At 44.3% G+C, this 288,358-nt stretch overlaps 2 protein-coding genes across 10 annotated transcripts; one reads left to right on the top strand and one right to left on the bottom strand.

Moving 5' to 3' along the window:
* The first annotated feature begins 84,321 nt into the window (after window positions 1-84,321).
* On the top strand, window positions 84,322-180,530 carry LRIG1 (leucine rich repeats and immunoglobulin like domains 1). The gene is given in 24 exon segments (XM_074835945.1): window positions 84,322-84,453; window positions 84,456-84,494; window positions 84,497-84,592; window positions 84,595-84,638; window positions 84,640-84,688; window positions 84,690-84,961; window positions 122,879-122,950; window positions 127,892-127,966; window positions 146,769-146,906; window positions 147,924-148,067; window positions 150,343-150,486; window positions 151,343-151,486; window positions 156,283-156,426; window positions 160,219-160,299; window positions 165,898-165,969; window positions 167,272-167,343; window positions 169,578-169,741; window positions 171,541-171,861; window positions 172,514-172,795; window positions 173,451-173,870; window positions 175,182-175,304; window positions 175,912-176,058; window positions 177,169-177,477; window positions 177,675-180,530. Coding segments are annotated over 24 exon segments (3,708 nt in total). The 3' UTR covers window positions 177,899-180,530.
* Window positions 180,531-183,036: 2,506 nt separating this feature from the next.
* SLC25A26 (solute carrier family 25 member 26) lies at window positions 183,037-272,486 on the bottom strand. 9 transcript variants are annotated; one of them, XR_012624683.1, is made up of 13 exons: window positions 272,303-272,486; window positions 270,217-270,373; window positions 268,489-268,598; window positions 252,197-252,301; window positions 250,714-250,761; window positions 210,570-210,614; window positions 199,090-199,159; window positions 194,732-194,915; window positions 194,537-194,654; window positions 194,269-194,381; window positions 194,039-194,185; window positions 190,943-191,007; window positions 188,783-188,802 (listed from the first exon to the last, which is right to left on the bottom strand). XR_012624683.1 is itself a non-coding variant. In XM_074835947.1 (10 exons), the coding sequence occupies exons 1-10, from the start codon at window positions 272,333-272,335 to the stop codon at window positions 183,403-183,405; spliced, it is 804 nt and encodes a 267-aa protein (XP_074692048.1). In that variant the 5' UTR covers window positions 272,336-272,486; the 3' UTR covers window positions 183,037-183,402. The 9 variants fall into 9 exon arrangements, 3 of the variants coding, with proteins under 3 accessions (XP_074692048.1, XP_074692049.1, XP_074692050.1); XR_012624682.1 differs by having other exon boundaries at window positions 194,295-194,381; XR_012624681.1 differs by having other exon boundaries at window positions 194,039-194,381.
* Between the last annotated feature and the right edge of the window lie 15,872 nt (window positions 272,487-288,358).

The raw sequence follows: 288,358 nt of genomic DNA, 5'->3' as shown, positions 1-288,358 counted from the left end.
GGAGAAGACCAACCATGGCCACCCCATGCCCAAGGTGCTGGCACAGCAGCTCAGGGGTTTATGTCCATCTCTCTGTGCCACCAAGCCAGCTCGGACTGGGGCTTTGCTCTCACAGATTTTCTTTAATATTTCAAACGATGTCCAAAGGCAGCAGCACTAGAGGGCACTGCCTGCACACCATGAGAAAAGGGGGACGCATCTCCAGAGGGTCTGCAGGGACACCCAATTTTGCCTGTTCGCTGGCACCTTCCCTTCTCACCTGTGCCCTTTATGTAGGAAAAGAAATGGAGCCAGCCGTGGCCATTAATTTTGTTGGCTGCAAATGAGGTTGGTAAGTACAAGATGATATACAAGATCACTCCCAACTAACGGTTTTGGTAAATCCAAAGTGAGCGTTATCAGGCGTGTGTGTTACAGGCACAAAGCAAGCAGTGAAACAACTGCATGCATTTTTAGGCCAACAGATGAAATCATACTGGGGGGTGTCCAGAAGCGCAGGGGAGGCAGAGCCCTGCCAGAGGCCTCCACTGGGGTGCCTGCAGGAGCTGTGCCCAGCCACGCTGGGGGGACCTCACTGCTACGTCTCTGCTCCAAACCCCTCCTGTGGACAGAAATCCCTTCTGGATCCAGCCATGCCAGTGAAAACGGCCCCTCCACCCTCGCTTGTCCTCCTGCTGCAGCAGAAAAGCCTACGGACTCGTGTCTAGAGAAAGCAGCTGAATTAATTCAGATTAACACAAACTGCATGAGCTGAAGTCTTCAGGTAGAGTAGACCTCCGTGGGGCTGGCCCGGTTACAGGGGGATCATATCAGCCCAGGCTACAGGTGACAGGGGAACTGATCCCCTTCCTTTGCCAAAAGCATCTCACGCAGCCCAGGAGGAGCCAGGGTCCCGCTGCCTGGCTTGGCCAGCACGTGTCACGAGTTAAAAGTCCTCAGCGGCATGGCTGGCACTTTCTCCATGCCAAGCCCAGTTGAACCACCCTTGCCTTGCAGTGGGTAGCACAGATCCTCACAGGCTCCCTGCACATCACCCTCCGCACCAAAAAGCCATCAGGCCTGAGCGGTTTGCCATGTTAGATAAAGTCCAGACAGAGCCAAACTCCTCCGAGCTTTCCTCTGGGGCCCTGTGCAGCTGAATTGACACTCCCGTGACTGATTTCTTCCAGCCTGAAGTATTTCCCTTGATGATCTGCCCTAATGGAAAAACAGCTTTTCCACCTTTCAAATGCAAGCAAGATAAAAAATGCCTTCCTGGTTCGAAAAACATGTGCAACCACTGCCAAAGAATATGCATGTTAATAACATATCCTTTGTATGGGAAGATGGCGCTGAAATTTCAAGTAATCTACCCAGAATGCAAACAATACCCAGAGTATGGCAAGGAGATTAAAATAATCCTTGGGACGCCTTTCAATTTTCATGCCTTTTGTAAAATAAATAAATAAGTACAAATTAGCAGTGTATTACAATCTTCCGAAAGCTCGTGTTTTCTCCTCTTAGGATTCCTGCTCCGCAGTTAATAAAAACCAGTTGCATAGATAACAGGTCCCCGAGGCTGAGGTGTTATTTCTAAAATAAATTGCTTATTTGAAAAAATTGCAGGGAAATCATTGCTTTTGGGAAGTTTGAAGCCTTTTTTAATTAATCTGGGAGTGTGAGGGAAGGGCACAGATCCCCCTTTGCAACTGGGTTTCTCGAAGAGCTCACACACCGCGGGGGCTGCTGCCAGGGCATGAAACTGAGCCTGCAGTCCGGAGGCTGACTTGTTTCAGAGAAGAAGGACTTGGGGATGGTGTTACATTACTTTTTTCACCAACCAGCTAATCGATCTGCTAGTCGCTTTGCTGGAATCAGGATCAGGGATGCAGCACAGCAGCCACCTCCAAAAAAGAGATACTTCTGTACAGTGACGGCCAAATCTGCTTTTTCTGGGGAACTACAAGGACTCTGCTGCAGCGAGGTGTGTTTCCTTTTCCCTGGTGGGGAAACAATGCTGCCTTGACACCCCTTCAGCATTTCCACAGGTGGGAACTGCAGGGCGAAAGCAGCTTCAGAAATTTGCACATGCTTCAAGCTGACCTTTTCTTTCTTTTGGGCAAAAATAAGAAATCCGGGCATTCCCGAGACGGGGAGGTGGTGTCCTTGCTCAGCAAAGTCACCTGCTGTGCTTTGTGAGTCCCTTTGACATCCCAGCGCTCCCCTATAAAGCTCCCCTGTGGGGTTTGCTGCTCTGTGCCCAGCTCAGCCCCTATATAAGGTCCCCAGGCCTATGGCACTTCTATAGGGCACCACACCACACAGTCAGATGAAAACTGGGCCCCTGACCTATAAGGAAGGGAGTCCTGCAGCCCCTCGGAGACAGGGCTGTTCCTTAAGGCACTGAGCCACAATGCAAAGGCCCAGGACGTTCTTTTGGCCTCCATTTGTTAAAAAGAGAACATTCTGAGTTAATTAAAAAGAAAAGCAATAATCTGTGGTGGAACTGCCAAGAGATATTCCCAGTGATACTCTTGGTGCAGGAGGAAGCAATGGACAGATTTTAGGATCAGAAAAATTCACACAGGAAGATATCACCTTCCTTTGGCCTGGAAATGGTCAGATTCCCATTAGTGACCAAACATCCAGCCCCTTGTCTGCTGGGCTGAGGCTGCCACAGGGATCTTGGCCTCAGGAGATGACCTCACTGGGCCACATGGCTATTAAGGAGCAAACACAACCATGAAGCGCAAGATACGTAGGCTGCACTTGGAGACCATGTATCTTCCCACACAGGTTCCATAGGTACAGGTCCTCCTTGGCAGGACCCACCTCTCCAGTGGGTCCACCACCTCCTGCTACCTGTGAACTCAGCCCTCTGGAAAATAAGATAAAAGTGAAGTTGGAACACTTGAAAATGTCTATAAAATGGAACTGAGATGTGGAAATGACTGTGAACTCTACTGCATTTATTTTTCAAAAAATAAAATGAGGTTTCCCATTTTTAAACTGATCTAATGAAAAAAGAAATAAATATGGGGCCTTGCTTTGCAAATGTATATTTATAGAGACCACCCTCTCACCCTTCATCTTTGCCAGACTAAACAAGTTGGTTTAGCTTCTTCTCTGACAGACTCCCCATTGCCTTGCTGTCATGCAGTCTTCCTGTGCATCCCTTTCAGCTACAAGTCTTTGAACATGGGTGACCAAAATCATACTCACTGCTCTAGATGTTGCCTCACCCACAGCTTCTACAAGCTCCATACATACATCCCTGCTCCTCCTGGAAACACTTGACCTGTATCATTCTGAGAGCATATTTTGTGCATCACAGACTCTCTGCTAGAATGTTTTCTCTAACACCCTCCCAACACATTTGCAACTGAAAAGGACATTAAGGGCTTTCGTTTCCATCTTTCCCATCCACTTGGCATCCTTCTGGTGCCCAGTCTCCTTTCATACTAGTGACAGCTACGGAGCACAGCTCATCCCAGGCATGGGTGCAACAGTATGGTACACTTGGGTGTGTTCATCTCCTAGCTCCTGAAATTTCTACCTAGCTCATGGAGACAGGCAGAGAGAGCCCATGTTAGTCTGCCGTGGATATATATCACAGGAGAGGTGCAGATGGATAGACAATGTCCTCAAACTTGTCTTTATTAGATGGAAATCACACTGGTTTGCCAATTCATGTCCTATTCCAGACTCTAGGTCTTGTCATCCCTTTCCTGACTGGCTGGACCCAGCCATGGACAGAATCAAGTACTTACACCACCAACCTTTACCCATCCTGATTACACTGGCTGTACTGGGATTTCTCAAAATGTTTTAAAATAAGTATACATGAGACACAGAGAGAGAAGACGATGTATATGCAGCAGTAAGAAAACCCATGGCCTTCTTTGTTTAATGGCCCTTGCAGTGGGCAGCACAGTGTATTTTTACTCATTAAATCAAAGTGGCTGCTCCTTGCCCTTCAAGTCCCCGGAGAGCAACTATTCTTGATAACAGCCAGTCCCCACAGACTCATTAAGCTTTCTTGAAGCTGTTTGCAGAGGCAGGGTGCTAATCTATGAAGATAAGAAGTCAAACCTTTCACTACGAGGACATTTTTTACTACTTGCCTCGTGCTCTCCCTTGTAATTTCATCAAAGGCCAAAACTAAAAACCTATCTAATCTGTCAGAAGGGCCAATCTAATCTATCATTATTAAACACTTTTATGGAGAAAAATGGATTGCAACATTAGGGAGTTTGTGATTTAGCACATGAAAGAGATGGAAAAAATGTCTCTGAAATGACAAACAATACAAAATCTGCTTTCCCAACAGAACAGATTAGCTGGTGGCACAAATAAATAAGTAAATACAGCTAAAACTGCTTAGATTTATAGCAAGAGGTGTAGAAAATGCCTGGGATTTGCCAGTGATAGCCTTTTATGGCAATAGTAGATTTTAGTGGACATATATTGAAATGAACCTTCACCTACTCTGCACACTTCCAGAGCCAAGTGCCATGAGAGTAAACCTTGCAAGGTCTGTCACGGGACCTTGAAAAGATATTGCAAGGTGGTGGGTGCAGAGGGGGTTTTTATTTAATGTAGGAGGCATGATGGTGAGAAGATTAGTACTTATATATTCGGTGGAGAAAAGCAGGCTTTTCCAGAAGATAACCAAAGACAGGGACAAAATCTAGCTCAAATGTCCTTGTGGAGCAACTCAACCCTTCTTTCTCCAGGCAAAGACCTGGAAGAGGTGGGTCTTGTCACTGGAGATACAGGAGAAGAAGAAGAATTTTTGCTCCATCATTTCCACCTGAACAGGGAAAGCAATGGCCTGGCTGCAGGAGTTTCAGATGCTCTGTGGGTGGGGATTTCAAAGCCTGAGCACTCCTTGCAGACATGATTGAGATGCTCAGGGAGGTGCAGAGCTGCGCACAGGCAGGGGAAGGTCTCTGGGACTCCAGGTGCCATGCTAAGTCCAGGGCTTTCTACTAAAAAAAGGAGTCTGATTTCAACATGAGGAAACTTGCCATCAGCCCAGGCAGATTAATTAGGCTTGGCAGATTTCTCAGTAATTGGAAATAAGATCAGTTGCCATGAAAACGTGGGGAATAAAAAGAGGTACTGGATAATTTGTATAGGGGATATAGTTGTATTGCATGCCTCACAGCCTGGGCACAGGTTGGGAGCACTCTATGAAAGTCAGAGTCCAAAGCTCAGTCTTTGTGTGATCAAGACTGAAGACAGCACTACAGCACTAGGATGTAGCAGTGGACCCAGCTCCTTCTTCCCTTGGCTCCAGCAGGGTGCCAGGGGCAGGACGGGGGCTGGCAGCACTGCTCCACCGTGTGCTCATCGGGAGATTAACTCAAGCTCTACTGCATGTTGGCTATCAGGCCACCAAACTGCAGCAAGAGTCATGGCATCGTCTCTCTGCAGAGCAAATGCCCTCACAACAGGGAAGGGATGCAGAGCCTGGCTGTGCCTGGGAAGGACCGAGAACACGGACATCCCACCTGCAAAGCAGGATACGTGCCCCGACACCTCCACTGACATTTAGGCTGGAAAGCTGCACTTTAGCTGTGCTGAACACTTCCAGATTTCCAGCATTTCAAGGGAGATTTGGCAGGGCTTGCTTGTGCTTGATTTTATTTCAGATGCCATAACATTTGGGCCTTTTTATGCAGCTTTTGGCTGGTGTTGAAGCAATTTCTGTCTGTTTCTTCTTTCTCTTCCCCCTCCCCTTTGCCATCCATGGTGGGAGGCTGACAAAAGTCAGTGACTCAGCCCTAGAAGAGAATGGAAAACTCCAACAGGGCTTTGAATTGAAATGCAGGCAAGGAAGGAGAGACCTAAGGGGAGGCTGGAGAAAGGGAAGGAAAGGGACTGTGATGAGAAGAAAAGCAAAGGGAGCAAATAAGCACTCTACATTGAATAAGCAAGCAAGAATAAGTTCTTACAGGAAAGTCACTTATACCTCACAGACTGGGCAAAGGTAGATTTACATACAAGCAAATCCCAAACTATTTGAACAAACAAGGAATTTCAGGAGCTGCAGAACTATAGCCTGAGTAAGCACAAATTTGTGTCCCCTGTCCCCTATACCCTCACCAGTCTCAGCACCTCCTTTCGCTGTGGCTCTTACTGAGTGAGAAAGATACTGTCTTAGGGATAAAAAAGTGAGCAGAGGGACCAGCTGGCAAGAAAAGGTGTGCCACAAAACTTCATGGTGTGCAGGAGACATCATATTAAAGTCCAGCAGTGGGCTTTTAATAATGCCAGCCCAAGCTGGAAGCATGGTTCTCCCGCAAAACTGTGCACCCCAGTGCACCCCAGCCTTTCCCCAGTCTGCCTATGCTCTTCAGCAGCAGCAGAGGAAAAGACCACCCCCTTGACTAATGAGCTGGGAAGGTGTCTTCCAGCACCCACAGATGCAGGTTTGTCCTCAGGGCAACAAAGAACCTCTATCCCCATGCACAGGGTAGTGCATCTGGTCTCCCTGCAGCCACATGGATATACAGCCTCCTTCCAAAGCTGGATCCGGCCCTATAGCAGTGACAGGGAACTGCTCCAAAGCCAAAGATTCTCCTTCTATCAGCTCTGTGTGTATCACACGGGGACTCCCCAGGTTTTTCAGTCTCTCTGAACAGCCAGCATGCTACCCCAAGGACTTGTAAGCACACAGTGTGATGGATGTGAAGCTACCCATGTTCTCCCAGCGTATCCAAGCACATTACTCAGCCGTTTGCTGTTCTGGGTCCTTGACATGTCTGTGCAACACACCGTGGAAGCATTTCAAAGGAAAAATCTGCCATTTTGGGCTTGCAGTTCTCCCTCAATGCCTCATTGTGCCGAGGAAGGGTGACAACCGACGCATTGTACTGGCAAGCATTTCTCATCGCACTGGGTCCCTGGGTAAGCTGGGTCCACTCTAAAGAGCTGTTGTCTTTTGCCTGCCACCACACCAGCGTAACATATCTCACACATCCATGGCAGCCTACTCGCTTCCCATTCACAAATTCCTCCGCTGAATAACACCAAAGAGTTAAGGCTCTGTCAAAAGGTTTCGTTATGGGAAGGGAAACTGGAGAAAAAATGGCTTTCAATGCAATGCGAGCATAGACAATACTGTTTTGTAACTGCGCCGTTTGATGTGCAATGACAGGAATTAATCATTTTACTTAACAGAATTACTCTTTGTTATGTAAACTTTGTAAAGTCAGTCTCATGTGACCTCTTTCAATTAGGAACAAATTGTTTAAAACTGTCCTCTTTCTGAAGGCGCACTATTCCTAAGAGCAACCTCGGGATGGGTTGTCATTTCACCCTGGAGTACTCACAGCTGTGCAGTTTGACACCAAATGGAGGCCAAAATATGCAGAATTACTCTTTTTTTTTTTTTTTTTTCCAACAGAGCAAGCGATCCCTCTGTGCTTATTCTAATCTGGGGCGAACATTTGTTTCCTATTTCATTTTCTTCAGTTCTGAGAGCTTGATTTGCTTTTACAGGTTTCTCGTCACCTCAGTCTGTGAGCACCTCAGTGGTGAGAACAGACACGCATCCTGGGAGCCCCTTAGAGAAGAGAAAGCATTTTTCATCTACCAAGAGAGAACCCAGACCAGAAAAGATGAAGGCCCCATCTTCAGCGAATGAAAATCATTGCTTCATTCAAAAAAAAAAAAAAAAAAAAAGTAGAGCTAAGGTCACACAAGAAGTCTGTAGCAGGCCAAGGAGAGCCTCCAGAGGTCCACAATTTCACCCCAACTTCTCAGCCTTCTCTCTTGGTTCCTGTAACCCTCAAAACTCCCTTCGCTGCCAACGTGTTTCACACAAACTATTTGACCTGCAAAGGGCTGGAAACATCCTCTATTATGTACGGAGGTGCTCAGAGTTTGCCATGTTGGCCGTATTAAGGAACAGGATGAGACTTTTGCCTGGCTGGTGTGAGCACCACGTATTTGCTTTTGAATCTGCTTTGCAGAAACAAGGCAGCAGCAGCCTTAGGGTGTACATGCCCTGATGGTGCTGGGGATAACTGAGCTGCACCAACCGGACTGTGCGTCCCAGTCCTCTTTGGAGATCCCATTTCACCTCTGCTGCCCATGAGGAGGCTGCCCTTATTCCTGCTCCAGTCAGGCCCCTCCAAGAGGAAAAACTCATTACACCTCATAACCTCTCTCAACCACATCAGCGGGTGCAATTTTTGTCCTCTTAGTGCTGCGTTAAGCTAATAGCCAGCCCTGATCGCTCACGCTGATAAAAGCATTTGCTCTGGTGTTTTCCATGCATAATGCAACGTTTACACTCAGGTCCGTGCACTTTCAAAGGGTGGCTGTGTGGCTTTTATTTAAGAGCCCAATCAGAAGATAGGCCGTTTCGCTTTGAAAGGCATCGGGCAAACTTTGATCTCATTTCCCTGGCTGCCCTGCCCAGCAACTTTGGCCACATTAAGGAAAACGAACCTACCTTGTCCAAATGAGAAGGCTAATGATCTCGCATCCAGAGGCTTTCAAGTCGAGCTGAGCCATTATGTACATCACCCCCTGAAATCAAACGTGGTCAAAGATTGCAGCAGGACCGTCGCCCAGCGGCGCCTGCCAGATGAGCTTGTCCCTTGTACGGCGCTGCTTGCCCATACAGACTTCCCCAATCTGCAAGTCACTGATGACTCCATTATGGCCATAGGACTCACTTACCACTCACCACAATATAAAGTGAGGAAGCTGTGGAGTCTGCAAGGGCTGGATTAACAGCTGGGGCCACAGCCCTGTTAAACAGCAGCCCAGGGTTGCCTGGGAAATTAAACCACTGCGGTAAGTTTTTCTCAACATCTTCCCATGGGGGTAGCTGAATATAACCCCCAGTCCCTACAGTGCCAGGTGAAAGATGCAGAAAGATGAAGCCCAAGGAGATTAAATAGGTGCATGAAGGTGTCCGGAGAGATGCAGCATGGCCCACGTCACAGCTGTCATCCCTCAGGAAGCCAGCCTGCGCTTTGCAGGATGGCGTCATGGGATGGAAACCATGTGGGTGCCGTGCTCTGCAATAAACCACACTGGAAACCAAGCCCCATGAGCAGTTTATTGAACAAGGCAAGCTACAAGTATCTGCAGGAGCTAATAATAGTGCCTTCCTCTAACAAGCTCATTAGCTTCTGGAGCAGTGAAATCATCTCTGGCATATTCCTCTTGATTGCTGTGGCTGTATCTAGTATTTCTATCAAGGCACTTCTAATAGCTAATATTCATTGTGGTATTTCAATATGGGATTTACTCCCACTCACTGCAAAATAGCCCTGGTTCAGCCCCAGGAAATAGAAACAATGGTGGCTATCGGCACTATTAAGTAGCTGAGAATTTTTCTCCTCTGGTTGAGCCAGCCTTTTACATCATTTCATCAGCTCTTTGCAAAAAGAAGCCCTTCCTCATTCGCTATGACAGAAGAGGCTGCGTGTACTGGGGCAGCCTCTCCATCCCAGGATAGCAGCCGTTTACCCTGGGCTCAGTGCAGTGCCCCAGCGTCATGTGGTGGCAAACCACAATGACTGCACTGCTGGTGGAAATAGGCTTTTAGCTTGACACTACCATGAATATATCCCTGCAAGCAACAGCCAGTGCTTTTGACTCCCTTGAGCCAAGGAAATCAGCCTCATGGTGGGGAACTGAACAGTGATCTCATAAAAGAATAAGGCTTCAACCCATGAGACCAAACTACTTCACAATTGAAACATCAAGAGAAGAAGATGCCAACTCCACAAAACCACTCCTCAGCCTTTAGTATCTTTTCTCTGTTCCTCTTCTGGTCTCTTTATCTGATATTGTATTTACACAAACAACTACAGTCGTCATGTCAAACAGCAGCAAGACCTGACATTTTCTTGGGAAGTGAAGATGTCGAAGGCGATTCAGCCAACACCTCAGTGCCTCTTCTGAAGTTTCTGCGTTGTATCCCTTGAAAATCACTCTAGTGACAGTTTCCATAAACACATAAAATCCAATAAAAGTATTTTTAACAGTAACTTCTGCTTAGCACCAACGTCCTACTACCATCAACAGGTGACAACAGCAGCTATCCGATACAGTCTTCGTTACAAGTAGATAAAGGCAATGGTGCACGCACACACACATACAAAAGCTTGTATGTTTAAAAGAAGGGTAATTTCTGCAAACTATTTTTTTTCTTGAAATTCCACCTGACTCTGTTACATCCTCACTCAACAGCAATAAAGTTTAAAGAAGGGACATCAGTCCCTGCTCGTAGTGTTTGCAGTCACTAAAATCTAGAGGACAGAGCAAGCCAGGAAAGATACTAAAGAAATGCACTCCTTGGGTAGAGTACATTTTCTCCACACTGCTTTCTCCCTTGAAGTCCAGGAATTTCGACACCTGAAGGCAATGCCTCAAGGCTGGTTCTGGGAAAAGCAACAACGCATGCGTGTTTAACAGCATCAGTGCTTCTAAGGGCTGGGCCAGGCTTTAGGAGCAACCTGACCAAAAAGTGCCCCTGAGGATGACCTGGGAAGATGTGCCCCAGAGCTTGTCTTGGCTCTGAAAGAAACTTGAGCTCCATCTGCAGCCAAAAACGCTTGACTGGGAAGGAATGGAATGCAAAACTCCAGTTCACCCCGTTCAGGATACTGCTGCAGACCGCAGGCCATGCACACTGCTCAGTGGAAGCCACCCGCGTTACTCAAGTTACGCCAAGATCAGGTACCTTGCAACATATGACAGTACTGTAATTTCCTTCACCTGCAGCATGTTTCAGTGACATTAACAGAAACTGTGGATGCTCCCCAACCCCAAAATGGACCCTGTGGATGGAACCAACAGTTATCAGTGGAGCCTGCCATTGTCCCAGCCTCCCGCCCTGTTTTCAGTAACGAGCTCCATTCCTCCAGGGTTTTATTTTCACTAAGAATTCTTCATAACTTGTATTTATTTTCTCAGTGTCAGTTAGATGTCTGCCTTTCCGCCTGAACTATCTTTAGCTTCCAAAATATTTTGCATTTCAGGGAAGTATTTGAGCAACTTTTCTGAGAAGAAATAACGCAGAGCGTCAGAGCGCAGACGCCGCCATCTCGCACGGAGGCACCCTTGGTGGCTTGGAGATCGTGCCTTCACCTTGGAAACTATCCTGTTTGCTTTTTTTCTCACCTACGTTGTAGAAATCCATCACCTGTCCTGAAATGGCTGCATGAGGCTGGTACCTGAGGCAAGATTAGTGGGACTCATGGAAATAGGAGGAATGGCAGCGCGGTGCAGAGCGGGATGCTCAGCCCAGCACATGGCACAAGCATGCAGCCCAGCACAGCCCAGCATGGCCCAGCTCAGCACCTGCTGCACTGGGGGACTGGGAGCAGTTTTTAATTAAAGAAGGATTTCCATCTAATGCCAAGGGAAGGAGTGTGAATAAAATTGAACTATCAGAAAACCTGCAGGATTAGTTTTCTCTTTTTGTTGTCACTGAGAGTTCGTTGCCTGTAATACCTGCCACGTGGTTTGGGTCCTGGCTTTCCTTCCCAAGCATTCCTATAAGAATCAGTGCCTGCACCATTAGCATGTAACCATTAGCATGTTAATCTTCCTTTTGCATATGTAAATCAGAGCTATTTCCCTTCTAGATTTTAATTTTATCACATAACAATAAAGGAAAGGAAAATAATAGGAAAACACTGTGGGATATTTTGAAAAGTGTTCTGCACACAGAGACACAGACATGCCAGCTAGCATTAATGGTAGAAAGTCCCCTTTGAGGTAAGTGAGCTAGAGAGGTTTGGCAGTATCGATCTAGGATTGGGATGGTCCCCAGTCACTCTTCTATCCCATGCAGTCTGTCACATTACAAAGCAGCTTTGGTGATTGCAAACTAGCATGAATTAGGAGGAAAGCTGCCCATAAGCATCCCCCAGGATGGGGCTTAACCAGTGACCAGTCCTTCAGAGACCTCTACCACATTTGGGGACATCAGGTCTCAAGGACTGGACCAAATCTAGCCTTAAATCAACCATCACACCACACACAGGTAGACCTGGCTCCCCCTGGGATCGCACTGGTGCCCAGCTCTGAAGGCTCCATCCAAGGCGCATCTCCCTGCAGCACCAGCACAGCTAGCAGGATCGTTATTTTTGCATCAAGCTGTTAATCAAAGCTCCCGCTTGCTGTGCGAGGATATGTAGTGGGCGGCAGAGCGGGCCAGTGGAGCTTGTCATTGTTAATGAGATTATGCTCCCCTAATCTCACAGCAAATCGGATTTTCATGCTGTACGCATTTATTGCAGGCTGAGGGCGAGAAGGGAGGTGAGAGGTAGCCCAGACCCAGCCTCTCCAGTTCAGTTCAATGAGCAGAGGCTCTGCAGCAGAGAGGATCCATTTCATGTCTTTTAGCATTTATTTGTAGATGACTTCTGAAACTAGAGAGGAGGGGGCTAGCAGATTTGCCCGGGACCCCCAGGACAGGGAGTGAGTGTCACTGTGAGGGACTATAAAAGGAAACCTAACTGCAGGCGTGTACCTCTGGCAGGGCAGGACGCGGCTCTTGGCATGCCTGTCCGGCGTGAACAGCTGTGCTCTTTTCCACAGGGTTATGCAACTGTTTTGTTCCCAAATAATATAACCAGTGTTATGTTTAAATTCATACCAAATCTTGTTTATCTTGCTTCAGTTTCACAGAAAAATCGTGTGTGAAATTTCACTGGGGTCTGATGGTCACTGGCCACAGCTGTGGTGCTCTCTGCCTCCCGCGCGTCCTTCGAGGCGGGTCGGGGGCTCTCCCAGTCCTCCAGCCCCACGTTGGGAAGCAGGTTTGCTCCTGTTTGGGGACACGGCCTCTCAGGTGATCACAGCTTGTACCGTCTGAATAAAGGCTGCAATCCCACAGCAGCTCCCCCATGACAAAACCCTGTCTCCTGAGCTATGTCGACACAGAGTAAGGAGATAAGACATGGTGTGGTGGGGAGGACCTCTCCAACAAGTCCTGGCAAGAAGACCCACTGCCCAAGCTTCAGAGCATCACTCAACCTAGAGGAGACCTGTAGTCTGCTGGTGAGCCCCAAAGTAACAAATACGTCTACCACTGGCTGATCTGACAAAGCAGCTACCTTTCTTTTGATACACTCATCATAAATACGGTAAAATGCCAAGGTCCAGCTTTGGGTGAAGAAAAGAGGGTTCATGTAACCTCTCCGTTCTCGTGCTGCAGCCAAAACCATGGTGCTGTTAAATGCAAGTACAAAGCCAGTATCTGCGGCATCGCTGGAGGGTGCGAGCAGCATCCCTGCATGCGCTGGGCGGTAACTGCACGGGCAAGTCACATGTTTTTGCAACTGCGTTTTAAGAGTCTGAGCCCAACTGTTCAGCTACATATTTAGGACAAAGTTGCAATAACCAGAGAGGCTTTTGAACTTGGGAACAATAGGAGCTATTTTCAATGGGTGAATAATGTTGAAAATCTGTCCCTTAACGTCAGCTCGCAGAATCATCATTTTTCCCAGTAAATAATATAAAAGTTTAATTTTTTCTCAATGGATTTCAATGCAACATTTACTTTGAGACCGTTTATTCCTCGTCCAAGAATAGCAGGGAAACAAGCTGAAAAAGAACAAGATGATCTTTATCATTTCAAATAGCGCGATTCCAATATTTCTTAACCATCTTGCCGTACTTCTGAGTGTTTATATATATCCCATAAAAACAATTTTAGGAAATCACTTATTTTCATGTTTCACATCACATTCCTTTGACGAGGAGAAATAAAACTGAAACATATAGATATTGCTACTGTTGGTGTGAAAAAAGAAAAAAGAAAGTTTTCTGTACAAAAATGAAGCATGTTCAAAATACTGCACTTCAGGATTGTATATTGATGTTTAAAAGAAAAGAAAGATTATTCACTTGGATTCTTTTTCATAGTAATAGTTTCTAAATGTTCATCAATGGCTTAAATTCTGAATTGCATAATGTTTTGATACTACTAAAAAAACTTTCTAAATAGGCATATTTTAGAAATGCAACTTGGAATGAAAACTAATTTTGAAATACTGGCATCTCTCCGATTTCAAAGTAGGTCTCTTCATTACTCGGTACAAGTATCTCTTCTTAATTAAAAGAATACATAGAAGCATTTTTCATAGCCTGGCAGCAGTCTACTGGGCAAGTAATTAATCTTGTATTTTCTTTTTGGCAGCATAGCACTTTCCTGCAACACTACTGGTGCAGTAGTTTATCCCTGTATGAACTAGGAGCAGGCTAAGCTAAAATAAGTTTCTGATTCAGATATATTACACAGACTGAGATTTTATAGCCATGAAAGCAGATGTGCACAACAATTAAAAAATAGCAGTTTATCTAATCCTGTGTTTCATGAACATGGGTCTGTTATTATTACAATTCAGAGCTTCTCTCCTTTTCATGTCAGACTTTGTGCTTGCAGTATTTGGTTTTTCGCTTCTCATACACATTTAAACATCTGTTTTCCATTACTGACCCCCTGAAACATGACTTGCCACTGTAGCGCAGGCAAAAGCATTGAGGATGGCCATGAAAACCCTGCTTTTGTTTAGAGCAGATTTGCCAGATAAGATTATTTAAGCTGATATAAACCAAAACAATCTCGGGGTCACTGATGTTGGCGTTCTGGCCCACTTCTCTTTATTAGATAGTTTTGGCCAAGGGGCTTTGACTGATCTTGTTGCTGTTGCTTGTAACCTCCTGCCCAGTGATGATTTCATCTTCCTCTCGACACCATTCTTCTGTGATTAGAAATGATCCTCTGAAAACATGTCTGTCTGAAACAAAGAGGTGGACAGGGTTTACAGATACGATTAAATGAGTGGTCAGCGCACAACGTGCTGTGACATCTATTTCTATGCCGTCATCCTCTGACACCAACTTGGTAGGTACAACAGAAGGGTCTTCAGGCCACGGCATGACACTGTGCATCACCTTCACCTTACTGGTGAAAAGAGGTTATTGCCAATATAAGAGCTAGGAGGAGGAGGTGGCAGCAAGGAAACCAGCAATGTCCTTTGGTGATCACTGCACGCTGAAGAGCTTGGAAATGTCAAGTTAAAGCAAAAGGTGAGGATGGTGATGTCAGCTCCGCTGCAGTGTTCATCCTGTTAGGTGATAAGCAAAGTGGAGCTGGAGCAAACTGCATTTTCCCCACTGTGACGATAGCAGCTGCTTCCCCAAGCTCAGCTCCTGGATGACTGCTGTCCTTGAAAACCACCTGCTCTCCTGGACCAGGGGTCACAGCACGTCTGACTTATCCACGGACTAAGCAATTTCCTGCCAGATTTCCACTGCCATAAGAGAAGGTTATAAATGATACCGAAATAGTTGCTCCTCTCCACTAATTAACACTGTAGCTCTACACAGTCCTATTTTGGGCCAGTGGTTTCCCATGCTTTGTAGTCCAAACGCTCCCCCTGCCTATTCTAGCACTTGCTTCCTCTCTGACAGGATAGGGGCAGAGTCCAGCGAGCAGTTTCCACCTCCCCTCTCAAGGCACTGACACACTGGCAAGCAGAGATAAGGTCCCTTGAGTTTAAGCTTGAACAGAGCTGAGTGAATGTGGCTGACTCTTACCATGAGTTCAAGAACATGGAAATTTTTAATACATGTTTTGATATGTCCTGGGGTAATCTATGTCCTTTTGAGTCCTTTTTTATCCAAAGCAAGCTTCAGAACATAATCCTGGAAGATTTTTTGGAATCATGACACTCAATGATTCTACAGATATCCCAAGTGATGCTCTGAGAGGAGTGAAAATATCTTCAGATTACCTCCCATTTACCAAGGGATGAAAGTGAACAATAAATGCGGAGTGCTTATTGCATGGGAAGCTATCAGAGCAATCAGTTTGTGTGTCTATATTGTGTGTCCAAGTCCCAAATTCCTTACATATTTCTATAACACTTAAATAATGCCTGACCCTTGGAAAACAAAATGTTTCACAGTCTTTCATAGGCTTTTCACAGCATTTGAGGGGTAAGAAGTTCAGCTTTTTCTCAGAGTTGCACAGTTTATCTGAATTTGCCCATTTTACCACATTTACCCAGGGCATCCCAAGGCACAGCTGACTGGGCACATCACAGCCAGCTATCTCTGCATAACTCTGTTCCCATGGCCAAAGCCACGGCGGCAAGCACCATCTGTATTGTGCCCTTCACCCAGAGCAAAGCAAGCTGCCTCACAGAGAGGTGGGACTTGTGTTGGAGACAGCCACACCTGGGGAGATTTTACTCAGGGACACCAGGGCAACAAATCATACTTTAAAAGTTGAGTTGCTGACTGTGCGTGCAGAGCACGATGAACTTCTCATTACTGTCTCATTGTAAAAGTCAAGAATTATTTTCCCTCCCAAACTATGACCTGTCTAAACTTCCTGCGGAATTCCTCCTGCAATGTTTGCCGTGGAGCAGAGAGAGAGCCTCCAAATAAGACATTTTTAACATGGGCCATCCTCCTTAGTTTCTTTCACTCCTAAATGGGTAAGCACTATGTTGTGACTGCGTCTAACCCTACCGACAGCCAAGAGAAGAATATTCAGGCTTCCTCTAATGTCAAGTACCCATATAACATGCACCATTTTAAATATATGCTCTTCAAAAGCTCTGCAAACACCAGCCAAGCAGAACATAGCTGAAAACTCCCTGTCTCACAGAGATCAGACAGAAATGCAGATCTATGTGTAGACATAGCTCAGCACCCTTCTCATTGATCATGGTTTCTGGAGTGTTTAAAGGATTAAGATGAACTTATCCTAGGTACCTGCTAGCTAATAGTGTGGGTTAGATGAAACTTTGTTTAGCTGCTCCCTTCATCATTACTAAGGAAAGTTCATAGATATTTTGGTACAAAGAAGAGCAGGAGAGGGCAACAATTTAAAAAAAATACATAATTAAGACATATAAATGTAGTAACATCTATCAGAAGATATTGTCTTAGGAAAAGGCAATGTTTGTGTGTTTGTTTGCTTCAAAATCACTTTATTTAGCTGCCAAGAGGCCATTGTTTGAGGAACTTCCTTTCCAAGCATCGTGTATATGCTATCAGCCATCAGTCTTTCCTACTCCAGGTGAGCTTTTTGCATGTGATTTCCAAACAGAACGACTGGTTGGACACCTCTGTCCAACTCATTCTCTTTCCTGTAATAAAAAACACATGGTCTTGATTCGGGAGAAGACAGCAGCATGTGTGAAAGCCCATCCTTGTTCATCAAAGCACTTAAGCTTATGCTTAAAGCTAAGAAAATACTTAAGTGCTTTCATAAAAAGGGAAGATCCGCTGAATTGGGACCAAAGAGATGCTACAGTTAATTGATTTCCTTTGAGAACAGCCTGTATTTTCCCCAAAGGGCTAATACTTTAGTTATTCTGTTCAGCTCAAAAGCTGTTCCAAAGCTGCAGCAAGTTTGATAGGGTTGGCATTTCTTAGAAGCTATTTATTCACCCATGACCAAAGTATTAAGACTCGCTCTCTGCAGTAAATATGCACAAGTGGACACACACTGGGAAATTCTTTGTCTTGTCTCCTGTTCTGCTGCTGAAGGAAGACACATGGTTTCAATGATGTCTTTGTTATCTGATCAAGTATCCAGTCCAATTTGCAATTTTAATGAAAATCAGACACCTGCACTGCAACTGATCTCCACTCCCAGGATTAACAACAAGGAAGAGAAGCATTCCCCCTTATCGGAAGAACTGAAGCCACCAGTATCCTGTTACCAAAGCCCAGGCTGTGATTTCAGATGTTACCCAGAAGAAAGGAACCCTTTATCCCTCTTTGGACAGTGATCTCCTCAGATGGAGAACCAAACCGAAATGACTAGCTAGTGGTAACGTTAGCTTGAATGCAGAAGCACAAGCTGGGGAGCTCTGGCTGCACATCTCTGCAAGCTTCAGAGACAGGCTGTGCTGTCTGACTCCGAGGCAGCACAAGTATTGCATTGACCGCACAGCCAGCTCTCTTACACACATCATTTATCAAGAATACGACCAGGACATGCACTTTTTGGTGTTGATTCAAGTTTTTTCCACTTTTTAAAGCTGTTCAGGGTCATTTTTAATCTGGTCTGTCTTGGACACAGCCTGAAGATGTCACACCCTATAGCACTGAGCAAAACCCCAAAAAGAAATCAGGAGTGGATGTGGAAATGGGACAAGTACCCTTGTTGTAATGCCACCCAGGAGAGGTCCCCCAGCACATCCCTGTGCCACAACTGAGGCTGTGTGATGCCTGGGAGGGAACATGGCCAGGCGCCACACATGAGGCATTCAAACATCAGGGGCAAAAGACCAGCTCAACACATGCCTGGCACCTGTTTGCAAAGCCACAGCTCCAATTAAAATGGGAGAAAGATATGCCATGTGCAAAAAATGGGAAATCATTTAATAGACTGTATCAGAGAGTTTCTCCACTCCAAGATGCACAGAAACCCACTTCCTCAGTGTTTTAGCCAATGTTTACTGAAGTACTTTCCAAAATGTTTCCTGATTTCTTCTGTTGCCTGAAGACCATTTCTTTCCATCAGCCAGGTTGGTGTTTGTTGGTGTTTTTCATGTAGGAGGAGAAGGATAAGAGAAGGAAAGGAGGAAACAAAAATACTAGTGAGCATCTCCAATGAGTGGATAAACTTCAAAGACTACACCAAATCAAGAACTAATAAAATTGGCAATTTTTCACACAGCCTCTGGTTGTTGAAAGAACTTTGTTTGAATGGAAACCCCCCTCAGCTGTGGAGATGCTTGGGTGACTCTGACCAGACCAGGGAAGTTTCAGGTACCAGAGCTCTTGGGATCTTCCTTGTCCTGAGAAGAAAGTCTTACCTATTACATAGTTTGTCTTCTTGTAGCATGAGCTCCCTCTTTTGCCCTTTGGAAGGTAAATCAGGCAGCTCCAAAGAAAGGGCTTGTCAAATAGTTTCAAGCCGTGCCTCTTTTCCTGTCCTACAGCAAGGCAAACAATTTGGAGACCCCAGGTCAGCGAAGCATCACATGTATTGCTGAATTGAGCTCTTTATGTGCATGGGCTTATATTCCAGAGAGAGGCAATGATGCTTTTTATAGCAAGACTATTTTCTATTCAACTCTGACTCGGGCTCTGCTTTCCTAATAAGGATTTTTCACCCCATTTTGCAAAGGAAATTGTATTATTTTGAAACTACTTTTAGCCACCCCAGCCTCACAAAATGTTCTTGAAAACACTGTGCACTTGAACCTACCACTCATGAAATAACAGAGGGAGCTTTCTGACCCAGCTGTTTCTCTTTCTGTGGGGTTTAGGGACAGCCTCTTCACTATATGGCCAGTGGATCATGTCCTGTTGTGACACCCCAAAGCCTGGTGTGCTGGTGCTGCTGCTGAGGACATGCACACTCGTTTCTAATGTGATTCCGGGCTCATGTAAGTTGATGGAAAAAGCTCCTGTTGATTCCAGGAGAGCTGGACACTCTCATAACATCCCTGCATGGCATTTGGACATATCCTTGCAAGTGCTGCAGCAGTTGTAACGTGAAGCAATTCCTTAAGGGCATGTGTGATATGTCCACCCATTCATCCAAACTACATCCCCAGCGCTTATCTCTCCCATCATTAATCTTCCAGCCTCCTATAAAGACCAAGTCTGAAACAGTGGTAAAACAACCACAACAATTGCTTAAAAGCCACATTCACATTCATGTTAAGTGTCAGATCTCTTCTCCAGGTCCCACTGTTCCTGTGCATTTTCGTCAAGGAGCATTTGGAGAAGGATAGTCACAAATGTGAGACATTACCAGGCAACCAAGAGACGATGTTTGCAAAAGCACCTGCAGGTGGGGTTACATGACTCAATGCTGAAAACTGGATATTTGAGTTGTGTGCTAAATCTCAGTGCTGTGGTTACCCCAGTGGGCATGTCTAAACTGCACAACAGTCCTACGAGGGGTCCTGAAAGCAGTGCAGCTGCGTTAGCTATTTATCCAGTGAGGAGCCATTCTGGTGCAGTTACACTCCCTAATCCTGAGGCTTGATTTTTGAGAGCTTCCAGGAGGATTTGTGCCCATGATGTGGTGCAGAGGTACCTACTTCAGTCACCTGTGCCTAAGTGATTCCAATGTTCGAAGTTCATACAGTAATAAAGGAGTTTTAGAAAAGTTGTATGCAGAAACATTTATCAGCTAGCATGGAGAGGATGTCTCAGGGCTGAAGACAGCTCCTGTGAATGTCCCTCTCCTTCTGGGAAGGGCCAAAGCAGCAGCGAGCCCATCCAAGCGCTGTGCATATATACTGTGCATATATGCTGGACATCACCCCTGCCCCCTGCTCACTTGTGACTTGATGTGCTCAGTATGTCCCTGCAGGCATGGCAGGGCCATCTGGCATCTTCTATCAGAGCCTCTAGGGACCATCATGGTCCAAAACCCAATCAGCAACAACAGCTCTGCCTTCATCCAAGGTTTTTAGTAGTTCTGGTAGAACAGTCAGGGCAGGGGGTGGAATTTAAAGCTCTGTTTTTATCTTCCTTTCTCTTTGCTTCTTCTTTCTTTTCTTTTGTTTTTTGAGGAGGCAAACATCTGCAGAGCCCTTTAAGATAACCATAGCAATGACATGAGGACAGTTGGCAGGCACGCTCTGTGCTCCTCAGCTGCGCGCCGTGATTCACTGGTCCAGCGCTTAGGGCTGCGGCCAAGCGGCCCAACAAGGAGGGATCTCTTCACATCAAGACCTTGCCCTGGGGTCAGAGATAGAGCACACAAGAACTTTTATTGGAGCAGAATGGGGGGAATGTAGATATCAGGGGATTTTCAATGGAAATCACAGGTGTTTCTTCCCTGCCTCCTCCCTGTGAGAGGCCCCTCTATGTTCTGTTACGATTTGTTTTTCTGGCAACCAGTGTGCTCTATTTTTCTTGCCTGTGTTTTTATGAGTTATGTTTGGTTTCTGCTAAAACAACAGAAAACAGCACAGGGCTGGGTTTTTTTGAGTGGGTTGTTGGTTTTTTTCTTTTCCTTTTAGGAACTATGCAAAGGGTCATTTGGAAGCCCTGATTCCAGTAAAACTTTTCAGAAGGATTGATGGAAGTTTCAGATCAGCTGAAGGTCACAGGTCAAATGGTTTAGCCCCCCGGGCGGGTGAGAAGATGAGATTAGCAGCCACAGTTAAACCGTGAAAGAGGACGCAGGGCTCCACAGGACACGCATGGCAGTGGGTGGAAGATGAACTTTTAGCAGTGGACTTGCAAACCACTGTTTAAAAACATCTCACTGAAAAGCCACTCTTGCACCCCATTTCAGCAGAGAAAGTGAACTGCAGCTGGCCAGAAGTGAGGACATGGAAAGAAGCAGACACGTGTTCGCACAAGAGCAGGAGAATAAATATCTCATTTTCTAAGAGGAAGAGATTTTTTCATTTTGTGGAGGACTAAGTTTTTTAAAAATATCTGATATTGTGTTTAAAAGCAGAATCAATTGCTATTCAGTGCAGACCTGAGCCAAAGACCAAGCAGGGAGTAAGAGCAGGTGTTTAATAAATCTTTAGAGGCATTCCTTTAAAAGGTATCTATGTTTGCTGTAGACATGAAGTATTGGTATTGGTAAAATGCATTATCCACACACTTCCATCTAACCAGTGAAAGATTTTAGCTGTGTTTCAGAGAAAAAAATTAGTGGCATATGGTCTGCATAAAGTGTAAGCATGACTTGTTCTTTCAGCTGGTCTTGGCAAAGGGAGGTCATGAAATCATCTTTCAGAAACCCCAGCCGGACCAAGGCAGAGCCTCCTCTTGTCTTCATAGTTCTCCCTACCAAGAACTTTATTGATAACCACTACTGACATCATCATGCCGTGCATCTTCCCGGGAACAAAAATTTGCTGTTATGACTACAGAAGCATCTTGCTTTTCCCCCCAGAATACAGGGATGGAGATTAGAAAAATGCAACAGGTATTATTCCCTGAGAAATGCATGTAAGACCTCTGCATCTTCTCACATTTCAGATTGTTCCCCCATCCATCGCATTCAGGAGGAGAGGACTCCAGGCTCTCCCAGCAGGGCTCAGAACCTGGCTCGTGTTGCAGGTGTTCAATATTCACAGGAGCAATTGCTACCAACTGTGCGTCACCAGCCTGTGAGCCCTGCAAAGACAGGAGGTAATGAGCACCCCTAATTTTCATGAGTAACCTTACCTGTGAGACAGCTTTCAGGGGGAGGAGGACAGTGGAAAATCTGGAAACAGAATATGGAAAGGAAAAATTCAAGGCCTCCATGTTATATGAGATCATTAAGGTGAACTGCATACCTCTGTAAGCAAAACCAACAGCGCATATTTGCATGAACAAGCATCCTTTCTCTGCCTTTACAAAGAGTTTGCAAAGGATTAATAGACTGGCTACTTCAAATCATGCAGAACGGACAAGCCCTATTCCTGTGGTCCCCGAGATGGAAGAAAATATGTTAGACACCTGCCCAACTGAGAAATGTGTTTACATGATGACCACAGCATTTACATAGCTGGGAGGTATGGCATAGAATTGGTTCCTCAAAGGAAGAAAAAGAGTCTAGGCTGCTTTTTTTCTCTACACAAAAAGTGATTTATTTAAAGCCAAAGGGTGTGAAGGATTATCTTTTGAACCTGCCAAACTGGCTGCAGTCATCCTGAAGAGCAGATTTTATTATTATTATTTTGCATTATATTATTTTTAAAAGAATGAAAGAATCTTTGGAAGCAGAAAGATGAAAACTGGCTTTCCCTTGACATATTTATTCCTCAGATTAAGTGTGTGTAATTGTATGCTCTATACACACCACTGTAGATAACAAAGGTGTTAGCTGTAGGACATTGCAACATCCGGATGTAATTTATATCTCTCCCCACGTCTTCACTCTCAGACATATGTGGTTCCTCATATTCTTTGCCATTGCTGGACTTTGGCAGGCCTCCAGCATTTCAGAGGTCACTGGGTTCTTGCGTGGCTGATTTGTCAATAGCTGCTTTTGCCATGTTTACCCAGGTATTATTCAGCTTTGTACCACGAAGACAAGCTGGTACATGCTGGTTCTGTTCCATGTATTGTTTATTTTCTGGTGTTTTGACCTTAAAGTTCATCTATGAAACACGTCCAACCAACACTTCTAGAAGCTGCTGTGAGGCTGTAGAGATGAGGACAGGGACAGGGCAGGATAGGATAGGATAGGATAGGATAGGATAGGATAGGATAGGATAGGATAGGATAGGATAGGATAGGATAGGATAGGATAGGATAGGATAGGATAGGATAGGATAGGAGCTCGTGTTAGGGAATGCCAGTTAGAGCAAGATGAATTTAACATTTCTATTAAGCTTGATGTTTTCAAATGTAATACACAGCAGAGACATCACTCCTCTGTCTCTAAAATGTATAGCATGAAAGTCCATCACAGCTTTGGCATACCTGTTTTGAATCCTACTGAACATAATATTGGGATAACTCAGGAAGGTACTTATTTTTCCCTTGTTTTACATTTAAAGATTACAAATTTTATGCCAAGGGAAAAATCTGCCCTTTTCTTGTACCAGATAAGTCTGAGGAAAACTAAAGCAGCACAACACAGCAGGTAACAGTTGAAGCCCAACCCTGCTGCCTACATGGCAGCATGACTCTGAGAGACCATCTTAGGATGCCAGTGATGCTCCACCAAGCCCAACCTGCAACCGTGAAAATGTCTACTCCACGAAGGCCTCCAAGGACTGAGTCCAGTCCCTTGCCGACAGACATTTTACAGGCCCAGTTTTCAGAGGATGGCTATTCAAAGCTTCCTGAAAACCAAGACCTTTAGAAGTTTCTTTAGCCAGACACCCAATAGCTAAGGCATCCGAAATCCCTAGCTATTTCTGAACATCTTGGCACACAGTGCTGAGCATAGGAAATGGGTGAGATTAACGACTTCAGCTCACACATCGAGCAGGATATGAAGGGCTACATGTGCTATGTGCATAATATGTCCCTTTTGCTAGTGTCAATCAAATTTTAAAGCACAAAAAAGACATTGTACCCACTTGGAGAGCAAATATTTCACTTCTCCAGATCAAAATGTAAGGGAAATTTCCTCTTTCTTCCTGTCCTCCTGTCATCATATGAGCTGGAGAATACAATTATCTAATATAAAAAATAAAATTAAATAAACCAGAAAGTTTGCAAGCTAAAAATTCAGAGGGAACTGCTTCCTCTCAATGAACTTCTTATGTTTTTGTTGCCTGAGAGAAGATTGAGGTTTTCCAAAGGTGTATTCAAGGATCTCGCACAAACATGCTCTGCCGCACTAGACATTTCTTATCAGCCTCGGACTGCGAAAGCTGTGATAGGAAATGTGCCATTCATTCACAGGGCTGCTGGTGGGGATCTGAGGCATATCTTGAGCATGTTATCACATGCTTTGTATTGTCTACTCCATCCTGAGAAAGAAACACTCTAATCAGGCCGACATTTTCTCCTTCTGGAAATCACCAGCTCATTTCTCTGCCTTTTGCCTTGAGTCGATTAAACACCTTCCTGTTGAAACAGTAACTAGACAACCACAATAGCAGCAAAAAAGACTTTGAAACTCGGTATCAGCTTCCCAGATTCCTGTTCTCTTTCATGTGAGAACAGAGTTATTTTGGATGTATGGGCAAGGAATAGGTGGGGAAGGATTGGAAGAAGAGATTTGCTGCTCGATTTAAAAACTGTACTGTACCTATGTACAATTGGCTTAGATTTGACTTGATTCCTTCGGGTTTGCACAGTGATCCCATACATGACCACCAGGAAAGGATCCCCTCTGCAGATCTGCTGCTGCTGAACTCAGGGAGGCTTCTGTGAGCAAAGTCATACATACTTGAAATATCGAGGGAAAAAAATTGAAATCTGATACCACCCAAAAATTCTAGGAAGTTTACAGTTCAGTAATTGAAAACAAGATATGTTTTCTGAATTTTTTTCCAGCAGAACCTTCTTCCATTTTTCTATGGGAAAGGATTTTCCTTCGCACCAGCCACACTATCCATTTAGATCTGGTCATTCTGATAAATTCCAACTTTCCAAATACTTTAAACTGTATTTCCTGAGCATAGGATACTTTTTCTGTGTCCTTTTACATTAGCTAAAGTGTAAAAGGATATTTTCTAATAAGACGGAGGACTCAATCATTAAAAATGTACACACACAAGCCACTAAGGCGGTATACATGTAAGAGTAACTTTTATCTAATCATACTGATATCAGCTTAGTGTGACATTGCCTCCCAGAAAGGGAAAAAAATTACACTAATGTTAACATTGCAATAAGATAAAGGGGTTTTTAAAATGTAATTGTATCCATTCAATTAGCTTCTAGCACTTATGCTTCTAGAGTGGCCTCTTCTATAATTGTCCTTTCCTTAAAGGCAGTTTTTAACTTTTCACCTCACTAAAATCTAGTGGAGGAAAACCAAAACTACTCGTCTTTTTATCTAAACTGGTAAGCATCTAGATCTCAGGCTGCTTCTGTGAATATCCAAGAAGAAAGAATGCTGTTCTTAACATCCTCTCTATATGGGAAATTAAATGTTCTGTGGATAAATATTGCCTGTATTACAATGCTTATCAGCAGAAATAAAAGAAATAATACAGTGCAGAAGTTATTTTAATTTCATAAAACCCATAGAGAAATTCTAACTACACAAGGAGCATCCTTAAACTTCTCTTGCTTTCATCTATATTAATAAGCAAGTTGAGCACTTTCTCTCCTTCCTGGGCACATACTGCATTAAGCTTAAGGATGCTGCATTAGCCTTCTCTCAGCTGCAACTCCCTGACAAAGGGCCCTTAGTATAGTGGGTTGCATGGACCTTAAGAGCTTGCAAGGCAGTAATATGCAGAAAAAAGGCTGGCTGACAGAAAACCTCCAATGAAAATGAAAAGACAAGACAGTCCCAGCAGTCTTCCCCAGACATCATTAAGCATAATGAGGACATTCAAGTGGCCTGGTAAGGAGCAATCCCAAACCCAGACTCCCAGATCCTTCCAGACTTCATCTCAGCTGCGGTTTGGATCTCTTCTTCGTTCAGTGCTCATGTTTCTTAAACCCCTATTCTTGCCAGTTTAAAGTTTTCACCATGGCTTAAATAATACTCACTCTCATATTCTTTAAATGACAATTTGGGATGAGCATATTTAGCTTGGACATCATCATATATGAAATATATTAAAATGAACAGTCAAAATGGCTCATTACTCCACTGGACTTCACACACTGTTGAAAAATAGCAAATAACATAGTGAAATTTTTTGGTTAAAAACTTATTAGCAGGCACTTTAAATCCTTACAAAATCCACCTTTTATACTACCTCGGCTGAAACTACCCAAGAAATTCCACTCAGATTTGGTGAAAATAGTTCACTAAGCTTTGCCTAGAAGGACGCTTAGCTGGATGCTGAGCAGGAAGACAGAGCTGATTGATACACACATACGTACACATAGACATCCAGAGAAGATTTAAGACCCATCTTCTGCTGCAGCTGTTTTCATAATTTAGACCCAATGTTCTCACTCACTGCACGTAGTTGTATCAGATTTAAAGGCATGAGGAGGACCTAAAGAATGGTTCAAACCTAAGCCCTCCTCATCCATCTTAGTCATTTTACAGGCTTATAGCAGAAGTTTATCCTTAGAAGCGTACATACAAGCCTTTCCTCGGTCAAACCAGAGCTTTAATTTATTGCAATTCAGCCACTTTGGCCAAGATGACAATGTGATGACAGCAAACCTGTAGCATCAGTCTTTTTGAAAGCACCATGAAGATAACTTCTTTCATGTTTCATGAAATTCAAAGCTTCCAAAGAGCACAGTGGAGTAGCATTAAAAAAGAGGATGAAAGTTTAGTCCAGTAAGAATGACACAACCCCCTGAACTCATGGGACCTTGTTATCTGCATAGTTCCTACCATAATCTGCTTGTCTTCAGGCCTCCAATAGTAACACGTTGCATAGCGTGTTTTGCCTATAGTGTCAGCAAACCTGCTCTTGAAAAGCAAACATGTAATGGCACACTCTTATCTTTACCATTACTAACAGTTTTTCTAAAATTCCCATCAAAGCCTGTGGGATATTCATGACAGTTCTATTCTTAGAAAAAATAAAGGGTAAAAATTTAGCATGTCCTGTGACCATTCCTAAGCAGATTTTGCATTAGTTCTCACATTCTTAAGCAAAATAGACACCTAATTTATAGTGAACCACTTACCAAATTATCTAGTGTTTCTGAAGTTTTTACCCTGCACGGGCGATGAATTCCCTCTCAGAGCAGAGGCTGTAGGTGGGGATGTAACTGCTATGCAGAAGTCTAAGCTCGCTAGCAAGAAATCTCACAGTAAAATGATCCCTTTGATCCAATGTTCAAGATCAATCCCTAATATTACTGGTAAGCTTAGATACAGTTTGAGAGGGACAAAACAAACAATACCACAACAAGGGGTGGAGAACCACATAGAAGAAGAGAGCCTTAGGGATAAGAGTGCAACTATCTTTGGTCTGATCCATTTCCATTTAAAATTGCTGGGTTTTTCTGGGAAATCCTGACCCTTCAGACATCAATATAAAAGTGAATTACTTCTTTCATTTTTATACACAGCTCTCTCCTCTTGATCCTTTTTCATAAACCATGACATCTTCTCCTTTTACAGTAGCATACAAGTGTAATCTTTAGTGGGTTTTTTATTGTGGGTTTTTTTTTTTTTTTTCTATTTGTCCACATTAGAAACAGTTTTAATATGTCCACAGACCTTTGCAAATATATTGAGTATAATTCAGGTTTCATCGCCGGTGATTAGGGATGAGTCATTGCTAGAGAGTTTGCTCTGGTGTAGCCACCCAGTTTTCTCTGTCAAAGACTTATACGATGTGGCTGTAGCTGAGTACATACATTGGAAATCGAGCCCTGACTCAGACAGGAGAAACCAGTGTAAGAGGCTGGGTCCCATTTATTTTTGGGTTCACATATAACAAAAGGTTGCATTATTGCTGCATATCCCAATTACTTCTGCAGTTGTTCTAGGTACTATTGGCCCCTAAGTCAATACATCCAAGACACGCACAGGATATATCGATTCACTGCAGCATCTCCTCTTCCTTCTGTAAAAGGAGGTTTTGTTCAAATGCCAAAGTTACGTGGCTGGATTTCCAAAAGCACTTACTATTTCAATAACTTCGTTCCTACTGATACCCCAATGAACTGTTGAAACACCAACCTGCAGGTCTAGCAAACTGAACAGGAGGTGATTTCTCAGGAAAGATCTTGCTTTTAATGTAGAAAAATTCACAGATTCTGTGAAATGCACGAGAGGTTGCATGCTTGGACTCTGAAGGCAGTTTCTCCATCCCCATCCCCATCCCAGATCCAGCTCTCCTCCGTTTTTCATTGACTGCAGAGGGAGTGGAGGGGACTGAATCCCTAATTTAACATACTAGCATTAGCTGACCATGTCTTCGGAGGGAATGGTCTTGCAAGACATGTATACCATGCTGCCAAGAAAAATCCTCATCAAGGACAGTATCACATCCTGCTGTTTTTACAGCTGTTTATTTTTTTCTTCCTAAAATGGAAGCAAACCTTTTCAGACAAACTTATCCCTGGTGTAAGTACACTGAAGCCAAGTTCAGTATCAATAAATCAGTGCCTTCATCAGGAAAGCAATTGCATGGTTGTTTTTATCTACTATTATCTGTAAGTTTAATTGGAGTACAAAAAGTAAGTAAATTTTTAATGACAGCTGCATTCCCCATCCCAGCCTGTTGTATGACCTTCAGATATTGAAAACAAATGAATAATTGAAAACAAAGCTTCGATCACACAACTTTTAGGTGTTTTTGAAGCTCGCCTAAGAGACCTCAAAAGACTCCTTGCTTCTACCAGAAAGCAAGTACTTCAATCGGTCCAGATTTTAACCATTTCTCCTTTAAAAGTAATTAAAATCTATTTCTGTACTTCTCTAATATGGAAAAAAAATCTGTATAGAAACTAAATTCTGCTGGTTTTCATGTGGCTTAAGTCAAATAAATTACTGCGGATTTACACTGTGCTAAGAATCCACTATCTTTATGTTGGGAGACTTCAGCTTTGATTCTCATAAAATCAGTCCAAATTTCATATAGAAACTCTGGATCTTCTTGCAGAAAGAGGAGAAATTTATTTTTCCATAAATAAATTAAACAGACAGGGTCAGAGGTTCAGAACCAGCCCCTGGACCATTTCAGTTGATACTCTCTGTGTTTCTTCCCGGGCAGCTCAGGCTGCCCCAGGAACAAAGCTGCAGCAGGAGCTGTGGGGCCACCCAGGGAGAAACCCGCAGATGTGGTGACAGTGAGGAGACACCACACCCATTCCTGATCACTGCACGTGAAAACCAGACTAACACTCAACTCAGAGCAATGCATCAGTAAAAAGGGCTTGCGGTTTTGGGGTAAAATCCAGCAGAAAATGTCCAGTGACCACTTCAAGTGACAAGGGGACAGGGCAGAGCATCAGCCCAGCAGCCCAGTGCCAAGACCTGTCCTCCATCACATGTCAAGCCATCGCCCCTGGCAAAGTGATGCCTTCCCTCATTGCAACACTGACTGTGTGGCCATGTATCTGCCCAAACCCTTTTTGTGCAGGGATACAGGGTGGAGGAGCAACACCCATGAGCATCCTTGCAGGAAAAGAGACACCTATATAAAAACCTTCCTTTGCTTTTCGCTTTGGCTCTGCATCTCACCCCAGCACAGAGGGTGGCCGGTGCTGACCCAGCCCAGCACCCGGCTGCTCCCCAGCTGCTGCCCGAGAGGTTGTGGCACATTTTCCAGTGACAGGGCTGAGCCAGTGCGAAATGCTGCACATTGCAGCCAGGTCCGGGGCACTCACCAGTGTTTTAGAAGAAGCCCCTGAGATTTCCTTAGCTGGAAGAAAAAACATTCTCTGAATTCCCTGCTTGGGCTTTTGCTTTGTCTTAAAGGAGGGGGCTGGGAGGGAGGGGTTGCCTGTCCATGCTGCAGTGCTGGAGAAGAGTCACTCCTGGCACTGCGAATAATTACCTGTGCATGAAGCAAAGAGTTACAGGGAAACACTACCTTCAGCAAAACCTGGACCTGCACGTGGTGACAGACCACCAAGCGGGAGAACAGGCCGTTGACAGCAGCACGTACATGTGCTTTATTACAAGTGCAGTTGCTTGTTGCAGATAAACCCTCATTGTCAGTTGACATCTGTATGCTCGACTCGGTGCTTGCAGGTCTCCCTGCAGCATTGCCCCGTCTGGGTTCATGGTCATTCAGCTCAGAAAGCCTTACTATTTCGGGAGCTTTCTTGGTTTTAAAAGCCTCCTAGAAAGACTATAACACATCCTGCAGATCAAATCCTTCCCACTGCTGCACAACTGAAAGTTGCCCTGGGTAAAGTCCAACTGCAAAGGCACTTCTGGAAAAGCCAACATTTTGGTTTTGTTTTCTGTCTTTTAACTGCAAGGCTTTAGAGGGAAACAGTGCACACAGTAATGTGAAATGTTTAATTTACATATATTCCATTTTACATTTGCTATCACGTAAAAATTCAGTGTCAGGGAGGAAATCATTCTTCAGGGCAAAGCAATTGGTAACTATTCATTTCCCAGTGTGGCAGAAGACACTGCTAATCCATTATTTGTAGCAGATTGGTGCACTTTTAGTAAAAGCGATAGTCTCATATAATTGTTTGTTCCCACTTTAAGCTAGCAAATACAAATTCACAATTGAATTAATCATTGTCCTTGGCAAAGCAGTATGGGTTTTTGCTGGGACGAGTATGAAACAGATAGGGGTTTTTTTCTTTAAAATTTAGTAGATTTTAAACTGAATACTAAGTGAAGTAAACAACTGGTATTCCAGTTATTAGAATGCAATATATTTTCTTTTTTACTTACCTGGAGCTCTTTATGAAAGAAAATGATCTTTGTACAATTAGCTAACTCAAACAGCATTTATCCAAAAAAGAAAATGCCACATGTGGGATGTGAGTGATCAACAGCTTTTGAAATGAATAGGAGATGAGCATTATATCCCTAAAACATTTTTGAAAACCTCAGACTGAAACAATATTCATATCCCTTGACCCCAGTGTGAGTGAGGCGTCCAGCCCAGATTTCTCCCCTTGACCCGTTTTTCATTTTGAATGTGCAGTTTACCTTTAAGAAATTAATCTTTTAAATATGAATTGGTTTTCTCAGATGCCTGGCTATCATAAAAGGCTCCAGACACTGCCAGGAATGAGATTACAATGAATATTGGTATTTGTCATGATTTGTCTGCCTCTTTGCCAGTTTATTCAATGTTTCAACCTTGAATAATCTAGGCCATGCATATTAAGCACCTGTGGCTCGTACATTCACAGGCACACTGGGAAGAAAAAGGACAAGCTTTATTTTAGAAGTGCCCAGTTACACACCCAGCCTGTATCTATGGGAGTAGTTGTTTCCATCTGTTCAGTGGGAAATGACTCTCTCCTTTGTCAGATTTTGAGGAAACTTGAAATTCCTGATTTTGAGCACAGTTGGCCAAAACGCATCCTCCCAGTTTTGAGATTACAGCCCGGTTTGGATAAAGGGTTGCAAAACCACGCGTTGCAATTAAAGGTCTGGTGATGGGCAGCTGGCAGCACTGCTCTGTGCCCAGCAGGAATTGCAGCCTGATCCACACAGCAGCTCCCAGAGTAACCCTGCTGAGCATCCCTGCACTTGGGGGATGCTACACATGTCCCCACTCACAGCCGGAGCCCAAGTGGCACCCAGCACCTTGGTCTGACACAATGCCACAGCTTCTGGGTCAGGAAGGCTCTGAGCTACAGCTGGCTGAAGGCTGGTGAGACAGAAATCAGGGACTCCTCCATGCTCACCCCATCCCCATGCTCTTCCTGCATCCCAGAGGTGGACCCCAGCCCACCGGGGCACCAACCGGCACAACTCATCGCTGCCCCAGCTGCACCCGCTACGTTCAGAAAAAAACAGAGAAGGGCAAGTCAAAGCAAACTCAGTCTTTTGCCTTCAGTAAGAATTTCTCAGGCCTTGTTGACAAAGATAACATTTGGTTTTTTGGAAAGCAGATGTGTAAACCCTACCAAACACTCCTCCTCCTGGCCCGCCTGCTGGCCCTCATGTGAGTTTGGGCGGTCTTGTTTGTACACATTTGGTCTGCTACGCATTCACTGTGATTTCTCTTGATTGAATAAAGCATTAATAAGATAATCAAAACAAATACCACTCTTTGGCTGTCCCTTAAGCATGTCTGGAGCTATGCAAATCGTTCGATATGACTGCTGGAAAATGGGAATAGTGTAAAACTGTAAACATAGCGCCATATGGCTTACACGCAGTTTCACGATCAATCAGCATCAAATTAAAAGCAGGAATTATTATTGAAGTTGAAATGAAGTACAGATAGCAAATGTGAGTACTTACAACTTCTGGGTCACGCTTGAGCAAGGAAATGGTGCTAAGAGCTGTAGTTGGTTCTCTTTCAAAGGAGCCTTTAAGATCAAAATATTTTTGGAAGAAAAGAGTCCTATAGCTCACCCCCAAAAACCAGCAGAAGGCAGTGAGCTGAGGGAGTGCACATCGGGGACTGGCTTTCCCCACCTGAGTCATTTTTCTGGTGCTGCCTTAGTTTCTTAAATCTATGTAATGGGCTAACACTCCCAGCAGCTTTGAGGCTGGATCAAAGCAAGACACTGGAAGGCACTGGCAGACCCTGCACATCGCTGCAGAAAGTAAAGCATGATCCACACTTGCGGATTTAGAGAAGCCTGTAGCATGTTGAATCTAACCCTGGCCATATACCTTCTTCTCACCAGATGCTCGGTGCCTGAGTGAGGCCGAAGGGGGATGCCGCAGCAGCCATTGTATTGCATTTCTCTCCCTGACAATTTCAGTGCAGAGCATTGTTCCCATCATGATCCCTGCCTTGCATTGTATTGGCACGCTGATTGCATTAGAGATTTTCCAGTCAATCTCTTTTTCCAGCAGATCAGTAGGTCACTCTCCACCCTCCCACCCCACCCCATTGTGCCAGGCAGCGAGACCCTCTGTAGCCCACAAATCCTGGAGCAGTGAGGAGGAGTTTTGGGGTGGAAGGGCTGCAGAGCAAAGGCTGGTACTGTTGCTAATTTAATCTTCTTTTCTCCTTGCACCGTAGCCTGCGATACACTGAGGGTTACAGCATCCCCAGATGCCCACTTTCACTTACTTTATTAAAATTTTTCTTGTTAGATCAAAATATCTACTGGTGTCTTCGGGCAGCACCTTAGAAAACCAGATTTCCTTTGAAAAGCAAGCAAAGCAGGCAAAGCCAATAGCTAGAGATATGGGGCTCAGTGGACACGGGGATGTTTTGCAAGCTTTGAGGGTTTGGGGGTTTTTTCCAGTATTTCAGATTGGACTAAATCAATCGGGACAAAATGAGGATCAAAATTCTGCCAAGAAAATGACCTTTTTGACACAACTCTTTTCAAAGGACAGTTCTGTCCACAGGAGCAGAACCAGGCTCTTGTCTTAGACCTCATCAGTGCAAAGATAGGGAGAAATACATATTGTCATTTTGAGTTAAAACGGAGCTTTTGGATTTTATCCTCACATTTAAAAATGGTAGCTTTGAGGTGGCTTGATTGGCTTTGTTGGTTTGCTTTAACCTCATTAATTTCTGTGGCAAAAATTACAACCTCATGTAACCAAGCCCCTTATCAGGAGAGCGCTCAGACCTAATGCCAGCCTTAAGGTGGGAAAACGCTCCCACTGAACCAGCAAAAACTTCCTCCAGGCAGCAAAGCTGCTCACAAGACCAAGCACTCGGCTGAAACAGTGTCTGAATAACTGGAGTTGTAGGGCAAAGCAAGCTGCCAACCTCCTTGGGCCCCGGCATTTGCTTGGGTGCTTCTACCACTGTGAACCGAGGGAGCAGCAAAGCAAACGAGATTGCAATACTAATTATGGTTGAGAAAAACCTGGGACTCACTGCTGCTCTCACCAGACTATTTGTTTAATTATGAAAATATTCTCATTAATAAATAAGATACAAGACACAAGAACTGTTGCCCCCCTGACCACCTTATATGTCCTTACACCGGACTGTATACCACACAGGCGCTTCTCAACAGCATCACAAGCTCTTATGAAACCATCCCACCCTCTTCGGTCTCCTCTCCTGCATCTCCCAGCAGACTTGATCCTTTAAGGATTACAAACCTTCTCATTTTCTGCTTGTTTATGTCCATTTGCTCTGCTGCCAAAACTCATATTAGGGGTTTTTTTTACGCTATTATTTTCTAAAGAAACATGAAGTTAACTCTGAGTGCCACGTCCCTTCAGTTAAGCCATGTTTTGACAGGAACGCCACAGACCCCTTGCATGTCAAGAAAATGCTTGTCTGACTTATAAAGTCCTATTTCAACAAGCCATTCCATTGTTCCATCAAACTGGGGGGAGGAAAAAAAAGGTAAAGCAAACAAGGTACACTTTTGCCCCATCTTTAAAAGAGAAATCCACCCCACGCACCCAGCGCTGATTCAGGCAAAACACCAGCTTGGGAGTTCAGTGAATTATCACCTTTTTAGCAGAGCTGAAAAAAATCCTTTCCCTCTTGTATGAGTTGCCCTAGTCCTGCAAGGGCTGGACCTGGCCAAAGAGCTCCGGGGCAAGAGAATCCCTGGGGAGGGAGCCCCCATGCAGGGACAAAGCCACCAAGGGACCACAGCTTCTCCTAGCTCCCCATCTGCATCCAAATGTGGCTTGGGAGTGGGAGGGAAAGAGGGAGGGAAGGGAGGGTGTTTTTTAAGTAATAAATGAATAAATAAGGAATAAAACAAACTTTGCCAAGGGCCACAAGTCAAAAAAACCCAAAGCAAGCTGGAGCGTTATGAAATCCAGGCAGAATATGGGAGCGCTTCCTCCACTGTTTGCATTACAAGCAGCACCCAAAAAAGTTCACACCTGTGCTGGGAACCTTGCCTAAAAAAAGCCCAGCCAAGTATTTGAAACAAACATATTTTCAGACTTTTCTAACCCCAAGGCATTTTCACAGGGATTGCCAAGACTCCGAGTCAAAGCATGGAGAGGAGAACAAACAAAACAACCCTCAGCCAAGCCCGGCTCGTCTGCCTCGTGCAAAGCCACCCCAGTGGGATGACCGCATCTCGGGATGGGAGCCGGGTCATGCTGGGGACGGGTTTCCTAAAGAAAAGGCTCCTCCAGCGTCCCAGTCCCACCTCCTGCTGTGGGCGTTGTAGGGAGGACTGTTATCAGTTCAGGATCTCCAGGAGGAAGGGAAGAGCACCCTGATTTCAACTGTCTCTGAAGCTGAGTAGGACTAGATAACAACATTGCACAACGTTACCATAAAATGTAAAACCAGGCTTGAAATGATGAGCTGCGAGTTAAGCGAGCGTGCTGCGTTCAGGGAGGTAATCTGCTCACTTTTCAGTGAGGTTTGACAGTAGCTTAGTAACTGCATGTCACCAAAATATTGATAGGGTTTCCAATCTGGCAGAGCCCGCGTACTGCATGGAGACCAACTGTATCAACAAACAAAGCAACCCCTCCGTGCTGCTCTCTGTTTAGTTAAGCGCATCTTCCTAAAAGAAATAGAAAGGTAATTCCTTGGCTATTTATAGACCAATTTACAGCACGAGTCACCGCAAACAGCCCACTTGCTCTTGTCGCATCCTGCAGATGCCTGGGCTGTGTTTTTGCAGTCCACCTTGCTCAGCGTGTATGGGTGGCTCCTGCCAAGCGGTAGCCAGACACCCGAGCAGACACAGACAATTAGCAGCATCCCTAGTCGGACAGCTGGACTTTCTGTGTGGTCCTGCTCTTCAAAGCATGGAGACTCAAGCCCAGACCCATGTGGCGTGTAGGAAACGCTCGTAGGTGGTTTGTTGAGAAGACAAACCTCCCCGCCGGCCATCCTGCAAGGAGCTGGACCACGCTGAAAGCTGCTCTGTGCATTTTCTGCCTCAGTCAGGGAAGGCACAAGGAAGGGGAGCTGGCCCTCCCTGCCATCACTCATTCTGCCAGATGTGGGGTCAGACATCCAAGTTGACTTGGCCCCATAACAAATGCTGCCTGTGGAGGACCACAGAGGTTCCTGTGCCAGGCAAACCAACAGCTCTGGCAGATAAAACCTCAGTTCAAAGCGATCCCTGTGATGTGTCGATGGATGGCAGAGCTGTCAGGGCTGGATGTGGGCTCCCATATGCCTGTCGGGGAGGCTTTAGGTTCAGATCTGTCCTCCTGGGGTGTCACCAAGAGCCTCATGGTCCTTTGCAGAGGCTGCTGGCCTCATCACATCAGCACTGCCCACAGGCGCTCTTGGTGGGGATAAATCAGTCACGTTGGCCCCATTCCCCCCAACGGGCAATGCTAAGGTGAGAAAAGACTACTGTCATTACTGATTTGGGGCTTCTTTTTAACACAGGACACCAGGCTCCCTGGGTAAAATCAATGCTTAAGTTACAACCTTAGGATTTAAGGTCAGAGAACTGGAAAAGACCTCTGAATCCAGTTTCCTGACATCACAAAGGAGCTCATAAAATCTCTTTCAAAAGCCAGAAAAGCTCCTTTTAGAATACCAGAGGGTTTTAGCTGTCATTATTCATACCAGGCTTGTAGGAGAAGAAGGTTTCTGAGGCAGAGCTCAGGCCACCAGCATTCCCCTTTGCTTACAGGGCCTGGATGCCACTGCTGAGGTCCAGGAAAGACGAATGCAGTCAGGGTCATAGCGATCCCTGTTGCTGGGAAAACTCTTTCAGGAAATTTGGAGTTTCACTGCAATGTTTTAGGGGTATTCATGTTAAGGAGAAAAGTAAATATTTCAAAACCTCCAAAAGAAAGTGAGACAGGCAGATTCTGGGCTTGGTAAGCCAACAAACAGCTCTTGCTCCTGGGGATGGCTTGTGTCAGCCAAAGAGCTGTCTCAAGATCTGAGGGTGAATAGCAGAGAAGTAAACATCCTCATCTCCGGCTATGTCAGGGAAGAGACAGTAATATACCACTACACCTCCAGTTTCTAGTTATTCAGGGTAAGGGTTCAAAGACCTTGCTTGAATTAACCAAATCTGTTAGCATCCAGACCTCATCTTCTCCTTTGGGCATGCAAAACCTGAACTCCTAAAAGGGAAGGCACTTAGAGACAACATGGGGATTAAAGGCACGTTACAGATGCTCCCTTGCAGGGCAGACCTGCTCCCACACTAGCCCTGCAGTTTTCAAGGGAGAAGATGACTGCAGTCTGTTGCTGAGCTTCATCCCACCAGCCTGGCCTGTCCTGGCCTGTCAGCTGTGTGAGTGGTCGACACAGTGCTCTCCACTGCTGGTGGCATCTAAAGCAACACGAGTTGTGGGCCAAATGATGCCAACATAGGTCTGACTCCACATCTGTACCAACGATACCATCCCGGGGCAGCTCCCTGCACCCAGTGTCTGCTCTTTTTCTCTCTCTGCAAAGTGAAATGTGATTGCATGTTTGTGACTGCTGCACCCTCGCCGGAGTCTCAACAGCTCTGCTAGTGTCTGGGCTCCTGAGGGAATAAACAGAGCGGGGAGAAAGAGCCAAAACACCAGGGGAAACAAGAGAGGAGACCGGGAGCTGCCAAAAAAGACTCCCTCCTGCTTGTTCAGACAAAGCTTGTCTCGCAGCCAAAAGTGGCAGAAAAATGCTGCCCTATAAAAGCAGGCAGGGAGCAAGTAAAGCAGGAGATGCCCCTCACTGCCGGCTAGACACTGGGGTTTGCATGCCAGGGCAGCAGGGCTGGCTCTGGTAAACCAGGCTCCTGGGGAATGGGTGCAGTAGGCACCAGGTCCTTCTGTGGGTGCGTAGCTGGGAGGGTGAGTTGCACCCTGTTGTGAATAATGGAAAGGAGGAGCAGTGAGAGATACCCAACCATCTGTCTTCTTAAAATGCCCCTCCTGACATTAAAGCAGAGAGGGAGCTTTAATAAACAGTCCTTTTTTAAAAGCTTCTGTCTCCATCTTTTCTGGATTAAACTGTGCCGTCTGTCTCCAATCTAAATGTTAAATCGAATCGGCTACAACGTGTCTGCAGAAGCCCCAAGTGGAGCCTGGGATACTGTCTGGGTTTGAAAATACTCCGTTTGAAAATCCCACAAGGTTCGAAGCTCTTAAAGCAGAGCCCACCAGAGTTGCTGATAGACGTCCCTCTCCTTCCTGCGGGCTTTTGGCTTGCTGCTGAGCTGGGACGCAGCAGAGGATTTGACGATAGTCCAGTATTTTGGAGAAGACAGGGTGGCCGAGCAGAGGAGGCGCGCAGCTGCAAGTCAGGAGACCCAGACTGAGCTACCAGCTCCATGACTCTGGACGTGTTGTGTCCTTTCTCCATTTATTGATGACAGCATGATAAAGCCTTTTGCAAAATCAATCATCTTAAAACAATAAAACCCATAAAACAGACCAAACATCTTGCTTCCAAACACATCAGCATTAGTGACTTCAGATCTGTATCAGCTGTAAGTGCGACTTTATTATGATAAAGTAGGCTCTATCAGTCCAATACTCTTAGCAAAGGCTACTTTAATGGGCTGGAGTTTATTTTCCTGGACTACCACACACAGTCTCCACTGAAGAAAACAGAGAGGACTTGATGGGACTCAAGAGTACACATATAATTCTTTGCAACTTTAAAACTGATTTAATGTTTGCACATATGTAACGCTCCTGGATGTTTTTAATTCTGAGAAGTTGCTCAGAGGATTGTGCTTAGAACGTCCAGAGGAAAGTTTTATGTGGGTAATTAAAACACAGAGCCAACCCACCCTAAGCAGCACAGTGACACTGCTTTGCAAAGACTGAACTAAGTATTATTTGGTCTTGGTGGCTATTGCCTTTTCTGTGTTTGGCACCCCAGCATCCAAGCCCATAACAAAGTCAACTTCAACTCCAAGAGTCCAATTTTCCTGCCAGCTGTTATTAAACAATGACCTGATTATTTCCCACTGCATCTTTTTTTCTTTTTCTTCTGCCTTTTTTATTTTCCCTGCATGGGAATGTAAAGCTCAGTTTCTACAAATACTCATGCCAATGACATCCTGGCTTCAATGCTTGCATGCTGCATGCTGCTGCCAGTAAAACCTGATGGACTGAGTATCAGTGAAAAGTGGATACAAAGGATCCCAACTCAGGCAAATTCATGGTAAAATATCAATGAATATTCATGACATTTTTGTGGCATTCAGCCATCATCAGCATTTTGGAATTCTTTCATCAGTATTGCAGCCAGTTGTGGGGAAGGCGAAAAGTTTTGCTCTTCACACAGGAGTTATCAACCCTTCACTGCTAAATTAGGACCAACACAAATTTACTCCAAATGCTTTGCAACACTTAGCACAGCCTGTAAACATCCTAAACACAACCCTCAATCCCAGACGTGCCCTCCAGTCATCCCTGATCTGCTTTATCCCTGCAGTCTCAAAACACAGGGCAAACACCAACCTCTTCAAATAATTTCAGATCCACGGACTCCTCTGCTGAAGACCAAATGGCAAGTGGGGCACTGCCTTTCTCACAGAGGTTTTACCTCTGCACAACCACCTCGGGTTTGGAGAGCACCTGGCACAGGGCAGAGAGCCTGAGCTCAGCCAGGTCCTCTGGGTGCTGCTAGAAGGCATGCCACTAACAATATTTTCTCTCATCAGCAAAAGTTTTAACAAAATCTGTGGATATTTCTACTTTATTCATGGGAGCCTTGCTGACTCTGAAAGAGAAAGTCTGCTGTGGGTGAAGAGCAAACACATTTCCCTCTGTCAGCTTCAGTCACCTGAAATACCATCTCCAAAGAAACATCTTCATCAAGACAGATAGTATTTACTTTCTGAAGTGAACATGACAATAAAATACATCTAAGCACACTGTAAAAATGAAATAGTACGTCTGTTGCATCACGGCTACCACACTGCCAGGGTTTGTTGGATCCACAAAGCTTTAGCAGGAAAGGCTCTTAAAATTCAGTCAGCTTGTGATTCTGCAAGACGCTGGGTCTTGTCCCTAAAATGCGTCATTTCCGTGTGAAAATTTGGCTTACAGGAGGTTAATAGACCAGCCACTGCTGCAAGCAAGTGATGGTGTCTCTGCACACCACCACCTCAGTGTTCTCCTACATGGATGTGAGGACACTCTTTGAGGTTGGTCCCAAAGACGGTGCTCAGTTATAATTATCACAGCTCTGGCTTGGAGCTTGCTGGGGCTCACACAGACCCACAAAAAGGCTGGCAACAACCCACCAGGCAGACTCCTCTTTGCTGGAGGATGAAGGAAAGACTGGAGAGTCTCGAACAGCTTCTGAAACTTCACCAGTCAATTGAAACTTCACCAGTCAATGGCCGGGCACACTGAAGGACTCAGTGACCCTTCCCAGGTACAAGGTGTTGGCAATGCTTGTCTGCACCAGATATTTACATAGTCCCAAACCAGCAGGAGGGCAGTGGTGCCCAGTGAAGGATGTCAGCAGGAGCAAGGGCCTCAGCACCAAACACCTGAACACAGCTGGGAAGCACCAACTCTTTTTGGGGTCATAATTTGAGTTTTATTTCCGGTTGCTGACTTCACTGAGTGCTCTAGCTGACCTTAAATTCAGTCCAAAACCCACTGAAGCCTTTTTCCAGTCTCCTTTGTGGGACGTGATATACTTGTGCTAGTAAAACTGAACGCAAATGGCTTCGGTCTGACCTGATATAGCTCTTCTGGGACCAGTCTGTCTTGGCCAAAGAAAAGACAAATATTCACTCTGCTCACAAAACAAGACAAAGCTGCAAAAAGTTGTTCGACAGCTTTTTGTCATACAGAGGCACTTTCAGAGTTGTCAGGACATGAAAGAAAGCACTATTAAATAATATTTGACTTGAGTATTATGTCACATGAAGTAAACATCATCTGTTGCCCTGATGGCTTGCTTCGGGTTGGAAAACAACCACTGCTGCCAAGGCACCCAGGCAACTTTCTAAAACAGGCTCTTGCCCAAGCGCTCGGAGCAAAGTTTTTCCGGCTCCATGCCGCAGCCGAGCCCTGGCAGAGCCAACCTCCTGGCTGTGGACGGATGGACGGATGCAAAGGACGCCTGAGCAGCCTCAAATCCCATTGGACTCAGCGGGATGAGCAGAGCTGCATCCCACTTGCACCTCAATTCCCAGCCCTGGGAAGAGACGCAGACCTCCATGGGCAGCCTTTGAGGCGGGGGCCTGGTTTCCAGCTATGGGACAAGCCCAACCTGTCGCTCAGATGGAGACCACAGACCTGTAGCCATGGGAAATATGGTGCCCAGTATGCAAAGCCACAGGGAAAGGTAGAGGACGTGTGCAGAGACTTTGGCTGCAGCAAGGGTCAAGTTTATTCAATGTTATTAGTAGAGAAATGAAATCAGCAGAGGAGCCACTCCAAAAATTTACCCTGGAAACAAAATTGCTTTAAGGGAGGAAAAGGATGAAGGGGGAAGAGTCAAAACTAGAAAGTGACATTTTTCTTGGGAGAGAAATACAACCTGATGCATCAAGGAGAAATTAATTACAGCCCAGGAAAAGAATCCTTAGGAGGAAGAGCTGCTGTAAAGAGCAGTCTGGGGTGTGCAGAAAAGTTTTTTGTCTCCCTCTAAGAACATTCCCATCCAGGAGATACCAAGAGGTGCAGAAGGGCAGACACCATCCCCCTCGTGTCAGCTCTTTCCTCTCTACAGCACAAAGAGAAAATGTGAGCATGGTCTGCATGGTTACATGGACAAGCCCTTGAGCAAATCAGTCCCTAGACAGTGCGATGAGCAGCATGGTCACCCAAGAAACACCCAAAACATTACAAATTATTATGGCACCTTCGATTCAGGACATAAGAGCACCTGGAAAAAACAGTTTTCTTGGAAAAATTCCAGCAAAGTGCTGTTGAAGTGACTCCACTCTGGGGAGGTCTTGCACATGTAGACTTACTCCTGCATGAAGAATTCACAGTCTTGGAACATGCACAGTTCCCCCAGAGATCCCTGCACCCCAGGATTGCTCAGGGAAGCTGTTAAAATTCTGAGCCGAGACCAAGACAATGGGGTTGGCTCGGGAATTGCTATGATTTTTACAGAGTGAAATTTGATAGATTACCAAGATTTATTCTGTTTATTTTTTAAGGAAAATGTTTTATGAAACCCAAAATTATTTTGCTAATGAAAATAAAAAAGCCACTTACAGAAGGCTTTGTGAGCCACCAGATAGACAAATGTTACTAAGCACAGTGTTTAAACTGGGATTAGACACAAACATTAAATAGCAAGAGGCAACACAACCTCTAACATGGGAAGTCCCCAAGCCATCAATTGCCATGAATCAAAATGATGCCAAGGCTGGTTTCAGGGCACTCTTGCCTTGTCCTGAGACTGTTTCTCTCAGCATCTGCTCCATGGTCCCAAAAACAAGGCAGGGCTACCTTTTGGTCTGACCCAGAGGAATGGTCCTAACCTACACGCAAACATCCGCCACATACAGGACTCCATTTTGCAGTTGGATTCCAAACATCTCCTGGAGGTACTGGGGCTCTTGCCTTTGGATTAAGTACAAAGGCCTGGTGGAGATTTACAAATAAATGTCTTAAAGATAAACGCATGGAGTTTTTGTAGGAAAAGATGTTCTTGCAGGAAGTGAAGAAAAAGCAAATGTGAGCTAATCAGGGCAAAGACAGAACAAATGAGTTCATGGCCAAAAACCCCCTAAATTCATTGCCATAAAAGATAAAAATTGAATGAGTAATGAGAGCACAGCTCTGTCACAGCAGGAGGAAAACTGGATAAAAATGCAGAGGTCTTTTCACCAAGCAAATATCTTGTACAGGAGTAAAAAGGGAAAAATATAGGAAATACAATTATCCATCAAGTGCTTAGCCGATATTCTCTTGGTGTCCTGTATATAAATACAATTTAACACTTTGGGAATACAAAGGGAGGATTGTGCATGTGACCTGATGAACACGTGACGGACATTAGTAATGGAAATTGAAGTCTTCCCAGCCAGGCAGACATGCCCCAGGAAGGGGCCATGCTGTTACTAATGAGGAAAGGGGAGAGCAGGAAAACAGAAAGACGAGCAAAGGAAGTCATCAGTGAAGTTGGGCAAACTACAAAAAAAAAAAAAAAAATCTCTTAAATTATGTCTGCCACTCTCCTTGGTGCCTTTGGGCTGGTCCAGAGAGGCCTGGGAAGTCTGAGCATCTCTCCTAGATGTGCTTAAATAGGGCAGGTTGATACCAAACCACACTCCAGAGGGGCTGTCCCAGCTGGGGTCAGCCTCTGCTGGGGCGCAGCCTGCCCTTGCAGCAGACCCCGCACACAGGTGACTTCACATCTGCACTCTTAGATGGTTTTACGGGAAATGACATTTTTAAGGAAGGTAAGGAGAAGCGAGCAGCTGCTAACCACAGCAGAGATGAAGCAAATGGGATGTCGGCCAAGCCAAGGCCAGAGCTGTGTGTCACTAATGTCTGCTAACGCTTCCCCAGATAACAAAAGTGTAGCTTGGTTGCTGCTGGGCTGCCCCGGTGGCCCCCAGCCCCATCTGCCAGTGGGAGACTGTATACAGTCCAAAAGCAAGGAGAAAACCACACGCCTGAAGATATTCTTCTCCATTCATTCATTTGTACAGCCTCCCCAGCACAGTAAATGACTTCCCCAGGTGTATTTTATGTAGCACTTTTCAGTGGTTACAGTTGTCAGATGCTTTCCATGACAAGACACTGGTTTTTCAATTGCAGTTGCCAAAGTCCAACTATTTGGGCTTAAATTTTCCAAGGGAGCATCTGCTTCAGTCTAGATTTTGGGGGGAAAACATCACTTGAAATATGTCTCGTGTTTCATAGAATTAGCTCATGGAAAATAGGGTTGTTTTGTCTACGTTTAATGAAAAAAAAAAAAAAAAAAAGAAAAGAATCCTCTCTGTTTTGCAAAGCAACGTAACATTTCCATACAATAGAGTGAAATATTAAAGTTTGCCGGAGGAGAGAGGCGTTTGCAAGTTCAAAGCCATAAGGAAAGCATCGCTGCTGGGGAGGTTGAGTAGCTGCCAGGACATTTCCCCCACTGCTCCAAACAGAGATCTGCCATCAGACAGATCCACTCCCAGGACAAACCCATAACCCCACTGGGACCCAGGGCACATCCTCCTTGGAGCAGTCGCTAGATCCTTGCTGGATGGAGCAATTGCACATGTCTGCATGTGCATATGTGAGGCTCTCCTATTGATGCTTGGCCTGAGCACGGGCTTTTTTGCGGGGCAAATGCAACGTGGTCACGTCTGGAGAGCGCTGCGGAGGCATTTTCAGGCAGGCTAGTCCAAGATGCAGCTGTGATTACATCATTCCTTAATTTGTGGTAGAGACAAGTATCCCATAACTCAAGACCAAGAGAGATTTCTAGTGCTTTGACACTAGAGATTAAACAGAAATAAACACATGAGTATCAGTAAAAGTGACTGCAAAATACCAGAAAGGGTAAGTGGTTAAGAACAGATAAAAATCAGTTATGTTAGCCTATATCAAGGATTTAACTGGAGGGAGGAGAAGGGGATGTAGACACCATGACAAATTGACAAGTTCTTCACTGTTTATGAATAAAGGATGCATTTAAGAGAATGAAGAGCATTTTTAGAGAGGGAAGGTGTGGGCAGGAGTATAGTTGTGTATAGTTCATTAAGCTGAGCGTGCTACATTTTAGACTTGTCTATCTTGAAAAATGTCTCCAAGGTATCTTGGTAGCATGTGTTGTTAAACCTAACAGGTTAGTTAATACCTTATTGTCCAAAGCACTCTTGAAGAGACAATGGTGTTTGCACTAGACTCAGTAGCTGTCTCCGAGGCACACATGTATCACTAATGAAATCCTACTGCTTTCTAAATGTTTTGGAAAAAATATACAAAAAAAGGTCCATAAACAAGGACAGTAGCAGTAGATACATTCTTCTGAATCTTTATAGCCTGTTTGGGAACAGTTACATATGGGGTCTGTCATGCACTCCACAAGGGATCGAAGCCTACGTAAAGCAGCGCCAAAACCTTGCAGAACCCCAGCATTCAAGGGACGGAAAAACCTCCATCCCTTTAGCAGGATCCCTGGGACCATAACAGCACTGCCCTGGCAACTGTGCCCAGCAGGATCTGCTAACTCCAACCCCCCACCCTGCTCTGCCCTTCACCCACTTCTTTGGCTTTTTAAGAGCAGAATTTTCAGATGTACTTGGTAATGACCCAACTGTTGTCTGTTTGCATCAGCATTGGGGTGTACCATGCACTTGGAAATAACATCTCCGTAAGCTATGTATCAAACCGAGGATGCCACACCACTGTTTTAGTAACGGAGCCAAGAAAATCAAGAGTTTTTAAGTCAATGAGTAACTAAATAAAATAACTTAAAAATACCTATTAATCTTAAACCAAAAGGAATGTTTCAGGAAAACACTCACCTCTCCTCCCTACCCTTTGAAAAACTTCAAATAAAGTCTTCAACACATAACATCATTTTTCTTGATTCAAAAATAAAATAGTCTGCTTCACTTTTCAGTTACTCAGACTTCTTTTTAACAAACTTTTCTGGTTTTGAAATTTCCTTTTAAAGCTGGCCTAAAATACACTCAAATCTGAAGGATGACAAAACAAACCATGAGGATTTTTAAAAAGCAAAGATCCAACAAGTTCAGTCTCAGTTCACAAGACTTCCAGACCTTCCAAAACCTTCTTTTAAAAACAAATGTGTCCTTCCCTTCAATGATTCACCTGCCCCTTTGCAGCGTGTTATATGTAACATGACAATAACAAGGCTCAGAGAAGATGCTCAGGCACATCCATGTGGGCACTGTTCAGGTCTGTCTTGAGTCTACAGGACAACATCTTCTTGCTGAAGGACACTGGTGACACAGGAGCACCCACAGCAGTGCCATGAGTGACTGCCAGCCTTGACATCCTGCAACTTGCCTTAACCAAGACAGCAGTTACCTATAAGCAGAACCACATGCTTAAAAAACCCTCCAGCATTATGCAAAAAACATAAATGCACATAGGCCTGAGGAGTTTCACTGAACAAATTGGGCATATTTGCATGACTGAACTTCTGCAAATTTTTCTATGAGTGTCAAAGAAATGCCAAGAAGTATCTGTTTGATAGGAAAGAGCTCCTTTGCTTGCAGTACCATGGGCTCCACATCCTGAAGAGCTCAGAAAGGATCAGGCTGCAGGGAGGACAGGGACGATTCCCCGGGCTGTTTTTAAAGGGTATTTAAAAAATATGGCCAGCACGTGGAAAAAAATTGGGACCGGCTTTCATAAAAAAGGTTTTGTTCTATCTGTTCAAGTGAAGATATTTATGGTGTCTGCTGTGTCATTCCAGATTTGTCATGGGCCATTAAATATCCACCTGGATATTGCATCATTTAACTACTGGAATGCGTAAGCATTTCTGCTGCTCGTGAAAGAGCAACTATTAGCTGTGTAGAGCATAAGTGCTCTGCTATACTTCAACAAATAAATCAGAAAGTAGAGCAGATAATACAACTGTGTTCAGTTGTGGTAGACTGACAGTTATATGTATTTATTTTTTTAACTGATCATGACAAGAATGTGAGTAGGAGCTGTATATATTATTTCTGGCCTTCCCTTGAGTTTGTTAATCTTCTCCGGGTGTCAGCAACATTTTGGAGATCCATCTGAGGGGGTCCCTTCTCAAACCAGACCCTGCACAAACATGGTCAGAAGGCACCTCCTGCAGCTTCATGCACAGGCAGATGCCTGCTATGGACAGCAAAAAAGCCCATCTTGCTTCAAAAACATGTTTCAAGCTCTGTGCATCTGAAGGTGGAAAGCCATTGCTCAGTCAATTGGCTCTGACCTGTCAAGATCTGGAACAGGATTCTGAAACAGGGTCTCAAATTCTGCTTTTGTGCATGAAATGTCCACAGAAAACCCTAACCTTTTTTGACAACCACAATGCCTCAGAGATGTGTCCGGCCTTAGGCTCGCCCCTTGCTGATCCAGCTGCTTCACACTTGTGTTCAAGAACCGCCCACCTCTACTAAGTGTGACTGGTGATGCATGTTGTCCTCCAAGGGGGACTTTTGGGAGACATGCAATGTTACTATGAACACCAGAGCAGTATTTAAAGTGAGATAAGACTCATGGTTACACAAGGCATTGTAATGGATATTTCCTCAAGAGAAAGCATCTGGTGACTTCTCTCATGACTACAGCCTTCTTTGGTGGTCCTGGTTTATCCAAGATTGAAAAAAGGTTTTAATGTCTCATACTGAACTGATGGAAACAAGGTAGCTGTAGCTGTACTGCAGTTGGATGTTGGCACATGATGTACAAATCCAGCCCATGAGGACAGTGCTGGAAAGGGATGACCCTGCCAAATCTAGAGGGTTTAAAATATATATATATTTCTTTCCAGTCCTCAGTGGGGATGGTGGAAAGGAACCTAAGCCCTCTCCAAAATCAAAATGTAGATGTAAAGTGTTATTAGAAAAATAAAGTGCTTTCAGTGAGAGAGAATTAGCCAGGCTCAGGGGGAGCTGGAGTGCAGATTTTGGGGCTGACTCTCCCAGGGCAGCCTGTGAGCTGAGCACCCTGCTTGAGGGCCAGCAGCCCCATGGCCTTTAGCCACAGCACACATCATCTCACAGAGTCCCCGGGGGATGTAGATATTGGGAGCATGTCAAAAAGGTCAGAAAATCTGGCAGGTCTCTGCCCAGATGACATCAGTTTTGGAAGAGCTTTGTAGGAATCAAAATCCTGCTGGGGAGAAAGCAAATGTCTGCAAATCTGCAACTGCAGGGGAAGGAGAAACTCTTTCTGCAGCAGGGTTTATGGGTTGCTCTGCAAGCCACTCAGCATGACCAGGCTCCATCAGATACCCATTTAATGCCTCCTGGTTGTCACTGGAGCAGCAGCTGCAAAGGTGCAGGCTGGTCCCAAGTAAGATGTTCATAGAATCATAGAATGGTTTGGGTTGGAAGGGACCTTAAAGATCACCTAGTTCCAACCCCCCTGCCATGGGCAGGGACACCTTCCACTAGACCAGGTTGCTCAAAGCCCCGTCCAACCTGGCCTTGAACCCTTCCAGGGAGGGGGCAGCCACAGCTTCTCTGGGCAACCTGTGCCAGGGCCTCACCACCCTCACAGGGAAGAATTTCTTCCTAATATCTAATCCAAATCTACCCTCTCTCAGTTTAAACTCCTTACCCCTCATCCTATCCCTACACCCCTGATAAAGAGTCCCTCCCCCCTTTCCTGTAGCCCCTTTAAGTACTGGGAGGCTGCTCTAAGGTCTCCCTGGAGCCTTCTCTTCTCCAGGCTGAACACCCCCAACTCTCTCAGCCTGTCCTCACAGGGGAGGCGCTCCAGCCCCCTGATCATCTTCGTGGCCTCCTCTCAAAGCAGGTCCATGTCTTTCTTATGTTGGGAGCCCCAGAGCTGGATGCAGTACTCCAGGTGGGGTCTCACGAGAGCAAAGTAGAGGGGCAGAATCACGTCCCTTGACCTGCTGGCCACGGTTCCTCCCTCCCAGAGCCACAGGAGGTTTTCTTTTGTAACTCCAAGGGATTGGACCCTAACTCTGCCATGTTTTCTCTAATAAGATAATCGTGACAGAGGCCCCCACCCTCCTCCTCTGATACCAGCAGCATGGAGCAGTGAGCAGGCAGAGGAAGGAAACTGAGCCAAATCAAGCTCCCTTGCAAACAATTTTATCAGCAATTTCAAAGCCGCTCTACCCTTCCCACGTCCAGAAGAGGCAGGTGCTCACAGTTTACAGTAAACCACAAGAGAATTGTGCAACTCTTACTGTACTGGGCCATATGGATAGAAAATATCCCTCCAGGACAAACATATTTTAAACAAACTCATCCTCAAGACACACTCTAGGATTAGGAGAAAGCAGGTCCTATAAATTAAGCTCTGTGGCACTCGTTTTTGGAGGGGATGGGGAAATTGTTTTCCTTGGCATTTCCCATCCCTTTTTGCCTCAGCTGCAGACAGGAGGAAAGCAAAACACACGTGGTCCCCAGCACGGTGGTGGGGAGAGGAGAGGGAGAGTTTGCAGACTGGGGTTGTCCTTAGGATGCCATAGTGCTCTGGGGAGCCTCTCCAGTGTCACCCAGCACAAAACTAGCAGCTCACCGCAATCAGCCAGAGCAAGGAGCACCAAGGTCCACCTTTAAAAATAGATACTACAATGCACAGGAAAGGAAAGCCTTGGCAAAACATGTCAATGCAAGGCAAAGAACAGGCAAACAAATAATGACACCAAATAGAAAAATCCCATCGTAAAAAAACTATTGTCTCACTACTGCTTTGCCCACTTAGACTATTATCTGACTTTCTCCATCTGACTTTCTCCAACAACCACTAAAGCCCACAGGGTGCTTAAAAGTAGTTATTCCTTTAGTTTAAGTGTAGCAACACTCCACATGGCCAGTCATTACAGAGAAAGCAGGAACACTGACAGCAGGAACCATCATAGAGCAACCTGTCCTGATAGCTAAACATCAGCAGACAGCAACAGAAAAAAGTCAGGCTGATATTTGCTTTGCTTCTTTCCCAGATCAAGATCTGACTAGTAACAGCTGCCTACTTTATGGCTGTCTCTTTTTATTACTTTATTCCCCTCCATGCCCCCCAAAAAAAGGGGAAAAAAAAAAAAAGAATGGCTAAAATTTATGGCTAGAAGAAACCGATTACTGTTGGCAAGTGAAATGAAGGGATCAATTGTTCCATACGGCAAAAGCCAAAGAACTCAGGGCTCTATTCACAAGAAAAGACTGATGTGCTAAAGGGCATGGAAATGCCACTTTTATTGTGTGGTGGAGAATTTTCACATTTGAATCCAAATTCCATAGGAAAGCGTGGTATGCAAGAGACCCAGCTACAAGGGCTGGCCAGACGGCATGTGTGAGCAGAGAGCATGTGCGCGGGGAAAGCATAATACCCTGAGCACAAAGGTTCTGTGTTCATGTCCTCCCGGCACAATGTTGGGCTTTCACACAGGCAGGGAATTATGTGCAAAATGCCTGGAAGTCAGCACCAAATGTGCTCTGAAACAGGCAAAGCCAGAGCAATGTTCTCCCCTTTCCCAGCATGGACTGTTAGGTCCATTGCTGGTGGTGCAAGAAAACTTGGTCAAACTCATGAGAATCCCTGTTTTAAGGGTGGGAGAATAAAACCCTCATGTTTCTGTGCTGCAGGAGAAGGAGCGGCAATTCCCAAGCTGAGCAGGATGGGGCCACATGCCCATGGATGGAAGCGGGAATGTGGGGCAGGGTGAGCACAGGCATCAGTTACGGCATGTCAGGAGAAGTCACAGGAGGTAGGACACAAAGAAATATGAGACCCTTGGCTCAAGGACAGACGTGCAAAATGTTTATGTGTTTGTACAGTGGGGCATGTTGATAGAGCAGTTAAGCGTGATGGATCCGAAGAAGCCAAATCAAGCGGTTTTTTTGGACGTGCATCAAAGGCAGCTCCCGATGGGGAAGCGGAGGGTTCGAGGCACGGCGCTAACCCACCAGCATGCCTTGGCCACCTCAACTCTGCGTGTCACACTCACTGGGGTGCTGTCCCCAAAGGCTGTTGGTGCTGGGTGCCACACAGAAAGCAGGAACAGTTGACTTCTGCTCGACACAGGGGACAACTATTAATTACCAGATGATTTGATGCTTTCCTGTAGATGGCTGTACAACAGCAGAGTGCCAGATAGGAATTTTGCTTTGCAGTTTTCTCAAGCAGAAAATGGGAGTTGGACCCAAATTTAATAAAGCCTCCAGTGACAGCTAGGTACCTCACTCCCCAAAAGGCCTATGGAAATCACAACCCTTGTTCAATTAAGAGAAGAAAAAAAAAAACAAAACCACAACTTTTCAGAACAGCCAAGTATGAATTCTTCTAAAGCAAACGCCAGTGTCAAGATTTCTCAGGTTTTGTTTTGGGATGCTCTGTCCACGGGCATCTGAAACTCAGGGCACACAACTGTTTATGCATTTAGAAGGAGGCTCACGGCTAAATTTGGGCAAAGGTTTGTGAACTGGAGGAGGGAAAAAAGGCACTGGGAATGACTTCAGCCTGTGCTAGCGCAGACCCGAAGATCGGGTTAGCAGCACAACTCCCATCTGGGGCTGGCGCAGTGGGAGCGGGCGGTATCGATGGCTCTCTGGACGGCTGACAGCACAGATGTACTGCAGCTTAGCCTGTGACTAATTTTAACAAGCTGCTTGCACAGTTACAAAAGGCAGATCTGTTGGCATTTTTACTTTCAACCACCTGGTCTTGACAAACATTTTCTGCAAATAGCACATATGTCACGAGGCTGGACTTGGGAGACATGCAAGGCAGGGAGGAGTTTAAATCCCAAGGACGGAGGCAGGGGCTGGAATTGCTCATGGCCAGGATGTGCCACCAAACAGCACAGGTCAACGTAACCAGCAGCAGTCAACGGACTGAGAGAAGACAATGTTCATAGGAAAAGGTGAAACTTTTATAGGATAAACGATGCAGTTGGACAGGTCAATTGCTCATGATGGACACTGTGCCTTCTCCAGGCATGGGCTGAAGTGGGAAAACCCAGAGTGCACTGCTTTCTGTCCATCCCTATTAAATGCCAGAATGAAAGACACAGCTCGAGAGGGAAAAAGCCCAGAAGATGATGCAGGTTTGACCCTTTGAAAGAGAACATACTGAACAGTTTTCATAAAAGGTTTCTCTTTAAAATAGCTTCTTCTGTGCTTTAGCCAGCCAGGGAGGACACAGCTACAGAGAAATGGTGCTTTCAGGGGTAATCCTGGATCGGTTCAAACTTTCAAGCTGGATGCCACTGGGTACTGCTGCGCTCCCTTGGGCAAGGCTGCTCTTTTTCCATGAGATCCAGAGCACAGGCTGCTCTGAGGAACCTAAACATTCAGCAACGATGGCCACAATTGTCCTCTTCTCATCCCACAGTAACATCCACCACCAAAATTTAGAGAGGAAGGACTGGCATGAATTAGTGTTAGAAATTAATGTAGCCAAATTCAAGCATCATGACTAAGCACAAAGATAACAAAGGAGCTACTAACGCAGTCACCATCCCTTGACATCTTCACTGGCAGGCCATTATGGAATAAGAGTTATTGGGCTTATCGCCAGGGTGACTGGGTAAATCAAATGATTCATGAAATGTAAACTTCCAGTTGTTGATCTTGTGATACTCTGCCCTTAAAACCAATCCAGCTGTTCACAGAAGTTTCTTCTGATTTCCTGGAGCCTGGCATAATGAGGGAGATGAAGTGCAGGAGAATTCGAGAGGATAAGGTCAAACTGGTGAGGCCATGTCTTGACTCGACTAATTCATAGGTCTCTTTTTGCAGATGGGGGTGGTGAGGGATTGCTAAAAAGCTGGTCTTTCATCAGACGAGGGAAGGGAGGAGGACACCAAATGGTGCAGAAACTATCACAATGAAATCACATTTTCTGCCTTTTAGGAGGATGAAGCTGGTTCTTTCTCTCTGCATCTAGAATGGTCAGGCGACGAGGAGTGGAGAAGTGGGACAGCCCTGGAAAGCTGCAGACCCATTCTCCTGTTAAAACGTGTCCTGGCTCACAAAGCTGAACTGTTGTTCCAGCTTGGTTTTGGGCTACACTAGAGCCACTTGAAAACTTCAGAATAAACCAAAAAATAAAACAAACAAACAACAATCCAAGAGCTTATGTGTCCGATCAGTTGAAATGCTGGGTCTCTCCTCCCCAGAAAGTGTTTCATATTTTTACTGCAGTGTTACCAAGATGGGTCTCCACTGACCTATTATATAAAGCTTATAGTCAAAACCAGACCATTACAAACTTTCTGCACACAGCCTCACCCCCAAAAAGGGTCAATCAGGAGTTTCAGTCATTGGTAAAACACACACTTTCAATTGCCTACACGACACAGAAACTCTTCACTGCTTGCTTTAAATTAGTCGTGGGACAGCAGAGAGGTATGAGAAAGATTTGAAAAGATGGAGATTTAGTAAAAAGTAATAATTTATGTCTTCCAGAAAATGCAAGTCAAACCTTGCCTGTTCTGGCCCTTCAGCACTCCTGATGGGAACAGGATATGTGTTTAGCATATCTCCAAGGTATTCTCATATGAACATGACAACCGAGTGCCTACTGTGAGGACAGCTATAACAAATCACCCACATTCTTTTCAAGCCAACGCTGCAATTGTTCTTCTCGTCGGATCATCTGGCTTCAGTGTGGGCTCCCTTCAATTTCTAACACGGAAAGTATTTCCAATAGTTGACAGATGTCTTTCCTCGCTTTACACTCCTTTCTTACCCTCTTCAGTGTTAGCCTTACAGGAAATACCGAGTTAATTGGAAAGATTAGGGAAGGTCTCCTACAGCTATTGGAGGAGAAAGTGGGAGCAGACAGAATGCAGTAAAGGGAGAATAATTCCTTTAACATTCTATTTTAGTATTAAACTTTTAATATTAACAGCCAGAGGAAGGGAGGGCTCTAAAATTACGTTGGATGGTTGTTATCACTCAGCGCAAAGTAAAGTGATCTCTCTCATAATAATTTTAAACTAGTATTTTAATTCCTTGCCCACATATAGAAGACATTTTCCGAGAAGCAAGCATTTGTAAACAGTTACTAGAAATACTATTCGATCATGCTGTGCAATACTAGAGCGTATGGTCCAGCTCACTGGTTTATCCCACACACAGACCTCAGGTTTTTTGTTTATTAACTTCTCTCCTGTGGAAGATGCAATATTCATTCTCAGCAGCAAAAAAAAAAAAAAAAAAAACACAAAAAACACACAGAGGAATTTTTGGAGTGTGGAGATAATGAAAATTTCTATAGAGATTGTCCCTCATGAGTTTATTGGATTTGGAAGGAGGCAGAGTTTGATGCCAAGATTTCTAAAGTCCTCCCAAAGGATCCAGGAGTGGGATCCAGGTTTTCACTCCACCTCCTCTCCCCAGTTTCATAGACAAAATTATCCTTACACCGATACCAGTTTGATCTGCTCCGATCTACAGGCTGTATTCAAGTGTGAGTAGTTCTGAAGAATTTTCTTCCTGAAAGGAAACAAAAACCACCCTGTCCCAATTATTTTCCTAAGTGTACTGGAGCCATCCAAGCTGTTTGGACAGCAGGACCTACAGTCGTAACAGAGATATCTAAGCACCACTGAACTAAGTATATTACTCCTTTGGTAGTGCTGTTCTTGCAGTAAGACAAGCACTATCCTCCTCAAAAAGAGACTTGTAATCAGAGGGAGAGGGGGGGGAAATGGACACCTCCATCCTGCAGAGACCACCTGCAAAATCCCTGCATGAGGAAAGCGTACCAAAGGAAAAAGATCTGCATGAACAATGCTGAACATACAGCACTTAGCTCCTTAGGTCCAGTGCGAGAGGATGCAGAGATCGGACACAGCTGAAACATGGATGTATGAACAGATAATAAATTAAAAACAATAGTTTTGTGCTTAGACCTAGATGAGGAAGCATGGACAATTATCAAAGACATGGTAATTCAAGGTACAAGTCAGTGACAGTAACTGCAGGGCTCTACAGTATCCTGGCAGGAAATGGCTTCATTAAGGTGCAGGTCTCTGAGCTGTTACCACCATTACGACTGGTGGGGATAATTTGGGATAATTTTCAAGATCGGTATTATTTGTGTCATGCCAGTCAGCATTTATCCTGCAGGTCAAAACTCAGCACTCATTTAAAAGACATTTCAAAGCATTACCTGCCCTGGCATCTGGAAGTGCTTAGGCATGTGAACCTGTTTGCTATTTATGCTGTTTAACTGTTCCCATGTTAGAGTGTGATGGAAAGTTGGGCGCTAGCAAAGAAAACAGTGAAGTGCAAGACCCAGCGCCATTCCCAAGGCAACAGGATGTTAAAAAGTCCACTGGCAGCTTTGTTTGCTCTTTCGTTTCTCCTCAACCCGTGCCTCAAGAGTCCTGGGGAGCAAGTAACAGGGCAATGGCAGGAAAATGAAGAGTAGCCACGACTTCAGATGACAAGGTGCTCCAATGACATCAGGATGAAGACTGCCAAGATCTGATGGGGAACAGGAGCATCCAGAAGGAAATCTGCAAGGAAGAAGACCTTAATGAAGGATGCCTCAGCTGAGGACACTGAACAGATGGGGCTCAGAGAGGAAGATCTTCTGCCAGGAGCTATAAAGCCTGAAGAAAGCCTATGAGAATTGCAATGAAGGGCTGCAAGAATGCTTCAATAGCACTACTGCACTGCCAAAAAGAAGTCATACACCTGCAAGTCACAGCAAAACTACCCATGGCACATCCCAGGTAATTCTGACTTAAAGTTCAGTGCAGTTTTGTGTTACTAGATCATACCTCTACATGCCACGTGGTGGCTGGCAGAAGGAGAGAGATAAATTACAGCAGAAGGCAGGCCATGATATGTAAAAGCTCCCAAACAGCCGTGTTCCAGAGAGAACTATCACCTTATGTAAACAAAGCAATAGGAGCCAAAGTTCATTGCTGATAGAGGCAAAGCTGTACACGCCTGAAGGTGCTCACATCATTGCACAGGGCAGAAAGGGATCCATAGCATTAAAGCAGAAGGGACAGGGAAGACCTTAGCTGAACATATAGGCATGGTGAACAACATGCTTCAGTGAAAGTCCATCACGGAGAGCGATACGGAGATAAGCAGGGAAGTGCCACTCTGCTACAGGACACTCCATCCCTGGAGGATGCAGGGCAAGGAGGAGTTCAGAGAAGCTGAGCAAACACTGAGGCAAGAAAAGAGTTCTCCTCTGAAGAGCCAGTACAAGTTACCTTAAAAGGAAACAAAAAAGGAAGAGATAAAGGAATCCACTCTCTATTATTTGAAGAAAGCTGATGAGGAATTTCTCTTTTCCTTCTCCCATGACTCCAGAACTGCCAGAGCAAGATCAGTCCAGAGAGCAGCAAAATGCACAGTTTCATGCAACCTCATCACTGGGACGTGGAGGCCACTACCGTAAGAGGTCACTGAAACTGAAGCCCCCACTAACTTCAGGAGACAACTGCAAATGAGATGTGGATGAATATCCTGAATTATCACTCAGACCCCGGGCTGGACACACATGCTACATCCTGGAATTATTATATAGAGCAGTTTCAGAGATGCTATGCACATCTCCAAGCTGCAAAATTTTAGTGCCTTCCCCTACAGTGGCTCCCCTTTAGGGAAAGGGTAATGTGCTAGAGAAAAAGTGGCAACTTTTCTTCCTGTTCCACAATTACCCCAGCAGCAGGATCAGGCCCCCATCGCAAAGGCAAGGACAGGCAGCAGATGAGGCAGCACTCACCACTACAGTTTAATGCTGCCTCAGTGACACACGTGCGGCCATGCGGCAACGTGAGGACAGACACCTGCCAGCTCCCAAAGCCAACAAATTCCTGAGCCAGCGGCAGGAAAACAAACAAATACAACAATGACTTGCCCCAACAGCAACTTGTGGAAGGAGTCCCAGCTTGTCTGAAGTATCAATAAATTGTTCTTCGGAAGAGGTTTATCTGCTCTGAGAACACCCACGCAAATATTCGGGGGCACGTATTTCTCCTTGGCTTTGCAGATATATTAAGACTTTGCCTTGTCACTGTCCCTAGGCACGCAGCCCACGGCAGTGCTCCCCTGCCAGTCTGCACCACTCTGCATGCCACAGTGTCCCCATGGGACCTTCCAGCCAAGGTGCCCATCATCCCACATCCAGATTATTTTCCAGCCTGTGAATGGATGTAAGGTGCAGCCACAGCCCAGAAAATCTTGCACTAGCCTGACCTTCACTCACATCATGACACCAGGCTAAAAAACTCTTCCATTTTCACCCTTTAATGCACATTAACATAATTCAAATTTCTAATGTGAAGCTCTCTGTTTTCTTGTTTCACTCCCGTCGAGCACTCCACAGGGCAGTTGGTCACCATTTTTATTCACCAGGTCAGTTCTTTTGCTCTTGCTCTGCCAAGGCTTATACCCAAATCTCGATTTTCCTTTGAATCCCATCTTGTAATTACCATTGTTATCTAATTCTTTTTCAAGAGAAAGGAATGCCCCTAGGTCTTTAAATCAGCTCAGATTCGTGACCTGACTTTAAATACATTCAGCTGAAAGCCATTAGCAATTATTCAATTGCCTTTGCTGTAAAATGGCTTAAATTACTCAACTTTAGTCCATTATTTGAAGAAAAAATATCAATTAAACCTTCAGGTTTGGAGAACTTTCATTTATATGTTAGAGGCATTTAACAGTATTTTGATTCTAAATTTTTTCCACCAGCTTCAAGCAGAGGCCTTATTCAGAGCACAACTTTCCCTCATGAGAGTCCTGTCCCCATCTGAGATGACACTGGGTCCAAGTGCATCACAGACCTGAGATGATGCTGGGTCCAACAGCACGCTGGGGACCATGGCTGAACTGCCAGCTGCAGAGCACATAACCCTAGGTCCATGCCACGTGCCCTACCCCAGATCTGCGTGCCCCCAACGTACAAAACTCCTTCAGCTCAGTCATGCAGTGAGAGCCTTATCTAACGCCACTAAACACTTTGCCCCAGTGCTGTTGGCAGCACAGTTTGATCCAATGAAAAGAGGGGGGGGGGGGGGGGGGGGGGGGAAGAAAAAAAAAAAAAGAAAGAAGGAGGAAAACAAAAAGAAGAAGGGGAAAAAAAGAAGGAAAGAGTGAAATGAATGGTTCGGTGGTGGTGCTGACAAGAGCACCATTTCTGCATACACCCATCCTCCCTGCTGCCTTTTGGCAGTGAACAGGGTTCAATTTTCTTCCCTTCTGCCCTGAATTTGACTCTTCTTCAGGGCCTGGCATGTCAGAATACTCAGGCCCCAGCCATTAAAATCATCAGTCTTATACAGCACACCCATCTGGCACCGATCGCAAGAAAGAGTGGCTGTAAACTTAATGCAATCAATTTGATTTCAGGAATTCAGTTTTTAGTATCTCTAAGAAACCCTGTGCTGTCTTTCTTCTCTATAATCCAGAGGAACAGATATCAAAATTTGCCAAAAGAGGGAGCATTCCCTAAACGCTTGGAGACAGACCATCCCTTCTGGTGGAGGGTGCTCCATTCCTGCCACCCCCATCCAGCCCAAAGCCTGTGAGGTTTTGCAACAGGGGGAGCTGACAAAAGCCAACAGACAGACACCATCGTGACTACATGTTCCAGCTTGTTAATATTGCAGGGCACCAGGTCATAGCCCCACTCACAAGCGAAAAAACGAAGCAGGGTCTGCCCTCTCTAGTCAGGTATGAGGGGGCACGGACTGAGCTGGGACCACAGCATGTGTCTGACACCCTGATGGAGACATCCAGGCACAGGTTCACCCTTCGGGGGCAGTTGGGGCTGGGTACAGCTGCTCGGGGCAGCCAGGAGGCAACACGGGGTGGATGCAGGGCAGGGGACCACTGTCTACATGGGGCCACAAGCACCTTCTTTCAAAGAGCTGCTCTGAAACCATGCTGTTTAGATAGTAACTTCCCCCTGGATCCGACTTCAGTGCAGTCTGAAGGCAGAAATAGCCAGTACTCTGAATCAAAGCTGGTGTTAAATCTCTTTTGAAATGGAAAAAGGAAAGATCAGGTATAATATCATTACTGATGCCATGAGTTATGTCCCTGGAGAGAAACTCTTGGCTTAAAAGTGTCTAATTCAAACACCAGGCCAAATTCAGATATAGCTTCTCAGTGGCACGGATCAAAGGACATTAAATGTTCAGAAATAAGGAGTGAAAGTTTGAAATGTGCAAAGCTCCCCCCACGCCATCCCGCTAACTCCATCTCAGATATTTTCTTAACAGCATTTTCTGGGGCTGACAGTCACTGCTGCAGAGGAGGCCAACATGAATCCCCGCACCGCAGTGGTGGTTTGGCAGCTTTATGATGTTTTACATCACTTTTGCAAAGAACACCATAGCTATAAAATTTGTAGTTTTCCTAAACCCCCAGAATCCATTTAATCAAAACAGTCCGGCGGCCGCACTAGGGCATTATGCAAGTGCATGGCTGCTTCTCCTTCGGCTGCCGGAGGAGGAATTTGCTGACAAGTCAAGATTAAACTTTCAGTTCCTTCTGCTCTCCCTAATCATTATGTGCTGTTAAGAAGAAACTTCAAGTTAATTAATTCAATCTCAGGAGAGGAAAATACATGTAGGATTTCTTTAACATGGTGCAGCTATGGAAGGGAAAGGCTGAGCCTGTTTACTACTCAGCAGAAAACAGTTCTTATTCTTTGCAACTCCCTTCTCATCTTCCACTGCACACAGTGTTGTCATGGGGTAGCCTTGTTGGAAATCATTTCACTTGAAATTAATTTTGTAGCCCCTAAATGGATTTGCACCACCAAACCCCTTGATTTCTGAGCCATTTTTTATCGTGCATTTTGTTTTCTTCCTGGGAACTGCTTGTATTCACAGCCCGTAACTTGGCACGAGCAACAGGAGCCGCACCTCGCCTCCTTCCAGGCCACAAACTGGTAGGCAGGCGATACAACCCTATAAAACACAATTAACCTTTTCATTAAACAACAGCTCCCCAAGTGAAAACCAGGCTGTATTGAAAGGAATGAGACTGCTTTATGTTAACAGCGTGTCTCAAACCTTAAAATAAAATATTTGTGCTTACATAAATAGTTGGAAAGGTAAAAGTGTCATAACACTGGGTGTTTGTTATTGGAGCCGGAGCTTGCCTCCTGCCTGCAACAAAATGTCATAACAAAGCCTGCGTTGGGCTTGCTGCGTTTACTCCTCACTGCAGTTGTTTAAAAGTCAAAGACAATCCTGAGCTATAAACAGATTGCGTGATAGCTCACGCAAAGGCTCCTGTCAAAGCGGGGCTTATTTTAGCATGCTGCTAAAATAGGCCCCCAGATAGTGGTCCAGGTCACAAAGTTGGGCCATGGTCTCAAGAGTGCCACAGACCCAGCACATGATCTCAGGTGGTGCAAAGCTTGCGGAGCTGCTGGGTCCACAGCATGGTTGGACCCAGCACCGTCTCAGATCCATAGCACGCTTGGACCCAGCAAAGCTTTACACCACCTGAGACAACGCTGGGTCCATGGCATGCTTGGGACCATGGCTAGTCTGTCAGCTGCAGAGCACCCTGCTGTTCCCCAAAGCCTGCCCCAAAACACCATCCTCAATAGAAAGTTGACTGCAGACCAGCATGCCCTAAAATCTGCTTTTTACAGAGAACGTTTTCAGCCCCAATGCAAGCTAAGCCGGGCTTTCCAGCCCACCCGAGCCCAGGGGAGGCTGGAGGGAGACTTTTATCACACTTGGCCAACAGCAGCAGCTTCCCAGCTGCTCGCAGCACCAGAGGAGCCAGGGCTGAGAGCCGGGAGCGCTCATTGCAGCTCCTCCCTGCCAGCAGGGCCCACCTGCTACAGCAGGATGGTTTGGCAGCATTTCAGCCCTGAAGTCTATTGATCCCACAGCTAGGAGAGGTTTCAGCCACAGAGGAACTAATATAACTCAGGCATGCTGCAGAGGAGATCTGCAGGGTCTTTGTGGATGGTCAGTGTGTCCCCACACCTCTAAGGAAGAGGAACTGGGCAGCGATGGAGCACAAGGTGGACTGCACAGGGCTCCTATGATCAGCTTTGAAGCAGCTCTGCCCCGATGGCTGCTCCAAGGCAAGGACCATCCCCAGCACTTCACTGCCACCCACCTGCCTCCACCGACAGCATGCAACCCCAGGCTCATAGATGCCTGTGCCATGTGCTTGGTGTCTGGCCCCTTGGTTTCTATGCTTTGACCCACCCTGGTCATTTAAAGCCTGGAAAAGAAGCAAGAAGAAATTTAGCACTATATAATCAAGCCAGGAAAACCCGGCGTGCCTTCTGACATGGTGTGACTGGGCAGAGGGCAGGTAAATTAAGATATCTATGACCAAGTGGACTGGCATCCTTTTTCTTTAAAAATGCCTTAGGTAACCTACAACTTATGACCTGCTTTGCTAGCACAGATAAGTACTGTTCTATATCTTGTGTAAGCTGCATGCAAGTGGACTTGGAGAGCAACTGGCATTTTCCATGAACCCCAAGACAAGGACAGCCCGCACGCCTGTGCCTTACCACACAGCAGAACCTGTCCCTAGGACTGTGCCTGACCAATACACTTCTGCAGCTGTGAACAGCCAAGAATTAACATTTAGCATAAAGCAGCATGATTCCCCTAGAACAGCTGTAGAAATACTTAGCCTAAATTAAATAAGCATTACCATAGCAGCTAGGTGCTTATTTACAAACGAAGAGCTGGAGGCTGCAGCCCGACCTGCTTGCCCCAGTCCCTACAGACCCCCAGAGCCAGGGCAGAAGGCTTGCAGGTTTTGTAAGGGGACTGGATGATGGATTGGAGGATCAGCGTTGTAGGCTGTACTGCCCTCTCTGTAGCTCTCCAGGGTCATTTAAAGGTGGGTGATGATTACCAGGTCCCCAAAGGTTAGGGGATCTTTCCCTTAAGGGCTGAGCCTGTGGCAGAAGCCACTCAGCTGCCCAGAGGCCAATGCTGTGAGTGGGGCTGATGTCTTCACACAAGCACCCCATGGAGAGGGAGGTTCTCCCTGAGCTGAGACATCTCTCTGTCACCCCCCAGAGACCCTCTCTCCTGGGCAAGGTGGCCACCCTTGTACCTGCACCCAGGACTGTCCCCTCTCCAGCTCCTTCTGACTTGGGGACCCCACTCTGCCCCAGCAGCTCCAGACCAACTCCGCCTCGCAGATACTTTCCCACGTCCTTTCCCCACTGGTGCCCTTGGCATATATTTTCAGAAGCAGGTGTCTATCCAGAGGCTCTTAAATCCACATAAAAGCCCCTTAAATCACCCAGTTTCCAGAACCCCTGCCCACTCAGCAATCTGCTCAAGTCCCCGGAGAGGCATCAATCCTGGGTAGCGAGGATCCACGGTGGAGTGAGACCCCGCGGCTGCAATTCCTCCCTTCAGAAAAGCCCCTGTTTGATTATATGCCCAGTGTGCTCTGCAGCTGCCCCACGTAGACATGTTTGCCAGCCCCCCCCCGCCTCATGTGGGGCCGGGGAACTGCTGCAGACTCATCTCTGGATGGGATGAAGGCAAGCAAGAGCAGACATACAGCAGCAAGCAGAACATGGTTACAAGACATCGGGGGAACAAGGTGAGGTTTCTGTTGCCCTCTCCCACCCCACAGGAATCCAGGATCACGCCGTTCTGACCAGGAGGGGACTCCACAGCTGTCCTCCCACAGGGCTTCCCTGGACCCAAAAACCTGCCTCGCTGCAGCAGCTCTTCAAAGGGCTTCACTCCTCACTGCCTGCCTGGTGAAGAGCAGAGGAGCTTGGAGCCGGCAATCCCAGGCTCCAGGTCTTTATTAAACGTCCCCGAGGGATGGAGGGAAACCTGGATGTGTGGGAACGCTGATGGGTGAAGGACTTTCCTCTTTACCAAGCTCAGCTCCCACCTCCCCATCTCATCACCTGGTGTCTTGAGATTTAGTCGGTGCGAGGCTTCTGGCACAGCATCCGGGGGGCTCGGGGGGGAGCCCCGGGGCAAATGCAGGTGCAGGTGGGCAACGCAGGTGGGGCCGGGGGGTGCCAGCAGCAGCCAGCCATCGCCAGTATCGTGCTGGAATCAAACCCTCTTCTGCGAAGCACCTCGGCTCCAACGAGCTGGCACTCTCCTATGGAAAAAGTGTGCTTGGAAGCTCTCCAGCCATCGCTGCTCCAGAGAGTAACTGATAACCCTGCTGCCAGCCAGATACCCCAGGATCGTCCCTCTTCCTCCCCACTGGGGAGAACGTTTCAGACCCTATCCCTTCCCAGTCCAGCTTTTCAGTGCCTTCCATTTCTCAAAAGAAATTCCTGCACAGCCAGAAGATTTTACCACTTTGTTCTCAGAATATCATAATATTTTCTTTTTTAATTAAATCACATTCCCCATCTGCCTTGCATACATGTTCTGGGTAGTCTACTTTTGCCAAACATAAGGTCAACATCCATGCTACTAACTTTCTATAAAAGCACACTAACGCTAGAACACTGTTTTATCTAAAACCGATGTTTGTTCACAATTTTGACCGCACCCAGAGTAGGGCTATGTGACTTCACTGCCCCAGATTCCCATCAAGTGCCTTTTAATATGAGTACGCTCATTTAGCAGCGTACATTGTCCTGCTTTCTTCATTAGCAAACTCAAACCTCACAAGAATTAGAATATTTCTGTAACTATGATGAACTTGTGGAAAGAGGTTGCTATGCTTGATTTGAGCTGCAAGGAAATGAGCAGAGATCTCCCAGACCTTAGTTTTAAAGTTCCAGAATTGACTGAAACCAAGAGAATTCAAAGGCAAAATGTTAAAGCAAGGGCATTAATAAGGGAAGCTGAAGAGGAGACAGCCAGGAAAAGCAAATCCCAACCTGCAGCATACAGACCGAAAAAAGAAAGTCTATAGAGTTGGCCTGAAAGACAAACCACCTAAATATAGATATAGCAGGGCTTCTGTGATAGATGCACTAAAAAAAAAAAAAAAAAAAAAAAAAAAAGCTTCTTGTCCAGAGTTTCCAACCTTTTCCAAGGAAGGTTGTAACCTCCAACTCTCTCATTTTACAGAACTGAAGCACAAAGATTAATAATTCATACCAGCTTCCATCTATATCCTGCAGTATGGAAAGGACAGAAACGAGCACGCACTGGCCAGTGCATTACACAGGTCCAGAAACTCTATTTAATTCACAGGGGAAGGATTTTGGACAAGAGCTCACCCATTCACATGCTGCTGGGAAGCAGAGTGCTTTCCCTCCCCATCCTGAAGCTGAAGAAAAGTCTGCACTCAGCTATAAATCTGGACTAAGATCTGCAAGGCGAAATCAAGATAAGCATAAAGCAGAATGCCTGCAAGTATAAACTCATCTTCTTCAAAGCATTTCAGGCCCCAGCTGCAAATTGGTTTATTCCGAGAACAAATTGTTGCTCAACTACTTGGAAGCAGTCTTCACAAAACTTCAGGCTAAGCATCTTTGATTGAAAAGAACATAATATCAGTGATAAATAATATCACATGAGAACACAGGAGGAGGCCTCAACCTCCCCCAAAAGTGAGATAATTAACTGCAAGACATGTTCTATCACTTGCTGCTCCATACCAGCCAATAAATTGCCCAAGAGTCTTCCCCCTGGTATCATACAGAGTGTCCTTCTTCCTCTGAGCAACTCATAACAACCTTCCTCCACCAAGATAAACTCACACTAAAGAAGGACAAATAATTCTCTCTGTTAACAGAGGGTTCCCTGGCCCAGGAATTTGAGGTGAGCTTCAAGGATGCTCAGAAAAAAAAAAAAAAAATCCTGTCAATATTAACTCTTTGCCAAGGAGAGCAGAGTCACATCTCAAGTACCTAGCTCCCTTTGGGAAAGGAGATGTTACACAAAGACAACTCGGGTCGTCTGCAAATTCATCTTCCTTGTGCAATTGGTGGCACTCTGGCTTCAGCGTCAGAAACATCAACAGCCTCCTGAGCACCTGCACAGGTTTGACTCCGCTTGGGCAAGAGGAGAGGTGTTTCTTCTCCTATGGTCCTGCTTGGTGTTCTCCACTGGCATCATTTGAACATGTGTGTTTGGAGAATCATGGGGCTGTGCAGTCAGATGGCATGATACTCTCACAGGTTACTGTCTTATTTTTCCTTTTATTTTTTCCTACAGCCTTAAAGAATTGCAAAAAGAATATTTTCCCTCCGATATTCTCAGGTTTTTAAGGTGAACAAACAAGTGTCAAACCTGTTCCTAAAAACCAGCCATCTCTTTCCTTCTCTTCCGTTCCACGTGGGGAAAGGTGCATGAGAAGGAGGGACAGACAGAATGAGGGAGGACCACAGGGGGTGAAGAAGGGTCAGCAGAAAGACGATGTGAGAAGGGAAGAAAATAAATAGAAACTCATGAGGTAAAACATCCCTCCCTTCATCACTAGACAGCTCAGCAGTGTCACAGATGACATGAGGAACAAGCCCAGCAGCCTCAACAAAATACCTTCCAGGTTGTGTTAAGACAAAAGACTTCCCCCGGAGCCCATCACACACTTGAGTTTACTGCCACGTTGGGTTGGTCAGAGGTGGTGGTCCTGCTTGAGGGGCTGCTCAGCCATACCCCTCCCCCTCAGAGCAGAGCATAGAGCAGACGCCTGTGCTAGCACAGAGCCAGTGAGGTCAGGTACCCCAGGCGCTCGCAGCAGGTCCATGCACCAGGGCTACCTGCACGCAGCTTGACATCCGAGTCAACACAGCTGGGCTTGGGCTGGTGACTCCTGGGCACCAGAGGACTGTGCTGCGGGGGCTCGTCTTTCAGCAGATGTGCAAGATAAGCGGTTTGCAGACAGGACAGCAGCTGAATGAGCAGCCCCAAAAGACAAGGCCTTTCTTTGCCTTTTGCTGCTTGAAGTTTTTTAATTGAAGAAAATGTACGTGAAGCCATCTTTTTAGGGATCAGGCTATGGGAGCTCTCTGGCACAGCAGACCATCATCTCCCTGTAAGTACTTTGTTGCTTATTAGGGAAATGAGAGACACAATGGGGCTGCGAGGTCCACAACCCCTCTCCCCTCAGTGTCTGCATGAGGCTGGGGGGGCCACATCTGAGGAAGAGCATGCACCTGCACTGGATTACTCTTTTGCATGTTGACCTCATTTTGGCTCTCCTGCTCAGCGTTTGAAGTTCCTCTGCAGAATCAAATTTTGCAAGGCCCGTACCTGGGCAGAAAAATATATGTCCCGGGGGCACTTCCTTGGCCGTCCTGGCTTTCATTAACCAAGCTTCTCCACTGTCCTTTTTTCACACCCATTAAACAGCACCAAAGGGAGCTGGCAATACATTTTCCTTTGCCCTTCTCTTTTGTGCTCCTCCTTGATGAATGGCTAAAGCAGATGCACAGTTGTCTTTGAAGGCTCTGGCGGATGAGCATGTTGAATCAATGATGGATTGGACCAAATGAATCACAGTGTGGGAGAAAGCGCAAGGCAATGATTTCTGAGTGGCCTTCACATCTTTACACTTCAGAACTTGCTTTAAAAGCCTGTTTTCTTCTTTTTATCTGGTTCCAGTTTCTGCAGTGCCTTTGCATATGTTGAGGGAGGTAGGGGGGAAGGAGGGGAACCTTTACATATAAACAGAAGATTCCACTTCTCCATCAGACAATAATGAAGCATTGTCATTTAGGGAGTTCAAATAGCTGGGAAACCACTTCAAGGCCATGCAAAACAACTGGGTAGCATCAGAAAGAACAGCAGTTGGCAAACTGAGCAGTGGAGTTTAAAACTCCAGTATAGCAAACTAGCAAAAGAAACCACAGCTGGTTCAGTGGCCTACCTCCCCTTGCTGGGACATAAGAGCTGCTTCAGAAAATAGCTTTAATGAAACAACATTTTTAGGATACGGTGAATTGCCAGAGATTACTGGATATATAACCACTGCTTCTCGCTCCCAACTGAAACCCTGCATGCTCAGCCAAGTCCCGTGTGTCCCTCTCCACAGCGAGCGGGAAGTCTCCAATACCCATTCAGAGCATCAGTCGTTTCTAGCTTGGCTGCTCTTGGGCCTTCCCTGTGACTAATGACACAACTGTGCTCATCAGATGGATGCTTTTTTCCCCACAGATACACCAGACTGATACAGGAAATCAAAGCCACTGATTTTGCAGTGCTGCTGGAAGAGCAGTGCCACCTTCCTGGGCACAGGAGAGAGGCAGAGTTTGTGGAAAAGGGAAGTCACCTTTTTGGGCTGACAGTGGACAAGAGGGAGAAAAACATGCACACACACACACACGCACACTTTCAGGCTCAGACATCTGACAAAAATCCCAGCAAAACCCATACGCCAGGCTGGGTATTGGGTTTTTATGGTTAAGCAACGTGCCACACATATTCACCTCCAGATCTCCACCACGCTATTCTGCAAAGGCTTTTTGTGACCAGATAACACTACCATGAGGAGGATGCTGGTGGCTGATCTCTGCCCGGGCAGAGGCCTTTCCACACACAAGCCTCTACGGGATCTGCTTTATGTTACAGCTCAGTACAATGCCGCATGTGGAAATACAAGTGGAATCTTGTTCAGAGCGCAGAATTTGCAAAGCCTGTTCGCTTAACCAGAGCTAAACACGAGCCAAGGACAGCTTGGTTTGACTTCCTTTATTCTGGATACCCCACGTGAAGTGCTGTGGCTCCCACAGTAGCTCAGAGAGGCTGCGGCAGTGGTGTTGGTGCTGGAATAAACCCATCAGGGAGAGGTGTAGTTGGCACAGATGGGAGAAGGACAAACTCTAAGCTGCTCCCAAGGCCCTTCTCGAAGATTCAGTCTCAGCAGAAAGCAGAGAAAAAGCTGCCCGAGGCATATGAAGGGCTTATTCCTCCAGCATCCTCTTCCCAGTTCAGCTGCTCCTCACTCAGTTGCATTTGCATAGGAGCTGCCCACCCACCTACAGCACCAGCATCACCTGCACCCTGCTGTCTGCCTCCTCGCTAGCGGCACCAGGGAGGGACAAATCCCTCTGCTCCAGAGATAATGGACTTGGATGCATAAACTCCTCTGGAAGTTGCAGGCTTGCCCTGAGCAAGTCACTGCCCTGACTCCTGCTCCCAGCAAACTGAAACTGCCGACACTGCAGGCAGGAACACATCCAGCTGCAGCTTCCCAATAAATATTCAAAATCTCTGTGGCCTGGCAAACAGGGCTCTGGAAAATGCCTACTGCTCTCTACACAGGCAGCGATATTTATGAAGTGCTATGAGGTTTGGAAGTATTATTTTATCCACTGACAATGGAAGTAGGGATGAGCTGAAACACTATTTGCTTGAGAATTTTCCAGCGTAACACCAAGTTTATAATTAAAACAGTGGAAAGGTTGTACGAGCCTGTCTGTGGCCAGAGGACGGTACTGCAGACACCACCACGAGCGGAAATGTGTGAAATAAAGGTGCTTAGGACAAAGGGAAGTCTGTTAAAGTAAGAAAAGCCTGAATAAACAGTTTTTTCCCCAATACCACTTTCAGCTTCATCCAGCCAGAGCTTAAAGATAAAAGAACAATGAGCTGCTGATTTGCCAGTGGTGGAAAGTCAGCCAATGGCTTCAGAAACACGTTTATTAAGCATTGCACTCGCACAACTAATCTAACAGGGACTCAGGCCCCATGAGGCCAACACAGTCAAGTGTTCACAGGAGTTAATTCTTCCTTGCTTTGAGAACCCCTTAAACATTTAAAGAGTAATTAAAGCCCTCCAGCTGGAAACCCCAGGAGCACCCTTCCCCTGGTAGCCCCGTAGACACAGAGACCGGTGTCAGGACGAGCCGAGGATGCTGCGAGCTGCGCGCTCCGGGTGAAGCCCTGTAAAACACAATATCCCCATCCCAAGGGAGCATTTACAGCCATCCCTGTCATGTTTGTCACCAGTTCTCGGCACTTTCAGACGCATATACTGTAACCCAGCGTGATGCAGCCTCTGCTCAGCAACGCCCCATGCATCTGCTGGGCTTCAGGGCAGCGGGTGCTTTGAAGTTTTGCTCCTCCAGCAAGAGCACCGGTTGGTATGAGAGCTCACATACTTATTAGGGGTGAAGATGATTAATTGCCTCTCCCCCCCTTCCCCTCTGAGGGGAGGCTCCTCAATGTTGTCTCACTGACAGTGATTTTTCAGGACCATATGGCACTTCCACATCCCATTAGTAACGCGCCTGCTGCACCCCGTCCGCTCCGCACCGAGTTTCATCTTTCACTGGGTTGGGGAACTTGAAATACCAAAGCTCTGGCTGAAAACTTCAAGGTCAGAAAGTTTAAGGGAAATATGTTTTGTGGAAAATTAAACTTCTTTTCTGCCGTCAATGGTGCTAGAGTCACATGGCACCAGCACTGCTGTGGAGGGCCACTGAATTCAGCCACCCAGAGAAGTGTCCAATATCCAAAAAGATCTTAAATGGGTGCGATGCTGAGATGCCTGAACAGAGACCCAGCTCTCCCTGGCCAAATGGGCTGGATTTTCTCTGTCTTTACAACGTATTTTCATACATGCAACTGAAAACCATCTTTTGGCTCTCCTCTCTGCCCCCATATTATGGGGCTTCCTCTGAGGCACATGGGGATATTTTTGCTCTTTCTGGGACTGGCAGAAATTGCAGGGAAGGTGCCCCCTGCTCCCTGGGGCTGTGAGCATTGGAACCTACAAACTTTCATGACCAGACATGGTATGGTGAGGCAGTGCCGAAGTGCACTATGCTGTGAATCTACAGCTGTATTAACAGGCAGATCTAGATTAAAATGGCATTAAGTTGTTCAGGTTGTTGCTTTTGGGTTGGTTGGTTTTTACTCTGTGCAGTTCATTGTTTCATGTCTCCAAGCCCCTCTAATGGTGCAGCACTGTGCTCACACCTGCTTGTAGCGGGTGCATTCATCTGACCACAGATATTATAGAGGGCACCTACGAGAGCCAATTCACAGCAAAAGCAATTCCCGTTCCCTGCTGCTCCTTGCCAGGGCCAGAGCACGCTTACAGGGACTTCTCCCAGCTCATTTGCAGCAGAGCAAAGCACCCTTTGCAGCCAGGCACCTGCAGAGCAATAACGTGGGTGCTCTGGTCCTGGCAGCTGGTGCATGACAAAAACCAAACCCCCCAGGAGAGCAGGTTGTGCTCCAGCGAGCGCTGCAGCCCAGTGCGAGAAAACACACACGCTCAATCGCTAATCCGCACTGCACGGCTCCCTTTGGCAGGCAGCGTGGAAAATGCCAGTGCTTGCAGATATGGTCTCTAAGGAGGACAGTTTCCATAACCTAAAGCAAAGCAGGAGGGGCTGCCCCAGAGCCCAGGGTGGCTGGGGGTCAGCACCCACCTCCCGATCAACCAGCAGCTCCCAGCAGCAGAGGACTATGACACCCAGGTTCAAACCTGGCAGACACTTGCCCTGCAAGTATCTTGCTTGCTTATCCCACCTCTGGTTACTGTTTTTACTGGAGAAAGAGTCCAGCCAACTAAAAAAATAAATAAGTAGAAAAGCCAAGCAGAGAGCAGCTTCCAAATGACATTATTTTACTTGGTCATTTGGTTCCCATCACAGAAGGTAGTTGTTTTTTTTCCAGGGAAGAAGTAGTTCTTCACCTTAGCCCCATCCTCAGTTGCCCCTGCCCAGGAACTGGGCATTGCCATGGCCAGGAAGAGCCACCCACAGTGGCTGCCACCAGCTCTGGGACCCAGAGCAGCTCAGAGCAATTCTGCTACCCCAGGAAGCCCTGCAAGGACTGGGGACTGCTGTGCCCACACTGCCCCAAGGACAGGAGCTGGTATCTGCACTGGGATTTCTGCCCTATGGGCACCGGGAGAGCCCATGGCTTCCTGCTCTGGTGGACAAGGACATGGGGTCCTTCTCCTGCCAGGCACCTGGCAATGGGCAGATGCCCCTCTGTCATGATGCTCCCGGTCCCTCCATGGGGGATGCTGGGAAAACCCTCCCCCAGAGACCTTCAGAGCCATGTAAGGGGAAAAGGAGAGAAAGAGGGTGAGGGGAAACCAGATCCCTGCTGAACTGCAGAAGATCCCCGCTGCCGAACCCCAGTGCCCACAGGACACATACCTTCCCCAGCCCCGCAAACATGCCAGCAGACCTTGCCGCTGTCTATCTAATGTATTCCATATGGAGCATGCACCTCCAAAACATTACTTAAAATGGAAATAAATCCTTCACAAGACCTCCGCATGACAGATACCACTTGATTGAATTGCCAAGCGAGGAACTTTTTATTTTAAGGAAAAATCTACAATTAACCTATTGTCACTCCACAGCAGGGGGAAGCAATAAACTGTGTATGTCTGCTTTCCAGCCAAGTCCGAAAGGTTTATCCACAAGCCCTTCTTAGCAAATCTCCTCTGCAAGTTCTTTTGATACCTTATGGATTTGTTAAACATTTCTAACATGAAAGCGAGCATATTATACACACTGCCCTGGCATAAATCACAGGTCTGATCCTCTGTATACACTGGCAATGGAAAGGGGACCTGAAAGGAGTAACAGGGTTCTAGGCTGCAAGGTGAATAATTGGAGAGGTTTCCCTCATCCCTCCATCCAGCACTAAATGCACACCGAGGTATTACGAGAAGCTGGTTCTCCCCCAGCCCCTCCAGTTTTATAAGTTTTACACCTGGGGAAAGAAGAATGAGCAATCACTGTTAGACATCAGCAAGGTGAGCATACAGGACATTTAAGAAGTGGAAAAACATCTGTTTAGTCCAGATAGAAACCAGATGGAGGGGAGGGGGGGGGGGTGAAGAATGAAGAAACAGTCAAGAGGAAAAACAGAAATGTGGTCAGGAAGAAGGCTGCAGGAGGAGAGAGGCTTCCAGGAGGCAAAAGTCTGAGACCTGCACGTTCCTTCTTAGGGTGGTGGGCAAACAGCAGGGCATGGCTCTTGCTCACAGGATCAGGGTCTGGTGGCCACTCAAAGCAGCTGATTTTGAAAACTCATATGCTGCCCGGCCACCCAGAACACCATGTGGCCACCAACACTAGGAATGTCTAAGCAAAAGTCTCGCTGGTGGGAAGCATGATGGATGTGGGCTCATTTCCAGCCATCAAAGAGCCACAGACCTCTGTGGGGGTCTCCAGATTCCCATCTCTGCCATCCAAAATGCCCCAGTGGTGACTGGACCAAAGGCACTTCCTACAGGGGACGCAGAACATACTTTCTACTGCAAGTGCAGGATTTTTAAAAAAGTCATTTGGCACTATTCCCCAATCCTCTTTATCCTCACATTCACAACAGCAATCAAGTGCTTTTCTTCTGCCATAGCACAGCTTATTCTAGGGCTTTCAGAGACACCAGTGTGGAGCTTTTATGGGTGTAGTAGGGGCAGTAAATGAAAGTGATGCCTGTCAGACAGGGTACAGCAAGCAAAATCTAAAAGGGTATGGCACAAGGCCATGGCAAGGGCATGCAGACATTTTGGGAGATGGTTGTAGTGCCTTCAGGCAGAGAACAGCAAGTAACTTCAGCAAGAGGGCTGGAAATCTCCCTGAGCTGAACCACCAGGAGGCTGGGGAGAAACATCATTGCAACACCAGGGACATGTTATCTGTGGATGCATTTGCAATGCAGATGGCCAGGTTGGAAAGATTACTGAAACAAGACAGTGAGATGCACTGGAAGTCACCCCCAATCTAATAAGCTCTGTTACCTTCTGGGTTTGTGTCTGACTTTGCTCTCAGATTCCACTTAGACTGGCAGAGTGGATGCAAAGTGAAGGTAATATTTGTTTTAAGATGGAAAAGACCTCTCCAATAGTATCAAATGCTAGAACTGATGAGTAGTTTCCTCACTATACCATATATTCCCACAGCAAAAAATTGTCAAAACAAACTTTTCTGCAGGAAATGTTTAGATTTGAGGCCATTTTGATCCATTATTTAAATCCAGTATCCCATTTCAGGCAAGTGCCAAAATTGAATGTCCTTTTTTATGTCACTGTTCAAAATGTATCCGTTCACAAAGTTGCAAGTAGAGAAAAGGATCAAAATAACCTTCCCCCTTACCCCCAAACAAAACCCAAGTGTTTGAACGTCATCACCACGCAATCTAAGAATTACATTGTTCAAAGGTCTCTAAAATATTCCCAGTTGGGAAAACCATTTCCCATTGCATTTTAAAAGAAATGCATTACAAATGGCCTCAAGCTACCTCTTAGCCTGATGAGATACTTTGCATGAAATGACACCTCAAATGTCCAGAAATCATTTGCAAAGAAGTGAGAGTAAATGAGCCCTGTTCTGACCAGGTCCTGCAAAGAATAAGATAGGAGCACAGGACTGGATGAGGTAGAAGAAAGGATTGGTGACTGAATCAGCCAAAAATAGAGAAGGAAGGGAGGAAGGGAGGAAGGGAGGAAGGGAGGAAGGGAGGAAGGGAGGAAGGGAGGAAGGGAGGAAGGGAGGAAGGGAGGAAGGGAGGAAGGGAGGAAGGGAGGAAGGGAGGAAGGGAGGAAGGGAGGAAGGGAGGAAGGGAGGAAGGGAGGAAGGGAGGAAGGGAGGAAGGGAGGAAGGGAGGAAGGGAGGAAGGGAGGAAGGGAGGAAGGGAGGAAGGGAGGAAGGGAGGAAGGGAGGAAGGGAGGAAGGGAGGAAGGGAGGAAGGATATAGAGGTACCCCAGAAGATAAGCAGACCATACCCATGCAAAACCTAATTCCAGATTGCTGCAGCTGACCGCTGGTGCCCCTGCAGGCAGGACACCCAGAGAGGTGGCATTTAGGCTGTACTTTTGGACCACAAGCTGGACAAATCTGAGTTCTCCAATTTTGCAGTATTGAACAGGAGCTCACCATACCCAACCAAAACATGTCCCTGCTCTTGTGCAGTCCTTCACTGCGGATGCAGTGCAGCTGTGCATCCATGCCTTCTTTATCAGAGGCAGAGCACTGACAATCTCTTCTCAGCCCTGCTGGCTATTTCCACAAAACCTATGGAAACCTAGTTGTCCTGGAGCCCGGCACACGTACAAAGCTGTTCTCCCGCCAGCTTCCTCTCCGGCCGGCTCCCAATTTGTCTGCAAACCACAAGTTTAATTGGAGTTGGCAAGTGTTTTGACTTCAAAAACGTCTGTAACACCTGGAAGACAACACTCAGGTTTAAGGGGGGAGGAAACGGGATGATATCCAAATGCTATTGTCACGCTCTCAGCTGCCTGCACTGAGCTGTCTGTGCAAGAAGGAATGAGTAGCTGCAGGGTCTGGTGCGTGCAGGCAATACGCAGGCACGCACACAGCTCTGCTTTCCTCCTGCTTCATAGTGAAGCAGGCTTTTGAGGTCACTTTAAAGCTAGTTAAAAACCCCTTTTGAAAAAGAAATAAATAGACACACCCTATAACGTTTGTGGAAAATTAATTCCAAAAACTAGGAAGAGATGGTGATGTGCCATTCCTAGCCAAAACCAGACCATGAAGCAGACAAATGATCTAACAGCTAAGGGCAGCGGATGGGAAAGACTTCTGCTGAAGGATGCTGGGGTGGGGGGGGCTCCCCCCACGGGCTCCTCCAACATCCTTGCAAGCTAGACAGTCAGTCTGGATCAAATCCACAATGGTGTAAATCTGCATGCTCCATTATCCCGCAGGACGCAAGTTCCAGCTGCCCAGACACCAGTTTTATGGTCCTTCCCGTTACGGTTTGCAATGCTTTAGGAGAAGAGGCATGCAGAAGAGCCCGTCAGCTGTCATGGCTGGAGCTGTGCCCTGGGAAGGTGTGCCGAGTTTTTCCTGTTTTTTGCAAACTTTCTCTGAAAGACCTCAGTGCCCACTGCTTGTTTGACATTTTGCAGGAAGAGAAGTTACGGAGCCAGCGCCCATCAGAGCTGCCCCAGGGTGCTGGTGTACCTGTGAGGGTAGAGTTGGACATCCAGTTTACTACCTTTTATGCAAGAAATGTTTATGGCCAAGTCTTGCTGAGTCTTTTAAAGACCAGCTTAGGAAGAAAAATTTATTGCCAGTGGCTTTTCCTTAGCAGAGGGTGGAGCAGATTTCTCCTCATTGTAGGTTCTTGCAATTCCAATCAGTGAAGCCCTGCTGGTTACTGTGGCCTTTCTCACCAGCAAGGTACAGCTGAAAACCCATTCCTCTCACACAGCTTTGGGGGTGACAAATATTAACCCTTAGAAGAGATCTAAAACAGGATGAAACTGCTATAATGCAGAAAAATTCTTCAGTGACACCATGTTTTATCACATTACGTAGACCTGAGAAGAACATAACCCCCATTTGTCAGCTTCCCCCACCAAGTTCCACCTTTTATTTTCAGATATTACATTGCTGAAAGCCCCACTCATTTTTTCAGAAGGTCAGTTTATCCTTATTTAATGGATATCTAGATAAAGAGCACACAAAGTTTCAAAGTCTGATACCAAAGAGGTGAATTGGCCATTTCTTTCATACAAACAATTTATCAAGCCTTTAATATCAGGCACTAACATATGAGAAATGTTAACAGAGAATGAATGTTTAAAAAAGTAAATGCTTTGCAAGGTGCTCCAACTACAGCCCCAGAGACCACTGTGATTCGTGTAACAGATTTCCTTCCCTTTCAGGGAACCAGTAACTTTTGCATCCTTGCTGCAAAAGGATACAGAGAGCTGCTGACATGTTCCTGGTACGAAAACAGCACAACTAGAAATCAAGTAATTGCTTTATTTTTACCCCATGCCTATACACATGGCATCCTGTTTGGTTTTTTTTTTTTTTCCTTCCTTTATACATATACCTTTTTAGTTGTTCAGTATTATATTGAGGGGCTTTCTTAAACCTGGGCAAATTCTTCCGAGCCAGATTTTGGAAAAAATCCCATCTGGAAAATTTGAGTGATAATTAAGATTGTGACACTGGCATGATTGCCACGTGAAGGGATAGACAGTTTTGTTCATTAAAAAAAAATATCTCAAGAACTTATGCAAGCAAGAGCAAGTATAACAAAAGCATGCACTGAGCTGTCTCCTATTAACAGCGCAGATCAAATGAGCCAGTGCAACTGCTTCTGCTTTGCCTAAATAAATGCCTGGATCAGTCATCAAAGTAGGATTGTTTTCCACAATACACTTCCTTGAGCAACCCAGATAGCCTTTGTTTTGGCCCCAGTAATGATGTAATGGGAAAAACTTACAGGCATTCTGTCAAAGCCATGTAGATTGCTCAAAATACTATTTCCCAAGGCTCCAGCTTCGCAGGTGCAGACTCAGCAGCCATCAAGACTTGCTATGATTAATGACTTTTTTCCAATGTGTTGCCTTACATTAATACAGCAAGCTAACTTTTATTAAATTATGGATGATCTATTAGAGGATTCTAATCACCTGCAGGCTGCCATATGTAAGGAAGCTGTTGAAACCTATGCAATCTGGGTATCTCAGAGACAGGCCAGTCTGAGCTTTGCACTAATATACACATTGTGGTACATACAGACCTCCTGTCTATATTGCATTCTGCCTGTTTGCCTTCTGCCCAGCTGCCAAAGGAAGACGTTTAGGAGAACTACTACTCCAGTCTCAAAGCCATCAGCCAGAGAGCCAAGAGAAACCATCAGTCCTTATGGAAAGCATCTGAAAATGCCCTCGGCATTGGAACCAGAAACCCTTCTGAGCACATCCAAGACTGGGCTCCGTGCAGAAGCAGAGAAGGTACGTGAAGTCCCGAGGAAACACCTTACACAGAGGCACCAGCTCAAACAATGCAGTAACTCAGATAGAGTCACCCAGCCGTTGCTAGTCACAGCTGGAGGTGAACAACACAAAACAAGGTAGCACTTCATAAAATACTATTTAACAAGAGAAGCAATTTTCATTCACTTACCCCTCACTTTGTAGCTTAGGACCACCACAGATGTTCCAAGTGTCACAAGGCTCTACCATGCACTCCAAAACATCCAGCACACCCCAGAGACACTCCCTTCTGCCTGAAACAAGGACAAGTTCTACAGTCAGGAACAAGGAGTCATCTGAAGCGCAGCTCTGGTATTTCTAGCAAAACAGCCAGCAAGGTCATCGTGTGAAAAAATAGTATCCGTTGCCTACCATTTCACCCTCAAGCGTCCCTTGAAAGATAAAAGCTTGAAGCAGTGCATGTGGTGCCTGGACATGAGATTGGCAGTGATAACTCACAGCTGATATTCTCCCCACAGGTGTAGTCCATCTGGAAAGGCCCAGCCAGGGAGCACCAGCTTACAGACACCCATACACCGCATAAATGCTGGGGACAGCAGACTTTACCTCTGCTGCAGACAGCCCTGGTTCAAAGGGAAGGGCTACACAGCCAAGGTCTTATGTATCATTAGATGGTGCTGATGGAGCAGAAGGGAAGGCGCTCAACTCCCCTTCCTCCTCTTAACAAGCCTGTGCTTGCCTATGGCAGGGAGCCTGTGTGCAGGGCATGTGGCTATTTACTGCATTGCTGCTAGCTGGATTCAGTGACTGCAAAAACCTCTTCAAGAGTGTGGGGTAAGCAGGAAGAAAGAGTGGCCTTTTTTTCCTTTCTCCTTCCACCTTCTTACTTGGGGTTTCTGTTGGACATTGCCTGTTCTCTAAGCTGTCCTCACTCACCCACTCTCAGTGCCCTGGGAGTAGATGATGTTGCCCTAACTAGGTGAGGAGGTAGACATGGCTGGTTGATACGGGCTTATCTTCAAGGTGTCTGGTTATGGATCCTCCAAAGCAGAATAGAAGATGCTATTGCCCAGGGTAACCAGAAAAAGAGGCTCTGGCCAAGTGAGATGGAAGGGGAGTAACGTAGCCCTCTTGGAGAAAAATATGGAAGCTAAAGAGGAAAAGAAAAAATCCTGGCTGAATTTATCTCCTCTCTAGAGCAACACAGTTGTGAGGCTAAAAGCTCTATGTAGTTTCTTCTAATCCAAGAGACAAATTACATCATATTGGGGTGTTTTTTTATTTTTAAAAGTTGGGTGGCAGGGGGCATGAGGCAACTTGTGCCTTTTCAAACAGTGCTGTCTCCAGATCACAAGTCAATGGATTCAGACTCATTACTTCTGCGTGAGCTCTTGCATTACAGTGTGAATTACTGCCAAGTTGACGGAAACCTCATCTCAAAGGAAAAAGGAATATAATCCTCCTGGGATATAACAGAAACAGTCATTATGCATCCCTGCAACTTCCTGTGGTCGCTCACATCTTGTGGGAGATGGAGAAGGCATATGAGGAATGGGTGTCAATGGAGACACACAGAGCTTATACAAATCCCAAATATCTACCACTGCATCTGTGGACAAAGTTGTCCAACTACTGCAATGCTGGTGTGATGATGCTAAAGACTCATTCATATGTCATGGCAAACTCTGAGAGAAGTTTGAGACAGTTCCCATCTACTTGTTTCCCCCCCTGTTTCTAATTAGTTATGGCATTGGCATAAAACAGGATCTGTGTCTATTAAGCCTTCATCTGCTCCTCCTTATTCCCACATGAAGCCATAATCCTTCATGTCATCCCAACTGTGCACTATGGAAGTGATTTAGGATGTTTCAAACCAGAGGATAATGACCTCAGGTATTAAATAGATAGAATAACTGTGGAGGAAACAACCCTTGTGTCACACATTGCTCGTAAGAAGCACATGCATTAGCAGAGGGAGACAGGGAGAGAAGCAGAGGAGAGGCTGATGTATCCACAGAAGAATTTGAAGAACAATCATGAGATTTTACACATGGCAGATGTCTAAGATATTTTGAGAGATTCTTCTCAGAGCCTCTAAGCCACAGCAGGGCCCTGCCACATATTTTGTTCTTCATATAATGATGTTGTGCCATTTGTATTGCACTATTGATGCACTCCTGGGTGGTACCAGCAGGACAAGAAGTGTGGTTAATAGTTGGCTTCAAGGGCCAAACAGAAATATCAGCCTGCAGTTCAGTCCCTAGCCAAGAACAAGGCACTCAAGAGCAAGGAAACAGACTTCTTTTCTAAACAAGGGATCAAAGTATGATGAAGCAGCGGACAATTCCTAATATCTTCCAGCCAGATGAAGCAACAAGAGGCAGTTTTGTAGTAACAGCCCATGGTAATCACACAGGCAGTAACTGAGTACCAATAAAAGTTGTCACAGGGTATCTTGCCCTATTTCCAGTGTGGATAAAGATCAAGTACAACAGTTGGAAAAAAACCTAGCTCTTACCTGCAAGGCAGTGCTTGCTTGCCAGATCCTTCCAAATTCTGGCTGCTGTGGTCATTCTGCAATCATCTTCCTTTCATTGTTACATGGGATCTGGACCTTTGAGAACAGCCATAACTTGTGCAACTTTCAGCTAAACTTGCCTTGAAAATATTTCCAGGCAGAGACCACCCTTGCTGATGGCGCCCTTCATCTGTAGTATGAAGTCTTGACAGTGAGCTATTAAATAAACACTCAGCTTAACTGCTTTTTGAGAGGGCACCCTCCTCTTACTCCATTTTGGCTTTTCCTTATCAACCTTCTGAGCCCACAGAGGTGTGGGTTGTTTTGGGAAGATGTGAGTTTCCTTCGTTTGCTGTGAAAGTCACTGGAAGTCAACAGCCATCAGCAAGAAAATACAAGCTTTATTCTGGAAACACTTTGGAGCCTGTCACTTTTATTAAGCGAGCTGGAGGCTCATTTTTCCACTTATATTGAGGCAAGAGTTTGCAGTAAAATAAAGCATTCACTGTTTTTCAGATGCACCTGAAGTCTCTTGCCCTTTTCAGAGGAGGCTTGTCCAGAATGAAGAAATAGGGATGTTTTAAATCAAGACTACCTGAAACAGAAGTGAAACTCCTACTTCTCTAATATTTCTAAATCTTTTTCTAATAGTCTCTGAGCAGGGGCAGGTGGCTCCTATTTTAGCTGTAGCTGGATTCCAGCTTCTTTGCTCCACTTGCATGATTTCATATAACACATTCCTCTGGGGCTGCAAGAACTTCACGCTTCCATCTCAGCCTAGAGGTGAAAGCAACAAAAAGAAGTTACACCATATAATTATAGTTATTATGCCAGTTAATAGAGCTCTTCATAGCATAAACACTATTAGCGCTAGTCACTGTCGGGAATAGCTGTGTCTCCAGCTCTGTTCTTGCTGTCGGAGGCTCGGCACAGATCTGAGTCCAAGCCCAGATCTGAAGAGCAAACCCTGATACCTGCCAGCTCACGCATGGGGCCAAATCTCTCCCTGGGCTTGGGGAAACTTCTGGATTTTGGATCTCGAGCATGATTAGGGGAGAGTAATGTCATGCTGAAATGTGTGATCCAAGCAGACAGACACTGTTCAAACTTCAGGTCTACCAGTTTTCTTCCTGCTCTTGGAGTTAGCCCATGGCTTTGTCTACAAAAACATGCTTTTAAGCAATTGAGTGTAAGCTCCGGGTTTGTGTACCACAGGTTTATGTTCAAACCCTCACTCTTATCACGCATTTTGCCTATCCAAATGGCAGGCAATCTTCTAGCACTAACAGTCCGTGTTCTCTCCCCCTTCTGTCTTGGCTTTAAGTTGTTGTCATGCTTTTCTGATAGTCTACTTTTAAAAGGATGAGATAAATACACAAACATTTATACAAAAGTTTTATAACAAGTCCTTTGGAAGGGGAAAAAAAGGATCAGAGGTGGCAATGTTGTGACAGAACATGGATTTAGTTAATTGGATCTACCTATTTGCACCATCTTTTGCTAACTGCCTGTGCCAGTCCCGGGCTGGGAAAGCAATTTAACTCATTGTCTGTGAAAAATGAAATGACAGCAGCTACTTGAGTGAACTTTCACATCAACGAAGCATGATCTTGATCAAAGACTTTATGTTCCTGGAGGACCAGAGTTCAAGCACCGGTCTCTAATTTTAACAGAAGAAAAGGCTTCTGTGTCATTGCAAGGCCAAATCTTCAGAGTTTGAACCCAAGCTACACTTTCATGTCAGCATTGTTAGTGACCCTATACTGAAGCTTGCCTTATCATCTCTTCCTTTAATTCTCACTGTCATATGCTGCGTCCTGCTAAGCTGAATCGGCTTCACCCATTATAGCAGTGAGAAGTGATGTTATCGTTATTCACTGCTGCTAGGCGCTTTTGGATCACGTCATACATCTTGCAGGTTGTTCCAACAAAACGAGCTCTGAGGAGCAGGGTTGGGATCCAAGAGAGACAGAGACCAGCTCTGGGTGGCAAGATGCCATAAAATTGCCCTTGCAGATCTGGTGTAACCAGATCAACTAATAAACCTCTGGAATGCTGATGCTTTAGTTGATCTGGTCATACCAGAGAAACCATCTCTTGCAACCCGGATGCTGGGAGCCAAACCATGCAGCTTGGCATGAGCAGCTAATACCAAAGACCACTGTTAACTAGTATAAATGTCACTGTTGCTGCACTGAGTAACTGCTGCGGTCTTGTACACTGTCCACCCAACACACCTCCTGTAACCGTTTTCAGTATTTGTCACCATAATAATATTGACTGACACGTCAGTGCACCAGGGTGACAATATAAGGGATTCTAGCCATAGGTATAGGACATTCTGCATACCTCAGCACCATCAGTGTTGGGTAGAAAGCCATCATGAGCATTATTAGAAGAAGAGAAACATTGTTATAGAGAGATTGGTAGCCCTGCAGATAGAAGCAGCAAGCTGGAGTGAAAGAAAATTGTCAAATGCAAGGATGGTCAACATGAGCTAAGGTCCACCCTTTTCTATTTCACTGCCTCTGACCTTCAGCCTGCCCCAGGAGAAGTCAAACACATCCCTCTCAAAGCCTGACAGCATTGCTACCGTCCTCCATCCAGCATGTCACATCTGCTGGGGTACTCTGCAGCCTCACCAGGGCTCCTGTCTCCTGGGTCTTGCTCTGAAAGCCGAGACAGTAATGAAAAGTGACTGTAGATCCTAGGTGGTTAGAAGTTATTTAGAAGGTCTCCTTGCAAATCAAATTACAGAGATATACTTCTGAAGGAACCAGGAGACAGAAAATAAGTTCATGTTGAAGACGAAGGGTGCCCTGCATTCAGGGCTCGTGTGAGTTCCTGGCTGCACCCCAGGTGCGCAGGGTCACCTAAGGTGAGTCATCTGGGGCTCCGGTTCCCCAGCTGTAAAATAGGGATAATACTTCTGTTCTCACCTCAGTTTGTCTTCTCTGTTTAGATTTCAAGCTCCTCAGGGCTGTGTCTTGCTACATGTATGTACAGTTCCTAGCTTAATAGAGTCATGATCCAAACTGAAGCCTCCAGGCACTCCTGTATATTATATCATTACTAATTTCACAAGAGGTTGCAATCAAATTCCTTTATTGGGTAAAAAAAAAAAAAAAATCCCAGAAAAGAATAAAGCAAGCTATTAAAAACAGAGGAACATTTTTGCTGAAGTGGAAATAATGCTACTTTGTCCCAAAATGTATAAAATATGTATTGCAATTAAATTCTCTATTGGCAAATTGCTCTACAATTAAAAAACACAGAAGCTTGAGTGAGGCAATTAGAATAATAGTAGAGTGTTAATTATAGCTTGATGGATTCTGCATGCTGTCAGCAATTACCTTCCAAGTGTGCACTTCTGAACCGACTCCAAATCCACAAAAAGACACCAGCAGAATTAGAAATATCTTCCTTGTTGGCATGCCTTGGCCATTTTAAAATTTGTTTTCATAAATACTTTTGTAAGCTATTTAATTAGATTTAATGAGGTTTGAGGAAGAAACATCCTCCATGCTGTACAGAGACTCCTCTCCAGCAAAGGCAAGGACTTGGGTAGGAGGGAGAGCACGACTGTGAGAACAGTCTCATTTCCTATCAACTGCCCTCGCTGAAATATTTTCAGTGTACAGGGACCTGTGCAAATGAGGCAATTTGTACCAATATCCAGGAGAGCTTCTTGTAGATATCTAAAAAAGGTTATCTAAGGCTTTCAGATCTCTCTCTCCATGGGAAACCCCATGGCCAGCCTCTTGTCAAGGGGCAGGGGAAGAGAGGAGGGGCTTTGGGGACGGGCACTGCGATGGCAGTTGCGTGGTGCTATGCAGGAGCCCTACACTGAATGTGTGAGATGAAATCAGCAGGGTTTGAGGTCAGAGGTTACAAGAAAAATTAAAAAATATTAAAATTAATTGTTAAAAGCAATTAAAAAGCTTCAGTGTCAAATTTGAAAACACTGTAAAAGAACCAAAATTTTTTATTTTCATTATGCCTTCCATAAAGGGCCAGAGAAATCTGCTCCATAAAAGTGCCTTAAACTTTGGATTTCCCATATTGAAGAACTAAAGACATATTATTAAATTGGCTATATATTTGTATAAAACTGCACTATTTTCTGTAATTCATCTACCCTTCCTACCCCAGGTTCCCTCCCCAGGGACAGGAGCTCTAGCTTTTAGTTTGCAAACAGCTTTCAAATAAATTAAGGGACTAAACATAAGGCATTCTCCTATTTTCTCTAGTTCTTGAACGCTGAAATAAGACCCGAAGCCACAATAATATGAACTTTTTAATTTTTTTTCCCCCCTTAGCATAACAAAAGCCTAAACCCCCAGTTTTGCCTAGTGAAAGCCCTGTCTATAAATAATGCTTATTGATTTTTCCCGGCAAGGTTTAGGGCTGGCCCACACCGCAGTATCTGCAGTGCGTGCACTGAAAGGTGTGCTTGTCAGCGGGGACCCAGCACAAGGCTGTGCATGGCTAGGGGGGAGCAGCGGTCCTGGCCACGCTGCCGAGGGTCCCAATGCTGATGAGCATCACCCGGGCTTGGCGTGCCAGGCGTTTGGTCCCCGGGAAGGTGTGACTCGGTGGGATGGGATGCCTGAAAGTCCTGGTCACCCCAGTGCTGAGTGGGGAGAAGCCTTTGCAGAGGCTGAGTTTTCCGGTTATCATTAATCTCTGCAACCCGATACATTCAAAGCTGTCCCAAAGGCCAAATAGTTGCTGCGCAGGTGGACTGTCAGGAGTAAACAGAGAAGAACACGGAAACGCTTCGCCAGTAATAGCTAATGCTGCATCTTGTGGTGTATGGTCAAGGATTCAGGTGGGGGTTCTGAAATCATACACTCTTCATCCTGGCGCAAGATCTTGCCCCATCAATAAACGCAATTGCTACATTTCATATCATGTCATCTTCCAAAGCTAAATCTTCCTCCCGCAGGATTTTCAGGCAGAGCTTCCTCCCCTGAGCGCTCTGCGGGCCACATCTAAACTTGACCGAAGCCAGCTGGATGCTCTCCACTAAGCTCAGAAGCAGCCTCTAAATTCAGTCTTTAGAGCGTATCGATGCTCTAAGGTTAATTTTGCCCGTAATGATCTCGCTGCAGCTACCTAATGAGTCATTCGACCTGTTTGGGACTGTGTGCTTCCTCACATCTGGTGTGTGAGGGGCTTTCAAAACCAGGGGTAAATCTGGGAAGTAGGACCTGCTGCTTAGGTTTGGTGGATAATTAATCCACTCCTGCGACTGGCTCGTGGCGGGACACGCGTGTCCCTCGGGAGTGGGGCCCTGCAGCTGCTTCGTGCCGGGAAGGGAAGGGCATGTAGGGTTATGGGGCAGCCCCCAGGCCCTGGTTTTGCAGCAGATTGTTCACATCTAGGGGAGGGAGGTTTTTAAACCACCTTCCCCGCGGAGGAGCGGGGAGGGAGGGCGGAGGGCGCGGCCCCTTTAAGACGGGTAGTGCGGGGGGGGGGGCGGTGGCCGCCCGCGTTCACACCTGGAGTGGGAAAGAGGGGCGGGCCCCGCGCCCCTGATTGACGGGCCGCCGGCATCAATAGGGCGCCGCGGCGCGGCGCCGGGGGCGGGGGGGAGCCCTCCCGGCCAATGGCGACGCGCGCGGGCCCGCCGGAGGCCGCCCGCCAGCCAATGGGCGGGCGCGCGGGGGGCGGCGCGGCTACATGTTGCGGTGTCGCCAACGTGGGTCCGCGGCGAGCGGCGCTCGGGCCGGGCGGGGAGCGGCGAGCGGCGGGGTCGGGCCGGCGGGAGCGGTGGCGGTCGTCAGCGGCTCTCAGCCCCGCGGGACCGCACCGAGGAGGGGGAGAGTTTCAGCGGCCGCCAGGCCGGAGCCGTGCGGCGTGAAGGAGGAGGCGCTTCCCGCGGCGGGGACGCGGACCCGACCCGCCCGGCGGTGCCCGCCCGCCCGCCCGGCGGCGGGTGGATGCCGGTGCCGTGACCGCCCCGCGCCGCCGGCGGCCGAGGCGATGCTGCGGGCGGCGGAGCGGCGCTGAGCGTTCGCCGGGGCCCCGCGGCGTTACCGCTGCGCTCCGCGCCGGGGCCGCTCCTGCCGCCTCCTCCCGCTTCGGACCTTCTCCGGTGCCGGATACAAAATGGCGGTGCCGTCACGGGCGGGCGGCGGGGCGGCGGCGGCGCTGCTGCTGCTGGGGCTGCTGGGCTCGGCCGCCGCCGACTGCCCCCCCGGCTGCGCCTGCGGCGGGGAGTCGCTGAGCTGCGGCGGGCTGGCGCTGCCCGCCGTGCCCCGGGACCTGCCCCGCTGGCCGCGGCACGTGTGAGTACCGGCGGGGGCTCCGCCGCGCTGGGGAGGGACCGGGGGGACGGGGCTGGGGGCGAAGCGGGGGTTTGGGCGGCCCCGCTCCGCCGGGGGTTGCGTGCCGGCGGCTGGGCGCGCCGGGGGAGCTTGTGAAACAACACCAAAAAAAGAAACCCTCTAAACAAAAAAACCCCACAAAAGTCAGATTTGTTGTTTTTAAAGCAAAGCGATCTGTACCGCTTTGTGGGCGCCGAGCTACGCGGTGTGAAACTTCTCTCCTGATCTGGTGTCTCTCCTCGGGGTCCCGCCCGAGGCGGGGATGGAGGCGGCGGGTGCGATGCTGGTCCCGAGTGAGAGGAGCCCGGGGCTCCCTGCCTGGCCGGCCCCTCGCTGGGCTGGCTCTGCCTCCCCTCCCTAGCGGTGTCCCGGAGGAAGAAGAGCCGGGAGCGGGTTTGGTCCCCAGCGCTGGGAGCTGCTGGAGATAACGGCCGGCCTGGGCTGCCGAAGCCTTATTAGGACATCCATCCCCCGCCGGCCTGGGGCGCCAAACCGGGGCGCGCCCCAGCCCCGCACCCCGGCACCTGAGCGGGGACCCCATCGACCTGTGGAGCTGCCAACCCTTAAGGTGTGGAACCCGGTGAGGCGGCGAGCGCGGGTCTAAACCGAGTCGTGGGGCTCTGTCGGTGCTCTTGCGGTGTTTCAAGAAAAACCAGGTGGTGTTTAGCAATAAAAGCTGCGTGCCTGGCTGCGATTCCCAGGGTACTTGTCTGTCTGTCAGAGTTACTAACCTGTATCACATGTCCTGGATGGCAGCTGAGCTTATAGCCCAGCACCTGGTGGTTAGTACAGCGCTGGGGCTTTTTTTTTCCCCTTAGGAGGTGTTTTTTTTAAAGTGTTCAGGTACATGCCCAAGTGCGGGATGGTGTGGTTGTGATTTCCCATAAAGTGCAGCAGGTCTGCGCCAGCTGTGTAAGTGCTGCTCTGACCCGGTAAGATCTGAAATAGAACATCAGACACATAAAGTGCAGGAGATTTGGAGGCAGAAGTGTGCTGGGCTTTGACAGCTCAATTCATTTGGCAGTGACAGTGCAGGAGGACTGAGAGTATGTGTGTGTGCTCATAAACTTGTAAAACTAAGTGTCCTCAACTATTAGCTAACCTTAGGGGAATAAGGATCCAGAAAGGGAAAGAGAAAAGTGTCTCAGTGCTTCTGTTGCTGGGCCTTTCTGCTGTTTGAACAGATTTATAGATTATTGAATCTATAAAACCCCTGGTTGTAATGGATACTCCTCGGCTTTGCCAGGAGAGAGAACGGTCACTGAAGTGTTGCTGGAGATCATCCAGCTCCTTAATAAGAAGAATTATTAGAGGTCTGTCAGGTTCTCCTGATATTATTCACTTTTGGCTGCAGAAGTGCCTTGTTTTACATGAAATTATCGGGTGTCATACAGAGAGGAGTGTGTGGCCTCTGCACTAAAACCCTGACTCATCCCGTTCACCTGTTGCTGTGTGTGCTGAAAGAGCCTTCCTTTGGCTTTGGGCACCTTTCAGAGCAAGTTTTAATTTTTCTCAGCACAATTTCAGCATCTCCATGTGCCTCTTTAAAATTTAACAACTTATCTTTGTCTGTGTGGAGAAATGCATTAATAGCCCAGTCTGAACAAATTTGTTGTTGTGTGTTTTTTTTCAAGAGTGCGAAATACGCAGGAGTGTCTCTCATATGGAACAGATTTTTTTTGAGTGTCTTGAGTTCAGTTTAAATTTTATTGGTGAAGTAATAGTATGTATAAATCTAATGCTACAGACCTGTGGGCTGTTGGTCTTTTAACCACTTAGAATATGGTTTGTAACTTTGTAAATTTTAAACTAACCCAAGAATTGGCTAAAGTGGAAATTTGTGATGGCTTTCAGTATCTGACAGTGCTAAATTAAGGGTGTTTTCCTTCTCCATAGCCACTATAAAAAGCAGACATTTAAGCTATTGAGAATAGTTCTGTTTTTAAAGTAATATTGTTTCTAATCACTAAAAATCACTTAAATTGCTTACTTCTGTTTAGATACACAAAGCCGAAGCATGTTTTTCATGCTTGGTAGGATTATAAATGGTCATTTCTGGTGCAGAGTGCTTCTAACCCGTTTTTTTAGTAGTTGTTTAATGTCTCTATAAAAGCACCATGTGCTGGAGAAAAGTTATCTCTACACAACTATCTCATTGCTTTTTGTTTTGTGTTGTGTTTTTTTTTAACATGCCCTTTTAAAGGAACAGAAGGCAAATGTGAAGGTTTGCAGTGGCCCTGGGCTGACATAGGGGCGAAGCCTGGGGGTGCGGGTCCCCCGGCTGTAAACCAGGGTGAGATGGGTGATGTCGGAACTGTGCATCCCTCATCTCCATCAGTTCTGGGCAGGCTGTGTCTCTTGCCGAAGGAGTCTGCTTCCCCGGGGTGATAAGCTTGGGCATGTTCGATTGATAATAGGAGATGAGATAAATCCTGTTTTCAGTGACTTGTGGTGGCTGGGCTTTAACTTCATTAAAGGGCTATTGAAAAATCCCTCCTTAGCAGTTTATCTTTATTTCTAATGAGTGCCACAATGCTGAAGCAGTGCCTGGAGTCAGTTTTCAGTCTGTTGAAGATACAGCTTTTGTTTGTAGGGTTGGAAATGTGGCTCGGCCACTGGGGAGGGTTCTGGAACAGACTTAATCGTGCTGCGTATTTTGTCAACAGGACTATCAGTACTGAGGAAAAGCTTTGGGATCTTTTGAAACTATTGTTATTTCTCTGGCACTAGAGCTTGGAGTTGTAATTTCTCTCCCTAGCTTTCAGAAGGCATAACTGATATGCAGAAGGGCTGGTACGCTGCAGTCGCTCACAGTTAATGCAGCGTGGCACAGATGTGGTGGGTTTTTTCTTAAAAGCAACAGGCAGCTCAATAGTGCATGCCAGTTGTGTAAGCGTGCAGGACTCTCTAGCTGAGCAGCCCTGCGTAGGGCACGTTGCAGCACTCTCTCATGACCTGTACCATCCTCACCAGAGCCACAGCACCCAGCCGCTGGGAGCTCTGCAGCTGTGAAAAGTCCCTGCTCCGTGGGGGATGCTGGAGAGTCAAACTCTGCTGGGCAGCTGCTGTGCAGGACTCCTTTGCAGTGCCTTGCTTTGAAACTGCTGGAGATGCTTCATGGCTTTGGTGTTGAAGTCTGAAGTTTGTTTTTACGTTAGAGTGTAATATGTGGCATAAACTTTAGGGCCAAGCTTAACTACAAAGTGCTTCTTGCCCAGAAAAGCCAGGTGCTGGGCTGCAGTAGTGTTGGTGACATGGCACATCCCCCCCATCCTCTGCTTCTGTCTCTCCGTGCATCCTCATTTTTGAGGAGTGGTAGAAGAGATTTTGCCTAGGCATCATGTGTGAGGGGCAGGGGTTGTGTGTGTGCTTTTTCCTTTCTAGTGATAGAGCAATAGTATTTTGGGTACAAATTGTAATGGTGAGAAGGCTTTGGGGCTGTGGAAGTGCAGTTGAATAGCTAATTCATTGCTGGTATGATCTGGAGGAATTAAAGGTTTTATTTTAAACAGATGTGTTGTGTGTGTTTGACCCAGATGGCTAGGAGAGGTTTTTTGGGTATTGGGGATCTGTGCACAGACCCTTCTGCCTCTGGGTCAGTGTGTGCCTGACACATCTGGGAACAAGGCAGAGTGTTCCAGTGCCCGGGAGAGCTGAACTAAGAGCTGCTCCCGGTTTCCCGGGGAGGCTCTGGGGTTTGGCTGTATGGATAAGCTGCCCTGAGGCATCAGCTGTGAGGATGTTGGCTGTCTGCACAGTGCTGCTGCTCTCGGGAGAGCTGGGGAAAGCGTCTGGATGCTTTTGAAAATCCTGTGGGTGCCTGTCAATGGTTTTAGGGCCTGGAAGTGCGTTTGAACTAGGAGTCAGGAGCAGATTCCTGCTGTGCTCAAGTGTGTACGCACAGAAAGATTTTGTTGAATGCAATGAAAGGGAATGTTTCTGCTCAAAATTACCTATTAAATTTCTTGTTAAACTGGAGTTTTAATGTCTCAGGTCTTGGTGCTCTGCTCTTGTGTGTTAGGGTAGCTTCTTTGCTTACTTGGTAGAGCAGAGTGGGGCTCTGCAGAAAGCTTGCTGTGCTGCTGCCTGTGTGCATGGTGCGCTCTGGAGATGGACATCAGCTGCTCTTGGATTCCAGAGTGACTTGTGCTCCTCTGCAGATGTTGGAAGAGAAGGTGGTGGTAGGGGACTCTCCTGAGGTGCTGAGAGGGGGGAGTGCTCCTGGCTCTTCCTCCCTGCATGTCCTGCTGAAATAATGGAACAAAGATTAAGTAATTGCCACTCTGGGCTCAGGGCAGCTGTGGAGCCCTCACTGTGTGCTGGCCACCCGGGGGGCCACGGGGCTTGGAGGGCTGGCTTGGGAGAGAGGTATGCAGGTTGGTACAGGTAGCCAGTCCCCCTCCCTCCTCCTGGGGAAAGGGAGTGAAAACCCAAAGAAATTCTGCAAAGCCAGCAGTGGTGGTGGTCCAAGGAAGGCTTCCTGCTCAAGCAGGACGGTGCTGGGAGCTGATGGTGCTTGTAAAAAAAATTCTTCTCAGTTTGCAATGGCACGCTTGGGTTTGGTGCTTCCTGGAGCGTGGTCCTCAGCGGTGGCCTTACTCAGAAAAGGTCTCAGGCCCTGGAGCTGTGGGATGGCTCTGCATCCTACAGGCTTGCAGTTGCTGCTCTGGAGCTTGGCCCAGGTGGGGTAACAGCAAAGCCTCTCCTTGCAAAGCAGTGCCTCTCTGGACCTGCTGCTTAGGCACAAATAGCTGCATGTGCTTGCAAATAAATCCACTCTTCCTGTGTGAACATGTGTTGGTGGATTCTCTGACCACCCTCAGCATGCCGTGATATTTATTGGTGCATACTGGAGAACAGCAGTTAACAGCAAGTCCTTTGCAATTGCTGTCTGATTTTGCCACAGCTGGGGCAAAAATGATCTCAGACGAGGATTAGGAATACATGAGAGATTCATAATGAAGCCTGAAGGGAATAAAATATCCCCACCAAGAAGTGTTGCTGGTTTTTGCAGAAGCTTCAAGTGAAAGGCTCTAGGACCCCCTCAGCCTCCTCTGCATATTCCTCTCCTTTTGAGAAACTTCATGGCATTTAATCACTTTGAGGCTTTTCCTCTCCACAGTGACTGCAATTTGAAACGCAGGGGTCCCATACAAAAGGAGCAAGTGCTCAATGGGCTGTGTTAATATTCAGTGCCATTTACAATGGGTGCAGTTTGAAAAGGGGAGAATGGATGGTCTGGGAGCCGGGGGAGGAGGAGCTGCAGAGGGAAAATTCCCAGGGCAGGAGAGCGAGCGTCTCAGTAGGCAGCCGAAAAAACGAACACACCATCAATTGTTCTCTAGGAAAATCAACCATTATTATGTGTTAGATACAGCTTAATTATTTTTTTCTTTGCTTGTGCAAACTGTCTACAGTTCTGTGGGTGTAAGGTTTGGGGGTGGCTGAGCCTTGCAGGAGTTCCTACTTGGAATTTAAGTGATGAAGGAGCAACTGTGAGACTGATTGCTTTCTCCCTTCGCTTGGTGGCATCAAGAGGCTAGAGGTGGTAAACTGATATGTTTGGGAGCCCAGACACTTCAACAAAGTACTTCAGGTACTTAAATGCTTCCTTGAGCATGGGTGAGGTTTTACTTCCCTGATAGAAGTTAAGCTAGTGCTGAAGTGTTGTCTCTGATGAGGATTTAGGCAGATGCAGAAGCACTTTGCTGTGATGGAGCTTTAGTTGGCGTGAGTCCCACCTGATGCAGGGAAATCCTGGAGTGCTGGAAGGATGTTCCCCAGTGTGCAGCTTCAGCAGAGCATGCTGGAAGGGTTCAAGGTGGCTTCATGCTGAGGCTCTCCCCCAGGTGCTGAGGAAACCCCTTCCTGACTCTGTGCATACACCTGGGCTCATGAATATATATATGCAGCTCCCACTGGCTCTGCAGGGCAGCTGGGAATTGTTGAGTGCCAGGAGGTCCTGGTCATGCCTGCCTTTGGTTTCTGGTTGCTTTGATCTCTTGAAGAGGGGTTAAAGTTGTGTCTTGAAGTTCTGAGTGGCTGCAAAATGGGATGATGGCTTTCATTCCTCAGTAGCCCACTCTGATAATTCCTGTATTGTTCCTGACTTGTATGTCAACCGCACCCAGAAACTCAATTAGGGCTCCAGGGCTTTTAATTGATCTTGTTGGCTTCCCTGCAAGACACCTTGGATTGAGTTAGCTCAGCCCATCAGCTTTTAACATAATCATTTTGTGCTGCTAACCTAATCACCCAGTGTGACTCCCCTTGTTTTGCAATGTGGAGCTAGATGGGATCATGTGGATGAATGGAGTAGAGATAATTTAAGCTAATGCTGCTGGGAAGAGCCATCTGCAGAAAATCCTGGCTCCAGGTTCATCAGCTCTGCTGTTCCAGGGTTGGGCAGAAATTAGCACCTCGTTCAGGGCAAGGGGGGTAATTTGACATAGGGCATGTCTTTGGTGAATAATCATAGCCCTCTGGTTGTGGTTTCATGCAGGCCTGGGAGGCTGGGCACCCACTAACAGCTCTCTCCTGAGGTCCCTTGCTGTTTTTTAGTGGCATGTGAAGGAAGGAGCAGTGTGTGAGGCTGCAGGAAGAAACAAAGGGTGAATAAACCCTCTTTTTCCATTTCCTGGTGTGTCCAGCTATTAAATGATGTACTACAAGGTAATTTTTTTTCTGCCATGCATAGGGGCCCAAGTCAAGGACCAGGATGCCGTTGTGCTAGCACACAACATGAAATACCTATTATTATTGTAGCTGAGTCATGCATTAATAGTTAACCAAGTCCTGCACTGCAGCCCAAATCCTCCAACCCCAGCCTCTTCCAGCTTCAGAGCAGGACTACAACATAAGTAATATGTTATGCTCCCTCATTATATTTTCAGCACATTGTTTCTCAAGCCACAACCATATAATTTTGGAGAAGCCTAGAAGCAGGCCCTGCTATTTTGGGGGCACCTCTCAAGGCCTGATGATGTGTTGCATCTAATTCCAGGAACATGGTTCATTTCTGCATGGTTGCATTTTCAGTTTGAGTAAGAATTGGAGGACAGGTCTCAAACTGTAGCCGTCTGCCTAGTTTTTATTAATGTTAACCATGCTGGATGTGCAGGCAGAATGTTATTTGCCCTTGTCATGGCAGTGGCTTTGCATGGGTTTCAGCAGGAAAAGTGTCAGAGACCCTCTTATGGTACAACAGCTTTACACAGAGCTACAGATTTTTAAAATGTATACTCCAGTGTCATGCACAAGTTGCATTTTAAAATGCATTAGCTTCCAAAGTTTTGTGTGCAAGAGAATTTGTCATGTTTTTTGGGGGGTTGATAGGTAGTCTTGATATCGCTGCTCATAATGAGGCAGTAACTTTTGGTTGTAAATCTTCCTGCGGTATCTTTTTTTGACTTTTGGACCCCCTGGGGCAATCTCATTAATTTTGGAAATCTGCAGAGGTGCAGTCTTAAATGCATTTCTTGTGAGCCCTAATGACCTATATGGGCAGTATATTGCAAATGTTTCCCTGTTGAAGGCACTGGTTTTTATTAGATGAATCCTTTCAGATTAAAAAACACACCCCTTGAGTTCAGTGGAAATTTGGCTGTAAAATCTTGAAATAAGATGCTTTTTTCCTAGACCACCTCCTCCAGCTGGCAGCTTGCTCCCTGCAGAAAGGCAGAACAAGCCCTCAGGTGCAAGAAGGAAATGAGAGATGCAAAATGTGAAGTTGGGGCTACACTTCCCCACACATAGGGAGGTGGATCCATCCTCACCACCAGTGTCTCTCTCCCTGGTTGCCCAAAGCTTGTGCTTTTGGGATGCACACCTGCCAGGGCTGGACCCTGTTGTCTTTCAGTGCTGTGAATACTACTCTGCCCTGGAGAGTTTACTATCAACACCAGCTACTAATGAGCCTCTTGCCAAATACTGCCCTGCAAGTTCAAAACACGATTTGTCCAGCCAGCATAGACTGGGCTGTTTTATAACTGCACTTAAAGTCTGTTTTAGCCTGCCGTGTGCCAATATAAACACAGGTTTACTATGTTATCTATCATCTGAAAAACAGTTCTAAAAAGTATCGGCTGGCCAGTGGGCTGGTGCTTGCAGTGTGCACGGCAGTGCTTGGCTAGTGCTGTTTGATTGCCAATACGGAGGGGTACTGGGATTGAAGGTGTTCAACTGGATGAGCCCAGTTGGAAGATACTCAAATGGAGGTGGCAGGCAGGTTTACTGGGTGTTGTCTTCTGGTTGCTTTTGAGGATGCGATGCTGGAGGTGTCCTGCGTGCGTAGGTGGCCCATTGGAGGGGCTTGATGTGGGTGATGTCTCTGTAGGAATGGGGTGGTGGAAGACCTCATGGATGGGGGAGCTGCTGGTCTGTGGGTTGTATCACAGGCAATAAAATGGCTATCGTAGGAAACAGCCTGGCTGGAGGCCCTGTGAAAAATTGCCCCCTAAATGTGTTCCAGTTGTCCAAACATTGGTGCCTCTCCTTCCTCCACAGCGTGCGCGGGGGGAGGCTGGAGTTAGCTCTCCTCCACCACTGCCTGGGGAGCAGCCTTTGCTTGCTTTTTACTGTGTCTCAGCTGCAGTCCACCCAGGTTTGGGAGCTGTGAAAAAGCACCAGAAGCCTTCCTTTAGCACAGACCTAAAAGATATTCTCTGGCAGCCTGGACAGCATGGGCTGTTTCTGCAGCAGCCCAGTCTGTGAGCAGGCAACCCAAGTTCAGCTCTTCCCCAGCACAAGGTGGTTGCTTTGAGTTGGAGCTGGAAGGTGCATAGAGTCATGGAGTTTCCTCCTTTCTCACTGGGATTTGCAGCCCCAAGGGGATGTGGGGATGGGGAGTACGGTAGGGGTGCGTGCATGGCCCATGTCAGCAGTGACCCCTCTGTCATTTGCAAAGGGTGAGGAGGTATCTCTTGATACGGGTGGCACCTAGATGTTCCTCAGCCTCTTCCCTTTCTTATCTCCAGTCACTTCTTCACTCCCACACTTGTCTGGCGATGGCATGGGCAGTGCAGAAATGCCAAGTGCTGCTGACATGGGGTGGTTGGCTGGTGCTCATCTCTCCTCTGCCTATGGTCTGGCCTTGCTGGTGAGCCAGGAGAGCATCCTGTGCTCTGTTTTTCTGTGTAACTCGCCATAAACCGTTGTCTCCTTCTGAACCAGGGGGCACAGTCACATCCACACCTGTATTTCATTTGTTTTGGCAAAATGGGGAGACTTGTCCTGTTTTAGGACATTTAAACAAACCATATGATGTTTTATTTTGAAAGGTGTCATAATACTTTCTACTTTTCCTTTACTAAGCATATTTTTGTGCTGTTCCCATCTATATTAGTCTATAAACAACTCTGTTCCTCCTTTTTCTTCCTTAAACAAGTCTTCTAAGGCAGAAGTCTTGGCGTTGAAGCACATTTGGATTATTTCTAGAGTGGGGCACACATTCTGCATTAAATCAGGAAATAAGAGTGTATTTTTAGACCTCCGATTTGGAAGCATTCGTAAGAGTTGTGCTGGTTTTATTGTTTCACATGGTTGTAAACCTCTGATACATATTTATTCCCACTTTCTGACCTTTGTTATTGAGATGGTGACCACACAAAAGTTGTTGAGATCAATGAAGTTAAGGTGTTTGGGTTATCTCATAAGAGCAGATGAACTAACTGTTCCTGTTATAGTAGGTCAGAAAATGGTTTGATGAAGATAATAAAACGGTGCCTGGGCAAGATCCACCTCTGCTGTGTGAGTGAGCAAGGAGAAGTTTTCTGGTCTGGGAGGAGGTCTGTGGAGCTGAGGCTTCACCCCTGACTTCTGAGCACTTTCATCTCCGGGGGTGTCACTTGGTTTGTTGCCTGTTGAACATGGAGCCAGCAGCCTGCGTCTCCGGTCTGCAGGGATGCACGCAGGACTCACTTCAGCTCCTGCAGTTTTAGTAAATGCATCTGTTTATCTCTGTGGGGCTGAGTCCAGCTCCCCAGTGAAGTTGCTTGGCTTTTGACTTCTTGGTGAGCTGAACCCCTCGACAAGCTGTGATTTTGTTCTTACTGACCTTACCAGCAGAGACGTGTACTGGTCTTTGAGTTAATCTCCTTGAACAGAAAGCTGTACAGATTGACAAGATGTGTTTGTCTTATACTGTCTACTTAAAACAACAGTTGGCTTTTCTCCCTTGTTTAATAATATCTCTGAGGCAGGTACTGCTTTTTACCCAGGTTTCCTGAGAAAGGAGGCTGTGTGATGGTGCGTGTGTCCGTTCTCTCCCCCGGAGCTTTTGATGCTGTTGGCCAACTTCAGTTTGAGGAGTGAACTAAAATTTGACATGCCTACCTCTCTCATAGGCCGCAGGCTGGGGAGAGCGGCTGTATCTCTGCCGAGGTAAGGGAAGCAATGTGAGATTGTCCCATGAGACATCAAAGAATCTCTGTAGGGCAGAGCAGTGCCATTAAACCATCCCTGCAGGAAAAGAGGATAGCAGAGACCCAGCTGTGAGATGGCTCTGCTGAGTGCTAGCAGATCGGTTAAGGGCGGGTTCAGAGTCTTACTGGGGTGGTGCTGGCATTAGCTAATGTGCATAGGTAGGAGAAGAGGGTTTGGTGCTGGGTTACCCCATGCATTGTTCCTGTGAGCAGGCGGTGCTGTGGAGGCAGCACGTGAATCCTGACCTCTTTGGGGTCCAGCATGGTCATTTCCCTGTGTATAAAGTGGTGCCACCCATGCAGTGGGGGAGTGCCTCAGCCAAAGCAGCCAGCCCTTGTGACTGCCGTGGCCACAGCTGGGAATCATTTTTGGCGACTTGCTGCTGCTCTCTTGGAGCAGTGTTTCCAAGAAGAAGCAGCCTCTGTGGCCTGATGGGTGTTGAGCAATCTGCTGTAGGTGGGAAGCAGTGGCCGTGGGTGTCTGCATCTCTCTGCTCCCCAGCAGCACTGCAGCAGGACAGGGACGGCTGCCTGGGGCTCCTGCCTGCTCTGGCCACTCATGGGATCTGGGCTTTATAGCAAGTGTGGGGAGAAGGCAGCCATGCAGCTGGGCAGCATGCTTGGGAGATGCCAAATCACAGCCCAAGCTGTTTACTACAGCATTTCTCTCTCGTGGTTCCTAGCACTCATCTCAAGTGCTACCACTTTGTGGTCTGCTTAACAAGAGCCTGACGAGCTGTCCTTTCAGCTGGCAGGGACACTGAGACTGTGCTGTATCCTTCTGTGTGTCTCCCAGGCTTGCTCCAGCTCACAGGCTTTCCTTTTATTCAGCTGGCACAAGCTTTTTTCCAACACCTTTCCTGCACACCCCCCTGTGCACCCAGTCCTCAGGTGATGGTCCCTTTCAGGAGCCCTGGTGCTGCTGATGAGCCGGTGGTACGTGCAGGCTGCTGGCTGGGCTCCGGTTACTGCTGTTTACTTTATTTTCTTCACTCTCCAGCTGTGAATACTTGAGCCAGCTCAAAGGCGAGGTTTTCAAGCACCCTGTGTGCAAGTCGTAATGCTAGTGTGGGGCTTGCTGGGGAAGAGACTGTGTGATTAAGCCATTTAGGGTTGTCATAAATTTTAAGTCAAAACAACACAAATCCACTTTTTTTGGGGAGGACGAGGTGGCAGCTGAACATTCTTGGGGCTGCATGCTAATTAATGTTGCCTTGCTTGAGAGGCATGGCTAAAAAGAGGAATTCAGCACAGACTTATGGGCATGCACATTTGGAAACAAAATGGGGAAGTTTCCCTGTCCAACAATTTCCAATTGCTTCCTCTATGGTTTCCTGAGTAATTCTGACCGCTGGTTATAAAACAGTCTGCCTCGCCATTGCAGGATGCATCATCCCTCCAATCTTCCTTTGGCCCATCATCTCCCTGGGCGGCTCTGTCCCCTCCCTTCAGGCTCTGTGCTGTTTGTAGCTGGTGGTAGGAAAATTTCCGACCCCCAGGAAGGCAGTTTCCTGACACTGCTGTGTGATAGACAATAACAGCAATAGCCCTTGTGGGACTGGGGTGGGATTGGGAGTGGATTGAAAATGTGCCTTGAAATGTTTTGGGGAGGTTATGATCTGTCACAGCTGAAATGCCTCTTGATGGTTTTCCTGCTTGTTATGTTTGAAATGCAAAATCCCTCTTGGGATGACTCAGAGCCACCTGGCCATGCCTGCCCGAGAGAAAGAGAGCTGGTCCTTCTCCTGGCACTCCCAAGGTGTGGGGGAAAGGGTTGCAAGATGCCTGTTTAGGTCTGGGTCCAGGGAGAACAAAGGCAGAGGACAAGCCAGGCAGGAGCCCTCCAACACTGCTCCCTCTGCCAGGCCTAAAGCTGCTGGCTCCTTTGCTGTTGTCTGGCCACCTCCACTGAGGACTTTTGAGCCAAAGTGAACCGACCATATCCCCTCTGGATGTGTGTGTAATACTTGGTGTTTTTGGGGCAATACGAGGCTGTTTGCAGCAGGCTGAGCACGGGTCAGTGGTTGCTTCCCACCCTTGGTCTGCATTTGGCCCAGTGCTGTGATGCTGTGTCCTGCAGCCTTGCAATCAGGAGTCAGAAGCATCTGTCGAGCCTGCATCTTGCAGTATCTGTTGGGGAGCAGGGCAGAAATGACAAGCTGATGGGGCAGCAGCATTGTCACAGAAACTGGGCCTTGTTTTGGCAGCCACCAGCAGACTGCTGGCTTGGGGAGGACTCCTCAGCCTGAAAATGGTCCTGTAATTAAAGCAGTGAAGATCTGTCTCGCCTAATGTAAGCCTGTAAATATTAAGCTTCGTGGATAAGCTAGAGCTCTAGTTTTCCCAATTTTGTGGAATGCAATGGGTATTTCCAGAGGACAACTCAAGTAGTGTCCCAGGAGTCACGCAAGGAGAAGACCAAGTATGAGCTTGCCCTTTGGTGCTTGTGGACAGGGAGGCATTGGGATGTGGGTGGATCCTGTCTGGGGGGAAGAGACTCTCTGCCCAGAGCTTTTTCACAGCACAATCATCTCTGTAAAGGCCAAGAAAACTTGATCTGAAAGTCTGTTTTATTTATTCATTCTTAACTCCAGCCCTGTTGTGAGGGGAGCACATGGAGGCCATCAGCCTTGGTAGGCATGCAGGCTGTCCTGGCACAGCCACGTTCCTGTGCTGGAAGAGCGTATTTGGGATGATATTTGAAATGCAGCAGAAAACCCACACTTCCTTCAGAGTTTCGACTCTTGCATTTTTTATCTTGGGCAGACTTTAAAGTTTTCTACAGCATTCAAGAGAACATTTGGTTTCCCCTTTGCCCACATGTCAGCATTCCTGAACAAAGCAGCCTCAAGATTTGTGGAGCAGATTCTTGAAATTCTGCAAATGTTTTGAGCCAGAAGATGTTTCCAGAAACTGCCTGACCTAACAAAAAGTGTTGGTAGGATTTGGGCACAGCTTAGGGAAAACGAATAAGGCATTTTTATCCCTCTTTAAATTAACATTATTCCAACCAAAACCACCATCCCCAGTCTTGAGAGCTGTTGTGCTTTGCCACCTTGTTGCTGTTAAACCACAGCTGTGCTTACTTGAACAAACCAGATAAAGAAGATATGCATTTTAAAACTGAGGTTTGTTGCCCTTCTTTTGCACGGACTTCCCTGGTGATCTTAGCAATGTCATTTAAGGCTAGATCTGAAAAGGGGTTTAAGATACTTGAAGATGAACTTGGGTGAAAGGAAAGCAAGGGTGTATGGCAGCTTGTGTACCTGCAGGCACTGCACACTTGCTTAAGGCTCCTGGGGACGTTGTTCTGAGCATGTCCAGAGGTGATTCAGTCTTGTGGTCACTAACACCCCATAGTTTACACCCCGCAGCACCCATGTGTTGCTGTCCTGGTCTGTTGTGGATGCTCCAAATGTACATTGATGATGTTTTTTGTGGAAAAGCTCAAAGGGAGCTGCTGCTTTTGTCCAGAAATATGGAAATGGAAGTGCTGCCTTTTCCCTGGAGCTGGGTGGCCAGCAATGGCATTTTGAATGGGGGATGTGACAGCAAACTTTGCTTACTGCCTTCCTGTTCTGATTGAAATGTGCTTTTGCTGGGGTTGGGGTTTAGCCATTAGATGTCTCTTTCCATGAGTGTTTTGTTACAGGCATGAACATGAGTGACTGGGGATGGGATGCAGAGTGTCATACCACCTGAGGCAGCAGAGGGGAGGTGTTGGGAGGCACAGGGTTCCTGTGCCTGGGACCATTGACCCATGTATCTCATAATGTTTCTGAAGGTGAAAGCAGCAACCCCAGTGCAGGCCCATTGCTATTTTGACCCAAACAGAAGTTTTGGTTTTGTTTGTTTTTTGCTAGCACATTTCTGGAGTGCTGGGATATTGTGGTATTAACATTTTCTCTTCAGAGAAGAGGTCTGACTTGGACTGAAATTGCTGATTGATTCCCTTTTTTTGCCCTCCCCCTCTTCCCGTTGAAGTCAAGAACCACTTCAAAGGCTCAGATGTGTTGGTGCCAGACGCCATGCAGTTATTGTTAGAAGAATCTGAAATATAATTGAAAACAAACCTTGTTCAGCCAGGCGTATCTGGCTGTAGGTTTTCACTCATGACAGAGATGGGTGCTCAGCCTCTTCTGCTAGATTTGGTGTCTACACACTTTTCATGGCATGTGAATTGTCCATGAATTCTCTTACATCTGGTAAATGTTTGTGAAATCGGGAAAGTGTGTATTTGAAGGAGTTGTTTTTCCTACCTAGGAACCCACACTGACACTCAAAAGTTAACCAGCATATTTGTGGAATTCCTTGCAGTAATAAAACACATCAAACTGGTCTTGGCAGGCTGATTTCAATAGAGGTGCTCCAAGTCCAGGTTCCTCTGCTTGGCAAGCACAGAGTGGTCCTGCTTCCTTTTTAAGTGTTCTCTTTTCTGTGGGATATAGGGTATTGTTTGATGTAGTATCGAAAACATTTGTAAAAGCATGGATAAGATAGATGTCAGCGTTCATTTTAGTTTTATTTGGTGTGAAAGCAGAGGTTGATGTAGTAGGCTTGTAATCCAGTCTGGTTAGTTCTCTTAGTGAAGTCCATGAAGTTGGAGGCTTCTAGAGGAGCCCAGCAGACTTCAGGTGCTTTGCATGTAGCAGCCCTTGCTTGCCTGATGCTGAGGATGAGCTGTTTGCAAACGTAATCTCATGGGGTGTGAAAACACGGTATGTGGTTGCAGAATGCACAGTGTATTTTAGGTTCCTGTTTCTTGTAGTATTTTCCCATACGTAATTTAGAAGAGTGTACCAGGTCTGTCTTGAATCAGAATTTGAGCTGCTCCTGTGCATGTTAACCCAGGGTATTGCTCTGGGATCCAGATGCCACCCCATGCTCTGTGTTAGTGCATGTGCTTCGTGTGACCTCACTTCATGGACATTGCTTTGTCCCTCCTTGTGCAGGTACCTGGATTGTGCCCTCCTTAGTGCTGGGGTGATGTCTGAGATGCTAAAGCCGAGAGCTGGGGAGCACAGCAGGGTGCAGGGGACTGCCTGCCTTTGGAGGTTACTGGTGTAGCCTAACTTGGAGAAATGGCTGCCTCTGAAATTTAATAGGCCCTTTGGCTGAATGAGGGTTACTGAATTTGGTGTTTCTTTTCCTTTTAATTTGCTTCCCCTACCAAAAGCACTAGCCCCATTGCATATGGCTGCCTGTCTGTTGTTTATTATCTCTGTTACACTGTGGTTTGTGCTCACACATGATATTTCTTTGGTTTCAGTACAGACTGAGCGGGTTGTCTGCCACTGGATCCAAAAAATGTAAACTATTTATAAATGAAAAATACTCTCCATTTTTAAAGTGCTGTGTTGTCCCCTCTCTCTCCAGCATGTGCACATTTGGCTGATCTCATGTAATCCCACTGATGTAAATCCAGATCTCTAACAATTTATGGGACTGGGGGCCACCTGGAGAAATTTTGGTGTGACCTTGTGCTCATGGGGGAGAACATGAAGCAATAGTGATAAAAAATAATGGAAAAATGTTATTTGGCAGTGTTGCATTCAGTGCAGATACGGGCCCAAACTTAGATGAACCTTCCTTCAGAGTTCAGGGATTCTTGATTTTGGTTTTCCAGTTGGGCTCATCTCCATCATAAGCAACTCATGAAAAATTGGGACAAACTTATGTAGCTTAAAATGACCTGAAACAACTGGAGTGCTTTTTTTAGTACTTCTTACAATTAAACTGTTTGTTCTGTCTTTTGAGCATGTACTTAGTTTTAGATTGAACTAACAGCCTATGTTTAGTCTCTCAGGGAAGAAAAATAAGATGGGATTTAGTAATGTATTAAGAAAGGCAGTGGTGGGGGTTTTTTGTGCCTGTTTGGAAAGCAGGGCAGGAGGTGAAGCTGGGTGGGCCGGGAGGGGACAGGCTGGACCAGGGGCTGCAATGGGCAAGCTCAGGGGCAGAAGAAGAGACTGTGAAGTAGATACAGGGTGTTTAATTGAGGAGCTTGTTAGCCAACAGCTGATCACTTTTGTAGAAAACAACAGGGAACTTAAACTGAGTTTGTTTCTGGTTGGGATGAGCGGTGCAAACTGATGGCCTAGGAGTGATGGAGCTGGTAGGAGTGAGGGGTGTGGGGAGCAGAGCAGAAAGTGCTCCTGAAAGAGCAGAAATTATTTTGATCTATGGTCACATGGTTTTTATGTAACCACAGTGACAGTAAATGAGCAGGGCTGTACTGCTTCCTGCTAAAATCTGGGAGATTAGAGGATAGCTGAAAAAACAGGTGGGATTTTTGGGGAGGCTGTTCACAGCATCCCAGCTAGCCATTGTTCAAACAAAAATGATGGAAGCTTTCTCATCGCCGGTGCATTTAATAAGCAGCTTTTATCTTGTAGCTATGATTAGTTGGTCTGTAAATTGTGCAAAAATTTAGTAGTGTAACTGGGGTGTAAAGAGTAAAGCATAATGACAGTAAATCCAGTATAGTCTCCAAGTTTTTGTCTGGACACTATTTGCATTGATGATGATAATCCCTTGTTCTGCAAAACCCAGTTGGTAGGGATATAGGGTTTGGGTTTTTTAATTTTGGGTATTTAGGAGCACCTGAACATATTTGCACTTCTGTCCCTCACAAGACAGCACTTGCTGGAAAAGGCTGTTGCAGCCTAGCCAGGACTGTGGAACAAAGCCTTTAATGTACTGATTGCATATTAATGAACAGCCAAGCGGGCGGGATGGTGCCAAAAAGCAGTGAGTGAGGAAGCCAACAATATCGGGGTGAACTTTGCACTCCGGAAAGTGTGAAGTGATGTTGGTGAAAGGAGTTTATTGCACAAGTGGAACACTGAGGTCCTCTTTGATGCCCCAATTTCTGTGCTAGTAAACTGAGGAAGAATAATCGGCCAGTGGAGCTTGGTGGGTTCCCATTAACCCATTCTGTGCCCCTTAAATGCTCCCCACTCTTAAGTGTGTTTTGGCGATAGCAGTGCTCACTCCTGAGTGTTTGGCGTGCAGTGGCTGGCATATGAAGCTGTAGTACCTCTCGGAGCGCATGGAGTTACTGTCCACATCTGGTTTGTATCACCTTCAGTGGGTTTTACTGCAACCTGTGGTGCTCCATCTGCACTCTTCTCCTTGCCCAGTTCTGTCCCGCAGCATTGGGCAAGTGAAATCCCAGCCTGGAAAAAGCTACGAAATGGGCTGGTGTATGTTTTAATTAATATAATGGCTACTGATACTGGTATGCTTTCCCTAGTATTTGGCAGAAATTGGATATCTTGGCTCTTGCCTCTTCACTAGCCAGGTTTTTTAATCCTGAGCTCATTACCAATTCCCTGGGATGTGTTTTTAAAGGGCTCTCTGCCTGCTTGGAAGGGGAGGCTGGTCGGTGCCAGCCTCCTGCAGAGGCTTCACCGCAGAGCCCGAGACCTGCTGTGGGCGAGTGCCGGTGGTGGCATGTCCCCACGGGGCAGTTGGGGACGGACTGACAGTCGTGTGCAGTGGTTTGTCAATCGCCTCAATTATGTCTTTCTGCTCCGCAGCTCCCTCCAGGAATGCGCAGTATTTGGCGTGGGGGCTTCTGTCCGCTGTGCAGCCGGGGACTTTTCCATCAGAAACATTGGGAGTATTTAAGATGATCTTGCAAATATTTTAAATTTTTTTTTTTAATTGGCCCTAGGCCAATTTTTGGTTGTCTCTGATGCATAAAGTGGGTTTGAAAAAATGTTGTTGTTTCTCCCTCTCCCCCCATTTAAACATTTCAGGAATGTCAAGTCTTGTCAGCCTTGGCTTTGCTGGGGGAAAAAAAAAAAAACCAACAACCCTTGAGGAGCTTGGGGATGTGTTTTTTATGTGATCTCAAAACCCTGAGGGAAGGTACAGGAGGGGGGGAAAGAGCAGGTCTTTAACAAAAGCTTCCTTTATCCCAAATTTTAATGAGGCATTGCCATTAAACAGCAGCAATCGCACAAAAATTCAACCAATCTGTCTTGGTTCTCTGATGTTTGGCTCCTCCATTTATCTCATGCTCTCACTTTGCTGGTTCCTCCCTATGGCCCTTTCAGTGTTCCAAGGAAGATAAACCCCAAATCTATAACATAAACCTCTTTGGAAATACAGACAGGCTAAGAGAAGACTTTTCATCAATTTTTTTCTGCTGTACTTACTTGTAATCGCCAGTAATCTGCATGGAAACAGGCACATGAAGTCTGGTTTTCTGAGGATTTTTGTTTCTGGGACTGACTGATGTTTTAATTGACTTCGGCAGAGTGTTCCTGATATCTCTGCATTGCGTTTGGGTACCACCCTCCTTCCCCACCTCGACTGTCTGTGGTGTATTTTGGGAGTGCGTGGGGCTGCCTGTTTACCATAGCAATGGGCCCAGGCGATCCCAAGCCAAGGCAAAGGCTTCGTGTTGGCCCCTGGCCACTCTTCTGCCCACTGCCTGCCCCTGGCTCTGCAGCATGGCAGGAGCTTTCTTGCCCTTCCCAGCCCTCTGGTCTCATCCCAGTTTTAGACTATTAGGACACACATCTGTGGCCCTGTCTTCCTTGGGAGCAAGGCTATAAACAAGTTTCCCCCCATTCCCAATTTTTGCATGATAAGCAGATCTGGTGGCTTTGGTGCATTTATCCTTTCTTAGTGGAGCAGTGGGAGAGATGCTTATGGTTTGCAGAGCCCCTCTCACATTTTCCAGGCTGGTTTTTGTGGAATGCTGCAGTAGACACCTGCCCCCAGCTTTCCTCTGGCTTCTCCTAGTGCGATGGGGTCAGTGTGCCCTGTCACCACCACCAGCCACCCCTGTGGACGCTTTTGGGGGACTGTTGGAGGTGGTGGGGAGCGTGCAGAGCTCTCTGAGCCCGCAGTTACACCTCAGCCCCACGCCTGCTGCCCTGCTGGACTTTGGAGCTGAGCTCGGAACTAGGAGGAGGGGGGAAACCCCGAAGAAGAAGGAGGAAATGTTTGTTTAATTCCTGACGTAGTGCAAGGTTCAGAGTGAGCAGATTGTGAAATGGCACAGAGTGGGGAATTGCTTTGCCTGTGGTTTACAGATAACATGTGCAAAACAGGCAGCCGATGTGGGGCTTGGGCTGCAGTGGCTGGGGGGGGAGTGCAGTGAGGTTTATTTGTTTGTGCAGTTTGTTTTTAATTTAAATAGCCTTTATAATCCCCCTCCCTCCGAATAGTAAGTGATTCCTTATTTATAAAAGCCTCCCCTTATTATTTGGCCTGAAATACAGGCTGTGCTCCAGGTTTTATGATGGGGATTAATTTTTTTAATGGGCTCAGGCAGGGGGTGGGCAGGCAGGGGGAACAGGCAGCTCAAGCCCCCCCTTTGTGTTTCCTCTGCTGTCGTGGGGCTTTGACTTCTCTCCGTGTGTACCCCGGCCCTGGGGCTGGCTGCCTGCTGCCCTTGTGGCTCTGCTGCTATAAATGAGGCAGCAGTGTGTTCTCAGCTGGAGTGGACGGGTAATTGCTCTGGGCAGGTTTATGGTGGTGAGGTGCGAAGTGCCTGCTGTCTGGCTGCCCCCCATGAAAACGTGTCTGCAGATGGGCTGGGAAGGGAGCGGCCAGGAGGGCAGCGTGGGAGAAGGGATGTTCCCTCGCTGTGGGAAAAGGAGAGCTGGTTAGGGAGAAAGCAGCGGTGTTATCCATCTCTGGAAGGAGGCAAGTCATGAGGTGAGGGGCTCTGAGTGCTTGAAGAAGCAGACTGGGATAGCAAAGTGCATCTCTGGAGTTTTGGACTCTGCTGTCAGGTGGGTTGATGGCACATGAGGGCATCTGTAAATGCCCAAGGTAAAGTTTAGCCGGTGTTCAGCATGCCATAACAAGAGAGCAGTTGGACTGCACCAGGTTGCTGATGCCCCTTTAGGTATGGGACAGTCAGTGAAATGCTTTCTGCCCTCCTCCATGGAGGTGTGTGCAGCATTGCAGAGGGCTTGCTTTTGCGGGCAGCCTTGCAGAGCTTTTCTTAAGTGGCTCGTTTGGGTGCTGTTTAACAGGCAAGGGTGCCTTATGGTAAGGTTTTATTTGATGCTATCCCATCCACTGCTGTTGTGCACATCGGCTGCAGGCGGCTGCCTCCTTACCTGCTGCTCTGTTGGTCAAATTTGCCTGATGGAGCCCCATGGGGTGAGTATAGGACAGCAGCAGGTGAATGGCAGAGGAATGGATTCACTGAGGACAATGCCCTTAATTTTAATAGCCAGTAAGAGTATTTTGGGTGTATGCTTTCCTAAAACCTCTTGTTAATGCTTCCTATTTGTCCTCCTCATGCAAACAGTTTTCCTGCTTCAGGCTGTCTGGGCTTAGTGTTTCCTAGAGACCTTCTCTCTGTGGGTTCAGAGGAGCTCTGTGTCTGCAGGCACACACATGCACACATTTGTCTTTGCCCAAGTCCTTCCCAGCCCGGAGTTGCACTGCTCTTACGTTACCTTGTGGGCCAGTGTCCAATTTTGAACACTGGAGAAGTATATGGTTTTGATTCTTTGTGCTGAAAACCAGCCTGCTTTTTCCCTAGCAGAACTGAGCAGAAAACTTCAGATACAGGTACGAGTTTCCAACTAATTTCATAAAGTTATTAGTAAAAAGGAATGGAACATTCTCAGCAGCAGCAACATTTTTAAAAAGTTTGCTTACAAGAAGTTTATTGATCTAGCAAATAGGCAGATAACACAAGCCTGGAGGTGTATGATAGTTAATGTATAACCATTAAATAGACTTATTTGGGCACTTTTTATGTGTTCGCATAGCAATTAAAGCTTATAAACCTGTGGAGAGTGTTTTTATGTGGAGTAAAATGAGAACCTTTATCCCAGAGAAGGTGTTCATGGAAAAGCTACAGTTTATATAATTGTATTCATGTGACTTGACGTAAGCGTGGGGCTGCAGAAAAAAAAAGCTACTAGAGCTAATTCCCAAGGCCGACTGCAGTATCGCTGTGTACTGGCTTCCCTCCCGGTGGCCTATTTGGTATACTGAAATCAGTGTCATTCCGTGGGGGACATTTTACTGTGAGCCTCCTGAACAGAGGGTTATGTCCTTACTCTAGACAGATTATTTTTTGGCTCTTGCCCTTATGTGGGTTTTTTTTGTCTTGGAGCAACTTTGGTGGTGTCAAATTTGCTGAAAAAAGCCCATAAAATGGTTTCCTGCTGGCTAACCTGATCAAGCAGTAAATGTGTCCTGCAGCTTTTGAGAAGCTCTGTCCTTGTTAAAGCAATTACATAGGAACCCAAGCTTTGTGGGAATGTGGAAAAGCCTTGGCTACTTTTACTTACCTTTTTCTTCCCCATACAGTGTATCTCATGGAAAGTGAAGACTGAGATGTTGGGGATTCAGTAGACGGAGTATATATGTAAGCTGTAGCTCCTCCTTTTTGACTACAAGAAATGAAGGCTGAAAACCAGACTTGTTTCAGGTCGCTGAAGCAACACCTTCTCCACACTGAGCACGTGGATGGTGGGGGAGAAAGGATGAAGGGCAGCCTGGCTCAGTTTGTGTGATTGTGATTGCAGAGCTCCAGGCAAATATTGACACCAGATTTCTTGGCAGACGGTCTGTTGCTGAGATGCCTTGGGAGTAAAAGATCATTCACTGATGCTTGCTGTTGCATGAAGCAGCCTCTCCAGTGATGGTAGAGGTGGTGAGTAATGGGGGGGGGGGAAGCTCAGTGAGTGTTAGTGGTGGAGCTGAGAAATGTGATGCTGGGGGGGGGGGTGTGTGGGGGGGTGTGTTTCACCCAGAAATACTATGGTATTGCATTATGAGGTCTCTAACAATTGGATGGACAGTCTGACAGATGGCAGAGAGAGATGGGACACCTTGGTATGTCTGCACTGCCAGTCTGGCACAGGTCTGAATGCAGGGGACACATGCATCTGCTCTGCTCTTTGCACCACAAGACAGCTGTTACTTTTTCACATCTCTAAAAAACAAAATAAAACCCAACTGCTAGCCACAGAAAAGGAAAATTGTAAAATTCTGTTTTCTATCAGCAGTTGGCTGCCTGGGCTTTGTGCCGTGGCAAGGGTGTTTTGCAGAGCATGTGTGAGATAACCTGCTTTCTCTGCTGTGGTTCTAGAGAATACACCAGAGGATTGTTAACATCAGCCAGATACCTCTGTAGTATGGCTTTGTAGCATAGTCTGGACAAAAGGTTAAATCAAGCAGTCATTTCTGCAGTGTTATTTCCTATACAACACTCTGGAGAAAGTTCAGTATCACTTAGTTAACTTTTGCAGAGCCATTTCCTGTAGGTTTTGTTAGAGAAAAGCTAGAGTATGTGTTTCTGGTTGCAGTAGAGTTATTTTCCCCTATAAAATGCACTACAACTTATTTTTACACCATTTTCATTGGTTTGCAAAAGGCTTTTGGGGGGGGAGCCTGTGTTTGGAAGATTCGGAAAGTTTTTTATTTCATACTTTGCTTGCTGTGACAAATTGAGGAAAATGTGTTTTTTAATGTGGCGTTGCTGTAGTCGAGCCAGGCTTGGAATACAGAGTCTACATTAGCGTGTGCTCCCACACTGCCACGAGTCAGTGGCCTGTCTAGCCCAGAGTCTGACTTCTGACAAGGCCCAGTTTTAGGAAGGACTGAGAAAATTGTGCTGCTAACAACCAAGTTGTGACCTGCCTGAAGGAGAAAAAGTATCTCCTTGGTGGCTTCACAAATACGGTAGTGAGTTGCATGGGTGTTTCTTTTCTTCTCCTTGGACTTGTCCTCTTTCATCTCTCCCATAACCTCACCTGTGGGGTGCCTTGGGTTCTCCATCATGTTTCATCTCGGGATTTCTTCATTTTTCGTACATGAAGTGCTGCACTCCTTTTCCATTGCCATCTGTTCTCAGAGCAGCGATGCTTTACATGAGCCCTAAGGATTCTCTTCTTCTGATTACCATGAAATAGTGACATTTCTTCTCCTTATTCTCTTCATAGAGGTTAGTTTATCTACTCTCAAAAGGACATGGTTTGAATTCTCCAAGCAGTGAGTACACCTGTGGTGCTCTCCATGCAATAACAAACCCTGGGAGCACCTTCTGCATTCATGTTTTTCAAATAATTGCTTTTTGGAGTGCAAGGTGTTGGTGTGAAGCCAAGGTGCCTTTTGCCCCACGAGAGGTGCAGTGTGAGTAGTGGATGGTGAGCTCCTTGGCACGGCTCCTGGGCTTGCAAGGACCACTCGGAAGAGCAGAAGGGTATTTCTGTTCTTGGCTTAATTGTAGTGTTAGTTTTTCTATTTGCAGTGTAGCCAGGCGGCCACCCACGTGGAGTTTTGTTACGGGATTTTTATTTTTCAGAGGCTATCAGGCTGTTTTAAAATGGCATCTACATTGTGTTATGCCTGAGTGAGATGGGCTCAAAGCAGGAGGGAAGGATTTGTCTGCCATGCAGAATTCATTGTTTGATGTGTCCTTCCTTCAGATGAAGGGGTTCCCTGTGCTTGAAGCTGAGACTGGAGCCTCCGCTGGCATATGCACACCTGCTGGTGGGCAGAAACTAAGATAATTACAACAAAAAAATTTTGATCTCAAATGCCAAGTGGAGCAGTATGATTCCAGTAATAATAGTTAAAAGAAGATGAAATGAGCTTATCCAAATCCCTTCTGAATCCAGCAGTTTTGCAAGAGATTGGGTTGTTAATTGCTTCCTGTAGCAAAGGTGTAGGGGAAACGTCCCCTCTACAACATGGAAAGGATAAAAATCTATAGAAGAGAAAGTTAGTTCCTTGATTCAACCTTAATAATGTCTACCCTCCTTTTGAATTAGCTGTGATGCTTTTAGCTGAGAAATTGCACAAATCTGAGAGAGTTTGTTGAATAATAAGGCATCCACCCAGTGAAGTACACCATAGCCCTTTGAAGTAGATGAAAAAAACACTTTTCTGATCTGAAGGCAAAATGTGTGCTCAGCTTTGGCGCCTGACTGATGCTAATGTGGGGTTCGAGCTTAGCTCAAGTGTCCCAACAAGGAGTGTGGAGAGCAGGAGCAAGGGTGGGCTCATTAATGGTCTGCTTCACCTTTACTCTGCCCAGGGTCCCGTTTGCCCAGGACTCCTGAAAAGTTGAGACCTGAAGTGGAAAAAGCTGCAGCCACTGGAAGTAGGGGCTGCCTTTTAATCCTGGGAAGTCCTCAGATGTCAGACTTAGGAAGAGCTGAGCTTCTTCGAAGAACTTTCTAAAATTTTATTTGCTATAACTTTTCTGAGTCTTTCTGCAGTTTGAGTGTACTAATAAAGAAGTCTGGCTTTGTGAGTGGAAGGAGTTGAAAAATAGCACCAATAAAAACTGTAAAGCTCTCAAACATTTTTAAAATAGTGCTTCTGTAAAAGATGTGGCATTATATGCTGGGACAGAGTGAAGAGCACTAGTAAAAAAATGTTTATTATACAACTTAATCATAAGCTGTACAGCTGTCCCAAACTCTCCTGATAAAGCCTTTTCTACCTGTATACATCACTATAGATGTACTGCCTCATGCATACGTAGTTGTGTACATGTTTATGTGTTTATAGCTGCATATGTGTCTATAAAGTCTCATAATGAAACAGCTGTGTACATGTACAAGTTATTTAAGCAAGAATATATGCTTATTTGTGACATTCTGCTGTATGTAAGGAACATGAAGATTGGCATGTAATGGAAAGCTGTAGATTTAACCATCCCCTTGACTACTTCGTGGCATTGTTTGGGCAGAGACTTGAGCACCAGCTTCATCTGCCTTGAAATCCTTGCTGGTATCCCACTGCTCTCCCAGTGGTAAACACCAGTACAGGTGTTACGCCAAAAATGTGAATGCTTGTTCTGATAGATGGTCCTGCTCTTAAGGTTGAGGCAGGAATAGAGCTTTCTATAGCACCTAGTAAAATAAAGAGCCTCTTCTAGAGGAATGTCATAGTCTAGGTCATACTTAGTGTAATTACAGTGATCGCTTACATGCAGAATCAATGTAAGGAAAGTCTACCATGTCAAACAGTATCTGACCTGCTGGCTTTCTCCTGCTGGCAGGAGGTATGCTGTGGACCACCGTTTGGAAAATTCTGCATCACACCATTGCCTTTGTTCTGCTTCTCCAGTACTAGCCAAAGGAGATAATGCAGCTGTCTGCCATCAAGTGCTGTAGTTTGTGATAAGGTGAGGGTAGAGGAAGCCATCTCTGCTGTTTTCAGGCTGTGTGTGGGGAAAAGAAGTTTATCGAGGAAAATAGCTTTGCTTAGGACCTAAAATATGGAATAAATTAACTTGAAAGTCTCTTGGCTTTTCATTGTTAAGTGAAAGGTAGTTTTATGGTAGATTTATTTGCCTTGTTCTGCAGCAAATGCATTATATATAGCTTGGCTTTTATTTCTCTTGATCTAGGTGGAAATAGCTTCTTTTAAATGCAGCCTTTCCATCTTGAAGGTCAGTTAAAACGGGTTGGAGGTCAGATAAAATAAAAGGGACAGAACATTTGCTTCTTGGTGTGTCTATTTCTGTAATGTTATCAGTGCATGTGGTTTTATTTCTAGCATTTTGTTCCAGGGCTTCCTCTAAGACTGAACAAATTGAATCAGTTGGATGCAGTACAGCTTCCAATTTGGGGTTAGAAATCCGTTAAATTGCTTGGTGCTTTATTGGCAATACGAAGTGCCTGGAATGAAAGTGCATTATGATTGGACATTGATTACTCAAAAAGAGAAAGGGTGGATGCCTGTGTAAACCACACACCTCCAGCCAGGATGGCCATCTTAGGGTTTTTTTAGCTTAAAATGCTGCTCTTTTTTACAGAGAAGAACTATTTTTAAACTGAAAATGGGAGCTGTCTGCCATGTGTTTTTCTCACCTCTGGGGGATTAGAGCTGGCCCTGCAACGTGCAGTGCTGCCAGCCATTGACTGCCCCATAGGTAACTAGTCCTTTAACTGATGCTTTGCAGTTATATACATCATTCATTTCCACACACAGGATCTTTGGATTTGGTCAACCTCTCAATTTCAGTGCAGGGAGTGTCCTTGCTTGGGTGAATTTTAGACTAAGTTCATGGTGAGCATAGCAAGGAGTGCAGTGTTGTAATTCCACTTGGGCTGCTGCTAGGATCAGAAGGGGATTTCTTTCCACTGTAGAAGGCTGTAGAGTTGGCTGGGTGTTTTGTGAGACTGGGATTATTGCCACCAGGTGGGAAGAGGGCAGCTGAGCTGGGAGGGATGACCACTGCCTCTGTCCTGGTCGGCTGCTTTGGCTCTGGTCAGTTAGCTTTGCAGCACATCTAATGAGACGGAGCTTCAAGACAATGCATCTGCTGAGATTTTTCTTAGGTGACAGCACAGCAGATGCACTGGGTGGCTGGTGGGGAGCAGCCACTGGTGAAACAGCAGTGTAGCGTGGCCATCCTGGGCTGATGGAGAACAGGAGAGCAGTGGCTTTTCTTCGGAAATGCCTCTTGGCTTTCACACTGATCCGCTGTGCAGGGGTGGGGTGTGGCACAGCCCCTCTGTGGTGTTAGAAAGCAGCATCAAGTGCAGGAGGGGCAAGAGCAAACTGGTGAGCCCCCACGTCCAAGCTGCAGGAAAAAATCTGCATGCTTTTTTCTAAGACAATTTTCTTATTTTCCCCCCAATTCCTTACCTGACTAGTCTGAACCAGTGCACAGATATTCCTTTGTGCTGCTTCCAAGTGAGTGTGTTTTTGGGGGGGAGATTGGTCCTTCCTGATTAACTATTAATAAGAACAACTGCAAGAAAATGAAGCACTGAGCAAACACCGCAGGAGCGGGTTGCCTGCCCTTTCCCCACCATTAATGATTGACCAGGCTCTGCTCCGATGTGGCTGGGCAATGCTGTGCCCCATGTTGCCACTGGCCAGGGCACAGCCGAGCCCTGCTTGCTGCAGGCTCCGCGAAGGGGCGATGCCAGGTGCGTGCTGAAACTTCAGCGTCAGGGTTTGGTGCTCTCCCTTCCCAGCATGCAGTGTATGCAAACATGGTGCTGCTGGTTGGCACTGTGAAAGCTGTGCATGGTTATGTATTTATTGAATTAATATTTCTGATAAACTGTGGTATTGGAGCAGTGGAAGAATGTTTTCTCAGCTAGTTAAGCACTCTGAGCTTACCAGAAATGCTTGCGGACATGATTGAAACCACTTGCATCCCCGAATAGAGCAGAGCACATCACAATTTTGTGTTTTAGGAGAAAATGTATCTTAAAATATGGGTTATTGGATATTATTGAATGATTGTTGACCTTGGATGTTTTCTTAAATTGTGGAAACTTCTGAACAGTGCTCGGGGAGTTTCTGAATTGTCTCGCTTTTCCATCTCCACTTGACTTGTAACCCACAGTTGGATTTTGCAAAGTCATGTGGTGGGAGGGTTAAGCTGCCAGCAGTTGAACGTGTTGCTGTGGGTCTTTCCAAGCATCTAAAAAAGCCAAAGGTTTAACATGGTTTATCTGCTGTGAGTACTTGTGAAACATTGCATAACTTTCAGATGAAAATATTTACTTCGCAGAAGTAGCACTTTTTGAAACTGTAAATAGCACTTGATGCTGAGCTATCAATGTAGTTCTTGTTATCAGTTAATGGGGGCTTAGCAGTTGTTCTAAGGTAGACATGTACAGTAAATTATATAGTTGTTAATCCTCAATAAATTGGTTTAGTATGTTGAATACACAGTGGGGAACCTTAATTGAAAATGTTAGTAAAGAAGTCATGGCCTTTATTGATTTACTGAAGAAACACAGTGGTGATGGAAGCAGGAGCAATTTGTTTCACAAGTATTTTGTTTATGAGCTAGGCCTCCAGCTCTTGCTTCAGCAATTTAAGACACAGGGTGCTTTGCATGGTGGAGGCAAAATTGCCAAGAGAAATTTGCCATCAAATTAGAAAAAGGTGAGTTTGCTCTTACACAGTGGAGCAAACAACTTGCAGGGTTTTGGTTTTAGGATATATCTTTCTCATGACAGTAGGTATCACTTTAATTAAAACAATAAACCCAGAACAAACCCTATGGGTGTCTGGGCAGATGAAGGGTGGAGTTTTACTTGTGGGTTAAACTTCCACATCCTGCTTTTCTTTCCAACTTTTTACCTGTCACAGGTGGCAAACCAGGATTCCTTTATGTTAAATTAAATATGGTTATTTTTATTTAGACGTCTCTGCCCCCTTTGAAATGTGTTTTTGCTTTGAGGCAATCCTTGCAGCTGATGGCTCAGTGTGTTTTGGAGACGCTCAGTCTCCTTCAGGCAGTGCAGCTTAATAGAAGCAGCAAATAAAGTGAAAAATTGCTGCAATTAAATACTGCCTGCTCTAACCCTTGCAGCATCCCCTGTTGCCTGTGTACAATACTGCCTTTGACCAGGCTGTCTTACTAGGAGCAGAGGATCATGCAATCCTAATGGGAGGGTTTGTAGCCTCAGTAACTGCAGGCTCTGTGCCTGCAGCTAGTATTTTTTTCAGAAGCAGAGAAAGAATTGTTGAATACCTTGTCATTCATGGTTGCTTTGTCCTACCATCTTCTGTTGGTTCAGGTCCCTGCTGGCTGCTGGGAAAAGCTGTGCGTGTCCCCAGCCACGAGCGCTCCTGGGGCCGGTGGGGCACTGTGCGGAGACAAGGGCTCACAGTCCTCCCTCTGCCATTCAGGCCATTGGATGATTTTCAAATTACTTCACTTCTTGAAATCTCACTTTACATATTTTTGGAGCATGGAGCAGTTGAAGTGCTGAGAAAAGTCTTGTTGAGTGGACCAGGATTAAGCCCTGGTGAAACGAATATCCTCATGTCTCTCCTGATGCTGCAGAGGCATAGCAAGAGGTCCCTAAGTACCTGGGTTACCCAACTGCTTTGGATGTATATTGTGGTGTACTTGCATATGTGTGCAATTATGCAGATTAAGCTGAAGCTAATCTTTCTTTAAAAAAAAAATGATTAAAACATTTGTGGTGTTTGGAGGAGATGGTCTTCCAAACAAAATTTAAAAAAAAGGCAGAAAACTCCACTTTAGTTTTGCTAAGGTTCTTAAAATAGGAGCAAATGGGATCCTAGGTTTTGTCAAAACACATTTGTGTAAACTGAACAGGGCCTAAAATAACCTGACACTGCCCTTTTTAAAGAGACAAAAAAGCCTGTAGGAGTTCCTTGTTGTAGATGTGGAAGCAGCAGCAGCGTAGTGTTACCCAATGCTCCTGCAAAGGACTTCTCTGCCCTTCCTCAGCCCCTGAGAGCGCGGTTGCCCTCCTGTGCTGCCTGTTGGAGCCAGGGAGCTGACAGTGATGGAGATACTTATGTTTGCAGCCTTGTGTGAGCAGACCAGCTCTGGTGGTTCCTTACCAGGCTTGTATGCGCAGGCGCCTTTTTGTGTCAGATGTGTGGTCTCTGCACGCTTGTGAGCGGAAACAGTTGTGAGCACAGAGTGGCAGAGCAGGAGGAAGGGCCAGGGCTGAAATTGTGTCCCTGAAAGTTACTTGAAGATAAGAAAAGATAATTCTCTAATCCCTTGAACCATATCAACCACATGCTAAATTAAATTGTAGTCCAGCACAATGCTTCTCAGTGATGTGGTTTTAATTAGTGTTCTTTGCATTAATGACTGCATGCATCTGCTGGAATTGGTGTGGTATTGATTCTTTGGTGATCATGCTACAGGAATTTCCTTTAGACGATATTGTTGGTCATGACTGAGAGTGATTCATGGTGCAGTTTTCTTGGTGTCTGGATGACCTCTCAAAGTTTGTCTTCACTGTCAAATTAGTTCATATTATGGCTTGAGGGTTGCCCTTAAGTTGACTCCCTTCTGCACATAAAGCCCCTTATGAGCAGGCTATTAACCCAAGCTAATATGATGCTGCTGCTAATTTGAGCTAGGGCATAAGTAAAGCCTGAGTGAGCACACTTGCTTAGCTGCTAACAGGACCTCTCAGTGATGGGGCATAGCTTCACCCACGTGGGTGCTGTTTGTCCTTTCCTTGTCCTGCAGAGTCCCCTTCTCTCCAGAGCACCTTGTCCCAGCTTGTTGCTCTTTCACCTCTCTGGTGCCCTGTGTTTTGTTGCTCTTGCCTCCTTTTAGGAGGTAACTCTTGCTGATGCTTGGTGTGGGACATTTCTGTGCCCCAGCAGTGTCCCTTCTCCTGTAAGCTGGGTGCTTTGTATAGGCAGGCAGGGCTCCTTGGGGTACGCTGTAAAAGAAATCACAAGGGGCTTGGCTTATCGTGGCTTTTGTCACCCCAGAAACGTGAGCATCCCAGAGGTTGCGTAGCCCAGTCAGTCGAAGTACTGCTCAGCAGTGTGGGAGCTTGTGCTTGAGACTGGCTGAACTGCAAGACACAGTGTGGGTGCAGAACCGTTCAGTGCGTCCTTTAGCAAATACGGCTTTCGGTTCTTTGTCCTTCCTGACCGTAGGCCTGTTATAGCGAGTTTGGGAGCAATGGAATAGAGATGAGGGTGATGAGGGAGCTGAGGTGTATAAGAATCTGTGGTTTTCTACCAGTTTAGCAGGCCCATTCAAAGGAAACCCAGGAATGGCTGTGGTGGGTTGGGTAAGTGATTTTCCCCAAGTCCCAGCTTTGGCTTCTGGCAGTGCATCAGCTACTAGAAAGGAATCTGCAGGAAACTTTGGTTGCACTCAGAGTCGTGGTCAACAGCTCGATGTCCAAGTGGAGAGCAGTGACAAGCAGCATTCCTCAGGGGTCGGTGTTGGGACTGGAGCTGTTTAACATCTTTGTTGGTGACATGGACAGTGGGATCAAGGGACCCCCAGCAAGTTCCCTGACGACACCAAGCTGTGTGGTGCAGTCGACACGCTGGAGGGAAGGGATGTGCCATCCAGAGGGACCTGGACAGGCTGGAGGGTTGGGACGTACAAACCTCATGAAGTTCAACAAGGCCAAGGGCAAGGTCCTGCCCATGGGTTGGGGCAGTCCCAAGCACAAATCCAGGCTGGGCAAGGAGTGGATTGAGAGCAGCCCTGCGGAGAAGGACTTGAGGGTATCAGCGGATGGAAAACTGACCATGAGCCAGCAGTGTGCGCTCACAGCCCAGAAAGCCACCCGTGTGCTGGGCTACGTCAAGAGAAGTGTGGCCAGCAGGTCGAGGGAGGGGATTCTCCCCCTCTGCTCTGCTCTCATGAGACCCCCCCCTGCAGTGCTGTGTCCAGCTCTGGGGGCACCAACATCAGAAGGACATGGACCTGCTTGAGCAGGTCCAGAGGAGGCCACAAAGATGACCAGGGGTCTGGAGCACCTCCCCTGTGAGGACAGGCTGAGAGAGTTGGGGGTGTTCAGCCTGGAGAAGAGAAGGCTCTGGGGAGACCTTAGAGCAGCCTCCCAGTACTTAAAGAGGGCTACAGGAAAGGGGGGAGGGACTCTTTATCAGGGGTGTAGGGATAGGATGAGGGGTAAGGAGTTTAAACTGAGAGAGGGTAGATTTGGATTAGATATTAGGAAGAAATTCTTCCCTGTGAGGGTGGTGAGGCCCTGGCACAGGTTTCCCAGAGAAGCTGTGGCTGCCCCCTCCCTGGAAGGGTTCAAGGCCAGGTTGGACGGGGCTTTGAGCAACCTGGTCCAGTGGAAGGTGTCCCTGCCCATGGCAGGGGCATTGGAGCTAGATGATCTTTAGGGCCCCTTCCAACCCAAACCATTCTATGATGCTCCAGAAGGTAGTTAAGGACTGCATGTTGAGTATGTGAAAGCTCCTGACTCATCACTGTGGGGCTTATGCAACTCCATTTAGTGGCTGTTTGTTTTAGGGGGAACTGAAGAATCCCATTTAAGGGAAGGTGTTGCCATGCAGTGCAGCTGTGGGTAGCTGGCACTAGCTGTTTAGCTGCTCTTGCCTTATGGGAGTAGATTTTGGACTTGTCCTATACACAGGAAAAAAAAAAATGGACTAAAGCTGCTTCTTTCTGTCCTTACAGACCATGCAACCACCTGAATCCTTTCAGTCTCTTTGATCGCTTTGTACTTCAGTGTTAAGCCTTGAATGTTACTGCTTATGAGGACTCTGCTATCTCTCCGGGAGCTCACAAGCTTGGTTAAAAGAGAAATTTGAGTGTGCTTTCTTCCCTACACAGCTGTATGCTTTTAGTATGGGCAATGTGTTCCCTCTCTTGTTCCCCTGGCCCCCATCCCCAAGCTAATTCAGCTGCAGCCATGCTTTTCATACCAAATCAAGTGTGCATGAGGCCTCCATTCCAGTGCTGTAAAGCCATCTACAAACATGTGGGAAGAGGATGGTGCCTATTCAGTAAGCTGTGGACTAGGCAGCTATCTTTCGACAGATTAGCCAGAGGAATTTCTATTGCAAGGCTTGATTGTTCTGGGCCTTTGGCTCCCTTTTGTGCTGGAGCAATGAAAAGTTGTGTTATGACAATGGTTGACAAAATGTTTAATGAAAGCCACAGTTGGCAGTGGCAGAACTTTGAGCCATCCTCCTTTTCTCCAATGCCTGTCATCAAAAGGTGCAGAAACGCTTTTGACATAATCTTCTGCACTGACAGATAAATGGTTTTGACGTAAGGGTCGGAAACCTTCACCTCACTGAACGGAATTCAGCTATCATCATGGTGAGCAGAGACCAGGAGCCACGTATGTCTCTATTCTTTTGTCTGGCAAGGCAGCCAGTCACCTCTGTTTTAGAGGTGGCTTTTCTCTACAGTGGTCAGGGTTCCAAAGTGGAGCCAAAACTTCTACATTGCCCAGGGAGGCAGGATTGGCATCTCATGATTCAAAGAGCTGACTGATCGCTCCTCACTGGCAAGCAAGACTTGTTCTGTGACAGCATTATTACTTTGGGGAGGTGGTTTCAAGGCAGGCTACATACCTGGTTATTTAACAAGGCTTTCCTTTCAGTCTCTGCAATGTTCAGTGATCCACAGTGCCGTTTTCACAATGCTAACTAAAGACAAACACAGCTTTCTCATTTAGAGTCTGGAATGGATGAATAGACAGAACAGGGCCTTTCCCATACTGATTTAACAGGTTCTCAGTTCCTGATCATGGGCACCTTAGAGACATGAGGGGGGGGAAAAACCCTATGTTGTTGGATGAGCCAATACAAGGAAGATTTGAGGTATGCAGTAGATAAATAGTGCAGAGCACTTCTCATGCCATTAAGTCAAATAAAGTTCAACCCCCCCACCCCTCCCAAGATCAGCTTTATTCAACAGGGAAAAAACAGCCTGAACATTAGGGGCCACTCAAGTTGGTGTCTCTTCAGTCTTCTCTGCCATCTGTAGAAGCTTCTGACCTTTGTAGGGTGCTTCCCTGAACTTACAGCCCAGGCAGGCTCTTGTCCAGGGTTTATGTTGGTTGTCTGAATTCTGTTTTCTTTGCACAATTGCCTTAGAGGGACCAAATATCATCACATGAGTAATGTAACAGAAACATGTACCTATGCAGAGGAGCAGGCAGCCCACTGGGTACTCTGCTTTCTGCATGGGCATGCCCACACTTGGGCTCAACTGACTGTATGTGTGTGTGTAGATGCAGTGCCCGAGAGACCATGTCTTCATCTCTTAGGACTGTCTCTCTGACCAGCTGATCTGGTCAGAGAGACAGTCCTAAGAGACGAAGACATGGTCTCTTGGGACTGGCTTAAAACACTGTAGATCATGCTTTATAAACTGCTGCTTTGAAGAGATGCCCAGCACCTGAGAGAACTCAGGTGGTTTAGGGAAGTGATGATTTGGGAAAGGACAGGGTTTTGCCTTTGGGTTTTGAGGGCTCTTTTTCTTTGAAAAAGACGTTTTAGAATACTGGTGGCAGAAATATTTGTTCACCAAGGGGCTCAATAAGGAACATGTTCTATGCTATGGGAGAACAGAAACATCGACTGTTCTCAGTGATGGGACAGCTGTGCCCCCAAGCTTGGCATCTCTAGCCTGCATTACTGGTCTGTTCAGCTTGGAGAGGTCAAGCTGATGGGGCTATTAGCCCCTGCAGTGCTTCATGCCGCACTGTACATTTGGGACCTGTGCTTGGTGGTGGGGGAGCACCACGTGCACCCATGACCTCAAGTTTTGAGTTCCCTTCTTTATTTGCATTACTGGAGCCCAACCAAGATTGAGGCCTCATTTCATCAGCATCGTGCCAACCGAGACAATACCTACCTCAATTTTATTTACAGTCCAAATAGACAAGACAGACAAAGGATGGCTGTGGAAACAAAAGCTCTGGAGAGGTGATGTGACATGACCCGGTCACCCAGCAGGAGATTAAGAGAGTCAAGAATAGATGGAGGTTTCCTGACTCCTGGTCCAAATGATCCATCTATTGGAGCACGTTAATTCTTTCTCCCATTTGAATGCTGTGACTAGCATGCCAAATACTGTCTAGTGAAGGGATCTGAGTTCTGGGAAACACATCTTTTGATTGCTAATGCTTCAGGCTAGAAATTCTTGGCTGTTTTAGTGTAAGTTAAAATATAGCTAGTCTCAGAAATTGAGTAAACTGTTTATTTTGGTGAATCTATTCAATTTCAAGTCTCCTGTTTATTTTGCACTGACTCTGTATTTCTAACTTCCATTTCCCAACTGATTTTGGAAGTGTTGTGTGTTTGGTGAGGATGGTTGACAGCTGGAGTGGGTAGCATGGGGAGAACTGAAGACTTTGGCATACAAGATGGTGGAGTTCACCTGTATTTCTACAGCAACCATTGGAAACACTTTTTGTTGCTGGTGTAGGCAAAATATGGCTGTGGTATCCGAAGAGCCAGCTATTTGTGCAGTGACTTTGATGTTCAGACTTCTTGAATGGCAGCAACAATTATCGGAAAGTTGCTTTGGATGATGTTAAAACTGTGCCCATGAAATCCTTTATGATGAAGACCTTTGTTTTTTCACCTGTGAACCTCTGAGGTTCGTGTCAGCATCACTCAGTGCTTGAGCACTGACTAAGACAGGAATCTGGTCCCTTTAAGTGCAGGGATGATCAGTTTGGTGCCTGTGATTCTCAGTGCTTGATTCATAAAAGAGCTTCTTAGCCTATTGCAGAGGAATGTTTTGAGGATAAATACATTACCTTAAGAAATACAAAGATTTGCAGCAATAGAAGGCATAGAAATACATGAAAACAGATGGATTCATGCATGGTCATGACCGTGGTTGCATTTCCCCCTTACAGTTTGTCACTAGTATTTGTGTCAGCTTTATTGTGTTGAGCCTATAGGACGTTACCTGTTGTATTTTCTCTTTGCCTCTACATCAGGCAGGGACAAGCTCCAACCTGATCTTGCTGTGTGGTTTAAAAAAAAAAGTAGTAATGTAATCTGTGGGCAAATTACACTTTAATTCATAATTGTGCTATGAATATGGACTTGGCTTTCAAATGCACTCTGAGTTTAAACTGCAGTTTGACTTTTATTTAGATAAATGCCTTTGAGTTCATAGTGAAATGGATATCTGCTGTAGGCTGGTATTGATTTAAAGGTCTCTTGAGTGTTTTAAAAGACAGTAGGGGCTTACAGGACAGCATATTTTAAAACTAGATGCTTGGTTAGGTTTTACACTCCTGTGTAGCTTCACGTCTAGATTCTGTTAAGAGTCAGCTTGTGTTGTTGATTTGTAGAGCCTTCTTTCACAGCAGGTATTGGCAAAAAAATTGAATGTTTCAGTCAAGATGCAAGGAGCTGTCTTGAGATCTGACTGCTCTAAAATGATGGGGAACAGCATGTGTGTGAGAACTAGCAAATGGTTCCCGTGTACAGGGGAAAGCTTTGAGCACTTCCCAGAAATGCATCATTGGAGGGCTGGTGATCAATAACTGCTTTTTAGCCCGAAAGAGGTGTTTATCGCTTCCTGCTAATTGTGCAAAGTTGATAAGCTTTGTAGTTTTTCAAGTCTTGGTATTTGTAAAGTCACTGTGGGCCTAGATTTGTCTTTGCATTACCACAAAGTGCAGTGGGTTAGCATGAGCAGTTCAAACAGGAGGTCTCTGTCTATGCTCTTCTGGCAGCTTCCCTTTTTTTTTGTGTTCCTCAGCTCTTGGGTTGCATAGCATGGGTAAAAGTTCAGTAGGTGTCTCGGTGACTTAGGTCCTGTTTACCTGTTTGGGCTCCAGACCTGCTCGGATTCTGTGGGCACAGCTTTAAAACAAAGAAAATACACAAACCAGGGAAGATTGGCCAGTTTTCTAGTCAGACAGGCTTGGTGGTTTGAATCAGCAGCTGAATGTTTGAGGGCTTATCTAAAATCAGGCCGTGAATCTTTTGGGTTGTGTTCAGAGGTGCAGTAAGAGGGTGTAACCTCCCTGCAGAGGAGACAGGAGGGTTGAATTTTACCCAGGATAATATCCTAGAGCAGGGTGTGGAGCAGGGTAAATTTAAAGTAGGTCCCCCTCACAATTTCCTTACAACTTATTGTGGTTGCTTTTCTGCTACCACCCATCAATTTGCCTCCTCCCTCTTTAGATTACACACTCACAGGAACATGCCAACACTGCATACATCATGTTAATTAGGCCATTTGTTAATTTCCGCATCATTAGTCACTTGGTCTTAATTGATCTGTGCTCTCCTGGTAAGGCCCTAGCTGCAGGTTTGGCCTGTCGTGTGTGGTGTGCTGATAGTGCAGGTTTTGGAGGGGGACTTTGCTGTCACACCATATGATGCTGCAGCAGAGCACAGCAAAGCTCTTGCTTGTGGTTTTTGGGGGCGGTACTTTATTTGCATTACTTTGTCATTTGCTGTCCCTAGCAATCCTCGCAGTGTGTTCCTCCCAGAAGCATGTTGAGCTCTGGCTGTATTTCCAAACAGGGATGTCCTGCGAGGCAGGTCTGCTTTCCCACCAGGCTGTTTTCAGATAATACAGCACAACCTATTTGCCATCCGTCAGTGAATAATATGGTCTAGATTTGGACTGTTGGGAGGTTGGAAAACGTTGGTTGGGGTGTTGAGGACCAAAGTGCGTGCTACTGCGTGGCTGGCTGAAAGCTGTAATCACTGATTTAAAAAAAAAAAAAAGTGATATGCTAATAATATCTTGTTAGAAAAGGTAGAATATATTTTATGTTTACACATAGTAAGTGGACATACCTGTGTGTGTATATTTTGTATGTAACACAGTGGTATATAAAAATACTCCATGGGAATATAGTTGTAAAATATTTAGCAGATAGTTTGATTGTTTCAGTTCAGACTTTAATTTGTCAGGAAATATCTTATTCATCTGTGATTAGTTTTGTGGTTGTGAATAACCAATAGAAGAATAATAAATGTAATTATGTAATAGAAAGACAAATTAAAACCACACTAATGCAAAAGAGGAAAAAGGGAGAGCTAGATGATAACACTTTGATCACAGAACTAAACTTACTCATCGATTCACCAAAAAAGTGCTGTTCTGCTGTGTTTAAGTACTCATGTTTAAAAAAAAAAAAAAAACAAAAACACCCAACAACAAACCCACCCTCCCAGTGCAATCCAGAATAATTAAGACAGCTGTGTTTTGCTGAGCATGGTAACTGCAGTATGCTGATCCCACTGTCTTTTATTTTAACAGAAACCTGAGCTACAACAATTTGACGGAGATTGATCCTTCTGCCTTTGCAGGGCTGTCGAACCTGCAGGAAGTGTAAGTATTCTTTCAAAGGTTTTAATTGTGTTTTGCCAGGGTGGCTTGTGGGCCAGGAGGAAATTGTATATAGTTTCCTAAGACAATACCTTCCTTTAGCTAAGTTGAATGAGCAGATCTGACTTGGTGTGGAGGTTTTTCTCCATGTTGTACCTGTGCTGTTTTTCTTAAACTAATCAATTAGCAGAACACAGCATCCCCATTAGAACAGCATAGCTGTTATTGGAAATCATTGGAGTTTGCCTCCCTCAGTCTTGTGCAATACTCTGAGGGAACAGTTCAGCTAACACACCTGAACATACACACAAAGCTCCTTGCTGAAAGGATAACCCTGAAGCAAGGCAGAACAGCCTGGATTGTGATACCTGATGCCAACCTAACCCAAATCTCCCAGGAAACAAAGGTGTAGTGTAGTGGATAACAAAGCACTTAACTGTGTCTCCTCCTCTCTGACATTCGTGCTCCTTTTGGAACCAGAACAAATTCTGTTTGAAGTCTGCTAGGAGAGGCTAAAACAGCAGAGCTGTCTTTTGCCTTGGTGGGGGAAGAGAGGGAGCTGGTGAAGGCCTGAGTGTGTGTGCCAGACCTCCCTTGCTGGTAAAGGAAACCTTGTTGAGGGAATCGCAGGATTTCCTAGCTCCTGATCTGTGTAAATGCTCAGCAGTTACACTCACAGAGGAGCTGTGCTTGTTAGCTATTCACAGTGATTCCTGGAGCTCTGATTTTGGGTTTTGAAAAATGAAAGTGACTAAAATTGCAAGCAGTGGGTTGAGGTAATGAGCTTGCATTTGAATGTTGAATTGCTGGCATACTTGAGGTTTGGGCTCTGTTTGAAGAGCTACTGATGCCTCATGGGAAACTGAAAAAACATTTCCTTTCAGAAACAATACTGCACTCTGTGTATATCGTGCATTTTCTCTTGTCCTCTGTCTGTTTTCATTAAGTGTTGGCTCTGGGGCTCGTGGAGGGCCCAGATCCTGTGATTCTTAAATAGGCAAAAGAGTTTACTACAGTGGGAGTTCTGCCTGACTGATGCCTGCAGGATTAGACCATGGAGGGATTAATGTTGCATCTCTCCCTTGGCCTGATTGCCCCTGGCTCCCCTGCTTACACTAATAGTAGGGACTTGCTGGGGATCGTGATTGAGTGAGTAATATGCATCAGGAATGACTGCAGTGCTCTGAAATCAGTTCATCATGATCATCCTAGGGAGCAGTCAGGGAGGGGAGAGAAAGTGATGCAGGTCAGCAGAACGCTGCCCATATAGGATCTGTTTTCTCAACTTCTCTTTAAACTGTGGAAAGCCTTAAATTACTGTGCTTAAAGAGGAGAATTGCAGCCCTGATCCCATGAGACTTTAGAATTATCCTAATGTGACTGTGGCTTAGCAATAGCTTTTATTTGTGGAAGTGCCTGAAGGCATGTGACTTCAGGGAACATGGGGCTGGGAAACATGTATGACTTCCGATTCCTTAGGTAGGGAGCTCCCTTGTGCAAAGTGCTGCACGAGTCGAGAGTGGGACGAGTCCTGCACTGAACTGTCAGCTGCTAAAAAAAGATGTCAGGGTTCGGGAGAGGTAAGTAATGCAGCCCACAAAGTAATGGTGCAGATATGAGCTGCTTGCTGTGTCAGAAAGGCAGGGTTAGGGAGAAGAGAGAAGGCAGAGGAGTAAGTAGGAGGGAGAGGGAACAGTCAGAAATGGGAGACTGGAAGGGAGGCAGAGGTCTGGAGCAGAGCCTGGAAGGCAGGCTCTGGAAAGTGTGAGGGAGAAGCTCTATTAAAAGCCCTATCTACCAATCTTGGTTGCTTTTGAATAACAGCTAAACCACAGACCACTGAAATAAACTGCATTTCACAAAGAGAACCACATCTGTACTGCCAGAGCATCTCCTTTCTGAGGTGTTTTTTTTAAGCACTTTACAAACATTCATGAAATAAGCATCATGCTGTGGCATGTCTTGAGAGCAAGTCAGTGTTTTGCTGTGCGCGCTGTGCTGGGCAAACCAAGTCCCCCTCGGGGAAAGAGATTGCCCCAAATAATAGATGCATTGATAAGACCTGAAACCTCCCATGATGCTTCAAACACGGTGCCTGTGGTTCCTGAGCATTACAGATGGGGCTCAAAGCTCTGTATGTGTGTCTGTATGTGAATAATTAGTGTGATATATTTTGAAAACCTTTTGTTTTCCCTTGATTTTAGGAAAGTGTCTACAAACCAAAAGATTTAAACTTCATAGCTTATCTTGGATGCTCTTTACTGCGATAGTAATAAATAGCTGTATTTACCCCAGACTCTTCCCTTTCCCTGGGTTTAAGCAGTTGTTCGTGTTTTGTTTTTTTTTTGAGAAGCTTTTTTTCATTAAAAGTTTTAAATCAATGGAGGATGAAATTTAATGGCAAAGTGGCCTGAAACCCTGTGATCCCACATGCTCTGAAATAAGTAGCTTTGTGCTGATGGAGACTCAAGTGGTAGGGGCTGGAGTGGGACATTACTTTCCTTCAGGACACCTATGCTTTCTCTCATCCCCTTTGGTGGCTCCCTGTAATGACAGCCCCCTGGGGTCCATCCGTTTTCATCCCTTGGTTGAAAGGGTGGGATGGAGGGTGTTGCTGTTGGGTAGGCCCTTGGTCCTTTCTGGGGTTTCCTCAGGTCATATGGATCATGGGATCCATGAAAGTGATGGTTGCACGGCTCTCAGGTTTTCCAAGCTCATTTGTAACAAAGAGGTAGTAACTGCTAAAATTCCTCTCCAAACAACTCACCTTTTATTTTCTAAAGTGCCTTTCACTGAAAGCTCTGGAGAGCTGTGCTATTTTTGAGCAGGCTCCATTTCAGCTTGACACCAGCCTGGCAACTGGACCGTAAATATTTAATACGGGTGGCCCCCCTCCTCCTCTGCCTTAGCATCCAAAGGCAGCAGGTTTGTGTCGTCAAAGGGGAGGGCTGGGGAGGAGAAAGGAGACTGAAAGTTTAAATTTGTGGAGCCTGGTTGTTCTGTTTTGGGTTTTTTTTTCTATTTTTCTTGTTTCTTTACATGGGGGAAGGGGAAGATGAGAGGGAAATCCCAGGCAAATACTGAGCTTGGCTGTCTCCTCTGCATCAGCAACTGGTGCCTGGGAGCCAAGAGAGAAAATGAGGTGGGAGAACCACTTCTGACCTGACAGTAGACTGATATATGAAAATAACACTTACGTCAGAGGAGGGTTTGACCAGTTGTTAGACACTGGTTGGTGTCGGAACTGCTTAACCAGAGCTGACCCAGGCTCGCAGAGGGTGAGCCTAATTCTCCTTCTCCTGTGCCTTTCCAGAAGATGCTCAGTTGGATGTTAATGAAAATATGGCACAAATATAAGCATTTGAATACTCTTTACATATTGCTTTGTACCTTTGAAAGCTCTAGACCTTGCTATAATATGAGCAACAATGAGCTTTTAGTTGCAAAGTGGAGCTCCTTGCTGAATTGCAATGCATCTGGCTTTTTTCCCTTACATTTTAAGGCACGGGTATAATGTCAGAGGCAGAGCCGATGCTAAGGAAAGCTTTTATCCCAGCAGTGCCTGGAACTCCTCATGAAATCAAATATCTTGCCTGCTCTCAGAGGAGTCAGAAGGAAGTTCTGGGATGGATGTACTGCTGTCCTCTCCCACCTGCCAAAAATAGTTTTAAAGGAAAGAAGGAAAAAAAAACCCCATAATTCAGGATTGCCCCAACTCATGCACATGGCTTAGCATACCTCAGTTGCGCTGTGCTCCCCTGCCTGCTATGGGATGCTCTGCTTTTCACACCCTTAATTGTGATATTTTTGAGATCTGCTTTGTGGATCCCCTGCAGAAGGGGAACGTTTAAAGGTGGGCACAGGGGCAAGAGACCCAGCAAGGCTCTGCCTCAAGCAATAGATGATTGGAGGTGGCTGGGGGACCTGGGGAGCTGCTGTGTGCTGCCCTGCTCACCCTGACAGGGGCTTGGCTTTAATTGCTTCAGCATGCGGCGGTGGGGGGGGGGCAGGGAGTGAGCAAGATGGCTAAGAAATTAGGTAATTTTCAAGCGGCCAGACAAGCGACTGTTACAGTAATTAATTGACTAATTCACCATACAAACAAGGGCTCTTTAAACCAAGGAAGACCTGGTCACATGGCAAGGATCTGTTTTCAGTCGGAAAAACACTTCAAACATTAGGCCATTGAGGGGGACATTTTTGTACCGGTGTTTCCAGGAGCAGGGCCCCATCTGCAATTGCCATTAGCCCTGGGGGGGGGCTGCTTGGTGCTCCCCAGCCAGTGTGCTGGAGCAGGTCACCTGTTCTTGGTGACATTACTGCAGCCAGGGCCAGGTTTTTGTGTGTGTGCTGCTGGCTTAGTGGGGCTGCCCTTGCAGGATTTCCAGAGCTTGGCCTGGTGTGGAGAGGAGGCCTGAGGCTGCTGTTCCCCACTGCCATGGCACCCTCATGGGTCCCCATGCCTTGGCCTGGCATGGAGGGGTGAGGGGGGGCTGCTGCTCTGGGAGGGAGTTAAATTCATTGTCCCGACACAGCAGAACCCAGCTGCCTCATGGCCGTGGGTGCAAACAGTCTCCTATCTTGGGCTCGGCTGCAATGACTGTGGAAGCTCAGGCTGATGGAGGGCTGTGGCACAGTACCTTCCTTGGTGGTGCTTGACTTCGCTTAAGGGAGTGGGTGGAAGGAGTAAAAAACGTTGCTTTTATAAAGAAGGTACTGTGGGACAAGTTGTGGTGGTTCTTGTTTATTAAAGGGTTGGGTTGGAAAAATAAGGTGGGACTGTCAGAGAGACCCAGACAAACCTCTTGAGATAGAGGCCTCTTCCAAAATGTCGGTGTTCCTGGAGGGTCAAGGGAGTTGGATAAGGAAGTGCCATGGCTGTCCCCTGCTCCTGCATGCTTGGTCGTAGGCTGCTTGCTTCAACAATTAATTTGTTTATTGCAGGAGACTCAACAACAATGAGCTGACTGCCATTCCCTCCCTGGGACCTGCTGCTTCCAGTGTCCGCTCCCTCCACCTGTAAGTTACTGCTGCCTATTTCAGTTTTTGACTTTGGGCTGTTTGTGGGCTAGGTTTAGCTGCTACTGACCAAGTGTTTTGTGTGTGTCACACCCACTTCTGACTCTTCAGATTTCATTATCGGGCTTGTTGGCACCTTAATTAAGAAACATCAGCTGGAGTCATGTGATTTGCATGAGGTTGGGCTCGATTAATGTGCTTATGGTCAGTGGTAACTTATGTCAGTAAACTCCAAGATTAGTTGCATATCAAGTAAAATTCTTTTTTCTCATCTGCCTTTATTGTTCCTTTTTCCCTGGCCCTGTTCTGATCATTTCTTCTCATAAAGCCAGAAACTATTTGCATCTTACTCTTTCAGGGAACTCATTCCAGACCTGTTTTTATGGTCTCTTTCAACTTTTTTTTTTGAGAGAGTGGTTGGTGATTGTAAGGCTAGATCTGCAGAAGCTTTGAACTTTGGTAGTTTAGGTGCCTGCAGAAGTATTAGACACCTGAGAGCCCTTGTATCTGCCACCAAGGATCTCAGGTTGAGGATGCTGCTGAAGGGAATAAAGACATAATATCAAACTTCATAGTACCTTAAGAGTGTGGATTTTTAAAGTTATTTTTGCATGTGTCTGCTTGTAATGCACACCGAGAAGGAATTTTGCTGAGGTATGCATGATACCTCCCAAGTTCCTGGGAAGGGGAAGTGGTTATAGCTAATGTGGACTCCAGCAAAGTGCTTGAGCAGTTCAAGCGATGGTTTCCAGTGTGCGTGGCCTTGCAGTGTACACTTGCAGGCAGGTGCCCATATTTGCCATGGATTTGCTTCTCTTCATAGTGGAAAATGCCTGTGTCCGTACCACCAGGTGATTGGCCTCTCATGCTCAAAAGGCTCTGACTTACTCTGAGTCAACCTTGATCTGTTGACAAGTACATTCCTATTACTTAAATCAAGGACAGAATTGAGCGAAATGAACTGGCACTGTTCCCGCTCTTCCATTAGGAAGCGTTAAAATATGCAAAGCATAACAACTCCCTCACTGTCTTAATTCAGTTTAAGGATCTTAGCTTCAAATTGGTGTCTGTATCTCACTCCTGAGTTTAGTGAGAAGCGTGTTTAGCTTTCAGTTGAGATACGGTGTCTTTGATCTGGTTCCTGGGTATACCGTGTTCCTGCAGAGCTTATGAAGAGCCGAAGTGCTCCTCTGCTATCATCAGTGCTGGATCTAGCAAGTGTATCTGTTAAATGCATAAGTAACCACTTCACCTCCCGCGTGTAGGGGTGGCTTGTGTCTCAACAGTTATCAGACCTGTCAAATGTCACATGCAGTTGGTGTGAAACCATCTTGTTTGATTTCTGCCTCCTGCCGCAGCCTCTCCCCGCTTGCGTGACCACATGTGAAGTCTGGATGTGTGATCTGGGGGCTGCTGGCTGCAGGGTGGGGCGGTAACTCCCTCCAAGCAAGGTCCCTTGTTTAAAGCATGATCCCCTGACACGAGAGGCCATCTGCCTGCCACTTGAACTGAGCTTACCAGGCTACCACATAACCCAGCGTGTTACGCATTGGGATTCAAAAACCTCCAGAAATCTGATTTATGGGTGGAAAGCTTGCATACAATTTACCATCCAGGATATAGTCCTAGGCCCCCCAAATCGGCTTTTCTTTCTCATGAAGTCTATAAATGATCTGAGTTTCACAAGCCCCTGTTGTTATTTTTGCTATTAATTTAGCCATTGGCAAAGGACCAAATTGCTAGAGCTTTGGGTTTTTTATTCCTGAAATGAAATAAGCAGTTTGGAAAGGAGGAATAATGACTGGTGGAAAGCAGTAGATTTACAGCTCCTCTGAAATTTCAGAGTGGTGCAGAAGTAAGGGGAAGGTACAAAGCCAAATGATAAAAGGACGGTATTCTAAACAGACCTGCTTAGTATCACTTTCCAGAAATCTGTATTGCTTTCCTCAGCTGCTACACATAAATAACTCTGATAGTGGGATTTGTAATGCTGCTGTCATACCTCTGCAAGAAGGATCTCTTTGTTTAGCTTGTTTCAGAGAATGCCACTTCTTTCCCCTTGCATTTCCTTTTAAGTTTTACCAGAGGTAAAAATAATCTGAAAGATGTTTTAAAGTACCTGCTTTAATCAATGTTGCTGACTAGCTCACATTGGAATGATTTGCTGAGGAAGTGAAGCTTTTTCCATCCTTGGGAGTCTTTAAATCAATTGGATAGCTTCCTAAAAGGTGGTCCTTTAGTTCAACTCTAGGTTAATGGGCTTGATACACAAATTGTCAGGTAAAGTTCTTTGGCCTGTGTGATGTAAGGAATCAGATTATATGATCATACTGGTTTCTTCTGGCCTTCAAATCTGTGAAGTAATAATTGGGGAGGCTGCCAAACCAAACCCAGGGTGAAGACTCATAATGAAGACTGTGTACTGAGAAACTAGTTTATGTTTAAGTATATAGTGTTACAGTGTATTCTTACTGCTAAAGAAAAATAAATACGCTTCCTTTTTTTTCTTTCAGTGTTTAGAAATGTGTGAAGTGTGTTTACCTCACAGACCTCTGAAGTAGGTTTTGTATATTGCATGTGGTTAAGCATTTCCAAAGGGCTGTGAATGTATTATAAAACCAAGGGTTGTATATTTGTCACTCAAAACAGCTCTTTTGAATGAGTTACTTCATCTCCCACTCTTAAACTGGGGAAGAGACTTCTCCTTTTGGTGCTGGGAGAAAATCTGCCATACTGCCAAACTCAAATTTTCCATAAAGGTTTTAGTAATAAGCTTGATTGCTTTGCATTCCCTGGTTTTTGGGGTTTCCCATACCTGTCTTCATCACCTGAAATTTGCTTGACCCCACATGTGAGTGGACTGTGGGCCAGTAATGTATGTAAGGATGTGGGAATCTGTTGGAGAGAGAATTCTCAGGGCTTCCTGCAAATCTTTGGATGCTTCAGGCTGCACATGGATGCAGGCTTAACATATGTATCAAACATGCTATACCCTAATACACTGCCATGAAGTTTAGTTCAGTTTAATTATTCCTTGAAGAGTCAGTTTGTTTGCCTTGCATGTTGAAAATACTGCCAAAGTCGTTCATCTCAACGAGAGCAAACATAAGGGACTTGATAAGGCTTTTAATAGAACAGAAGGGAAAAATAATCTGTGTATGGGTTACCAAATAAAAACAGACATTAAATGCAAACATCTGTTAGTGCAAACAAAAGCCAGGAAATTCAGCTGGGAGGGGGAGAGACTGAATCTGGATTCATTCCGAAATTACATCGGAGTAGCTAAGAGGAGAATCTTGCCTGAAATTCCCACAGCATTTGTAATTTAGCTACAGTTCCTAGACTTGGACATTTGGGAGTTGATGGCAGGATGTTTTCACTGACATGCTCTTGGCTGAGGATTTCCCTTCCCAATGTTCTGCTGCAACTCAAGTGTGTTAACTCTGTAGGTTCTCAAGAAGACTCTGTTACGTGATCTGGTGGGGAAGGGGTGGATGGAAGAAACCATTGATTTGCAGCAGAACTGAGTCTGTTTATATCCGACTTCCTCACTAACTTGTGCGGAGAGTCTCTTAGCCTTGCTAGCATGCCTGGTAAAGGTCAGACCTGAGCTGCAATCAGCTCTGCACTGGTCTGTTATCACAGGTTTCTCACAAACCCCTGTGCAGGTGCAAGCTCAGCCCTTACTCTGGGGCCTGCCTGCCTCTGCTTCATCTACCTGCATGTGGCTAAGTGCATCCTGGGGAGCTTTTGGGATGATGGCATGATGGAGGTGGATCTTGTCCTCTGCCCTGGCTCCAAGGTGACCAGCCTGATTGAGTCAGCATCCACGGATGCTGGGGTGCCTGCGCAGGCTGTTACACAGCTGTAGAGCTCAGTGGACAGCCTGCTATCCAGACCTCTGAAGCAAGTGTGGTAAACAGAGCACACTCTGCGCTAAGTAGTGGGCTAGGAATTAAGGAAGTTAACAGATTAAACACTTAGAAATAACTTTCGTTTCTTTCACTCTAAGTCTTTTAAGCCCCCAGCCATTTAGGAACAAAAGGGATAGTGACCCATGGTAGTCAGCTGTATGTTAGCAACAGGCAAAGCTGTTTGAGATGCTGTGGCCCCATGATCTTGCTCTGAATGAGCACAGATAAGGTAGTGAGAATGGGGATCTTTGGAGCAAAAGAGTGTGAAATAGGATTAGCTGATTCACAGAGGATGTGATGACACTCTGCAGCATATTTACTGGGGAGAGCGAAATCAATAGGACTACTCTGCTGCCAAACTGAGCATAAAAGTCTCTTGAAGAAAATCAATCTTCTTTACAGGCTCATTAATGTAAAGATCAATTCACATTAAACTGTAATTAAACAGAGAGGGCTAATCGGAGAAGGGCGAGTGATCTACTATGCCACAGGCAAAATAGATCATGTAAAATTTGAAAACTAAATACATGGAGAATTGGAAACTAGGAGTGGCAGGGAACATGCTAGGTCTGCTTGAAAGGACTGGTGAGCTCAGATGCTGATGTGGGGCAGTATGGTCCTCATGAAAAGGAGGGTACTCTGGTATGTCCTCTGGATGTCAGGCAGTAAGACAGGTCAAAGACTCTAGCCAGTAATTTCTGCATCAGGAGTAATGTTTCCATTTGAATTGCATTGGTTTCTTGGAAACCTTTTCCCCAAAGTGTTGGAGACTTCATTATAATTGTAGTTAAATTAGTCACATTGTTAATAACGTGACCCTCGTTTCTTGTCTGACTTCGGCTTTAATTTTCATTGTATCTCATTAGACCTTTGTAGTGGATTAGAGTTGACTGGTCTTGGGAGATCCCTAACGGGGCAGAATTGGCATTATACTATTGATCCTCCTCCTGGAGCTGTTACCTCATGCTTTCTTAGTGAAGGCTTGGGAAAGCAACTGTTACTGTAGTACTGTTTGCACTGCTTTGCTAGTGTTGTCAGTTTGCAGAGCCTCTTTCTAACGACCCATGTGGTCCATTAGATGCTTTGAGCTGCTGTTTTGCTTTCACCCAAGACAAACATGTCTTGCTATGTTAGCTACAACAATGCTAGCAGTCGCTGTACTCTGCCGATCCAAGTGTGATCTAGCAAACATGCCTTTGTTTCTGCAACCTTTTTCCAGGAGCCAAGGTGGTGATGTTGAGATGTGACTCCAGTTGGTCTTTGCTTTTCAAGTTAAGATGATGAAGACTCAGCTGAGTATCGGGAGGACTGCAGCTTCAGTTCCTGCCAGTGGGAGCCTCTTTGGGTAACCCGTTAGAGAGCTCAAAACTGCTGCATCTGTGCTGTTTATAGAGAACAGCTCAGGCTTGAGCTACATGAGGTGTGAGCTCACTTCATGTTCTTGACTAGGCGAGAGTAGGTGGTGTTGATAACTGGGAGGTTTGGGCTTAAATGAAGAATTGAGATTTGAGCTACACGATAGTGTAGATGTAGCCTTAGAGGCCATTTGTGGCCTGGGATCCTGCTGTGGCTAATTGCTGTACAAACAGAACAACTGCCTTGACCCCCAAGAGGCTTAGGCTGCAAGTCATCTTTGCTGGAGTTAAAAAAGGATGATCTAACAATTAGAAATAAGGAGAATACGCTGTTAATTCCATCTGGGTCACAGCAAGCGGTTTTGTACTTGTAAGCACAAAATCCAGATGACTCAGATGCAGCCGTGTGCGGGGTCCGGTTGAAGTCAGCAGGCTCTGCTTGTGTGCAGGACGTGTCTTGGGCAGCTCAGACAACCGCGCTGCCTGCCACGCAGCATAATTACTTGCACAAAGAAAACTTCCTCTGGTAAGAAAGGCAAAGTGGTATATGCAGGTGTAGATCCATCAGTGGGAGCAGGTTCACCCCCAGCCCCTGCCTGCATCAGTTCTTACGTGGTGACATGTCTACAGGGACCAATTCTCCAGTGTTTACTCGGGCAATTCCCCTCAGGCTGGAGAGAGAGTTGCTTTCTGAGGATTTGGTCCACGCTGCAGACTACACAGCTTCTATTTTTGAATGTGAATATATTGATGTGGAAAGGTGAATAGAAAGAATGCTGGCAGTCAGGCTGTTCAGTATGCAAGTAATGTACAGGCATGAGATATTCTAAAACCCACCTCTCCTGTTTGTTTTGCTCAGGGTTCATAGTAAGGCTCTAGTGCGTAAAGTCTGCTAGTTTTTGAGGCCAAAGACTGCAAGAGGCTTTCCCAGTGGAGGAAATTCTCATTAATCATGTGCTCCCAAGCACCAGAAGAGACGCTGTTTTGACTTCTCTTTTGGGCTGTTGGAACTGTTCTAATCATTTGCATGTCCTCTTCGAGCTTTCAGATATAATGCGAGTGCATGGAAATGGGAAAGGATCTGGGGCTATTTCAGGGAAGTGAGTAATCATTTTTTTTCTAGAAAAGCAACAGCAGCAAAGCACATAGTTCTCGGACTCACAAAAGAGCACCAGAAAGCAATCTGGGCACGTATAGAGCAGTGTAAAAATTGGCTAGAGGAAAAAGATAGTGAAAGTTGGTGGCAACTCATGGAATACCAGTTATCCCTTGAGGCTGCTTCATTATGTATTTACTAGTGAGGATAACCGTTTTGTGCAGCTGTGGCAGCTTCTTCTGTGAGTAGAGAATTGCTTTTTGCTGGGCTAGGTCTGCTCTGACATCTGTGTGCTTTTTGGCAGGCCGTGCTAGGTTAGTATTTGTTCTGGAGGAAGGAGAGGACACAAGTGGTCTTGTGGGACGGAGTACAAGATTAGGGGTTAGAATACTGGAACAGTATCTTTTCTCTGTGTCCCACACACTCATTACACCCCAAGACCAAGTAAATTCCTGTTTGGGTAGGCCTGCTTCCTCTGAGCTGAAGAGGTGGGGCAGATGTAAACCATCTTCTGGTGCGTTGTCCGAGGGCAGGTGTGTGTCGTGTACAATGCACAAGATGGTTTCCAAGTTCTGTCCCTCTGCAGATCAAGCCTAGATTAGTTGTTAGGGTCACTTCTGACCGTGATCTTTTGTTAAGGTCAATATGAAAAATAGCCTCATATTTGAGCCTTAGAATAGCCCAAACTTGCTACTATTAATATCTATGGTAGACTGTCTCATTTAATGGCATATGGCAAATAAAGCACATGTCTACAAACGCAATTCCTTTGTTAGTCTTCACAGGCTGAGCAGATTTCAAACATAAATAACTTGCTGAGTTGAAAGTTTTTTTTAGCATATTGGAGTTTCCTGCCTAAAAACTGCTGGTAATGGCAATTTAGTTTGCTTGGGGTGAGTAAAAGCAGGGTTGCAGCTGCAATAAAAGCAAGTTAAATTATTTCTGGGTAGAATTCTCTACTCATTTTTCTCTCTGAAAGCTTGGCTGATTCAGTTTTGTAGCGAAATTGCATAAAACCAGGAAACTATCAATTAGTTACTGTTTTCATGCTTTCCTCCCTATTGAGATTGCCCTGTTAGTCCTCATTACCAGCCCTCGGTTTATCCTAGTTGTTAGACCAGTTGTGCTTGCTTGGAGCATCAAATAGATGCCTAGCAAGGAGTAAGAAGGGTGAGGGTAGAATTGTGATTTTATTTTTTTTTTTTTTTAAAGTATGGTGCCATAGAGCACTTCCAAAATCTCTCCATTTTGTTTACTTTCAAGTGTCCTGGAAGACTTGAGAAGAGGCACTCAGTGTCTTTTAGTTCCTCTGCATATAACAAGGCTAAAACTGTTTTAGCAGAGGTGTTAAAAAATGAATCCTGCCCATGTGGTTCAAAGCCCAGTGAGTTAAAACATCAGTTTTGCCATTTACCTCCTGCTCTGTATGATGCTTAGCACTTCCATCATTGCTTCCACTGGCACAGTTAGGAATAATGTGTAATTCAGGATAAAGAAACACTAGTGTAAACAGTGTTCACTAAAATGTGATCCTGCCATGTCTAGGTTGGAAAAGATTAGCAAAAGAATCTCTAGAAAGTTCATTTTTTAAATTAATAAAAGCTGGCTATATGCTGGATTTTTTGTTATTTTTAACCCTTGTTAATTCCCCGATTAACTGCACAGATGAACAGTAGAGATCATGTCAAAAGTTACAATCTTACTCTTGCAAAAACAGCCGTGCTGGGGGCATGCCGGGTGGAAAATCTGACTGCTGGTTAATGCAGATGAGAAAGTGATCGGTCATACCTTTAGATGAAGTGGTCACTTAAAAAGCCACCTTCCCTTCCAAGTGTGTGCATAACTCTTGCTTGTTAACAGGAATTCCGTGTGAATATTGATTGGGAATAAGTGGTTGGGTGAGTACATGTTCTGCCTGTCAAACCATTTAATGTTCAATTGCACATCAGGGAGAATAGCAAAGGCAGCTGGAAAGCTAAATAGGAGTGCAGGGGCGTACGAGTGAAAAGACAACTCTTTTAGTGGTCAGATCTGAGCAGAGAAAAAAGTTGGAGAGAGGGGAAGAATTAAGAGTTGATGGCGAAAGAACCTATAAATGGCTTATTGTTTTTAGATTTAAAATATCTTCTCCTGTCCTATCTATATACTGCAGATCACATGCTGTGTGGAAGCAGTTACTGAACGGAGGAGTGATTAGCATAAACAACCAGGGAAAGGGATTGGACTTTGTGTAATTTTTCAGGTTTGGAAGAACAACACCTTTTGGTGATTTTATTGAAGACTTTCTATTTCCCCCTCCAGATTATGTTCTTGAGACAGTTGTCTTTTTCAAAATAAGCAGAATGAAGAAGTAAATGGTCTTATTAAAGAAGCTTGAACTTTTTTGCTAAGTGGTGATAAATGCTTACCACTGATTTTACAAGATCTTCTCTAGGGAAGCTTGAACAGATAGTGTTTTACACCAGCCTGGCCTAGCACAGTTGCAGTTCTACTTCAAAGCTCAAATTCTCTGTTCCCTGGATCTTTTGACACCTTCTGCAGTTTCCTGAAGCCATCCTTCCTACTTGATACGCTTTATTAATAACAGGGTGCCTAGACTTGTTAAGAAGAGCTATTTTCTTTGCTAACTTGACCATTGCTTTTCCACGTAGGAGCTATTCCTTCTTGCAGGGTGAACGGTCTCAGCCGAGCAGAGCTCCCAGTGAAGTCTGCCCAGAGGCTATTCCTGCTCTGGTGACCTTGCTGACAAGACAGATAAGCCCTTTCAACAGAGCACAAGTGTGTGTCATGTTGGAACAGACTAACCAGCCAGCCTATCTACATCTCTAAAGTGTTAACAGGAGTTTGACTGGCCAATCAAAAAATGTGTTTCTCCAACTACTGCCTTCTTCAAGGGACAACTCTTTTCGCAAGTTCTGCAAGTTCCACGAGACTCAAGAATTTGATGGTCTGGAGAGTAGATGTATTCAAGTGTGGTGTCAGCTATTTACCTGCCTTAGTGTCAGGATCACAGAGCTCTTGTGTAGCTAAATCCACCTGTTTTCATTGTGCTCCTGTCAAAGGTGGGAAAAGCCTGTGTCACATCATGTCTTTCAGGCACAAACAGTCTGCTTGCAATTACAGTTTGGATTAGTGTTGCAGCATCATGGGCAGAGTCATTACATTTGGTTTGCACTTAAATTGCTTCTCTGCTTGTGTATTTTCCCCTCCTCACTCCTGTGGAGAGACAGAAGCAAAACAAAGCCACCCACAAAACACATGCACTCACTAGGCTGTGGTGGATCTTCTTTACTTTGATCATTTGTTACACAAAGAGAAACTAAAATCAGCATCAGGATTTAAGAATAAAAGTGCCTGCATGCCCTGTGATCCTGGACTCTATTGGGTTTCAAATGAAAATGCTTCCCTTCTTGATTAGAAGCGCAAAAGTTGAAAATGAAAAGAGGCTGCAGTCTCTGCTTGGGAGTGGGACAGAGTAGCTGCCCCAGCCTCTGCTCTGGGCTGGTTACACTGATGTCTGGGCTGGATCTGATTCTTAGTGTCTGTTTTTCCTCATCACAAACCTGGCTCCTCTTTGAGGCCAGTGATAAGCATGTGGGGGTGACTAGGCAGCAGCCCTGACATGGAGTGGCTCCTTGTGCTGGGGGCTGTGCAAGTGTGGGGCTGTGGAGAGCAGGAACTCACCAGAGCAGCAAACCATTGGGGGTTGAACTGGGCTTTTTCTTGGCTTCAAGGACTGGCTTATGCATTTAATTTGTGATAGAAAATTGAGTTTGGCTGGCATGTATCAGCAGCAGAAGAAAGCCCTCAAGGTAAAAGTGCAAGAGGAAAAGCCAATGGCAGAGTAAGAGAGTAGCGGACCAAAGTTGTAAGATGTAGAACATGGAAACACTGACCTGACTGTCATCTGCCAGCAACTGAATGACCCCTTTCAAATACTGATGCCGTCCTTCCTTCAAAAGAGGCTCTGCTGAGCCCCACGACCCCATTTAGACAGCTGCTGCAGAGCCATGTGGTTTCCTGAATTCTTGTATGAGAACTGCCATTTACCTTATGTGACTCGTCCTTCTATTCGCATGGGACAGTTCTCCTTAGAGTTCAGAACTCAGCAGGACCTCTCTTCTCAGTGCTTGCTCCGGACTGAGGCCAGGGAATGTGAGAAGATGGAGAGTGACAAGAGCAGTGGTTTGGACTGTTACCTGGAGGAGGAGAGGATGAAAGTCTAGCACAGCTATGAGTGTTCACACACCGGCTGTTTCAAAACCAGCATTGATTATTCTCAGTGACTTAGAGATCCTCTCCCTCCCTGGTGCCAGAGAACTGGCCAAACTGCATTACAAGTTGAGTAGCCCCTGCTGAAGGTCCCTGGCCCCAACCCTTGCAGGTGCATCATCCCTTTGGGGGATGCACATGGTGACTCTGAAGATAATTGCTGAGAAGTTTTGAGGTAGATCTGCACACATGGAGATGAGGGTTGTACTCTGGTATTGAGTTCATAAAAGTTCAGGAAAGCTCCTTACAGAGAAGCTGTGATGATATGAAACATGCTTTGCACAGCCTTTTTTAATGGATCTGTGCCCTTTGTGAATACATCATTTAAAAAGTCTCTGCAGAGTACAATCTTCATGGAACATCTGGTGTAACAAGAAGAGAGCAGAAACTGGTCCTCTTGGAACCACCTTGTTGCTGATGGGGGGACTGAGACTGTCTTGTCTTCAGGAATCTTAATTTGCTTTGATGTTATAACAGGTTGTGTAATCTGCTGAAGTGATAAGACAGCCTCTGTTTTAAAGATGACTAACTTCTAATCCTGCCTGTCCCACACATTTTGCTCTGTTAATGGAATTGAATGCCAAAGGCTTAGAAAGTTAGGTGTTGCAAAAAATATCCAAAATCATATGGTGGCAAGTCAAAAAAGTCTAATGAAAGTAAGTGCAGATCAAAGTGAGGGAGAAAACTTTAAAAATTACATCACTTACCTCAGTGGATCTAACACACAGCATAGTCATCTAACAAGTCAGAAAGTTTACATAAATGTTGCTTGTGCAGAAATATCCTAAGAGAATAAGTATTTCGCCGGATGTGGTGGTTTTTTGGTTACATTAGAAGAAAGTCTTTCCTATGCAGTTCATACTGAACCTAACAAAGGCCTTAAATGTGCATCAACTCCAGGCCCTTACTGATGTCCATCTGCTATGAAAGTCAGCTTCTAAAGAGTATGATGCTTGATGTCTGCCTAACTCTTACCTAAGTGGCTGCCTTACGAAAGAGCTATGAGAGTGTGTCTGGCAGGAGGATAACATCTGCCCATGATCGGGTACCCAGGGCCCAAGGATGCTCAGAGGCCACACTTGGACTGCACCAGGGTCAACAGTTGCAGTCTGTCAGGGAGGCAGATGAATTTGGTCCTGTGGGTGGGCACAGAGTAACCCTTAATAGATAGTGAAAACATAGCCCTTGAGCCATGCTGGACTCACATGAATAGTTCTGTTGACTGCAGTGGAACTATTTGTTTGTGTAATAGTTTGCTTGTGGGAATAAGTAGTTCATAACACAGCCCTGTGCAGTATCTCTGACTTGACTTGCAGATGGCTGCTACTCTCAGGTCCAAAGGGAAGACTTAGAAAATCTCATCTCCCAGACTGCTTTCTGACTCTAAACGTTCATGACCTGGAACAAAGATGCAGTCACTTCACTGTGAAAAGTTGCATTTTTCTGCCCCCCTCCTCCTTCAAAAAAACCAAAACCAGCAAACAACTAAACAAAACAAGAAAAAAAAAAACCCCAAACATGTTGTTTTTTGACCCCCTTGTCTGTCCCAGCCTTCATCTAGCTGTGGGTATTTTGCTTCATGCTTGTCCATATACTAAATGACCAACACAGGGCAAGAAAGTAATCTGATGCATGAAAGCCCCCTGAAATATATCTGTTCTGAAGCTGATGTACAGCAGATGGAGAAATGCCTTTAGACTTTCTGCCGTAGTTTGATGTAGCTGGAATAGCTCTGTCAGCCTGTTCTTGCTTTACGCTTACATATATGATGGTTTTAAGTGAAAAACTGTAAAATGGTCGTGGATTTTGTTTGCTGCATCTTGGAAAGTCCTTTTTTTTTTTTTTTTTTTTTTTTTGAAGGAGTGCTAGGGAGAGGGAAGATCCTGACATACAGCCTCAGGCAGAGCATGTAAACCTTTAAGGGAAAGTTAGAATACCTGTAAAAATTACACAAGGGGTTTTTTTGCTCATATGTTGGGTGGTTGGTTGGGGTGTTTTGTGTGACTGACCTGAAAATGCAGTGGCTGCTTGGTCTGCCACTTCTCTGCTCTTGTGCGTGCGGCCGGCACCTGAACAAACAGAGCTGTATCTGCGGCAGCCTGGGACTCTGCCAGGATTCCTCAGGGAAGGAGTGATTCAGAGCATCTGAGAAAAGTGGGGGCTGCTTCCATGCATCCTTGCTTCCTGCCCAGACAATAACCCATGCAGCCTTGCTCTGAAAGGACAGTGGGGCTGTTCCCATAAGCAAATACAGCACATGTTGTATTGGATAAAAATGTACATTCTTGTAATGGTATGAAATCTTGAGCCTCATAGATTATCCTGGCAAGGCTGCCATGACAGTGTAAGGTGTCAGATAGTGAGGTTTTCCCAGAGCAGTTGGGAGCATGAGGGTTTATGCACTTTGGGCAGGTCAGCCTTTCAGGGAAGGTCTCATGTGAAGAACTAGAGGACTGTGTGCCACAGATTTCCAGCATGTCACCTGCATGTTTACTTCATCTTCTGCTGCAGGCATAGCTTCACTACTCCAAGGCAGATCTTACACAACTTACAGCACAGAAGAGAAATTTTTCTAGGATAAAAGTCTTTGGAGGCAAAAAAATAAATTACAAGTAAAATATTAAAATTGTGTAAGAAGTTCTGCATTGATAAACTGTACAAACTTTGAGTCATTGGGACCTGGACATCAGCTTTGACATTCTCATCTTTCCTTCTTTCCATACATTCATAAGAATCACTTGGGACACATCTTGAGTTACTGGTTGGTTGTTCTGGTCACCTTATTACAAACATTTCTGTTGCTGCTGTTTGTAAACACAAACACATCTTCCAGATTATTGGTTCCCCTTTATCCTTGTCAGGAAAATTGCTTGGGTATTGCCTTCTACTCAAACTATGATTTTTAAAAAACTTTTTCTCTTAATTTTTTTGTGTGTGTAGTGAGTGGTGGGCTAAAATCAGATGGCAGATCACCTAAGGTGAGAGTTTAGGAACCCAGGTCTTGAATCTCTTCAGTGTTTCTAAGAGGATCAGTATTAAATCTTTGTCTTCTCTGATTTGAGAAGGTAGAGGAAGAGGAGGGCAGGCAATTCCAGGCATTGGTTAGTCACAGTGTATGTGATCCGTCTCCTCTTATAGTGCCTCTGATCTTGTTCTCTTTGCATGGCCTGTCTCTGACACCAAACCTCGCCTGTCCTTCAGTAACAAACCCCATAACTCTTTCTGGCTCCAGCATTTAGTTTCTTCAATACTTTCCCTGTATGGAAGTGTTAACCAAACCCTGAACTTTTTAATCTCTCCATTTCTAGTCTTGTGATCTCCCCCGTATGCTAATTTTGAAAATGTGCTGGCGTATTAATAGAACCCTACCCAAGGTGCGGAGCCTCTCTTTTGAAGCTTGATTTTATTTTTGATGCCTGTAACAGGTGTTGGTTTAATAGGTTTGCTGTATTATGGCTCTTTTTTTTTTTTTTTTTGAGCCTAGCCAGCTCTGTAAGCTGACACTACATGAAGGCCAAGCATGTGACTTCTCCCTGCCTTGAGCCTCACTTCACACCAAACATTTGCACTGCAGACTCCCAGCAGCCAAGCAGCCTTAATTCAAGCTTTGTCTAAACCAGGAGGTTTTGTACTGATTGTATTTAAATCAGACCAACTAAAGCCCCTCGTACATTCCCATCTGAGGGTCTGTTTGCTTTGATTTTCCCCTGTCAGCTTTCTAATGGGCAGCTGCTGAGGGGAAGTGAACGTGGCTCGAACAACAAAGGAGCATGTTTGCGCTGCTCTCTGCATCGATTTCACACAAGTAGTTTGAAGCCATGGTCTAAATTAAACTGATTAGTGTTCTCCAAAGGACAGGCTTGCTGCAAAGAGGAAGGTGAATTCTTCTCCTATTAGGTCTAGTGGAAAATGTTTCACAGCCTGTTTATCAAATAAATATTCACAAAGACGCTTCGAACTAGGAAACCCACCGGGATTAAAGTGTAACTTTACCTCTAAAATACAAGCTGAGATTCCTGGAAATGCTGCAAGCTTTTGACTTTGTGCCACCTGTTGTTTTCCTGCCACCCCCTTCGGCTCCCTCCCGACTTAGAGCAAACCCAAACACGCTTTGGCTTCCCTGGAACATTTTGCTTGTTTTTCTGTCTCGCGGCAGCCCGGAGGAGCACAGAGCATGCGTTCGCTCCCTGACGTGGTCCTCACGGCCTTGGTTCAGCAAATTGCTGGCTGAGGTTAATCCAGATCTCTTAGAATCCTGAGGGGTCTGTTCAAGAGTGGTGCAAGGGTTTATAGAGGCTGCACTGCCTTGGGTGCGGGCGGGTTCAGCAGTGATGGCTGGAGGGAGGGTAGCTTCCCTCAGCTCTCCTCTCTCTGTTTGCAGCTGTAGCTGGTGCTGACCTGAGGGCAAAGCAGTTCCTGAACAAGTGCCATATGTATGCAGTTTAGTGTGAAAGTAATCCATTGCTGACTTGGAGTTACCTTAGTTTGGCACTAAGATGTTACAGTTCAATATCTACATTAGCTGCAAATGAGGTGAGGTTGGGTATGAACTGGGGAGTTCAACTGTTTTAGACTGATCCTCCCATATTCATGAGCAAACCACAGTGTAATTGGATGGGCTCCTTAGTTCCTATGATTTCTTTTTCACTTGAACTGCTTTCACACCAGATTCTTAGTCCTCAGTGAAGGCAGTCCTGCATCATCCTAGTCTGGTAGTATGTTCCCATACACATTGGTAAACCGGAGGTAGAGAGGGGTTAAGAAACTTGCCCAAGGCAGATGAGTCAGTGCCAGAGCTGGGAATAGAAACTAAGGGACTTGGCTCCTGCTCCAGGCTCTGATTGCACAATCTCACATTGAAGCCCTGTCATCGTACACTTTTGAGGTGACACTGGCTGAAGCGAGGCAGGGAAAGCAGTTTCCAGGCTGTGATACCTAAGGAGAGGGGAGAGGAAAAGACTCCTGGAGGCAAATTGGTTGTGGAAGCACCGATAATTTGTTGCAGTTGGTACTAAAATTTGATCTGTCACCTTTGAAGCCAACAAAGTGTAAACTAAGGAGTGAGTTGGGAAAATTCCAGCCTTTTTCCAGTCACTACTAAAGGGGAGAGGCAAAGTCATAACGTCACTGGTCTTTTTTTCTGTAAAACACTCTTGCAATGAGATTGGGAACAAAAGCAGGCGAGCTGAAAGGATCCAAGTAATAACAGGAAGGGTTAAATCCCATTTCAGCTCTTACTGAAAGAATGAAAAATAAAATGTAATCAAGCTAGTAAAGGGTTTGGACTATCTTGCGTTCATGTCGCATGCTGTGTATAGGAAAAGTCAGCTGGGCTGCTTTTGTTTGAAGTGCAGTCCTTTGAGAGGGTGCAGTGCTTTGCAGCGAACTGTCTGACAATCCCCAGCTGGGACTGGCCAGGGATGGTGTTTGGAGCTGAGAGTTACATTTGGAGTCAGATCGTGTTTCAAGGAGATGGAGAGAGGGAGAGAAAGGAGCGTGTTTTTTTTTTTTTTCCTGTGTGAAATAATGCATCCATCTAATCTGCCAGTTGTAGCACATGAAAAGCAAGAGGCAAATGGACAGAAGTCACCTGGAAACTGCGAATGTGCCTCAAACAAAAGAGTTCTTTACTTGTCCTTTTCTTCCCTTCTTAAAGCCTGTCTTCTGGGTTGGTCTGGGAGATCTGGCACGCATATTGGATATACATTGAGCAGCTAAAGCACAGAAATATTAATACTCTCAAAAAATAACATTGGCTTCTGAAGAGCACTTCACGTCCAGACTCACTCTGTGCTCTCAGTCCCTTGCAGACTTAGCTGCCCTGCACAGGGATTGTCAGGTAATTTATAGATTCTCCACATTCATTTGTACAAGCCTTCATTTCCTGTTAATTTATGGCCGATTCATCTCAGCCATTACAGCCTAGATGAGATCAGAGTTGAACTCACAGCCCCTGCTTCAGGAGAGCTCCAGAAAACATGCTTGGGCTTTGCTTTCACTTACGTCTGTAATGAGGCACTTTCCTGAATCAGGGTCACACACCTGTTTAATGGACTCTCTTCTTTTGAGGAGGAAAAAAAGATTGAAATTTTTGAACTTGCTGGTTCTACTAATTGAGTTCACTGCAGAAGAAACTAGTCCTTGGGGAAAAGAAATCCTTCTCGCCCATGTGTTCAACTTATGGAGGTCACAAAATTCTGAGTATAGTGAATTTTCCTGTAGTTTAGTCTCACTATCGTATAAATTCACAGGACCTCTATTCCACTGTGTGTGTGGATGTGAAAATTCAGTCTTTATTCCTAGCTGTAAATGAATATTGGTCATTTGGATAGTAGCCATATCACTGCCTCTTATACAGTTTGTGGTTGCAGAGACCTGTGTGCTTGTAACCCATGGAATAGCCAGTTCGGGGGACGTAAGTTATGACTTTCCTTTGATTTTTCTTGACAACTTTTTGCATCGTATTAGCAGCACACTGCTATAGTGGTGTAAAATTTGTCCTTAATATTTTGTGAGCCTGCACTGAATTAATTAAGTAGCATTTAAACTCTTTAGTCAGAGCAGCATTTCTGCAAATGTTTCCTCAGTATAAGCGAGGGTCACATGCTGGCTGTTTAAAGGGTGAGTCTCCAGAAGCAAATTGTTCTGGGAATGCAGTTTTTACCCTCTTCCTGTTACGGACACCAGCAAATGTGGTGGTGAAACAATCTGGTTTTAATAATAGGGAGGGTAAGGGAGCAGATCACAGTGCAGGGAGTGAGTCCCTTGCCATGTGCTATTGGTATTTTCTTTTGGAGGGAGGGGTTTTCTTTGAAAGGGGCTTGTCTGAACCCCTGGAAGAGCCTGAAATGGGTGTGAGGCTGGAGAAGACTGGCTCCTAGACACCCATCAGCTTCACTGCCTGGAAGGCTGTGGTCAGTTTTTTTTGTTTCAAAGAGCTGATGCTTTGTCGGGAGAGCTGGGACGGCCTGGTTGGCATTCAAGATGCTTTCACTGGCTGCTGTCTCCTCTTCTCATTACTCAGTGGGTAGCCGGCCGGATTAAGGCACAGTACTTGTCTGAACCGTCTCTACTATCTCTTATTATTCAGCAAGTTCTCAAGTGTCTGGTGAGCATCTCTGTTTGGAGTGCCTCACTCATAGCCTTGCCAATAATATCAGTGACTGGTCTAAATTCACATCAGGCATGTGCTCTACTTGTGACTAATGCACAATGTATTTTTTTAATTGATTACTGTTCTCTCTACTGATTCAGGCCACAAAGGAGTCAGAGGGAGGGACTCAGGGGATTTTTAGTTAGACCTTGTTGAGTACAGATGAGGTCTAGAGGTATTTAACTGTTTGATGGCTGTGGAAACCCTGAGGACAGCTTGTAGTACCTTCTCTGAAGAAAAACATTAGATTGAATCCTTCAGGCTGGTGCTGGTAAGGCAGCAAACACAGGTGATCGTTGTAGGGTCTGATCCTGCAGTTGGTGCTTGGGCAGAGCACTGGAACTGCAGAGTTGTCCTGATTGCACAGTGGAACAAAGGTAGCAAAAGGTGAGGAAACATTTGCAAGGACATTTGCAAGCCATCTTACAGTATTTCTTTGTGTTACAAATCATTGTAACATAGTCCAAAGCTGGGAGTTTTCAGAAGAATCCTTAGGAATTAAGGAAATGGTGTTTTGTAAATTTTGCTAAGATAATATTTACTTATTTGTCTGCTGCTCTGAAAATCCCATCTTCTGTGTAAAACATTGGCAGGTTGCTTAAACTGTTGATCAGCAGTCCTTGCCTGTGGGTAAAATCTAGACCTGCAGTCCTTGCATGTAACAAATCCATTCTGGAAGTGAAGGCTTGTAGGAGACCAAGCACAAATTACTGGAAGAAAAACTGATGGAGTCAATGATTCTGTAGAAGGGAAGAGTCTTGTACCATACCAGAAAAAGTGCCTGGAAGCTTAGAAATATCTGTGAGCTAGTCTCTCCAGCCATAGGAGCAGCATGGGGATTAGGGAAGGTCTCTCTGGTGTGGATTTCTCCTTGGACAGCTGTTGAAGAAGCACCATAAGTCTGAGTGTATGAACTCAGGGGCCAGCCTGTGGGCCTGCTGCGGCCTCGGATATTCTTTCTGTTTTTCTAAGAGAACTAAATTGTCTCCGTTTCTCCTCCTGACTGTTTCAGGCATCACAACAGGATCCGCAGCATTGAAGCAAGTCAACTGAAGCCCTACGTTACCCTGGAAACGTTGGACCTGAGTTTCAATGACATCACGGAAATCCGAAACGGCTGCTTTCCACAGGGACTTCACATAAAGGAGCTGTGAGTTTTTCTTGTTGGGAACAGCTTTTGTTGAGTTACCACAGCAGAGAAAAGGGCCTCAAACCTTCTTTAAAAAAAGGAGGGGGAATGGATGTAAAGTATGCAAAGAAGAATTAGAAGGCAGCACAGTCTCCCTACTGTCAGGTTATTTTTTGAGCTCTGTCTTTCTGCTTTCTGATGTATCTGTAAAGAATGCAGATTATTATGAATTGTGTTGCATGGGAATATTGCAATAGGGAAAAGGTATCCTGCATCCTTTAGGTGTGGGTGTCTTTATAGCTGGAAACCTAGAAGCCAGAACAACTGTCTGCACCGCAGACCTTTGTCTCTTGCCCGGTGGGAAGTGTATATGCTGTTTCCCAGATCAGCCCATGTGCATCTGGAAGAGGGGAGGGGGAATGACTATTTCATCATGGAAGTGGCTACTGAATGTTAAGAACAGAAATTTCTCATTGGTTATTCAGAGAAAACCAGGGGTTAAGCAGAGTAGTTTGCCTATTCAGAGAAACATAAAATAATCTGTGTTTTAGTTACCTTTGAAGAGGTGCAGACAGATAATCTACTTGCATTGAAGTTTACACTTAAATTCCTGCCCCTGGTTGTAAGAGGGTATAAGAGAGTGGTGTTGTGGCTGATGTTTGCCTGTTGTCCTGTAAAAACAGCCTCTGTGGCTAAGACTAGGGTACAAGAGTATGGAAGATCCTGGGACAGATGCTGAGGGGAAAAATGGGGAATGAATAGAGTCATCCTGCATTGGAATATTCTCCAGTTTCTGGCTTCCACTCCCAATTGCCTTGCTGAGGTAGGAGGGTTTCAAGGAACTCTTGGGAAGTGTGCAGTACCTCTCCACGATTGTCACCTGTCTCTGGGAAGGGCACTGTGCTCTTTTTGCAGCCAGAAATCCAACTGATTCGAAGCCACCTCTGTAATTTCACCAGCCTGTCTGGAGACCAACCAAATGCTGATAAAAGGAGATTTCTGACAGAGTTGTTCATTTTCTGCTGTGATTTATTCCAGTTACCTGGGGAGCAACAGAATCAGCACCCTGGAGCCTGGTGCTTTTGATAGTCTGTCACGGTCCCTGCTAACACTTCGTCTGAGTAAAAACAGGATCACTCAGCTTCCTGTCAAGGCGTTCAGGCTACCCAGGCTAATACAACTGTGAGTAGAAATGTGCATTTTAATTAAGTTCAGCCACACTTTATGGAGACAAAATGTCCCTGAGGATATACACACCAAATGTCACCCTTCCTCACCTGCTATCTATAAAACTTAGAATACATTATGCAGTATTCCTCCTCTAGCACCTAATAAAACACATCGGGAGAAGGTCCTTTTTGTCTTGTAACTACTGGCTTTTCAGGCCATTCTTCTGATCAGGTGGGAAGGGAGGGATGCTGCACCAGACATCAGCATCTTGTGCACTTGACAGCATAAGACAAATCCATTCCCTTGAAAGCTGCTGGTGTCTGTGGTGCAGGAGAGGTTTGGGAGATGTTTCTATTGTGAGTGACAAAGCTCGACTACCATGTTAATTTTTCAGGACCACACAGGTATCTTTATGTGGCAATAAAAAAAGCAATGACGGAAGGTTGTTAAACTGTGAGGTGATATTTGGGCAGAGAAAATAGCACTCTAGATGAGTTAACACACACATCGTTCTTGTCCTGCCTGCGGTCTGTGTGGCAGGAGCTGCATGGGGGACACATAGACATCTGCAGCTATAAATATGCTTTATGTGTAAAATAGTAACACTAATGGTTTAGCTTTTCCTTTCTGCTGGAGAAATGGGCTCAGCCTGAGGCCCGTTGCAATCTTTCCATCAAATTTGATAGGCAAAAGGTCAACCTCTGTCTGTTAACATAAAGTCCACAAAAGCTGTTGGAAATCACACCTCTAAATGGCAACCTCTTGATTGAGACACAAATCCTTATGCCAAGATGTGTCTAAGGAATGGGTGTGCATCTGTGCTTGCATACACGTAGGATTTATAGCCAGTTTGGGCTTAAACAGTGTGACACAACAGCATATGCATCTTAAAAGTCTGTTGCCTCTCAGTTGGAAGTTACTGTCCATTGACTGAGAGCTTGTAATTCACTGTGTTCATCTGCATCGTGTGCGAAACTAATAAAAACAAGGGTCAACTCAATCTGTTTAGGAACACAGTTTTCACTGAAAGTTGGAGTAATTGGTACTCTTAAAGACAGTCTCACAGCTGGTTGTTTAACCCTATAAATAAACATGAATGTATTTCAAGTTATACCGACTCAATGCATTGTAGAATTTGTGTACACTTCTTTTTGTGGCAAAGCGTAGCTCACTGGTAGCCTAGGAAGTGCAGTAAGGCAAGAGACTTTAGGACTGCAAACTTTTTAATTGCTTACTTGACTTTAATTACACTCAACTTGAGTGCAAGGTCAGCGTATTTTTTTTAGGCAGTTAAAAAGTAAGCTTAAAGTTTCTACGGTTTCCTCGTCTTTTTCAAAACGAGTTCTGATGTTGTAACCTCCACCATTTTCTTCAACACAAACACTGAATAGGGAACTTAGGTTAGTCTTGGATGTGCAGAAAGGTACCTTTTTTAAAAGCTCTGTTTTCAGCTTTAGTGCATTGTGTCAATGAAGTTTTCCACTGATTTTATGGAACTGGCGTTTCACCTGGTATGTCTGGGTCTAGTAATCCACAAGACTGTTTGAAATGGGTTGGTAAAATGTGCTGTGATGATGTTCATATTGCTATTCAGAAAAAAGGTATTCCTAAAATTTAGGAGTCCCTCCCCACCCGGAGCGGGGAGGGAGGGAAGTTAATGAAGCAAGTTGGAGATCTTTGTATATGCAAAATACTAAGACTGCTTTGTCCTTGGAAACAACTTGTTTCATTCTTTATTAGCTGCTTATAGTAGGAGAAAATGTGAAATTTGTCAGGGGAATTGAAAGCTTTTCTTTGAAACTTAGCCATAAATTTTCCTCTTGGGTTCACAGTTCTTATGGCACCCACATGTTTCAGAGCACATTTTTACTGGGCGATTACAAGTCCTATAAAAACAACGGGTTTTCAGGGAAATAATGCTGATCTTTAACTGTATTGGTTCAAATGGTGTGTCTGCTTGAGAGAGGATGAAGTGTGAAAATTGATTAAAAGGATAAATGGCTTAAAAGAAATGCAGAGAGAGGAGGGATGAAGAGGAATTGCTGCACTGTCTCTGTTGTTCCTCTGTAGTGAAAGTCTGTCCCAGGGTGAGTTTGTTTAAGTGATCACACCCAGCTGACTTCCCTGGCTAGCTCTGGGATTGAAAGTTTCCGGTGCGCTTCTGCTGTCTCCTGGGAACCGTTGACAGAGGAGTTGTTGGCATTGCTGTCCCCATTGTATGCTGCACAGATAATTTCATGAGAAAGGACTGGGATTTAATAAACTTGTATGGCCTTGGTGATTCTAGGGAGCTGAACCGGAATCGCATCCGCCTGATTGAAGGCCTGACGTTCCAGGGACTGGACAGCTTGGAAGTCCTGAAACTCCAGCGCAACAACATAAGCAAATTGACTGATGGGGCTTTCTGGGGTCTAGCCAAGATGCAAGTTCTGTAAGTTGGAGAGATGGGCTCTTTTCCCTTAAACAGCCTAGACTTCACCTGCTATCATGTCCTGCTCTGTATTTTAGCAAGGACTCTCATCAGAGACCTGTAGGCACCTGTGCTGGTCCTCATGCTTCTTTCTGTGTCCTGCATGCACAGAGCTCTACCATGCTACAGCAACTTCTGTTTAGTTGACCTACAGTTTACTAAAGCTCATTGCTTAACCACGTGTTCAATAAAAAAAAGTCATTTTTCAAGCTCTGGCAGTATTCTTTTGGAAGTTTGATGGTTTGAACGTTCAGTAAGATCTCAATTGGTCTTTAAATAAAAGCTCATCTGGCTTCTGCAGATTTGTTTTGACTGATACATGGAAACTCTGTGTTGCAGACCTGATTATTCTGCCTCTTGGGATACCTAGAAACCAAGCTGGCCTATCTCAGCGATGTGTTTTTTTCCATACAAGAGAACCAATTGAATAGTCATTGCAGAGAAATGCTTGAAACTTCCAATGTGATGGGCTTTCAAGTGTATTTGCAAGGTCACAAGCGATCAAAGCAGCATGCTTCTGGATTCTGCTGTCACACAACTGAGACTCTGCAAATACAAACTTAAATGGGATGCTTTAAGCCCAGTTTACTCACAGTGGAGCATACCGCTGCACTCACAGCTCATTCTGGGCATTTCCATTGTGTTGTCCTTGAATTTCTATCCTTTATTTGCACAAGAAATGCCCACACATGCACGTATCCACATGGGTATGTAGAAAGATGTGTAAGAATGGCTGAAATCCCAATCCTTGTTGGAAATTCTTCAGCATTTGACCAGTGCTGCTTATCTGTCAATTCCTTCTGATTTTTCTCCACAGCCACCTGGAGTATAACAGCCTGACAGAAGTAAACAGTGGCTCTCTCTATGGCCTTTCATCTCTGCACCAGCTTCACCTCAGTAATAACTCTATATCTCGCATCAACCCCGATGGCTGGAGCTTCTGTCAGAAGCTGCATGAGCTGTGAGTTGGTTTCATTTGTGGTTTGTTGGGCAGGGTTTGATGCTAATGTAATGTTGGCAGGAAAGGGGAGGAAGGATTTTTCCCAGTCGCAGGACTTACAGCCTCTACTGTATCAACCTGTAGAGATGCAGGACCTGCAGCCTCATAAAGGATGCCCTTATTATTCATGATGTTATGACCTTCAGAGCACCTGGTTAAAATATGCTTGTGCCAGAACCCAGTCTAGAACCCACCAAAAGTATGCAGTGCCAAAAGACCTGGAGGGTTTGTGATCTGCAGCTTGCCAATGCCTTTTAGCTACCTAGTTACAAGACATGCATGGCTTGCCACATGACTGTGCAGCCTGGAGGAAGCTTTGCTTTATCCTCTGTATTTACAAAGAACAATCATGTTTTTAACCAGCAGAGATTTGGCCCTTTAAAGGCAGTTCTCCTTGTTTCTCCTGTTTACACTTTACCCTTCCTGTAGGGCTCAGTTGTTGAAAAGTAAATACATTGACTTTGCACTCCTGAGATTTCCAGCTGTGAATACAGTCTCTTTGATAAATGAAAGAAAGCCTTGCTGCTGAGGACAGCCCCACAAGGGTGTCTTTTGGGTCTGTGGCACTGCTTAATGCCTTTTTGAAGAGACACACATGGATGCGTATAGTATTTACAGAAGTAGCTGTCATCCCCTCCGTGGGACTGTGGAAGGATTCACTTTTTTCTTTGGACAACTTGACACATGTGGTTAGCGGAACTGTAATTCATTCTGCTTGATGCTCGGAAATCTCTTGTTAAACATTGTTAAGGATTCTCCTATCCACCATAAAAGCAGTAAAGCAGCTTCCTACTTTCAGAGGCCTCACTCTGGACTCAGGCTAAAGGTTGGTATCTGCCTACCCAGGTGTGAGTCCCTGGGATTCAGATGTGGATGCAGAGATCGGTGGTCATGACACGTGTCATTCCTTTAAATTTAGAAGCTGTAGAATCATCCTGTTAGCCCAGTGACCAGCAGTGATCTTCTGTTGAACCCAAATTATTCATTCAGATAGGGATTATTTCTTTGGGGCACAAGGAAATATTTTATTTTTTTAGTTAAATACTGTTTAATTACCTAATTTTTCAAATTGCTGTGAAACTGCCCATCCCTAAATTGCTCCTTTGCTTGGCACAGTGCTGTAGACAGCTACAGTTCCTTCATGTGCATATCCTCAGGTGATACTTTACAAGGTTAAGGCATTGTCAATGGAGAAATCTATCAGGCAGCAGATCAGAATTGGCACCATGCTCTGCCTGTGGTCTGCTTAAATCTGAAGCATCAAAAAAAGGGGGTGGGTCTGCCTTCCTAAAGCACTCACAGTTGGATCCCTGGAATAGCCCAATTCAGACCACTGCACTGTGTGAGTAGCACAGCTCTGGGAACTGTCTGTTCTCAAGGACCCAATATCTGGTGCCTGTGCTGAAGCTTTATTTCAGCCTGGGTTCAGATGGGATGGGTAAGCCTTGCAGAGCTAACATCAGAACTTTTAGGGAGAACTGCTTGTCTTTTCTACCTGACACTGTCTTTACAAACCCTGAAGGTTTAGACTGGAGGTTGCATGCCATGCCGAGTCCTTATTTGTCAGGTATGGATTGGGATCTCTTGCCAACCAGTGGTGAGCTGTCCTGGCTTAGAGGCCATCCTCTGCAGAAACCCAGCGCAGGACTCGCTTGGCCTCGTGCAGAATGGGGTAGATTTGGGAAATACCTGGTGGTGTGAGGTGGTAGGAGCCACTGGGGCGTGCTCGGCCTGACAAACAGGATTGGGCTAGAGTGTGAGGCCAGAGACGACATTAGCTGAGATTCAGAAGGCGATTATGTGGGTGTTAGCACACATCCCTGCAAAATATTACAAGCTCTTGCAGGTGTTGCCTTTAGGGTAAGGCTGCTGCAGGGAGCCATCAGATACTCCTAACTGAAACTTCCACAGCCAAAGAGTACTTGTAGGAGAGGTCTGCTCTGAAATTGAGGGGTGAGGAAAGGAAGCACTAGATACATCTAGGCTGCCTCTGTGCACTTCTTTGAATGTGTATGTTTCATTCCTTATTAAAAGATCCTTGCTCACCTCCCCTATTGCTAAATCTGCTGGGTTTCAGTTATCAGAAAACACTGCCTGTGGTTGTACAGGGAATGAATTTCAAAGTCCTCGACCACAGAGAGGTGGCCAGACCCCTGTTTATCTGTGCTAAGGAAGGACGTGGTCATCTGAAGGATGAGTTGTCCCTCCTTCAGTTGTTCGGAGAAAACGTGACGCCAAGGCTGTGGTCTGTAAAAGCTAAGAAGGAAAGAGAGCTCTTGCCTCGTTACGGGTATGAGAAAGGGCTGATTGTATTCACCAGTCAGGTGCTAGGGCATGAACATCATGGAAAAATCCACAGTGGGAGCATAGGATTTCATCAGAGGCAAATGATGACTTTGGGTCTCTCTTTTCACTTTTTTACCTATAGTTTGGTCAGTGGGAATGAAATGTGTTAGATGTACTTGGTCCAGGACTGGCTGGCAGCAGGAGCCCCAGCTGCACAACAGGTTTCTGGTTAACCCCTTTATGTATCACTTCTGGCGTGCTGCTTTCCCACTTCCTCGCCAGGCCAAAAGGGCTGTGTAGACAAACATTTCCACTTGTTCATTCCAGTGATTTCTCATCAGTAGAGAGACGACGAGGTTGGGGAAGCAGCCTGGCTGGTTGCAGCCATTGAGAGAGTCCTTTAAATACTGCTGCTGTCCATCCATCTTGAGGTGACGTCAGAATGAACAGAGGGGAATGTGCCTTCACCAGTTGTGGCAGGAACTCTTCTGTGTAGAATCAAAAGGAACTATGTTTTGTTCTCAGCCAGGTTTAGGATTACTTTTGAACACTTTTTTTTTTTTTTTAAAAAAAGCCAAATTCTTTTAATCGCAGGTGAGGACATAATTTTGACTGGATGCCAGTTCTTCATAACTAACACTACGACCTCTTTAGGAATGAAAGTATGTTGTCCCATACCTTCTTCAAACTCATTAATCTCTGCTGAATTTTTTCCAAAGCTTGCCCTCTGCCCACTCACACAGCTAAAAGATAGGCAGCTCATTTGCCAAGTAAATGACACTCTCAGTGCTTCAGAGTATGTGTCTGTTTTGACTTAGGTTTTGGCTTTGCAGTTACTTTCATGCAAGCCCTAGACGGATTTTTAAGCAGACTCATTAACAGGCAGTACTAGAAGAGGAATTTGGAGGTTTGGAACTCAGCGAGATTTTGGGTTTTTTTCCTTGTCTGTACAATGAAGGATTTCAGTGCTTGTTCAAAGCCATATAACTCCACTTTATGAAAAGTTTAAGCAGCCCAAACCCTTAAATATTTTGAAGTTACTTGTGCTCCCAGGTCACTAAAGTATTTTTGAAGATCTTATGCAACTGCTGTTTGTAAAGAGATAAGAGAAAATGTGAGTAGTGGTATGTAGCTCAATGCTGCTTTTTCTACCCCATGTGTCAGTGTGCAGGCAACTTAAAGCTGGGGCTGTTGCTGGTCCCACTTACCTGCTGGTAGCCCTGCAGGGCTCACCCAGCTGCAGTGACCTCCAGAGATCAAGAGAAATATACTCGCAGCAGGGAGTTGTGGGCGAATTCTTCAGGCTGAAAATCACCAACTGGTGACTCTGCCTGCTGCTATGCCAGGAGGTCCCTCTTTTGCCGAGCCAAGCTGGCCTTCAACATCAGTAACTCTGTGGTTTTACTGTTTGCATAGAAGGTGGTTGTGTAGTGTGTGAGGTGTCTGCAGTGGCTTGTAGTGTCCCATGGCCTGCCCTCGGCATCAAATCTCGGAAGCCTCATCTGCACCCTGGCTGGGAGAGAAAAACAGCTTTCTTTCTCCTCCAAACTGCAACAGGAGTAGTGCTTAAAAAAAAATCTCCAAAACCAGAGATTATATGGGCAAGGGAAAGAGATGGCTGGAAAACTAGGGGGAAAAACAACCTTCCAATATTTGTCACTTGTAAGTGGAGAAGGTTTCAAGCAGACTGTACACTCCTTGACAAAGGGGAGCAGGAGGGAAGGTGGCTGGTTTAGAACAGATACCTCCTTCCTGTGCATGAAAGGAAGCTTTCAATTGCCTTGTGGTGAAATGCTCTTGGCTCTCGACTGGGGTGGAGCAGGCTGTGGAGACACCCACACCCAGACGCCCGGGGCTTGCTGTGCACAAGTGCAGAACGATAAGACACCTCCTGAATACAGAAGTCTGGACCCTGCCAAGAGCGCGTGTGAACTTCAAAATCCATCTGTTTGACGTCACTCTCCACCTCGCAGGGTGTGGGGAAGGAGGGGAACGGACTGCTTTATCCTGTAAGCCTCGGAGAGAGTCCAAACTGGAGTGAGGGTTGAATGCAACCAGGACTGATATCTGAGTGTTACCTATATATCTGGGGACTGAGGAGGGGTGGTGCTGCCAGACCCTAACCTATCCATGCAGGAGAAAGAGTAGCTCGTCCCCACCATAACTGACAGCACTTGTATTAGGTAATTGCTCTGGTTCACTTCTGGAGGGGCCTCTCTCCGTGGCCTGTACAGAAGACTTCCCTGTAGCTGGGTACCAAATGCCTCCTGCTCCCTTATGGTCACCCAGCCTGCCCCATGGGTATCTTGTGGGAATAGTTGCAGACTGCAGTCTTACTTCCTACTTGCCAGTACATATCGCCTCTTGTAAGGTGGTTGTGGCAGGCAGGTACTGGTTGGCACAGACAAGTATGGAAAATACTGGTTGAATTGATAAGGGCTGTTCTTTTTCTTTTTTTTTTTCCCCCTCAGAATACTCTCTTACAACAACCTAACGAGGCTGGATGAGGGAAGCTTGTCAGACCTTGGGGGACTGCACGTACTACGACTAAGCCACAATTCCATCAATCATATTGCAGAAGGTGCTTTCAAGGGACTCAAAAACCTGCGTGTCCTGTAAGTTGCTCCCAGCTTTTGTCAGCTAACACCCATCTTCCCTCCACAGTTTGTGTTCTACCAAACTGTTCTGCTTTGCAGTTACTTTGGGTACCTGTGTCATCAGCATCAAACCCCCCTACATACTGCTCTGTTGTCTTCAGCAGCTGTTGTGTTTACCTCATTATCCAACTTGAGTGAACTTGTATTTTTTAATTAAGAGTAGTTAGAGAATTGCTGTTGGACTGCTCAGTGTTGTAGGGTGCTTTCAGAGTAGAGGGCTCCAGAGTAAAATTACAGAAACAGAACAGGATCCTGAATCTAGCCCAGCTGAGCAAAAATCCCTGAGGTTTCAGTCCTTCAGCTAATAGCAGAATTTCTCTTGCTATCATATTGACTAATGATTCCTTCCACTGACACATATCCTCTTAAATGTGCTACTGAGCATGTTTGTGTGCTGTTACTTTATTTTTTTTTTTAAATTGAATAATAAATACAAAATTCCGGGCTAAAAAAATGGGAAAACAAATTCAGAGGTTGGGCTTAGGATCCGATTATACCAGAAGTGTAAGAACACATGAAGCTTCACCCAGTCTTGGGTCCAGTCATGGGAGAGCAAGAAACTGCTGCAGGTACCATGTGAGTAACCAGAAGTCTTTCTCTTTAATGCCAAATTTGGCTTACTTGGGTCATGAAATGTTCTGCTGCTCTGATTTTCATGGTAATCCCTGAACAACAAAAAAGTTGCCATGCTATCAAGAGAAAAAGTTTCATGTGCCCTAATATTGAATTGCAGAGTGTTCCATCCAGTCGTGGTTATGGCCATTTACCAGAGACTTTAAAATAAAAGTCACTGACACAACTGGAAATGAGCTTCCTAGTCCGGATACCAACTTCTAGGATTTTAGGGCTAGCAGAGACCATTAGACACCTCAGTCTGACCTCTTCTGGGATGCCAGCTGTAGAATTGCACTATCACGCGCCGTTAAACCCAAGAGCTGCATTAGATTGAAGTACATCTGGGCTTGCCTTAGAAACACCAGAAGATGGGGAATCCAGTTCTAATAATTGTCCATTCCTGCAGCTGTGCTGCCTCTGTCTCCCTTATTTGGACCTGCGGGGCTGCTGGCTGTTCTCCTCTCTCCAGGGGCTGCGGGCTCAGCACCTTCATCTGGCACGCCACGAAGTTCTCACAGTCTGTCTTCTAGAACCGTCCATGCTCCCAGGCTGGTTGAGTTCAGCAGGCTGATTTAATTCTTCCTTCAAAAGAAAAAAAACACACTTTGATACTTTTATTCCTCTTCAGAAGCCCATTGTGGCCTGAGTAATTAAAAGGAAATGGGAACAGAGAGATCTCCCCTCTTTACAGTACTTTTTGCATCTTACTCTTTCCTTTATTGAAGTTCACAGTGAAGGAAGTGACTGGAAAGTGAGTTTGAGTTTTGTTTGCCTTTTTTCCTTTTTTTAGACTTAAGCCAAAGCCTTTCAGCCACTGGGCATTCAGAAAGGGACCTCTCTGAGGCAGCTGTCAAGACCGGAACTAAAGGTTTCCAAAGAAAAATGGAGGGGAAGGGAAGCTGGTAGTTCTCTTTGCTCTGCAGTGAATGTGGAGCCTCTTTTATGTCTAGGACAGAGGGGGGAGGTGGAGGAGGAGTGTGTGAGCCAGCTCTAATTTAATAAAGAGAAAGGCCTATTGGGTCCTGCACCTGGTGAAAAAGACCCGAGCATGCTTTAATTATGGCCTATTGTTGGGGAGCCTTTGGTGGGTGTGAAACTGCTGAAATGTGGAGCTATTCAAATAGAGGTCAGGCCCAGAGACCTCAGAGCACAATGATTAACAAGGCTGTGAGCATTCAAGCTCAGCCAGCCAGAAAGAATAGGAAATTGGCAACAGGGGCTGGGAGAGGAGTTTGAATACAAAGAGAGCTAGGCCAAAATACCCCACTCTTTTTTTCTCTCTATTTTCACTCATTTGTTAAAAAGGTTTTTATTCCTCCTTTCTAACGCTAAACCTTTGAGTTGCCTCTGGAAGAACAAGCAATACCATTTTCTTTTCCTTTTTCAAGAAAACACAATGTGTGGCAGTCAGTTAATAAAAGTGTATGTCAGAGAGCTCCTACAGGCTGTTCCCACTTGTCTGTCTCTGCCATGGGAAAGGGTTTGCTGGTCCAAAGACCAGTAGCCTGTGGTGGAACTGAAGAGGAGCAATGTCTGAGAAGGGATTTGCCCTTAAACAAATAGAACAACGGGCATTGGCTTGGCAACCATTGGGGAAATGTAGAAATTTAGCTCCGGGAGGATGCATTTGCTCCTGCCTCACTCGGATAGTGCTGAAAATGTCAGCACATCAAAGCATCTCTCCTGGACTCGTCTCTTACGCCACCACAGCATTATGTGCGGCCACACCCCGCGGGGATATTGAGGTTTTTATCCATCCCTTTGGCATAGACCGACCCACAGATCACCCTGACATCCACAGTGATGCTGGCTAAGGCCAGGGTTCCCCAGGGACATGAGATTTGGGTCTCACGCTGAAGCCAGCTGAGAAACAGGAATTGTGGCTTTTGGCCATCTCCCTTCACATCTTGAGTTCACACACCAAAGCTGAGAAACAAGCAAAAACTGCAGCCAGCTTAGGTACTGAGAGCAAAAGTATCAGCCCTATCTCAGCTGAGGAAAACCATGCTAATAAAACTGGGATTTTTTTAAAATTTCTGTTCTCTTCTTGTAGGTTATTGTGTCTTTGTGCTGCATAGCCCAGAAGCTACACTATGATGCCCGTGTCTGGAATGTTGCAAAATGCAGGGGACTTTGTTTTTTCTTTTTTGGCCTTGATATTTTTAAACTGGAAGTGTTCTGATAATAATCTTCAAAAGGTGCAAAAGGAGTACCTGAGGGTTCCAGGGGTTATCTGGATGGTTAAGTTTGCTTTGTTGTTGGATTTTGCTAAGTTTCAAATCAGTGATGTAACAAAACCAACAAAGCCTATTTATTTTTTCTTTCTTTTTACTTAACATTAGAAATGATAAATTTCTGTCTGTGTTTCTGGGTATTCATTGCTAGCTGGAATTAAAGCTAGGAGGGAAGGATTTTTAAACAGACTGTTTAAACAGCTTTTGTGGATCTCATGTTTGTTCTGTGTGCTTGTTTTTCTTCAGACCTCTTTGACTCTTGTAATTGATGGTCAATTTGAAAGCCAAAAGAAGCTAACTCTGAAAGAGGAATTCTTAGTCTTTTTTTTTTAAAAAAGTGGTTATACAGAGAGTTAGGCTTATGTAGGGATGATGGTGCTTTCCTTTGAGCTTTCAAGTTCATTGCCAGAAAAGAATGCAGCTTCATAGAAAATACACCAAATCATCTAACTAAGATATTGCTATAGACAAATACTTGTATACGTTTCAATAGCCAAAGTTAGCTTAATTCATGATAGTAGCATTTAAGGACAGCAGTTCTTTCAGTTTAGTTTCGGAACTTGGTTTTCTATTTCCTCCTTTTGTTTGGATGCACAGAATTAGAAAACGACTGAAAGCTACTTGTTAAAAAGCAGCTATCTGCTACTGCTGCTGTTTCGGAAAGAGAGGGTTTCAGCTGGGGAAAAGTCAGCGCTCTTTTTGGAATGCACCATCTCAGCATGGGTCGGTGCAGGAAAAGTGATTAGTGCTGCTTTGCTGCAGGACTCTGCTTTTTCTGATAACTGTCAGGAGAAATTGGGAAGCTCCTCATGTGGCCTTCTCAAACTTTCTTCCATTAGTTTTGAACCATGAGCCTGGGACTAAGGCACTGATTATGAGCTCTCTCTTGTCCTCTCCCCAGGGAACTGGACCACAACGACATCTCGGGCACAATAGAAGACACCAACGGAGCCTTTACAGGCCTAGAAAACCTAAGCAAGCTGTGAGTATCCCTGGGTTTGATGTTCTGCAAAGCAGTTGTGTTGTGTGCCTGTGTGGGGGTGGGTCTCTCCCCTCCAAAACAGCCTTCCTCCCTTTGGAACAAGATAAAAATCAACAGAAAATCTGAGATGTACTAGTTTTGCAGGCTCACTGCAAGAGCGCAAATGTGGTTATCAAGCACTTGTGTTTCCAAGCAGATGTGAGGCGATTGTAGACCTTTTAAAGCAGTGAACAGACTGTGCCACGTGCTGTAGTTCAGAGGCACAGGAGAAACTTAAGTCATTTTCATCTGTAAGATTCAGAAGAACTGTTCCTTGCTTCTAAAAGCAAACAGCAACAAAGACGACCCCTTGCAATCTTCAGCGAAGCACTGATTGATGCAGCAAATAACAATAAACAGAAGAGAAAAATCACCCCATTTCCTGTTACAACAGAGGATTGAAACAGGATTCGTTTCTGTGGGATACTCTGTCTGAGAGTGATCTTTTGGGCTCGCTTCCATGTGCAGTGACAATAAAAGGCACCATGGGGCATAGGCTCTTAAAGAGATAAAAAGAAACCTAAGGCAAGCATGCGCCTTGCAAATGTTTATAGCTTGCTTGGCCTTTGCAAGTATTTTCACATTGCTCTGTACTTGTTCGTATTCCATTTGAAATCGGCTCTATAAATCAGCCCTGTCAGAGAAGTCTCTGATGGGTTGTGACAAATCAAGAGTCTTTCTAATCATTACCTCTTGCCTTTGTTTAAGTTCTCAGCACCCCCCCATCATGCTGTCTCTGATGCTGAGATGGCACAGCCAGAGGTGCAGTAAAAGTACCTCGATGGATAGCAGATGGCTAGAATGAGTCCTGGCAGGCGGTATATTGTCACGCTCTCATTTAGAGACTCCTGGGGGAGTGGGAAGACCCATGGCAGGATTCGTGGGGACGTAATGCTTAAACAGAGAAGAAAAATTTGAAGTCACAGACATAGATGTCATTTGATCATTGCTGAGGGGAGTCAGTGGATCCAAGGAGAGGAGAACCAAGTTGTAGCTGCGAATAAAAGTGAGGCCAGAAGTCAGAGAAGGACTTGAGAACAGGGGGAGTTAGGCAGGGAGGTAGAAGTGTGGGGGAGAGAGGCCAGTAGGAACTGCTGCGCACGTGGAGTTGGGAAATATTCCCACGAGTTGCTAGAAAAAAGGCAGAGGAGCAGATGTGGTGGTGGGAGAGTCCTTGGCTGCTGTTGCTGAAGTTTTTGGTTTGTCTGAAGAAACCAGTGAAATCATGTGAGCGGCTAGAAGGGTAGTGCAAACAGAGGCTTTGTCCAGAGGGATTTGTAGGCTGTAGGACTGTGAGTCTGTAGTGCTGCTTTGACAAGGGAGAGATGGTGGAGGAAAGGAGCAGGGAGTGAGCTGTTCTGGTGGGACATCCACCACAGGGCATCCCTCCAACATGACCAGTGGGAGCAAAAGTGGTGGTCCCAAGTGATTGGGATATGTTAGAAATGCTGGGTGCAGATAACAGGAGAGAGGTGAAAAAGCCAGAGGAGACAGCATTGAGGGAAGGAGTTCAGCAGAAGGATTGACTCAGCAACCAGAAGAAATGAGCACTGATGAGTTGTGGGGGTCAGGCAGAGGCCAGGAGGTATGGCAAGGAGCGGGAGGAGGAAGGCAGGCAGCAGAGGCAGCCTTGGGATTGTGCAGGTCGTGTGTTTGGAGCTCTGGGCAGAGCAGCTATTGCTCCCCTGTGGAATAACCGCGGCCTGATCTGATGTTTATCATCCCGCATAAGGAATGGCTTCAGAAGATGGCTGGTTTTGTCTGCCAGTAGCAAAGGATGTGGCAAGGGCTTGCGCAAGTGTAAAGAAGCTGGGTTTGCATCTTTTGTCATGTTGTTGACCTCTGTCTTTTGTTGCACGTGGACTTGGACCAGTTCTGAGTCTGGCTGAACGAAGGGAAGGACATGTGTCTATGGTTTGTGGGGGGCGTTGCAGCGAATTTCATAGCCTGGAAGAGCGTGTGGATCAGGTTGTTCTCGGGCAGACAGGAGTGGCTTGGTTACCTAACAGTGAACCTGCTGTGAGGCAGACAAGTTGCTGGGATGGTTCATTGTCAGCCACAACGTAAGGCTAGAAGAACCCTCAGAATATGAGATTATTTCATTATGTTTCGGAGGTGTTTTGGGGATCCTTAGGAGTAGTCACTTTTCAAGGGATCTGCTCAGGTCTGTTTTAGCTCATCAGCATGTAAATACCAAACTTCTAATTTTGTCTAAGGCTGAAGTGAGTATCATTATTGCTGGCAGGATTTTTTCATAAATAAAATACCAACCTTTACAGCAAACCTTTCACTGCATGATATAGGGCCTGTGTTTAAACCATCAACCAGCTTTAAATGCATTAGCATACAAAAATAAATGGGCACTTCAGAGGAGACTTTCCAATGAATTAATAATCACCTCAGCTCTGTGGAGATTGCCTTAAAAGCCCTTTGATCTGGCACAGATTAGCTTCTGAAAGGATTTAGCACAGAGAGAGTTGTTCGCTGAAATGAAGGTGTTAAACTGAGAGGTGGGGAGGCCAGTCACTTTAGCCTTCTCTGAATTATATATGAAGCTCTCCGGGATGGAGAGCACAGGCCTAAATTAAAATGTTGCTTCAAGAAAGCGGGAGTCGAGAAGCACCGAAGCATAAAAAGCATCAGTGGAATCACTGGGGAACAAGGAGTTTCCTAATTATTCAAGCTGCTCCATGTAACCGGTTTTTTGATGGCTCACTCAGTGACTGAGATCTTCCTGCAGGTGCAAAACTGGCTAGAGGAGAAAATGCCGCTTTCTAATGAATTGCGTGCCTAGCGTGTAATTACACTTATGCAATCACCGGGAGAGCATGCTTGTGCCTAGCTCTGCCCACAGCGGAGGAGCGTTTCTGGGCTGCAGCAGGCAGGCTAATTGTGGCGCTGCATACTGCCGCGTTTGCATTCCAGCGTGCCACAGCCCTTTGAAGGAGGCTGCTGGGTTCAAACCATTTCGGAATTGGAGAAGTGGTTAGTTGAAATTTGAAAGGCGTAATGATTTTAATGAGTTCGCTGGGGCATGGCTTTATTACCCACGTGTTATGTATTTCTCATGTATATAGTCATAAAGTTGTATGCACCTATGCAAGTGCTGTACACATTGTGTATTCACATCCCAGACGTAGTGCTTATCTCTGCACAGATAAGTAAACAGATATAATCAGTATCTTCAATTTTCAAAGTCCAAGATCCACTGTAAACAATAAATGGAAATCTCCAGTTATCAAACCTAAGCTCCAGCATAACACCTAACGTTTAGGAATATGGCTCCAGAAATTAGTGTGTATGGATGTGGCCATATGATCAGAGTTTGCATATAACAAATTATTTACTATATTAATCATTATAGTGGATTTTTCAAAGCCTTCATTAATACAACATCCCTTTTACCAAATGATGGTATGTATGATTGCACACATCCTTTGGTGCTTGGGGTGTTTCACCCAGGGCAAAAAGCCACACACACTCTCATGCAGTAAATAGGACCTCTGATACCCTGGTTTTGGTGCCGTAACAAGGAGCTCAGTAAAGCTCACTGTAGATATTTAGAACAATACTGTTGATAAAGCAGGTTGCAGCTATCTGGAGCCTTTAATCGGCCACCAGCATGTCTACAATAGATGTCTTTATTCTTGCCTCAAATCAAGTAATTAACGAAGGGACGCAGCTCTGAAAATTCAGTGGTAGTTTTGTACTAAGTTAACTCTGCCTGTAAGAAAGGGCTTCAGGCGTGTGTCTCACTATGGAGGCTGGGAGGAGGCTTTGCCTGAAACTTGAAGCTCTTGCTTGTGTTTTGCTCTAGAACGGTAAGATTTGTGATTCTGGGGCTATGGACCTTTTGTATGGAGCTAAGAGTAACTGGCCTTTCTTCTTAAGAATTAGAGTGGTGGCTCATCCAGCAACACTACTGTCAGGGTGATTGATTTTCTAAGGACCTACTCGGGGTCATAGTATTGCCCAGTGGCAGGCATACAAATTCCCTCCAAAGACAACAGGCTGCAAGGACAAATTGTGATACAGTCTCAGTCCTCACTATCATAACAGTGTGATAAGTCCCAATTTTCCTTTCTACCTGTTGCAGCACCCACTGCAAAGTGGGCTTTCTGGGTCCCAGTGCTAAGACACCAAATTATCATGACATTTGAAGGGTGTGCTTTGTGAAAAGCTCTAACAAGCTCCTGCAAATGTGGTTGCCTATGTAATGGCTGCGTATGCTCCATCTTGTACCCCAGCTGCCTTTCTCCAGCTGTTAGCAAGCAGTGGGACCATCGTAGTTTTAGAGCCTTATAATATATGTGATTTTGCTCTGGATGTTTCATTGGCTGCTGATTGTATGAAATGTTATGACCACTGAGAGGATACAGAAGGGTTAGGGCTGCCTTACGGGTTGGGGTGTGTTCCCTGATAAAAGTTCCCTCATTAATGCTCTATGGAGATTTTCCTCTGCAAGCAGTGCAAGCAGCTATAGATTGCACCCTATATTGAAGGAAAACTCAGTCAAATGCAGCACCAGATGTGCCAGTGTTTTACCTGAGGTGTTAGTGATGACTTGCATTAGACACCATGTGAAGCAGGCGGTGATAAAAGATGCACCTGGAAGATAAACCTTAGACAGAGAGAACCTGGGGAAGGAAGGCATTTCCTAATTAATGACATTGGTTGATGTTTTATTAAAACAGGTGAGGAGACTATCCATTTTGCATGAACCCTGCCCCTGACGGATCAGCACTGGTCAATATTTATAGAGAACTGTTACTCTGCAAATAGCAGCTGGGCTGTGATCGCTCCAGCTGGCTGTTGCCTGCTAATAGTCCCCTCTTGCTGCTGTGTAGCACTGTTGCTGATTCGGAGGAATGCTCTCTGGTCACAGATGCAAGCAAGCACGCTCCTCAGCTCTCTACCTTTTCTCTTCTTCCTTTTGCCTCTTGAAATTACCACTCAGCTATTATTTATTACTTTTTTTTCATTACATTACTTTGCTTTTGTATTTATAATAAGCCGAGGAAGGAGATCAGCAGTCACTTCAGTTAGCTGCTCTATAAACCTGCAGCCAAGAGACAGCCCTCAGCCCTTGTGTGTGGATGCCTGTTCAGGCCAAGCAGCCATGAATAAATTACCACTCTTTTACTATCTGGGAAGAAGTCAGAAATGAAAAGTTTTGCAGGGAGAGACCAAGATCTTGTTAAACTGTCACTGCACTAAATCCTGTCCACAGCCAGCCTGCAAAGAATAGAGGGGACCTCCTGTTACTCAGCAAGCTGGTTTCCAAGCACTGGAGCAAACCTGCCTTTTTACGTGATACAGCACATTCCCTTTTGTGCTGTCATCACTATTAAATTCAAATACAGATAAAAGGGTTTAATTTCAGGAGCGGGAAGGCAAGTGTACTTCATCCCTCTTAATCTCCGTGCAGTTCAGATTTCCCAGGACTTGCACTGAGCGCGTATATCAGATAAAGCCACGCTAATTGTGTTCCTTCTTTTTCTGCCCCTCTCTCCCCATTTTCTTTCTGTTTATCTGGCACTGGATGTTTGGAAACTGCAGAACTCTGTTTGGAAACAAGATCAAGTCGGTGGCCAAGAAAGCATTCTCAGGGTTGGAGGCCCTGGAGCACCTGTGAGTAACCCACCATGCCTCAGAGTTTGGGAAGGGGGGTCTGCCAAAAGTAGCTGCTTGAGAGATCTGCTAGCAATTTAATAGTGTCTTTGTAAACTGAGAAGCTAGTCCATTTGTGGGGGCCACCTGCTTCCTTCTCATTATAAGTCCGCCTCAACTTTGGCCTTTTTTTGTGCCAGGAACAAAGTTATAGAACATATGGCAAATCTGCATGCTCTTAATTTTTTGATTTGTTCTTGGATAAATATCGCTTTGACTTGCACGTTGCTTCTTTGCAGGCTGTTAGCAATGAAAATGTGCTATTTCAGATGTAGCCCTCTCTCTTTCTGCCTTGCCCCAACTTCCTCTTAAATCTAGGCTCTGGCAGTGACACATGTTGCAAATGACTGCTTACGATGCAGGCACCGAACATCCCCATTCAGCACGACTGCCTTAGAGCGATTTGCAAGAAGTAAATTTTGGCTGCTGCTGTGTAATTTTTTTCTGTGTCCCAAAGCTGATGACTCCAGCAGTGATTCATGAATAACTTCCTTTCTGAATTCAGACAAGTTAAAGTGTATGTGATTTTGCTCTGGATGTTTTATTGGCTGTTGATTGTATGGGATGTTATGACCATTGAGAGCATACGGAAGGGTTAGGGCTGCCTGACGTGGGGGGGTGTGTTCCCAGATAAAGGTTCCCTCGTTAATGCTTTATGGAGATTTTCCTCTGCAAGCAGTGCCTGTCTGTCCTACACTTTCTTAGTAAACTTAAGCCCTAAATCTGACACTGTCCTTTTACAGAGGACAAGTGAATTTTTTAATTAGTAATAGTTGTGAGGGAAGCTTTTAAAAATACCTTCTTTTTGAAACATTGCAATGGTTTTTGAATGCAATAGTATCCTCTCAAAGTCACTTTCAAATAACTTCTCAGATGCTGTTTAGTGTGAGTATTTGCTTTCTGTATGTTTGCTGAAGGTCTAGCCTGGGATACGACATTCCTGACTATCTTTGGTTATCAAGGGGGCTGAGGAATTTCTGAGCTATGGATGATGGAGGTAGCTGAGACTGAGAAAGCATAGTGAGAAGATGGGGTATGGAACAACTTAGTGATTTATTGGTGTAGTTTTTGTTGGTTGACTGTTGTTCAGCAATGCTTATTCATTATTAAAGTGTTTTGTGGAGAACCATTTCTGTGAGTTGCAAGTGCATATCGCCTTAACAAGGAGCTACCAAATAACCTGCTACGTTGCTTAAACATGGAGAGGCTTTTTACAGCCATAGTGTCCCTTTTGTTCACGTTGCCTTTGGTTGTGTTCTGCAGGAACCTTGGGGATAACGCCATCCGCTCAATTCAAGCAGACGCTTTTGCGAAGATGAAGAGCCTGCGGCAGCTGTAAGTAATTGGTCTGTACACACCATTAAGGAGGCAGGGATTCTTCTTGCCCTGGACGTGAGAAGTAGCACGTTGTTTCCAATGGGGTGTTATCCACATTACCACTCGTTATTTCCTCCTCCCCCTGTCCTCCTCTGCAGGGTATTTTTACACATGAGTAGATGTCAGGGGAACATCTTGCATTTAATAGTGACTGAAATTAGATCATCGGAACAGGTTCTTCCAGCAGGTTCGCATCTGTGCAATTATTCATCTCCGCTCAGGAAGTCCAGCCCTGGTCCTGTTAGCCATCTCTCCTTCTCACACTGCCACTGATTTAATTCCCAGTGGCCCATCTGCTCCTTTGCTGTATCTGTGTTGAGGGTTCGCGTACAGTACTGACATTTCAGCGATAAGCACTATTTGAACTGGATCCACTTGTCATCCAGCCTTCTGGTGTAAAAATACGGATGTGTTATCAGAGATGCTGCTTGTGCTCCAGGCTGGGGCTCTGCACTGTTATCAGACACTGTTTCCAGTCTTGCCTGGTTTCCTTTTCTCCTCTTCTCCATAAATATTTAATCCACTGTCAGTGCATTGCTACACTCTGGAGTAGCCCAATGTCTGTGGAACAAGAAATTGCTTATTTGGTGTTTGGGCAGGTTCAGATTCTTCTTCCTGACGTTGGGAATCAGATGGTCACTGTTAGCAACAACATTTAATACCAGTAACTGGGGAATGAAGAAGATAAATGTTGCATGTCTGTTGTTTGTTTAACTACCTTAACTTTTGCACCGGCTCATGAAACAAAATTGAGGTGAAAGGTTGGTCCTGTTAGAGAAGAACTTACGGGATCCCAGATACCGTGAAGGAACTTTTATACCATGGAGAAGGCAGCTTTCAGACAGGGGACAGATACATGCAGAATGCATTCTACTGAAGCCTTAAATACCAAGGGTCTCTCTGACCTGCCCCAGCTAGCCAGCAGTGTTTGTGCCATCACGTGTATTAGGGGCTACACAGCTTTCTAGGACAGCAAAGTGGACAACTTTGGAAAATCAGATCCCTGTGTTTTGTCATTCCCTCCCTCTCCAGTCCATTTCTTTCTTTTCCCCTTTCCTGGCTATTTCTAGACTTCAGGATTTCCCGAGGTGGTCAGGTAGAAAAATTGGAGAAGATTCACATCTTGCAACATAGTGCTGGAGTTGGGATTCTGCTGTGCCCTTGATACCCTGCTCTTGCACATCTTGCAGGATTGCGGGCAGGACTTCTCTGTCTGGGGCCATTTTCCCAGTCTCTGAGGCATCCTCATGATGGATCAAACTGGGTTTTCCTAGGATCTTGGACCAAAGTCTGAATTCCCTGTTGGTGTAAACTTGCAGTTCTTCACTGGCCTCAGAGCTATGCTGAGCCACAATTTGGCCCAGAACATTTAGAAATAATCCCGAGGCTCACCTTTTATTTAGCTCTTTTTCAGAGCTCTTTTTTTAGCAGAAGGTGCTAAGTTACTGTTAGAACACTGAGAAATGGTTTTGTCTTTTGCTTTCCAAACACTGTTTGTATTGGGTTTACACAAATGTCTGTGGTCATTTCTCTTCCACTGCTTCTGTTAACGAGTAAACACAACATCAGCTACACCTCTTATCCCTGACAATGCTGGTGTGCGAGCATGTACCTTACAGCAGGCAGGCAGGGCCTCTCTACTTACTCCTTTGGTGTTGGCCACGGAGGGAACTAAAGATCTTACATTGGGAACTTGGCATCCTCCCACTGTTCAGTAAATCCTGAATTCAGTCCCCACCAAAGATGCTCAAACCACAGAGGCAGAGGAGGAGCACGTGTGGTAATTAGATGTGAGAAATGGGAGCAGGACGAGCTGTACCGTTGACTTGTGCCTCTGCTGCGTGTCCTCTTTGTAGATGATCTGCCTTGGTGTCTCTCACTCAAGCCAGGGATGGCATTGCCTGTCTGTTCCTGGGGATCACTCTGGAAGTCGGTTAATAAATATAAGATGCTAGGGAGTGTCACTGGAGTGCAGGAGTGGGCTGCTCTGTGTGGAGTGAAATGTTGTTTAAATGGGTTATGTATTTAACATCATTAGTGCCTCGAGGACAACCCTGCAGTCCTTTTTTTCCCCTTCTATCCATGCTGGGACGGAGGGAGGAATGTGACTAACATGAAAGGGCTGTGAGCTTTCCAGCCTTCTCTCCGTGCGGGACTCACAGCAGGCTCGTGTTGGTTTTGTTTCCCTGCAGCCACATAAACAGTGACAGCTTCCTCTGCGATTGCCAGCTGAAATGGTTGCCCCAGTGGTTAGTTGAGAAAGAGCTGCAATCCTTTGTGGTGGCCACCTGCGCCCATCCTGAGTCACTAAAAAGCAAGAGCATTTTTGCCATCCTGCCAGAAAGTTTTGTGTGTGGTAAGTCTTGCCTGTGTGTTTTGAGGTTGTATGAAGGGTAGGAGTCACTTGGGAAACATTTTCTTTGACTACTAGCATGTTATTATGAGAGGGTTTCTGTTTTGTTTTGTTATTCAATGGGATCAAAGGAAGCCTAAGCCTGCTTTTTAAAAATTTGTCATTGGCTACAATTTATTTCCCACCAAAACCACACGCCGCATTGCTTGCATCTAGTGTATTCCTTACGGGGCTCCCTGAGTATTAAATCAAAAGGGACTAATGCTTGTTCCACTTCCAGATGGGGCTGCACAGACACTTCCCCAGTCCTCTTGGTTTGATACTACCAAGACTGCAGCTATAATTTTTTTCACTCTGCAGTGTTCAGACCATCTTCTGTGGCTTTGTGTTCGTCACACACTTCTTCCTCTCGGAAATTACAAAGGGTTAAAAAAAAAGCAGAGGAGAATGTCTCCATCACAGCTCCTTTTTTTGGGCCAGCGTTACACATGAACCAACCGACAGCTAACAGTTGCATTATAATCTTTCTTTTTTCTCCTATGGTTGTTGTTTCTTCTAAACAGCACCTACTACTGTTCTCCCACCCAAACACTGCGGTTGACTGCACCTGAGCTGTGATTGCAAAGCAGCTTTACTTAATACCCAGTACACGCAAACATCTACTGCCTCTCTCGTAAAGAAAAGAAACGTAAATGATCAGAGGAGGCCAAAGTGATGCTGCTCCTTCATCCAGCTTTTGGGTGAAATAAAGGCCTGGTTTGGTGAGGCAAACCCTGTGCTGTGGATCCTGGGTGGAGCTGCACATGGCTGTTTGAAAGAAAAATGAGCTTTTGAAAACACCATGTAACTAAGCTGAATGCATGACTTGCATTGAACACAGAGCAAAAGCTTTGTTCCAGCTGCTGTCCCATGTCCCTCTTGATCCCAGAGCGGTAGGGCTCTGCCTAGGTGGCCTCCGAGCAAGTCTGGGAGGCTTGCTGTGTTCATCTGGAAGAAGAGATCGTGAAGGCTCCATCCCCACAGCAACATCACAAAGCGAAGACAGCTTTGCTTCTCCAGTGCCTGCCAAGTCCTCCAGGCACTAGTACTCCTGGTTCCAAAGGCCTGGCTGTTTAATTAAACCTTAGTCAAATATTAAATTACACCATTTGTAGAAATCTAATAAATGAATCTGCTTGGAACCTTGCTAAAACCAACAATCTTCAGGGCAGAGATGCAAAGCTTTCCACTCCAGACGGGTGACAGGCAAATACAGCTGCTTCTGCTTTGACAGTACGTGCTGCCGTCACCTTGCTCGGCAGCATTTATCCCTAGAGGTGGCATTTGCAGCCCTTTAAGCGTCCTCCTGCTCTCCCCTCCTGCTTCACGCTAATGCAGGCCTGGAGATGAAGGTTTCAGTTCAGCATTGCTCTTCATGCATGGGTTGTACAAGGAAGGGTATTTTCTTCAGACCATAGGGTCTTTCTGAGGTTCAGCTACACTGGCAAAGAGAGCTGGGCATCTTGTAGGTGTTTGAGGTCACTAAGTGGCCATCTCTGTCCTGTGGTTACAGAAGGAACCAGAGGAATGGGAGTCCTAGTTTAGACCAGCTGCTCAGTGGAGTTGTGTGTGGCACATTGCACTGTAGAGCCAGTCTCGATGCTGGAGTGTTTCGCAAGAGCAAGCGGCTTTCCTGGTGTCGACAGCAGTGGATATCAAAGCAGATGTGCAATTATGTCTTTCACTTACATCTCATTTCATCTCTTTGCTTGCTCCAGTCTTTCCTCACAGTCCAGAACTAACTACGCCTCGTTTTCTCTCAGATGATTTCCCCAAGCCGCAGATCATCATCCAGCCTGAGACAACAGTGGCTGTCCTTGGGAAGGACATCCGTTTCACTTGCTCGGCCGCCAGCAGTAGCAGCTCCCCCATGATGTTTGCATGGAAGAAAGACAACGAGATGCTGTACAACGCTGAGATTGAGAACTTTGCCCACGTGCGGGCAAAGGACGGTGAGGTGATGGAGTACACCACCATTCTGCACCTCCGGCATGTCACCTTCGCCCACGAAGGGCGTTACCAGTGTATCATCACCAACCACTTTGGCTCTACCTACTCCAACAAGGCCCGTCTCACTGTTAATGGTGAGTAGGAAGCTGCTTTCTTATTCCTTTCCTCAGCCTGAGCTGGTAGAATTCTGTGGGACACACTTTTGGAAGGCAGTTACTCCTGAGGGTCCATTCCTGATGGTGAGGAGATCTTAACCTCTTCACAGCAGCTGCCTGCATCTCAGTGGATGCTGAGAAATGCTGTGTGAGGAGCACACGCCAGGCTTGTGATGGCTGCCATCCAGCCAAGCACTTCAGCATGTTCTTAACGGTTTTAGCTGCCTCTCTTCGGCTGTTCCAGTAGAGTCTTTGCCCGATGACATGGTCAAATGAAAACGAAAATACAAAAGGATACAAAGAAGGGGGGCTGTAGTGAATGAAAGTTCTCTGTAGGAGAGATAACAGGGTTTCTTTCCAGGTTAATCGCAGAAGAAAATTAGGTTTGATCCCAGCTCTGATGGCCCTGAGTGGGGGGTTCTTGGGCACTGCAGACAGGTATGTGCTACAGAAACACAGGGGTAGTCCCAACAGTTGAGAGAGATCCTGCAAAAGCAGCTTGCCACCCTCTTGCCTCTGGGTAATTATTATATTAATCTCCTGCCTAGGAAGGAAAACAGAACTGCCCAGGAGATGGTGTTTTCCCCATGGAACTACTCATCCCTTTTTCTTGGTTTTTTTAATTTGTCAGTGTTGCCCTCGTTTATCAAAACTCCCCGCGACGTCACCATCCGGACAGGGGCGATAGCACAGTTGGAGTGTGCAGCTGAAGGACACCCCACCCCACAAATAGCCTGGCAGAAAGATGGGGGCACGGACTTCCCTGCGGCCCGAGAGCGCCGCATGCACGTCATGCCTGATGACGACGTCTTCTTCATTACGGATGTGAAGATAGAAGACACGGGTATCTACAGCTGCACGGCACAGAACTCTGCGGGGTCTGTGCTTGCAAATGCCAACCTGACTGTACTGGGTAAGACACATTAGTGCCCCGAGACACAGAATCGCAGAATCATTCAGGTTGGAAAAGACCCTTGGGATCGAGTCCAACCATCAGCCCTACTCTACAAAGTTCTCCCCTACACCCTATCCCCCAAGCTCTGGAAGTGGGAACTGGAAGAAGGGATGGCAGTTCAAGCTCCTCAGCAGTTGCAGATACAGAAAAGGGACAAAGAGGCAGTGCTCTGCATTAGTCTTGTTTCATTCTTTTACACTGTAGTTAACTAATAAAAAATGCCCTGCTAATTAAGATAAGGAGCCATTAAGTCATGTTTCCTCTTGTGCCAAGGTAGCCCCTCCAACCACCCTATTTACTGTCTGGGAAAATTACTTCAAAAGGAGATCGCACTCCATCTCTCTTGCCCTGTGAAATAATTCAAGTGTGTCAGCCGTTGCCCCCTTGTCCTTGGGGGTTTCTTTGTTGGGAAGACAGACACCAACGGGTTATGGGAAGGGCTTGGTTGTGATTGTTAGATCTGTTGTGGTTTGCGGCTGCCACGCTCCTGAGCATGTGGCTGCATAGAGCACTGCTGTCTATTTGTCTGCAGGAACATCTGTTATGTTCAGTAGTTAGAATAAACCTGTTATGCTGTTCCCAAGATTTAATTTCTGTGTTTATTCTCCTGCAGAGACACCATCTTTGATTCATCCGCTGGAAGACCATGTCGTGTCTGTAGGTGAGACTGTGGCTCTTCAGTGCAAAGCCACTGGGAGCCCATCTCCCCGCATCACCTGGCTGAAAGGTGACCAGCCCCTGATCGTGACAGAAAGGCATCACTTCACCTCGGGCAACCAGCTGCTGATCGTTAGGAACGTTGTCTTGGAGGATGCTGGGAAATACACCTGTGAAATGTCCAACATCGTGGGGACAGAGCGCGCACACAGCCACGTGAGCATCTTGCAGTCTCTCGGCTGTAGGAAGGACCGTACCATGGTGGGGATCATCACCATTGCCGTGGTGTGTAGCATCGTGCTGACGTCTCTGGTCTGGGTCTGCATCATCTACCAAACCAGGAAGAAGAGTGAAGAATACAGCGTCACCAACACAGGTAGCTCTAGTCTCCTGCTGAGGCTTCCTCTCACCTTTTGCGCTGTCGGGCTTCCCACTGAGGCTGAGTCAGTAGCCACACAATCGCCCTGGAAAAGCAGTTGGCTTATCTCGGTGGTTCTCTTGGCTCACAAAGCTGGAACCAGCTTTCACCTGCTGTTGAAGCATGTTCAGAGCTGCATTTCTCCCCTTGGCTTGCTCTTCAGAAAGGTCTTTTCCACTTGGCAGTAGTTCTAGCCATTGCTTTTGCTACTTTGATTTTTTCCATGACCATAAGTGATAACTCTTGAGATGGTCTGGATTATGTCCATGATGCTGGGAACCTGTCTTCTTGAGAATCTGTTCAAAGACTTTATATTCAAAACTTGAAAAATTAGGCTTTGAAGCTGGTATCTCTTTTTCTGTGTTGCCTGTAAGAGCTGTCGTAGCCCAGCTGATGAGGGGTATCCCTCAATTTTTAGGAGAAGTAGTGTTTATTGCTTCCTCCTGATATTCAGAAGGGATAATCTGGTGCTGAAATACGTGTTGCAGTGAGAATGAACTCTCTTGCCCTCAACGTTACGCAGCTTCTGAACAAAGTACGGGAAGAACCAGCCTAAGACTGCCCCACCCTGCTGGGATTTGCAGCCTTCCTGTATTACGCTTAGCTTTAGATATAGTACAACATAGGATTTTAAAGACACGGGCTAGGTAGGAAGTCTTGGATACCATATGATCAGTGTGATGTGTCAGTAGGATTTTCTTTTTCCCCTTTTTCTCAGTCCTGAAAATCTGGGGCTTCATTCCTGCTATAATTGAGTTTCACTTGGTTTTGTGTGACAAGGGAAACTGAAATTGTCTGATACAAAATGGAGAAAGCCAAGGATAGCTATAATGGGTTGAGACTTACTTGCCTGCTTAAGTGAATTGAAGACCCTGTTCTCCAGAAGTCTTTTACACTCATGACTTTGGGAGACAGAGGCCTTGAGTCAAGTGAGGTACTCTGAATTTCAGGGGAAAAGGAAGTATTTGCTTGTTCTGAAGAGTCAGTTCCACCTCCACCTACCTTGTACCGACCATGCCAAATGTAAACACTCAGAGTGGCTTTATCAGCACTCCATCTGACAGCTTTAAGCTTTGAAAAATCAGGAGTGGGGCTTCTGATGGGGAAGTTCAGGAGTTGGGCAGTTCAGTTTCCGTTGCATCTACAGAGAATACCAGTTACCGACCTGGTCCCAAATCCTTCTTGAAAATACGATTTTTACATGCCTTTGAAAACCAAAGCCTTTCTAACTTACTATGAACTGACATTTCTCTGCTCCCATTGCTCTAGATGAGACTATTGTGCCTCCTGACGTGCCAAGCTACTTGTCCTCCCAAGGGACTCTCTCTGACCGGCAGGAAGCGGTCGTCAGAGTAGATAACCAACAGCCGAACGGGCACATAGACAGCAACGGTGAGAACCCGTTTAATTATTTTTCCTGTGATGCTGTATCTGAACTTGATGTGAGGAGGTAGAAATCACAGCACAAAGTACTTCTGGGCTCGTTATGAGTTATCTGAAAGATCTTCATAATGTAATTCTCTAGCTACTGCATTTATGCAGGACAAGGATCTGTCTCTCACTTCACAGAGCTATCCTCTCCCAGTAATAACAGCGTTCATACAAGCAGATTGCTTCAGAAACTGCTCAGTCAGGCCCTAAGGACTATTTTTTTGCTAATTTTGGATTAGTTTTTTGGCACCCGAGTTACACATAGTTAAGCTCTACTAGAAAATACATTAGCATTGCCTGTCCCTGCCTTCGGGCTTAGAAATTAAATGTTGGGGTTTTACAGTATTTAAACACAGCACATTAGGAAGGAAAAGTTAAGCGTTCTGAACTAAGATTCTCCTAAGTTTGTACAGCATTTACTCTGTTAAACATTAGTTTAAAATTATCTATTATCTCTGTTTTTATTTTTTCTCCCTTTTGCAGTTTTTACACTAGAAATAAGACTAACAGGTCATTTAACTGAGAGCAGATGGTTGTAGTCTTTAGCCAGATGGTTCGTTTGTTACAGGTATGTGTCAGACTGATGCTGGAAGGTGTCCAGATGTTGAAGCTCCCACTGTAGGTTGTAGACAGCCAAAGCTGTGTATCGGCTATAATAAAGACACTTGGAAAACTGAAGACATGGCTGATGGAATGCTTGTTCCAGATAAGACAGGTACAAAACCCATTAATCTGGAAAGGTATTTTGTGTTTGTACAGATCAGAAAGCCCTCCAAGTCAGACAGCATTAAGACAAGAAATTGTTACCTTCCCCCCCAAAAAAAAAAAAAGCCCAGAATGATTCTCAGGTGTGAGCACAGTAAATTTACTTTCTCCTGCTTGCTTTGATCCTCTATCAAGCTTGGATAGTTTGAATTCGAGGAGCTGTCAGAAAAAGGCAGCCTAAAGCTCGTGATTGCCATTCCTTGCTGCTGGCTGATCGCTATTTTGATTTGAGCTATTCCTAAAATGTTGGGAGCACTTTCAAACTTGAAGGTGTTAAAATTTTTCATGCTCTTTAAAGGGGCTGCAAACTTCAAAGCTCAGCTCTTTATTTTCAAAATTTAATGGTAGTTTTGGGCACTACACCTGCCTCTGCTCTTTGCGAATTTCTTGGGTGTTACAGTCCTACTTTTCTATTTTTAGGATGTGTTTTCTGTTCTCATGCTGTATTGTAACATCCACAGAAAAACTGCCAGTGAAACAAATTTTCTCTCCAGGAGAAACTGTAAAGTTTAATAACGGAAAGTTGTCGAGTGCACTAAGGAAATTAACTTTCAATGTTTAGAAACTCCTTCCTACTTGCTTCTTTGAATTCTGCTCATCTGGTACTACCACTAACAGTAATAACCGATCTTGAGATAACAATACGAGTTGACAGTGACCCCTGTAAAGCAGCAGCACAAAAATAAGAAAGGTAACCTGGTATTTTAAAGCAAGTACAGGAAAGTTCCACTTTTTATTTCTACCCTGGCTAGAAAGTTTGTTAAAAGAAATAAATGCAGAGTTTATTTTAAAAAAAGAAAGTTGCAACTTCTGTGGAGTTAAACCTATTAATTGGAGCTACCTTTATGACAGCTACAGAGTTCTGAAAAACGCAGGTGTTTACTAGCCCTGTATAGAACTAAGAAATGTCCGTATTATTTAGTGAGAGATTCCCACACTGCCAAGGGACAGACGAACTAAGCAGAGCTGCCTTTTCCTTCCGCAAGTTGTGTGCTTCAGTGCTGACAACTTCCAGCTGGTTAATCTTCATCTGTTGCCGTTTTCCCTTCCTCCCTCACAGGCTACGGCCTGCCAGTTGTGTGCACGGACTGCAGCGGCAGCACGGACAGCATGAACGTCCACATTTACCCCAAGGAGCTGGAGTACTACTCTGAGAGCCTTAAGACTATGGATAATACCTACCCAAGCGCGCTGAGCAGCAAGGAACGAAACAGGAAGAGGGGTGCAGGCACCAGCCTTCTTCATCCTCAGCTGTGCAACGGGATTGCCAGCGGCAAGAGGATGGAAACAGACGGGACCCTCTACCCCAGCAACCACGACAGAATAAGGCCTGTGAGCACGACCAGCCCGCTGCTTGCAGACAGACAAGGTACGTGGTTCCTTGGGGGTGTCTTTCTCTCCCCGGATGCAATAAAACACCGTCCGGGTTATCGCAGAGCCTTGTTTTCTCCCACCAGCTTTTTTAACTGGCTCAAGGGCGTGGATGACAGTGGCAGGGTTGGTTTGATGAGGAGCACTGGCAGGCTGAGCATCGACTAACCACACTGCTGCTTTGGGTTTTTGCAGGCTCTTCCCAAGCAGTAGCAAAGCCTTCAGAGCTTAACGACCTTAATTTGGTGAGAGCTTCGCCAGCAGGAGGGTCATTAAAACAACTGAACGTGCTTCCTGAAATGTCCCCAACGCTACTGGATTTGCAGGGCGAGGCAGAGGTGAAACAGGCTCTCCTGTCCAACGGCCACACACCCAAGTCCTGTGACTCCATTCATGAGCTGAACAGATCGCTGGACTGAGAGGACAGACTGCCATGTGCAAATTAACAAACACACTATTATTTTTTTTTTTAATATTTTTGCACAGAGTATATAGGCTACTTACTTCTACCTCAAATCTTGAACTGATGACCTGTCAAAGGCAAACAACTGAGGTATGAGAAACAAGCTTGTATGGGGAACAAACTCCTGTTCGAGCGTCATCTGTTTGTACATAGTTTAAAACTTCCCTGAGAAGTATGAAGCGTTCAAAAGTTGACTTGCATATGAAGCACATAAATGCAAGGGATTATTGTGTAAAGAGAAAAGTATTTGATACAATTGTACATAAGAGTTTTCATATATAAATATATATATATAAATATATATATATCTTTTACAGAGGCTATTTTAATCTTTAGTGCATGGAAAACTGAGTGAAATTTTACAATTTTGGCAATACTGTTTTCAGTATCAGGTTGCTGTTAAACTTTGTGAGAGAAATAATTCTGGTGCCTTAAATGAATAAGCAGAACTTTAAAAAGCCAGACTGTTCCAAAGGGATTGTCCTCTTTTCAATGGAAGTTCCTTTAAGTCAAGTATCAATTGGGTTACTTAGCACAAATTTCCTTTCCCTTTGAAATTTATTGCACTTAACATGTTTCAAGAGAGATCTTCAACTGTTTCAGATGAACTTATAGAACAAAAATAAAACATGCAGTAGGAAATTACATAGCAACCTGATTTTTTTCCTGTTGGTGGAAGAACTTAAATTCCATTGCTTTTCAAAACTGCATAAAAATTAGTATTTGAACTGTGACTGTGTGATACGTTAGTGGACCACACAAGAGGCACTGAATAATTCAGCAACAGTGCAGAGCCCCAGAACATCCAGACAACAAGGCCGTGGCCATTTGTGAGCAGTTGTTACCAAAATCAGTCCCTGGTGCAGTAAATGCGGTAGATTGCACCGTTCACACACGTCCTAGCAGAAGGCGTTACCTGCCCACAGAGGCTGTTCCGGCACTGATCACCTACAGAGCGAACTGCAGACGCTTCCTCTCTGCCCTGGATGCAGCTTTCCCTGTGTGTAAGGTGTGTGTAACGATACACAGCCCGGCCCTGTTTCAAAGGAATAACCCCTGCCACCATAACGCATTTTCACACCCCTAAAAAACCCCACGTCTGTTCTGGAGGGGGGTTGGAAACCATAGAGCTGTTTGTTTTGACAACAAAACTAAACTTGCACTCCTAAGCTGACAGCTGTACTGTTAATTCTTCTGATACTTTTTTTTTTTTTCCTGCAACACAATATTCCGCTTTCTTGTTGAACACCATTACCCCCATCTGCAGCCAGATTCTTCAGACTGAAAATACCTGCTTCAAGTGAATTATGCTGCCTTGTGTAGCTATGCAGAAATATACTCATTTAGAAGGGAAACTCTGTATTTATGGTTGAAAGTACTCTGTTAAGTGGAAATGTCCCAAGTATTTTTATGTGGTCTTTTAAGTTCATCCATGAATGGGGGGAAAAAGAAATACCCACATTGGTCAAACAGATCTTTGTCACTTCTAATGTCACTATGATGCTTTTTATTTATAGAAAGGCTGCTTTCTGTTGGTGTTGGTACCTGTGGATGGAGGACTCCCTTCCAGTTACTTGTAATTTGAGTTCTGCTAACATAAGGTTGCTAACTCTGGTGATGACTACTTTGGGGGAAGGTTTATTAGGGGGTTTGTTACTTTTTTCCTTAGGAGCACCTCAAATGCCAGTTCCACTGAAGCCGAGTCTGGTGGAAATCCACCTTTGCTAGTATTGTGGCTCAAAACAAGCAGCAGAGATAAGGGCAGAAACATTTAATTTTCTGTTCAGATCCATCACCTGGGGCTCTGTGGGGGTTTCACTGAGCTGTTATGTGCTGCCCTGCACCAGGATGGACAGTGATGGTTTTGTTACAGGCTGGTCCTGCCCCGCTGTACCTTGAGGAGCCGCTGCCTCCTGCCCCCCTGCGCTGCCCCGCAGCTGAGGGCGAGTTTCCCTGCTGAACCTGACCTTGGTGAAGCAAGGCAGCATTCGGGCTGGTCCCTGTCTGTATCAGCTCCTGACTGTTGATATTTTTGCACTTTGAGACAGGTGGCTAATTATGGTGAGTGCCAAGTTTATTCAAAGCAAAGGAAATGGATGTTAGAAAATTATAAACCGAGCGTAGTTTTCCCTTTACTGAAGGGAAGAGTACACTTCAGAACCGACTCGCAAGGTGAGAACAGTGGAACCGGGGACACGGGGAGGATGGGAATGATTTAATTGACTCACTTTGGCAGAAACGTCATCACCACTGCAGATACAAAGCATATTTGCCACATTAACATTTGAAAATAATGTTTCTGAATAAATTTAACTGCCTAACGTTATGACTTCCACTAAATATGTGAATTTGCTGCTTCTAAGAGGCAATGTGAAAGAGGAAGTATTACTTTTGTGTACAAAGTTATTTATTTATTAGAAAATTTGGTACAATGTTGTACATTGAAAAACATGTAAGATATTGAAGTGTCTAACAAATGGCATTGAAGTGTCTTTAATAAAGGTTCATTTATAATATTACAGCTGTTTTGTTGAGTGAGCTTTTGGGAGTTTCGGTTGAAAATGAAATAAAATTCTAATCCATTCCTATACTTTTTTTCTGTCTTTCTCTGATGAAAATGCAGACTGCCAAAATACCTGCTTGTGAAATTAGATCCATTAGATCAGCATGAGACTGGCAGCCTGACTTGCGGATGGGGTGGAATGTGGGGGCTGTATTGAAAGATACAGTAAAGAACTTATAAGAAATACACTTATAATATATCAGCCTGCTGAAGTACCTGGCAAATACCCTTATCCTGGCACTGAAAGCAGAGCAGATGGGGTGTGTGCGCATGTGTAAGTATGTAAGAAAACTGGGACCAGCACAGCGCCAGGCTCAGCTGCAGTTGTGAACACCTCCGGCTTTCCCAAACCCCAACCCCACCCTGTATGGAAATTCCAGAGGCAGCTTTGGAGATAAAGCAAGAATTCTTGCTTTTAACTAAAAAAAAACTCAATTCAGCTTCTGTATATTAAAAAAAAAATTTAAAAGTATTTCCTCCTCCAAATTAGAACTTTGGGTATAAAGCAGACTTTCTGAGATTACTCTGGTAACTCCTGTATGTGTTGAGGGACTGAAAATTTTTTAAAATGGAAAAGAAACAGCCGTTAAGAGGCTGGTGCCTGGTCTGAGATTCAAGCACTGTTATTCTGTGTTAGTCCAGTAATAGGTTAAAATTAATTTTTCAAGTTTTGGTAAACTTGAAATAATACATTGCTAAAATTCAAGGCAAATGGGGAGAAACAAACACATTTTTATGTCTTTTGCTCTCCCTAGTCCCAAAACTAACATTGTCATGTTCAGTGGGATGAGATGAGTCAGTGTGTGCAGAACAGCCCTGCCCGCCTGCCGGGCTCTCACCTGACCCGGGCCTTCCCTGGGGGTCTGGGATCCATCCCTCCCTCCCCCTGACAGCAGGTTGGCTAAAACACTTTGGCTACTGGTTTGGGTTTTTGGTTTTTTTTAAATAAAAAGCAGCAATGACAAAAACTGATTAGACAAATATTAAGTAAAACCAAAAATCCAGCATTTGGACCCAAAGACTAGGAGGCCTGATTATTTTCAGCTCAAGTAATGAAATGCACCAACTGCAGTGCTAAGCTGCTCATCATGTTTAAAGAGCTTTAATAGAAAATGTAAGTAAGTTTGCTTTTAAGACAGAGTTATAAATCTCCCCTCTCCACCCCAAATGCCCCTAAATTTGGTTCTGCTATATATAAACTTCATAAAAGAGACAACCTTACAAGTGGCAGGAAGCCCTGCTACACCGTGCCATAGGAATGGGCAGAATTAACCAGCCAATACAGGACTTGGCTGAAATTCCTCATTTTAATTGGAGATTATTTTTAAGAATTACAATGTCCTTTGTTCTGTATGTTTTACTTGTTTGCCAATTATTTTCTAAGTTTTGGCCTCAAAGAAATCTTATTACTATGTCATGGGATGACAGTGTAATAAAACATCCAGCCTTTGTAAGCCTGGCCCGTGTTTGCGCCTGAGCAGCTGCCTCCTCTTCTCTGGGAGGGACTCAGGCTCCACACTAACCTGGTTTGGCATTTGTTGTCCAGACTCCCACATGGGTACATTTTCCTAATGAGGAGAACAACCCCAAAGTTCAATTACAGCTCCCCTGGGGAGCACATCATCACCCCCACAACTAGTTAATTAACTCAGGAGCACCATGATGCCCTGGAAGGAGCCAGTGCCACCAGGTTGAAGTCGATGGCTCGTGCTGCCACAGCTGCCCAAGCCGGGTTCTGCCACCCCTCACATGAGGAGCCCCTCAGCACCCCCCCCCCAGCACCGTGGCTGAGCCCAGGGCACATGTGTGAGTTGCTGGTGCAACCCAAGGAGGGACTTGCCAGGGCCCACCAAAGGCAGCAGCTTGGCTCTGCCTGCCCCAGCCTCCCCACGCCTCCACCACTCAACGTTTTCAAGCACTGCTCAGCCAAGTTGCTGGTGTAAACTCAGGGCCCCCAGACCCTGGTGAGAAGTTTAAGTCCAATAAGGCCTTTGCACCCAGCTTGTCCCTGCACCATTTTGGCCGCTACAGCTTCCATTTCCTAACAGAGGTTTGCTCTGCCTGCCAGCAGCCCCCTGAGAGCCCTCAGGATCCATCCGTACAGCAGCAGGAGGACTCGCACCTTCTCCCTGCCTTGGCCTCCCTCCTGGGCGTCAGCGTTTCCAACCTCCTGCTCCTTCAGCTGCTGAGGGGGGAAGACCAAAAGAAGGCAGAGCTGCATGTCTTTGCACAAGCACAGCTGTAAAATAATACAAGCTTGTGCTTTTTTACTGGAGAAATGTGAGTCTAATTAATAAAGCTGCACTGGCTACCACACAGGAATGCTTGCTGAGCACCTGTACGTATAAACAGGAATATAAACTTCCACAAATACAGCTCAAATCAGGAACAAATGGATTATTGTCTTTTACAAAGAGGTCTCCCAGCCTGGAATATGTTCAGTGCTGTTGGAGGGCAGCAGGCTGTAACTCTATCGGCCCCTTCCCCGATCAGTAAAACCCTCCCCGCGTTATGAGGCAGGTGCCACTGAATTATGAAAACTCGCTTTATTTCAGCCTCCCCGCTCAGCCCACGATCTGGAGGTTTGCAAAACATTTCCCCTGCAGGAGTTCTAATAGCGCCTTTCTCAGCCACTGTAATTAGCTGTTTACCCCCCCAAACATTACTTTTTTGGCATGACTCTCACAATGACCTCACTCACTTTCCATGCAGGAAAATTTCATGTTTGGGAAATTGGATTATTGGGGGATTTACTTCTCTTTTAACAGTGAAAGCGGCGCTCAGCCTGCTGAACAGCTGCTGCGGCAGGCGAAGGGGTGGCGGGAGGAAGGCTGCCTTCGCGGGCGGACTCCTCCTCCAGCTCTTCGGCAGCCACCGGCAGCACAGGCTGGGCTCGGTCAGAGCAGCAGCTGGCGAGTCTTCTCGTATGTCCCCAGGAAGATGAAGCCTCCCAGGCTGATGGCCGCCATCCGTGGGACGACACCTGCGAACAAGCTGAAGGCGAAGGAAAGGCGGTTTGAGGATGAGCGGATGCTGCAAGGCTGGCTGCAGGGGCTTCGGGAAACAAAGCTAAGAAAAATTCTCTCTTGCTGTTTCCTTAAATCCCACCCCACTGCTCACTGAAGGAACCTGTCTGGACTTCTCTAACAAAGCACTCCGAAGCCTTGTGACTTTTAACCCCTCTCCACACTCCTCAGGTGCAGAAGCAAAGCTGCAGGAGGCGACGGGCCACGCTGTGGAAAGAGGAGCTCAGACACATCCCCACGAAGGGCTGCAGAGAGGTGGGAAGCGTCCCATCCTCTGCCACCCCCAGCCAGCCTCAGCAGAGGGACCTCCTCTTCTCTGCCAGGAGCTCCCCCACTGCAGAGAGAGCCCCGCTCACTGCAGCGGCTCGTTCCCAGTGACACACCACAGGGGCAGCGGGGAGGGAGCAGGAACGGCTGCACGCTCAGCCGCCACGATTTTTAGGTGCCTGATCCTAATAGTTCTTGGAAGTTAACAGGAAACTCATGCAAAGCCAATTGCTCGACACATCTAAGCTCATAGTTGGTTTAACAACTTCAGGATAGGCCAGTGTATCCTCCCAGAGGATTAGAGGCTTCCTTTGCTGCAAGCAAGGATTAAACATTAGGCTTGAATCTGTCTGGCATCCCCCCGCTGATCTATCGCCTGCACGGCAGGAGCCCTTCGCAGCACACTCTGCCTGAGCTCCGTGGGGATGCTGTCCTCGGCTTTTTCTGAGCACTGCATGGTCCCCGTGAGGAGCGTGTCCACAGCGGGACGAGGTGTGATTCCCGGTGAGAGCTGGCTGCGCGGGAGACGCACGCACTCACCCCCGGGGCTGCTCAGGAGCTCTCTGCTCCCTGCCCGCGCCCAGCTACTCACGCTGCGCTGGGGAAACCTCCGGCTGCAATAACTCTGGTTTTTGTTGTAATGAGCTTTGCTAAGGAGCCCGGAGCACACAGGCAGATGGAAACATTTTATGGCTTTACTAGACAGCAATTGGGTCTATTACCATAATGACAGCTTTAAAACAGAGTAATTTGTACAAGGCACGTATGGACAGAGCGCTGATAGGGTAAATCCTACGGTGCAGCATCGCTCTCGAAATGCGCACCATCCCTCTCCTGCTGAATTAGGCAGCCTCATTACAGCAGCAGACATTCATTTACAGAACAGCCCACTCGAGACACAGCTATTACACAAACAGGGGCAGATAACTCAGTTACCCAGAACCTGCATCCCTGGCAACCTCTGTTACTAACCATCACTTCCAAGAATCCTGGCCCTGCTCTCCCCCAGTTTCCCCTTCCCACCTGCCAGCCGATCCACGCCTCCCCCGCGGGCTCCCTTCTGCAGGAGGGCAGAGCTGAAGGGCTCTGGGGCTGCCCCAGATCAGGAGTGCAGAGCTCTGCTGCAGGCCTGATACAAACTGGTCCCCACTGGGCCACACCTGCCCTCATCAGCAGATGAGATAAATTTTTTTTCCTGCTGGCCCTATCAGAAACCACTCTGGTGGGCACAGGGCTGCAGTCTGTTTGTATTTGCTATCTTGTACAGATTTCACCTGGCACCCTGACACTCCTCTCTCCCTGTCTGGATTTTCCCTTTTGCTTAAGCAACATTCCCAGTTACCGGTTGGATCCAGCACCACGGGCTTCACCCCCGCCTTCAGCCCCTTCACCCACAGCTGCAATACCTGCACAGCATGTTGGCGACTGGCAAAGACCAAATGCAGACTTTCCAGTACAGACACATCATGCTCTCCCCAGCTGTGTGAGGAACGGCTCGGCAGGAGTCACAAATCCAGGAATCGCATTTAAACCTCAGGGCCAGGCTGGCTGCAGGTGTTAAACCTGCACCGTGTCCCCTCCCCAGTGGTGCGCATGCCCTCTGGGGTGCAGCTCTTCGTTTCAGGGTTCCCAGCCCAGCAATACACCCAGTCCCACGGTCCCAGCAGCCAAGGTGACTTTTTGGGCAACAACTCAGCAACCCAAAGCAAATTCTTTCTCAGTAGAGGCAGAGAGAGAACTGGGGTTGTTTAGTCTGGAGGAGGCTGAGGGGAGACCTCATCACTCTCTACAACTACCTGAAAGGAGGTTGCAGAGATCTGGGGATAATCTTTAACAAAGTAACAAGCGATAGGACAAGAGGGAATGGCCTCAAGTTGCACCAGGGAAGGTTTAGACTGGATATTAGGAAGTATTTCTTTACAGAAGGGGTTGTTAGGCATTGGAATGGGCTGCCCAGGGAGGTGGTGGAGTCCGCATCCCTAGAGGTGTTTAAGACTTGCGCTGACATAGCGCTGAGGGATCTGGTGTAGTTGAGAACTGTCAGTGTTAGGTTAATGGTTGGACTAGATGATCTTCAAGGTCTTTTCCAATCTTGATGATTCTGTGATTCTGTAACCGGGACCCCTGAAGTTACCATTTGGAAAAGGCACTGCAGGGCCTGAACACAGCATAGAGGGGCCAACACTGAAAAAGGCACTGTGTGCTCGGCCACAAAACCTCCGTGTTACACTCCAGACCAAAGAGGTGGCTGTGCCAAGAAAAAATACCACTTCTAGCTGACTACAGCTTTGCACCGAGCTTACTCCTGCAAGCAGCTTATGTTTTGCAAAGCAGCAAGCCCTGGGCACAGGGGCTGCTTCCACCACTCGCATCAGTCCCTGCCGTGCCACGTCCACCCGACCTGGAAGCTGATCTGAGGAACAGGACACCTGGGGCAAACCACCAGCTCTGTCCCCAGCTACACACAAGCTGGGACAAGCCATCTCACCAGATTGATCAAATAACCCTCGTCTTTCTCACCAATGAGCTGTGGAGCTTCATCCGTGGCTTTCAAACACCACCACCTCCTTGTGCGAAAAGCCGTCGGACAAAATGTAAACCTGCTTTCACGCGAATGGCTCATCTACCCCGCTGGCAAGAGTGGAAGCACTTGGATCCACTCACCCCATCGCTATCCTACCTCTCGCCGCAGGCCTGGCTCTCCCTGGACAGAAAGGGATGTGAAATTTCTTGGCGTGAAGCAGAGGGATTTACTAGGTGCAGACCAGGAAGTTGAGCCCTGCGCTCTGGTTTTAATAAGGTGGCAATAAGAAATGCGTCTTTCTGCCCTCAGAATTCCTCCTCTTCAAGTACAAGATTTATTAGAGGAGCCATAAATCATTTCATGTTGCAACTGGCCAAAAAAGCCCGACATTTTTATTGTTTTTGATTAATAGATTTATAATTGGCAGCAGGCATGGCAGCCTCTGCGTTTATTTTTCCCAAGACTTTCTTCCTTTTCCTTGCAGCTGACACAGCTTGGCCTCCTTTACATGTTACTTTTTCTCCAGATCGCTTATTGTTTTGATTTCAATTGAATTGTGTTCCCTTTGGTCCTAGTCCACGGGTACTATCTTTAGGCAGAGTTTAATTTTGGGTTGTTTAGAAAAGGGCACTGCTGAAACACCCTGAAAAGAACACAAACATACATTTTTATTTTCTGCTGTTGGCTGGGGAAAGGGGGAGGTTTCCCCACCAAATCCATGCTTCTTCACACCCTTCAGAGCAAAATTGCCATCAGCATCAGACGTGGCCTCACTTCTCCCAGTCCTTTTCAAAATGCCCTAGAGCCCACCAAGCCATCTAGGACCCAAAACTCATCCACCACCACATCACCTCGTCACCTCAAAGAGCAAACCTGAGACAACCCATCTCTGAGCGCTGCCGGGAGGCACAGCGGGACGTCTTCCTGGAATTGGTGTTCAGGAACTTCCTGCAATTTGTTTTGAATTATTTCCCACATGTGTAGAAAGAGGATTGAACTTTTATTAGTTGGGCGAGCAGAGATCAGATGTTAAGAGAAAACTGTCTCCCGCAAAGCTGCGATGTGCACGCTGCTTTGAGCAACAGTTTACAAATGTTAAAACAGCACCCTGAAAGTATCGGCCACATCAAACGGATTAAGAACCTATGAGAAATTACAGTGAAAAGCCCCAAGTAAAGCTTCCAAAAACACCTCCGTTTCTTTTCCAGGCCAAGGGCAGGTGGGACACAAGCCCTACCAAAGGAAGCACAGGCTGAACCTCATGGGCTGGAGGAGTGGTTTAAGACATATATATTCACTGCAAGTGGGCAATAACTGGTATGAATCACTCAAGGAGGGCAAGGTAGTGTAAATGAAGCAGGTGTCTGTAAAAATCAATAATAATTTATAAGCTCATGACACCTCAAAATCTTCTACAAATGCTAGCAGAGGACTTTTCGTTCACAACACCACCCCAAGGTCAGAAGAGCAATTCTCTGTCTCAGGACTGGGCAAAGCGAGGCAGTTAAGAGACTGGATCAACATCACCCCAGACTCCCACAGCTGGTCAGAAGAAAGCCCAGAACATTTCTACGCTCCGGCCATAGCAGGAAAACCACCGGAGAGTTGCTCTGCAGCTGCTCAGTGGCTGCTCAGACTTAATCTTTGCACTCAAGCCTGTCTCTGAAAACTTACATTTTTGCAACGCCTGCCTCACCAGAGAAATCCAGGTGGGCGTGTGCTCAAGACCAGACCTGATGGAAAGCTCAGAGGACAAGTAAGGGAGCACACAGCTCCCTTCTGCTTCAGCTTGTCCCTACTGCTGGCACCACACTGGCATCGCCTGCTCCCATCACGCTTCACAGTAAGAACAGCAAATAGAAAGGAAGAGGAGACCTTGCTGGTGTTTTCAAATCAGTAGGAAATTGCCAGAAGGAGAAAAACTCTCCATAAGGGACATGTGGCTCCTATGTTGGCCTTCCCTGACATCTCAGGAGGGGTGATTCACACACCTCAACATTAAACTGTGGTACTCACTGCCACAAGATGTGCATGCCTGAAGTTTAAATGGATATAAACGACAAACGCACATGTTCACAGAGAAAAGCCTATCACTGCTTATTAAACACAAACCCACCCTCGCCTCTGAAGCCTGGAGCTAAGCATTGAGATTGTACCACGGATACACTCCCAATAACACCCTGTTTCCAGGCTCTCCCCTGGACACCCAGCCAGCACTAAGGTGAGAACACTAGGCCTCCCTGGAGGGGCTTGTTCTTATAGCACCTGACAGCTGCTCCCTGGCCCTGTGTACAGCAATTAAACTTTTTCTGTATGACAGTATTTAAATATAAGCAGACCATCCCACCCTCTCCTGCCCCCCAACACACACCGAGATACAGCACCTGAGATGTAGCATGTCCTTACCCCGACAGGCCTTGTGTCCTCCAGATGCCACCAAGGGCAGCCAGAACATTCCCGCTAGCGTTGCTGGAACCAGCCTGTACCACAGAAAGAGAGAGATTGGAAACTGTTGGCAGAGAGGTTTAGTTATTTACTGAGCTCCCTGTCCCTGGTTAGTGCTACACTATAGGAATTACAGACATCCTAATGACCTCCTTACCCCAGGCACAGCAAAAGCTCCTTGTCTCCAGGAAGGAGGCAAAAGGCAGAAAAGGAAACAGAGGCACAGAAGAACAAAATGATCACTCCAAGGTCACAGAGCTAGTTAGCTCAGAACTGGGTATCCAGCCCCTTCTGCACTGGAGTAAGACATTAATAAAAACACACTCCCAAAGCACCAACAAGTGACTTTGCTGCTCACTGCAAGAGGACAGCAGCCTTGAGATTTACTTAAAAAATCCCCAACATGAGTAGTGTATTGCATGTGAAAATTGCCTTAAGTGCAAAACAGAGGACAAACAGCAGGACTGCAGACAATTAAATTACATGTGTGATCTAGTTAGTGTGAGATGACTAATATGAAGATGCTGTTTGAATGGTCTCAGAACACCTCAAGCACCATCATTCCCTTACCAACGCTGACCTGGTCGCTCAGGACAGCAGCAGACATAAATGAAACCCCATTCTTACAGTTTTATCATCCACACTATCCAAAGCTGCAGCAGGTACAACACCCAGCAACAAGAGATACACAACATAGCAACATGGTGAGCACAGATGTGCGTGACTCGGCCAGGGAGGTGCATGTCATCAACGAGAAACACCCCCGTACTGAGGGATGTGAGCAATAGGGTAAAAATCATCCATAGAAACTCCAGGAGGCCTGACAACAGCTCTTTTCAGGGCAGGGAAAGGCTTTAGGAATATCCACCTGCTGAGAGCTTTTCGCTACGTGGCTGCTTAGCTCTGCTCTGGGTCAGCGAGATGATGATGGGAACACTAGACTTACTAGCAATTTAACTACTTACCAAACTTACTGATCTTCTAAGCGATCTTCCTTCTGCCCTGGTTGGCAGACATAAACCATCACAATCCCTATGGCTTAAAATTTTAGGACAGAAAATCCAGTGCCAAGCCCTCCTCAGAAAAGACACACACACACACACACACTCAAGCCCAACAATTATCAAAACAGAGGAATAAATCCCCGGTGGGCAGTTTAACTTTGGGTGTCTGACTCTGTGACCACTCAATCTGAGTGGATTGAGAGCAGCCCTGCTGAGAAGCACTTGGGGGTATCAGTGGATGGAAAACTGACCATGAGCCAGCAGTGTGCGCTCGCAGCCCAGAAAGCCAACTGTGTTCTGGGCTACATCAAGAGAAGTGTGGCCAGCAGGTCGAGGGAGGGGATTCTCCCCCTCTGCTCTGCTCTCGTGAGACCCCCCCTGCAGTGCTGTGTCCAGCTCTGGGGGCACCAACATCAGAAGGACATGGACCTGCTTGAGCGGGTCCAGTTGAGGCCACGAAGATGACCAGGGGTCTGGAGCACCTCCCCTGTGAGGACAGGCTGAGAGAGTTGGGGGTGTTCAGCCTGGAGAAGGCTCTGGGGAGACCTTAGAGCAGCCTTCTAGTACTTAAAGGGGGCTACAGGAAAGCTGGGAAGGGACTCTTTATCAGGGGTGCAGGGATAGGACGAGAGGTAAGGGGTTTAAACTGACAGAGGGTAGAAGTAGATTAGATGTAAGGAAGAAATTCTTTACTGTGAGGGTGGTGAGGCCCTGGCACAGGTTTCCCAGAGAAGCTGTGGCTGCCCCCTCCCTGGAAGGGTTCAAGGCCAGGTTGGACGGGGCTTTGAACAACCTGGTCTAGTGGAAGGTGTCCATGCCCGGGGCAGGGGAGCAGAACTAGAGGACCTTTAAGGTCCCTTCCAACCCAAACCATTCTGTAATTCTATGATTTTCTCCTAAAGACACTGCATGAGACGCTGGAGGTCTAGCACAAGCACAAGCCCTTCTCAGACAGCTCCTTTGGGAAAGGACCGTAAGAGCAATTCAAGGAAAGGAACACAATTTCATTAGTTCTGCATACAGTACGTGTTCACATCTAATCCTGCCTTTGAGGACAAGAACTGAAATAATTATTAATAGGTGCTGGATTTCATTTTGTAATGACCATACAGAAACTCTGGAACTACCCAAGCTATTCACCTGCATGTCTGCTGGCCTCCTTTACTCTTACCTTTGCCAACATAATTCTCGTCTTCGCTACATCGAGAGGTGTGGTGACTGCAGCTGCAAATCCACCTGAGCAAATTAAAATACCAAACACAAGTGAGACATTGTTGGGTGAATATCAATGCCACACTGCCTATAATTCCCATGGCTATGGTCAACACTGCTCCGTTATTAATGCCTACAGCATGTTTCCTCACCTCAGAGACCAGGTACATTTGTTGAAGGTCTGTACACAGAGTGTTTTATTCCTGTGTGTTGACTTAAGGAAACAGCTCCATACTAGTTAACTTAAATCCAAACAAACCCATTGAGATTACCATCCTTTTGTTTTGGACTCTGTACATATATGAACATATGAAGGTCGTAAGGATAACAGATTCCACTTCCAACATCTACGGACAAGTTTGAAAGGAAGAACCTGCTTACTCATTTGCAGAGATGGGAAAATAAGCTTGTCACACTGTGTTCTGCCTTGAGAATTAAAGTCTGACTATACAAATACTAGAAAGACAGAAAGAGAGGAAAGATGCTCTACATCTGAAACATACATGCTTCAGGGGGAAAGCTATCCACAGATACAGACAGACTGGATCTGGACTTCAACTGTTAGACCTGGGACTCTGTTTCAAGGAAAAAAGACAAGCCAGTGTTTGGGATGGAGCTCCATCTCCAACAAATTACATCAGCTCCATTTTGGATAACAACAATGTGCAGCTGCCCAAGGTCTTTGGAGACTGTCAGAAGTCTGCTGCCACAAGTGCCATCTCCTTCTCACGGGCATTTTTATTCTCTCTAATCACTCCCAAACTTCACCTTTGGAGCTCATTACTTTCACTTGGAGCTGCCAGCTCAGCTGTAGCTTTCCTCCTGGAAGCCAGAAATCTTCAGTTTATCCATCTGCATGTCTCACCCACAAACGTGTGTGTCTGTCTCCATATTTTAGCCCTGTGGCTACAGTCTGGCCTCTTGTGCTATCTAGGGACCAGCTTTGCTGCTTTTTCTCCCAGGATCTTATTCCCTTTGCCTTATTTCCCCATTCTAAAATTAACTCTAACCCCTCTCTCCTTCTTCTGTTCACATTTCAAGCAAGTAATTCATGATGAAGAAGAGCCAAAGTGAAGGAAACTTAAAATGCAGGAGCAGCCCAACAGTAAGTGCAGAAAGAAAGGGGAAGAAAGAAGAGAGACTTGTTCTGAAATCTCTTTCTTCTTCCTCCCTTTTTTTTTTTTTTTCTCTGAAGCTTGTATAAATCCTGTATCTGCTACAGCAGGGAATAAAGCGACTCCAAAGACTGAAGCCTACACAGCACCCAGGGAATAAGCTAAAAATAATCTATTTTCTGTTCCAAGTTTTAGGGAATGTAGAAAAATTGATCTCTCTTTTGTTGGGATGGGAGAGGGGAAAAGCATTTCTTCTAAAATCTGTAAAGTAATGAAAAAAATCCATCTTTCCTGCTAGCTCATGTTTTTACCTGCACACCTCTCTCTCAACCACCTTACCTTCAACGTAATAAAACACTGCTTTATGTCAGAAACGAGGTTGGGCCAGCTGGCACCCTATGCTGACTTCTTACAGTTAATTAAGGAACATCCCATGACAGTTCAGGAAACGCACTAAGGCACATGTGCAGTCCCCTGGATCTCAAACTAGAATAGCAGGCAAGCCGAGCGAGCAAACAGCCCAAAACACCTGGTTTAGGAGCAGCTTCTGCTCATGTAAGGTCAGGCCCATGCAGTTCACTCTGCCAGAAGCTTTCTAGCAGCGATACCTCACTAAAAAGCAGAAAAATGGGTTGTATTCAAGAAGCCAAAGCAGAAACTATGAGCAAGTTAAACTAAATTCCAGTCCATTCTTGGACCTTCTATAAGGTCAAAAATCTTTTTATTGTGAGCCAGTTTTTGAGTAAGTGACCCAAAGGCTTTGAGAGAATGGTCTGGATAGAAACTTTGGTACTCATGTCAGCGATGTATTTTTAGAACAGTAAAAATAATCTCCATGGAAAATAGTGGCTTTACAAGTCTGGATGTATAAGCCCTTCCTTTGCCCACAGAACAAGACAAAATTAAACAGTGAACCACATGGCTGTCAGGCCTGTATAAAGCAAAAAAATCTCAGTGTATCACTCAGCTATAGAGTTGACGGTAACGCTTTAGTCAGACTAACTTACTTCCCTTATCAGATCCCGGTAATTTTTCAATGCATTTGTTCCTAACAGTTTCTTATTGGCAAAAGCTTCAAATCTTGGATGATGGAGTGATTAGAACAAACACAATTTATCCTGATACAATGTTCCCAAATTCTTATCTGAAAGGTTTAATCAAGACTGATTGGTTTTCATTTTTTCCCCAGCTAACATCTGGATCTTTCAGACTCTTTGTTATTAACATTTCAATGTTTCTTTGTCCATCACTGGGAAGTATTTGGTACAGATTTACCAATCAATTTAGAATGACAACAGGAACAATAAAATGCTTCATAAGCTCAACAAGCAGCAGGATAGCAGCTAAATTAAATGCAAGTTTGTATATGCTTGACAAAAACACAAGATAAAAGCTAGCATTTGTTGGGAACTGCATTTTATTGAAGGCAGTGAGTCTGACAAAATGAATTTGCTCCAGCCTTCACCTTAAACCTCCAAGGTAATTTTAGAGTGACCTCTTCAACGTTAGTACACGGGTATCCAGGATCAGGCTACAGCACTAGCGAGGTCCTGCTCAGTCCCACCTACTCTAGCTGGGTAAAGGAACTTAAAACATGACTGTTTTCAATCATCACATTAATACAACAGATACAGACTAGTACAGCCAGGGCCTACTCATTCAAAATAGGAGGGCTGGGCACCGCACTGTCTAACACATAGTAAGGCCCAACAGGTCTTTAAATCACTCCTTTAGTCTATCCCTGCTGTCACTGAATTCTCCAAGAGCTGCCACATAAGGCTAGAGTCTGCTCAACTAGTCAGCAACCAAGAAAAGCAGATATCAAAGTATCCGGTGGGCGAGAAAGGCCCAGACACATCCAGCCTTACACTCCAGCTTCTCTGCAGAGCTGACAGCGAAAAAGGCACCTTTGCAGGCAGTCTGCACCCAGACAGACTTACCAGCTCACTCCTGGAGAAGGCTCCTTTCTCCCTTGCCCTAGAAGGACCTGGTGATGACTTGGGCTCAGCAAGTAGGCATAAAGATGGGTTTTCACATGGGAGAAGGCTCTTGGCTTGTTAATACTTCTAGCAGAGTGACAAACTCCTCTATTGGGAAAATAAAAGTTCATGTAGTAGTGGAAAATTCATCCCCTTCTCCCAAGAAATTACAAAGGACACTGTATATTCACATGTTAGCTGAGCAGCTAAACTTTACCAGGCTCAGGGTCTTAAACAGAAGATCCCTCTGCTATTCACACCTTCCCAGTGACCAGCTCTTGATGGAAGCGCTAATGACACGCATCTGTAGAGAATGATTTACCTTTATTTGGCAACAGGAATAAAAAGTCTTGAAGACTTAAGATATTCCCCTAGGTTCCTCCTGGCATTTCCTACCCTTTTTAGCCCTCATTTGCAAATAAAAATTGAGAAGCAACAGAACAGAGTGAAACATTTCACCTGAGAACAGTACATAACCCTAGGTTGCTTGCAGTAAGGTGGCTGCCTGCAGAATCTGCTGCTGCTGCTTATAGGAACATGTTTCACAGGTGGTTTGACACACTCCTCAAATAAGATCCTATGAAGGGAGAAAGACAAGTTGTTCTTCAGTCCCTGTATCATCTTCTTCTATATACCATTTTAACTTCTCCTCACCCTTTCTAAAGGATCCAGGCAACCCTTCTGGCCATCACAGGGGCTCCTCCTGATTCTGTGTTTCTGTCATCTGGCCAGACTGGTGACACACTCTTCTGGAACACCAGCCCAGTTTGGTAGGTCAAGCTTGTTTCAAGAGATAGAAACTTGTGTTTGACTAATGTCCTTGCTTGAATTAGCCCACCTTAGGAAAAGAAAAAAAATCCAGGTTGAGTTGTATTATTGCCTGTCTTCATTACTATTTTCTGTACTGACATCTGAAGGTTACTCAGGACTGATTCAGGATTGAATCCCAAATCCAGGTTGAAAAACTGAGTCGCACAGGTCCAACACTAAACCTCACAGCATCCTCTTACACGGACTGATTTCCAAGCTCACAGTCTTCTTCAGAACTCTTCAATCAATCAGTTCTTATCTGAACTTTTATTTTATTGATATTATGTCAATTTTTTTTTAAGAGGAAGTTTATTCTAGTCATTTATCACTGTGGGAACACCACCTGTCAGGCAAAGCACTGCTCCTCCAGTGATTTAACCAATTCAGGGTTAGCAGCATGGTCCAAGGAGACACTGCAGGGATATCTTGAGAACTACTTGAAAATTTATTCAGAGCTATAAAGAGGCTTTTAGACAATTAAAGAGGCTTTTAGACAATGTGTAATCTTGTCAGAGTGGATTAGATCAAAGCAAAAGTGATGGGAAGTCTTCCCTATCAATGTGCAAAACACTCTCGTTAGTGCTTTGTTACTCACTAGATTTGCACCTCTATTCTCAGTGACTTTGTCACCACAGAGCATTAATTATTAATGTTAAGCCACACTTTTTTTTTTTTGCACACTTTTTGGGAGAAAGAAGGCACCTTTAACAGAGGCAATTTTCAATCGCATTAAACGGACACTCAGGTTCTTTGACAAGCTGGAGATCACCTCGCTGCTCCAGGGCAGTACTTTGCTTTTCCAGCAGCTAACACCCGATGGCAGGACTTCCTTGCCACCCGCCCACTTCCATGGAGGACACAAGAAACCCACCCAGAAGCATTTCTGGGACAGCCTGCACTGATATGGTGCAGGGCTGGGGTGCAGTGGTCCAGACAGGCAGCTTAAGACCAGAGAAGACTGGAGCACAAAGTGCAACCACTATCATGCCTGGCCCGGCCACAGCATGGGGACACGCTTCCCTCTTCTGCCTCCAGCCTGTCCCCAAATCTGGGCTGATGTCCAAACAGCTCAGACATGAGGCAAGGTTTGTTTCAAACCTATCCTCAGGCTTAAACTATCATTGTAGATCTACCCTTGGTTCCTCTGCACTGGCTGCTCAGGTATCACCTTCTCTCACTCCCTGACTGTTCCAAACATCTCCTCTATTTAAGACACCAGAGATGATGATAAAGCTGGACAAGGCCTCCAGGGATTAAATTATTAACAGATGAGACTGAGAGTGTTCCAAATCTCTGATATTTATGCTCATGCCTATTACGTTTCTATAAAAAGCCCATGGATCGCATACACACATCTTACACATGTGCGCTCTACAAGGAAGAGCCAGGCCTCTCACAGCACTTTGGCTGAAATCGCTGCCATTTTGCAGGCACTGGGGATGGAATTCAATATATTGTTGCTCTTAGTTCTGTCTTCGCCAAATAATCAATTATGATTTAGCTAGGAACTAACCAACACACACATGTATGTGTGTGTGTGCCATAAAGGGAAGCCAAACAGGACTTTTCTTTCAGTTTGTTTCAGCTTATTACCCTGCCCCTCAGGACCCCTAACATATTTTTAGAAAGTATTGAATTCAAGCAAAGAACACAGGAGAAAAGCATGTCTGTGTGATTTTGCCATCCCCCTACTACCATGGTGGCATTTGAAAGCATCTCTGTGTTTAAAGGTTGTTTTTTGGATAATCTTCTCCTTTTAAGGTTTATAACATGATGATTTTAAATCACTCAGATGCACACATCCATCTTATTTTATTCACAGGATACTGGTGAGGTTTGATTTTTTGTTTTGGGGTGGAAAGAAAGGGCTAAGGAGTTTGGTCTGGTTTTTCTTCCCTCGTTTGAAGCTATACGTAGGTAGTTAATAATTTTTAACCGTGGAATTCATTCTTCAGAAAGCAGGAAATTATTTTTCCACTGCCTCCATTCAGCAAGAAGGCTAAATATTTTCAGTGAAATAGAATGGATGCGGTACCAGATTAGATCAATACAGGGCCTGCCTGTTACACATCTGCAGAGGGAGGCAATGGACATGGAAGGGTAAGGTTCTCATCAACAAAAGTTGAATCTTGCAAGTTTTTAAGCAGGTCCTCAAAGGACAAATAAGAAAGGAAGTTTAAAATACTGCTGGTGAAAAGGAAAGAATAGGGAAACAAAGAACAGAGAGGGAAAACCAGGCTGGGGGAAGTGAAGCTGGAAGGATAACCCAGAGAATAATCATCACCAATTACAACATGATTACAAAATAGGACCCCAGCTCTGCAAAGATTTGTTTGGGGAATAGAGCCTATGAAGACAGCTAGGGTGAACTGTCTCATCTGCCAGCACCATGGACCTGGAAGTCTCTGTGCTGCTCCAGGACCCAGTGTCTCCTCCAACACAAAGTGTTAAGGTCTTCCCAGCATCTGTCAAAGGGCAGTGAAACATTCATGCACAAACAGTGCCTCTGGAAACTCCTTCTGCAGTGTTTCTGCTAGAAACAGGCCCTACTGAGCACCCATCACATCATAGCAAGTGCAAGCACAACGGGTGAGAATCAAGACATACTGAGAAGGAAGTAGAGGCACTGGGCTGGATTTCCAGTTGAGGCACCAAATTGGACTTCAGGAAATTACTCCACAAGGCCTTGGGTAAATCAGATAACCTTTCCAGCACTCTGAACATGCCTGAACACAGTTTTTGTATCAATTTGACTGTAAAGAAATCAGAACTAAACTAATGATCCCCTATCAAGCCTGCAGATGTACAGATTGCATTTTAAAGCATTTTTAGTCTGATACCTTGTTTTGTTTCAAAACAAAAACGAGCTATCTGCTTCAATTGCTCTGATTTTGTTTGCACTGATTTGATTAAGTCAGTGTAAAATCCAACAGGAGACCAGATTTTAAGCAGAATAAAACTCCCTTCCCATCACATAAACATAGAAAATACCACTGGACAAGACCACAAGAGATCATCTAAAATATCTCCTCTGCCCCAAAATGGAATCAATTCTACCCAAACCATTCCCTCACAGCTCACATGCCTGATCCACTAAACTGTGTGCAGCTGCAGCCACGCTACCTTCTCTCAGTCATGCAGTTACAGCGCCCATCAAAGTGAAGCCTCAGTCTCTGCTGGAATTCTGCTGCTATTAATACTTCAATTCCCCGAACAGAGCTTTTTTTTAAAAAAATACACACGATGTAATGGCTCTGATTTTGTAAGTCATCAAAGAACAAGCTTTGCTTTTGATAATCTCTATTTCAAGAAATGCTATAATTTCTCTTTAAACAGGATTTATTTTTTCCACATATTCTGTTACTGGTTTGGAATCTCAAAATGTATTTTAGCTCCTTGGGGAAAAGCTCTGGCTATCCATCTCTTAACTACTAATCTGTTTTTTCTATTAAGACAGTTGAGTCTCTCCTCCCTCAAACTTGTCAGCTATACTGATGAGTCATTAATTGATTTTTTCTCTTTTTTTTTTTTTTTTGGAAACAACTACAGTAGGCTAAAATCAAGCAAGAAGCCTACTGAAGAATTCAATTAACTTCTGGCTTGTTTGGTAATAAATAGTGCAGTATTGTATTCTGCCACTCTTTATTCTTGTTCTAGTGTCTGGAGATTGCCCAGATGTTTCGTCCTCGGGTTTTTTTTTCTTGCTACGGAAGGCTTTTGCCTCGGGGCTGTGCAGGGCTAGCCTCTGCTCTCCTGACTCTAGTTAATCTACATGGCTGTCAGAGCTGTCACATGAATGGTGAATCATGGCCTCTCACTGCAATCACTTCAACCCCTGGGGAAGTGCTCAGAGCAGACAGCTGCACAAACCCCCACCCAAGCAAAGTTTCTCCTGGATGAGGATTTTACAAATCAACTTTGAAATAATCGCAAAGCCTGACTGACAGGCCCCTGGTTTTTAAATAACAGAAATTTGTCAAAAACAAATTGGTTGTCTTTCAAACAGACACCCTGTTTGAGTCGGGTTTTTTTTTTTTCCTTCTCTTTCCTTTGGTGACTTTCCTATTTCCAAACAACTGGATCCGTTTTCTTCTAAACAAACTTGAATTACAAAGGAATGTTGTTCTGCTATACTTAATAGATTTGCACATTTTTCCCTTTCTTCTTTAGTCTTTCCCAGTATAACATATAATCCTTTGCACCTGCAAAAGCTCCACAGACTGCTGACTGCCAAGAATCCACCACGTGACCCTGCTTCCATGACCAGAGATCCTGTGTTTAAAGAGAAAGGAAAATAAAAAGTTATTAAATGTTTGAATCTATCTGATCCCCATGTGAGTTAACTCCAAGGATGGGAACTTAAGTGAAAAGCTATTTTTGTGGCATTTTTGAGTGATGTAATAAGTGATTTTTCCCAAGGAACTTGTGTACTTGAACGAGCAGATGGAGTGAGAAAGATGTCTGGAACTGAGGAGGGCTTGAAGCAAATTGCTTTCAGGGATTTCATATGTATGTATTTAAGCCTGTGGCCATGCAACTTTGCAAATATTTTGTGAATTTATTTTCTTTTTGGCAGATAAAACAATGCAAAGCAAAACACTGAGCAGGGGGGCGGCATGCAAGAACCAATATCGGTTCAGCCCAGATGTACCAAACACTCCCATTTAAAATGAACAGTCCCCAGCACAGCAAGATAGAAGTCCTGTTTGCCCCCCCTCCATTTCTGAAACCAACCCTTCCCCTCACACTCCCAAAAAACCCCCATCATTAAGAAATTACTCTTATCACTCCCATTATATCCCAAAGCAGGTGTGTCTGTTTTTCACTTGGCGTCATTAGGGACCACACACCCTTCTCCCCTCCACTGCTCCCACACACCATGTTCCAATCCATTAACTCACAGCATCATTTAAACATGCTCATTTAAAAACACCAACAAGAATGGTGCCTTCTGAAAAACACCTATCAAGAATCACGTCAAACAGTTTGATGAGTCCGATCAGTATCAACAACAAAGGCCAATGTGTGCTGGGATGGTTTTTATCATGCCAGCTACAGTCACTTTGTTCTCTCCTCCTCCACCCTGCTTCATCACCCCTTTCCCATCTCCTGAAATGCTTAACACTGGAAGTTTTCTGGAGGAGAGGTTTCTGCTTTATGGTGTGAAGATCAGTGCTGAGCAAAAAGGAATGGGATCCATGGTCCTTCTGAGACCTACCGCAGAGAAATCAATAATTTTATTTTATAGCCGTGGCACTATCTCATTCTTTTTAAAGCCGTATTACTTCTATACTATAAAACTTTCTTAAAAAGCAACCCGATAGCTGTGCTAGGCTGAGATACTGCGCTCGGGCTCCTGGTCTGCAATACAGCCACTTTCCACTGGGGCACGAGAACTTGTTTCCCTCATTTGCTGACTCTTCATTTAACACATTGTCCTTGTGACTCGCTTCTTCCAACTTGGCTGGCGGTTATATTTCAGTTGAATGTTTTAAAAATCAAACTGTTCAAGCAACAATGGCCAGCCACAATGTTGTTTGGTATCCTGCCATAGCTAAATAGCTGCAGCTCCGCTGTACGAAAGCACTAAAGGGATTTCAGTCTCTTTAATGCTAGCCATTCTTTTCCTGGTGTTTTCAGTATGGGCTTCTATTCTTCTGTCACCCACAGCAGAAACTGATTTTCATCTCTTGAATAAATAAATAGGGATTCATAATTCTTGAAGCCCATAAGATGGTTTTTTGGAATAACTTACACTCTCTGGACACACAGTTTTCTTGCAACTCAGTCCTGCTGGATGAAGGACGCCCCGCAAGACAAAAGGAGCGACCTCCAAAGCATCTAGGTATTGTCAAAGCATAAATCCAACCTTCAAAACCCATTTTCAAAACACTTCCGGTGCTTAAGAAACCTCAAATTGGAAGTCAGAGTTTAGAAATTTAACTGCTGGAACCACTTGATAAAAGCAGAATTACTGTATTGTTTCAGTAAGCGTTCTCCAAACATCTATACATCTACAACTAAACCCAAGAAGCTAGAAGTTACTGTCATGCAAAAAAAGCACTATGGAAGAAAGGAGAACCAGCACACCAATACAGACATTCATGGCTTTGCCAGAATCCCAGCCTATTCTCAGTCATGATGGGGTTTTATGTTAATGGCATTGTCCAAAGTAGGAAAAGGTCATTCTTATTTCTTGGCACGTAGCTCTGAAATCTAGTTTCTGGTAAAGCCTGGCTTCCCAGTACTGTTCTGCACAAAGAGCCTGTGCCAAGCAAGGCAAACGGTGCTGAATTCCCATCCGTTATGTCTGCAAATTGACAATAGGTATTTGCAACAGTCATGCAATACGGAAAATTATTTAGAAGGGTGGAGCCAGGAACAGTTCAATTAAATTAGGGAAAAGGAGAAAGGAGGCTGGAGAACAGGAAGAAAATTCCCCAACAGTGAGGTCTACTGAACAGTGGAGCCAGCCTCCCCAGGGAGGAGAGGAAAGCCCTCTCCTTTGAGTCATTTAAAAATAGACTGGAGAAGGCACTCAAGACGGTACTGTGGGGAATAATCCTGCGTTGGCGAGGGCAGGATGAGATGACTTCATGCATTTCTTTCCATCTCTGATTTCAGTGATTCACCCAGAGCTCCAAACCTGAACATGCAGAAGAGAGAGAAGAAGAGTGAGAGAGAAGCGGGGCACGAGGACATCATCCCAGAAGAAGCCAAAAGGAACAAGTGTCACACGGCCAAAAGCACCAGCAGGACTCTGGTCCAAATTCTTTCTAACCACACTCACGCTGTGGGCCAAGCTGACGTGCTGAAGGTCACACATGTTTTCTCTCATAGCCCACGGACCCACTAATTGACAGGGCTTTGTGGTAAATTGGGCTTGTAAGTTCTTCAAAAACATTGCCTTTGTGCTGCACTGAGCATGGTTTTAATACTACTAACACAGGGCAGAACACAGAAGCTATTAGAGGCTTGTAGATCGCTGTAAAACCAGGGCCTTGTTCCCGCAAAGAAATACAGGATTCATATACATATCTCCCCAACTTTGGACAGAATTACTGGTTGTTTGCAGTGATACAGCGCCTAGATCACACTCCGCCATCCTGGATGCTGCACAAATTCAGAAGAGCCTTCCACTCGGGAGGTAACGGTGAGAGCTCAGGTCATGCAGATGCTGGGTGTCAGAGGCAGGCGAACCCACGGGTCATGGCTCCCTGCTCAGGGCCTCCAAACAGGGCAGAAACGCCTGTGTAATGCCTGCAGAAGCCCTGCTTTTTCTACACATGCTCTTGAAATATGAAACATAAACCAGGAATTATGAATACACAACTACAACAATTGGATCAGCCTGGTTTCCCCAGCACCATCACCAAATGGCTCCTACCTGCTTACACTGCTCTTCCTGCAGAAGGCTGCAGGAGATAACAAGATTTTTCCAGGGCAATACCCATTCCCACTAGTATTCACAGCCTAGGAAAGCAAAATGACAAGGAGCACATTACATGAAAGCAGGCCGCCATGCCAAGCCTGTGTCATGTGTATTCTATTAAGCTGAAGGCTGAATAGAAGACTTTGTTTTCCACTTCAAAGGACCCCATCCCAATCTCTCGCTCTTCCCTTATGAATAACAAATTGGAAATAAATCTTCTGGCTGAAGCGCATGGAAACTCATACAGTTGGGGCCCTCTGCAGCTTCCCAGCTCAATCACATGCTAATTTTTTTTGTAAACACTTTTATGTGATATATATGTAAATCTCGCTGTGCATTGCTGCACCATGTAAAGCAATACAGCGGGTGTGTCCTCAAGGGATGGGACACAGTGGGAAGCCTGAATGCAGATTTCCAATTATTCACAGGGATAATGTTCACAGAGAAGGGTCAAGTTTTATATGTGGGCAGAGCCCTACTTTTCTTCCTAACGATCCCATTTCATATTGTCCCATAGGCCAGTGTCCTCTATTTCTCACCACAAATGTTATTTAGCTCTTTTAACACTTAGAATACAAGGACACCCCATTTTGCTGGGTGAAAGGCACATTGGAAAAGTCACTCTTAGGATATACCAAAGGCTTTTCAATCTAAAAAGCAAACAGAAAAAGAAAAATATTACCACTGTCTTTAAATACGGGGGGGAAGTATATGGTGCCCACAAATGTGGGTTCCTCACATGTTGTGGACACCTGGCCTCCAGATGGCCAATAACCTTTGACTGGTTCACACAACTCCTGAGCTGTGCGTGCCTGTCACCTCTGCCGTGCATCTGTGGTAAAAGTTTGAGGCAGAAATAATCCGTCAGCTTTGTGCTCCCAACACAGTTGCATCTTGGTGGCTTCAGGACACCTAAGTTATGGTGATCCTGGGAAAGTGCAACGCTTGCATCTCTCTCAAACCTGATGACCAGACCAACACCCCAAACGCTGCAGGAAGCATTGCAGAGAATGAGACTTCTCTGCCTTGGCCTTGTTATTCTTCAGGCACTAAGAGGCAAGCAGACCTCATGGCATATACTAACCTTGAGGCCTGCAGCTGAATAAATATTACAGTTCACTCCAGTGATAAGCATCTGTAGTATTTCTACGTACCCCTCTGTTCAAGGCAGTGTTCAACTTCATGATAACAGAGGGGAGAAAAATCTCTCCGAATTAATCACACAGATCTGTGTGCATGTGCAGTCCTGCAGACTGAGGAAAGAAAAGCAATTTTCACATTTGCCTTTGCTACTAGGTATTTTACTTGCAACGTGGCATTCTGCATGCCTGATCCTTACAGATGCATGGCACATTAGCTACAGGAGAAGCAAAAAATTCATAAGCTGATTGCAGTTTCTATATGTAAAGTCAAACATAGAGCATAGAGCCAAACGCCCTCCCCAGTGAATTTTTATGTACATATGTGCAGCATATGTGCAAGTACATGTGTACATTATCTTGCAGGAAACATGCAAGCCCAAACATGGGAAAAATTCAATGATCTAAGTTCACTGTTGACATAAACGTTGAGACTCCATTTGCACTAATGGAGTTGTGCTCACTTATGCCAGTACTGGATTCAGCCTTAGAATTAAACCCACCCAAATCCTAGATAAATTAAGAGAAAGAGAACAAAAGTTGGCCTACATGCAACAGCATATTTTTCATGTTAAAAGCATTTCATTCCCTTTTTCTCCCCATATAATACTGCATTGATGTCTGTGACCCATTTGGATGTAAATCAAAATAGATGTGCTAAAAGCCTGGTTAAAGAAAATGTCTTCGAAACAGTGTTCCCATGGCAAGGCAGAACATAATAATGCCAACTACACTCAGTTTCCATGGTACAAAGGGCCATATATGTGTCTAGGGAGGAAAATGCACTTCTGAAAAATCACTTCGAAGTTAGGACAGCTTTCCTTGAGCATCTGCACTGCTACTACCTGCTAATAAATCTGTGCTTCATGAAGGCTTGTGTGAATAAATTACACAGAAGAAATACATGAATCTTTTAAGGCTCTTCAGCAAGAAACAAGTGTCCGAATCAAATGGTGAGCCCTTCACACCGATTACTTCTGTATTCTACCAAACGTCCCCAGATGTCACTGGCAAGTTCAGCAACTTCTAGAGAACTGCTTGCGGTCTAGGCAAGACCAAGAGCATCACAATCTGGCTCTGTATCTACAGACTGCGCGAGTCTGTTTTACGTCTGCCTTTTTAAATGCTGCATTGATGATCCAAGACCATCTGACTTTCTCAAACGTGTCTCTAGTACTGTAAGTAAAGATTGCATTTGTTTCTTTCTCTTTGGTGCAGATGGCATATAGCATTCCTTCAACTGTGCTTCAAGACTGTGTGAATGACACTTATTGTGACACTAATAAAGCGAGGGCTGTTTGTTGAACAGCTGTTGGGTACATTGTTCTTTTGTGAGAAAAATGCAGCCGTTATGCTAATGGCATGCACATGCCACATTGGTCACAAGTTACATCACGCCTCGAAATGCTGCAGTGGAAATCTGTTTTCCCAATGCAGCACCTAAACAAATGGCAGACACGTTAGCGTTATTTAACAATTAGGACTTAATCCCTAAATCAGCCCGATCGTTACTCAAAGAGGGAGTGAGGTATGGTAGAACACTTACTACGCTGCCTGCAAGGAAATGGGTTTAAAGCAGGGCCTGGGTTTCATTTACTCTTGACTTATATGCAGCTGAGCACAGCAGAAAAGAAATACTAGACTGCTGCTCCAGGAAAAAAGGAAAGCTGTCACCTACCTATAGAGCAGGGAAAAGGCCATTTTAGGCCCAGTTTGGCTCCATTCCTCTGTTTTCTACTTACCCTGTTAAACAGCAACAGATTTGATTGTAAATTTTAGGAGGGAAATAGCATGTGGTTTATTGTTTCAATGGTGGAGTTATAAACACGTATTACTGCTGAGAACCCCAGCTGTCTGGGCAGAAGCGTTCTGTAAACTTTTCATTCTTATTAACTTTAAAAATCAGGTGCAATGTGCTTCAACCAAGATTAGAGTCCTCACTCCCCATGGAAACCCATGAAGCAGTCTTTGCACAGCATGCTTCGAGGTATGTATCAGAGGTACATCTGCACTGACAACTACAAGCAAGGCTGAGCCCATGCTCAAACCAGGCTTGTTCACACCCTATAAGGCCTATAACAGCCCCCAAAAGTTGAGCTCTTTGGAGGGAGGGAACCAAGAGAACCAAGTGAACAAGTACACGTGCCAATGCCTTCATGTAGATCTATAGTTCAGTCCACCGGCAGATTTCCCAAGCTCTGTTCCTCTCAATACAAGAGCCTTGTGCCTGCGGTGACAGTTGAACCTGGACAGAAAACAAGGGACCTAAGGAAGCGTACACCAAATCCTAAGCCTGCTCTCCATCGTGTGGACAGAAATCAGTTTAGGAACAACATGGGGAACTTCTCTTCTGACCCAACCAACCTTGAGATACTGCTCAGCCTCACAGGCAAATGGCTGGACTCTCCCCACTCTCTTTACTACGATGCCCTGCTTATTTCACAGGGTGGAAATGCACCTGTGTGTATTCCTCAAACTATTCTCTTCTCCTGAAGCCACCAAAGCATTCCTCTGCTTGTTCAGCATCTTACAGCACTAGCACATGCCACCACAGTCATTACAAAATCCCACGAAAGAGACCTGCCCATGTATCTCATCTCCCTGTCTCTAGCTACTGCCTCTGAAGGTCCAACCAAATATCTCTCTTTGCAAAACACCTGAGAGACTTACAGATTTGAGAAAATTATCTTACTGCTAAAGCCAGTGACAAAAAAAAACCCACGTGTGTTCACTACAGCTGCAGAAAGTCTAAGAGTTTTAGGTTTTACCCAGCACTGAGACAAAGAGGGAAATCCTGGCCCCACTGAGTGACAGAAGAACCAGAACACCACTTTGAGCACGGTTAGTCTAAGATTTTTATCTTGCCTTGCAGGTCCTGGGGCAGTGGAGCAGCAGAGTCTGTGCCAGCCCTCCCAGCAAGGCTGCATGTGCAATAGCAGGACTCGCTGGGGGACACAGTCTGCAGGGCGAAGTCAGCCTTACCCCGACGTTATATTGTCCAAGTGTCTCATCTTGGAATCGGACATGTCTAATAAAAAAGACAAAAGGTTCCTGGGATAGTACAAACAAAAGCAAATAAACAAAAAACCCCTTGTTTTTCATGTCTACTCATTTGAGACCTGTATCCTCCTGTCCTGCCTGTTCCTTCCCTCCTCACTGGCGACCAGAGCCTTTTCTCCAGACACCCAATACATTTGGTCTATAAAGAGAGCATTCTCCATGTACAGCTGCGTTGGAGTAACTCTCAGAGGCTCTGAAGCGCAGCCAACATGCAGAAATATAAAACCCAAGAGGACTGAGTCTTGTTTCACCTGAGATGGGTTTATCTTACACAGAGCACTGTTCTCTAAGAGAGCTGACCATTTCCACTCAGCCATAAGAAACAGACATTTCTGACAAGATGTTTCTGGACTCAAACCTAACCAGAAGCTCTTGATTTTGTGGGGGTTTTTTTAAACTTCATTTTGCTAAAAAAACCTGAAGCCCTGTATTTCAGCAATATCCCCACAGCAGAAATTTTTTCTCAGTTCCAAAAGAGAAAAAATATGGATTAAAACACAACACGAAACAAATGATAAATCACTTATGTGCTGTTGGTAGGTACTCAGATACGATGATTATAAGTGCTGAATAAAATTCCTGAAGAGAACAGAATAGAAGATAATAGAGAGGGGATGAGCTCCGCAGTGCAGCAGGATGAAAGCAAGAGAGCTGCGCTAGACTCCCTGCAACCCACAACAATTTCATGCCAAATACATAGCCCTGTAATTTGAAATTCCCACAATGAAGAACACACATATAGTATTTCCAAAGCAAGTTACAGAGGCATCCTGGAAATACCAGGGCAGCGCACAAGGGGACTGTATCCTACAATGTTATTCCAAAACCTGAACTAATACGGCAGGCAGTGTGCTTGGCTGGCATTTGGGAAGCACACCACATCTATGTTCTGTGGCCTTTCTTCATGGCCAGCTGGCTTTGAGATGGGATCAGAAGCATTAGCCCCACCTAAAAGAACCCATATCTGATTGAACTGCCACAGTGGTAATCAGCCATGATGCTCCTCTGAGGGCTGGTGTAGCAGAGGGTGAATGAGATTTGAAATGCCCTTTCTTTCCCCGAGCTCCAAGAATTCAAAAGTTGTTTTAGCTGTAAGGCTTGGGCTAAAAAGACAGAGAAGGGCTACACTAACTCACCCTTGTAGAGAATTACAATGTCTGTCCTGAAATCTGATACACCACAGGACAGTTTCCTTCTCCCCTTTGGTTTATATCAATAATCTGTGCCTAAAACAAAACACGGAAAAATGAATTGGGAAGAGAAAGGACACATGCATGCATTATAGCAGTGGATATTACCTACATCCAAAAAAAGGAGTTATTTGGTGGGTTTTTTTAATTAAAATCACCATCATTTCTTTACTGTTGTTTCTTAAGTCATTGTGAACTAAGAAAGGAGTCTATTAACTGTTTCTAAATTGTGCATTCACCTGAGTAACTGGCAGTAAGGCTTGTATTTGAAGCAGTATCTGTTTCTTGCTAATGACTGCAATACTCCCTTTGCCAGTACACATAGCGTATGTAACCTTATAGTTTAGTAATTTATACAGTGCTTTCTCTTCTTCTTCTAACTTAGTTTAGTGCATGATATGCAAGTTTACTCTCACATAGGACAGCTGGTCTACATTCGCAGACAGAAGAAAACTGTGCATGTTAACTACGTGGCTAAAGCCTGCTGGAAGCATAAAGAATAGCCAGAGCAGCTTGGAACAAAGCAGGTAGAGAAAATGGGATATAGAAACACATGGTCTGATACCTATGACAAACCTTTATTAGGGTTAAGCTTAACATCCTGCTGTTGGCTAGAGCCAGCACATATGCAAAGGAAAAGGAAACTCTCTTCTTCCATGTGCCTCGCTAACTGTCCTTTACAGTGGAAAGATATTTTTCCTCATTTTTATGGTGATTGGCTTGTTCAGAGAATTATAAGACTGAGTCTATATTCCATCAGCTTATGTAACTAATGGTTTTAAAAATGACACAGCCACAGCACTTGTCTGTTCACCTCTGTGAGATGATCCATGCATATCATACACAACTGCTCCTGCATTTACTTTCTCAAGTAATCCCATTAGCACAGCGCAGAATAGTCCCTCAGACATTATTTCAATAACTCTATGTTCATGCTTCGTGCCATTTGTCACTTGTCCTTTCCACTCCTACCTCTTCTTAATTACTGTCTTTTCATGCTCCCTTCACACACTCGTGAGAAGCCCTAGCCTGAATCGTACTCCTACTGATGCTACTGGCCACATCGCAGTTGATGGGACCATAATGTTTTTTGTCCTTTGTTATACTGTCAGGGCAATTTTTTTAAAGAGCTTCATTCAGATAAAAAAAGTGTATTCTGCTTTCACTGCCTGGCTTTGATGTGACAAACCTTGAGCTCTCTTCATGTGCTGAGACAAAGTGACTGGAGCATCCAAGTCTGAGTTTTGCAGTTTTCTACTCTTGGTTCCACAGTCAGAAGAATCTATTGCAATGGGTTCATGGAACAAACTGACCCAGCTTTGTTTCTCTTCAGATCTGCACTGACCTCTTTAGATTAAACGTGATGTCTCATCCTAAGTGACTCACTCCTATAGCTAGCTAAATTCAAACTGTTCTCTCTAAAGCCTGCAATCTAAACAATACATTTTATTATCACAGCTACACGGACATTAGTTAAAACAACTTTACATTCTGAAAACAACTACATGATGTTGCTGTTTTATGTGGTTTTGGCAAGAACATCGCACTTTTTCTCTTTAAGCACTGTCACCTCTTGCTCCCAAACACGGCTGCTGCACTAACAATTAGCAGGTCAGGCCAGTAACGCTGCCGAAGAGTTTACAGAAAGCCATTCCTAGACACTGGCAGGGAAACAGATTCCTAATAAGGCAGCCAAAGCTGCCCTGTGCAACGGGATGATACCCAGACACTACATCAGGCCGAGTTCGTGAAGTACCTACAGAATCCTCTATGAAACACAGCTCCGTTCTGTGAAAGCTCTTGATGTATTTCATGCTCCTCCTGCCTGTGGACTCCCCTTTATATTTGACTCCCTGAAGCCTCTAGAAGAAGACACTCACACTGTGGGCTTGTCCCCCAGAACTACCCAAGCTACTGGCACACAGCAAGAGGACAGGCTATTGTCCCATCCCAGCATACAAGGGCCAAGGAGAACATAAGTCCTCCTTCCTAAACAGAAGCAGCAAGGGACATGGAAGATCATCACCAATTCCCACACTTCCAGTACTCTCTGCCCAGTTTGGGTCTCAGTGCCAAGCTTGCTCAGAAGTCCAGCACCCTTAACAAGAAGTAAGTTACTCTCTCTCCAGCTTCTCTCTTATAAATACTGTATTTTGCTACAATGCTTTTAATGATCTGCAATAATTCTCTGTGCTTCCAACCCAGGATATCAAAGCACCCAAAAAGCCCTTTCCTTCATCTTTTGTGGCAAGTTAAAAGAAAAACAGAGGGACAGAGAAATTACATGTCTTCAAATCCAACCCTCTGCTCAAAAATCTAGACCCTGACTCTGTCCACGATAAAGCAACCAGCTGGTGGGAGGACAGCACATCATTCTGAAAGACTGTACTATTAAAACATCATCCACTAACACCTTTTCTAAATGACCTTTGAATAAAGTATACGCACCAACCAAAATAGCTTGTCAGCAATGCACTGAGAGTCCCTCCCTGTCTACAAAACCAGGCTCAATCACCTTCCTCTGTCTCATTCGCAATTTCCTGTTACCTTGGAGAGAGAAATGCTAAAAACATTAAAATAAAACAAAAAAATATCACACAAGACAGTTCCCACTCTTCTTTAATCAGCTTTCTGGCATGCTGGGGAGTAAAATTTAGACTGCATGCCACTTACCAGTGGTTAGATATTCCCTGTTATTTTTCAGATATTCAGGCAAATGATCTTCACATGCATAGGTAGTCCAGTACATACTTATTGATTCTTAGATATGCCCATAATTGTGATAATCAAGTTAGATGAGTTACCATGGAAGGCCTTTGAGAAATGTATGACTTATATTTCTATCATTAAAGAGGACTTACCTTCAAGGACTCCCAGAGGGGAAATTGTACCAAAGAGAAAGGAATCTGGAGAGGTGAGAAAAGAACAAAACCAACAACATAATGTTACAAAAAGCAAATTAGGTTGGCCTGTTCCTCAACTGGCTAAATTAGGAACAGTTATTGTTCACTCAGTGAACTGCAGCTTATTACATTTACAAATCTTTACGGACACTTTATGTACGCTGCCATTAAATGACTGGTTTCACTAAAGCAGTTTTACTTTGTTTATCACATTCCCTGTTGAGAGGTTAATGTATTGTTACCAGGGTGGCCTAGAAGAGCAATAAGCAGTATGATCTAGTGCAGGGACATTCTTGGTTTGACGCTCAGCCAAGAAAGCCATAAGGGTGGTTCAAGAAACACGTTCCCAAGGCCAGGAACACAGCTTGGCAAAAAACGATCTTCAGCAAGACACACTCTCACAAATGCTGAGCTGAAAACAGTTGTGCTCCAACCAGGGCTTTGCAGTTGCGCATCAGCTGTGGAAGCTTTCCTGAACATCTCCTAGTGATCTCACATTAACAAGCTCCCTTGAGAATTAAAAGCAGGTTGTGAAGAGCTACCACAATCCAACTAAAACCCAAGGGAGAAACTTGGTGATTCTCTTCTCATCACCTATAATGAGAGGTTCTTCTGTCCAGCAACAGCCTGTCTCTACCCAGGCTTATTCCTTCTGTGTGTCCCCAGCAATGCCTGTGAATTTCCAGCTTCTCTGCAGATTTTGCCCTGATAAACGCCTCACGATCTTAACACTAGGGGAAAAAAGCAAACATACATCTCTGTCAGCTCTGTAGGCTGTGCAGGGCTAACACATGTAATAAGTCAGTTTTCACCATGAACAGAGCAATTCTTTGCAACAAGAGACATCACTTTCCAAGGTTATGCCTTCTCTTATAGTTTCTTCCTCCTCCAATCTCTCTGCTAAATTCTTCTGGCTCTTCCTCCTCCTTTACCACTGTGACAAGCCCTGTCCAATATCCACCTCTGGTACCGACCCTGCCTTTGTTATCTCCAGCCCAAGCAGCTGTCTCAAGATGTCTCAGAAAAAGCAGTCCCTATGAAAATACTATCCCGCACTAGAACTGCCCTACAGCTGTATCTGTAGGTCTGCTTTGCCCCGTCCTAAATGCTTCTCCAGTTATCTCCTCCACTTCAACAGCCGGTCAGCCCCAGTTTCAAATCTTCTTCCACGCATCTATTTTATTCACCTACACTCTTACCTTCCTTCCCCAAACATGATGCATGCCGGGTTAGGTTTCCCGTTTATTTAGGCTGATTTTGCAGTTTGTGCATCATTTTAGTCTCAGAAAGTACTTCTCCACCTTTTGGCATGAAAAGTAGTAGACACTCAAAATGGGTCACATTTAATTAACATGTAAATATTTGCTTTTTGTAATGTGGGCAATGTCAGGTTAAAAACATTCACTACAGAGATATGAACAGCTTATTAAACCCAAATTCAAGCTACACAAAGGAATCTGAAATGGTACATCATTCAACATCACAAGAGTTAAAGAGTATTGTCTGCTTCACTGTGTTACAACTAATGATTAATAAATGGGTCTATTAAGTTAATCTGCCAGGCAAAACTAAGCTTGACAGACACCTGCCACAGAAAATTTGTTATCTATTCAGACAGGAAATGGCAGTGAGAAGAAATCAATGTCACTGCTGTATACTGAGCTGACAAACTGAAATCTCAGAGGAAGTTTGTCATCTTCAACAATGAGCAATATCCCTGGTGGCATCTCAGAGCCCCACAATAAAGGTCAGACATGACTCTTATTTATCAGGGCCTTGAAACTCTAGTGTAGCAATTAAATTTCATTTTTAACACTGGGTAAAAGAAGTCCAGCTATTTGACAGTAATGTGTGGTAATATATTTATGACAAGATATATATATCCACATGCTGCTGCATCATTGTTGAATTGGAGTTAAATGGCATGATTTCTTTGCAATGTAAAATGAAAAGCAACATAATTTCTATTATCTAGGCCAAAATATAGGGAAAAAAAACCCCAATACCCACTACATTTGCTTCAAATTTGTTAAAAAAGAGAAAAGGAAATTCTCTGTATCCAGCTGCACACCAAACAAAACAAGCTTTCAAATACAGTCTCCAAGTTTTGCTTTTTTATGCTTGTGAATGAGTGGCAAAATTATGCAGCTGTTAATAAGACAACAAGGGCAGCTTTTGACATAAACCCCTTTTTATCTCCTAGCTAGAAGCTTTTCAATCAAAGAGGAAGTTTGTTCACAACTGCTGTTTGATTTTTGGTGTTAGTGGTGTTTGCTTTCTGTGTCCCACTCAGCAGGGACCAGAACTGGATGGGGATTATCGATTTCACTTATCCCTGTGCACCCCACGAGATGCTGCGATGTGCAAGCTTCCAAAATGCCTGAGAAGATTTCAGATGTGTGTCAGTCGCACTTTATTAAATAGAGTTTGAAAATTTGCAACAAACAAACAAACTAGGAAGCACCACCAAGAAAAACAAGCAGAGCAGCACTTTTGCCTGCACTAAGAAGATCCTAAGGAGACATCCTCCATATCTTACAGTCATCCATTGAAGCCTATTTGACAACATCCTGACTTAAAAACAAAACCTGCACAAGTGATTTCATGGGTACTGGAATGAAAGGGAGTCTGGCTTCCTGTGGATTTGTTTTTTGTCATCAGATTCTCTGAAGTCAAATAATTTCCAAGCTGGGTTTGGCGATCTTCCCATGACAGGGACTCCATCACATTTCACCTCTTCCACAGTGCATAGTGCATGTTGGAAGTTCAGTTCCTATTGCAAGCCTTCCCTCAATCCCCTTAATCACCTTTATTCTCCCCTCACACACATATTTTCAAGAAACTTATAGGAGCTCCTGTTTATCTTTGCAGCCTGTGCCTTTCCGCCACATTTCCATGCCAACATGTCCAAGGGCTGCGCAGGCTGCTGTGCGTTCATGTGTGCATACACCCTGTTTGCATAAGCCTTGTTTCCCTAAGAGACCAGACTAAACAGCTCACACCCAAAAGCAGGACTAATATATGCAAAAAGAAATAGAAATAGCTCTGCAAGGGTAAGTCATCCAACAATGGAAAAGCCTTTAGATGGCTTATTGCCCTTTATTCCTCTACCATGACAGATGTGACAAAATCTCGCAGTCTGGGGATACTTCTTAATTTGAAGATTTACAGCATTTCATTCCTCTTCATATTTTGCTTTTTAAAAGAAAAGCTCTTCAGCAATGAACAGAATCACACCCTGCCAGGGAGTAATATTTATGCCTGAAATAGGCTAAGGCAACAATAAAAATGTGGTCCACACATGTGGGTAACTTTCTGCCAGCAAATATGAAACCCTGGCGAGCTCCACCAACCTCTCATTTGACGTTAATATAAAATAGACAGAGAGTACCAGTTCTCATGTCTGGCCTAATGTTATATAACTGTGCTGTTTGTTCAACAGAGTAAACTCTTACACACACAAAAAAAGAAGTTTAAAGCCCCCAGACAGCTGTAAATCATTATTCTAAAATGTTTTATAGGTTAGTGAAATTATCATTTACACTGGTCCCTGTAGTCCTTAGCACCTGATGCCTAACTTAATGTAATGAACGTTACAGATTCTCATTTCTACTGATCTACTTAATTCCCCTGATACAGAAGGATTTTAAAAGATTATTTGTAATAAGTTACTTCTAGAAATAATTGTACTTCACAGCCAGGGCAACAGATACACACAGCTCCACTTTTAAAAAAATACCAACCTGCAAGTACTGAAGATTGATGACAGAGCAAAAGTCCTCCCACCAAATACTGTTTAATTAAATAAAAGAAATTTAAGGAGGAGCTTAATAATACTCTTTGTAACTACAACAAAACATTTTAAAGAAACTCAAAATTCACCAGTTAATATCTGATGCTAAATTGCAAGCTGACATTGTCCCGAAGGAAAAACAGCATGCTCTCCTTGCTCCCTGGCTGAAGAAGTGGCAAAGAAGGGGGGCAAGAACCAAAAGGAAAAAAAAAAAAAACCCCACCAAAAAAAAACCCAACTCAGCAGCCCCTTCAGAACTGGGATTCCCTTCCAAATATGAGAATTCTTTCACACAAAGAGGAAACAGATGTCATGGCCGGAATTTGCATGTGGCTTTATTCTCTTCTAGGATACAATAAAACTACTCTTCTTCTCATCCTCCGAGCTAGAAATTAAACAGTGGCATGTCATGCAGAGTCCAGCTGTGCTTTCTACCTCCAACCTTTATTAGCAATATATTTAAAAAGAAGAAGAAAACAGAGAGACAAAAAGAAAGGGAGAAACTAGAAAAGCATAAGAAATGAAAAAGTATGTGGTATGTGTTCTCAAAACAATATAAAACCTACAGATGTTCTTACTAATCTGTGGCACATGTTTGTTTATTCAGGTTTTCCCTGTCTCCAGTTCAGCGAGCCTTGCTGTCCAGAAGAGCTATCTGTTTTTACAAATGTTAGAGTAAATACTGAGGAGAGATTGGTGTAAACAACCAGATGAGGAAACAGGCTCACCTTGTAAGATCTTTCTCAATGTCCCTGAAACTGTACCTCCGTCCCAGAAACTGCTCTCACCCATACCTCCACTGTTCCCTACATTAAAAGCAATGGGAGAAAAGGCAACAGTTATGAAGAGAATCTGGACAGTACAAATATCACAAAGGCCAACAGCAGGAACATCTGTTCCCTTCAGGGAGATCGTACTGCAGTCATCACGAAGTAGTTCTCAAACTTGCACCTAACCTGTCACTTGCACACACTTTGACGAGGCTCATGGAGATGCTCTCACTGTTGAAGTCTGTATTTACAAGGAGTACTCCACCACAGTGTCTGAGCTGCAGGTGCCAAACTCCCTTCTCTGGTGTAATTACAAAGAAAAGTCTAATAACTCACTTCTGAGTATCAAAAAATACAGTTCCAAGGATACATAAACCACAAGTTTCAGGAAAACAATCTTCCCTTTACCTAAGTCCCTTTTACGTTCTTCTTTTTTTTTTTTTTAATAATCAACTTCTTTATAAAAGATGGTTCTTTTCAAATAGGTTCAAGTTACTACAGAATAAAGCAACCCTGTCTGCCCACTGGGGTTAATACCAAAACATTTCTGTTAATAATCACAGTAAATCTGGTTCAGTGTTTTGTCCTCCTAAAATTCTTCACACGCTTGCCCATTATGATAAACTGATGTTCCAGCTATAAATACACTTTCCTCATGATGGGATCTGAAAGGACAGCATGAAATGAGGTAAGCCTCTGCCCTGGTCACGTCAGAGGTCATAGCCACCGACACCATTCTGAAGACCGGTAGCTTTCCACAGTACTGACTGCAGGTGAAGGTGTAGAGGAGCTCAGCACAGGCATCATTGATGGCATACCCTAAAGCTGACAAAGTAAACTTATTTTCTTGCAAAGCTTCCATTAATACCACTTCCCAGATTCTCCTTGATAAATTGCAGACGCCACAAGGAACCTAACAAAGGTAATTTGTAATCTTAACATGAATGAAAGACTGTCAAAGCCATCAGCCATGTTCCTGCAGCTCTGAGAGATGAAAGGTGTGAGCGTTGTGAAAGAATGGATGTTTATACGTTAAATAAATGATGGAAGGCTTTGTTAATAAACACTGATGCAATTAGAAACAAAATTCTTCAAGCAAGTATGACAATGCTGGTATAACAATGACCAGAGAAGATCTTCTCTTGGCTCTGTTCCTTAAGGGACACAGTTCACATACAGCACCTTCCTGTAAGATCGCATGGAGCCAAGGAGAGGTGAAACCCCATGGGAAGCTGGACCATCACAGGTAAAACTATCAAAGTTCCATCGGCAACAAACAACTTGTCACAACTCTTTGGTGTTGAATGTGTGGCTCTGCAGCACTGCCAGAGGCAAAGGAATGGCATTTAGGGTGGTAGAAATACCGGTCTCAACAGTGCCAAGAGTATCATCAAAACAAAGGTTTCAGATCATGCAACCAGCAGCCACCTGAAGTAATCAGCTATTCCCTCATTTTCAAGCAAATAACATTAACCCTGTGTGAGCTGGGAGATAACTGCAAGCTATAAATAGGAAGAAGTACAAAATTCCTGAATTATACTCATTATTCTGTTTCAAGCATCCACTAACCCTCAAATATTTCAGCCTTGCTTCCTCTGTTTCCCCAGCTCTAAGTCCAAGGTATTTCCGCTTGTCACCTGGCATATGTGAATGTTTGGAAGTAAATTCCTTTCTGAGATAAAACATTATGTGCCCCACACAGTTGCTTAATTTGGTTACAACCCATTCTCATGGATGTTCTTTGGACCTGTGTGGCAGAACTTCACATACAACAGAATTTTCTTTTAAACAGCATCACACGCTTGTTATAAAAGCACCATATGAAGGATGTTATGTAGAGACAGATAAATACAAGGAAAAATCTATCCAGTCTTCCCTCCACTAGAAAAAGTTTTTATAAGAAAAAAAAAAATAAGAAAAAAGTTTTTCTGGAGGGGCAAAATTGACCAGTGAAGGGGAAAGACACAGTCAGAGATGCAGCATGACTGCGTGTTCCCAAAACATGGGAAAAAAGAGAAGCACTGAGGCAGATGCACAGACTCAATGCAGGCTGGATTGATTTAAGAGAGCCTGATGATCACAGACCACTAACTCTGCACACACGAGACAGACCATCATCGAGATATTGAAGGCTCTTTCCTCAAAGAAAAAAATATTAACAGCCTTCAAAACCTCCCTGTTTTGCACCAGCTCCTTACTTCGCTGGGAGGACGGAATAACTATTAGAAACCGTATAATGTTGGCCACAGAAGTCTGTCTTATTGTATTTGAAACAGGAGCTGGACTGACCAACCCCTAATTAGACAAATAATATCCATGTTGTCCCATTCTCCAACAAACAAGCACTAAAGGAGATGCCCTTCTCAAAAACAACATACCAAAAAAACCCTCCATAAGAAAATGAATATGCTGACCAATTTGTACATGCTGGTTTTCAAGGTGCAGATAAAAACCTTGTAGGATAAAAGATGAGTTTAGCAGCTCTAGAAGAATGAAGGTATTGTTTAACAGGAAGCAGATGTATGTCAGATGGCAAACTCATTAAAGTGTCCCATCGTTAAAGGAAACGGGATAACAACGAGCCATCTGAAAAAACCTGAACTGATCAGGAAATACACAAGCCGCAGCTAATCTCCTATTTATTGGTAGGTAATGCCTTTAAGTCATGCACATGCATTGAGTTTAGGACCATGAAGGCCTAATCTTTGTTCTCATGAAAAAAACACAGGAGCAGAACCCTAAAGCATGGAGCGCAGCATTTCTGGAAAAAGTCTTCTGAGGAAAAACCCTAACATTTGGAGAAACTATTACATCAATACACAGGCACACACACACGGTTATGCGCTGCTGTCCTGGCAGCACGTCAGTTCGCTAACTTTGAAGGCATTTTAATGTACATTTTACATACATGTAACATTTTAAATGTAGGTATAATTACAAAAATATCTTGTGAAAGGCACCTATCAAGGGAGAGCCTCTAGATACAAACTTCTAAACTTTAATCAAAGAAAAAAAAAATTTATAGGCAGACACTGGACTGACAGATTTGCAGTATCAGAGTTGAACAGTTCCTCAAATGAGAGTTTTGCAGGAGATACAAGGACCTAAGCACAAGGAATTAAACTAGCAGCAGGTTTGATTCACAAGGCAGGTGGATCTATGGAGAGGAGAGTATTGCTTCTTCCAGCAAATACTCAAAGACACCTGACAACAGTGCAGCTGTAATTGCATTGACATCAGCATAGGAACTCTTGTCCTCAGAGTAACAGCCACAAAAAAAAATTAACAGACTGGGAAGAAACATGTGTTTCTCCCTTCCTGGATGTATCTCAACCTATAGCAGTTTTGTTACAAATGTGTTGTTACTACATTATGATTACAAATATAACACAGCAGCTCTCACCATAAAAATTAAATACATCTCTCACCAGGAGATTTCTGAATGTCACTAAAAAAATTTCCATGGGAAAACCCATCTCTGTCTTTGCATATGGGCCTGATCCAAAGTTCATTGAAATCGCTGGAAATTTTGCACATGTGGCTTCGATAGCTTCTGGATCAGGACCCATGCTCACGATGGAGAAGGGAGGAGAGAGCGATGCAAGGGTTCTAGCATACAGCACAAGGATCAACTAATTCATATCCTACCATGTCCTTCCCAGGATGCACAGACTCACACTCACAGTGAGAGCAGGATCTAGGATGTGCTCTTTTTAACTTCTTAAGCCAGAACTGCTGCAAATTCCCTGCTTTTACAGAGGCGTACACAATGGCCCTACACGTAGCTGTAGCTGAGCCCAAACCATGTACATTTAAGTACAACTTAAAGTCCCAATAAAGTTAATGCAAGCTAAGCAAATTCTTTTGAATGTTTTACCAAATATGAACTTTGGTGTTTTGCTGCATCAATAGCCCTGATTATTTGGTAAGGGTATTCCTACACATTTGCCTTTTGGGTGGGGGAGACCAACAAAAAAAAACCAAAACGGAACACGACAAGTAACCAAATGTTGCTTTAAACAAAACACCCCACAGATACTATGAGAAAATTACTCCAGCAAGACCAGTGCAAAACCAACATTAATGGAACAACTACTATAAACCACCAAGTTGAAACTTTCTTCTTTGAAGTGCATATCTTACACCATTATCTCCATCATGTGGCAGAGAGGAAAAATGCAGATTACTGTCAAATTTAGGAAATGCTATTCATGTAAAGGTATTTTACTTATCTTACACACATGTACACACACTTACAGGTATACACATTCGAGATTTTTTGCATATCTCACAAAACGGGGCATTGCTAAGCTTCCTTCTGTGACTGCTATTTTCAGCTATTTAGGAAGAGCCATATCTGCACTGCACACCACAGGCAAAAGGAGAAATAGCCTTGTTCTGCAAGGTGCTTGCAGTCTCACGGGCAGTGCCCCGATGGGTGCCAATGAAACAAATGCTCAGGGGAAGAAGCTTCAGCAGGCCAGGGTGAGCAGTCCATCATACAGCAGCCTAAATGGTAAGTCAGTTCAGGTGGAGTGAAAGGACTGATCTTCACAGACTCCTTGAAAGAGTTTGTTTGCCACGTATGATCTCTGTTGGTGTTAGCTGAATACAAGTTGGTTCTGCAAAGCACTAAAACACATGTCTAATTTCCCACCTTTGTACAGAGAAGCAGTTAAATATGTCCTTAAGACCTGTAGTGAATAGTCTATCCTGTGTGCCTGAAATAAGGCTGGCCTATTTTCTCTCTCTCAACTACCTTTTTTATATTTTAGTAAAGAGTTGCATTGCTTTAGCCCAACCACAAGACATGCATGGTCTTGCAGAAGTCACTGAGTGAAATGACTTGCCAATGTTACATCTGGGGACCTACTAGCTTATGACAATGATCTCTCCTAGCTTATATGTATTAAAGCATGAGCTTTCCTGAACTGCAGCTACAGTTCCACAAACTTTAATCTGATTCTATGTTACAAAAGCCCTAATCTAAAACTCATTAAAGTGAATTGAAAAATCGCAATAAGCATTTGATCTAACCCAAGTGAACAATGCACATACAGATACAGGAAGGATGGTTCCTTTATTTTTTTTCTTTTACCCTCTATAACTGTTTTTTGACAGTTTAACCAATTCTGCAGACACTGTAACTATTTAAACAGGAAGCCCCTGGACCCAGCAGACCTCCCTGCCTATGCAGCTGGAGAGCTACTCTGTTCCTAATGGAGCATTTCTTCCACCCCCACCCAAAGGTAGCAGCTGTACGATGTCGGGTCTGACACTGCAGGGCCACCTGGGACTCACTGCCCTCCCAGGTGTGAACTTGCAGACTCGTCCACAGCAATTGAGCCCCTGGGAAAGCTGTCTCACTGCCTGCATCCCCCAACTTCCTACCTGTCAGCAAGCTGGGAAAAAACTTTAGACGAGGCTGGCTGCATACGCAAATCCAACATGCAGAGAGCAGGGAGGGTTTGCTTTCAAGAACCTCTTGCAGGCTTTCTCAAAGGAGTCTAACCCTGCTTGCAGTGACATGACCATTATAAGACCTGTGGCAATAGAAGTCATGACTCTCGATGATTTGTTTTAATTCATTTATGGAGAAGATGCTTTCACCATAAACCTTTGAATTTATTTGCATGTCTATACAGCCACCTCATTTCCATCTGCCTTGAGGATCTATCATAACCACAATGTTAAACCATAAAGTTAAACCAAAACAATTTCTCACACTCATTTACCCAGCTTGGACATGAGGAAAGTGTGCCAAACTACCAGAGCATGGGAACATGATCCAGATGAACAAGGGTGCTTTGGTGCAGCAAGAACTAAACAACTGGAACATCCCAGATGCACACAAACCCTTATCAACTTCAGTTGCTCACCATGGAGGGCTGTCCACACACCCCAGCTCTTGGTTTGGGGGCTGTCTTCGGTGCCTGATGGGAACTCAACTACAGAGCACAACGGCAGCTAACTCTTTTTCTATGGAGTCCTGGCTATAGCAGCGATCAGCAAAGTAGACACTATTAAGTTTCCACTTTACCAGTATAAATCATTCCCTCCATGCTTGGAAAAACACTTAAGCACACGCTTAACTTTCACTATTGCTGAATAGGAACAAGATTATGCTTTAAAAACACTAAAGACCAGACCCAAACAAGTTCTTAGACTCCATACTCTTCTTTACGCTCCCAACTTGCCATTAATCTAAAAGTTCTTCCAGAGTTGGAGCTGGGCCAAAGTGTTTTGTTGAACTGACGCCTAAACAAAGTTTTCTGCTAATTTGGGGCTGCAACCAACGTGGTGAATGAAGAGAAAAGCCAAAGAAAACAGTCTAAACTTTTCTGTGGATTACTTTAGATATACAATAAAGAACTCAAAATGACCTCAGACACCCAACAGAGGATAAACCGAGGTTACAACACAACCGCAGCTCTAAGAGGTTTCAGCATCACAACTAGCAGCAGAAAAATCCAAGCAGTCAACGTAACTGCCAGAGTCCCATGACGGGATCAGATCCCACCATTTCCAGCATGCTCCTCTCTCACACAGCAGGTCTGAGCACAGCATCTGTTGCACCGATGGTCCCTTTAAGAAACGTACTTCTGTGAAAAACATTGACACCAAAAGGAGAAAGCCAAACTGCACGCCCACTGCAGCGTGGCCTCTAGAGGGAAGGGGATGGGAAATGCTGCTCTCACAGCTTTAATTCATTGAAAGGCCATTTCACATCCAGAAGGTTCCACTGAGATGATTTCTCTTCCTCATCGGTTTTGCAGCCATGTCAAATGCCCATCACAGCCAAGTGGCAGATTTGCCAATTCCCTGCTGTCATAGGTAGATTCATAAAACTCACAGGCTTAAGTTGTGTTGCCTGGTATGGGCTTTTGTCTGTGATACACAGCAGTGGATGGGATTTACATATATATACATGATTTGAACCATAGTCTTCCCAATTGTTTTCCAGCTGACAAACAGAAAATCAGCAATGAAATAAATTTTCATGCTAACAGGCATTACTTGAGGGGAAAGAAAACCAAAACCAAAAATGTTGGTTGGGGAAACAGCCAGACATTCCCTAACCATGAGGAATCTCCAGAAATTTTACCTTTTCAGTCGACAGTATTTTAGTATCTGCTTGAGAAACCTGCCATTAGGCAGGTCTCCAGAATTGTTTCTGTTCCTGACAGCATCTGGATGCCTTATTTTGGGTGCCACTCACAGACCCCATAACTCATACATAATGCTCCTTTCACCTGAGGCTGACTGAGATGTACCTGTCCAAATTAGTTCAACAAAACTGCGAATCTGCATCTGAAGAAAAAAAATACTGATCCTGACCAAAGACATGGTATCCCTGGGCTTGCACTGCACACAGCTGGACTCAAAGAACGGGGCAACAGGCAGTGCAGTACAGAAAAATTAGTAAGCAAGTTAAGGACAAAAGAGAAAAGGAAAGACATCAATGCTATTGCCTAATACAAAGAATGCGCTGATCTCAAAGCAAATGCCTTTTCCAGTGTAATGTTCGTAACCTTTTGGGTTGAAAAGGAACAGACTGGTGTTAGCAGCATATAATATATCCAGGTGACTTAAAACAGGATTTTTTCTAACGAGATTAGCAAGCTATACATTACAATTCCCATAATGTTTCAACCTCAAGGCATTTTAATTACATTTTTCATTTATCTTCTCTGGGATTTTCTAATTTGTGACAGAATGCTTTCTTCACTTAAAACACAATTTTTATCTCAGCACAAGTACTAATAGACCACTTCAGACAAAACAACCAAAATCTGAAGAACTCTTACAAGAGCAAAAATCAACTGTGGCTTCCAATCAAAAGATATAATACCATTAACACCTTTCTTTAAATAGTAGTACCAAATGCTAGTAGTGGTCTTTGGGATCATGAAAAGAGTTAAGAAACCTGCAGAACAGTGTGCTGATTCTGTGTTCACACACACAATTTTAAAAGCTCAGCTGATATGATGCCAGTAAATGCCCTGACTTCATTTGGAAGTCCTGCAGTGAGTATTATCACTGTCTTAGGCCTAGGACTAATCTGGGGTAGAAATGAGGTTCCCAAATTCATGCTGAATGCTGATAGACATGGTGAAAACATCTCTTATGCTGGAGGGAAATTTCCAGTAGACTAAGAATGAGAAACTGAGACAGAATGAGCTCTACCTTTACCATCTGCTTGCACTTCCCCTTCCAGCTGCAGCTGTGGGAAGAGGGGTTGGTTACCACTTTCATCACAACCCCTGACACACATTACTGTCCCCATCCCTCCCAAGTGCTGGTCTGGCTCCTCACATTACTACCCTGTCCCCACTTCATGCCAAATAAGCCAGGTTAAAGATGGCAACTAGCAACGGTGGGCCGTAACCCCTCCAGCCAGCTGCGCAGCCAGAAGATCTCTGAGCATGACCTAAGGAACAGGCAATATTGGCTGATTTCACTCTCAGGCTTATACCAAGGATGAGCTATTTCCACCACCACCACGGTGTGCCCAGCAGCAGTCATCCCAGAAAAGACCCTGACTTGATGCCCTGTGCCCACAGACCAGCTGATAAGTACCCATTTGGAAAGCTTAGCTGAACATTGGGAAGGATCCTACCCTGAGTAACAGTCGTTACAAGATGTGCTGATTGAAAAAAAAAAAAAAAAAAAAAAAGGTAAAGAACTCATGCCTTTGCTTTGCAACACGTAGCAACTCAGTAAGATAAATGACAAAAGCCTTTACTGTGGTGGAATAGTTAAATACAATCACAATAAAATTCCACCTGTCAGCTCCAAAAGCACCCCACATGTAGAATTTACACAAGCTGAACTGGAGCTGGTTCAGGGCATGTCATAACAGTTAGTCATTTCTGCACTGTGCACTGTTAAAATTGGCCTCAAGATTAATTGAGTGCCTGTAAAGGGCAACCATATTTCAAGCAAACCAGGACATGCTCAGGGTAGTTGGACTACCCCTTCAGCAGCATTCCAGAGCGTTTAATTTTTGCCACTCGGTTTTCATGAAAAAATATTTCCAGTACACTTCCAAAAAATTCTACAATCCAGTAAAAATACTTTGTGGTAAAACTCTGGAGAAGAAGGAAGAAGAAAGGTATTAGTTTATATTGAAAGGATTTTGCATAGCATTATTCCAATCTACACTCCTAAGTGAAAAGTAAGAATCACAAGTATTTTTTCTCACACAAGTTGTTCGCAATCTGTCGGTTCCCATAACTAAAATATTACATTCCCAATCTAATAGCATCACATGGGGCTTTTTGAATGTCAGCCTATTGTGTTTGTGCTTTCCAGCAAAAGCCAATTCTGGTGCAGGAGACAACATTACTAAAATGTAGATAAAAAGGGCACTGTAAATTGTTTCACTCTTACTCCATTTTTTCTCAAGGGGCTTTAACTCAAGAAATCTTCTCACTTTGTGCAACAGCTTTTTGAACCACGCCAGTGGTGCTGAGCACCCTCATCCCTTTTTCAATTCAACTTCAGGCAAACAAGTATGGAGGAAATAAGCAGACATGGCCCTTCCCAGAAGCTGCGTATTAGAGAAGTCAGTCTGACATGAATATAAATCCTCTTGGGCTTTCTCAGAAATTAATGCACCAATAATGTAAGATTAATATGTAATAATGAGACAATTTTCTTCCATGTCACACAAACTACATATACTGTATCGGCACACCACGTGCACTTTGAAGCCAGCAAATTACACTGTCAGCAACAAATACATTTCAGATGTAGCAACTAGAACAGTTGTTAGTGGCAATTCTGCAGTGAAGGCTGCAGTGCCCGTGTCACCCACACAGCTGAAATAAATCTTCAGATGCTCTGGTGCACAGGTCAGACACTTTGGTAACACATTTTTAGCAGGGTATTTGCTCAATTTTGAAGGTGAATATTTTAGTAAATGATTCACTTTTAAAATGTTGTTATTCTCATATTTCTCTGGATTTAAAAAAAAAAAAATTGCCCTCTCACAACTTCCAAAAATAGATCTCTCAGGCATCTTTAAACCTGTATTATTAAAAAAGAGAGAATCAGGTATCTTGCACTTCCTCTTATTCCAGGTAACTTATACCATACACAGTCCAGACAACTAGTTAAAACTTCCTCCCCTTTCTATTCCTGATGCTACAAGCACCCAGTTCTCAAAATCCACTATTTGGAGAGATAATGAGAAATCTGAATGACAAACTGGGCTGCACAAGGTTTGTGGTGTCCTCTGGGGAGGCCAGAAGCTCTTCCAGGGATAAGGCTTTGAGCAGGGAATGATGGGGCAGCAAGAAGTGATCACATTTTTGAGAAAGAGAACGTGGAAAAGGCAGCTATAATTTTGTTGCAGGTCACTTTTGTACCAAACATTTCACAAACAACTCAGGATTCACCCCAAGACCTGCAAATACGGGGAGGCAAATGTCATTGCCTAATTCACTTAAAAGAAATGCAGTACAGATGCTGCAAGCTTAAGTGCCACTTTGGTGACAGTTTGTTCTTGATAAATAAATCATTTATACACCTGACACAGCTCGTTTCTTCCTTTCATGATAATTACAGTTTTAGAAGCCTCATTTAACGGGTGCAAATTAATTTCCAAATTCCACCTACTGTCAAAGAGTGTATTTTATTAGGTGATTAATTACCTGCAGGAGCACTTCAGGAGACACCTTGGAGGCAAACAAGGATTGCTGTGACAGCTCCTTTAAGATATGGCTCCGCTCCTAAAGCCCGATGAGCTCAAAGATAAAATAACTGCATACAGGTGTTATCTTCTACAGCACCTTGGGATGTCTGTGCTTCAGAGAAGTGCATTTCCCCTCTAGAACATGCAAATATTTGCCTTGATGCTATAGCCCTTACTTTGTGAGAAGTCCCGTAAACTGCCTGGGCTTGAGTCCACTTCCACGGTGAGGCAGAACACAAGAACAGCCATAGGGAACTCCTCTTCCCTCAACCTCAGTGTGTTCCTGAAAACCTCTACACTCCCAAAACACAGACCACTTGGCCTTCTCCAGCTTATATGTCCGGACGACATACAACTGGTTTCAAATTTCTGGGCCAAAAGTACTTTTTGTAAGTTTGATGTAAGTTACAGAGGCGGCAGGATTTATAGCAAATTTTACTGCATTTCCTTGCTGTCATTTCAGACCTTGGCACTACCGGAGCTTCCAGCAGACCTACACTCCTCACAGTGCAGTGAGAAGATCTATACACGTGCCACATAACTCTTCTTTGCAATCAAGTTTGGTACCCAGAGATCACAGTGAGAAGAAACCAATGCAGCCCAGCATGGCTTATATACACACCTATGCACCAAGTTCAGGTACCTCTACACACCACAGTCACCTTGACACATCATTTAGATACTGAAAAATGTCCATAAAGAAGAAACCCTTCCAGTAACACAAGTGGAGAAATGCAGAATTTAACAAATTTTATAGGCTTTATCCACCTATTCTACCTAAGTCTCTTACTCCACACAATACCCAAAGCACTGCTGTCACAAGAATAGCTCTGCTCCCTTGCATTTCTTGTTTGCCTTTTCTTACAACCATACCTGCCTTTCCCATGAATTGCTGTATTATGGAGGAAATGAGATCCAAAGGCTGTTGACCAAGGGCAGGGCCTGTTCCCAACATGTTTGTCTAACCTATTTTAACAGCCTCTCCTGATGGACGGACTGCACAGATGATCAGCTCAGGTGCTACTTTGTTGGATAGTTCCCCAGAGCAATTTAATCATTACTACGTCACCTTCTCATCACAGGCATAGGAACAGACTTTTCTTTTCTCCTTTGCAGAAAATTTTCAAGTACTTGTCTTTATCATTTTTCCTCCCCGTGGCTTTTCCAATGCTCTTCCTCCCTTTCATGCACAAGGACATCAGTCTCAAAGACTGCCAAATGCAATTCTCATTGTATTTCATCAGCAAGCTTAGGCCAGACTGTTAGCAAAAGCTGGTTAAGTCTAAACTGACATTAACCCATCAAGTTTGGGAGCAAAAGAAAATACAGAATCAAAATAGTCTAAGAAAGATTCTCTCATCTGACAGCAATAATAAATTTCTTCTTCTGATTTCAGGCTAGTTGGGATGTCACAGTATCTTTTCAGTATGTATTTAAGAAAGAACATCAGAGCTGAACGTGTCTGGGGTGGGAGAAAAGAATAGAAAACCAGATTTTGAAAATCTGAGAACTTATTGCTTTCTAACAAAACAATAATGAAAGACACAAAGTGTTTTCCAAAGCATTTTGCAAAGCTGAGGATACATGGTGAACAGAAGGATTGCTCTAGACTCTGAAAAGACTACCTGAAGCCAGAATGTATCTACAGTAGTTGTAGTTTTCAAGATGTGGATGCCTAATATGACTTTCTATTAAAGAAGTATAAGCCCTTGACGTAACTCTCTGCTAAAACAAGATCAGAAAGCTACTTGCTGCACTTTCTCTCAAAAACAAAACAACCCCCAAAAATCCCAACAACCAACAACAGCAGCAGCAAAATAAAAACTCCAAAAAACAACACCACCACACAAACTCCTCAGAAAAACAATCAAATCTCAGTGAAGATCAAACTCAAGCTTATTGCTCCAAATCTGCCCTTGATTAAGTATGGAGCCTTCCACCACTCAACAGTTGTTACAAGGTTATAGAGAGAAGTCTCATCTAAAATGTCATATAACCCAAAAGTAATTAACCAACTCTGACAAACACTGTACTACAAACCTACTTCGATTTTAACCCATATCATATGCTGGAAACTTCCAGTCGAACATTCTGTATTTTCTCATTTGCCCACATACGCTTGTTATTAAAACCACATGCAAGCACTGAATCATTTCATGGTTCGTTTAGAGACAAACATGCAGAAAATTGTGGGAAACAAGTATAACCCTAAGAGTCTGTGCAAGCTTGTGTAGTCTGAGGCATGCTGTGGTGCAGAAGCTTGAGCTACAGGACTATGTTATTCTGGGGCTCAAAAGTGAACTGGAGAGAAGTCACCATATATGTACACTGAATTTCTGAGTAGATCGTTAGCAAAGTCAGCCAGTGTGACAGTTTCAACCCTCAGCGCCTTGCAAAATGCCATGTGTTTGCTCAACTGTTAGTTCACAACAAAAACCCTTAAGTGAGGCAGTAGGATAGTCTTTAATTTCTGAAACTAGTCTGGCAATGAGGAGAATTCCACAACTGCATAGGAAGTTAGAAGCATAACCTCAGGCAAAGCACTCAATCTTTCTGGATCTGACATCTGGAAAAAATGGCAGCCCTTCATCTTGTCCATTGGACTAGAAGGTCACCAGCTCAAAGATGACCTTTCACCGAGAGGACAGTCAGTAAAACAGTAAGGCTTTGCTTTTGATCGGGTTTGTATGGATTATTCATACATTACAGCAGTGGCTGAAGGACCCAAATATAATGTGCCAGCTCAGATGTGCAATGATAACACGCATGAAGTCCACCTGAGAACACAACCTCTTTCCATTAACGATTACTGTTGCATTCAGAAGCATAAATTCCCTGAAGGGGAAAACTTCTGGATAAGGATTTTCTATAAGAATACATCTCACCTATGGATCTTATTCCCCAGCAACACAAGGGACATTCATATTCTGTCCACAGATCTCCAATTTTGCTCTGAAGCCTAAAGCAGCACGTAAATGATCCAGGTTTCTTGTTGAGCCTTCTATCAGTATTGTAAAAGGTCAGATCCTGACATTGTAACACAAACATTTTTAGTAGCTGCAAGTTCTCAACTTTCCTCTCACAGGAGTGCATGTACACACATCCAAGAGATTTTCCATGGAACCCAAATGCTTCAAGATAAAATTAAACCATTAAATGATGAGGTCTTCCAGGAAATTCTAGGGGAGACCTCTCAAAGTCAACTCTGATCAAATGGCAGTCTCCTAGAAAGCTTCACAAAGAGGTCATTTGTGAAGAAAGACAAGGAAAATAAATGATAAATCTAAAGCTCTATAAACCATCTGGCCAGATAAAGGGCACACATTTCTCACAAGAACACTGGCTTACCTGTAGCTGTACGAGGACAGTAACAACACTCAAAAGCACTAATGAAAATCTCAGGCCTCAGTCTACCACTAATATTTCCACCTTGCTTCTATTAATGTAATGCTATAAAGTAGGACTTCTAACTGGTATTAATGAGGCAGTAAACATCCCCTTTCAGAAAAGGGAGCTGTAATTTCAGACAGCTGCATATGTAAAACTCTATCTCATACTAAATAGCTGATTCCTGAAGAGGGAAAACAAAGAAAGCCCAGACAGGTTCCTATGACCGAGACTTCTGATACTTCTGATGGATGGTTGGAAAGGTGAAGGAGAGGGGGAGGGAGGGTCACAAGATTAACAAGCATGTAACAAACACAGAAAAATATCCATCAAGATGATGATTACTGCAGTCATTTCAGAACTAGGGAAAGAGATGGCTTTAGTACCAAAAATCCTAAGTATATACTAAACTCGGTATTTTGACCAAGCTTTTGGGGTAACAGGAACTATATTTGCTGCTCTGTACTGCTCTAGGAAGAACTGTTCATTCCCACCCCAGTTACAACACTGGTGAGCTGCGGACATAGGCAATCCTTTTCTCCTGGGTGTTTCTGAACAGAAACAAAGCTTTTTCCATGAGGAAAATCCATATCTCTGAAGGAAAGAACTTTATAGTGCAATCTAAATATTCATCAAAGCTCTGCTTGTAACCGCAGGAACTTAGCACAGGGAGGCAGGTGGGGTGAATAAGAATTTATGGGATGTCTGTAGACATATTAAATAGCGTCAGTTCTTCAAAGCACAGGTAACACTGAAATTGAGTTTACAGACACAGTTGATTTCAAATATGCACGGTCTCAATCTATACTCGATACCTTCTCATATTATAACACATTCAGAAGATACCATCTGCTCTTTTATAGGCACTGGTAATCAAAAGGTTTTCTGTTAGTGTAAGCACAGGCATTAAAGGATATATTGGGGTAAAGCTCATGTTGAAAAGGGAGCAGTGCTCTCAACTCTGCATTCTTTCGTCCAGAGGTACATCTGTATCCTTGTTCAGAAAGTTTATTCAAGCTGTGACATCTGCACTGTGCCCATATTCATAATACTTCAGTTTCCAAAACCTGAAAAATACTTTTGGTCAATGGGATTTTCTAATGTCGTCATTTCTTTATTGTCAAAGAACCATTTGATCATTTCTCTGTTAGGCAACAAACTTCTTTTATCTCCCAATTATTCTCATGGAAAAATACAAGAAGGAGAGAGACAAGGTACTAGTAATTTCCTGTTAATTCAACATGCCTCATCAAGTAAAGAAACCAGGATATCTTCCATCTAGATGCCTGGAAGCAGCCTGACCCTGCAGACATCGCATTTAAGAAGTTCACACTTAAGTTAACAGGATCTTGGAGAGCAGAACAGTTCTTAATACACAGAAAAGCCAACAGTTCTATTTTATTGTGATTTTTTCTTTACTGTACTAAAATACTTCAAAACACGCTTGTACAAAAATCTTTTCCATTCCAGTAACATGGTATGCTAAGATGTGATTGAACAGAAAAGCTTTAGGGTCACAGAATGCTATCCAATTTTACTGTCTCTGATCCAAACTGTAGCCTGGGTATCCATTTTCAAATAGAACTAAAACACATAGGGAGCTTTATGCTCTCAGAACTGTTACTAAGCTGCACTGTAAATTTAATTACAGAAACACCTTTGACAGAATTAAATAGAAGTGCTTGTAGTCAGAAACAAGATCACCAATGGTAGAAATAACATTGATATATTTACATAAAACCCAGCTACCAGTGCTAAAGCTTAAAAGCAGCCAAGTACCAGACATCTCAAAAGAAAAAGATTTCTAAGCCCATTCAAGTACCTGCAACAGTTACCTGGTATGGATACAATTAATTGAAAGTAAGCCAACAAGGGCAAAACTCCACCTCTGCAAACATACAGCATTTGCAAGTCTGATTCATGATGGGTAAGGGCCATTACAACCCAATGCACACACACACCACCATGCAATTCTTATAGCCCAGCTTTAAACTCCCTGATCCTCCTTTATAGGTGTTTTTTTTTTTTTTTTTTTTGCTATTTCAGGAATTTCACTATAATAAACTATGGAATTCTGCTCATAGAGAGAAAATTCCATAACTAAATCTTCAATTAAACAGTCTCATATCTACCAGGAAAAGGAAAGTGGTACCTCAGACCTGCATCATTGGTTACTTGCAGACTATCCATAACAACTACCGAAAGGACACCTGCGCTGATGAAGTTCGAGGACATTTTGCACCAAGAAGTATTGCTCATTTTTAATACCTGAGTGGTTTCAGGAGCACCCTGAACTAAACCTTCAACTTGCTAATCTCCACAGGTATTTGGACTGTAGCCCATGTATTTTCAATGGGTACCTGAGACATGATAAATGACAATATTTGGTTAGTACAGTAAAACTCAGTGCCTTTGCTAATTATTAATACCATAACATGGTCCTGATTCAAATTTCACCAGCATTGTTGGGTTTTGCCTTCCACCAGCTCCAACTACACAATCTCTGGATGGTAAAATTCTAGTTAGTCACTTGAATAATAATACTTAATCAGTTCTAAGGTTTCCATCTCCACCATATGCTTATAATCTGGCTCCAAAAAAAATTCTTTCACTTCTGTACCAGTAAGTAATGGAACACTAGCTATTCAATGGGATATTTACTGACATCTCATCTCTGACTGCATAGAGGTGCATTTTTAGACTGGTTTGCTACTGAAGCGGTTCATGAAATTGCCCTCTTTTTCCCTCTCCTTAGCTTTTGAACTCATCATCTGATTTTAGGCAAATAAGACAGAGGTAGGGACAAAGCTCTTAAAACTTCTGTGAACATCAAACAAACATCTCAAAACACATCTGTGAGCACCTCAGTTGAGCCCAGAGACTCCATTTGGCAACGTCATTTTGCAGGAAAGGCTGCAGAAGGAGTTCAATAGTTATCTGCGTTGTTGACCACGCAATATGTGGGTAAGCACAGGCAGGCAACCAGCTTCCCAGCATCTGCTATCACCTCAACCAACAGCTCAGGGCTGTAGGAGGGAGTTTTGGGGCCATGAAAGCAGAGCTTGAGTCAGCACAATAGAGAAAGTAGAGGTGTTGTGGATTACAGGTCCATAGGAGAATTTGGTTCTGCTGTTCATAGAACTACTTCAGTAAAGAAAAGGTACTACAGCCTTGGGAACAGGATGCTGGTCATGTGTTGCACCATGTGCAGAGATGACTAGGTGAATGCACCGGGAAGGCAGTACGCGTGCAGTGAAACAGCCTTTCAGAATTTCCTACACAAAACAGAACCATCCAAAACACAGCAGGGGAAAACCACAGAAGAAACAACAAAGAAAACAAAAAGCCCCTGCAGACCTGTGTAAATAAGTGGTGAAGCTGCTTAAACCCCAAGGATTTCTGGTTTGTGGTGCTGGATTAAAGAGTAAAGCAAGAGCCTAAGAGATTCTGCCTGTATTCTATTCTCAAATGAAACATAATGAACAAAAGAAAGATTGGCAGCAGAAAGAAGATCCAGTGTTTGGGGATCAGTGTACAACTATTAAAGCTGAAGTGCTCTTTAACAGGGTTCTCCAACATAGAGCCTCCGTGGGGAAGCTCTCGAGACCATTTACAGAGCCCTTTCCCAAGCTCAGGGAACCACTTGGTCTTTCTTGGCCACAAAATGTTATCTCTGGCTGTTTAGGATGTGTTCAGAGTCCTTAGTCCTCCCGAAGAGATGGGGAAATCTGTGAGGCCAACAGGCCAGCACACATCTGAGGAACAGCTGCTGAGAACTTTAGAAGTTCCAAGGACCTTAAAGTCGATTAAAAATAGAAATAATTTAATCAAGGTCACATTTCTCCTCAGAAAGAAGGAATTCTCTTTAAATACACAGTATTTTGTTACATCAAAAGTACTCCCTGTGTTGGCAATTCATGGGCCTTGGGAAAATAAATACTTTAAGTCGTTCTAGGCCATCCCATTTCAAGATCGTCATTTCCAAGGGGACTGAGAGATCAAATATCAACCTTAGCAAGTGGTCCCATGTTTCAGTGTCTGCCCCATAACCCAGGCAAGATCTTCCAGCTACCTACTTAGCATAAAATTCATATTGGATCCTTGAGCTGGCTTCTTCCTACCAATATTACCCAGCTCTGCTCCCTTTTTTAATTAAAAATTAGGGGAAATTCCAGAGAAAGGAAATTTAGGAATGGGAATAGTTCTCTTACACACACACGAGACATTTCCAACTCATATACTTAATAGTTAAAGAGCTAAAGCAGATTTAAGCACTTAAGCAGCCTTATTTGTTTCTGGAGGTACTAAGCTCCTTCCACACTCTTAATGGGAGCTCTGCAAGTCTGCTGGGTTTTGGGAGAACATGAAAGTAAAATGAAATCACTGGTGAGAGGACACATTCTTTTCAGATCCCTTAGTCATACACAGGATTCCTGTGGCCTGAATTAGTTAATTCCTGAACTGCTGGGACTGTCAAGAAAACCTTGTTTTTGCATTCCCTTCTTTATGTTCTCTCCTGTTGAAATAAATTAACAAAAGAGGTTAGTTTGTCAAACCATGGATATTCATATGCTTAGCTGAGAGTCATCACACTTGGTGGTCTGGAAATTTTTAGAAGGACACAGAACTAAACATGAGCTGGACAAAACGAGGAAAGGTACTTTTAGTCACTCTGAACACAGAACACAAATGGATAGACTGAGGTTTCCTAGCATTAGCCACAATAAATACATCCCAGGGCATGAGGGTTGACAGAGCAGTGGAACAAGGAGGTATTCTTGACTGATTTTAAAGGTTTTGTTTGTGCCCAATGGCTTAAGAAATTTGTTCATCCTTCCTTGAAGACTACATTTGTAATGCTGTACCATTGCCGGGGTGAGTCAGAGGTTAAGTTACTGGACGGATAAATTCCAACAGCACAATTTATGTTCACCTGACCCGTGGATCTGTGCAACATATTGACTCAGATATTAGAGTAAAACAAAGGACTAAAGACCTTTTGCAACTTGCCTTTCACCACTCTGAACAAGCCACGGCCCTGTAGGATCTCACGCAGAATTCTCTCCCCGTGGTTTGCCAGCCCTAAACATTTATTTTTAAGTATTTCTTCCTTACTCAAATTGTTGTTGGTTTTCCTCATTTATTTTCTCTCACAGGCATCTGGAATATCTAGGCAGGGTGAGTTTACTTTCAGTCACCATGCACAGAGGCCACGGCAGTTCACCAGCCTATTAAATCACACAATTACACTGCCTTCTTCAAGCAGCCTCCTAAAATTCTGAATCAAGCATCAACAATCATGAAATAGGCTCTAAAAAGTACAGGAATGAAAACAAGCACATCAGGGCTCTTTTGTTAGCTGGTGTTTGGAACTTCACCATAGCATCTAGTTCACTTCTCAGACATTTTTTTTCCCATGGTCATTAGATGTATACACACTTTTGTTTTTTAAGAGCAGTTTATATTTTACATATTCACATCAGTCTGAAAGATGTGGATCATAAAAGGCATGGTGAGAAGACACAGTAACATCCAAGTTTATCCAGAGAACATTTATCCACCAGGCACATTCATACTGTCTCTCAACAGAGTGTATGACATGTATCATAACATCAGGAAAGAGAATGCCTCAGTGATTTGCAGAGGCACCGTGAGCTTTATTCTTCTTCCAGTCAATGACAGTTGAGGCCAGAAGTGCCTGACCTGCCACAGAAATTCCTGGGCTCAGTTTCTAATTGCATTCTTTCAGAAACTACATGTTCTGAAAATAGTGGTTAGTACCATTAACCATTCAGAATAAGCATCTCTCAACTATCTCAAATTCAAAATGAACAGATTAAACACACATCTAGACTTACAACCAAAGTGAAAAAACAGAGAGCATCAGTAATAGAACTGTGAATCCAAAACAAAATTCCCACTCACTACTTTAAGATGAAGTGTTAGCACTCATAGAAAACAAGCATATATTTCAGAGCACCAAAAAGGGTAAATAAACTGGGGGAAAACAAAGAATAACTAAAAAATGCATAAAATATCATTCTGTGGGATAAAGTTTTGATACAAATACTATAGACAGCCAAAAGAGGAATAACATTCTTCAGAATCTAATTCTACCAAATCCCAGGAGCTTCAGCTATTAATTTACAAAACAAATCTTGCTGAGATTCAATCCCAAAGCCCTCACAGAGGCACCTCTTTTACCTTCTCAGAGTAGCCCTCATTGTCCTTTTGCTCTTCATCATACCTCCAAGCCAATTAGCAGTCCAGCGAGCCCATTCACTTCCCAACTGGTCAAGCCAAAATCTTCAGCTTGAACAACCAGCTGTGCAAAATAAAAATTAAGTAGCTCAATGATATGAACTACTCAAGCTAAAGAGCACAATTGCACTGGATCATTTCTCTTCGAAAATGCAGAGTCTATCAAAACTTCTGAAAGAACTAAAAACACAAAGACAGATGGTCCCTGCAGTGGTGTTCTCTTTGTTTTTAAAAGCCAGTACAGAAACCAAAGGCCTTTAGAACTGGCAAGAAAAAAAACCCACCACACTGAAAGCATCCACAAACTTTTCTCACATTGAGAACTACATGCGCTATCCATTTTCTTTCTGCAGCGTGTTCCCTTTGCAAAACACAAAGCCTTACAGCCAGCCAGGGCACGTGACAAGAACCCTCAGGTGTCCATGAGCGAGTGCATTGCTCCCAAAGGGAAATCAATGGAGATAAGAAAGCACAAAATAAGCTGAAAACTCTTCCTCCCATTATCAGGTTTTGACCAAGTCTGGAATTAAACACAAGACCTTACACAACACTAAGAGCACCAATTACTTTAACTGCAACTCAATGCCACAGCTCAGATTTTCCACGTCCTCTGCTGTTGTTTTCTTTTTAGTGACAGCTCCAGCTGAATTTTGATGTCAACCCTTTCATATCACACTATATCTATTTACCTTAGGGTTCTTTAGATGTGTACAGCTTTTTTTCCCACCCCCGACATGGAAGTGAAATTCCCTGCCAAGCGCGGCAGGTGTGGGATGAAGTTGTTCCAAGGCTGCCAAAAATTCTCATGGTGAGAATTTCTCTGAAACATCTTCTCTGCCCATAGCTTTGTTAGCTACTCTTCTGGTTATTAGTTTTCAGACAGTGAACTGCAACGTTCAAAAATCTTTGCAACAAAGGTGAGGGATCACCATGTAGTCACCCTGGAGAAGCTTCTGCCACCCAGGTCTGGGTGACACACAGTCTTGGGTTGTGCCCCAACTTGTTGGCCCACAGTTCTCCCAAGAGGGAAGTCAGCAGAGAAATACTGATGGGAGTGTGATCTGGCTCACATAGATTAAAAGTTTATCTGTGTAAGATGATGTTTGGCAAGGCAGGATACAGAAGTAAATAAGGGTGTTTTGAAGGAGAGTCTTGAAGGAAAAGGTAAATGGGGAATAAGTAAGAAGGATCATTTGTTTTCCCAGATAATAAATATAAGCTGCTCCCCACGAAATATCAGTCATTGGTGTAAGAAATCTGAGCCGGCTGCATCCATTTAAAAGGGTTAACATAAAAGTTTAGGATTTGTAGTACCTACTTGTACAGTCGTTTTTGTTGGGGGTGCTGGTAGGAACAAGGACTCACAGAAGGGAGGTTGAATGCTTGCCTTTTAACAGCTGCCAGCTGTGAGCCTGAAGCACAGCAGGACACCTCTCTACCTCCTGACTTCCACAAGGATTTCACATCTGGCCCCAAGGAGAGACAAGATACTGGACTGGACAGAACATGGGTCTCATTGCGTCAGGCAAAGTCTAATGTGCCTCCTGGGTTTTCTCATCTGCCACCCACAGAACTAAATGCTCCAAGTGTGAGGTATCTGGCATCTTATCAAGGTATTACAAACAGAAAAGGGACAGGGCTGCTTAGAAAAGAAACTTTCAGCTAAGTTTCAAGCTTATAGGGTTTTTTGGGGGGGTGGAGAGTTGCAATGAGTTTTTAATGGGTACAAAGCTGTATATTAGGGGTTGTATAGTACAAGAACTTTATCTCAGGAGACCCCAAAACACTACAAAAACAACTCTTAAGCATTTGTGTACAACTCAGGTAATTACACTAACTATGCAACAGAAAAAAAACCCAGTTGCACTACTGCTGAATGCTGAACTTTTCTAAGCAAAACACTGGGAGATAAATTAGAAGCAATGCAGTTACCCAGTTGGAAAGCTGGTAGTAAAACACTGAGAAGCCATAATTCCCCACATTCCTTTGCTACCAAGAAATCATACAGCCCTTTCATAACTAACTGATAAGCCCAGAGGTAGTGCATTTAACAAACTACTGAAAGGCAATGTTGCTTATTGAACTAGGTCAGCACCTGTGTATATCTTTAAGGAGTAACAAATAGAGCCTGTCTGGTTATCTCCAGGGGCTGTCTGCTAGATGGCACATCACAGTTCAAACCACCACAAAGCTCAGAATCAGGAAAAAGGCTGCTGTGTGCAAGCTACAGCAGGGAAAGGAGTTACTGAAGTTACTGCACAGTGAAAATAAACCTTTGGTTCACTTGTTTTATACTGCTAAAAGAGTAAAGGAAGACATCCATTGCCATCAGGTTGTAGAGGATCTGCAGTACAAGAGATGGTTGCTTTTGACTTCATAAAGCATCCATTGATGTAGTCTGGTGTGCACAGAAAGACAGAAGTGTTTGTTGCTACTCTGAAAACACAAAGAATGAAGAGAGCTATCTTTGGTAGCTTTCTCTATGAAATCTCAAAACATTAATAGCTTTATTAATCTGATTCAAAACTGTAACTAGAAGTGAGGTCTACACGTAAAAGCAAAAGTCATGAATGCGTTTGATGTATTTTAAGTAAGCACTGAACTGCAGTTGTTATTTACAGATCAAAGAAGCTCCAGCAGTGTCCTGAAACAATCTAAGTGAGAAATGCCAAAATCTGATTTCATCCATGTCCATATGTTGCTTTGAACTTGTAATTCACAGAAATGGTCACTATATTGAACTAATTATCAAGCTTAACGCTTGCCAATTTTGATGGCTGTTCTCCCTTATAAAAAAGTCAGGTTTGAAGGGAAGCAGAATGATATATTGGAAGACGTGGAGCCTTTATTAAAATCTGGGGAGGAAAAGCAGTGAACATACAAAAAATACCCTCTCTCCAAAAACCAAACATAATTTAGTTTTCTAAATGGTTGCGATTAGCAAAATAAATAGTTTGCGTTAACCAATACATATAAAAATTAAGTGGTTAATTCCTCCTCCCTCATAGCAAAAGTTTCTCGTAATAGTTAAGTGGAAAAATATCTGCGCTATCTAAAAATCTAATGAGGACATATATTGTACATGAAAGCAAAACTAAAACAGCAATTTCACAGCACAGTCTAATACATTTAAATTAAAATAATAACAGTGAAAAGAAACACTGATAAAGTATTTCTGCAGGCAGGAATACACAAGCAAAGTGTTTTCTGATATCAGTAAAGACTTTAAAAATTACTTTTTTGCCAATTAGTTACAGTTTTTGGAAATGACAGCAAACATTGGTTTGCCAAAGGAGTGATTTCAGGAATCACACAGCTTAGGCTATAATTAAAAAGCAATCTATGGGAAATAGGTTATTATCAGTATTTAGCAGCTAATTTGTTAGTTAATGCCTTAACAAAGCTCTCCTTTGATTGCAGCGGAGGGGGGAAAAACTTCAAGAGGATTATTTGCTATTAAGACTTGTACTCAATTATTGAGAATGCTGATGGGCTCCTGCAATTACAATTGCATAGCAGTCACCAGCAAAGCTAGATGATTCAGCCTGTGCTGCAGCCAGCAATTCCCACTGCAGAGCAGAAGTCTGGCCTCTGAATTTTAAGGACAATTAGCAGAGTACCCCCAGAAATTTGAGTGTTTGCTAATTAACAGAGAGGTGCAAGCTGAATGTTCCTTGATGACAATCCCATATTTTATTTTATTATCATTCACATCAATGTGGAAATTTTTTTCTCCTATATTCTTTAATTCCATTTCTGAAGGAGCAGTCACGTAACTGCTGGAGTCTCTAGATAACATTTTTCATCAGGATAATGAGATACTAATTTGTTTTTCCTTCTGACAAAAGTGACAAAAGATATTTTCTGTTAAGTTTTATGAGTACCATATTTAAGTCCTATTACTGGAGATAAACATAACAGTAACCTATAAATATATTCCATGTACTGACAAGTTATAGTCGACTCAAAGCTACCATCACTTGCTACTATCTCCAGTTACTATCCTGCTGATAGGTGACAAGACAGAGGGAAAAAATCCAAACTCGCCCATATTTATGAATTACTTTTCCTGCCAATACTACGTTTCCAGACTCTTACTACTATATTTCAATTGCAAAGACTTTGCTATAGCAAAAGCTGTGAATAAAAATATCTTCAAAAACATTGAACCTGAGGCATACTTTCTATGTAAAGGTTGGTTTGGGGATCTGGAGTTCCTCTGATGCAGAATCTCAGGAAGCCTTCAGCAGCAGAGCAAAGCAAAGAGGCCCATTAATCATATTTATCAAGATTGTCTACCCTGGCTTTCATGCAGTTAGGGGAAATGTGCTATTCTACTTCAGCAACAAGGAGCAAGGCTAAAACAAACTGACCTAACTGCATGGGTCATTTCCAGAAATAGAAAGTATACTGGCAGCACAGCTGTACAGGCCAGAAGGCAAAATGCTGGGAGGGTTGGAGAAAAAGGGGAAAAAATACCCACCCAAAACTTGTGAGGTATGTATCCAGGGGCAAAATTAATACTGGGCCAAATTTTGCTTTAATTGGCATTTGGTACATTGAAGTCAGCAAGACAAGATTCAGTTAAGTGCCTTACGGTCTTGCATTTCACAAGACTCCTAAAATGTTTTATTGTGCTTCAGGATTTCATATCAGCAAAAGCAAGAATAAAGCAGATAACCTTCCGCTGAGGTACACACATATTATTTATTCTGATACGCATGGATACTTCTTTATTTGCTCTTCTCTTTTATATTAAGACACTGTACAACGTCAAATGCAAACACAAAATACAATGTACTAGTTGTTCTCCCATGGGAAAGCAGGGGTAGTATCCTGGCTTACAATTCTCTCTCTTCTTTTGCGGTTTGTTCTGTCTGAAAGAGCATTGAGATGCCTCAGTTTACTCATGACAGAAATTCATCCATGTTACACATCACTAGCAGCCTTTAATTGGGAAAGGCTCAAGCCTGGGATAGCCAGATGTGGCAGAGTGACCCAAGCACTGCTGTAACTGCAGCCTGATGCCAAAATGTTCAGGCCAAGCTCTGCTTTACTGTAGCTAGACCCGCTGGCTTTGAAAAGAACACAATTTTCACATATTCAACCCGCATAAAAATAAAATTTGCAGAGCTTACACTTTATTGGCTTCTATAAAATTAACAGAAAAATAAAAGTGAGATAAGAACCTGGTTTAATAACACTATTTCCATCTGCAGTATACACACCAGGCCTGCTTTGCCGATATTTCTATAAAAATAATGAAAATCACGTTGCCACCCGTCTCTCCTGTTCCATCCCCCACACGCATTTCCAACTACATACACCATGCAAGGGATTCCCAAATTAAGGTGCACACCACATGGGGATTATCCCAAATATTATAAAGCTTATTGTATTTTTCTTAAAAACAGATAAGCTAAAGAAATGCAGAATCTTGGAAAAAACTGATGTTAAAATAAAATTTATAGCAGCTTACTACATAACCTGTGAGGTTTCAGCATGGACACTGTAATGTGTCATGATGATACAACCTCCTCTCTCTTCTTTACGATCACATAGACATTATTCCACTGGGCAAGAATACACGGTGAATGCTACAGACCTATAGACCTTGCACAATCAATTCATATCAAATGAAAACCTAGTCAAAGTTAAAAAATAGGAATCCATAAAATCATTTCCAAACTAAATCTCACTCCATTTACTCACACAAGTTAGTCCCAGGAAATTCAATGGGACTAGTCCCCAGAGTCAAATAGAATTAATAACATTTCAAATTTCATGTTTCCTTTACAACTGGGTTGAGACGAGATTAAAGCAAAGTCAATTCCAAGATCCACAGGTCATTCTAAAATTGGATCCCTTGCGATAGGCATTTCCTTGGGCTGGTATTGCAGCAAGCACAGGCATTGTGTGCCCTCTAGTGCATGACAGTGTATCACTGAAGTCAATATACCCATAGCAAGGAAGAAACAGAAGAAAGGTCACTGTGCTTCAATTTTTCTATTTTTTTTCTTTTTTTTTTTTTTTTTTTAAATAGAAGCAACAGTTCCCATGCCTGAAATTAACTTCTCTTCCCTTAACCAGCCAAAATGTTTACTATAAGGATTGCTAGTGCACTCCCAAGATTCCCCTTTGAATAAGCTCAGAAAGTTGTTTCATCTATTCTATCTGCTACAACCAGCCAAGTCTGGCCCTTAAAATATTCTGAACCTAGGTATGACTTTCAGTATTTTTTTTTTTAGCGGTCACTTCCCCTACACTCAAAACAGTGGAATCCTTATTTCCTGCAAGATAAGAAGAAGGTAGTCTTTCAAAAAAATTGAAGTATGATCTGTATTAAGCACTTGGAAGAACTGCTCTTGTAGCAGACTCTCACAACTGCCTCACTAGTTATGCTTCCAAACATTATCATAACTGTGATAAGTTACATAAGCTCTCTGCCGCAGATCTGGTTTCTTTTTCACACCTTCACCATAACCTTTGGGCTTCAGACTCAACTTTTCAGTTTCATATTTCTCAGTAGATGGCTAATATTTATATATAAACATTATAAGTAATGTACACAAGTAACAGAGAAAGTATATATATATATATATAAAAACTTACGTTTATATCTAAAATCTAGGGTAGGGTGGAATTATTTATCGTCAAATGAAGGCATGGTTTCAGCAGCAACAGTGTCAACGGAAATCAGTTTCCTCTCTCCTGCATGCTTTAGCTACATCCCTTCACATCTGCTGTTGTACCTACAGATGGAAGATCATGGTCACTACCATCTCCAAAAATCTGCACAAATGGTAATTCGAGCACCAAAGGTCCCACCAAAACCAGCACCACTGACCAGCATGTTGTTATGGATACACACAGACCTGAGTTTTCATATTGAGGATATGGATGACAATCTTACCGTCATGAAGGGATTATTTAAGAGGAGGTCTTCTCCAGCTGCCTACCTCACCCCACTGTCAGGTTCCTTACCCTGTACCAGAACAACCTAGTATATGTCAGACCCTCCTTTGACCTTCAGCTCAAAGCCCACTGCACTTCCTCCTACTTTAAGCTACAGAGGTGCTAACCCTGCAACAGAAAGGAGGGGACTCTCCCAAACCAATCACTAGAGCTCCTGTTCCAATGCCCTCAGACCTCCCTCTTCCTGAACTGTTTCAACAAGCTACAGAATATGAAAACATTGTTTTCCTGAAAATGAGAAAGCAACAAAATGTCTTTCTGATAAAAGAAAAGCCAGATGACAGCTACCACTCAATTAGTGGCTGGAGACTTGCAGGGGCTAAAGGCTCTCAGTTGCTGTCAGGGCCAAGGGCAAAGCAGCAAGCAGACAGCACAGGCTCCTGGTCCCATGCCAGCCCGGCTCCCCAGAACTTCCACTGTGCCTTCAGGTCCTGAAGAGCATCTTCTCTTGACCAGAGCAGACACTCAGGTCTTTGTGTTAAAGCAGAACTGCTGGTTGAGATAACATCATACAGGAATTTTGGGAAAAAGCTTTTGATCTTGGATTGATTATTCTTTTAACTGTGCTGCTGGCTTCTAGCAGATGCAGAGAAACTAGGTAGTAGCAGCTCAAGTATGAAAACCAGATAATTGCTATTAATACTGACAACAGTGTGATTCTGCCAATGGAAGTCTTCCACTGTAAAAATCATGTTTTGGTCTACTTCAGGCAAGAATTTCATCCTTGACAGACAGTCCTGTACTTTTAGAAAATTGCTAAATTGCTTGTTGTTCCAGACCAATCACACACATTTAGTAGGACTAGTTGCTTCAGAGAGTCCAAGACCCTTGACAAGGTATTATTAAAAACAGTATCATATTTTATATGTACACGCATCCATATGTCTCTTTGTACAGATTTTATATAAACAGATACACCACACGCATGTATCTTTTCAGGGTTAGAGAATTACCTGCTTCAGCAGAGACGTACAGAAATTCCTTCACCCACAAACAAATTGTGGTCTTCACTAGACACAGCCCCGCAACTCTTCAGCCATTGGCAGGATTACTCTACAACTTAGTAAAAGAGGAAATCTCGTCTCCCACTGAGAACTACAGAAATGATTTAGACAGACAAAATACAGTTGCCCATAGTGGAATGTAGCTGTGGAATTAAAACTAAAAGCCACCACTCAGCCAAAGATTCCTTCTTTTTTGCTTTTAAACAGTCACAAGTGTTAAGGGCAACCAAATTTTACAGAAGTAGGCACAACTGTCTAATCCCATTAGACATGTAGTGACTCCTCTGACTTCAGTGTCATGATATCAGGCTACAACAACTGAAGATTCAAAGTTATTCCATTAACTCTAATATTCTTAGTTTGCCCTGGAAAGCTTTAAAGATGTTACTCATCCAATGACACTATCAGATAGCTTTTTTTAAAAAAAATACCCCTTATAATCACTTTTATTTGCTACTTACTGCTTTTACTATTTTAAGCCTTTTCTCCTCCTTTTACAATGTGAATCCTATCTCTTGGTGTCTGCCCTCCCTCTTGTTACAGTCCCACCTTCTCGTCAGGGAAAGGGATGCTTTTTGTGTGTTCTTCATGAGGGATTTGCAACCATTTCCTGATCCTTTGTCACAGATAATTTTATTTAGGGGGGAAACACAGTAGGGAAATTCACATTCTCCACTGCAGATAGCATGTGGAGTGTGGTCTTCAAATCATTGTGAAACATGTAAAAATCAAAAGCAGCCAATGTAAAGAATACTGTTCTTAGATTATTTAAAGAAAAAAAAACAAAACCACAAAAAACCTACACAAAAACCAACAAAGAAACAAAATTATCACAGCATGACGAAAACCAGAACAAAGTTAGGCATTTTCTTCTTCCCAACTTGTTCTTGCCCACAGTGTTGCTACTGACCCACAAAACACATTCCTACACCATGAATGCTGCAGAAAACATCATTTGCAAAAATGCTTTAGTAAGCTGCTTAGAGAATGTATGGAAACAGTAGCTCTATTTTCAAGCATGTGGTAGAATACGCTTCCTGCAAGACATTGCTTGCATACACGTTCACTTGGAAAGAATCTGCATTATCAAATCACATAAGCCGTTTTTAGAGCACACACTTTTCAAAGTGTTTTTTCTGTTCAAAGACCCTAGATGCAAGGCTATAGTTTTCAAAGTACAGAAGCACTCTGCATACATGAAATTCTTTTCATCTGAAGATATCCACTGATGTCAGACAGATGCAGTAATTGTATGCTCCAGTGGTAAACTGCAAATCGATGGCAGCAAGGATGGCTGCATTCTGCTTCTAAGTATATATATATATGGATACTACACCTCGCCTGAGAAAGAGAGAGTGTTCAACCGGAAAATCTGAGACGAGTGCACATGCTTGACCAAAAAAAAAAAGACACCCCCACCCCCAGACTTCAACAAGGAATTTGCCTTAGGTCTCTGTCCACCCTGGTCAGTTTATTTGCCATTCAGGCATGTCACAAAACCTACTTCCCACAACTGGTAAATTAGAAAAAACAGGGTTATTTTGTGGTCTGTAAAAGTAATTTATAAGTGCTTTTTGAGATCTCCATTTTCATTTCCAAGTACTATTCCAGCATTTGCAGGGTAATGAGCATAATCTACAACAGTCAAGGACAGTTATTCCTTTTGTGCATTTATCAGTGTTCCAGGTCATGAGTGAGGATGTGCCCGAGCTTGGACTTGTCTCCTGCTCTTACTCCACAACAATTACCCTTAACCCTTATACACCTTTCAAAATGAAAATCCCTTGAATATAGATATCTAGAAGGATACAAGTGCACAAGTGATACAAAAGCTGATACAACTCCAGTGATAGGCTTTCCAAGACAGAGCAGTGTTAAGGGCGGGGAGAAAGCAGGGACTTATTTTTCAACTTTCCTCCCATTAATCATGTTGCATAACTTCTGCACAATTTTCCACATGGCAGGGACTAGCTAGTTAATCCATTATACAGTTCCTATGCCTTTCATGAGACTGTTGTTGCTCTACATGGAAACACCCAAGTCAAAAAAATGCTGGTTGCTCTGTAAAAGTCAAAAACCCAGTGTTACAGATCCTTGCTGGCAAATTCCTAGTTAAACCTAACCCATCTAGAATCGCAAAATAAAATAAAACCAGATCAGTTTTCCAGAAGGTAACAAAAGACAGATACTGCACATATTTCATTAACGAGGATGTTTATTTTTCCAAATATTGTACTAAGATAGTGTCCTGTTTGCCTATTTCTATCGACATCTGCTCTGCAATACAGAGAGTATGATAGAAGATCAAAGTTTTAATTGTGCAAGTAAAAGAATGTATTAATAACATTCTTTCTGTCCTACTGCAACAGAGATAAACTTAAAAAAACCTCTAACAGCTAGGAGAACAGGATATTTATATAAAGATGTCCTAAGAAAAGCATGCAAAACTACCTCTAGTGGATAAACAAACCAGGCTCCCTGTTTGCAGACTGTTCCCTATTGAGCTCAGAGATCCCCTCCCTCCCTCAGTCAACAGGATCAACGTATCTCAGTTGGGTTTCACATTTTTATAAAACCCTTCTTAGCATCCTTTGTTCACTGACCCTTTAAATTTAGGAAAATGCAGCAGGTGTGCCTTTAAGACCCATTCTTCTGCTAGTTGTTTTAGATTCCCTCTCCCAGGTAGTAATTTAAGAAGGGTTTTTTTGTTGGTCTTTTTCTGCTAGCTCATTTTTCGTCTGCATAGGCTGCACTGCATATCCTCCATATCGCTTTGGATACACACATTATAACAGAACATGAATTCTGCAGCATACATACAAACAGCACGTCCCTCTCAGGAGACATTATCACTTTTTGGCTTTATGAAATTGAGAAGAGCCTTAATTTATTGCCTGTCTATCACACTGCTGCCACTCATTAATGCAACAGCATACTTTGAACTAGCTGTCCTTTTCCTCCCCAAAATTAATACAGCACGAGGCGCTCTCTCCCTCCCAGGACAGCAGTAGCTGCCTTTGTCCACACAGGGCTCTGACTTGTGTACACTGAAGGGAAAAAACCAAAGAGACCCCAAACCAACCCACAGCTGTACTAACTTAAAAACTGTGACTCCCAAAAGTGATGACTAGGCCATCTCACTAAGATCAATAGCATGCTGTACAAGAGTGGGTTCAGATTTATCCGTAGTTTTCTTTCAAATTCAGAGCTCTGAAACACCATTGTGAAGCAAAGCATCATTACCACCTCTACCTGAATGGAGGTCACCACAAGCAGAGAGCCTGAATTGTCTCAGAAAAGTCAACAATACCACACAGAGGACAGGCTTAGTCAGGGCTACCTGCACAGCAAAGGCTGACATTTGAAAGCAATTCTCAGTCTCCTTTCAAGACTTCTGAGAATTATACAGAGCCAGTCATTCTCCAACCCCTTTCTCTTTAAGGAAGGGTTTAATATTAATTTTAGCTCCTTTTGAATCTACTTCTGGGCTAGGGCCCAGTCCATCTGCAGTATTTTTTAAAAGTGACAAATTAGATTAAAAACACACAGAACACCCACTCAAGACTCACTCAGTTTTTCCAAACTGTGGTAACTCACGACAGAAGGGACACTACAGTTAACCGTGGCACTGCTTGTGCAAAGCTGCATACTGCACACAGACTCACAGAGGGTGAAGTTACTCATTGTACAGCAAGCTACTGTACACAGGGAAACTGGACAAGGCACCTCCTTTTCTTTTGTGTTGTCCTCTCATTCATAATAATCTCCTTTACGACATCTGCTAGAGTCCTGTAACATTAATGGAAATGGAAAAGCTCCAGCGGGAACTCAGGGGTTTCTCTCTTTTTCCCATGAACTGAACATTATGGAATTTTAACAGATGTTCTACTTGGTCATAGTTAATAAAATGAATTATGCAGGAATTAAAAATCTGGCTCCATTTCCTTATATGAGATCTCAGCAGCAGAACTACATTCCCATTAAGAAATTCTAGAGGATTTACAGTGGATTTATAGTCTGCTCCTGCCTTGTTATAAGATGGCTGGAGATTTTACAAATAAACTTGTCTCTGTTGTAGAAAACAGGAATAAATTTACCTGTTCACTGACTATTCTTAGTAGCATGATCCACTTTCCACACTGATACACTACAACCATAGGAAAAGACAATTCTCACTTGGATTTCCTTTGGAAATGACATCATGGGAATTCCACACCATTTCACAGCCTCTGATTTCTGCCATTTATTCGAAGTCTCATTCAGCAACCTAATAACCATACTCCCACTTTGTGCCTTATCACAAAAGCTTTCCTCTTGGAGCAAGGATGTCTCTTTCAGGCTACTACTGCCAACAGAACGATGCACTGTACCTCATGTCCCTTTTGATTTTAGGATTAGTTCAGTGTAACTACATCAAAGGAAGATGTAAAGACCAAAACGTAATGGAGATGTGACAGAAGAGCCACCAAAACGGAGGTAGGTGAAAGAGCCATAGCCAAAACTTCAAGCACTGAGGTTCACTCAAAGAAAGTTATTTCCAAAAGCATTACATATTTAGCCATCTTTTTTCTCTTCTAATATTCACCTGTACAGAAAGTATTCTGATGAGAAGATAAAGGGGATAAGTGAAAGACTGTAAATCAAAAATGAGGGATGAAGCAACTACCTTGCACCAGAAGAGAAGCAGCACAGCAGCTAATGCAAATTACATGGAGCAGAGTAAGGCTGTCTTGAAAAGATCTACTATGCTATAGTAAAAACATGAGGTTTCAACATTGCACTCCCTTTATAAATAATCAGGCTCATTTTCACTTAAGTCCAAGCAATTGGCAAGCACATCTCTGTCCAGGCACTGAAATCTGCTTTATGCAATATGCAAAATTTTATTCCGATGCAACAACTAAAATTAAATTAAATTCTGGCTCAAGAATTTTGCTAGTGCAAGAGTATCATCTGAAAAGCATCAATATTCCCAGCTTCTTCTAATTATTTTTTTGTAAATGAAGAATCATGCATTGAAGCCCCTCTATCCAAAAATCCTACTCCACTGTAACTAAACAAAGAGGTTTGTGTAAGTCAAGAACCAAAGCAAGTAAACAAACTCTGTAAGTATAAAAGTAAGCTGGAATTAAATATCAGTCTATACATGCTATGCAGTTACCTGGATGTGTCCAATAATGAATTAATACAGATTTTTATCTGAAAATAAAAAACTTTCCCTAAAGGAAGAAGTGTACTTAAAGAGAAGGGAAAATACCAAGATTAAATGTCAGGCTTACAACAGTTACAGCTGAAGGTTCAATATGCTGTTCTTACTCGAGTGGACATTGCTTTACAATATTCAGTGTCAGAAAAACTCAATGGTCTTATCAGTGTTAAATTCAAAGATTTTTTTTTTTTTTTTAAAACATCACCTATGATTTGTTTCACTTTGAAGAGAAAGCACATTTCATTTGGTAATCATTTATTTCTCATTCTATTGGACAGATTCTCCCAAAAAACAATACTTCAACTGAAATCAGTTCTGAAGGATCTTTTATGAATATACATAATGAAGAGGACCCCCATTAAATTTCCAACAAAGCGTTGCCATTTTGAGTAAACAGAGTTATCTCAGCAGGGTCACACACTATGCCATGAATATAGTCTGCAAATTAATTACCACCCTGACATATGTCAAAACAAATTTTAAGGAGAATAGCACCCAGTAGTAACCATGTGTTTTAGCTACCTGTTAGTATGCAAAAAACTATATTCAATGGGATCTAAATTTATTCATTTATTCAGAACCCCTCAGAGAAATCAAAATGATTCGTTGGCCTTTTTTGCCCGACTCCAAATGAAATCTGAGTGAATAACATGTGTTTATTGAGCCAGAAAATAAGTACAGGACGAAGCTATGGTGGGAGTTACATTTCAGAAAAGCAGGTGTCATCTCTGCACAAATAACTAATTTTTTTAACACTCAAAACTGCTAAAATAGCCTGCAGTGCATTATCATTTGTCAGCACTTTAAGGAATACTAAATTGGGTATTTCTTATTTTAGGTAATATCCATCTTTATTCTGTAATTGTAAAAAGAGCTGGCTAACATAACTGTCCTAAAAACAGTTTTCAGCATGAAGAAAGGCTTTTAAAAGCAAAGCTATTGAATGCAGGCTTAAAAAGCCCCTGCAAATGGCTTTATTTTCAATGGCAAGACAGCCAACAGACCTGACCCTGTGTTTAAAAAACCAAAAGAATCAAAGATCCAAACCTAGTTTACTCAGTTGAGTTATATAAGGAGGGGATGAATGCACACATATCACACTGAACATTGGAAAAATAGCTGTTATGTTTTCATAGGAATCAAGCCTCATCTTTTTATTTAAGGTACACAAAGTGCAACTTCTGCTTTGTCAAAAGATGACCTCCAGGGATCTGATTCTGAAACAGTTTTAGGCTGGGAGTTCATCAATATGTTTTTCTACTTCTTTTATAATCTGCCTTCAGTTCACACAACATATCAAACACTTCCATGACACTAATCCTGTAATTCAAAATACTTTTATGAAGAGATTTTAGTTTAGGAACTGTTTTCTGCCAAGCAGGCCAAAATATTTTTAGCTCCAGGGTTTTTTTTTTTTCCAACAGTGAAGTATTTCTGATTTAGAGTTAAGTAATGCCCTATCACATCTACAGACTGGATGACTAAATGCATTTCTTTCACACATTCAAAAAAAAAAAAAGAAAAAGAGAGAGCACAATCCTCCCTATATACAGATGACAGATAATCTCTTGGCATCTGCTGACAAATATATTTAAAGAAAGCCTAAATCTGTCTGTGCCAAGCTTGGGCTGATGCCACCAGTTCACCATTGTTGGCATACATACTTCACATGATGCAATCACAAGACTTGAGGAAGTTTCCAGTACTTTATTTTATGGTTTTCATCATGTTAACATATACATTTCCATCCTTTAATGATTTAGCAGCAACAGAACTGAGCAACAGGATGGTAGATGACTTTTTCCATGTATCACAGGTTTTCTTAGTGCACATTATCAACATTCTATTTAAATTACAGACTAGTAACTTACCTAGAATTAAACACGCTAGGATTTAGAGCTTATGGTTAGAGCAATTGATCTCAATTGCACTACTATCTCTTGTTAGAAAACAAAGTAAGGCAAACGAATCAATCAAAAAAAAGAGAAAGACGAAGTGTTTTACCTCTCTTAATACTGTGCTTTTATAACCCCGATAAAGTCCTTGAATACCCTGTAAACCAACAAAAGAAAGCATCAGCTATAGGGAATTAGTTTACCAAACACCACAATTTATCGGTGATTATGAGGCAAGCGTTACAGCCTTACCAAGTGTCAGACCTGAACTTCTTGCAAATTGACTATATTGATCATAACCTTGTATACTGTATTCCATGATTTACAATGCCAAGGGTTTTTGGTTCATTTCAAAGATCATTTAACCACTGTTGAGAATAATCAGTTATAGACAAGAAAACATACCTGACAGTTAAAATTAAAATGGCAAGAAGGCACAGAAGCACATTACTTCAAACTCTACTTGCCCAATATTTTGACCTAGAAATATCCACTATCTCATAAATATTTTGAAACTACTACTCTTCCATTTACATAGCCCATGCAGTATGAACTCATAGGAAGACAGCTTTCTATGTCCACCTTATTAGCCCTGATTCTGAGCTTTTATCAAGAAAAATATTTTGTATTTTTAACCAGCTGATAACATGCAAAACAATTAAAATTTTATTTTATAAGTGCATATAAAATTATGTTTAATATCTTATAGGACAGTTTAGTCTTATGGTTCTCCGGCCTGCTACAAAGAAGGGGAAAACATATGGTTTTGAGAGCACCAGCTTGTAGAGCAGAATGACCAAATCACAGAAAGAAGTTCCAGCGACCCTCTTGTACACTATGCACTCTTGAAAACTATCACAATAGTTTTCATTTACAAGCAAATAAAAATCAAGTGGATCATTTAAAGGTCATATTTATGTCTTCCTTTTCCTGGCTTTTACACTCAGAAATGTGTATAATATTTTTCCCCACCAGAGCCACTTTCTCTTATGAAACAAAACTTGAAAAACACCCCTTGTGAGATCCAGTAAAAAACATTGGTGAACAGGTTTTTACAGGAAGGGACAGTATAACTACTGAAAAAATGACAAAAGCCCTTATTTTTTTAAAAAAGTCACTAATACTGGATGAGCATTCGTTTCCAGAGCTCCTAAAGAGCCTCTCTGAAATGGTGCCTTTAGGACATCCCCTTCAAAGCCTGCTTGAAAAACTGGAAACCATTCACCACACTCTAGATACAGAGACTCAGTGGTCTGTTGTCCCAAACAAGGACTGTTTGCATAAATATAGGTAGAGCTTTGGAAACTGGAAAGTTAAATCCCTTTTTTTTTTTTTTTAATGTAGGTACCCCATATAAAAAGAAGGGGAAAAAGAGTTGTTTAGAGTGTGCATGTAAGTGCATGCACATGGGGGAGGTGGGGGTTTGGTTTCCTTAAACATAACATGCCCATTGCTTTTAACAACAGAAGAATAGATGGGAAAGTGCTGAGAGAGCACAGAACTGGAGCAAAGTTGTAGGAATGCTTCTGGACATGTATCACACCGAGTGGGAAGAATGAAACAATTTCTCTGAAATTTTGCTCTGAACTCACCTCATGATACAAGGTGTGGGAGAGAATCCGGAGGGTACTCGAGGAAGGAGAAACCTGGGCCCTTTGCTTGATAACCTCAGATGGAACCCGTATGAGGCATGCAACCTGCAAAAGAACCGTACATTCAGAGAGCAATTCCTTTTGCTGCCTTACTCTTCACATAGACACATTTGGAGATTGTTGCAAGTACAGAAACCTGAGAAAGAAGGAAATAATTTTTGTAATTCTATGAGTTGAACTTAAAGCTCTTTATGAGCAGCTTATGTATTTGCTGAGAGCTATGTACTTCCTGAACACAAAATTGTACTAACAGAAAAAGGAAATTTTTAATCTCCAAAACAGAAGTAGATTTTGGTGGGAAAAATCACCAATGAAACCAAAATTCTGAAGCCATCCTGTCTTCTGGCAGCCACAGGAATTTTTCCCCCCCACTGTCACAGATCTGAACTGAAGATTCAGACTTGAAGAACAAACTTCTTTCCTAGGTAGTTCCTTTGTGCCCTCTAGTGACTGACAGCAAGAGACACTCCGGTTAGCTTTAGATACACACAATATAATCAGCGTTTACCTTGAAACACACAACTGGATTTCATTCAAGGCGAAGCACTGGATTGAGTCTTTCCTACACAAAAAATTTACTAGGCAAGAAAAGTCCCTGCAGCTGGATGTAATGATGCAGCTGCTGCCACAAAACTCCAGCTTTCAGAAGCAGCCAGAGCTGGCTTTAAAACGTTCATCTGACACTTCAGCTTCAGGTAGGAATTAAGCTTGTGTGCACATAATTTTGAGGAATGAGGACCCTGAAGTGTCAGAGAGTTACAAGCCTCTCATCTCTCTAGAAAAAGCCTGTTTATCAGCACTTAAACTTTTAAGAAAAGTTTGTCTTCAGTTAGCCCCAGGGATACTTAAAGCAGTGCTGGGACTGGTGGCAAAACTCTGGGGACACCGTGGGCCTTTGCCAGATTTTCAGCCTTCCCCAATCCCACCCTGTACTGGGCTCAGGAACACACTGTGTAGACATAAAAGTGATCCCTGAGTACTTCCAGTCAAGAGCAACCTAGGTGAAAGCTGTCCAGCTCAAATGGCAAACCAAGATGCTAACTCAGAAAGTCACAAGTGACAAAGAAAGTTCAAGAACTCACTGTCAGGATTGCACAGAGACAGTAACTTCAGTGGCCATTTGTGGGTAACATGGTACAAGGTTTAAGTTCCATTTTCACAAAAAGACCCAAGAAAAAGTCTGTTATCCTGTTGCATTCCTACAGGTTTACCAGACAATATCCAAAAGTCATTACAAACAGATCTAACTCCATGTGCTCTTCAATTCTCAGGGTCAAAAATAACAAGTGACCCCAATCTGTCAAGAAAATAAGAACTGTCAAGTTTTTTGATAGTTCAGCATAAATATTTATAGAACTTCATGCTTCATAACACTCCATGTCCTTATATTAGCTTTTTATTCCTTAAAAATATGGAAGCAGAAGGAAAGCTTTAAAAAGGCTCGGATGAAAACAATCTAGTCAATCAAGACCAGACAAAGAGCGCAGCGTGGCTTCCTGACATCTGGGGTGCTGCAGTTTTGGCAGGAGAAGGGTGGCTACAAAGTAACGTCTCCATTTTCCCCAGACAACTTGGGGTGCATTTCATTTCAAATTAACTTTGATGTTTCTCCCATTTGAATTTGCACTTACAAGGGAGCCTGTGGCTGCACAAGAACAAAAACAGTGATTACACTGTGCTGTTATGAAAGGAAATAAAGGCTCGTGTCACCCAGGCTGAACTGTCAGATTGGCTCCATAGGGCACTTCTGGTACTAAAAAAAAAAGCCACAAGCTGCAGCTGCCAACATCCGACTGAACCGTGACATTTTCGCTGAGCACCTGAACTTACAACATGTTACCTGATTTGTTCCTACGTGTGTACCCTACTACCAGTAACAATCCAAGCAATCTTTTGATGTCAAACGCAGGTCTCTAAAGGGAAGTATGCCAGATTAAGTTTACATGTATCTTATTAGCCCACAAGGTTAACAAAAAAGTAACAGCCTGGGACAGATGGGTGCAGAACAATCTCAGATCTATTATGCTCAGATCTCAATCACTGCAGCGCCTTCCAGGTAACATTGCCAAAGTTAAAAGAACACACCACAGACCTCAACGGTTTGCTTTCTTAGCTAAATATGTTCAAGCAGCACCAGTATGCTAATGCTGCACCAAGAGAATTCATACTTAAATTTTCAGACCTCTGAAAGCTATAAGCAAATTGCCCGAGCGAGGGTGAAAGATATAATTGTGCAGCTGCTCCGCAATAACTGTCCATGTATATGCTGTTACTTGCATCAACTACTAGATAAATACACGAGAGGCAATAATGTGACCTCGCACAGCGAGAGCCCATTCACCTCCCTAATTACCAAGATCCCAGGAAGAAATTGCTTTTTAATCTCTTGGCTGTTCACATAGATGTAGCCAGTTGCTTGCCACAGAAGAGCACAATACAGGCTGGCAAACCATTCCTAGTGCATCCTACCAATTCTAGGGATGACCCCGTGACAAATCAGGTCTCTGTCAAACATCTGCATAGCCAGCCATGGAGAGGGTACAGCAGTGGACCCTCAGCTACCTCAGCCAACATTGAAGTATCAGACAACAGCACCCTGTTGATAGGGGCCATGCTCATCTTTCCAAAAAAGCTCTGGAGCCCAGAATTATTCCCATCTTTTGACAGAAGCTGAAAGACAGAATCAAGATCTACAGACCAAGTTCAGGGGAAAAATGGATGTTGCCCTATAAGCTCCTTATTTACCAGGTCAGGTAATACAATTTTCCAGTTTTCAGACTCTCTCCCCCGCACCAATGCACGTGTATACATATCATAAAGCAGAAAGACAATAACACTGAAACAAAAGGCTCAAGGATATTTAGATTTAAGCTTTAACAAAACCTGATTTTACAGCTACAGGCAAAGCTATTATTAGTTTACAGAGCAGGTATGCAGAAATTACAATATTAGCACCTATTATCTTTCTAGACTTTTGTTACTATATCCACTTCTGAACAAAAGAGCATTGAATTTCAAAATCTTTGTGTTAAATCATTACCAGGTCAAAGGGTGAATCCAGTATTTAGACACAAACCTAAGTGCATTTTTAATTTACTGACTTGCATTAGCCAGTTAGGGACAAAAGCTAAAAATAGGTCTATTTTGTTAACATTTATCTGTGTATTGCTAAGACAGTATATCTTCCAATTAAATGAAGGTAATTTTTTTCCCTCTGTCAGCTCAGGGAAAAAAGTGTTTTAACTTTTGGCTACTCCTTGCATGCATCAATGCTGCCATCTCCTGGACAAATTCGTGCTGGAACCAGACTTCCCTGGTTCTGACCGATGAAGAATGACCAGTGCAATTAAAGTCTCAAAAGCGCCTTGAAGTCAACAGAAAACCTCTTTATATATAGACCGATTTAAACAGCTTGATTCAGTATGTCAGAAACCTGTTCCTATGTGACTGTAGCTAACGGAAAATAAGATCTGTTGCAAATAGCAGCAGGAACCTGCACAAAGCCTTTGGCACAGGCTGACCCAAGTTTATTGGGAACACCTTATCTTAAAGCACTAACTTCTGCATAGGGGCCAATCCTACTCAAAGCTGGAGCAGCTGTTCAGAATTAGGCAGTACTCACTTAAGTCATCAGCACAAGGCTACCAAGCATTTTTCTCTAGACAGTAACACAAGACACATAATAAGAAAGAGCAAAGAGGAGAGAGCCCTGCTTACAAGGGGGTTTGGTACATTAGGTCATCCAGGCCTTGATGATTCAATAGCCAGGGAACTGTGAAAGCTGCAAGATACATGCAGCTCACTGCTCATTCAGGGAAACCAGCAGCAAACACAGCCCACTGAAAACAGCTGGAAAAAACCTCGCAACCCAAAGGAGATAAACAATTTTGTGGTTAATGTGACAAAGAACGTGAAGTAGCTGGTTGGACTAGAAAGGACCCACTGCATTGCCACTGCAAATTCTGGAGTAAGCGCTTACCTGCAAACCACCAAGACACCACTCCTAGCTCACCAGCAGGTCCCTGATCCTCTATCTAATATGTTCTTTAGGCAAAACCAAACATAAGACAATGACAACATCTTTAGAAAGGAGCAAAACTCCTCCTGGTCCTCAGAGCTATATTATTATCTAAATATTAACATAACCCATTTAGATTAAAAGCCTTTTGCTTCCATCCCTTGTGCTCCAGGCTAACCATTTTCTACATGACTGGTTTTGTAGAATTTAATAGAGAATTAAGGATAACGCGCACTTGTTTTAAGGTACCTAACACTACAGTTGACCACCAGCCTTGCAGGCATGATCTGTACATGAGATGTATCCAGAAACATTCCAAAGAGGACAGAGCAGGTGTTACAGTTGCTATTAAGGGTTTATGCTGGGTATTTAAATCAGGTTGAGGCAGGGCAGGTTTTTCTCAGAATCAGGGACACAGGTGGTACAACGCCATTAGCAGCTTTGGACCTCTAAGGAGAGCAGCTTGAGAAAGCATTTCCTTATGCAGCCTGGCATGCACCTTGCACGTCTGATGATCTGACTCACACTCTTAAAAGCTCCCACAACCATACGGTCTAAGCACTTCTTATCTTTAGTAAAAGACAGATATTACCCATGCTCTTAAGACAGGCTACTGAAGGGCAAAGACTAAGAGCCCATTCTGTTAAAATCCTGGCACCCAATGTGCTCCTGCCTAGCAAGCTGATCTATTCTCTCCATTCACCTGGGCTTGGGTGAGGATAGAGACCAAATGTGTTCCACTTAGTAATTAGCCAGCTATTCTGCTACAAGATAGAAGACAAGTCTGAGGACAGAGAACTGTTCTGGAAAATGATAGTGGCTGGTGATTTAGGAACCTGCACTCACCGACTCCGAGCATGTCTCTGGCTTGCATAGCTAAGCCTACTTTGAAAATTGGGTACAGAAACATGCTGTAAGCACCAAAAAAGTTTTCTGTGCTGCAGTTTTAAACCCTTTAAACAATTTCTAAAGGATTTTAATTTTAAATTTCCCAAGCAGTGGGTTGGTTTTAATGACTTTACCTCAGTGTGCTGGGAAGGTTTAATTGATGTTCACCATATAAATATAATTTAATACTTTACACAGAACTAAAGGAACATACCTGGGGAGAGTTACTCTTAAATGTCATTTGCATAAGTTTATTCTTAATCAAATAAGAACCTGATTTATGACACTATACCATTTTGTGTCCAGAAAGCAGAGGCTTTAAACTAAACCTTACAATACCTGTGCAAGATAATCACTAACCTTTTTGGGAGAAAAAGCCGATCAACAAAAGTGACAACAAAGAGGCTATGACTTATCAAAGGACATATGTTTAAACTGCAGTCAATCTGGTAACAAAATCCTAATCTCTCACCCCATTCTTGAAGGTCAGAAGGATTGCCTGCTCCAACATAATGCAGAAAGAGCAAGAAAAACAGAATCACTCTAAAACCTTGTTCAAAGAGAAGCAATAAAAATGTTTCTGGTGTTTTGGGTTTGTTGTTTGTTATTTTTTAAAGTGCGCTCTGCATTAGTCCTGGTCATACTCTTGTAGACAAAACTACCTTATAGCTCTGGTTTGTTGTGTCGATGGTTTCTTGTCCAGTTCTTTTATATAAAAAAATACTGTTTCCCAAAATAGGTTAATAAATATGACAAATCTGAGCATCTCAATTTCTATGTCAGATGATCCCTTCTAAGTAGAAAGTTACTATTTTTAATCTGAAACCTGAAAAATGTCCTTTTCCATTCCTTGGATAACTGAATGATTAAAATAATAGGCAAGTCTAAAATTAAGAGATCTTAAATTGCACTGATTTCCTTTGGATCCTGAAAAAGAAGGGGAAATTTCCTTCTTAGTTCAGGTCAGAGGCTCTCAACAAACCTCGAATTCAGCACTGCAGCTTTCCATGCCTCTCCAAACTCTGTAAATTTATGTTTGCTTCTTCACATCTCACTGGAATTCCCCTCTCCAACAGAAGAGAAAAAAAAAGATTTTTTTCAATGCAATGTTATGAGATTATCAAAGTATTTCATCCTCCAAATAACTGTACCTAAGCTGTGGTCACAACTCTTGCATTGGGCATGTTCGATAGTGGGGGAGGTGGGAAGCATGAGATGTATCTGTAGACAGAAGATGAACTACCTCACCCTTTATATCACCAGGAAAATTAACAGAAAAGCAGAGAAACATGAAATACACATTTTGTCATTTGGTTTCATATTTTCTCTGAACAGAGAGGCCTGAACTGCTGCAATCATAGACCCATAACAGTTCAAACACCAATAAACCTTCATCTAAATAATTGCTGCCCTTTTGACCAAGGTAGAACAAAAATATAAGTTTCTATGGTCTGTAATTTGCTGTGAGTCAGAACTCACGTTGTGAACAAGTCCTTCCACACGTGCTTGTCAGCAGGCTGTGCTACCTGATAAAGCACAACTGAAGTGGAGAACTGAAGCATTAACACCTATTTTAATGAAGAAATTGTCTCCAGAGATGACAGAAATGGTACTGTCCACTATCAGTTTCTGCTTTAAGTGCCAGTCTCAGAGAAAAAGTGTTCATCTTCAAAATAAAACCTCAGTATATGCTAATCTTATTTTCCCCTCCCACACTCACACACAGCATGGATGTGCCCTTCCAGCATAGTTAAACTCAGTCCTGTGCAAAGCTGCTGGGGTCATGAACAGGTGACTCCACTCCTAGTTTAAACCCCATGGAGAGAACAAGTTTTGACTAATGGGCTCTGGATGGGAAAGTTTAGACAATGCCAAGCTCTCTGTCCCATCTTTCCCTCTGACTGACACAATAGGGCCTTCATTAATTTAACTGCAGCTCCCCTGTATGCTGGCAGGAAACATTTCTTCAAAGAGTAATCTCACCCAGCAAGATCCCTCAGATCTCAGCGCTTCCCAGAGCTTAAAAACATACTATATTTCAGAGATGAGACCATTCACAGGGACCAAATGTCACAAGCATTGGGGAAACCAAAGCTTCTGCACAAACATTTTCAACTTCCTCCAAGTTTCCACCTTACATGACTTCACCTGGAATCTGCAGAGCTGTTTCGCAGAGTGTTATTTCATCCTGTCATTGTCAAACCTAAGTCAGCTCCTTATTATTGCCTTCCAGAGCTCCCTTCTTCCTGCTCCAGAGCATAATCTGCACCACCACACACTTCTTCCTTCACAATGGCCATCCTGACTGAGCCTTTTCACCTCAGCTTGCTCCTTGTCCATCACTTCAATAGCCCTCTCAACATGGGCTTCTGCCCCTCTCTCCGATTTCCTTTGCCACATGTGGCTCTTCAACTGTCCCGCTAAAAGCTCTACAACTCTTGCTGTGGGTTCCCTGCCTATGACTCCATCAGCCATGTCAGATACACCTTGAAAAACCTTTGTCCTCAAACAGTGGAAATTTGTGCTGAGCTTTCTTCACAGCAAGGAGAAACTGTTACCCAAATTATATGAGTTAACAGGCAAAGATCAGGAAAAGTTTGTGAAGCTGACAAGGCTGACACTAAACACTTCTTCACGGAAGTATTTCTCACTGCAGATGTTCTGAAAGTTTGTGCTTTGAATAGCTAAATTGGTCTTTCAAAGTTTAATCAATGTAGAGTTTTGTTTCCTTTTTAAAACTGAACCTAAAACTTACTGAAAGTGGCCTACTGTTACGCACATCTTTGTACTCCAGCACAATCTAAGTGCCCCACAGATTTTGAAGCTCCTCAGTACAGTCACAAGCAGTTGGTTTAAACTCGAGTGGCAAAAATCAGACAGTTGAATAGCTTTAAAAAAAAAAATCTTCCTTAACCCAGTTGATGCTTGAATCATAAATTACTACCACATTTAAACACAGAAAGCCTTAAAGCCAAAGAAGAGTAGACCCTTAATTCAACCTACAGAGTTGTCTGCATGATCTGATCTATCCCAGCAACTCTTCCACCACTGAGAGTCTGTTAAACTTATTTTAAAATGCTTAAGAAACTAATCACATACACCAGCCAAACTGTTCTTTCAGCAAAAGTAGCATGGTGCATCCCATCCAGCATAAAACTGTTTCCAGCGAGCCAAGTGGGGTCAGGCTGTGTTACAGGAGGACAAATGTTAATGAGATTCCAGGCAAGAGAACACAGGCAATATTTTCTGAAAACACATTAAGTCTCCTGTTGAAAGATGACTAGTATTTTACAATTTGCTCAGCCTCTTGGGGTTACGTTGGCCCAGAACACGGAAATTTCAACTACGTTGTATTTTATCAAGTATTTTCCTTTAATTGATCCCTTACTCTTTCCTACAGTCTTTTCACTTAAAGAATTACAGGCTTGTCCACATACGGAGCTATTCAGAAATAGTTATTCCCGACAAACCCTGTACAGAATCTTACTTTGGAATAAACTTACCTTAAACTATCTCAGACATTTCCAAAGCTGACTCTGACAAAATATGTGGCAAGCCAGGAAATCCATCAGGAAATACTTTTAAATTATTTATTTCTCACTTACACTCTTTAACCCAAATTAGCTTTCCTCTATGGACACTTTGAGCTACAAATATTTCTTGATCAGCTGAATATCAGCCCTAGGAGTGAAAGAAAAGAGATGACAACCATCCAGCTTCTACTCTTTACTGCAAAGTAGCATGTCCTCCAAGCCCTGAATTGAGTAGATAACACGAAGCAATCTAGGAAGGCAGCTGATGAAGAAGAGCCAATACACCCAGCTAACATGGAAGATACAAGAGAAGATCAGCATGGGTGGCTGCTTAGGTGTTTGACAGTTCTTAATTTGCTGTTTCAGCCTTTAATTGTATGATGAATTTGTTGGCAGCATTTCTGGATTCATGCCTCCATTCATCTTTATTTACAACCAATTTTCAGCTGCAGCTCTAATTTGAATTTCCATCCGCTCTACATTAGCTCTCAATGGCAGCAGCCTCACCTTCACAGCCATCTTCCAACCACTGCTCAGCTACGCTTCTGCATACGGATTTGGCAAAAATCCTGTAGCCTCCGTATTGCAGACCTGATCTCACCTAGATTAATTTATGAATATTTCAAAATCCACCATGATTAATTCAAAAGACCACCTACGCTGCTGCACTCCCTACCACTGCTCACCTTGCCAGGGTCGGCACGTTCCCCTCCTTAGTGACTACATGCACCCAGATACGCACAGTACAAAAGACACAGTCACACCTAAAATGGTAGGCACAGGAAACAGCGAAAGAAGCTTGAGTACTGTGGAAGAGGTCCTATCAAACTTTGACTGCTGTCAGATTTTGGATATTACTTTTAAATACTACGGTCTGCCAGCGCATACTACACTGGTTGAGAGGAGATAGGATGCGAAGCAGAAAATGCAGCTTTTTGTTTTTAAACAGTTTTGTTCACTTATTAGTTCTTAGAAAAGGGATAGTTAAAAATTCAAAGTCATTAGCCCAAATCCTAGACACAGTAAGTACTACATCACTTCTTTGTTGCAGCAGACAATTACTGATTCAGAAGCAACTCTCCCTAGAGTGTCCAGCTTCCCTGTTGAACTGAAAAGCCACATCTTCCAGCGTGCAAGTTTTAGAGTTTCAAACAGCTAAAATCTTAACTCCATGTCTGATGTTAGCAGCTGTTTCATCTCTGTTAGATTGGGCTCCTGCAAACTGATCTTCTAGGGCTTACCATGCTGCAATGTCCTGACCAATTATCCTGCTGGAGATTCTTTCATTATATTACTCTGTGGATTCATCTGACTCATGCTTCTGCCTTTTCCTCAGAACAGGCATTAATAGCAACTTTCTTCTCTGACTTAGCCAGTTACTCTCATGGAATTCATACCAATACACTAGAAGAACAGGAGTCTCCAAAAAACTGAAACTAGTTAACTGTTTCAAAAGACACCAGGGCAGAGGAAAGGGGCTGATTTCTGGACAGAGATAGACAACATGATTTTTGTCTATCATGTCTAAAATGCCTTTTCTTCCCCCCCAGAAAAAAAAAAAACACCCAAGCCTAAAATAATATCAAACATGGACTTTCCATCTTTATTTGAATTAAAAGCACACTCAAAATGCTATTGTACAGAATCATGATTTGTAAACTGTAACTTGCATTTGGGCTTGCTTCTTCTAAGAAACAAGTTAGGACTAGAGAAAGCTAGCTGAATTCCCCAGAAAGATAATTCCTGCATTAAGAAGCTTTCCTATTTGACACATCCCAACAGCAGATAAAAAAATTCCCAAGTTATTAATACTGAGGGTCAGATGCTAATCACAGATGAACCACACACTTTGCTCTTATCATAAAAGTATCTTAAGTGGCAACACACTGGAATACACAATTGAGCTTGGAATTTCACCTTGAAATACCCATCCTCACCTTGCCCTGTGGAGCCACATGATCCCCTCTCCCCAGTGAAGCGACAAACTTTTGGATGTTTCCATTCAAATCAATTCAACATCCCTCCTGTCTCAAATTTTGGAAAAAAGTTAAGTATCAGGCTATGCCAAAATCCTGCTTGCTGAGGACAGCCAAGCCTACCATCTTCAGAGGGAGCAGTCCCTACCTCACCATTCAGAGCTCTCTCAGAACACAGCCGAGGTTTCCAGCTTTTCCTACGAGGTTCATGTTCCACCAAATCCTAGTAGGTAGCCCAAGTTTTACAATTCCTGCAGCCAGACCAGAAACACCTTCCTAGACCCATGAGCTTGGTCCAGCATTTATACAACTCAAGGGACGACAGTGCAGAGACACTGAAGCAGGAGGAAAACAAGCCAAATGAGGAACCTAAAGTATCATGGCTACATCAGCTTAAAAATTTAACAGGACAAATGAATGCAAGCAGTATCACTAATACGACTAGGCAGCTTTCAGGATCTGAGTTACCCTGCCTGGTGCTATGGCATACTCTGCAGACACACCACTTCAGCGCAAGTAACCTGGGATCTGGTAGCCCTGGGGATGCACTGCACAGTGTCAACACATCTCCAGCACCGTAATCATAAAGTACTTTGGAAGCTTACACAAGGACAAAACCAGCTCAATAACTTCAGCTGGTAATCTATTTCCAGAGCATGGTCATTACTGCTAACTGCCAAAAGAACAGGACATCTACCTCCCATCCTGGTCCTCAGTCCTCCCACACACTTTCTCACAAGTGAGCTGAAAGTCAAAGTAGCTTACTTTCCTAGCAGGAAAAAAAAATAAAAATAAAAAAAGACATCACCAAACACAGCCAATCAAAAATGTCACAAAGATAAGAGTGAACATGATATTTACAAGCAACAGCCCAAAACCTTCACTAAATATCTTGCAATGCATAGATTGTAACCATAACAATGTCTAAATATTAGATGGAAAAGACTGTTGTCAGCTAGCTTCTCTAGAACGTGATCCAAACGACTTTATTCTCACCTCCACGGAAAAGCCAGCAGGATGTAAAATTAACTGTGCTGAATCCAACCACCTTGGCACTCACGAAGGAAGCCTCATCGGTCAAACTGGGACAGTCTTAAACTTGTCCCATAAAATCCTGTTTGCAGGAGGCTGGTGGGGAAGGCCCAGAGGGGGACTTCCTTTTATCAACACTTTTTGTAATTAATAGTATACACTGTCATATTAAACTGACATAAAAAATTCTGTACAAATCAATCTGAAGCTGTACAACTAACTCTGGATCTGCAAGATGCACCTGGTTACTATTTAAAATGGGCACTAGGAGGTTAAAAATTCTGCTCCTTCTCAGAGTTACTTACACTGCTTTAGTATTAAAAGTAAAATTTTAGAACATCTGGTTTTCCTTTCCACTCCCTATGACATCATGTTTTCCAAGTACATTTGGCAGCTCACTGTAAAGATACAGGCAGACTAAACATACAGGGCAATGTAGAGTCAAGATGAAAAATTCCAAAGCCCTGGATACAGCAAGTGTGTTTCCTATCTCCAAATTTCAGTTACACAACTGGTATAATAAGGGTTTTCCCCTGCTTTGTAACTCATGTATTCTTCAACCTTATTCTTCCTTGATGAGATGAGATGCCATATATCTGCCCTCCAGAGTTTTGGCTGTGTCTTTGTAAGTAATTTTTCATGTATTATGGGATATTCAGAGTCCCTGTACAGCAAGATTCAGTTATAGAAAAAAATAATTATGTTTAACAGGGTCAGATTTTGTATGTACTTTTCTTTATCTCACTCTGGGAGATGAGATTAGCCTTCTATATTCCTCCTGCCTGAAAGGGAAAAAAACCTAACAGACCATGCTACAGCCTCTGACTTTTTACTGCTTGGTTTTGTGCCTCTTAGCCTGGAACTGGGAAATTGAACCAGACCAATTCCAGGCAAATGCATTTCCCATGAATTTACACAGGCTGTAACAATACAAAAAAGCAGCTATTATAAAAGCTAAGAGCTCTCATTTGACCAATTTCTCCCATATATTTTAACATATCTTGATGCAATCTTTGCATTTTTTTCCTCTTTGTCTATTTTATTATTTTTACTGGGTCGCATTCAAAACACAGATTAGTCAGCATTAACATATCTCTAAGCTTAGCACATACTCACATTTTATTGATGCACAAGGAGGTAGCTGACTCATTTATGCTCACCAGTGAAGGAGCAGCAAACCTAGAAATCCACTGTCAGTTTCTTGCTCTAAATCTTAATTTCTCCATTTTGTAAAAAGAGAGTTTGGAAATGCAAAGAGGTGCTTTGGGAACCCTAACATGACAGAGTCTTTGGCTTATTATTTCATATTTAAAAGCGATTTATAGCATAGTAATTATTAAAGTGTACAAAGGAGAAGTACGTATTAAAAAAACCTGCTGACAAAATACTAGTCCCAGTGGTTATGCCCTGATTAAAACTTAATGACTAATCAATAACACTGTAATTATAACTTTCACCCTGATGCGATTTGGGATAGTTTATATATTTCTATTGATCAGCTAAGACTTTATGTAAAACAAATGTGAGAAGATCTTGCTTTGTGCTATTTTTATTACAGGTTTGTTGTAGCAAACCTCTAAATCCCTATCTCAATTATTTTAGAGCTTAGTTCTCCCATCACACCAAGAGGAGAAGAAAAGCTAGCAAAAAGCAGAATCTTACGAGCTGAAAAATGGCTGTTACAACACCGCAGTTTCCACACCATAAAGTCAGATTGCCATTTCAATGGCTATCACTGCATATTTCTCTGGCCTTAGAGAAGCAAGAGCCAAGCAGATGAGACAGCCCTGATCAACTCATTTAACTATGCTGCATCCCCATTTGTCAGCCCAAAAAATGATTAAGTGCCTGAACTGTAAGGGTCACAAGACTACAGACCACCTTGGAAAAACAGGCAACAGGTTCTGTAATCATGTAAGGAGTCATCTGTAGCCAACTGTTCTTTGTCTGCTGATGACTGAATTACCCTGTTATAGTTTTCTCACAGAATCCTCACAGGCAGAGAAAGTATGCTATAAATTACCCACTCACAAAAGAAGAGACCTTTCTTTTCAGAGGAGTTTATCACAGAGCACTTGCACCCCTTCATGAGCCCGATCGTCATTTTGCTTGATTCTGAAACAGCACTTGAGAAGTTTAAAACACCTCTTGGATCTGCTGTTCCATGAGATGCCAGGCAAACAAGGAATTTAAGGGCTATGCATTGCTGTAGCGGTGAAGAACCTCGCGCTGATTTCTAACAGCCTGTATAGAATTTCCATGGCAATGAGTTCTGTGCATTGCCTTAAGTCAGAAGTCACAACTTGACAGCACAGGATCTAATCAAGACCAAAAAGGATCCACCTGAGGCAGCAACACAAACATATCCCACCCAGTCCTAAATCTATCATGTTCTATCTACTCAGGCCTATAACCACTACCAGAGTGGTTAGTAGGTGCTGCATTCACCTACCTTCATGTGTTTGGTATGTTAAATTAAGTTCCCTGGCTAAGTCCCATTCAATCTAATCAGCATCATTTTCACAGAAGACTAAAAGTTACTTGGGAATCAAAGCTGAACCCACAGAGAGCAGGGAAAGCTGAGCTGCTTCCCGTGGGAAGTAGTAGGCTATGCTGGTGCAATAGCGAGGCACCTGGTGGTAAGCCAAAATGGCACAGATCCCTCTGCACCCCTGGTAGCTTGGGACCAACCGACAAATAAGGTAAGCCTCCACGGGGAGTACGAATACACAGCTACCTGTGATGGAGAGGAAGAAGCCAGTGTCACAAGAGATTTAAAAACTAAGTTAATAAAAGCAGAATATGGAACCACAGACACGATATATTTTTCTGCCCCACATCATGGGCTAAGTTGCAAAAGAGCCAGAAAAGCTCATTTCCAACAGCCCATTCTTCTCCCCCACACTTGTGGAGACACAGCAATTCACACCCCATTTCACCACTGCAGTGCCAAGAAACACCCAAGTGTGACAAAAGCAGGAGAAAGGAGGTGGACAGCGCTGGCAGGAACAGCAATGGACTGTTTACAGCTGGACACCCTGCCCCGAACACTGCCAAGGCACTGTGCCAGCTCTGCAGTTAGAAACGAGGAGTATCTGGGGAAAGAAGGATTTTGCTGAACCTAGAATAAATTTGATTCAGCTAACCCAAAGCAACTTTGCTCTTTTTGTCTGCAAATAACCTTGGAAACAGTTTTTAAAAACACAATATTCAAGCCTCTAGGATAAAGCATCATCACCTATAGACAAGTTTGTGTCTGGATCACATAGAAATGGTCATTGATCACATCCAGAAGTGTTCTCTTTCAACACTTTCTACAGTCTATTTGCACAGTTCCTGTTACAGAGTGTCACGTACTAGCTCTTACCAGAGCTAAACTTTCAACTCTGTGGATCTACAGGTTGTCCAGTCACCCTGGCATTACAGGCTGGCAGCAAAATTAATTTTATGGTCTTAAACTGGAATATAAAAGTCAAAGCCTTGACATTTCCTTAGTACTGAAAACTTTTCCTTCTCTCAAAAAAAAAAAAAAGCTAAGGAGTGGTTAATATAAGCTGGGAAACAGCCTAGATAGATTGGAAAGTCACAAGGGCAAGAGGTATTTTGTTACTTAAATTCAATAGGCTAATGCTATTTCATTTGTAACTTACAGTATAAAAAACAAACAAAAACCCACCCACTCACACACACAATTAATTCCTGCAAAGTCCATGCTGTTAACAAGCCAAGGGCAACCTACACATCAAAACGAGAGGCTTCTCTTGTGACCTTCCTTAACGATCATCTAAAGTGTTCAACAGAATATGGTCCCAATTATTCTGGGTATTGTATAAACCCAGGCAAAGCAAGCCATTACCTGCAGCTCCAGAACCTGCTGTAAACAAAGTAACGGATTTAATGGATAAGAAACACAGCATCTTTTTCAAAAAGTAGGAGGAGTTTCCAAAAAGCTTGTATATAGAAATTATTTTCATTATTCACATGTATGTTTATCCTGCAATAACCCAACCAATACACTAAACTAAGGGCTAGAACTATCAGAGAGACCCTGTGAAAAGCTGTCACTAAAACATACAGATGTTCATCCTGAGGGAAAAAGCTTCATTAGATTCCCCATGACACCTTCCACCGAGACAGGCTTCGTCAGGAAAGCACTACACATCATTTGGTAAGTGAAGTTACACAGCCTCCAGCTGCCCAATCCTGTCACATCACTTTGTACACCCACTAAGAGAGCCTGCTTGTAAATGCAATAAAATACTTTGATAAATGGCGTTGGCTGAATGGGAATGCATGAAGGGAAGGAGGAAGAGATACTGGTTCTTACACACCAAGGTGCATGGGTTTCAGGTGATGGCACCTACCTACTTTACATAAAACATTATTGTCTTACGGTTATTTTAAAAACAAAAATCCTTTCCATGACTACCCCACATGAAGCCGAAAGGCTGTAAAACCCTTTCCTGAATGTGAACACTGACACACAAGCACTACAATGTGAAGGTGTATTCATGTTTTGGAACAATCCACACTTCCACTATCTACTGACTTAGCAAGATCAGCCAATAGGCCTATTAAGAATTGTTACTGACTCGTTTATTCATTTTGAAACAATCCTTACAAGTGCCAACACTTAATTAAAAAGTAATATTTTAGTAATCACTGTCACAAGTATAAAGATGGTCAACACTCAAAAAAGTCAGATAGGACACCAAACCTGAGTTTTCATAATTGAATGGTTTCCTCTCTCCCCACAGACACACAATATGTGAACTTCTTCCTTACCACTTCCCCAAGGGAGGCAGCCATCATGTGTGTTGCTGGAGTCAAGTAGGATGCAGAGCCATGGTGCAGCACAGATTTCACATTCTCGTAGGTGATAAAAAATGCAGCAGCTGAAATTCAAGAATACATGCGGTCATTTAACTGTTCCTCCATCACAGAACTAGCACAAATACATTTAGACATGGATTTTGTCATTTATTATTCTGCAACTGTAGTTGAAAACGGGATATTTTTGCCCCAAAAGAGTACAACCATATCAACACAATCTGTGGGATAACTCCTTCAGAAGTTCATGCTCCTGGCTATCACTGGCAAACCTCCCATTAATATCAAAGGTGTCAGGACTTATGGCCATATTTAGTATTGAGATAAGGAAAGATGTGTTAGTCATGAATGTCCAGTGGGTTTTGAAAAAATAGTATCTTCCATATTCATAGATAGGAAGGGTAAAGAGGAGGTTGTTTGGTTGAATTGGATGGATGGTCTTTATTTTTTAGAAAAAAAGCAAACAATCCAAACAAACCAACCAGTTGATTAATGGAAAAGAAAAAAACCAAGGCAACCCAGAAGTCATCAATACAAGACTGCTACCCTGCAATGCGCAAAACTGTTTCAGTAGCAGTTATTAATAACTTCTTCCTAGCTACCATCAATTTAATATTTTGCACTTTAGCTCCATAAAAAAATTCTTCCAAGCTTATGAAGGACTAGTAAAAGTCCTGTCCAGTGAACAAGAAACATACAAAACTAAGCTGAGCATAGCAACATGAGCTGTGTTTATTCACTGCAACAGTCAACTACAAAGGCACTTGCACCTTAAGGGTTACTCCTTTTCCTAAAGGTAATTTCTGTTCTCAGTCATATGTTGGAAAGATAAAACCACAGTTCAGATTTTGAAGATGTAAATCCTGAAAAAACTGAAATGTCTTGCGGGGGAACAGGTTTTAATTGTAAAGAAGGGCTATGTGAATTGCCTTCTGCTAATCAAAAGATGCTTATCACCTCAAAAGGAGATAACAGAGCAGACAAGATAAAGAACTGAATTTTTTAAAACCATCTTAGGAAGGACATCAAACATCTGAAGGTGTCAGTGGATTTGTCAGCAAAGTTCTCCTAACATTTACTACTGACAGCATAGCTTGCTACTTTTTTATCCCTCCCTACAAAGACAAAATGGACAAAGGCATTAGGAATTTTAGATGCCTGCAGGGACTACAACCATTTACTTTTTTAAAACTTCAGTTTCAAAAGTGTTCCCGATGTCTATGTGCATTGTAAATGTAGTTGTTTCTAGGAAGGCATAGCAATCCCAGGGCAATTAGCTCAGAGACCTCCAGTGCTCAAGCACTTGGAATTTTGTTTCATTTCCAGCACCATGGAAGAGTGGGTCATGACAAAAGTGTCCAGGGCAAGCAAGACTCAAGCCCTCTTTGGCACCTGGAAATGCTTTAGGGTGCCCCTTTAAGTAAGGACAGGCTTATAAGACACATCCAGGAACACTTCCAAGGTGTAAGGGTTGCTTTTCAGAGTAAACATGCAGCAGCCTTCATTCCAGGCTTGCTCAAAGCGTTTGTTCAATACTGTACAATTCTAGAAACTGCTTTTCACAGCTGGACATGGACTCACAGAATTCAGTCACCTGCAGGAGAGGAAGCCACAGACATAAATGGCCTATACTGTGTAAGTTCCCACTTAAAGAAGACAAAGCATAAGCCAAAGAAAATTTACCATTTGGAAAGGATCCTATAGCAGTGGAAGGAACACCAGCATAGATGCCACGAAAACCACCAGCCTTCCTAAATCCTTGAGGACTCTGCAGTCTTGTTTTTACAGTATCCAGGGGAAAAAGGATCAAGTCGACACAGACACCAGCAACTCCACCGGCCTTTGAGACAAAACCGTGGAATAAAGCGCATTAATATTCATAGAGGTGAAGCTGTGGTGCTTCTGTGAGTAACTGAGACATGCCTAAACCAAAGCACTACTGACCATATCCTTTCTGAGGTCAAATTATAAACTGATACAGACCTCAATAGCTTCTATAGCTATACAAGGAAGCTTCAAGAAAAGAAAGCAATAGATATTACAACCTTTAAACCATTTTTAAGGTATTTTCAAAACAATCCCAGTGGTTTGAATAGCACAAGCAAAGCAATGCAACACTTTCCCACTACACATAAAAGCAAGACAGTGAATGCCACTTATCAAGATGACACAGTGAAGAATGACCAGCACCTCTAGGAAGTTGCGTGATAAGAGTGATAAGATCGGGGAAAGACAGAAGCAATTCTGCTTCCCCTGTAATCATCTCTAGAAAGCACATTGACATTTGTCTAGCAAACTTCTTCATTTAAAGTGTTACCCCCCTATTTCCTTTGTTGAAAAGCCTGAAGTAAAACTGCTTTATGTTCTTTTGCTGACAAAAGCCTGAAACAAACCCCCACATATTAAATAAAAATGTTTTCAAAGTCATAAGGAAAAGGGGAAGGTTTTTATCCAAAGTAATTCTTAAAACCAAACCCTAAAAAAATCATTCCAACTAAAGCTCAATCTTTATCAATTGTCTGTGTTTCTACATTATTTTCTTTTTTAAATTTCCCTAGGACATGGATGACCTGTAGAAAATAATTACTTGTCAAAAAAAGGAGGAGGAAACTGAAATAAATAGAAAAACTAATTTTAAAAAAAATTCAATGAGACATTATTTAGATGCACTGTTACTCAGAACAGAGAACATAGTTTGAAGTCTACCTCATATAGAACAGCACAAAAGAAACAGCTGCACAGATTTTTACCTCTGCCTGAAAACAAATCACGTGTCTTACTCTGATCTTTTTGTCAGGGCCAACCAAGGATTCAGAGAGGTGTTCACTATCTACTACTAAAGTTTTAATCAATAAGTTAATTACTCTTTTAATCTAGTTGGCTATTTTGCATGCATTGATTTTTCTTCACTCTTTTTCATCAAAATCCTTATCTGCTCAAAATAACATTGATCAGATTTAATCAGATTTAATCTAGCCATCTGTTAAAACATGAATCAGAAGTTACTAATTGCTTCTTTAGTTTTCAAAGTTCTGTATCTTAAACGTCATTTAAATTCATGAAGCAGATAATAGAGCACCTGCCAGAGGGCGACAATACCTGTGCACTTACACCATCTGCAGAAAACAGTAATGATTTTTAGATAATAAGACAACTAAAATGCACCTTCTCCTTCACCTTTCAGTAACAGTAGCATGATCAGAAGCTAAACAGCTGAAAAACCTTTACCAGGAGTTGGACATGCCTATTAAACTTAACCCTATCGAAACGATTAAACAAAACCAGGACCTAATTCAATTGCTCCGAACCATGATGTTGGAGCTGGCAGCCGGTTGCCCCTGGAGTATTTGGCGCAGGGAGCTCAACCCTCCCAGCAGGCGCAGGGCCCGCAGCTCCCCCTCACGCTAGTCCAGGGCACCATGTCCATGATTTTCCCCACAGAACCCAGAGCGAACGGTGGATATTTCCAAGGAGGCCCCCGGCTATGGAGACTAGGGGCTTTACACCCCCGCACGCGACGCTGCGGAGAGCACACATGGAAAAATAGATTTTTAGGGTGGGAAACACAGCGCAAGGCACGCGCTTCACAGTGCGCCCACCCGGCAGCGCCGCAGCCTCTCCACGGCCCCAACACCCCCCGCCCGCGGGTGGCTGTTGAAGCCAAGAGGAGACGAGCCCAGGCGCGCTCCCGCCGCCCTTCAGCGCTGCGCCGGCAGCCGAGACCGCCGCGTCGCCTTGGCAACGGGCAGGCCCGGGCCCGCGCACTCACCGCCAAGGCCGCCCAGGACTCCCGCGGCTCCATGCAGGGGTGGCGATAGCGGGTGGCGACACGGCGCGGCACAGACCGGCTCCCCGCACCGCGGGACGGGACTAAACGCCCCGCTCTAGCCGTGCCCCGGGCTGCGCACGGGCGCAGCCATGTTACTGCCCCTGACCCGTGGTCAGGCGGGAACGTGACGTCACTGCGCCTGTGCGGAGCGCTGCGCATGCGCACAGCGGGCCGCGACGCCGCTGCCTCAACCCCGCCCCTCCCTCTGCCCTCAGCGCGGCGCGGGGCGGGGGGACATGGCAGGGCCTGAGCCTCGCACTAAAGCGTTAGCGCTGAAAGAGCAAAGGCACACGTTAGTTATCACCAGGCATTAATTAGTTATTACTTAATGGTGATTTGCTGCGCGCTAGCAGCCGTGCCGCTCCAGAAGAGGGGGGAAAGAGGCGTTTTTGCTGCCCCTGCTGCGCAGCTGGGCCCAGGTGGCCCTGAGATGCTGGTGGCTGCTGCAGCGGCCGGTTTCTTCCGCCTGGGGCTGGGATCTCTTTAGAAAGCAAACCTACCTTCATAGGAGAAAAAAAAGGCATTTTTGACGGGCAAACACTTCTGAAGACACTTCGGGTTTTTCATCAAATCATGCCTGTAAGCGCAAACATGGTGCTGCTGACACCGTCCTGCGCAGACTTTCTGTGGGCCGTTCCTGGGAACAGCAGATCAAAGCAATGTGCAGAGAAAATAATAAAGCCTCCTGACAGGGTCATTTCTTCTGCCTGTTCCCAGAAGGTGTGTTGGCTCTCCCTGGAAGGGAAAATGCCATTTTTGACTCCCATCCCATCAGAAATACTTTTGTATTCTGCATTTGTGTTTTCCTGAGGCCTCTCCCCCTCTCCACAAAGGGCATTCAAATCAGCAGTGGTTTCAAAAGTTGCAAAAAAGATTTTGGCACAGAATCCTCATACAATCCTCACCCAGCAAGAAACCACACTTGAAATTATGGGAAATATGATTCTGAGGGAGGGAGAAGGGGTAAATGTTGGAGAGCACTATAGTTCACGCAGAGAACCAGAAAATCAGCAGGCCTCAATTCAAGATTTCCTTGGCTGCAAGCACATCATTTGGGATGATTATTGGATGTAGCAGCTGAGGATGTGACGATGCCTCACATTCTCAGCATCAGTAACCGCCTTCAGGCAGCTCAGCTCCTCTTCATCAAACTGCTAAGGGTGTTTGCAGGTGGGAAGCACCCTGCTGTCCTGTCCTGTAACATCTGGATGCAGCAACATAGTGGAGTTGCCAACTCCAGCAAATTTATTACAACTCTCCTGCAATGCTGTGATTTTTTTTTCTGAACTGCCTCAGTCCCCAGAGACAGACAGTGTTAGAGTAGTGTTCATTGCATTTAGTCTTCATTTTCGTTTGAGTGAAAAGCTCAAAACTCTGCAGGCAAAACCAGAAAGAACCTGAACATATTATATTTTTCAACCTCCTTTGATTTTTAAGGCAGGTCCTTGATTTTCTGGTCCTAACTTAGTATTTTTATGATAATCTGGTGGGTTATCAATATTTTAGTTTAGGCTTTGTCATGTTTATTGAGGATCACTTCTTGTTTTCATATCAGGACATGATCAAACAAGTGGACTTCTTTGACATTACTAGCACACCTGTCCCCAGCATGGCTGGCTGACCACCTTTCTTCCAAAGCCTGTGATGTGCATGAAGCCTAAGTCAGGCCAGTTTGCTGTCCTAGGAATTAATTCCTGAAAACTTTGATTCTGATTCCTGGAAGAAGCAGGAGCCACAATTACATATTTCAGCTGTAATGCATCAAAGACTGGACTGTGAGTAGTTATTATAACACCCAGCAGAGTACCTGGCTTTCTGAAAGAACCCTGCTATTTAGACAGAAATAAAAATGATGTGAAATCTACCATTTCCAGCTGGTGTTCTGGTAAATGACTAAATAAACACAAAAGCTGAAAGTTCCTCAGTTTCCAAGTCCACGTCTGTCATTAAATTAGGTACTTTGGAGCGATATTGAGGGAAAAATTGGACATCTGCAGTAAATGAAGCATGCTTTTAGAGTTACTGCCCCATACAACCCACTGATGGCAGCACTTAAAACGAGACCTTATTCCCCACGTGTGCCCAGGAAGTCTCTTGATGTAAAGGTTCTTGGGGTCACAGCAAGAATTTTTCACATTGTTCAGTGCAAAACTTTCAGATACACTCTGTGGCAGTGACTCTTTTTATTTATCACCTTCTGTCAGAAGAACTGCTGCTGCATCGGAGAGGTCACAACCTCCTATTCTTCCAAGCCACTGTCTGTCTTAAATGAACAAGTTCTGCTTAATGCCGCAGGCCAAACATTAATCTTTGTGCTAAGTCCTTCACAATGGACTCCCCCCAAGCTTGCAGAGTAAATTGAGTGAAGGAAGAGATCTGTTTTCTTCCGTTGTTTCTTCCTTGCGGGGAAACGCCGCAGGTGCTCCCCAGCATCTCCACTGCAAGTGAAGAAGATGGGCTGAGCAGAAAAACCTAGCCCAGGCACAGGAAGTGCACTGCACCTGACCGATGGATCTTTGTGGTCCCATACCTTCGCTCAACCCTGTTTTCAGCTCGTTCATTGTCCTGTACCTTCTCCCAAGCCTGTTTCAGCTGCGGCTGAAGCTCAGAGGCTGGGGGGGTGAGCTGGGGAGACCAAGGAACAGCCACGTGGTGCTTCACCCAGGCACTGGGGTTCAATACCCTGTAGCAGAGGAGAGACTAGACACTTGTGTCCGTGCTGCTGCCAGTGCTATCTCTGCCAGCACTGGAGCAGCTTGGTGGCTGCCAGGTTTTTTGCTCAGCCCGTCCTTTCATCTCCTTTTTCATTCCCTGCTCCTCTTTCTTTGCCCTTCCCTGCCCATGGCTGCAGGCTGGTAAGAGTGCTTTTAAAAATGACCATTATGCCTACAGCACCTCACCTGCTTCCCTCAGCCTTTGCAGCACATAAAAGCCTTGGCAAGAGATGAAAAGCCTTTTAATTACAGTATGATAAAGAACATATTGCATCTGTGGATGCACTGAGTGGGATATGAACTGCCAAGAACACAGCAATCCTCTAGCTTATACTCTGCAAAAAAGAGAGATCCTAGGGAATGAGTATCAGCCACTGATGGGTCCTCTTTGTCAGCGCTACTTAAGCACCATTTTGAATCGATTTCACATTATTAATCCTTCCGCTGGCACAACAATGCACATGTACAAAAATGTCTGTATGTGTATATCTGTGTATATGTACGCTGGTTTGCATGTATTTCCTCCCCCAGCTGCTATAGGACGTCTGACACCAGCCACAGAAGATATATTGATCTGGTCATAACATATTAAAGCTGCTGAAGAGCAGATGTTAAAAACAGATTTCTTGGCATATATCAGCCCCTGGCGGTATCAGTCGCACACATGTTCCAGTTTATTTATTAAAACAATTGCTCTCCTCGTTCTGTTTATTATCATTCTCCTGGGCAATTCAGGCATATTGGAGCCAACCCCTTCCAGTCAGTCGGCCCTTCTTGGATCATCCTTTTTGCTTCAGCTCGGACAACACCCTGCAACTCTTCCTTCCTGAGAAACCAAGCCTGTCCCACTGTTCTTAAAAGCAGATGGAAATTTATCAGCTGCAAAAATTTATCCTGACATAAGTATACTGAAAATAAAGACTCAAGGATCCTTTTAATTTGATACTAAGCAGGTAAATAATGGGGCCAGGGAGGCCATCTGAAGGGGGAACGTTAATGATATGGCCACATATGGCACCCAAGAGGCTGTGACACACCACAGGCAGAGAGGGCCTGATAATTTGAAGACTAGGAACTAAACATAACTCTTTGGCCATCAAAATCTTGTTTGTCCCATTTTATGACAAACAGCTGCAGAACTGTGCAATTAGTGCGGAGCAAAGGGCCTTCCCTGAGATCACATCGGTGCATAGGAGAGCGGCGTGGCTCCATGCACCGGAAAGGTGTGACACTGGTCCTTCTTCAGGAGACAGCGTTGTCACCAGCCACCTTGAACACCCGACGTGCACACACTAAGGCAAGGCCTCCTGCCACACTCTTGCAGAAGCACAGGCTTATATTCTGCAGTTTATTTCTGCCAGGGATGGGGCAGCAATGCTCTTGGCCACAGCTTCAGCATAGTAAAATCTGAGAGGCCCCGTGACACCAAGTGGCCAGGGGCTAGTGCGCAAGGAAGCAGAGTCCCGTGGCCAGTCCATACCCCCAGGACTGATACTTATCTCCAGCAGCCACCCCATTGCCTGGTGCCCTGTAGCCCCTCTGCATGCTCAATAGCTGAGCTGCGGACCTCTACCCGCTTCCCTGGCTGTTGCATGTGCTGCTGGAGCTGCCTCCTCCAGAAAAATGAAAATTAATTCAGTATTATCCTAATATCTATCCAGCAGCGGACAGCTGGACCTGGTCAGGCAGCAGTTTTTCCAGCCTCTCCTCATTTTGTCAGTCTCCCTTTTGCTGCCTTAACTCTTCTGCAAACAACAGGGAAGACTGGTTTAATGTGGATTTTAGGTCATTTTTTGCCACTCGGACACCATAAGCTCCCCCTCATGCTTACAGTAGTGTTCTCTGTTCTTAAGAAATCTGGCAGGTTGTAGAAATTTTGCTGAAATACTAATTGCAGTAAATTTTTGTGGAAACAGATGGGGGAACCAGACAGCCAGAAATTTAATAACTCCTTTGAGTACTTAGCAGTAGAAACACTAGTCCCCAAATTCATTAAGAAAAAAAGTGATTAATGAAGATATAGATTTTGCATAATGATAGAAAGCCTTAAACTGTACAACTTTCTGATGATCCTCATTTATTCTGTCTTATTGGCTGCCTGGACAATTGAAGATGAACGGTCTGGGAAGGACAGAAAACATGCATTTTAACTACTGGGTAAAGTAAGTGAAATAATGATCCAGTGGCAATGTAGTGACCTTTTCCATGTGAACACGTCTTCCAGAGACTCTCTGCAGTTAGTCTTACAGCACAGCTGAGTTAATCTAATATTTCCATTTAGCACATAAGAGAAATGGAGAAAAATCTTAATTATGCCTGCATTTGTGGTTATAGTCCAAACCCCTGACACTGGAATCACTCACATCTGTTCTCAGCTCATTTTGTGGGCTGATGCAATGACTTAGTTGACTCAGGAAGCAGAGTTAAGAAAAAGTTTGCAAGAGGATAGCCCTAAGCTGCCCAGGCAGTTGTGCATTTCCAAACGGTCCTGGAGGAGCATCCCTGACATTCCCACAGAGCAGCTGGAACCAGGACACTGGGTTCCTTCAGCCACTGAATTGCTTGAGTCATTCTGGTGATTTAGTGCTTTCCTCTCTTTAAAAAAGAGGATTAACAGACCTGGTCTCTTCCAAAGGCTGCAGCCAGTGTTAATGAAGCATGGGGTGGGTTGTCACCTCCTAGGAGAAGAAGTGGGTGAAAGATTAGTGCTGGACCCACCGTCCCTCCCCTTCCAACCAGTATGGACCAGCAGGAGACCAAGGCCATCCTGGTGGAGGCCCAGCATGACCCCTCAGGCTATTTTGCTGGACCTTTGCAAGGAAAGACTCAATTAAAACTGGATTTCCTTGAATTTCATGTTTTTGGAGAGCTGGACATTGACCCCTCCCTGTTCCATGGAGATACATGGATCCTCCATCCCGATGTCATGGCCTGGCAGTGCCCTGCAGCGATGGTGGCCCTGGGTCCTGGGGGAGGTGTGTGGCTGCGGCTCAAGGATGACCCTCACTTCCACTGCTCATCTCCATCAGCCTCCTGGCAGAAATAAATTGCAATTGTTTCTGTACAGACAAGGAGCAATATTTTAGAAAATTAGTTCATTGCCCGCTGTTTGCTCAGCTCAGAGTTTTCATCAGCTAAATTCTTTCTCCATCTCCCAGGGAGCACGGCTGATAGGAAGTGCTTGCAATGACATATAGAGCAGCCACCGCGGCCAAAACAATCCACCTATTGGGAGATGCCACTGAAGAAAGGAGCTTAAGGGTTTATTTGAGCAGCTGAACTTCAGCATGTAAACTACAGCTATTTTTTAAATGTAAACAGTAAAAATAATACAGTTTGCTTTAAAAGAGAGTGCTGTGTGTTTGGCGCTGTGTACTTGATATAATTCATTTTTAGTATCATTTCATTCAAACAAAAGTCTTTCTCAGTCTGTTCTGGCTACTCACAGAAGGACAAAGAAACCCAAGTACATAAATGACAGCGTAGGGACAGGGAACAGAGGGCTGAAGGGAGTACAGACTCTCATAAGGACTAGCTGCTGGGGCACATGTTGCCTGCCCCAAAACTCCTGCACATCTCTTCTTGCCACCACTCCACACTGCCACCCATGTTCTGTAAGACCACATGAAGTCCTCGTTCATTTTCCCCTTCTGCAGGGCCAAGGATGGCAGTGGAGTGGATGGAGGTGACTGATCTACGGAGAGTCCCATTCCTAAATCCAAAACAGAGTCAGGGGGTGTGTGCTGCCCTGTCCCTAAGGAGGAGGTCAGCAGTGAGGGAGGAAGGCTGCCTAACCTCAGTCTTCCTTTCCATTTTCTAGTAACTAAGTCACTGATTGCAAGTCAAACCCACAGCAATGCCCCTGGAGGGAGGTGAAACAGCAGCTCCAGGAGAGCGGGGAACAGAGCTTTGTCCGCAGCCAGCTCCATTCAGCCGGTGGTCCATACACCAGAGGGGTCTGCTCACAAAACCCAAACTGCTCAACTTTATTTGTATGGGTGAGTGGCTTTCACAGCTTGGTAGCTCCACTACATCTTTCCAGAAGACTTACCGTGTCTCCAGCAAGCCAAAGTCTCTGACGGGACATGTGTAGCTCTTCCACTGGCTGAGGACCCTGCAGACCCAGCTCTGCTCCTCGCTGCTGTGCTGTGTCTTGTCACTTTAGCTGTCAAAAAGCTGCTGTTGCTGACAAAGAGACAAAAGTAGCTGGTGTTACTCAGGGACTGGGTATTTTGCAGGACTGTGGTTGCATGAGGTTTTCAGCCAGCAGCACCAGCGTTTGAGTGGTCTGTCAGAAGAAGCTAAGACAAACAGGGTTGTGGATAGCAGGTTTAAAAACACAAGACCTGGAAAAGCTGCAGATGTCCATGCATTGAAAGGGGTTGGAAAGCTCCGCATAAATGTGTTGAGGGATTCAGTGCCCTTTAATGCTGTTGGATGCTCAGCTGAACTCTTACATTAGTGCAACATCAGTCCAGCATAAATTATATCTCACCCTGGAGAAATGCAAACCCCATCTGTATGCAATGCTTGATTTTTGGATTATTATCAAGCACAAGAAGTGACTAAAACAATTGTGGGCCTAAATGTCGAGCTAAGGTGTTAATAGTCAAATGAGGCTGGGATTACAGTGAGACAAAAGTGAGATAAAACAGGATCTTGGGAGTCTCAGTAGTGCCTAAACATTTTCAGGTTCATAAATCCTGTTTACTGCAGAGGCTTAACTTTCTTGGGCGTTTTAGACAATCCCTAGAGGCATCTATGTGCATCTGTAGACACCCAAAGCCCTGGACCATTGCTGTAATAGCCACTGAATCCAGCAGGCAAGCCCAAGCCCAATAGTCAGGAGGTGATTTGCCATCACAAAAAGATGATGTTTTATCCCAATAGCATGACACCTCTGGACAGCCACGCTGCTGCTCTTCTGCACGAAGCTCCTACTGCCCTCTCCCTCTATGCACCTCTAAATCTTTACTGAGATACTTCAGTCTCATCTCGGTCCTGGCTGCAAGACATCTTCTGTGTTTTCTTTGACAGTGTGGAGCACAACCCTTTGGTGAGAGGCAGCTGAGAGGTCCTTCCCAGGAACAGCGGAAGGAGGCTGATGACAAGAAATTCTTGTTCACCCTCCTGTGACTTTCCAGGGCCCTCTTCCTTTTCCTTCTGTTTTGCAGCAATAGACTTGCCAGCATTTCTCCTCTCAATAGGATTATCAGAACTGGCTTCTGATGTGAAGTTTCCCAACGGTGAAAGTTTCTGATCATTTCTTCATATCGTGCCATCATGAGACACATTGCCATTCCCAGCCGATAACGTATCATTCGTGTTCTGTTTCAGAAAAGCCATTATCTAAGGTAAACACAAAAGCATGGGAACACCGCCTGTTTGTACATGGGGAAGGAGAAGCATATGACATGTGAATTTGCCAGATGTTACCACTCTGAATCTTACTAAAATATGCCCTGTACTGACTACGGCTGCTTTATCTGTACATGGAAGGAGTTGGAAGATAAGAGGCATTTTTACTGACAGTGCTATAATGGCCTGACCAGGCAGTCTGGGAGCAATTCCCTGACACAGCATCACAATTTCGTGAAAATGTACAGGCTGTTGACCTGGGTTTTGTGTAGTCCTGACCGCGGCTTCATTTGACAGAATCCTTCCTTCGTGTCTATTCAGACTGAGACTGTTTTCCAGAAAATTACACCAGCTCCCAATAAGTATATTTGATTTATAAAGGGACCTGACTTTTGTCCAGCTCAGATGATGCCTCATGGCATGTCTTAATGCTCTTCTGACAGTGTCTTGTGTTTGTCTAGATGGAAATATTCCAGGTGATTCAAAAATTACATGCTGCTGCTTAAAAATCTATTCTGTATATATTTGTTTTGCATATTTTGGCTTTAGAGAAAGCTGTTTAATTCTCCATCCCTCCTTTCCTCAGTCCCTCCCATTTCACACCTAGAAGTGCTTTGGAGCACGCTGTGGGGATGGAGAAGCATAGAAGGGCTTGAGCTCAGCCTGCCCACACTGTGAGCTGGCTTGGTCCATGCTTGGTCAACTGCAGAAGACTACAAGCCACATCAGCTCCTCCATGGCCACTCCTAAGGCTGTACTTTTTTGTGCACAGCACCCGGTCAACAGGTAGGGAGAATTAATGTCTGTCCATCCTCCTCTATTTGCCACCCCAGGGCTAGTTACACTCTCCAAAATGGTTCATGTCTACCACCAGCCCAGGCTCTGGAATAGATCTACAAATCTTTTTTAATGCAGCTGCAAGTTCAGCTCCCTCTTCTAGACAAGCCAACTCTTCTGCAGAGCATCCACCCTTCTGGTGCAGGCAGGGCCCATGCACCTGCCTGCGGGCAAGATGTGCCGGCTCCTGCTTGGAGATGCCCACACAGCTCCCCTCTTCAGCTCCCGACTCAAGTGCCTCCAGGGCAGATATTGCAGCTGCAAGACCTCCAGCAGCCAAGTCTGTTTTCTTTTTGCAGGGGGAGATCTGAATCTTCCATGCCAAGACTTGAGCCCAAGCTCTTCTGAAGTCTGCGAAGCCAGAGAGTGCCCTTAAGTGGTGCCTGTTTATTCCTTATTGCCTTTTATTCTTTACAGGAAACAATATGGGGAGGCTGTGCCAGAAATACAGATATTGTAATTATTATTTTTATTACTATGGAGTATGCACAGGAGCTTATTATTTTTAAGTCAGGTCAACTCTGTACCCTGTGGTGCCTCAATTTGGAAGTTCACACTTGAAAGGAGAGACAATTGCATCCATACTCATTGTCTGTCCTTGTCAGCAGGCGCGGGGCTGCACTGATGAGCTCTAATCACACACGTGAGTCCAAAACAGGGAGCGACGGCATCTCTCTGTGCACAGAATAATCAACTCTGAGTTAAATGCAGTGCTTTAAAGTGATTTGTATCCATTCTCACCCCCACCTTCTCAGTCTAATTAACTCCTCTAATAGAATTAATCAGCACGCTAAATATGAGGCTCACTAACGACTAAAAAAAAAATACCACTATCTATTCCAAAATACAATTACACTGACAAACTCAATTACATGCCTCAGTCGCTTCTGAAATTACTCACTGATATTGGACTGTGCACAATTTAAGTTTCATTGTTGAAAGAAATCATAAACACTTTCTAAATCGTACAATGTTTACAGAAATACACAGAAGCACAGCTTTTATTACCCATGTGGCAAAATTAATTTGACACGTTGAAAGCAAATGAATAGAGCTGGAGGACTCTATTCAAGTGGTATTCTTCCCACTGATACAATTTACACTGGGGGAATATCTAACACATTAACCTTATTAGACTCTGATGTAGGTAAATAGCATTTCAAAGGGAGGGAGGAGGGATCTGAATCAAAATCCTTCCTGCATTTGGATGAGAAACATCAATTTCTGTATTTCTAACTGTTTATTTAGTACAAAAAACCCTTTCACTAAGTAGGGTTTTGCTCTGAAGTCAGGAAAACTTTTGCAGCAGGGGCAGTCCACAATATGCAATTATGATCTTGGCTTTAGTCTTTTAAGTCTGGGGTAAACTCTTCATCTGAAAATAAACTCCAATCAGATTTGATTATGCGAGTTTAGCTGAATTTGCAAGTCAAAAGAGGAAGAAAAATGTTGCTTGTTTTTTTAATAACCAAGTTTATCAAAGTTCATCTTGATCTGAAGATACAGAGAGAGGCTTCCTGAACTTTTTCTTTGTCTAGTCATACACAACACCTGCTTCTCAGTTTAATTTCTTTTCAAACTGTGATACCAATGATACTAACATTTCTAACCTAAGGGATGGAGCTGCTCTTGCTTGCAATTGGCCACAAGTACATAAAGATTCGAGCTCCAGGCTGGCGAAGCATATGTTGAACTTGAAACACCCGTATCCTATTGCAAGAAAAAACCTCTCATACTTTGCAAGAGCTTGCATCCTTGCAGAACCCATATAACTGTTTTATACCTGTTGAGCCTAAAAATTGCAGTGGCACTTGCCTAGTAGGGATTTCTCATCTCAGTAGAGTCAGTTACTGAAGGAGCTAAGGATTACTCAAAATTCCCTTAGGGGAAAAAAAAAAAAAAAAAGTCCAGCGTTTTGAGGAGTGCTCCAGGGAGGCAAGGAACATCCTGCTGGGTCTCACATTCTGCTGAACTCGAGGGAGACCTGGGATCTGTCAAAGAGATGAGGGATCAGGAGTCCCAGTTTTAACCAGAACATTAGAGGTGTTAAACTTTGGGCAGATGCATTCAGAGATCTAACACCTGCTCCACAGGCTCTTTTCTTCTGGCACCGGGTTGATAGTGGGAAGTTGTGTTTGTACCTGCATGTTTGAGTGAACTGACCTCACATGCTGTGCTCTGCTGATGTCCTTACCTCTGGGCTTCCCCACCCACCCACCCCATCCCCTGCTCTAAAACAGAGGAGAAACCAAAACACAGGGAAGGAAGATTGTTAAATACAAAACGATGATTGGTCTGTGTTAGTGAAGATGACTTTCTCCTTTCATTTCCCTTAAAAACTATTGATGCTTATCATATGCTGGGACAGTACCATTTTAGGGGTTGGACAACAGAACAGGAAGGGATCTCCAGAGGAATCAATCCCACATCTTCTGGGGAATGTTTGTCGTATTTTGGCTTTTTGATATGCCCATTTATTTCACAGCATCCCAGTACCCATATCCATGCCCTACTCCCTTTCCTGTTAGAGCTCCCTTTGCGCACAGTCTGCCAATTCACATCCATCTATTATCTGTTACTCCCTTCCTCTGCTTCAGGTATTTAAATGTAGCAAAATATTAAACCAAATTTTATTCTAATCCACGTTTGCAACCCTATAGCCACTCCTGTTAGAAGTACTATAGAATGGCCACACAGTTTCACAGCTGAAGATGCACGTTGGGATAAAGACAAATCAGCGGTATGAAACTGGGGCCTTGCGCAAAAGGCTTCTTTTGCTGGAACTCAAGAATAAGACTCACTTCGTGAACTAATAGATTTTATACTTTCATCAGAGGAATATCATTCATCAAAATGAAACCTTTCAGGAAGATTAGAGATGGGTAGCTATTCCACATCCAGGCACCTTCTTTATTAATTCTGCACATTTCTGCAGTCACCAGTGATGCATTAGATGACACTTGCAAAGGATTACAGACCTGATACAATATTAGATAAAAATTACAAGTGAGAAGCTATTTTACTGCTATTTATTTTCATCAACTAAGCATTGCTCTCCTAAATGCCATTCTAGTTTGGTCGATATTGGCTTTTCAGGCTGCTGAGAAGTTTTGTAATTCTTTTTTGTTCGTAGCTTATGTATAGAAATCAATACTAGCTTGCAATTTGTTGAGACCAAAATGGTCATGTTAGGAGTAACATATGCCTGATTTCTCCTTGCATTCTATTCCCAGTCCCTCAGCAGAGTAAGAATTGGATTCATTTCTTAGTCAATCTATGATATCTAATAATTAAAACCGGTTATTTCCACAACCCACACACATATTTTTTTATTAACCTCACACTGAAACATAACTGAACAAAGCAAGCACGAACATGGCTGTGAGTCTTCCTTAACATCACTGGTGTCAAAGGGAATCCTTTCTTTGATTCAGGGAAAGCTGAAAGAAGCTCCATCCTCAGCAAGCACATCTAAAATAGCCTGAATATTGGTCAGTGGGGAATGAAGCCAACTAAATCTTTGAATTCTTTGTATTCTTCTGTTCTTGAAAGTTTAATGGTGTACATGGATTTTATTTTTTATAAATATACCTGCAGTAACTGTAAAATAAGCCTTAAAAATTCTGACTTTTCAAGGAAAGAGAAGCAGGTGAAAGGGAATGTCTTACCGAATGTTGGGGCTTGGCTGTGGAAGATACAAATTAAGGTCTCTAGCCCACCTCTTTTGAGGAGGAGGCTTGAACTGAAAGCATGCTGGAGCGCTAACAAAGGATGCAAGTCAATGAGTACTTCATGATTTGCGCAGAATAAAAGATACCAACGTAATCACATATGATAAAATTACAATGGCTTCATTCCAAATGTGAAATAGGACAACTTCACATAATAGCCTACAGGCTAGGACACTCAGGTGACACTTGCTCATACATCTGCTGCAAACTAAGGGGTGTGGCAGCGGAAAAGGACTAACATGTTTTCCACATCCCATTTACTCCAGTCATTGAGATACCTAGGGACTGTCTTTCCGTTTTGATCAGAATTTGTGCTCACACCATCAGAAATAGATATTTCACCGGTTATCAGATAGATCAGTAATGGTTAACTACAAAATAAGCAGACTTGAGATCTCCTTTTCTGAAAATCAGCTGGGAATTGCTTACTAGCTTCAAAACCTAACCACAAAGAGTTCAGCTTTGAGTAACGTTTCCACATCACAACTGATTCATCTCAAATCTTATGTTGCAAGGAGCAAACGCCACCGAAAGAGTCACAATTTTTGGTCACTGCAATGTCAAACATCCATTGAAATTTTCTGGACCGAGACTACCATCTAGTGTCCTGATGACAAACTGCGGGTTCTTTGGGGGGAAAAAAAACGTACAATCCACTTGTTTGTTCACTTCTATAATTACATTATCATAAATAATTCATCTCCTGAGACACATGTACAAACAGAAGAGAGACTGAAGGCCACACAATTCCATCTCACTTTCCCAGTTGAATTAGAATAGAAAAGTCAACTAGGCTTATGATCTTGGAAAAAAAGCTCTGAGCTGGTTTAATAATAGCTCTCACAGGAAGCCTAAGTGGTGTGTTTGGTTTCCATATTTTTCTTTCAAAGGTGCTGTAAAACTGATAACACATTAATGCTCTGATTAGCACACCTGGGATATTCCAACAGAACTGGCACAGATCAAGCATGGAATCTCAGTGCCTCACAGGGCATCTCTTGCTGCCTTGGGAGCATCTTCAACTCCCCGTGGAGAAGCTCATGACACAGGTCCACTGGACCAATCATGCTTCAAGAAACTTCACAATTCCTGGTGCAGGGGTGATGAGCGTGTTCAGAACCTCTTCAGGATGCCAGAAGAGTTAGTTTTCCTCTAAAATGGGTCTCCCAAATCAAGAGCCTTCTTGTAGCCCCTGCTCAGCTGCCATGACTGCTTCAGCAAGGGGCAGGTGACTTCAGTAATATTAACCTAATTAAGTGATAGTCTTTCCCTGCTGTGGCCATGCTGCAAAATCAAGTCCAAAGAGATATCAAGTGATTCACCAGACCTACAAGGCTGCCTGAAGGGGAAGAGGACTCTGTTCTGGCCAGGTTGCTGCAGGGGAGACTGGAAAACACAGTAGAAGCCACTGAAACACTGAATGGTTTAAAAAAATTAAATGCCTTTTCCAGCTTTTGACTTTTCTTGAATTACCATTCACTTTCTATTATACTTTCCAAAATAATTTCAAAACAAAAACTACAAAGAGAAGTTCCCCTTTGACCTACAAAATCTCTTGTGCCTTTCCAAGAGAAGTTGACTTAAAATCCTCCCATTCCCCCACTCACAGTTTCAGTGTGCTGCAACAACATTTTCAACTAGAAAAATATTGCATTAGGGACTGTTAAGGCAGCTCGGCTTTATTGCAGATATTGAATGGGCTGTGACAGACTGCACCATGCCAGGCTTATTTGGTCTTCCACCGAAAACACTGTAGTTCAGAGAAAGCCTTTAACCTGCTGACAGCAAAGAAGAGTCATTACTCTTTATGCTAAAGCCATAATGGTATCTTGTCTTCAAATTATTGACAACTTCACAGTGTTGTAAGAGGTCTGGACATCCTCAGGCTGAAGGTATCAATGCTCTTGAACCCTTTTTAGAGTGCTCGCCTTTTATTTTCAGCATTCTTAAAATATGCTCTCCAGCAGACTGTGAACAAACCTCAAATTTGTCTTGCAGCTCTGATGTCTGAGCTGTAATCCTCAACACACCTGATCATCCTTCTCAGACTGATAAAATCATTTGAAAATTAAAACTACGTAGTAACATGGGCCAAAGTGAATTTTGCCACCCCAGGACGAATGCTGAACCGTTCCTGCCGTGAAGGTGTAGAGTGAAGGCACAGGTCACTGGATTGCAGAGCCCTCTGCTTCTTTGCAGCGAGGGAGAGGATAGAGATCATTCCGGGTAGAAATCCCCTGCCTGCTCCCTATGCTGGAGCCAGGGCAGGCCTCTGGCAGGAAATCGGGGCAGATCTCACCAGAGGCCTGAGGAAGGCAATTGCCAGGCAAGAACACAGTGTCAGAGGACAGCAAAACTCTCTGGTCAGCCAAGAGACTTTTCAAAGCAAAGAGGGGCAGAAGCAATGGCCCCTCTCACTTCTGGTCTGACCAGAAATGTGACAACAGGGAGAAATGACTCAGGACTGACACATAGGCAGATAGAGGAAAGCCTCTATCATTGAGCTGACACTGTTGACATCTAAACCTGATGGCTCTTTTCTCTCTCAATGTTAGATGTATGGCAACAGCCAAGAAATCCCTTTTAGAGGAAAGTAGGTTTATTGATTTAAGAGAAAACCTTATTTGACAGATTTGTCACCAGCATTTTCCCTTGTCACAGATATCCAGCAGAGGAACCCAAGAGGCCATTCACAAACTATTTCCACCAGCCTGGGGTTGATATCAGCAGACTTTTTCCTGTCCTGTCTCTCTCCTTCTTTCTACCTGTTAGTGACCTTGTTACACAGACCCAAACAAGACCCCACTCCCACAGTTCCCAGTGCCCCCCCAGAGCCACACAGTTGCACAGGTTAGGCATGCCAGGAGATTACTTCAGAGCTTAAAACCAACAGGAAAGCTCAGGCTGACAATTTAAGAAAATTGATACAAAGAGGAATGAGAGCACACTAATCCACCTGTGACAGCAGAACCCCGCTGTGAAACAAAGAAAGCAATTGTGCATTTGCTATACTACATGGAAACTACCTCCCTGACATAACAATACATGCTAGAGTTTTTTTCAGAACTTTGAACAACCTACAGGAAGTCTGGGATGACCAGTGTTTGTGTCTTAGGGTAACTCTAGAGTCACTAGGACCAGTATTTATGTTCATCTTTGTGTTTAGGCACCCATAAAAATTAGGAAACAAAGTTGCCTTATATGAGCAACCAAGCACAACCCAGAACTTAAACTGCAGTCCTGGTTGTTAGCAGCCTATTAGAACATGGGCAGCCTTTCAGCTAAAAAAACCACTCAGACAAGGTTTAAGATCAACTTACTGTGCAAGAAGAAAAATCAATGCTGTGAGCTGAGCA

This window comes from Strix aluco, chromosome 11 (assembly GCF_031877795.1).
Source record: "Strix aluco isolate bStrAlu1 chromosome 11, bStrAlu1.hap1, whole genome shotgun sequence".
NCBI lineage: Eukaryota > Metazoa > Chordata > Aves > Strigiformes > Strigidae > Strix > Strix aluco.
Note: the sequence above shows the minus strand (reverse complement) of the source record. Positions and strands in the feature narration are given on the sequence as shown.

Coding starts and splice junctions, on each gene's coding strand:
- SLC25A26 (XM_074835947.1), bottom strand. CDS start 272,335: ATGGAGCCGCGGGAGTCCTGGGCGGCCTTGGCG. Junction 252,302..268,488: donor CTGCCTCCCTTGGGGAAGTG/GTAAGGAAGAAG, acceptor GTTCTTTTGCAG/GTTGCATGCCTCATACGGGT. Junction 191,008..199,089: donor AGTCTGTGGAGCTTTTGCAG/GTGCAAAGGATT, acceptor TAATTTGCTCAG/GTGGATTTGCAGCTGCAGTC.